Raw genomic sequence first — 234236 nt, forward strand, 5'->3', positions numbered from 1 at the left:
GGACTTAATCTCTGCACCGTTTCAGAGCCGGAGACACGGCGGCCTGCCTTGCTCCCAGTACCTCCGAGCTTCTCAGGCCGCTGCACCGCCTGCTGCTGAGAGGATCCTGTCATCGGCCCTCCAGGAGCTCTGCTGTCCCGGCCTGTGGGGGTAATCGGTGAAATGGATTTCTTGCCCTCCCAGCGCTTGGTCCAGGGCTGGGCAAAATAATTCAGGTACAATTAAAAATTGCTCCAATCCCTTGCCCAGCTTTTTAACTGAACCACAACCCCCCCCCCCCCACTTTGTGTTATGGGGTTTTTAATGCGAGCAAACGGTTATGTGACATCTCACAAAGGGACTCTGTTTTGTTTTAATACCTCTGACCTTCCCCGTTAGGTCCTAACTGGAAACCTAATCTCAGAGCCGTAGCTGTGTTGGTGTCTGTGAAAACAACCAGGAGTCTGAGGCTTATGTCTACACTGCAGCCTTTGTCGGCAGAGACAATGCAAATGAAGGGCTCATTAGCATTTCTTGCGCTTTCATTTGCATAGTCTCTTCCGATCCATTTTGCGGAAGAGGTTTTTGCGCACAAAACCTGCAGTGTAGACGGGGCATAAAAACCCTTTTGCACAAGATCCTGTATTCCTGCTTTTTTGAGGCATAAGGGTTCTTGCGCAAAAGGGAGGTTTTTTGAGGAAAATGGCTCCTTCTACACTGTGGTTTTTTGTTTAAAAACCTCTTCGGCAAAACAGATCGGAAGAGACTATGCAAATGAGAGCATGAGAAATGCTAATGAGCGCTTCATTTGCATTGTCTCTACCAACAAAGGCTGCAGTGTAGACGTAGCCTTAAAGACCAACAGATTTATTTGGGCATCAACTTTCCTGGGTGAAAACCACTTTGTCAGATCCCATGTGGTCTTTAAGTTGCCATAGGACTCCTCGTTGGAAATCGAATGAGCTTCCTACACCTGTTTCACGGGCCCAATAAGGCTGGATTATTTAATGAGCATACATCTAATTAGACCAAAAATACAGCAAATGTAGGCCCCAATTCTGGCAGGCGCTTCAGCGCTTCCTTTAAGAGTATGTAGCTTCGCTTTTCTTCAGTGCCTAAGTGCATTGGTAAATAGAGTTCAATGCCAGCTTAATGTTAAGCATGTGCTTTGCTGAATCAGGGCTTTAGTCCAGTTTCTTTAGAGTTATTTTGCTGCGGGTGCAGTTTTTGTTTATGAATCTAAACTAAAGCTGCAATGCTAATCCAGTTGAACGCTCTGGTTTTAAAATTCCACATTTCTTTTCATTCTACATGAAGATGGTGATGGCTTCTTTTGTATCTGCGATTTACATGCAGTTCCATATTTTAGCCGTGACACATAATTTACATGTGATTAGATCAAAGAATTTATTTCTGCAAGTTTTTAAACAACAAAATCTGATACCGAATCTGCCTATTTTCCCCACTTTTAAGTGGATACAGAATATAAATATCAGCTTGGAGCAGCAGAAATTTCAAGAGATCTGAGTTTAAATGAGAGAGAGACATTTCTCTGCCATATCTTTTCAAATAGCGCTGTCGTGGCTGGGGAGTGAAGGTGGTAATGTATTTAGAAGTGTTTCAAGAAATATTTTATAAGTACAGTTCAAAATTCTTTTTTAAGGTAGGTAATCTGTCAAGGCTTTAAATTGTTAACAGGGGGGAAATTGCTTCAGACTTTTGACTGGCGCTAGCAGAAGATTGGGAGGAGATTCTGCCATAAATTCACTGTGCTTCTTACAGAGAGTTTATACCAGAATCTCTTCCCCTTGTCAAGAATCATTCCTAACAGAGAAGATGGGCATGTGTTCAGAGCTGTGTAGGGTATGGACAGGAGCAGCCCTAGATGAGCTGCCAGCAACTGGTGCCCTAGGCGAAACGCGCGATCAGCGCACAGTCGGCACCCCCGCCTCCAAACCCCTCAACAGCCGTTTAATTTGGCGTCCTAGGTGACCGCCTAGTTCGCGCCTATGGACAGTCCGTCACTGGGTATAGAATCAGAGAGCGTGCCAATTCCCAAACTACACGTCTTCCTATAATGGGCTTTGCATTTGTTTGACCTGAAAATGCTGCCCAGATGACAGTCCCTCTCATACCCTAGAAAATCTCCGTTCCATGAGGGTAGGCACCCCTGGAAATTTTGTCCATTAAAAGCATTTTCTGAATAGATATAAACATGTATTTAACTCTTTTCCATGAGGTGGGGTGGGGTGGGGTGGAGGTTTTTGTTTTCTAACCAGCTTATTTTAGGACTGGGATTTTGGAAAAAGAGAACAGAGTCCCTGATGAATCCGTTACAAGTTGTTATGCCGGGCAGGGACAGGACAGTTTGGGAGAGCGTGTGTGTGCACGCATACCATAATTAGTATATTGGGACTTAGCAGCTGTATTAAGTCCCATTTTTTAAAAGTAATTAATTAAAATAATTTTAAAAAGCTCACAATTCCAAGAAGAACAAAATGCCATTGCATCTCTTGCTAATCACGCTAACGGCCGTCCTGTGATCTCTCTTTGTGCGGCTAGTGGTAGTGAGAGGTTATTCCCACAAGGTAGTTCACTAAGGCCTGGTTTACCTTAGCGGGGAAAGTCGTCTTGGGCTACACAACTCCAGCTGCGTTAATTACGTAGCTGGAGTCGACGTATCTTAAATCGTGTTTTCGGGCCGTCCACACAGCGGGACGGTTGGCGGGAGCAAAGGCTCCCATCCAGTTCCCTGCCTCCTCTGCCCTGCCAAGGCAGCTCCTTTGTGTGCACAAGCCACCCTCCCTCATTCTCAGACGCAGCCGGGACCCGTGGCTGAGTTGAGCGTGAGGTGAGTTTAGCTGGGTTTTATTTTCTCCTTTGTCTGAGTGGGGCAGAGCCACTGCTGCCTCCGGGACACGTCCGCGTCTTGCCAGGTGTCGCGAAGCCGGCGTCTTCACTGCTGCTTTCAGGTGCGGCTTCCCGCGTTGGCCCTGGAATGAAGACGCCGGACCAGGTCAAACACCTCTAGCTCTTTATCCTGCGGACCTGGCCAAAACAACGGGCTTTCTCTGAGCCAGCCTGGCCCCTTGCCACAGGCGTCCTTCCCTGGTTTCAGTACAAGGACAGCTGTGACCGACGCGGCAACATCCTGTAATATGGTGGGGAGAGCGCCTTGTGCTAAGTGTCATGGGGGGCCAGGGCCTGTCCGTAATTCCATGGGGGAGGGTAACCACAGACTCTCCAGGACCTCAGAAGAGGGAGGGGGGTGATCGGGCAAATTCATTCAGCTGTGTCCCCTCCAGAGAGGCTCCTGGCACCTGCTGAGGAGGCTTCCCTTAGCTAGCTCCCGCTGGATTTTCCAGAGGCCAAAGGAAAAAAAAAAAGAACTTTGGAATAAGCCGCCTGACATTAAACTGTCTCAGGGTCACTGCTCTGAGCCACCGCCAGGCGGGATGTCTGTTTCGCGAGGGGCGGGGGACATGCCTTACAGAAGGGTCGCCTGCCTGAGCCGTGCGAGAGTGGGGGTCATCTCTGGAAAGCTTCTTAGCATGGGGGTAGGTTGTTTTTTCTCATGTCCTGTCTGTCACGCTTTCACCTTAAGCATAACTGTGCTTGCTTAGGCAGGGTTGGGTGGTGGCATCGCTAGGCAAGGATGCTGTTGATCGCCTCTCCGGAGAAAGGCAAAGCAGGCCTGACTGGCTGGGGCGTTCCCAGTGCTGGCAGGGAGCTGTGCCGCCTGGAGACCTGCCAGGCAGCAGGGAGTAAGCCTGAGTGGACGCCCGGTTGGACCACGGAGGGGAAATACGGGCGTGGTGGACCTGAACAGTGTCCACGCCCTGTGTGTTTGCACAAGTGTGTATGTGTGTGTGTGCGTGCACCGGCGCAACCGTACCGCTCACACGCAGATCCGCACTATCCCGCGCTCGGTTGCATGAGCCCTCGTTCACCCTTCCCAGCATTTCTACCTTAACACAAAGGAGTCAGACCTTCCATTTTCTGCCTGAACACAAAGAGAAGATAATTAATTCTCCGGGGGAGGGATCAGGATTTGAGGAAGTCTCAAAGGCAGGAACCCTACCTGTGGAGGCATAAACAGCTGCACTGGCCCTGCTGGTCGGGGGATTCTCTCCAACTCACCCAGATAATGAGCTCTTTCCTCCTCTTAACCTTTTGTCTAGAGTGCAATTAGAAGTGAGCAGAGCTGGCGGTGCTGCAGAAAAGTTTGTCTTTAACCTGGCGAGAACAACTTCTTAATTATGAAGCCAGTGGTGGGGAGGATGGTCTGAGTCTGAGCCAGGTGAGCAGAAGAGACTGTGACGCTCACCTGGATCAGCCCGGACTCCCCTCCGCGCTCTGCTGACCCACGACAGGGCAGCCTCCATTGTTTTCAGGCTGACGCTGAAGTGTATTTGCTCAGCCTCTACCGTACGGTTGTCCGGAGTCGCTTGTGCTCTGCAAACCGTCGTGGGTTTTCTCCGGGTGCTCGCTGGCCGTAGCTCCACAAACTGGCCAGGAGGGTTCTGTGGAGGCTGGCGGGGTCAAGTTACAGGGACCCTGACTGGGACCTTCACAAATGAACTCACCCTGCTGCCCAGGTACCTGTCGGCGTAACAGGCAGCAGAACTAAACCAGGCTCTGGAGCATGGACTTTTCAGCAGAGGGCGGCTCTGGAGGCCTTTGTGGGAATCCCCCTGCTGAGTTTTCCTTTCTCCACAGGCAACAAGCAGATGTGGGGACCATTGCAAACGAGAGAGAGATTAATGAGCGTGGAACGTGCCTGTCTTCTTGCGACAATACTAACGAGTGCAGGATGGTTTTAATACATCTTCTTCTCCCTGGAAAACCACCACCTTGCTGAGACTAGGGGTGTGTCAACACGGCACGGCTATTTCAAAATAAGCTAGTCCAGAATAGGGATTCCAAAATAGCTTATTCCGAAATAGCATAGCCACACTGCAGGGAAGCCTCAAAATCAGTCCAAGGCAGGGTCCCCTAATGTACGGGTGTTATCTCAATTTAGAGCCCCAAGAGGCACTGGGGAGGAATAACTTAGAATGGCCCTGGGAAGGTGCTATTTAGAAATAGCCGCAGTGGAGCATCTACACACGCCTTATTTCGGAATAGATGCTATTCCTTGTAGAATGAGGTTTACAGATTTTGGAATAAGCTGTCTGTTATTTTGAAATTATTTTGAAAATAACGGACTGGCTGTGCAGATGCTCGCATTGTTATTTCGAAATAACGGTGCAGTGTAGACACACCCTCGGTGTCCTCTTGAGTCCTCGAATTGGAAGCTAAAGGAAATTTCAACAAAGGCAAAATCAGACGCAGCCCCTCTTCGATGTGCCTGGAGTCTCTTTGGCAGCCATGGCGGTGGAAGAAACATGGCAGTCACACATCAGTGTGTGCCAAGATTTTCGGTGGTGTAATTGCTGCTTTTCCAGCACCCTTTAAAATCCGTATTGCTGCTGCCTTTTACGGCTGGAGAGAATTGAATTTTTCCAGGAAATAAATGTCTCCCCTCCCCCCCCCGACTTGTCTTTAAAGCATATGGCTGATAAGGCAGCATTAGACAATTTCTACTCTCATGCTGTTCTCCGCCCACCTTGCAGAGCGCAGTGGAAGTTATGAGGACACGCAGCATATGTGCATGCCAGAAACAACTCTCCTTTGTTCGGGTTCTGCTTGAAGGGGTTCGGTGTGAGCTCCACGTAACAGAACAGGGCCTGAGAGAATGGGACACTTTCCTCGTACTTGTGAGATGGGCTTCGGGGAGTTCCGGTGCAGAAACATTTCCTTGGAATTGAACCCGGCACAAAGTGCTGCAACCCAGGGCCAATAATCGACTCCTCGGTAAAGTGAGCTTTCCTCGGAAAGGCGTTGGTGTTGGAGAAAGAGAGGGGCCGCACGCACTGTTTGACGCGTTACAGAAATAACTGAAATGAGATAAACATACGAAAGACCATGGCATCCATCTAGGTGTTGTAGTAGGGATGTGAGGGACTAGTCGATATGCTTATCGGATAGTCGAAGTAAATGCTTATCGGATAGTCGAAAGGCTAGTCGACTAGTCGCTTCCCCGCCCTTGCTGCCTCTATCAGCATGGGACCAGGCGCTGCCACTTTGACACGCCAGCTGGGGTGTCCCCGGACTGCACATGGCATTTCAAAGCGGCAGCACTGCGTGGAGCCCGGGGTCAGCAGAGGAGTCCCGGGCTCCACGCAGTGTTTCGCCTTTGAAGTGAAGCAACAGCCCATGCAGGTCTCTGGCTCCTGGCTGGTGAAGGGAGGGAGCAGTGGAGTAATTCATGGAGCCCAAATGCCTTTCCCTCGCTCCCTTATTGTCAGGGGAATGGGAAGAAAAGCAAGCCACGTCCCGGCACGCATGGCTGCCACCCTCGCAGCTCTCCCGAACGGCGCCCGGGTGTTGTATTGCCTCAAAAGCTCCCGCCACCACGTGGTCATGACCGGGTCCCTTTGTGTGCTGTGCATTCACTCAGTCCTGCCTCCCCCCGGGATGTGGTACAGTCCTAGACTCCAGCTCTGTGATAAATCTGACTAAACGATCCGTCTCAAAGGACGAGTTTTAGAGCCAGCCTGGCTGGAGAGCAGCTGCTGGGTGAAGCCTGTTGGGCAAATGGGCGCGTAGGGAGGGCGCGAGAGGGAATTGTGTCTTCAAGACAAGGCCTCCCCTTGGAGAGGAGAAAGGGCTTCTCTTACAAAGGCCCTGCAAGATTCTCTGCTTCATTAACCATATTAAGGTACAGGTTGAACTTCTCTAGCCCGGCACCCTCAGGACCTGACCGGTGCCGAACCAGAGAATTTGCCGAACCACAGGTCAATATGTTCTAACTCAGGGGGCGGGAAATAATTTTTGGCCAGGGGCCACTTTCAACATTTTGGAAGTGGCCCTCCGCTGCCCGGGAAGGGGCGGGGCCTACAATGGAAGGGGCGGGGCCAGGATGCTTCCAGGCTTCCCCACCCACAGACCATGATTCGTCTGGAGGTAGGGGAGCCCCTTTGACCCCCGTTCCCACTAAGCACCCATGCCCCTGGCAGGGCAGAGGCGGCTTCGCGCGCTTCCCCACCCCCTGGCCAAACAGAGCTTGGGGGCGGGGGAGCGCATCAAGTTTCCTCTGCCCTGCCCCCGCCCTGTGAGGAGCGCATGGCACTTTTCTAAGCTACTCGCAGGGCGGGGGTAGGGCGGAGAAAACTTCATGTACTCCTCCCGCCCTCTGGCAGGGCTTGGGGGTGGGACAGCATGTGAAGTCTCCTCCCGCCCTGCCAGGAGCACGTGGTAGTTCTGATAAACTATTCCTGATTAATTCTATGTGGGCTTGTCTACACTACAGCGAAGTCGATCTTCCGGGGTTCGAATTAATGGGTCTAGTGAAGACTCAGTAATTCGAACTGAGAGGGCCCTCCTGTCATTGCCAGTCAACTGCTCCTCACGAGGAACAATGGACGTCAACGGGACTGTGTTCTCCTGTCGACCTCCTTCTGCGAGGATGGCACCAAAACGCAATTTAAAATACTTGGACTCCAGCTATGTAATTAACGTGGCTGGAGGTGGGTATCGTAAGTTGATTTTCCCCTTTAGTGTAGACCGGCCATGGATGGATGCTCTTCTTCTAGAATAAGGGGGCCTTATTCTGAACTAGCTTAATCCACTTTGGTGGTGAATTAAGCAAACGTGGAATAAGGCACTGTCATTCTGGAATAAGAGTTTCTGCACAGGGAGCTAAGCAGGAATAGCTATTCTGCTTTAAATCCATGTCCTTTGTCAGAGGGTGGAGATGGATGGCAGGAGAGAGATTTCTTGGTCATTACCTGTTCAGTTCACTCCCTCTGGGGCACCTGGCACTGGCCACAGTCGGCAGACAGGATACTGGGCTGGATGGACCTTTGGTCTGACCTAGTCTGGCCGTTCTTATGTTCTTATCCTACCTGAATCCAAATTAGCTTCACAGTGTAAACAAGCCTGGAATTTGCCCAGTTGTGCACTGGTGTATCTCCCCTGATTTCAAAGGACTGACTCCTCATGCATAGGCTGGCGTCAGTGAATAGCAAGCCAGGGTCACTATAGGCACCATACTAGCCTTCAGACAGATCTAGCAGGGAGTTAATAAAAGGCATGATAACCGTTCCATGAACTCCCCCATGACGTGTCTCGACAGATGCCGTTACAAGAACTGGAGAGGTGTGCATGAGAGGGTGAGTAGTATCTAGGCAGGCAGGGCAATGGGATAAAAATACGAAAAGGCGAATTTGGGTTAAAGACCAGGAAAGAAGGCAGCGTGAGATCTTGACTCACCTCCTCAGGGATGTGGTGGAAGCCGAAGTGTTTGGGACATACAGCTCCGGGCTGGCCACGCAGCAGTGCCGTTACCGAGGGAATAACCGGCCCGGTTCGTGTAGCTTCGGTGTCTGTCCCAGGAGCTGGCTGGCTTTGACTACCATGACTTGTCCCTCCAACCCAGTCTGGGAAGAGCGGTCCAGATGTTTTCATTCTCACTGCTGAACATAAATCTCCAACATCTGGACTCTGCTGCTCTTTTGTGATCGGTCCCGTAAGTCACGTGTCGTTGTGTCCCTCCACTGGAGGAGCCTATAAGGGCAGGAAGACCCACCTGTGGGCGTTAGGAATGGAAGTGACTCCTGAGACTTCAACATTTGCCATCCTTGGCCATTTCCCCCCGAATACTCACTCAAATGTGCACAGAGAGTCCGTGCTACAGGCACCCGCCTGCCCCTTGTGGACCCATTGGGAAAGCCAAAGGGAATTGTTTGCATGGCTCTAACTGGTGACTATCTTGTGGGGGGCAGTTCTGGATTGGCCCCTGGGGGCTAGACTGGATGGGGCCATCTTCAGAGTCCCTGGTCCCAGGGTAAAGTCGTCTATCGTAATGGAAGGCCAGAGCCCACCTACTTCTGTGTGTTCAAGATGCGCCAACACCCCCCTCCTGCAACTGCACCATCCAGGCCAGAGGCCTGACTCGCCCTGTTCTCCAACTTCTGCACGAGGAAGGACACCTGCTCACAGCAGCCCGAGTCCCATAGGACTGGACTCCCCTGTCTCCTGATCTACCACACACTCCTCCTGGCCCTTCATGCGACTGATTCCGGTGAGGGCAACCGTTCCTGCCCCTGAGGGAATGCAGCCTTTTATCATTAGGGGAGCACTGAGCTGGCTTTCTGCCTGGCTGCTTCTCGATTGGCTGGTCCCCTGGGATAAGGTGGAGGACCTGCGGCTACCATAGGATGCTTTGCCTGGTTTCTGCTGTCCATTTGTACTCTGCTGTGGGGCATCCGCAGGTCCCTGCACGTCCATCCTTTGACCCTACCAGTGAAGTGGAGCAAAGGAGCCATTTCCTTTCTAGCCTCTGAGTCCCCACAGAGCAGCAACAGCAACAACAAAAACCAAGCCAGTGTTTTCTTTACAAAGTATTTGCTTTAAACTGGCATAAATTATCTGTCTGGAATCCTGCTGGGACTTGCTTTGCTTTGACGGGCACGGAGGAGAGAAGAGTGAAAAGAAATCCTGAGGATTGCGAGGGGCTAGTTTTAAAGACAAGTGAATCGTTACATGTAAAGTTCAATGCAATGGCAGGTATGGGCCTTGACTTTCGTTCTGAGGCCAGGTGGGAGCATGTGTCTGGTCTTGTCCCTGACGATAGCAAATTCATTTTAAAACCTGGAACCCTGAGCAGTGATCGGATCCAAACGTTTCCCTGCATCCCGGACCCTGAGCAAAGGAGCGAGAGACGGATGATGACGATTACTCCTGGCTCTTCTAGTGGGAGGGCTGCTTTTCCGAGAGTCAGATCCCACTGCTCCCAGTCCACAAAGCTTGGACACGGAGCACGAGAGGGCAGCATTAGAGCAACCCATGGGTGAGGGACAGGCTAGAACGAGAGGAGCTGTAGCACGAGCTGTGTGTGGTATCCAGCCCTTGGACTGATTTATACTGCACCCGCTCTGATTGATCCTGCAGGCCTCCTCCTCCTCCTCCCGGTGGCAGATGGAGGATGCATTGTCACCCTTCTGACATGGGGGATGCACTGCAAGAGGGGCCACTGGATTTCAGGCTGGACTCCGAAATGCCAGCAAGAAAGCCGAGAGAGAAAGATGTGCTCCCAAGCCCCCATACGAGGGTGCAGGCGCCCAAGGAGCAGGGTTTCCATTTGACAAGCTTAGCAAGTGATTAATTAGCCAGGAGAACCAGGGTGACACATGGGCATATTGACGATCTGGAGAGGAAATTCTGAGGATCGACCCCGGCTCTGTAAACAGCAATATCTCGAGTACTGAGGGAGGCGAGAACGGAGCCGCGAAACTCCTTGGCTTCCCAGACAGCCTCTAATGATACTTTCTGCAGTTTGCATCAATCCAGATTAGGCTTTGTGCTGACACAGGCAGATCTTAACTAGGCTCTCCGCCAATGGAGGTGCGCGCTGGCTGATTCCCTGCTTGTTCAGCTCCCCAGCTGGGCAGCCCGCCTGCCACAAAACATCTGAACATCTCTTTGATCGGCCTGTCCCGCTCTGCCAAACGAGGGGTTCTTTCCCCTGCATGGAGGCTGGCTGCGGGGATGAGAGTAGAGCGTGTGCCGGAGGGATGTGTGCTGGGTTTGTTACTTGTGGAGAAAGCAAACTTGCTTTCAGAGAAAATGGCTTCTGTGGGGGAGGAGGAGAAAGATGGGATATTGAAGAAACTCTCCAGGTTTGGGTCATTGGATTAAATGAGGTTTGTGCAGGCCAAAGGTGGCAGAGGACCTTCCAGAGCGAAATCCCTCGTGCATACAGTGAGCAGGGGCTGTGGAAGGGAGGTCAGCCCCACGACTTCCTTTGCTTACCTGCTGAGACCGTTAGCAAGGAACTAATTTAACGCTGTGATGTGGGGTTGTGATGTGGACACCTGTGTGCGCTAGGCCTCTGAGCCTGCAATTAGCCACACCAGCAGTTGCAAGCCTAGGGCTTGTCTCCGCTATGCAGTGGATCGACACGGCAGCAATCAATCCACCGGCTGTCGATTGATTGTGTCTGCTTAGATGCGATAAATCGCTCTCTGAGTGCTCTCCCATCGATGCACCAGGAGTAGCTAGGTACAGGTTGAACCAGGAGTAGCTGGTGTCAATGGGAGAACAGCCCCCTGCTGACCTTGCCGCCCAGAAGGCGCCACGGTAGGTACGTCAAGTTCAGCTAAGCTATTTGCATATCTGAAGCCACATGGGTTAGATCAACGGTAGTGTTAGTGTAAACAAGGCCTCAGGGTCTAGGACTAAGGCTGCAGCCCAGCTCCATTCCAGCCGAGCTGGCAATACAGCTGAGAGATGGGACAACGTTTGGCCATCACTGCCCAAGGCTGGATTTGAACTTGCTCTATAGGGGTATGTCTACACTACCACTCTAATTCAAACTAGGGTGGTTAATGTAGGCAACCGAAGTTGCAAATGAAGCCCGGGATTTGAATTTCCCGGGCTTCATTTGCATCTTGCCGGGCGCCGCCATTTTTAAAGCCCCGCTAGTTCGGACTCCGTGCCCGCGGCTAAATGTGGCACGGAGTAGGTAGTTTGGATTAGGCTTCCTATTCCGAACTACCGTTACTCCTCGTGGAATGAGGTGTACCGGTAGTTCGGAATAGGAAGCCTAATCTGAACTACCTACTCCGTGCCACGTGTAGCCGCGGGCACGGAGTCCGAACTAGCGGGGCTTTAAAAATGGCGGCGCCCGGCAAGATGCAAATGAAGCCCGGGAAATTCAAATCCCGGGCTTCATTTGCAACTTCGGTTGCCTACATTAACCACCCTAGTTCGAACTAGAGTGGTAGTGTAGACATACCCTAGGAGTGGAAGATTCCACATCTCAACAACAACAGCTGGGATGCTTGGAAGTACTCCAGGATTAAAATGTTTCCAGACTAATCGGCACCCCAAAAGAGTCTGAATTTACCCAGAGCGCCCCTTTTTTGCACTGATCATGCCAGGATCTCCTCTTTCCACTCCCTGGTCTGCTTGTTGGAATCCTCTTGATTAGTTACAAAATCGGGTAAGTTGACTCAGAAGTTCATTGGTTACAAAATTCACCGCTTCGATAAATAAAGGTGCTGTGTGCAAAGCAACCCTCCAAACAGGTGCTGAGTCTGCCTGCCTCTCTGCAGCATCCCAGCTGCTATCCCCAGTGTGTTTGGAACAATGGAAGAGAAGATCACTGCTGAAAAATACTTTCTAGCTTGTAAGGCCCACGCAGTGCACACAAACTGGCACAGTGGCTATTCAGAAATTAGATGGAAATGGACAGCCGCGAGGCTGTTTCACAAGGCATGGGTGTGAGGACTGTCCCAGCGTTCCTTTTGGTTTTGAAGGAAGGTTCGGTGTTGCCTGCAAACCAGGTATCTGTAACATTCCCCTCTGTGCTAAAGAGCAAACTCGCGCAGAGCATTGGTGCATCTGCGCCATGCCTGGGTGCAGAAAGCCAGCTTCCGCCCAGAGCAAACTTGTCTGAGGGGCTCGGAGTCATCCCCGGGGGGGCGATATTTAGGGTGAGATTGGCAGAGCTGCTGTGGGTGTCGGCTTCCTTCGAGCGGCTTTGGAAATCTCTGCCTCGGTGTCAGTTGAATGATGAGTAAGATCTCCAGGGGCCACTTCAACCGGAGCCATCAACACGAGGTTCATTTTTATGAACTTTGGATGTGCCCGCTACAGCCCCTCCTCATGCACCTCGTCCCCTGGGCGTTGGGGTGCCCGTGCTAGAAGGACGCATGGTGAATCACGGTGTGGTACTAAGTGAATAATGATCCCAGCGCAAGTACAGAAGGAGCTAAATGAGTGAAGGTGTCATATGTCCATCATGGTTCCTGGGATATTTAATGAATGGCAAAGCAGGGAAATTGATTTGTCCAGGCTCTGATTGGCTGAACCTCTTCTCCCAGCCTACACGGGTCCACGCGGTAGCGTAAGGGAGCTTGGTAATTGCGATCGCTGTGATGTACATGTCGATCAGAAGAAGCCTGGTCCTTGTTGAGAAGGCTCCGGCGTTTGAAGGAGTCCAGGCTTGATTGTCATTCCAGACGAGCGTGCCCTGACAGTCCTCCCTTCTTACAACAAATCAGAAGCAAAATGAATAAATTAGGTTTTGAAGTTCCTTGCGGGCTTCATTGATGCGATTGCAGGTGGAAACGACAGGTAACATAACCAGAGGGAATTGGTGTCAAGCCGGCGCCTTGCAGTGCCCGATTATGTCACCAATCAGCTGGTGAAATAGAGAGATTTCCCGCGTATATTTAGGAAATCAACATGACAATGTCATATACAATCGGAGTTAATTAGGCAAACCCTCTTCCTGTATGTACGGCACCTTGTGCCTTAAAGGTAAAGAGTCTTCAGTCATTCCTGCGGCTTTGTAAATGTCACCAGAAGCTGATTGGTTGCAGCCCGGTGCAGAAAGGCACCCAAGCCAACATCCCGCATCTGGGCTCAGAGGTGGGGAAAGTGCTTGGGATGTTGGCTTGTTTACAGGGAGGAGAAAATGCCCTGCTTGGAATGCCCTGCCGCCCATTCACTCCCTGGTCCCTGGGGCCTAGGTCTCAGACACACCCTCACCCTGCTCCTTGGCCATCCCCCGCACTGAGCAGACTCAGTCCTGTTGGGCCTCCGGGCCAGAGGGATTGAGACCAAGGTGCTAGAGTCTGACACAGGGGGTGGGTCGTTTCAGGGCCGTGAGGTGATCTCAGGGCCAGACTGGCAGCCCGGATGAAGCCGGCCCCTTGAGGAGGGTTAGCCCGGCATCGGGGACTCTCGGCAGGACACAGCCTGACAAAGCAGCTGAGGGCCGGGGCTGCTCTTTTGCCAGCAGCACCAGGGGCGAGGAGGCTGCCAGCGTTCAAATGTCTGACACGCATCACGCGGCGGCGTCTGTATTCCCAGCCCATGTGTCCCTGGTCCCCGGCATGATACCTAATGAATAGGGCTCTGTCTAATGAACGGAGCCCTCCCTGCCGGCTACCCTGCCCTCGAATCTCTCGCCTTGCGCTTGGCAGGTGACACGCCGGTCCCTGTGCCGTACAGCGGGGCTGTGCTGCCTGGACAGGCCGGGGCCCGGAGCTCTCCTGGGCCTCGTTCCCTCCCGCCGCTGTTTTGCCCGTGCAGCTCCGTGGGGGGCATTGGCCGGGCTTGTGACGTCCGGCAGAGTGAGGGCCGAATCTCTGCCACCAGGTCCAGATGGCCCCGCTCCAGGTCTTAGGGAGGAGAAGCTGCCAAGCATCGTGTAAACCGACTCCCCCCCCCGCACTGCATTGCTGCTCCGGCTGCGCACTCGGAGACGTTTAGGTCTGTGTTTGGGCCTACCCCTTCTGCTTTCAGGCAAGTGTAACCCACACACCGATTGTGGCTCGCTGGCCCATGCAGTTAACCGGTTACCCGGGAAGCACAAGCCTTGCCAGCATTCTTACCAGGTAACCGGTTAACCGGAGGGCCCAACTAACAGAAGCAGGCCCCCTTCAGCAGGGCGGGGCTGGGCCGGAGTAGCCCCCGCTGTCTGTGGCTGGTGATTAACTAGTTCAGTAAATTGCTTAACTGGTTAACTATTTGAGTGGGCGTTTGCATCCCTAGCAGGGTGTGTCTACACAACAAAGTAATTTCAGAATATCAGCCACTATTCTGACATTACTCTACAAGCGTCTACACAGCAATTCCGTTATTTCAAAATCATTTTGAAATAACGGGTGGCTTATTCCAGCTTTTGTAAACTTAATTCTACAAAGAATAACGCCTCTTCCGAAATAGCAGTTTGGAAATAGGGGCCGTGTAGACGCTTCACTGCTGCTATTTCAAAATAGCCCCTCACCAGGGCCGCTATGTTCCTCCTGGGGCGCTAAATCGAGAGAGCAGAAGTCTGCCTCGGACTCATTTTGAGGCTTCTTGGCAGTGTAGACGTGCTATTTCGAAATAATTTCGGAACAACTATTCCGGGATAGCTTATTCCAAAATAACTGCAGTGTAGTTAGCAGAGTGTTTTAGAGTAGGAGGGAGGGGAGAGTCAGTGACTTTGGCTGCAGCATGGAGGAACCGGGCGGGGGACGGACAGACGGGACAGGACGACTCTTCTCTTTCTTCTGTCTGGCCAGTGGTGTTAGCACACACAGATTTCTCTTGCCCCATCATCAGGGGATCTTTGCTCGCTGCCTGGGAGGAAGACGGGGATTCACGCCGCCCTCGTTTCCTTCCAAACGAGCGTCTCCAGGGACATTGGCTAAGCTTTCCCTCTGACGTGGCAGTGCAGCTAGCCTGGGTGGTGGGAAATTACCCCACGCCCCAGCTGGGCCTGGCCCAGCTCTCCAACCCCTCGATATTGTGTCCAGCCCCTTGAGAGAGTGCAGCAGAGCCCAGGCTGTCAGGAGCTCCGGCCCATTTCTGGGGGCAGCCCTGAAGAGCACCTGCTGCCGCACAAGCCGGGATGGGTTTGGCCGACGCCCCCATGTGCCATGCGTGCCGGTGCCTCTCTCTCCATTGCCATCCTTGAGTCCTTCACACTCATGCGGTGGTTCTCCAAGTGTGGTCCGTGGGCCACCAATGGGCGACTATCGTCTTGCAGGTGGGCCGTGGGTTTGGGGCTCTTCTCCCCCAACAGGGAGCCAGCGCTGGTGCTCCAGCCCCACGACCTGCCCCTGCAACGGGGGAGTGCCAGTGCCGGCTACCCGCTGCCGGGGGAACCTTGCGGGCCGGATCTGGCTTGCGGGGGAAGGAAGCAGCTCAGCTCTCCTAGCTGGGGGAACAGCAGCACAGGAAACGCTCACCCGGCCGGAATCACGCCACCCCTGCAGCTACCATGTTCCCGGCCTGGCTCCACGCTGCTCCTGTAAGCAGCAGCATGACCCTCAGACTCCTAGGTGGAGGAAAGGCTGTGGGGCTTCGGACGCTGCCCCGGTTTTGCACAGAAGAGCCATTGTTCCAGCAGGGTGGGGCAGCAGCCAAGAGGCTGTCAAAGTGGATGCGGACAGAGAGCTGATACAACAGGCGAGCTGGAACAATGGGTCGGTGCTGAGAGCTAGTAACCCACCCGTAAGCCCTGTGGCTACGTCTATACTGCGCATTGTTGCACAAGAAAATATGCAAATGAGCCGCGGGGATGAATATCGGCATGCCTCATTTGCATACCTAATGAGCCGCCATTTTGCGGAAGGGGCTTTTGCGCAAGAAGGAGCTGTCTACATTGCTCCTCCTTGTGCAAAAAAAGCCCTCTTGTGCAGGAGCCGGTCTTCCTGAAAATAAGCAGCAGAATGGAGACAGCTCCTTCTTGTGCAAAACCCCCTTCTGCAAAAATGGTGGCTCATTAGGTATGCAAAGAAGGCACGGCGATATTCATCCCCGTGCCTCATTTGCATATCTTCTTGCACAACAATGTGCAGTAGAGATGTAGCCTGTGTGTATGGAATCCACTTCAAGCCGGGGCCCCCAGCACCTGTGTGCTTGGATCATCCCTGGCCATCTTAGCTAACAGCCACTGATGGACCTGTCCTCTAGGAACTTGTCTAGTTTCTTTTTATCCAGTTATCCTTTTGGCCTTCACAACATCCTCCGGCAAGGAGTTCCACAGGTGGGCTGCGTGTTACGTGAAGAAGTACTTCTTTAGGTTTGTTTTAAATCTGCTGCTTATTAATTTCACTGGGTGACCCCTGGCAAGTGGGGCTACACAAGGGGATAAATACTAATTCCCTGCTCACTTTCTCCACACCAGTCATGATTTTAGAGAGGTCGAGCAGATGCCCCCATCAATCATTTCTTTTCTAAGCTGAACATTCCCGGTCTTTTTCATCGCCTCTCTTGTCAGATGCTTCACACCCTTAATCATTTTTGTTGCCCTTCTCTGTACCTTTTCCCCAGGCTAATAGCCCGTACACAGGGGTTCAGTGCCTCGCACCAGACTGAGTTCATCATTTGATACGGACGCATCCCATTCGGTCACGGCCTCTGCTCCCCATCTCTGCCTGCCAGCATGGCTGGAGTGGCCTCTGCAGAAACCATGAGCCTTTGTGCGTATTTAGAAGAAACGCCTGGAGCTGGGACTTTTCTTCTCTTGCTTCCCTAAAAAAATCCCAAAGAACTCAGACGGAGTCCATGGCACATCGGGGCTGACCACCAGTAGGAATAGGGATGCCAGTGGGAATGAGACCTGCTCATGATGTCTGGGAAAGCCAATGGGAGAGCTGAACGCGGGTACCTTTCTACCAGGGAGCCTCGGGGTGCCCGGAGCGTTATTCGGGGGCAATAATGCTTCAGCGGCGCATCATTTTGGGGGATCAGGGTTTTCCGCAATGTCTTTTGCCAGCCAGGGCCGCCACGACCAGATCGCTGTTTATGCAAAGATGGAAAGAAAAAAATACACCTCTCCGAGCTGGCTGCTTTGTGGAAGTCGTGAATGATTTTCTGTCACTAGGTATCAAACTGTGGTTGAAAGGATTTCCAGTTGACATTTAGCAGTATTAAATTACAAAATAACCACAAGCCAGTCACTCAGTATGATATAAACAGTGGGATTTGACAGAGCTATTTCTGGCCTTGGGGACCAATTTACTCATTTTTTACAGTCCCAATTCCAGTCATCCGCTGGTAACACACAGCGCCTTTTGGACACCGTCTAGTCGGAATTAGAGACACATATGGCAGAGTGTAATTACCTATTTATTCTGGTGCTGAATCAGCAAACGGAGGCTAGTTAACGGTGAAGCTCACAAGCCCCTTTCGTAAACACGGGGCACTGTCGGATCGGTGCAAAATGAATGCAAATGGAAAAAAAAAGAATTCCAATCAGAGAAGCCAACAAAACTGGAAGATTTAGCGAGGGAGAAAAAGATCCTCCGTGCTCTTTGTGAGTGTGAAATCTAAGCCCTGGTCTTCATTAAAATTTAGATTCACTCAGCTACATTGCTCGGGGGGGACTGGATGAAAAATTCACACCCTTGAGCACCGTGGAGCAGCTGATCTAACCTGCAGTGTGGACACAGCTCAGAAGAGAAGAGCATTCTTTGCTCAGCCTAGCTCCCGCTGCGTCGGGGGGTGGATTCCCCACACTGATGGAAAGGACAGCTACCAATGGCATCACAGCACAGCTACATTATAGAGCAGGGTCCTGCCTTCCGGGTAAATCAGCCAATGGGAGTTTGTCCTGGTGATGTCGTGCTTGTGTAACTTCCTCTCCTGCCAGGAGGGTGGGAAGGGGATGGGTTCCCTGGGGGGCGGGGAGGGGTGGAATCCCCATCCCTACAGGTGTTTAAGTCCTGGCTTGACCAAGCCCTGGCTGGGATGGTTGAGTTGGGCTGGTCCTGCCTTGGGCAGGGGGCTGCACTCGGTGACTCCTGGGGTCTTTTCCAGCCCTAGGATTCTATGAGTTTATAATTCCCAAACTGCCAAGCATGGCCCCTCCCACACTGGGCCCCCACAACGCCCGCTGTAGGTGCACTGGGGGCAGAGTGTTGTTTAGCCTCGCGAAATGCAGGCTGAGAAGGACCTGACAGCTCCTTATAAATATGTGGGGGGTAAACACCGGGAAGCAAGCAGAGCTATGTAAGCTCGAGGACAATCATGACACAGGGACAAATGGGTATGGACTGGCTTGACAGTATCCGGGGCAAACTTTACGGATTTAAGATAAACTGTTATTGTGTTAAGTTAAACCTGATTGCACTAGTTTGAATACCTTGGGGTCCCTTGAAACATGCAGTTGGGTGTGTGTGTGTGTGTGTGTGTGTGTGTGTGTGTGTGTGTGTGTGTGTGGCGTTGCATGGAACTCTGTTAGGAGGGAGGGTGCCAACGTGATTCCTCCAGTGACCAGCCCTCTGACGTTGCCAGGGAAAGGTTTGCAGGTAGCCGTTCCAACGGGTATCTCCAGCGACCAATGGACAGAGAGAAGATTTTTGGAGAAATTGCCTGCTTTGAAACAGGCTCAAGGTCTTCCTCGTGGTCCAGCAAACAAACCAGAGCCCTTGTCCATAGAGTGCCCCAGTCATTAACCGGGAAGGACCCCGCAAGACTGTGCTTGTTCGGAGGGGAAGCGGTGATGAACTTAAAACCACAAGGGTGAGTGCTGAAGGACTGCTCCTGCCAGAGCCGGGGTCTGCGGGGAGACCTGGGGTGAGCTTCTCCGCACGTGCACTGGGTCTGTTGCTGTTTTCAGGACGTGTTCTCTGCAGTGCATTTGCCTTAAGAATGAAACAGGCGTGCGCAGGAAGGGCTGCGTGGTAACGGTGTCTGTGGGCAGGTGCCCTGCTCACCTCTCGGAGGAGACAGCGAGCCAGCCCGCTTGGGCAGCCTGACTGTGCTGGGATAACACACGGGAGGCAGGGAACGCTGTAGTGGAATGTCCCGGTCAGAAAGCTGTGAGAGGCGGGGCTCTGCCTAAGAGATCGGGAAGGCTGAGAGTGGCTGCCGTGGCTGGACCACCAGAGGGCAAGGCGGGTGCCGTTGCCCTGCTACGTGACCCTGGCTGTGAATGAATTCAGGCTAGAGAGCAGAACAGGGCTGGGCAGGATCCGGCTCGCGGGCCGCATCTGGCTGTTTTCTATTTATATCCTGCTGCCCGTGCTGCCGAATTTCCAGGCGGTGGCTCAGGCATCAGGATCCTCTTTAAAGGGGGGTAAACACCAGGAAGCTCGCGGCTCCCACTTGTGGTGCTACCCCAGCAGGGGCTGGAGCCGCGAGCCCTTTGCTGTGTTTTTAGTTCCACGCCTCCAGCCCAGACAACTCTGGGGGAGGCTAGTCCCCAGCCCTGCCCCCTCCACCCCAGGATCCGCCCCTTCTGGGGGTGGAGCCAGCCCATGACCATGTACCCAAATTCATTAAGTGGCCCCCTTACGAAAATTATTGCCCACCCCTGGATTAGTCGGTTCCCAGAGGAGGGAGTTTCTGAAACAGCCTCTCCATGGGATCGGGGGCAGGGCTAGTTCTAAGATGGACCTTGGTAAGTGGATGAGAGGGATGCTGTTACCAGGCTGCTGGTCAAAGCAAGAGCCCAGAGTGATGAGCTGGGAGATCCCGGCTCGTCCCAGGCTCCTAGGATTATGAAGCCACAGAGCCCGGGAAGGAGGCTGGCACAGGGCTCTGACTCAGCACAGGGCTGGAGCGGTAGCTTGTGTTTTCTGTCGTGCTTTCGCACAGGCACTGCCCTGCAGCCGATGTGCTGCAGGTTCCTGCTGGAGGAAAATCACCGCCCAGAGAAGGAAACTCTGGCATCAGCCACATCTCCACCCTGGGGGGAAAGACGCCTGCTGCTGCGCTGGGTACAACATTTCGGCACCCTGGCTGCAGACCGCTTCCCAGGCAACCAGTGCAGCAGGCTTCTCTTTGGCCTCCTGCCCCGGCCCCATCCCATGTCCCACGTGTTCCCGTCCCATGTGCGGAGCAGTGGCTGTCTGGAGTGCTGGGGATACTCAGGGCAGGGTGCACAGCCAGAGCGACTTTGGGGCCCACTAACCATGGAGCAGTCGCTTTCCCATCAACTCCGGCAATACCGTAGCTGCCGCCAGGACCTGCTTTATCCCTGAGCATCGTTACCTGGGAGAATCTATTCCGGGAGACTGCCGGGGGAGGGGCCCGAAGCTACGATAATACAAATAATCAATCCAGCACGGATGATTATTATTGAGCAATGCCGCTGGAGGGTCGGGAATTGGCCGGTCTGGCTCTGTGGGCACCCAGCTCCTCTCTCTCTCTCTCTCACTCTGTGTTGATGGGAGGGCTGTGGGTTTGGGTTGGGAAAGTCCCGACAAGCTGAGCCGTGCAGCGAGTAGGTGGTGCACAGGTTGTAACTTCTGGGCCCTGGCCTAGTTCCGCGCTTTCTGTTGCCCATCTGACCTGACGCCCCAGTTCACACCCTGCCTACGTCGCGGGGAACGTTCGTGTTTTTCCCCCGCCACACACTATTTTAAGTTTCCAGCTGGGGCCTCTCCCTGCAGGGCCACCTCCCACACCTGACCTAAAACTTGTGTGGGAGTCTTAAGCCCACAGTTTATGCTCTTCTGGAGGGGAGCGTGAGCAGCCGGGCCGTGTCTGACGGATGAACACAGCGGCTGACACGGCCCCACCGGGCCAGACGTGGGGAGGGGCCCTGCTGTTTGCCACTGGCTTTCTCTCTGCACAGCACTGGGCGGCTTGGTTCAGAGGGTGTGCAGTGAGCTGGGATCTGACACTCAGTAGCCCTGTGCAGGCTGCATCCGTATCTCACAGCATGACAGTACATCTATGCCAAGGAGCACAAGTGCCAGAGCGTCGCGTCTGCCCGGGGCCAGACAAAAGGAGCAGCAAAGATTTCAGCAGGTGCGAGAGACAGTGTCCAAGGAGTGGGGCAGGAATACAGGTCTGCGGTTCTTAGCCCGGCCCACCAAGAAAGGTGGCTTCTGAGAAGTCAAATCCCAGCTGTAGCATGGCTGCCTGGCTTCCCTTCCCATAGTACAATAAGGGCCGGATTGAGGTGGGGGCTAGCCGGACAGCTGCCCAGGGCACCAACCTATGCGGGGCGCCTGATGGCAGCTGTAAGGTGTGCAGCACACCAGGGGGTGGGGCCGTGCATGCGCTATGCGTCCGGGCGTGGAGCCACGCATGCGTTGCCGCCCACTGCCCAGGGCGCAGGAATGGCTCGTGCCGGCCCTGGGTACAATGGTGGCTGCTTTGTGTGACAGCCTGGCTTTGGGCACGCCCCCTCTCAGACTTGCAGAGTAGAGGGATTGTCGGGCTCTTGGGAAGAAGCCTGGATTAGCCTTTCCACCCACAGCCCTGTTTTCAGGGGGTATGTGTGAGGGCATAACATGGCCATATACAGCCCAATACAAGGCAACCTTCAGCTGTTTTATGGTCACAGTTGTTGGCTCCAATTAAAAGCTCTGAAAAGTTCAATGCGAGAAATCTTATTTCCCCATCTACTTACTTCCTTTGTTCTGTGCTTTTAACCTCAACATATTGTTAAGTGGAATAGCATTTGCCCTGAGTGTGCTAATTAACGATTAGAACCTGCTCTGCTGGCTTCAGAGGTGGGTTATGTTACTGCAGGTCAAAAGAACCAACTGTTTGGCTAAGCAGCCTTATTTTTACTTCTGTTTTTCTCATGCCAACTTTCTTAATGCGCAGGTTTAACAACAGCGCTTGGCAGCTTCTGGGAACTTTATACACTGTACCTAACAAGTGTTAGAGAAACAAAAACAACAAACAGGAAGTTGTTATAAAAAGAACAAAAAAAATGTATCTGAGCCAGATATGTCTTTTCTAGGCTGCAACTCCACATACAGGAAATGTGGACGTTATTACAGTGGTCTCACCAGTGTCTTTAGGGTGACAGAGCTTAGCTTTAAAGCTGGTCCCCAGAATTCAGGGAAATGTCTTTTCTGATTGAGTCAAGTCAGCCAGAGATGGGATCCAGGCAGTAAACACAAGGTGGTGATGAATTTATTAGCAATTGTGAATTTAGGAATAATTAGGTTTGCCAGATGGTTTAACTAAAAATACTGAACCCCTGCCCCTCCAAAAAAAAAAAAAAAAAAAACACTGGGAAACAAATTCTGTTGAGAGGGAAAAAAAAGGGGGAGACCAAAGTTATGAAAAAAAAAGACCCTGAGAGTTATTAAGCAATAAAAAATAAAACAGCATGGCCCCTTTAAGTGGGGGACTCGGGTGCTGGGACTGGTTGCTGAGTGTGTAGGGTTGCCAGGTGTCCGGTATTTTTGCCTCCTGGCAGGGAAAAAAAAATCAGAAAATACCAGACATTTTAGGTATCCGGTATTTTCTGCATTTTTTTACTGGACAGGAGGCGAAAATACCAGACTGTCTGGGTCAATACCGGACACCTGGCTACCCTAGGAACAATCATTGCACTGTGTTTTTAAAGTCATTTTAAAGACAACCCTCATTGACTGTTTCTTTCTAGAACATGGCTTTCCTCTCTCTCGACACCTCGCCAGCGGAGTGCACTTTCCTAGTGCAAACATCACCCTATCTTACACAGCTGCAGCTGAACAGCTGTAGTTTGTTTTGCCATTTTCTCAGCAGGGAAATCCAAGGCCGCGCATATATTTAATAACCAGAGAAGGGGGTGCTGGCACAGCAGATGGGTGTTACCAGAGGTGTCATGATCACATGGGGCAAGGGGGAAGGGTAGCTGTGAGTCAGGAGGCCTTGGTTTTATCCTTGAATCTGCCACTGACTTGCTTGTGACTGGGGCAGGTCTTGGGTTCTAGTTTCCTATCTGTGAAATGGGGACAGGGATATCTCGCCTTCTTCTTAAAGACCTAGGGTGTGTCTAGACTACATCCCTCTTTCGACAGAGGGATGTAAATTAGACACTGGAAATTGCACCTGAGGTTTACAGGATCTTTCAAAAAAGCAGCCCGTTTTTGATAGAATTGCGTCTAGACTGTGGTTTCAATTTCAAAATAGCGCTTTTTCGAAAGACTGCCATTACATGATTATGCAAATGAAGCATGGGATATTTAAATCCCAGCTTCATTTGCAATTTTGAAGTGTCTAATTTAGGGTATGTCTACACTACCACCCTAGTTCGAACTAAGGTGGCTAATGTAGACATTTGAACTTGCAAATGAAGCCCGGGATTTAAATATCCCGGGCTTTATTTGCATGTTCCCAGGCGCCGCCATTTTTAAATGCCCCGTAGTTCGAACTCCCTGCCCGCAGCTACACGCAGCATGGGCTAGGTAGTTCTAATTAAAGCTCCTAATTCGAACTACCGTTACTCCTCATTGCAGGGAGGGGCAGGGAGTTCGAACTACAGGGCATTTAAAAATGGCAGCACCCGGGAACATGCAAATAAAGCCCGGGATATTTAAATCCCAGGCTTCATTTGCAAGTTCAAATGCCTATATTAGCCACCCTAGTTTGAACTAGAGTGGCAGTGTAGACATACCCTTACATCGCTCTGTCGAAAGAGGGATGTAGTCTAGACACACTCCTACTGATGGAAAGCACTGACGAACAGGAGTCTAACCAAGCCGTTCATTTCTCTCAGTGCACTATTTACCACATAAGAGAAGAGTTTCATTTATTACACAGCTTTCTACGTAGTTTCTGTAACTAAGTACCTAGATGAGGCAAGGTACATTTTAAAACCATGCATGAAACTGAAAAAAGTTCTGAGAGTCACAAAACAACCATCTAATGTAATCGCCCCCTTGTCTTGCCTTGCAGGAGCATTTTTGTGGTGTCCAGACATATGTGACCCAAATGGTCCCAAATGGATCCAATGGGATATAAAATAAAAATTCCATATTCAAAAGAAATTCCTTCAAAACCTTTCTGAGGAGCAAGAGAACTCTAACGAGCAATGAACACGCTCCTCCTCATTTAAAGCAAGTTGATTCCATTTTGCAGTTAACTTAGAATGAGCAAATAGCCCGCTCGCTTTCACCTTCTGATTCTTGTCCGTTTGTCCTTCTGTGTCTCCTATGGACACTGTGGAGGGGTTTTCAAACTGCCAGGGAAAGTTTTCATTGGTTTTATTTGATTTCATACACATTTCTATGGCTAGGAAGTTTTGAAAAACACTGTTTTAAAACCATACAACTTTGGGGTTAGTTGGCCTGTTCCTCTTTCTGGTTAAAGAGACAGCTACTTTTCTGATGCTGTGGGCTTTAAGCTCTCAGGTGAGTCTGATATCAATGCTCACCTCCAGCGCTGTATTTTTCGACACCAACTCACATATAGCCATATCTTTTCTTTGAGGTAAATGGTAGCTAACAATATCTCGTTTAGCTATTGACTCATCCTGCTGCCATCTATAAACTGCACTTTTGTGAGTGAACATGGTCGTGCACAAGAGACGTTAGCATAGGCCCAGACAGCGCCTCACATCAAGAACACTCCAGATTTTGAGAAGTGTTTGCATCTGGATTTAAACTTTGCAGAACAGCACTTCTCTAATACGCTCTGTAGAAGTAATTCTAACCAGAGCACAGGCTGGCGATTTGCACAATGTGGGTATTTTTATTGAGTCGGTATGTATTTCTTTCGGACTTAATGGGAAACACGAGGATTGTAGTAAATCAATAAGATGACTAGGACTTGAGAAGGCTCCATTAAATCCTGCTAGATAAAATTATGTTCTGCTGCCGGCATGTAGCTCTAGATACTGAAGAGTAACTCAAGTCTTATCTTCCCCCACCTGAAGACTGCGGTTTTCAGAAAGCAGCGGTCTTGGTGGTATTCTGGGTGAGCTCTGAGAGCATAGGATGCTACTGAAAATAAGAGTGAAAGGGTTATAATCCACATCACATGGGTTCCCGGGCCTTGTACAGTATCAGACTCTGGTTCTGTTTTCCTTCCTGACACTTTTCAGTTGCTTTTGCTCTTAGTTCTGACAATTGTGGCATCATCCAGTTACCACCTATTTCCTTCCTATTTAAAAGAGCCTTAGATCCATGCAGCCTTTGAACCAGAGACACTAAATCACTTCTGTTCTGTGGTTCTTTGTAATCAGACAAGCAGAGACAGAGACACCTTACAGTATCTATCACGGCTACCTCTGTAAATAGCACCTGCAGCTTCCTGTTACAGGATTGAGAGGGCAGATAGTACTCCTGCTCATTGCTGGAGCCCTGCACACATCCCTAGCTGCAAAACTGAGCCGCGGATATCCGCATCCATATCTGCAGATGCAGATAATTTCCGATATAAAGTGGATATCCACAAATGTGCTGGGTTCTTCATACAAATTTTGTATCTCCAGCTGCATGTATGTCTGCGAAAAATGAGCCACAGATAGCCACTTCTATATCTCTGGATATCCGTGGATTTGCAGGGCTCTACTTACTGCCGAGGCAGGATTCAATCAATACGGATTCAGAAGATTTCCAAAGAAATCTAAAACTGAATTAGATTTGTAAGTGTCACTGAAACACACAGAGCGAAATCTTTCTTAAAAAGTAACAGTTGGTCCTGTGGCACCTTAGGGTATGTCTACACTGCCACCCTAGTTTGAACTAGGGTGGCTAATGTAGGCATTCGAAGTTGCAAATGAAGCCCGGGATATGAATTTCCTGGGCTTCATTTGCATCTTGCCGGGCGCCGCCATTTTTAAATCCCCCTTAGTGCGGACTCCGTGCCCGCGGCTACACGCGGCAAGGAGTAGGTAGTTCAAATTAAGCTCTCTAATTTGAGCTACCGTTACTGGAATGAGGAGTAACGGTAGTTCGAATTAGAGAGCCTAATTCGAACTACCTACTCCGTGCCGCGTGTAGCCGCGGGCACGGAGTCCGCACCAAGGGGGATTTAAAAATGGCGGCGCCCGGCAAGATGCAAATGAAGCCCGGGATATTTCAATCCCGGGCTTCATTTGCAACTTCGAATGCCTACATTAGCCACCCTAGTTCGAACTAGGGTGGCAGTGTAGACATACCCTTAGAGACTAACAAATCTCTATATATACACTATCATGAGCTTTCATGGGCAAAACCCACTGAAGTTACCCACAAAAGCTCATGATAGTGTTTATATAGAGATTTGTTAGTCTCTAAGGGTATGTCTACACTACCCCGCTAGTTTGAATTAGCTGGGTAATGTAGGCATACCGCAATTGCAAATGAAGCCCGGGATTTGAATTTCCCGGGCTTCATTTGCATAAGCGGGGCGCCGCCATTTTTAAATCCCCGCTCGTTCGAACCCCGTGCCGCGCGGCTACACGCGGCATGAACTAGGTAGTTCGAACTTCCTAGTTCGAACTACCGTTCCTCCTCATTCCACGAGGAGTAATGGTAGTTCGAACTAGGAAGCCTAGTTCGAACTACCTAGTTCGTGCCGCGTGTAGCCACGCGGCACGGGGTTCGAACGAGCGGGGATTTAAAAATGGCGGCGCCCCGCTTATGCAAATGAAGCCCGGGAAATTCAAATCCCAGGCTTCATTTGCAATTGCGGTATGCCTACATTACCCTCCTATTTCGAAATAGGAGGGTAGTGTAGACATACCCTAAGGGTGTGTCTACACTACACAGTTAATTCGAACTAATAGCCGTTAATTCGAACTCCTCATAGAATGAGGTTTACCTAGTTCGAATTAAGCGCTCCGCTATTTCAAATTAAATTCAAAATAGCGGTTTGCATGTATAGCCGCTATTAAAGTTAATTCGAACTAAGTAGTTCGAATTAAGGGCTGTGTAGCTACTTACTTCGAACTAGTTGGAGGCTAGCCCTTCCCAGGTTGCCCTGGTGGCCACTCTGGGCCAAACCAGGAACACTCTTCTGCCCCCCCTCCCGGCCCCAGAGCCCTTAAAGGGGCACGGTCTGCTCACGGTGCCCGTGCCAGTTGCAAGCCTGCCAGCACCCAGCCAGCAGACCCTGCACCTGGCATGGGATGAGCCAGCCACCCGCTGCCACCCAGCCCTCCCCCTCTTCCCGGGACCAGGCTGGCGGCTCCCAGGAGCCCGCCCGGGGCCGCAAGAGGCGGGCGCCTGCCTGGTCTAGTGCAGAGATCATTGACTTCATCGAGGTTTGGAAGGAGGCCTCCAACATCCACGATCTCCGCACTAGGCACAGGAACGCAGCCATCTACAGCTGCATGGCTGCCAGCCTGACCACCAGAGGCCACATGCAGACCCAGGAGCAGGTCCGCTGCAAGATTAAAGACCTGCGGCAGGCCTACTCCAGGGCCTCCCAGCCAGGGGCCAACCCGGAGGCATGCCCTCATTATGAGGCCCTGGACTGCATTCTGGGGGTTCACGCAGTCCATGCCCCCCAGGTGGTGATCGACCCCGGGGCAGAGGGCCCCGTCCCTGACACGGAGAAGGAGGAGGAGGATGCCGAGAGCCAGGGGCCTGCCCTGGATGCAGGACCCCCGAGGCATCCCACAGAACACATCGGCTGTGTCATCCAAGGCCGGGGAGGGCTCCACATGTGAGTGCCATCATGCTCCCCTTATGTGTATGGGGGGAGGGTGGAGAGAGAGCCCATGGACCGTGTGCCTGGGCCTTGCCCACCATGGAGCAGCAGCTGGGTGTCATGCAGGGGCCCTGGCCCGTTCCCCACATGCCGACCCCGCTTTGCAGAGGGGGGCTGGGCCTCCCAGACACCGGCGGTGCGGGGCTGCACGTACTGGCCAGCCATGCGATCCACCTCAGCCATCCAGGCTGGCAGGAAAGCCTCCCCCTTCCTTTCACATACATTGTGCAGCACACAACGTGCTGCCACCACAGGAGGGATATTGTGCTCGGCGAGGTTGAGGCAGGTGAGGTGGCATCTAAATCGGGCTTTCAGGCGTCCGAAGGCCCCCTTGACCACAATGCGGGCCCTGGTGAGCCTGGCATTGAAGGCCTGCCGGGAGGGGTTGAGGTGTCCCGTGTAGGGCTGCATTAGCCAGGGCTGTAGGGGGTAGGCCGCAGCTCCCAGCAGGCACACCGTCCCCGGCCCTGATCTGGCGGTCGGAGAAGAAGGTCCCGGCGTGCAGCCTGAGGCATACGGAGGAGTTCCGGAACTCCCTGGTATCGTGTGCCTTGCCGGATCAGCCCACATTAATGTCTGTGAACTGGTCCCCGTCCTCCTTCTCCCATATTTATTTTGGTCCTGGACATCCAACACTCCGGTCATCTGAAGAAGTGGGTTGTGCCCACGAAAGCTCGTTATCCCATCGACATGTTTTGTGAGTCTTTGAAGTGCTACCAGACCTTTTGTTGTTTATCCTGTACCCCCTGAAGCTACAGTCGTCCTGGCTTTCTCTGACCTCGAGGCTCCTGCCACTATCACACCTTCCTTTTCCTTTTCCAGAGCCCCAATGGTTTGTGTTCAGGCCCGTAGGCTGGAATTTCTGGGAGAGTGGGTGCTTTTTTTGTAAATGTGAACTGTAAGGGTGTGAATGCACCCCCCATAATCCCCTAAGTAAGTGGGGAAACCAGCACCAGCCTTCCCCCAGCTCCTGGGTGAATGTGCCGCTCCTGTCTTTCCCTGGCTGGGCAGAGCATGCTCAATTGGAGGGTCTTGGGGGGAGCTTTCGCACCCCCCCCCCCCCCGTGTATGGGCCTGGATTTGAACTGAATTCACCCAAGTCCAACCCCTGCTTCCTGGCCTGCCTCCGCCCTGCCTATAAGCACCTTTCTTCTCTCTGTGTCTTGTGCTTTCAACTAAACGGAGCAAAAATACCCTCCCTTGAACCCAGATGGGAAGTGCTGCTCTGACACAAGTCGACAGCGTTTGGCATGGTTCCCAACTGCCTCACGCCCGTCTCTCCCTGGCCATCGCGTGACAGGTGGGCCACTCGGGGATTTGCTACATCACCCCCGAGGAGAGTTCCTGTTTATTTCTAGGTAAGCCGCATTGTGAATTGACACTGGGATACACAGGGCTCCGGCTCTTCCCTGCTGCCTCCTCAGTCACTCGGGGCAGATTAAGGCTTTTGTGCTGTTTTACCATGGTCCGTGATCCGGCCTCTTGCAGTGGCTGCACTTTGCTCCGTTCGTTGAAGGCGTTTCACATGGATTTTTCATATTTGCATCACAAATTGTAAATGAGCCATGAAAAGCAGCTGTTCAAAAACGCCTGCATTCATCACCCCCGGGGTTTGGAGCGAATGAACTTTGCCAGCCATTTGATTGGGGACTAGGCACAGTCAGTTTGATGGGAGCAACTGTTTGTAGTGAAAAATCACGTAGGCACATGGCATCTGCTTTCCATTTTTACTTTCCCTGCTTCCTCCTCCACACTGAACTTTAAATTTACAGATCGCTGCAACACCAGGTCAGCAGCAAAAGCCCTTCACTGTGACATCCACGAGACATCCCTGGTCAAAATGGACATTCGCAGTGATGTTATTAGCTTTCACCATGAGACATTTTGTCCAGATTTGAAGCACTTGGAAGAGGGGAAATTGATCAGGAAGAGTCAACATGGATTCACAAAGGACAAGTCGTGCCTGACCAATCTGATTAGCTTCTATGACTAGGTAACTGGCTCTGTAGATATGGGAAAGTCAGTGGATGTGATATACCTTGACTTTGATATGGTCGGTTTCTAGCGGAGTGCCCCAAGGATCTGTTCTTGGACCGGTTTTGTTCAACATCTTTATTAATGACTGTGACGGACCGGGCTGTGTCTGGGCACAGCTGAGGGCGTCAGCTCAGGGCGAATTGCTCAAATCCGGGGCTCCTTACAGCCCCAGACTGGTGACCTCTCCAAACAGGCCACAAACCAGTCCCACAGAGCGCTTCAGCTGCCTGCCTGAAGCCTCACGAGCAAAACCCCTCCGACACCCCAGCAATATCCGTGCCCCAGATGGCCCCGGGCCTCATACACAGGTGGGGGGTCCTAGCACCCAATCCCACCTACCCCGAACAAGTTCTGTCCGGTTCCAAGAAACCAGCCACAGATCCCTGGTCAATTTACCCTCTGGACCTTACCCACAAATCACGCTGGGCCAATCCTTTAGCATCTAACAACTAAAGGTTTATTAACACAAGAAAGAAAAGCATGAGAGTGAGGTTGTTAAAGATTAGTACGTTACATGCACCGAATCTCCCAATCCTCGATGCAGGCTCTAGCAGAGATGTACAGCTGCTGGTTTAAAAGTTCTTGTTGCACATCCTATCATCAGGATGGGTTCACAGGTCTTCCAGGCGCTTCGATCCCTGCAGTGCTGCCTCTGGGATGAAGTGCTGAGCTGAGAACAAAATGGCATCGACCACATGGCCTCTTTATACCCCCTTCCTGGCCTCTTCTGGTCTCAGCCGGTCACCTGGTCCTCAGCCTCTCTCTGCTGGCAGCTCTTAGGTCTCCGCCCTCATGCTTTAGGTGTGTCTTTGGCCCATCAAGTGCCATTGTTCCACAGGGCTTCGTTAATCAGCCTGTCCATAGCAATGCTCAACCACATTCGGAGAAATATTCAGCTTCCACACAGATTACAGATTCCTATCTACACACACAGACATTATATACTCACATAAATAGCGTACACAGGATCAGCAAACAACAAGCTCCATTCAATACCCCACATGGCCCCCTTCTATATCATTGTTGGAGCCAGCACCCCCACCTATGGGTGCAGCCACGATCCGGCTGCTTCCCTCAAATTCCAGTAACGTGACAATGACCTGAATGAGGGGATAGATTGCACCCTCAGCAAGTTCACAGATGACACTAGGTTTGGGGGAGAGGTAGAAACGCTGAAGGGCAGGGATAGAGTCCAGAGTGACCTGGACAGATTAGAGGATTGGGCCAAAAGAAATCTGATGAGGTTCAACCAGGACAAGTGTAGAGTCCTGCACTTGGGACGGAAGAATCCCAAGCATTGTTACAGGCTGGGGACGGAATGGCTAAGTAGCAGTTCTGCAGAAAAGGACCTGGGGGTTACAGTGGATGAGAAGCTGGATCTGAGTCAACAGTGTGCCCTTGTAGTCAAGAAGGGTAATGGCATATTGGGGGCATTAGGAGGAGCATTGCCAGCAGATCTAGAGAAGCGATTATTCCCCTTTATTTGGCTCTGGTGAGGCCACAGCTAGAATACTGTGTCCAGTTCTGGGCCCCCACTATAGAAAGGATGCGGACGCACTGGAGAGGGTCCAGCGGAGGTGACCAAAATGATTAGGGGGCTGGAGCGCATGACCTCTGAGGAGAGGCTGAGGGATTTGGGCTTGTTCGGTCTGCAAAAGAGCAGAGTGAGGGGGGATTTGGGAGCAGCCTTCAACTCCCTGCAGGAGGGTTCCAAAGAGGCTGGCGAGAGGCTGTTCTCGGTAGTGACAGGTGGCAAAACAAGGAGCAATGGTCTCACGTTGCAGTGGGAGAGGTCCAGGTTGGATATTAGGAAAAACTATTTCCCCAGGAGGGTGGGGAAGCCCTGGAATGGGTTCCCTAGGGAAGTGGTGGAATCTCCATCCCTAGAGGTTTTTAAGTCTCGGCCTGATCAAGCCCTGGCTGGGTTGATTTAGTTGGGACTGGTCCTGCCTTGGGCAGGGGGCTGGACTTGATGACCTCCTGAGATCTTTTTCAGCTCCGTGATTTTGAGCTCAACCTCCCATCTCCCCTTCTCATAAGAACATAAGAGCGGCCGTACTGGGTCAGACCAATGGTGCATCCAGCCCAGTAGCCTGTCTGCCGACAGTGGCCAATACCAGATGCCCCAGAGGGAGGGAACACTACAGGTAATCCTCATGTGAGTCCTCTCCTGTCATCCATTTCCAGAAAAACAGAGGCTGGGGACACCATTCCTACCTATCTGGCTAACAGCCATTGATTAACCTAACCTCCATGAATCTAGCTAGCTCTTTTTTTTTAACCCTGTTCAAGTTCTAACCTTCACCACATCCTCTGGCGAGGAGTTCCACAGACTGTGTGCAGAGTGAAGAAAAACTTCCTTTTGTTTGTTTTAAACCTGCTGCCTATTAATTTCATTTATGACCCCCAGTTCTTATATTGTGGGAATAAGTAACTTTTCCTTATTCATTTTTTCCACCCCAGACATGATCTTATCTATCATATCCTCCCTTAGTCTCCTCTTTTCTAAGCTCAAAAGTCCCAGTCTTTTTAATCTCTCTTCAGCTGGACCCGTTCCAAACCCCTAATCCAGTGCCGGCTCAAGCCATTCGTGTGCCCCGGGCAGCGGGCATGCGGCGCATGTGCGGCCCCCGCCCCCTGAGCGCGTGGCACACACGCAGCACCCCTTACAGCTGTAATCAGGTGCCACGTGGCCCCCACCCCCAGGCTGTAAGGGGCACCATGCACCTGAGCGTGGAGGCCGCACGGAGCCCCTTATAGCTGCAATCAGGCGCCCGCCCATAGGTTGGCGCCCCGAGCAGCTGCCCGGCTAGCCCCCCCCCCCCCCTTAATCCGGCCCTGCCCTAATAATTTTTGTTGCCCTTTCCTGAACCTTTTCCAATGCCAAGAGCTCTTTTCTGAGATGAGGTGCCCACATCCGGACGTCTCCTGGACTTTCAGCCTGAGCTGGTCTTTAGCTCTGGTTAGTGAAGGTTGCTTAGAGGTTAGATTGAGAGAACTTTTTTGTTCTATTCCCGTCTCGCCACAGACTTGCTGTGTGTGTGTGACCTTGGCCAAACGACATCTCTTCTCTCTGCCTCCGTTTTCTTTGTTGCAAAATTGGGGTAAGAGGAGGAGGGATTCCTCTCAACTGCCCACAAGGAATTAACCTAAGGCCTAGCAGACCACAGAAGTCTGAGAGAGAGCCAGGATAATCCTGCTTTTGATCACCTCCCTAGCAGTGCTTTGGGGGGTAAAACATTAGCTCTTGTCTATTGTCTAGGGCTTTGTCTACACTGCTGGCTTTGCCTGCAGTACCTATGCAAATGAAGTGTGGATTAGCATATTGCTGTGCTTCATTTGCATAATTTATTCAAGCTGGTTTTGCACGAGGGGTTTTTGTGCAAAAACAAGCAGTGTGGACATTTTTGGGGTGCAAAACGGGGTTTTTACGCAAAAAAACCCTGTCTACACTGCTGCTTTTTTGCACAAAAACAGGTTGTATAAATTATGCAAATGAAGTGCGGCAATATGCTAATCCACACTTCATTTGCATAGGCACTGCTAGCAAAGCTGGCAGTGTAGACAAAGTCCAGATGTGGCCTAATGGTCTAAGTGCAGGACTGAGAGTGAAGCCTCCTTAATCGTATAGCTTGCCCTGGCACCCTGGCCTTGATTAAGAGAGGGGATAATAAAATAAATTATTAATAAAATAATAAACACTTACCACCATAGGGGTGTTGGAAGGGCTAATTAGTAAATGCTTGCAGAAATGCTCCGTAAGTGCCAAGTGTTACTGTTGGAGGACTTGCATTGTAGAATGAGAGAGAAATGCAAGTGCACCGGGGACAAATGCAGAAATGCACTTGAGTGGCTTAACCGCTCCTTTCCTCCTATCCCGCAGGAGTTGTTCAAGCCTGGTCTTGAATTAATATGGGGACTCCCTCCCTCCTCCAGCTTCCAAGATGGTTCAGTACAAGACAAAGGTTCCCAGTAGTTAGCTCGAGGAGAGAAAGAAACTCTTCGGATGCAGGCCCTGTTCCCATCCCTCTGGATTCGCTTTTCCTCAGCGTTGCGCGGACCCCTGCTGACGCCCTGCAGCGGTATATTCAGGGTTAGGAATCCAACATTACCAGGGCAGTGTCGGTGCTTGGCCAGTGACTCTGCAGATTTCCCTCTCTCTCCTGGCTGGTTTCCCTGGATCTTGGAATCTTCTTTTTCTGTCCTTTGCAAAGACAAAGGGCCTGTGTGGAACGAATTTTGCGCTAGAGGACGGTGTTGGAGGTCGCTGCGTTTGAGACTGTTTGATACGTTGTATCCTGACACTTGGCTGTTTGAAGAGCCGGGGTTTTCTACACGTTTTAGAGCTCCCCAGCCCCCCAGTCTCACCTCCTTCCCACCCATGCCCCTTTACACCTGGGTGAGTCCTGGCGCACACATTCTCTGCTCAGCCTCACCAAGGAGTACATTTACTCCTCCCCGCAATGTACACACATGCGCACCTCCTTCCCTTCACCCACATTGACCCTTGCTCTCCTGGTTTCTTGCCACAACACATGCTCCCCTGCATGCACTTGACTCCACGGCACAGTCACCCCTCCTAGCACACCCCTCAGTGCACCCAAACGCAGCACTCAGCCTCCTGCCCGCACCGTTCCGGGCTCGCGGTGCAGAGAGCTTCCTTGGGGACTGTTGGAGCCTCTTTCCACTGTGAGGCTGAAGGGCAATCACTCCTTCGGCTGTCTCTTTTCCTTCCTACCCTCGGCTGTGTGCGAGTGACCATCCCACGCCCGCGGCTTATTGCTTTTGTTGCCGCATAATAAGATCCGTCTTCCTTAATGGTATGCGGCTTGGCACAAGCGCTCCAGGTGGGATGAGTCAAGTTCAGTGCCCTGTTCCCACCCGCGGCTGCTCCTTGTTTGCTAATGAACTGCAAACAGTTGTGTTCCTCATGTTCCACCTTCACCCTGCCCCATGCAGCCATGATCTAAATATAGGCCGTAATTATTCCACTAGACCCATCACGAGCGCTGGCAGAGGCAGAGGTCAGGAACCCCTCTGCAATTGTAACATATTCCCTTCTGCACTTTTCTGCCATTGGTGATTCCAACGGCTGCAGCTACTGAGGAATACCTGGGGTTTGATTTTTTTTCTGTTCAATATCTGTGAGCGCCACAGACTTTCTGGTCCCCGTACAACCAAACCACAGACTGATCATTTTTCTTTACTCCAGCTGGAACGTTCCTTTGGTATATTTGGCTGCACAGTCAGCGTAGGAGCGCAGATGTGTTTCTTGTCTAGAGAGCAAGCTGCCTCTCCATCTTCACTGGATGATGGTGGTTTTGCCGGATCCAGTGAGTCCATAAATCAAATTGCCGGGCATGTGGTTTTTCCAGGAGTCTGTTTTCACATGGCTCCATGTGAAACCAACAGTTGAATACGGGTGCTCTAAGTAACCTGAGGCCAAATCGTTTAGAAAATGTAAATGGAAGTGGAAAGATGTCACTGATGGCAGGAAGTCACCCGTGTCACCTGTCAGATGTCCCCCAGAGGCATTCGCCAACATTCCTTGGTAGGATCGCGAATCAATAAAGCTCATTCTCTGGGCTTCTATCGGAAGCTACGTCTACACTGCAGCTCTTTTCCGGGATACCGGTGGTCCAAGGAACGTGTCTGCTTTTCAGAAAAAAAAATTCGGAAAAGCGGACGCATTCTTTCACCATCCCTGTAAACCTCGTTGAACGAGGAAGAAGGGATGTCCCGAAAGAGGAGGTTTTTCCGAAATTGTGGACGTGCCAAATTTTGGAAAAGCCTTTTCCGAAAGAAAAGCGGGAAAAGATCCGCAAGTTTGCAATTTGCATATCTTTTCCCAACTTTTCTTTGTAGTGTAGACACAGCACTTTGAGGTAAAGCTGACCATTGATTTGCAAGGGTAACCAAGTGGCCTTCAGTTAAGCCTCTCCTCGCCCCAGCCATGTGAGTATTCTCACCATTTTACACTGACACGCCGAGGCAGAGAGAGTTTCAGTGACAAGCAATAGTCGAACTGTCGTCAGAATTTGGATTGCACTAGCTCCCGATGGTCCTCGACCAGGATCAGGGATCCCGTGTGCTGGCTGAGCACAGAAGAGGAGTTTACAATTTACTTCGGAGAAGAGATTAACAAACAAAAGAGACACTAGAGAAATGCGGACGAGCATAATTAGTTGTAGTTGTTTAAGCCACCTCTGTGCATAACTTGGGGGTCCCATCTAATGTGTGGTAGCTAAATTGTTGCATTATCAGTCAGTGAGTGTAATGACTTATTTGTGCATTTCCTAGAGCTCAGGAAGGTCCTGAACTCAGGTCTAGAAGCTGCGGAGCACAGTGAATAATGTATTGCAATATGTTTATCATGAATATATAGAGGGGAAGGAACAAAATACAAGACTAGCTCCTGTCCCGCTGACAACAGTGGCAACATTCCCATCCCTTTCCCTACCTGAGAAGTTACTCAACATCGAATTTAAAAAGGGGATGGGAGCATCTCTGTGGTTCCCGGGATGAATAAATGACCAAACTGTTAAAAAGCATTTAAAAAACCCCAAAGGTGGTATGTGAAAACCTGAAATAATAAATGTTACGAAGAGGGAGCAAGTACCTGAAGAAAATCATTATGTGGACCAGCTCCTTGAGAACATTCCCCTTTCCACAGGGAGCTGGAAAAGAGAAGGTGCACGAATTGCAGCTTTTGGCAGAGTTATATTTGTAACATCTGGCTGTGAAAAAGAGAAAATTCAGCCAATTCGTTTTGAATAACAGGCAGTGCTCACGAAGACGGAGAGGAACTGTGAATTCCAGTGAAACTCGCCCAGAACACTTGGAAGTGATTACGGGAAGAAGAATGTCAGGGAAAAAATGGGAAAGGCTTAAGATTGTTAAAAGTCAGAACTGGTCAATCTGGGTTCAATTTAAATAAATAAATAAAAAAGAAATGTCCCCGTAGAGCTGCCAGAAATCAAACGAATGCTCAGAAAACGAAAACTCCTGTCCAGCATAGCTAGGCAAGGGGAGGCATTCAAGCATCACTGACAAATCAGAGAAGCAAGTAAACAAACAGAGCCCAAATGGAGACAGTTTGTTAGCAAAATATGATCAGCTTTTGGCAGGCTTTTACAAATGCTATAATCAGGCAGTGGGAGTCGACGGGATGGGGCTGACAGGGTTTGAATGGTAGATCTGTTCTCCACAGGTTTGCAGCAGCTTTGGAAAGGGCCTGGACAGACGTGACCAATTTTCCTTCTTGGGCAAAATGACAGAGGAAAGAAATCCGGAAGCATTGTGATGCTGACCCAACTGCGGGATGTCACTTCCGCCAGAGCTCTAGCACAGCAGCCTGCCCTGTTTTCGAGAGCTGGGTCTGTGATGCTCAGAATTCAAGTTCATCCAAAATGTTGGGAAAGAGTTGGGCCTCATTTCCAGGGTGGGTGTGATTATTTGCAGACCCTAGTTCGAATGGTGCGCTGCGGCCCAGGACGCCGGAGCTCCGCTTCCGCCTGGGTGGGGCTGCAGCAGCTGCTCCCTCAGCTTTGGGATGTACTTCAGCTAGGATGCGCTGCCTGGGTGGGCGGGGCTAATAATCGAGCACAGGGCCATGTGTGTGGGAACCGACTGCACATGCCTCACACTGACCCTTGACTACATCTACACTATAATGTTTTATCAGAAAAAGGTACGCAAATTGTGCTCCACAATTTGCGTACCTTTTCCCGATAGTTTTGCCAGGAGAGGCTTTTCCGAAATTTGGCCTGTCTACACTGGGCCAAATTTTGGAAAATCCCCCTCTTGAGAAAGAGCCCTTCTTCCTCGTGGAAGGAGGAAGACAGGGCTTCCGAAAGCGCGCGTCTGCTCTTCCGCAAAAAAGAGAGGAAGAGCAGATGTGTTCCTTGGACGTGGCAGAGTTTTTCCGGGATACCTCTGGTATCCCGGAAAAACCCCGTAGTCTAGACGTAGCCTTACTGAGGACAACCCAGTGGAATCACAAGGTGTATATGTGTTAGACTTTGTTCTAATAGTTTCCTTCCAAGCATATTGCTTAGGTGCAATTTGGTGCCTATACATTCAGCGTATGTTTTGTCTCCACCCCAAAAATGCTAATGTGTAAGAGTGCCTGGATGGCTAAGATGATTAGTGATCGTTCAGATCACTAGGGATAATGGGCCAACCAGATCATCCAGCTTAGGGACAGTCCACAAAGGGTAGTATGGAAGATCGGTGGGACTAGTCTATATAGCTGGGGAGAGTGTGAGTTATTGCATCAGCCTTTTTGTGTGGTGTTGTCCACCAAACACTAGAAGAAAAAATGGATAAGAATGATTCATTAGGTCATAGAATCCTTTAAAATTTACAGTTAACAAAGAGAAGAAAAAAAATCCTTCTGTTTCTTTCTCCAGGCACCTTCCCTAACCTGCTTTCTAGCATCTTTTCTTCTTTAAAAGAGAACACGTCTTTCTCCTAAGCAATTAAACATTTTGAAATGGGCCATTTTCTCCATCATATTTTCCTATCTCCCCTTTCCTGGACAGCAATCACGTACTCCAGGTTCCATGCTGTGAAGGATATTCTGCCGCTGGGCGCATCTGGTTCCCTGATGAGATCCACAGGCAGCTGGCCTGGAGTTGTTTTCTGTGTCATATGACAATGTCTAGGTTGCCCTACCTTCCTGATCACCCACTCTTTTTGAATCCCTTTTGAGTCTGAGTTTCTTTTCTTTTCTGCTGGCACTTTTGTCTATTTAAGAATAAACTTCTGCACAAATGTTCAGGAGATCAAGCCACAGATCTTTATAGGGTAGAAACGAGGTCGTTCTCTAGGCATTTTGGTGGAGATTTTTTTGGACTGAGTGTTAGGCTAGTCGCATACTGGTATGCATTCCTTAAGCATTAATGTTTCCTTTGGGACTCAAACCTTACAGAAATATGAGAATAGAGCATGCATGCAGCAGACATACTACGAAAGGAGTCTGCATGGGCTGTGTGCAGAGAGAACATGTTGCAGCTATACAGCTAAAAGAAAGGAGAAAGTGCAGCCTCCTTCTCTGTCTACTTTGAGCAATGCTTTTCTCCAAACATTGTCTATTGTTCTCATTTAGGGTTGAAATACCTTGTGTTGGAAATAACTCCTAGCAGGAAGTTTTCATAGCGTGCTCTGCTAAGAAGAAAACTAACAAATCAGACAGTGTGCATATATGACACATATGGTGAAATCTAGGACCTATTTAAGTCAATGGAGCAGTCACGGACTGAGGATGAAGAAAACGGTGGCAATAGCATTTTGCATTCAGAGAAACTTTAAAAATCAATCCATCCAACCGTGTATTGATTCCAAATCCTTAAGGATTACTGCCAGTTTAATACCCCAATTTACAAAAAAAAAAATCCCTTTGCCTTGCGTCATTTGAAACTGAAAGAAAAAAAAACAGATTTAATTTGTGTTTCACCATTTGTGCTGTGTGTTTACTATTTGCACTTTGCTCAGTTTGGACCAAGAAAATACAATAAGTAGTTTCACTTCCTGAGTCACATGAGTTAGGACAATATTGCAACGTTGGGTTGCAAACACTGTTTTTTATTTTAAAGAACATAAATAGTGCTGTTTATTTTTATTACAAAATATTTCCATTAGAACATATACACAAAGAGCTTTATAAATAGGAAGACTTGTTTGCATCCAACCATAAGCTTCTTTTCATTTAAGTTTAAAAAAAAAAGTTATTCAATTGTTTCTGTTAATTTGTGAAACTTTATTTTCCCCCTAAACGTTGGGCTTAAACATCACTGCACTGTGTACCACAGTTAAGCTGATTAAATGAAAATGGTTAATGAAACCTATGAAAGTCAGAATGGATATTCACAAAATATTTATTGATTTTGGAGCCTTCACTTACACTGAATTAAAAGGAGGCTTTGGATGTTCAGACCCCGGGTTTTTAACATTGCCAGAATGAGGCAGCAGGATCCATTAATAACTTTGTTTTACAATTGATTGTAATTGACACAGAAAACTTCCAGGAAAAAAATTGTTGACAATTTTCATATTTGGGTTGCTCATAAAGGAATTCCACATGAAACAATAACGCACTATATTAAACTAGGCACGTCTCTGTCGAGACTTAATTGAGGAAATTAAGAAATTAGAAGTTCTTGTCTAATTGAATTCTGTTGGTAATCTAAAGCAATTCTGTCTGGTCTGTCTAATTCAGCAATAAAAGAGTCTGGATGTTGGAGCTGCGCACAAGAATGGAGCCCATGTTTGAAGACTTCTTTACTGCCTAGAAGGATAGTAACTGAAAAGAATAACTAAACGCTCCCTTGTGTTTCATGTGATGTTACATGCTTCTCAAGCCCTTACACCTCTGTCCATATTGAAAAGATGCTCCACTGATCATGGGAAAATTGAGTTTGGGTTAAAAAAAACACCAAGAATTCATTTTGTTTCACTCTAAGCATTTCCCTTATGTTTCAGATTTTGCACTGATGGGCTGATGATATAATTTGCTTTAAAACCAGGTGGCCTCTTAGTTTCCATCTGGTGTATCTATTACTCTGTCTCTAGTGAGAAGCATAGCATAGCTGTGCAAGCATCTGTACCCAGGAGAGAAAACGCTTTACATTATCAAAAATATTCAAGGAGATACTATATACCAGTGCAATATCTTAACTATCAGGCATAATAGGGACTTGAGCCTCTGGAACTGTCTTGTCTACATGTACCCAAACTGACTACGCAGCTGAGTTTAGAGTTATAAAAGAAACGTTTACAATGAGAACTCCAACCCATTTGAATCCCTGTGGTCAAATAGTTTCAGATCCTACTGATGTAATTGCCTTCAATTTACACAAACTTTTTGCTATAGCTTCTTGTCTCTGAATTCCAGAAGTGGCATAGCTTCTGAAACTAGGAATTTAATTTGATAAACTCAGTAGTTTAATCCAAGATGTGTCATGAAGTTTCAAGTTAATGCAAAATAGAAACTTCGTTGGGAGCTGATAAAACCACTACAAGATTTACCAGTGTTGCTGGGGTCCTTAGCTCTATTTTTTTGTTTTTCTTCGTTTAAATCATTGCTTTGGGGAGTGGCTGGGAATCAGAGGTTCAGTCTGCAGGCTGCCCTGGGGAGAGAGGACAACCCCAACCCCCTTTCACCGCAGCGGCTTGGGGCCAGGTGGGAAGTGCCTCTCCATGGCCACCATAGCTCCAGCAGGCACAGCTGGGTGAGGGTGCATGTGTAAAAGCCGGTTCCCTCCAGCTCCGTGGGAGGGGGCAGGGGCGCAGCGGCGTTCCAACTTTGAAATGTACAAGAGTTCCTGCTGGGGCTCTTACATATTTCAAAGCTGAAGCACCGGGGGACTCAGAGTCCTCCCCTGGCCCCAGACTCCCTGCTGCGCTTCCTCTTTGAAATGTACAAGAGCCCCAGTAGGCTGGCCCCAGGCTCCACGTGACGTTTCAATCTTTGAAATGCACCAGAGCCCCAGCTCGGGCCCTGATACATTTCGAAGTGGAAGTTCCGGCATGGAGCCCAGGATCAGCGGGACTCCCCGCTGGCCCCAGGCTCCACGCAGCATTTCGATCTTTGAAATGCACAAGAGCTGCTGCAGGGGCTCTTGTACATTTCAAAGACGGAATGTGCTAGTTCTTATCGACCAATGGAATAGTTGATGGAAATCCCATTGACTATTCGATTAGTTAATGAATTGAAATGTAACATCCCAAATGCCAGGCACTGGGTCTCTTTGCTCTCAGGTGAACAGGTGACTAATGGGGATCGTTAAGGCAGGATTCCTGCCTGTTCTGGCACCACAAACCACACTGTACCCCAGAAGTGGCCCCGGCTCCTAGGCCAGAGGCCATGAGGCTCCATGCACTGCTCTGCCCCTGAGCACCGGCTCCATACTCCCACTGGCCAGGAACCAGCCACTGGGAGCTGGGGAGGACAGTGCCTATGAGTGAGAGCGGCACGCTGAGCCACTTGCGCACCTCAGCTTAGGACTCAGATCTGCTAGTGGCTGCTACCGGGGCACAGGATGGTCTAAGGCACCAGGGAAGGCGGGAAGCCTGGCTTAGACTCCCCGCTGCTCTGCTGACTGACAGTTGCTGGGGGTGAGTCCATGCCCAACCTGGCACCCCAATCCCTTGCCCCAGCCCTAACCCCCCCCCCCCACACACACTCCAGAGCCCACACACTAGTCAAAAGATAGAATTATGTCAGGCCATGCAAATCCACATGCAGGGTACCACCACCTTAGGATGAGAAATCCCTCTTTTAGGAGCCATTAGGGAGCGGAAGTCAAAGATGAGAACTCAAGAACTTTAAAACAACCCCTTAGAGCTGGATAGTTACAGCCAAGCCTCAAACAATGCTCTTCAGAATCAAAGGATTGCTTCAAAGTTACCCCGAGCCTGAATTTCACCATTAGAGATACACTGGAGGAAGATGTGTTGAAATCAAACAGGTGTGGGTATTGTGGGGAAGCTGAAAAATCCTAGCTGAGAGAGACACGTATAGAAAGCATAATGCCATCTGTGACGTCTCTTGGCGTAACCTGTTCAGTAAGTCATTCTCTTATGCCCTGCCTCAGGTGTGAGTGTCTTGCTTTGTTGCAACTTGGTGTTAGCTCCCTGACACTGCCAACTTGTTTGTCACGTAAGCATTTGCCTGTGGGCTACACCAGTCTTGTCTTTGAACTGGTGAACCTCAGTTTCTGTCTCTTTCAATCATTCCTCTGTGATATCCAGCCCCTGCCACTGGTTACTCACAGAAATACCCAAACTTTTGCCCCCTCCTCCAAGAAACAGTGTGACCCAGTTTAGTAGTTTTGTGTTAAATCACTGCTCGTGTTAACTGTGAGTGCTTATACATCAACTTACCTTTTTTTAGTGGAAAAAAAATGGAGAATTAACTAGAAGCGGGGGGAGGGGTGTAGAAAAGCATTTATAGCATGGATCATAAAACACAAACCTGGGTCTATCCTTATGAAGTTACCTTCTTACCTCATGAAGTAGGCTTCCCCCAAAGTTCAGCCTGTTGCAGACCTGGCTGGCTGATGGCAGGATCCAATTTTTCAGGAGAACCAGGATGCATCCTCAGTGAAAGGTTGCATATGTTCCCCCCCTCCTCTGTTATAAGGAAAGTCTTTTATCTTTATTTATAGACAGGACAAACTGGTCTGCTGTAATGTTCCTTTTTTACCTCCAAGTGGTTTGGATTGTTTGCAGTCACTGATGATATTCCATTGATAGTCTTGGGAAGAAATAAGGCCAGACAACTGAGCCTTGCATTACCTCACTGGCTAAACGTGGCAGGATGATAGCTTCCCTCCTTGTGGAATCAGCCAGCACCAAGACTTATCTTCTGGTCACAGACTTCTACTCCAAGTCCATAAAGCATACTTCCCATATAGTTACACTGTTTCTAGGCATTATTCCTGGTACATACATCTCACAATGATTGTATCTTGATAGTCATGCGCTTTATGCAGATGCCTTACACATATTACTTTTTATTGATAGATATACTGCAAGACATGTTTGGAGTAACAAATCTATTAGGTCTGAGATTTATTTGCAAAGAATAATGGACCATCTAACATCTCAGGCCAAGTTTACAACTAGAAACTTATGGTGGTATTGCAATTTGGTTTAGGGGTAGGATTGCACTGCATCATTTCTACACCTGCAAAAGCCCTAGCATAGATGTAGCTTTACTGGACTAAAAGTGCTTTTGCTAGTATAGCTTACTTTGCATATCAAACTTGCATAATCTATACTAACAAAAGGACTTTGTTTTGCCTGCGTAAGCTGAATGCGTGTAACCTAGGAAGGTTCTCATATGAATATACAGGTCTGGACCTGAGGGGTCCTGAACAATGGAGTTTGCTGGACAATGGGAGGTCAAGGCTCTGTTCCCAGTTGGGGCTGCGCTCCCTGTCACTGCCTCCAGCTCCACTCTGTGCCAGTCCTGCCCGAGGCTGCGTCCCCAGGACAGGGGCTAGCCCCTTTACCCCCAACCCCAGCAAGTGCTGTTCACCCTGTTCTCCCAGTGCCAGCCTGGGCTGCACTCCTAGTGGACTCCAGCCCCGGCCGGGACTGTGATCCTGCATTGGACCAGTCCTGGCAAAGGCTGTGGTCCTGACCCCCGGCCCTACTACCTCCAGTCCTGACTGGGGCTGCAGTCCTTGCTGCCAGCCCTGGCCAGGGTTGTGCTCTTCACCGCGCTGTACCCGCTGGGGCTGAGCTCCCCATCGCCAGCCCTGCCCTGGCTGTGCTTTAACCTGGACAGCTAGGGCTCTCTGGTCCAACAACATTCGTCGTCCTGCTGGACCAGAGAGTCCCGGATTTTAGAGGTCCAGACTGTACCCGTGTAGCTACCTGCAAACCTTTTTGAGTGTAGACTACACGTTAAATTACAAGAACATAATTTTATAAACAAAATGTATTTTTCACCATATAAACTGTTTGTTCATGCTTCTCACCCAGCTTTGATAGAGAAATCAAAGTAGTTAATTTCCCTTCTATTTATAAGTTAATTTCACCTTTGGATTCTCTTTCACTAATAAAAAGAACCCTCTATCATATTTAGTTGTAAAATACAGCAGAGAAATATTTAAATCTACCCTTTACCACAAAATAGCATTTTATTTTAAAATTGAAAATTTTATGGAAATATTTCTATTCCTTTTGTGTTTTGAAAAGTCCTATTGAATTCTAGCAAAGCCTAAATTTTAGTCTTGCACTAAGAACCCAATCCTACTTATTCACTGGCTATCTACTCAGAGGGTAGCCCTGCTTATATGTAGCTTTAAAAGCAATGAGTAGTCTTGTGGTACCTTAGAATATGTGTATATTGCAGGGTTTTTCTGGGATATCAGAGGTATCCCGGAAAAACTCTGCTGTATCCAGGGAACATGTTTGCTCTCCCACTTTTTTTCCGGAAGTGCAAATGCGCTCTTTTGGAAGCCCTGTCTTCATTTCATGAGGAAGAAAGGATCTTCTGAAAGAGGGGGATTTTCTGAAATTTGGCCCAGTGTAGATGAGCCAAATTTCAGAAAAGCCTCTTCCAAAAAAAAAAAAATTTTTTTTTGGAAAAAGCTTTGCAAAATGCGAAGTGCATTTTGCATAGCTTTTTCTGAAAAAAAAAAAGCTGTAGTGCAGAGCTAGCCTTACAGACTAACAAATATATATATATTGCACCATGAGCTTTTGTGGGCAAAACCCACTTCATCGGATGAGCTGGAGGAGGGAGAACAGAAACCCAGAATTTACGACAGAAAAACTAGGGTTGTAAAAGTAATTCAACTGATTTCAGTGGGATTAGTTACCTTTTCCATACTATTCAGTGCAGGTGTGTGGAAGGAGCGGGCAGCTCATGTTCTCTTCTGTGAGCATGCTGTGCATGCACCACACCCCCCAACACTGCACGGGGCGAGGAAAGCAATTCTAAATATAGCCCTTTGCCCCGGTGACAACTCATCTCCGCCCGCTCGCTTCCTGCCCCCCACGCAGGTTGAGGGGGAGGGTAGCAAGGGGGGGGGCAGCCACGTGTGAGTGAACCCAGGGCGAGGGGCCCGCGTGCACCAGTGACTCCGGGAGGGGGCATTGCCCCCCAGCCCGGGCCGGTGAGTTTCGGGGGCGAACCCCACGAGCTGCACCCCCCAGCCGGGGCCGGGCGGGTAAATGCCCCTCCCTGGGGCAGACCAGGGACCCGCTCGCGCCCACGGGGGGGGGCTCCACTGCCCCGGGGGTGCCCGGCGCTGCACAAACAGAGCAGCCCGGAGCTGCCCCCCCCATTGCACCCCCGCGCTCGGGCCCCGCCCCCCGCAAGCGCCCCTCCCGGAGCGCGCGGGCTGGGGGGTGGGGAGGGGGAGCAGCGCGCGCGCCCCTCGGCCCCGCCCCGCCCCCTCGCCTGCGGGGCCCCGGCGGCGGCGCGCGCGCTCCCGGGCGGCAGGGCCTGCGTGGCAGCTGGGGCGGCGCGCGCCCGCGCGGCGGGGGAGCCGAGCAACAGGCGCGGGCCCGGGCGGGGGCGTCGGGAGCGCGCGGCGAAGTTGTGGCTGGGACTCGCCGCGGCGGAGCGTGGAGCGGGGGCCCCGGGACTCGCGCCCGGCGGCAGGTAAGAGCCCCCCCCCCCCCCCCCGCGAGCAGCGCGGGAACGGGCCGGGCTGCCGGGGCACGGACACCGGGGGGGGCACGGACCTGCGGGGGCTGGGCAAGGCCTGTGGTATGGGGGGGCTGTGGGGGGGGGCACAGGGACTGGCGGGGGGGGCTGTGGTGTGGGGGGCACAGGGGCTGGCGGGGGGGCTGTGGTACGGGGGGGCACAGGGGCTGGCGGGGGGGGGCTGTGGTGTGGGGGGGGCACAGGGGCAGGGGGGGGGGCTGTGGTATGGGGGGCACAGGGGCTGGCGGGGGGGGGCTGTGGTATGGGGGGCACAGGAGCTGGCTGGGGGGCACAGGGGCAGGGCAAGGCCTGTGGTATGGGGGGCACAGGAGCTGGCTGGGGGGCACAGGGGCTGGGCAAGGCCTGTGGTATGGGGGGGGGGCAGGGGGGCAGGAGCTGGCTGGGGGGGCTGTGGTATGGGGGGCACAGGAGCTGGCTGGGGGGCACAGGGGCTGGGCAAGGCCTGTGGTACGGGGGGGGGGGTGGCCATTGACCTGCAGGGGCTGGGCAAGGCTTGTAGTGGGAGGGGGCCCGGGGTGGCCACTGATGTGCAGGGCTTTGAGGAAGATTCCTGTCTCAGTGGCTCTTGGGCTTGCTGCTGTTCAGCCGGGGCCAGGGGGAAGGTCCATCTCGCAGGCAGATGCGACTTGCTCTCTTCTCTTGGGACACCTGTCTTCGTTCTGTCACTTTTTGAATGTATGTAATGGCCAGGTTAGGGGCTGGCTCAGGAATGGTGTGCTGGAGCCTTTGCTGCTGCCTAAACTTGCTTGCCTAAGTCCTTTGGTGGCCACTTCGTGTGCTATCCGCACAGGGGTTTTGTGTGTCTTTAGGATAAAAGGACTTTCCATGTCACTTTTATACTCATAGAGTGAGACAGGGAAAAGTCCTATTCGGACATATTATTTCTTCCCACCCTCTCCAGAGCTAATGCAGGATTGTTTCCTAATGGACATTCTTGTCCTTTGTTCATTTTAAATGTTCCAGACAAATAGGGTGTCCATCACTTCCTCTGGGGGACTAGTCCAAACGGGTACGTCTACACTGCACGGCTATTTTGGGATACCAGAGGTATCCCGAAGTAGCAACCCCACATCAACACAAGCTGCCCATTATTTTGAAATATTTTTCAAAATAACAGGCATACTATTTTGTCATCCCGGTAAACCATGTTGCACAAGGGATAAGGGATGGCTTGAAATGGAATGTTATTTCGAAATTTGGTGCTGTGTAGACACACCAAATTTCAAAAGAAACTATTTCAAAAAAGATTTGAAATAAGATATGCAATTTGCGTGTCTTATTTTGAATTTAGGGTGCTGTGTAGACTAACCCTAACAGACTAGAACTCGCTGTCAGGAATAAGTGTCACAAAGTAATGTGCTAGTGCGGTGTTTCTCAATCAATGGCACGAGTACCCTTAGGGGTACTCAAGAGAAGTCGGGGAGGGGAGGAAGTACGTCAACACAACTGAAATTTGGAGAAAATGGAATTTTTGTTTTAAGTTTTACAGCGCTTTATTATTTTTATACTTTTTACACCCAAAAATTTAATTGCCCGCCCAGCTACTATTAAGATGTTTAAACGAATGTGTTGCAATGGTAGAAAATTTTTGTGTGTGTCTGAAAACTGTAGGTACTGGGGGTACTTATAATTTTTTTTAAAAGGGGGTACTTTTTTTGGAAAAGAGGTACTTCACAAAAAAAAAGTTGAAAAACGCTTTGCTAGTGTACTGGGATCACATGGACATCAGTCTTAATGGAGGGGAAAGAAACAATGTAAATAGGAAGGCAGACAGGAGGAGATAAGTAATTAAAGGAGTTGGAGAAGTGTTGAGTGGTAGTGCCATGGCTTCCTTTGGTAATGTGACTTCCCAAATGTATTGCAACTCTTGAGTTTTGAGACTAACACTTATCTGGATGAATTTGAGGATAGATTGAAATAACACTAAAATGCAGTATGTTCTTCTTTAATGGAGGTTTGTTGATATATAAGTGCTGTTATGAAGGGTGTTAGCAGGCAACATTGTTTCAGGAGGTAAGCAAAGTTAAAATTTCTCTAAAAATAGGGCTATTTGTGTGGTTTTATGTGGGTTGGTGTCAGGTTGCTTTTTTAAAAAAACATTAGAGATGGTGGTGCTGTCTGACACACATACTTTAGCCAGCGGTTTCCGTATATTTCTGTTCTGTTCTGGAAGAGCCAAATCACCTCATGGAATATGTTCTCAACCATCTTCTAAAACATTGATTTAAAGGGAGTACTCTGGGGTTTTCTGGGGGAACATCAACTCATCTAGATATTTGAATAGTTTAGTGGGCTACATAAAAAGCAGTAGTGAAGTCTGTACAAACTAAAATTTCATAGACAATGATTTGTTTATACTGCTCTGTATACTATACACTGAAATGTAAGTACAATATTTATATTTCAGTTGATTTATTTTATAACAGTATAGTGGTAATGAGAAAGTAAGCCATTTTTCAGTAATAGTGTTCTGTGTCACTTATCAGTTATATTTGATTTTGTAAGTTTTAAAGTAAGGTGCAATGGGATACACAAGACATATCAGACTTTAGAAAGAAGTACAGTAATCTGGAAATATTGAAAGCCACTGCTCTAAAATCTCTTACCTTCTCTACTTTATTCTCTTCTGCGGTTTCATGGGCCATGCATGGAGCTCTGCAATTACTAGTTAGTGTATGGACTCTACTCTGAGAACCTCTCTACCATCAGACATTTTCCATTTGGGGACTCTTCTGTTATTGGGTTTTAACATTCTGCTGAACATTTTAAGGGAGAGGTGCCTAGCTAGTCTTAGAGTGCTTTTTTTTCTGTTATTCTTAAATGGTATAGTATGTCTGGAATAAAATCAGTACATTTTAAGACCCAAAAGCCATTTTCTTTAACATGTTCTCCAATCCAAAATGTGATTTGCACTACTTTAGAATGGTAAAAGCTTTCTAAAAAACTCCATTTGTGTGTGTATTTTTATCAATGAGATTTCTGTGATATTTTGCTGAACAAATAATCTGATAGGAAATACAATGGCAATTGAAAGTTCGGTGATGCAAATTCCTTATATGAACTTCTTCCTGTCCTCCCACTCTATCCTTTAATCTCTTAGGAAGCAATACAAGGAAACATTTAACGTATGTGACATTTACACAGTATTGAAATTTTGACACACTTCTTGCTGCTGAGTCAAACTTTTATTGTCAGAATAATTTTTTTCCTGTAGACTTTGTCCAAGAAGCAAGTTCTTTTTTGTTTGTTGAAAGGGAACTTGTTTTAGTCTAAGGCTGCTGTACTATTTCCTGTGGCTTAGATTTAAAAAAATAATGGGGGATGGAAAGAGAAGTATTTTCAGTGAGAATGAGATTTCTAAGCAAAATGGAAGAGATGTTTACAATTCAAGGAGGAACTCACCAATACAAAATAAACATTTTTCCCTTTGTTTTAATAATCCCAGATTATAGTGTTCTAAACTGCACAATTTTTCATTAAAGTTCATAAAGTTTCAGTTTTGTTTAGTTCTATGAAAAGGGGGTAAAATAGAAAATTCAAAGCCGCCTGTGTCCATGTCTGCACTGGAAATTGAGTTTATTTATAACATCTGCTTTCCCCTTCCTGTCTGACAGAGTTCTGTCTTTGTTCTGAATAGGGATGTGGATGAGTAGATGATTAATCGATAAGCCTAGGTTTATTGGCAAATTTTCATGATTCTCTGGCACTTCCCCCCCTTCCCTTGCTGTCTCTGTATTAGAGGCAGCAAGGTAGGGGAAGCAGGAGCTAGGGCTGGGAAAAGACGGCTCCCGTCAGCACCTGCTCTGTGGTGGCAGAGGCAGCAGCAGGGAGAGGCCAGGGGAGGTTGCCACAAAGCACCTCTGCCTGCAGTAGGCCCTGGCTCCTCCTGGCAAAAGCTGCTTCATGGCAGCAGGCCCTGTCTACGGGGGGGTCTGAGCTCCCTGTAATCAGGGTCTGCTGCCAGAGCAGCCTCTGTCCACGGTGAGCCTGGGCCTGTATCAGAGGCAGCAGCACAGGGCGACAGGCAGCCAGTCCGTGAGGGGAGCTTGTTTTTAAATTGATTTGCCTCATAGACTGGCTCCTGCCTGGCACCCCATGCTGCTGCCTCTGATACAGAAGCAGCAGTGTACGGTGCCGGGGACTCCCCAGGAGTGGGGCTGGATTGCACTGGCTGCTGGCCCCACCCCTGCAGTGTACAGAATAGTTGGCTAACCGCTAAGAATTCAGTCGACTGTTTTATCCGCTGTCTCTCATCCCTACTTGGCCTGCATGGACTGTTGGTCTGATGTAATTTTTCTTTTCTAATTGCTCCTCATAAAGGAGGAAAAGCAGTAGCAAATGGTCTGAAAATTGTATTTGTGATTTACCTAATGGAGAGCTTTTTGGTTTTGTTTAGACATTACTGGTGTCTTGAAAGACTTAAAATGGAAGATATTTCTTGCACTATATACATTATTTACATAGTACTGCGAACACAGGACTAAGAGCCAGAACCTCCTGATTCCAACTTTTCTTTCAATCTCTCTACCTCAGTTTCCTCATTTGTAAAATGGGAATAGTTCAGCTCCAAGATGTGTTGTGAAGATTAATTTGTTGATATGTGTACAGAAAAATATCGTTAAGATTAAGGCTCTGAAAAATTGACTTCAACATGCAAATATAAAAAGTCAGACAGTGTAACCTAGAACAATCTGCAGAATAAACAGGATACAAACCAAAAAATAAAAACATGTTCAGTTTACTCTTAAAACCAAATAAATAAATAAAAAAGTTAGTGTACATGTTGGAAGGAATAAGTTGCAATAAACAAGGAAAACAACCAAAAACTGAATTACAGAACTGTGGACATCAATGTAAGATCTAATACTGAGCAATGAAGCAGGCTTTAGTATGGTCATCATTAGATTAGACTCATAACTATATATGTGATACAAAGGCAGCGGTGTGTGAGGGAGGGCAGGTGGTTTTGCGGGTGGCTGGTGCTCATGGAGAGCAGGCTTAAAAGCAGTTACATGTTTACCCAAAAAACCCTTGCGTTTTAACATCCTTGATGAAGAATGGAATCTGAGTTTCTGTTCAAAGTGTCTGAAGGTAGTGTGTTAAACTTTGTGCAAAGAAGCTCAGTTAATATATAAAATGCATGGATTCTTTGGCTGTGTTCACGCTACAGCTTACTTTGGCATGGCTTATGTTGCTCAGGAGTGTGAATAAACCATCCCAGAGTGACATAAGTTACACTGAGGTAAGCATTAGTCTGGACAACGCTATGTCAGCAAGAGAGCCTTTCCTGTTTGCATATAGCGTTTTCTCCAGACATGCTGCAGCATGTGTACACAAACTCTTTAATATTCATGTGGAACAGAAAAGTTTTTAAGGTCTCATCTGAAAGCCGCATTGGAGGGTAGGTTAAGAAGTTGGTCTTAAAAGATGTAGCTGTCTCTGATAGTCTTTGTTTGTGTAATTAGTCCCGTTAAACTTTAATGCAGGAGTCTCAAAAAAACCTAAAATTATATTAGGACCAATGCCAATCCTCAAATCCTCCTAGTGGGCCAGCAGGCACCCCCATCTGGCAGGTCTCTGGGGGGTGAAGGTCTCTGCGCATCCCTCCACTGCATATCTCCTGGACTGTCCTGGTAGCCCATGCACTCCCTCCCCCCACCCATACATCCCTGGCCCCGCCTGCTGCCCATGGGTGATTTAAAACCCACTGGGGGCCCCACTGCCATTGCAGTGTGCAGAGCTTTGCTGTCCATAGGTGTAAGCTGTGAAACTGTTAGCTCATTTTATGAAACTGACTAGATATCAGTGATGAGGACTTTCCTGATTTGATCACAAGCCTCTTTATAATTGGGGCTTTTTTTCCCCTGAAAAGCCCCATCCACATTATTAGAATTAATACAGATCTGGGAACATCACTATCTGTTACCTCATGTGAGCTTATGATCACTCTGACTTGGTAGGTTATGCTTGTTTGTGGTGCTGGGTATTGGAAGAGAATCCCAGTTGTGTTTTTGTTTTGTTTTTTTAAGGAAAAGTTTAGGTCTCATGGTTTGTGGAGAAAAGCAAGAAAATGTGCCCTGAGTTCAGCCAAAGACCTCAAACACCAGATGCCAAATAAGAAGATCCCCAAGTGTATTTTTATCTGTGATTTCAAGAAGCCATTCTGTTTTTGGAGGGGAAGACTGATTTGGGAACTTTGAATGCTTGGGGTTGGCAATACAGCCCATGCAAATTGATAGTGTCTCCTGTGGCTAGGAGCGCAGACAGAGAGTAAGAACCTACAAAAGGCATGAAACTGAATCTTCACACTGACACCCCATCCTTATGCTGCGAAGTCCCCCCACTAACATTCATGACCTTTGCTGGGGTCCCCCCAGACCCACACTAACAGAAGTGTACTGGTGCTGAGATTCCCTGCTCCGCCTGGTGTATCTGAAAGTGCAACTCTGGCCCACCCTACTGGCTGCAGCTCACATGCAAAGTGGTTTGCATCATGGCGGAGGCAGCCAGTGCAGCTTGCCCAACCGAACCCTTTGTGGCCGGGGATATGTGGGCACTGGGGGGATGGGAGCTGTGTGTGAGGATGTGTCCCCGTGTGTCGTCCATTATCCCCACGCCGGGCCAGCAGCTGTGCAGGTCTGATTAAAAAACTTTTTCAAAATATTTTGTGGGCCGGATTGGGGAAGTGCTTGGGCCTCAGATGGCCCCCAGGCTGCGAGTTTGAGATCCCGGTTTTTACTGTCTGTCTCCAGCCATTCTGTTTGCAAAGCTTCTAGTAGAGATGCAGAATAATATTTAATACATACCTACTGCTTTTCATCAGATCTCAGAACAATTTGAGAAGGCTGGGTAAGCCCCCCCAACATAAAGTTAGAGAAGCAGCAGCAAAGAGAGGTAGGGATCTGGCCAAGATCACACATGCCTGTGGCAGAGCTGGAAAAAGAACTCTGTTGTCTGCCAGTCCATTTATGAAAACAAATTAAGAAATAGTGAGATGAAGATACAATTGGTTTTGTAGATGCTCATATAACACTTGTCTTTAAAAGCCACCAGTTGTCTTCAGGAAACATCCAGGCTTTGCTGGGACTCTTATCTTACACTCTACATCAGTGGTCCCCAACGCAGTGCCCATGGGTGCCATGGTGCCCGCCTAGTGACCAGGGCCAGTCCAAGCCATTCTTGTGCTCTGGGCCCCGGGTGTTAGGCGCATGCACGGTCCCACCCCCGGGTGCCCGGCAGCACCAAAAGGTTGGGGACCACTGCTTTACATGTATTCAGCTGCAACTGTGTTGGGAAACTCGCAGGTTTTTCTCCCCTTAGTAGTTAATAACGAGCCATTGGGAGGAATAATGAACATGAGAATATTTAGATTGGACATCTTCAGGGAATTATTAATGATACATTGTAGTAGTTTATGGAATGGCCTCTTTCAGGAAGATGTGAGATCACTAGACAAGACATTAGAAGATCTTTAGGCTGGAAATTATCTAATAGGTTTTTCTCATTTCAAGATTCTGTGATTCAGGTTATATTTTCATCTCTCTAAGGTTGGAGACTGAGAAAAAGAAAGTGTTTTATTGGGGGTAGGAGAGGGATATAGAGTGGTGGCCGTGGACCAAATAATAAAGTTCCAGACAATGTATTAATACATAAGCTTTGGTAATCTTGCATACAAACATCGATTAGAAACTGCTTTTAAAATAAAACTCTATAGTGGCAAATTCTAATCCCTACATTTAAATCATAGAGTAAATCTGTTTGTTTAAAAGTGCCTTAAAATGTTTTAAATAAACAATATAACTAAACTAGCATCTGTCTTGATGCTTGTTACATATGACATGGAGAATGAATATTCTACTTGAATGCGTGGCAAAATAACTAAAAGTTGTAAGGCAAGATTTCTTTAAAAGAAAAAACACCTTCTTGATGTTAACTGTGGTTCAGACATGACAGTTTTTATAACTATCAAATAATTGTGACTGAACTGTTCTTTTCGTATCTTGGCTTATTTTCGCACGTGAAATGTTTTGGATCAAATTAAGATTACATTCTAACCTGTGCTGAGTAGTTAAACATCTGTACTTTTAGTACCACAGTATTGCATGCCTGAGAAATCTCTTGGGTTCAGTTGTGGTTTTTGAATATATTTGTTAATGTCAGAAATAAACTATTTGACATTAAAAATATGAAAATCAATATTTGAATCTCTAATAAAGGACAATATTTAACATAGCCCACTCCTCACAGTTATAACTATCATATGGCATAGCACAACTACATTCAAAATTGTATTTTATTAAGTGGGACTGACGTTTTTAAAGTTTATTTATGCAGTGTTTACTTTCGTTTGGTGCTACTTTAAGTGTCTGGTATCATCAGACATTCCAGCTAGTGAGCAGCTGCCTGTCACAGATGGGAGAGAGAAAAAAATTTCCCCTTTGCTGCTTGTTTCCAAATAAGTTTTCATGCAAAACCAACAGTAATATAATGAGAGTGTCTTAGTCAAATTCGTATATTAAATTACTTCGCTAAAGCAGGCAAGTGACTATTTCTAGTTGGTGAACTAAAATAAAAGATCCTACTTCTTTACTTTGAATAATTACAATCATTCTTCAAGAGATAGCCGAGTTAGTCTGTTACAGAAAAAAACAACAAATGGTCTGGTAGCACTTTATAGACTAACAAAACATGTAGATGGTATCGTGAGCTTTCGTGGGCATAACCCACTTCTTCAGATGTCCGGTCATCTGAAGAAGTGGGTTTTGCCCACGAAAGCTCATGATCCCATCTACATGTTTCGTTAGTCTATAAAGTGCTACCAGACCATTTGTTGTTTTTTACAATCGTTCTGATAAATCTTAAAGTCTCTGCACATTTTTTCAGTCTGTAGCACTTCAGCAAATTAGCCAAATCACAAGTTAAATATTGAGTAAGAACTTCAAACTTTGTAAAATTGTTGCCACGTGCTCTGAAGTAAAATGTTTCTACCTTGCAATGCAGAATGCATTACTTAATACATCTTTGTTAAGAAAGTAGATTTAGAAATACAGATGACTTTATTTAATATTTATTTTGACACATTGACACATTGCCCAGAGCTGTTTAGAAAATGTAATTCTTACTTGAAATGCAATTGGTGTCTCTACAGTGACGTTATTACTGCATGTGTTTAATTTTTTTCTTTACATGCTTTTGCAGCACTTACTCAATTATGTTTTATGAGTTGACTGTGTTTTGCCCAAATGAAGATGACACTGTGTTCTGTTTTTGTTTTTTATTTTATACAGTAAGGTCAGATAGCCTGGAGATTTCTCAGGGAAATGTGTAACAAATCCTTCTTTATTAACAATGACCTGTGCAAGTAGCTAGTAGACTGCAGACTCGAGGAACAGGTATGAAAACTGAGTGTGTTCGTGATTTTTTTATTGAATTTCTTGCTCTATTCAATCATTTTGAGATTGAATGTGCACGCTCATGATGATATAAAATACTTGTATCCGTTTTTCTAGGTATTTTGAAAATTGAGTTAATGCACAGGTCTGCATCGAGTCTTAAATCATGTTCTGATCTGATATTTTAATATTTGTTAATTAATACTACCTGCAATACAAAATGTGTGAAAATAGTTCAGATGCTTAAACTAAACAAATTCATCAGTGTCATGAAATGCAGACAATTGTTATTTTTCAAGGCTTACTAGGAGGCTGTGCCCCCTGCTCGCTGTGCTTGCCAAGCCCAGCTCTCGCTCTGCCTGGCCCTCCCCCGCAGCCTGAGGCGTGGCAGCCCTGGCCTACCCCAGCTCTCTTTCCCCCCTTGACCCCGGCTGCCGGGCCCCCTCAAGGCCAGGCCATCCCTGGCTCTCCCCCCTCCCCCCCCCCAGCCACTGGGGAGTTGGGCCGGGCCAAGGCCATGGCTGGCCCAGCTCCTTCTCTCCCTTTGGCTGCCAGGGGCTTGGGCCAGGTTGACAACGCGGCTGGCCTAGCTCTCTCTCTCTCTCTGTCCGCTGGGGTACTGGGCTGGGCTGAGGCAGGCCCCGCACTCTCCCCCCAGCCACTGTAGGGGGGAGAATGGGGCCACTTCTGTGCCTCGCCAGGCCCCGCGCTCTCCCACCAACCGCCAGCGGGAGGGCAGCCACTCAGAGGCCTCTCCAGGCCCTGTACTCTCCCCGCAGCCATCACGCTCTCCCCCTGGATGCTGGGCGGGAGTGAGGTTGCTTCTGGGTCTCCTAAGGCCCCGCTTTCTCCCTCAGGCCACCGAGGATGGGGAAAGGGTGGCCGCTTCTGGGATCTGCCAGGCCACGCACTCTGCCCCCAGCCACCGGAGGAGGGCCACTTCCGGGCCTTGCTAGGCCACATCCTTTCCCCCGGCCACCAGGAAAAGAGGAGTCTGCAGCGTGGCAGTGAGCACTGGGGAAAGGGGAAGGGGAGGGAGGCCAGAGTCAGAGGGAGGAAAGGAGGAGTCAGGTGGGACGTGATGTCATGTCACTGTTGTCTTGCAGGAAAAGGGTGTGTGTGTGTGTGTGTGTGTATATATATATATATATAAAATATTTGGCATATCTACTTTCATGCAAATATCTCAGATAGTTTATAGATGTTTATTTATCCTCGCTGTACCCTACCGAGGCAACTTGTCTTAATATGCCCTCCTTTGTGATGGCTTGGTGAAGTGAGCCTTGAAGAGGTTGTGCTTGTGTTATGTTGGGGATCTATGGAGGCAGGAATATTATTTCATTGCATTAGCTCACTGGTCCCCAACACGGTGCCCACGGGGGCATTTGTATGTGCCCGCCAAGTGCTCGGGGCTGGCCTGGCCCCGGGCACATGGCGCACGGTGAGCGCCGGCCCCGGGCGCGCGGCGCTTGGCGGGGGGAACGCCGGCCCCGGGCGCGCGGCGCTTGGCGGGGGGAACGCCGGCCCCGGGCGCGCGGCGCTTGGCGGGGGGAACGCCGGCCCCGGCACTGGGCGGGGGGAACGCCGGCCCCGGGCGCGCGGCGCTTGAGGATGAGGGCGCCGGCCCCGGGCGCGCGGAAGGCCCCGCCCCGGGCGTGTGGCTATGGTGGGGCCCCGCCCCCGGGCGCGTGGCTATGGTGGGGCGCCGCCCTCGGGCATGCGGCTATGGGGGGGGGCCGTCCCCTGGCGCCCAGTGGGCGAACAGCCATGCCCCCTGGCGCCCAGCAACCTCAAATGGTTGGGGACCACTGCATTAGTTCATTTTATTTGGTCCTGTACAAACGTGCATGAAGACTTTCTCTGTCCTGAAGAGTTTATAGCCTTAATCGCTAATCTGGCAAAATTTTATGCACTCTTTATTTCAAACATGTCAGTCAGTGGTTGTGTTGGTTTCACCCTAAATGACTTATCCGAAGTCAAACAGGAAGTCTGTGACTGATCTGAAAGAACTATACTGAACTGGCGGTAAGAACTGGGTTTCTTAAGACCAGGACCGTTCTCCCTTTCCTTGTAATCTAGCTAGGAATACAACTGGATAGATGGGGTTACTTTCTTGGGGAGTGGGTGTGTGTGCAAATGAGTGGTCTGGAACCTAAGCAAATTCACCCATAGCTGCTGCCTGTCAATGCCTGCCTCTGAGTCAGTAACCTGCTCCTGGCTCAAGTGGTGTAGGATGACTCAAGTACCAGTTTTCCCTCTTTCCGTAGGGCCAGCTGTCCTCCTTGTGACCAGAGAGTAGCTCTGTGCATTTGAAGCCGTAGTGGGAACTGAAAACTGGAAGATCAGAGAGTGCTCTGGCTATGCTTTGCAACTGGTGATTCCGTTATTGAGCTTAAATTCCAAACCCAATTGTTGTCACAGCAAATTGGCATGGCTCGTCAAAGAGGAAAGTTGCCCTGCAGAGGGTTTATAGAAAATTGGTTTTGTGCCCTATTTTAGCTTCTGAGAGTTTTCTCTCATGTGTTTATCAGGAATTAGAATAAAATGGTTGCCTAAAAACATATATTAAAAAAAATATAAATAGTTTTACTCTGTCCCATCTCAGTAGCTCTGCTTTCATTCAATCTCTTGAGTTGTGATAATTTCATTAGTTCTTCAGAGGGAAGAGTCACTTAAATTTCTAATAGAGAAAATAAGTTGAAATGTAACCTGTAACAATCTTTCAGGCTTTTTTTAATACAATATCTAGAATCTAAAAAGGCGCACAGCCTTGTATTTTTTCCTTCACGGGTCATCTTTAATGAACTTGGAACATCCTAATGCTGGGTTTGAGCAATTACTGCCCTAAGAAGCAGCGCTATCTTGTGTGGCAGTTTGTATATATTAAAGTCAGTGCTCTGTAATAAATATTTTCTCTGTGTTTTCATAATCATTGTACTTAGAGCAAGTATTTCATGGATGGATGTTACAAATCTGTTAATCTTTATGGTATTTATAGGAAAATGTTTAACTTGCTTGAACTACCTATTTCCTTCACTGGTCAGGTATTCAATTTATAACATCTTGTCAGTTGTAAGAATGTTATTGTCCAAGAATAAACAGTTGGGTACCTCTACCTGTGTTTGCTTAGTCCTTGAAACATTACAGAATAAGCAACAGCTTTTCCTAACTTCTTGAATGAGATATTTTTAGTTCGTGCTTTGTTCTTTAAGCAGGACTTTTATGATTTCTGTTATTTACTGTTTTTACTTAAAAGCAGGAAAAGGGGAAAGGAAAGGGCAGAAAACCAGAAGTAGTTATATCAGCAGTCTCTGAGAGAGACCATTAATCATGTCACAGCTATTGGAGTCAGATTTGGAGTGAATGCTTTCTCAACTTTTGCCATCTATGCATTGATTACAAAGCTTGAAAGCAGAAAATGAATGAATTCAGTATTCGTTAAAGGAAATGCTGCACCTCGCCCTTTTCATTAGGTTAAATCTTATAATGCTTGTACAGGCAGTCCCCGGGTTACATGGATCCGACTTACATCAGATCCCTATTTACAAACGGGGTGAGGCAAGCCCGCACTAGCTGCTTCCCCCCAGCAGACCAGGGAGACGCGGAGCGGCTTTTCTCAGCAGACACCTCAGCTTGAAAATAAAGGACTGAGGGAAGTGAGGTGTGGGAGAATAAAACTAAGCTCTGGAGAAATGTTTGGCTAGAGTTTCCCCTACAATATGTACCAGTTCCAACTTACATACAAATTCAACTTAAGAACAAACCTACAGTCCCTATCTTGTTCGTAACCCGGGGACTTCCTGTATATCCTTTTTAGCTACAAATTATGAGTTTGTTAGGACTCTTACAATTATCTGTGCACACATGTTCATCTGTGGAGAATTTGGATTTTAATAGTTCTGTAAAGGAAAGGCTTGTTTTTCTACAGATATTCTGTTGGACTATTGTTAAATTAAAAGGACCTTCCAATTCTACAGGTTTTCAAGATGCTTACTAAAAGAGGGGGGTTAGAAACTGTGCCTAGATGGAGCTTTTTCTTAACATTTCCAATCATTGCTGCTCACCATTTTTGGTGCCACAGGTGGAAGTCCTAGTGATAAGCAAGCATCTATCTAGTCTTTTTACTGCTGTGTCACCTAATCATGCCCAGAGTGTCTTTAAGAGAAGTAAAGACAAGCCGGAAACATGTTACACACTGGTGGTTACCAGCATCCTGGCTGCATCGGAGTGCCCACTGTTGCTAGTTCTAGTGGAAGTACAATAGTAGGAAATTTTCAGAAAAGTATAGTGTAGATAAGGCCAGCGAGGCTAAATACTTCAGTATCGAACTGTATTTCTTCAGTTCTCTGGGAATGTTGAAGTGTAATCTTCTGGGTTTTCCTCTCTCTTATGCTTTTCTGTTATATATTTGTAATATGAAGCTTGTTCTGGCAAAAGCAGGTTTCAGCAACTGCAAGGACTCTTTGAGGATCTAATAAGTCCCCTAAGGAACAAGTGTTCTAGTTAGACTTTCCTTTCCTCCCTGAGGAAAACTGTGATTCTTTCTCATGGAGAAAAGCAACTTTTACAGCATTTTGGATACAACATACTGTGGATATTAGTTGTTAATGGAGTTGTGCAACTTTTCAAAGACAAAATCAGCCCTTTGGAATTGGCAGTGTTGTAAGCAATTTGCACTGCAGTGTTGCCTTTAGTATAATTCTGTCTCTGCAAAAATCTTTCTATTTTGTTTGCTTAGGCATTAAAAACCGTCACGGTGATGATAAAGGAAACGAGGACTTTGTCTCTTCAGATCCGGAAATTCAGAATGACTATATTCATTGGTTTAGCACCACTTGCTCTGTCAGTTAACAGTGTCCAGTAGAAAACTAGGGGCTTCTCTAACCCTGCTCGCATATCATATCCAGGCAAAATTGTCACAGTATCTGCAGTTCTGTAATGATGATGCCTCTTGTGAGTTTTGAGCTGGTGACAAAAGCCAGATTGGCAGCTCTGCACTCTGGCGTTGCCTATTAACAGGGGAAGTTTATGTGGCATGGGCAGCAGTGCAAATTTCCTGTAATGCATCCTGCCAGGGGGTCTCTGTCTACACTGGACAGTTTGGAGATGAAAGTAATGTCATGCCAGCAGTGGGAGCAGGATGGGGACAGTGCTTCTGGGAAGCTGCTGAAAATTACACGTTTGCAAAATTAAACACATTTTAACATCCCTAGTATGCACCCCACAGTGCCTGGTACCATCGTCAGTCGCTAGGCACTGTGGGAACTGTTCAGTGTGGCACAAAGCATTTTGGGAATGTGCCAAAACATCTGGTCAGCCACCCCTTTGCTTTCCCACCGTCCCGGGGCTTCCAGCTTACTTCTGTGCCATTTGAAATGGCCCGTTCTTGCCGTGTGCTCACTTCAGCATCTCTTGTGAGAAATCATGGATCTTAGACTTCTCTCTGACGCTGTGTTCGATGTGCTTGGGTCAGTGTGCAGCAGAGCTACTTATGCACTTTGTATCCAAGGAAGAAGGCTCAGATACAGATGACAATGTGAGAGACAGGGACGGCAGTGAAGTAGCATGTCACAAATCAGCTGCACAGAGGAGAGCATCGCTTTTGGGCTGCAAACGTGCAGGGGTGGGATGAAGCCCAGAGACTACAGAACTTTGGGATGCATAAAGCAACCTTCCTGGAGCTGTGTGCTGAGCTGGCCCCTGAACTGTAGCACAAGGACACTCGAAAGAGAGCTGCTGTCTTGGTAGAGAAGCATGTTGTGATTGCGTTGTGGGAGTTGGTGACTCCTGATTGCTGCTGTTCAGTTGCAAATCGGTTTGGGGTGGGAAGTCTACCCAGCGGGGCAGCACTTCTGCAAGTGAGCAGGGCAATACATCGTATAGTGCTGCGTAGGACTGTGACTCTGGGCCATGTGGATGACATAGTGGGTGGCTTGGCTGAAATGGGCTTTCCAGACTGTGGCGGGGCAATCGACGGTGCACACTTTCCCAGTATAGCACCACCCCACCTTGCCTCGTGGTACGTCAGTCAAAAGAGGTATGTATCCATAGTATTTCAGGTACCATGGGTGTTTCACAGACATAAATGCAGGGTGGTCTGCACGCATCTTCAGGAACAGCAGCCTTTCCAGAAAGCTATAGGCAGGAACTTTCTTTCCAGACCAGAAAATTACAGTGAGGGATGCGGAAATGCCCCTAATGATCCAGCTTACCACTTACAACCTTGGCTCATGAAGCCTTACACAGAGCACCGGGATGGCAATAAGAAGGGTTCAACCAAAGGCTAAGCCGATGCCACATGGTTGTTAAATGTGCCTTTGATAAGCAGATGGAGGTGTGTCTGTGGCAGGCTGGATGTCAGGAGGATCATATCCCCGTGCTTTTGGTCACATGCTATTGCTTACATAATTTGTGTGAGAGTAAGGGTGACATATTTGTCCATGGGTAAGTGCTGAGGCACAGATCCTAGGCTCACACTCAGAACAGCCAGACATTTGGGCTATCAGAGGAGCCCATGGGGGGCTCTGAGGAAGCACTTTGACAATGAGGGGCATTGACATTTCCGTGTTTTGGGGTTGCTTCCCTGTCTCATCCCATTTCTCACCCTGAGGAAGGCACTCCCATGAAACCAAGGCATGTTGCAGGCTTCCACAGGGACCAGCGTGATTGGTATAGGTTATATAACACAAAATAAACTCACTGAACCCTGCATTAGTTTTGCCTTTATTGTTCACTGCAAATCATGGTCACACACCAAGATTAAATGCTTGCTGGTAAGGGAGGCTAAGGGTTAGGGGAAAACCTCACAATTGTGTTAACGCTCAGTTGTCAAAGTCACATCTGCTGTAATGGGGAGTGGAGTGTGCTGGTAAAAAACATTACCAGACTGAAAATGGGGGTGTGGGCGTAGAATTTTGCTATGTATGGAATTTTGCATGTGTGCCAGGGAGGCCTTTGCCAGATCTGCTCACTCTGCATCTTAATTATATACTTCAGTATCTTGGTTTGGTCTTCATGAGATTTAGCATGCGGTCAGTGGCTTCTTTTCCATCTTTCATCTCCCTGATCTGCCTTTTGTCCCCATTTTTCATCTGGAGAGGGGATTGAAAAATATCCTTCACTAGGTCCTCTCTGGTCCTATTCCTGAGTTAATGGAACCTGTCAATATCTGGTCTGGAAAAGCATCCGTTAACAATAGAGAGACTACTGGTACTATTCCTGATAAAAACTGAAATGTCTCGTTAACATGAACAAAACTGGCCCCTTTCCCTGTTATCTTAGAGGCAAATACAGCTCTTTCCAGAGATTCTGAACATGGTGAGTTTTCAAAGGGAAGGCGGAGGGAGGGTTGTGCAGTTAAAATGTGCCAGTGTAGACATGTCCTCAGTCTTCCTTTGAGAGTCCATGTATTAGGCTACCAGTCGGTTTCCTGATTAACTTTTGACTTGGCTTTTATTTGGGGGCATGGATCATCTCTTTGTTATATGTTTGTACAGTGCCTAACACAGTGGGTCTGGGATCTGTAGGTGCTGCCATAATGCAAATAAATAATTTTAAAGCCCTGAAATGCTGGGCCCGTATGCTGTGCTATTTTTCTCCTCATGCAGTGCTGTCACATTTGAGATCAGCAAAAATGCTCAAAGTGGAACGATGCTAGCAGGGTCCCCTTGACTTTAGAATGTCTCCTTTTCCTGCATTGGTCTTAATTGGTTGACTCATGGCTCTGAGTTTCAGAAAACATAAGCCTATGTAAACATTTTCCCCACCCTTTCCCGGTTAGTCACTTCTTTCCTGAAGTAGTAGATATTGGTATTTTTTAAAGGAGTGTAAATACAACTTTTTGAACTTTGTAGATTAGTGAACTGAATTCTTTTGGCAAATACTGTATTGCGTGGGACTGGGAATTGGTTTGTATATGAGGCTGTATTAAAGAGGATGCCTAATACCTATTTTGTTAGAAACAAAACAAAAAGCCCCAAACCCACTACCTACTAGGTGACGCATCAGTGATGTTGTAAGCTGGCTCATTTTTCTTAGCTGCTCAGTATGAAGTATACCAGGGAGTTAGACTTTCAGTTTCCAGATAAGAAATATTATTTGAGTGAAGTTTTTCATAACTTTTTTGGCAAAGGATTTATTATAATATCTGTTTTTTACATTTACCTCAACAGAATGTACCATACTGTAAAGCTATAGCTGGTAAGATTATTAGCTCAGTTGTTTGATTTGTACCTCACAGCTATCAAGACCTAACCATGAGCAGCAGTGATTAATTGCATGGTGATGTATTGGCCACATGTACAGCCTCTAGCATTGCACTTAAACCATTAGCAGTGGAATTGCTCTTTTTCTGTTTTTTAAAAATAACTTAATTGAACTTGTCACTACTTGAAAGAGGCAATTAAAAAAGCACTCTCAAAATGGAATATTGTGTTATGTTTCTCCACATGCATACCTTCTCTGCTTCACTTTTTTTATGTTTATAAGAGACTAATTTTACTTCTGTACATCCTTCACTGCTGCGTCTTGAGCACTTCATAAAAAATTGATGCTTACAATACCTCTGTGAGGTAAGGCAATAGCATTATCCCCATTTTACAGGTGGGGAACAGAGGCACAAAGAGAATGAAGTCTGGTTACATTTGAAAATTAGATTGACCTGGCTACATTGCTCAGGGCTGTGAAAAATCTTGCACCGTGTGATGTGGTTAGGTAAACCTTTTAACCACAGATGTAGAAACATAGCTAAGTTAATGGTAAAATTCTTCCTGTGACAGTGGTGGTACTATATCCCAGATTTCTTGATTTCCCTATCTAGTACATTGCCCGCAGGACTGTTCTGTCTCACCAGTTGAATTTGGTTTACGTATATGTGTTTGAAATACTTCACGTCTTAGAAAATATTTTTCACGCTTTGTAATGTGGTAAACACTAGAATGAAAAACAACCAAAAAAAATACCCAAAACCTTGAATGGGTGCTTAGTATGAGTAAGTGTGGCTTTTGGAGAAAGTCAGCAGAATGGGTGAAGCTGGTGAAAGATAGCTTTGTTTGAGTTCAGCATTTGAACCTGCAATACAGTAGAGCCTGTGTCGCAATATTTACTGAAAGAGGGAAGTCTCGAGCGCTCCAGTCTATTGAGTGTTACGGACATATCTAGCATGCAGAAGTAGTTGAACTCTGTGGTAAGATTAGGTCCTTAGGAAGGAACATAGAATAATGCTTTACTAAATCAGACCAGTGGTCCACCAAAACAGATCACTATTATGAAGAGCTTCTGGCCCAGAGGGACAGGGTGGCGGGATGTCCCAGAGGGCAGGTAGGCAGACTGAGTGATGTGTTCAGCATACTGGGGGACAGTCCAAAGGAGATTGAACCCATCAAAATGTCTCGGTATAAATTTCACTTAAATACAGTAAGGACCAATGATGAGCTTGTAAGATGAGTGGTATAATTAGGCTGCTACCAAATTCATGGCCCATTTTGATTAGCTCACAATCATAGGTTTTAGCAATTGAAATCTGAAATTTCACAGTGTTGTAGTTGTAGGAGTCCTGACCCAAAAAGGAGTTTTGGGGGTGGGTCACAAGGTTATTGTAGGAGGGTTGGGATACTGCTACCCTAACTTCTGCACAGCTGCATGCGGCGGCACTGCTTTGATGGCTGGACGACTGGAAAGCCATGGCTGCTGGCCAGGAGCCCAGCTCTGAAGGCGGAGTCCAGCTCTGAATGCAGAGCTGTTGTCAGCAGCCCATAAGTAAGGATGACATGGTATGGTTACCACTCTCTGACCATCTGAATCTGAAGGCAGTAGTCCAGAAGTAAGGGTAGTAGGGTATGGTATTGCCACCCTAACTTCTGCACTGCTGCCTTCAAAGCTGGGTGCTTGGCCAACAGCTGCCATTCTTCAACCTCCCAGCTCTTTAGGCGGCACAGAAGTAAGGATGACGATACCGTGAGCCCCCTAAAATAACCTTGCAGCTCCCTTTTTGGGTCAGGAGCCTCAATTTGAGAAATACAGATCTTCCCTGTGAAATTGACAGTAGTGTAGGCAAAAGCACACAAACACGATTTCATGTGGGAAGACCAAATTTCAGTCTGGGATATGTTTTTCATGGTTATGAATTAGGTAGAGCCCAGGGTGTAATGATTGATTTTAGTAGTCCTGAAAGGTTTGAACAAATACATGTTTGACTCGTTTAATTTTTGGTGCTTGACACTATAAACATAGGATTTTAATAGTTCAAAATTGAATAATTTTAACCTGCACAAAAGATGGAATGTGGGTCTGATATGATGTGGAAAGAAAGACTTGCTGGGCTCAAAGTAGCACTAATGGAATTGTGAAGTAAAAGGATAAATAGATGCAACCTCCATTTTCATAAGATCCAGTTCCTGAAATGCCAGCATGTCTGCGTTTTGTATGCCCCATGGAAATCCTTGTGCTCTAGCATGAGGAAAAGGCTAGGCCTGACTAGTTCTCTGTGTGACACCTCTTCCTTATCACTGAGGTGGCTTTCTTTCTGTTTTGACTGACAAATTCTTTTAATCCAAGAAAAAACATCAATGCAGAATAGAATGTTTCCACTTGTAATATGAGCTTCTGCAGATCTAGTATAAATGCGGCACTATTTTATGCAGCAATATAACCAACTAGTAAATATTTCTAGACAGGAAACAAAGGGTAGGAATAAATGGTATATTTTCAGAATGGAGAGGGGAAAGGGTCAGTCCCCAAGAGTTAGTCCTAGGACCAATCCTATTCAACTTATTCATAAATGATCTGGAGAAAGGAGTAAATAGTGAGGTGGCAAAGCTTGCAGATGATATTAAACTGCTCAAGGTAGTTAAGACCGAAGCAGACTATGAAGAACTTCAAAGAGATCTCATCAAACTAAGTGATTGTGCAACAAAATGGCAAATGAAATTTAATGTGTATAAATGTAAAGTAATGCACGCTGGCAGTGCTTGCTGAGCCGCGGCAGATCGCCCAAACCCGGCTCTTCTGGGTTGTAATCTACTCGCCATGAGCGAGTAGATTACATAGTTTGTCGAGCCCTGCACATTGGAAAAAATAACCCCAACTATACATAGAATACGATGGGGGCTAATTTAGCTACAACTAACTTGGAAAGAGATCTTGGAGTCATCGTGAATAGTTCTCCGAAGACGTCCACACAGTGTGCAGCGGCAGTCAAAAATCAAACAGGGTGTTAGGAATCATTAAAAAAGGGGATAGAGAATAAGACAGAGAATATCTTATTGCCCTTACATAAATCCATGGTATGCCCACATCTTGAATACTGCGTATAGATGTGGTCGTCTCATCTCAAAAAAGATATACTGGCATTAGAAAAGGTTCAGAGAAGGGCAACTAAAATGATTAGGGGATTGGACTGGGTCCCATATGAGGAGAGATTAAAGAGACTAAGATGTTTGATCTTGGAAAAGAGGAGACTAAAGGAGGATATGATAGAGGTCTATAAAATCATGAGGGGTGTGGAGAAAGTGACTAAGGAAAAGTTATTTACTTGTTCACATAATATAAGAACGAGGGGGCCACCAAATGAAATTAATGGGCAGCAGATTTAAAACAAATAAATGGAAGTTGTTCTTCACACAGCGCACAGTCAGCTTGTGGAACTCCTTGCCTGAGGAGGTTGTGAAGGCTAGCACTATAACAGGGTTTAAAAGAGAACTAGATAAACTCATGGAAGTTAAGTCCATTAATGGCTATTAGCCAGTATGGATAAAGAATGGTGTCTCTAGCCTCTTGTTTGTCAGAGGTTAGAGATGGATGGAAGGAGAGAGATTGCTTGATTGTTACCTGTTCGGTTCACTGTCTCTGGGGCACCTGGCATAGGCCACTGTCAGTAGACAGGATACTGGGCTGGGTAGACCTTTGGTCTGACCCAGTATAGCCATTCTTATGTATTCTGACTTCACTCCTAAAATATTTCTATTTCTGCTAATATCTCATTCTTTTGTCTGTATGTTCTTCTTGTCTCACACATCACTGTTCTTTTCTTGAATAAAGTTTTAAAGCTGCTGGCTGTAATGTGGCATTTTTTTTCAATTTGTAGGAATTTGAACTAGCAGAACATCATTGCTGTTTTAATAGAAACTTTGCACACTTACCCCCAGTGACTTCCAGACATCTATAAATCATTGCAGTGATCCACATATATAATTTGTGACTCTGCTTGGTAGTTAGAGCAGGGCGTGCAATCAGGATGGATCTGTTCTGTTCCCATCTCTGACTTTTTCTCTCTATGACCTTGGGCAGGGTCACTTACTTGTTCTGTGCCTCATTTACCGCTGTGTGTTTAATAATGCCTTCAACATAGGAATGTTAGTGTGTCAGTAAAACACTTTCAGATCCTTCAGTGCTTAGTATTGTACGTACAGAGGTTTACTGTTGTTTATTAAGGTAGATCCCTTGAGGGATAACCCAAGAAGCTCATTGAATGTCCTGACTTGAACCAAGCAAGATATCTGACAGGCACCCGGACTGAAGCCGCAGCCACGGGGGGGGGTCCCACGCCTCTGAGGCTTTGCCAGAGCAAAGCCTCAGAGGCGCGGCACCCCGCTGCCGCTGCGGCTCTGCTCCCCGTGTCCCTGGTCTGCTGGGGGGAGGGGGGGCGCAGCTAGTGTGCTTCTCCCTCCCCCCCCCCCCAGCAGACCAGGCTTTTGTTTTGGACTCTGGGGCAGAGCAGCTGGGGCGCTGCCGATTGGTCCTGCAGCGCCGCTCTGGGCACTACTGGACCAACCCGGCAGCACCCCAGCTGCTCTGCTCCAGGTCCTGATTCAGCCGCTGCTGGTCAGTTTCAGCAGCGGCTGAATCAGGACGCCTGGGGCAGAGCAGATGGGGTGCTGCTGGGTTGGTCCAGTAGCACCGAGGTGCGGCGCTACTGGAGCAACCCAGCAGCACCCCAGCTGCTCTGCCCCAGGCGTCCCCAAGTCAGCTTCTGCTGAAACTGACCAGCGCTGACTACAGGAAGCCCCAGGCAGAGTTGCTCTGCCCCGGGCTTCCTGGAATCAGCTGCTGATCAGCTTCAGCAGCAGCTGACTTGGGGACGCTTGGGGTTCTTAAGTTGATTCTGCATGTAAGTCAGAACTGGCGGTCAGTTTCAGCAGTGTCTGAATCTGGACGCCAGTTCCGACTTACATACAGATTCAACTTAAGAACAAACCTACAGTCCCTATCTTGTACGTAACCCGGGGACTGCCTGTACTCACAAAAAAAAGCAGTGACCGCCATATTGCAAATGAAGCACGGGATATTTAAATCCCGGCTTCATTTGCACTTTCAATACCTCTAATTTATATCCCTCTGCCGACAGAGAGGTGTAGTTTAGACGTAGCCTCAGCTAGCAGGTGAGAAGATGGCTCAGTTTCTGATATTGTCATAGAGGTGATTTCTGTAAAGAAGGGCTGAAAATGGGTCAGTTTGCTGTTGTAAGACTTGAAAGAAGGGACAGATGGCAGTGGGAATGTAGAGCTATTATCCTGGTGAGCAAAACCTCATTTTTCTGGCGCTTTAAAAGAATAAATATGTACCCTGTGCTACATGAAGTAGCAGTGATCTGAGATCAGTGCTGTGCTAAACACAAAAGTCTTGGCAGTCAAAAGAGTTTGGGAAGGAAATGCAGGGGGTAGACAAGATAGTCAAATCTTTTTGTTTGCCAAAAAAAAAAAAGCTTAAGGGCATTACTGACTGATTCCACTGATACTATTTAGCCGTACTGAGAACATTTGTTTTAGAATAATACAAAATTGTTGCATGTAGGGAAGAACATAAAACAATATGTTGTTTGTCTGTTATGTATGCACATTTATTTATAATTTTCTTAAAAGGCTGATTTTCAGTTCCTTTGCTGAACGTTATGTGCAAGCTTTTTTGTAGAAAAGTTGGACTTGATTACAAAAAGACAGTCTTGTGAATCCTGAAGGAATTTGGGCATTTAGCCCAGGAGAGGGGAAGAGTCCCTTTCTCTGGGAGAACTTAAAGATCACCCTCTTCATCAGCAGAAGTAATAAAAGCTGTAGTGCAGACTGTAAGATTCACCTTATAGTCTTACTCTAAAATGAATCAGTGTGTGACCCTTATTCTGGGAGAATAAGTTGTCCATATGGGGCAAGGAATTGCATTTATTTTAAAGCAACCTATTGTTCAAAGTGAAACACAACTGTCAGTATCAAGTTAGCAAGAACAGCAAGTAAAAACTGGTGCTGTTAGTTCCAAGTGTGATGGCATACTTTTGCAGAATATATAAGAACATTGATTAGTAGTGATTTTACTCAGGAGATGGAACACATTTATAAATTAGTATATTCTTACTGACAAATATTCTCAGGAAAAACATCTCTAACCTACATGTTTTGTTAGTCTGTGAAGTGCTACCAGACCATTTGTTGTATTTTAAGTTTATCTCTAATTTAGTTATTGTTTAAGGAGAAAAAAAAGTTTAATCTTTTTACACTGGCAAAAGTGTCTGCTTCCGTTTGGTTGCTAGTTGTAGGATCCAGATGCTGCAAAAGCTTTTCTTGCAACGTTCTCATCTGGCTGCTTTGCAAGGTTTGCATACACTTTTATGAGGTGATTTTGAAGTTGCCTTTGGATTTTGAATCACATGATTCTTTAGACTGTCTGACTTGCATAATTCTCAGCATCATTTCCTCTTACTTTTGTTTACGAGAAATGTAAATTCTTCAAGCTGTTCTGGCTTATTTGAAGTTAAGTGCACGTATGTTTTCTATTCCTGCCCTTAGCCTTTGGCAGATTCCCTCTGCAGCAGGACAGGTATACAGTACTGGCTCCTTATCCCTTATAATATTCATATTATGGGGCCACAAATTGAGTTCATGACCATGTTGAACTAATCTTAGTCAGCACTTCTGTCTGCTCATCTGTGACGTTGACTTGGTGCTTGTGCTCTGGTATCTCTTAGAAATCTGAGAAATGACAGCAGTACTTCAGAGGTGTGCTGTAAGGATTGCTTACTGTTTGCAAAGCGCTTGGCAATGATTCAGTTAAACAGGGCTACATCTATGTAAAAGGGTAGTGTTTATTATCACTAGATTTTTTTTTTTAGGAAGGCGCCTTAAGGTTTAGTATTAGTACTGTTGTATTTATTTAGCGTTTATTGAGATCAGCTGAGATATTTCAGTTCAACAGTTCCTAGATGAAAGATTTGGGAGAGCAGTGAGTAGCAATTGATGGAAGGTCCTGTACGTCAGAGTTTCTAAACTATGTTCCACGCAACACTGGTGTTCTGTGAACATCTTGCAGGTATGCTGCGACCTCGTCTTTGTTTTTGTTGCTTCTTTGTTTTTGTCTTTTTTTGTCTGAAAATTTTTTTGAAGAAAATGTTCATAGGTGTTCTGCATAAAAAATATTATTGGTTGGTGTTCCATGGTCTCAAAAAGTTTACAAAACGCTGCTGTATGCTAGATCTGAGTTCTCTTGTGATTCTCCAGAGTCGACTATATTTGACCTAGGACCCCTGTGTAAAGCCCATGTGTTGGCTGAGGTTTTACTTGAAAGAACGGGGGGTATTTGGTTTGTAGAAGTGGGCAAATGATTAGGCATCTTAGTTTTGCTCTTTATGATGGTAAACTGTAATTCTGGGGATTGGTTTAGATACTGCAGCTTTCATGGCGCGATGTAGCTGATACTGATTTTAATATTCTTGTAATGATGTTTCTAGCAGCCTATACAATATGGTCATACAAAGGTACTGATTCAAAGGTAGCTGCGTGGAGGGCAGACGGCTCTGCTGGAGCCGGTACGCGTGGAGAGACAGCTTTAAAGCCAGCTTCCTGCATGCTCCCTCCTGCCCCCCTCCACGCACTGCTTCCTCTTTGGGAGGCAGCAGAGGGGGAGAAGGCAGATGCCACCTCTCCCGTCCCATTGCCTCTGATAGAGGCATCAGGGCGGGGGTGCGTGTAACCATGTAGATTGATTGATGAGCGCAGGTGTATCAGCTAACCGTGTACATGAGTGCATGTCAGCATCCCTTACATACATTTATATTTTAGAGAGTTTGTGCTTCTGTCTGAGTCCATTTTTTCTTCCCTAAATGGTAAGAGCTAGGGCCTCCAAATTTGGCATGCAGCTTCCTCTTATCCTAACAAAGTAAGGTCAGGGTTTGGTTATCCCAGGAAAATGGGATGTGCATGGGGGGCTGAGAGCAGGGACAGCTGTGCTCCGCAATGACCACTGGGGGCAGTGAACACAGGGGACAGTTATAATGCAGCATGACCAAAGGGGATTGCCATCTGGGGCCAGAGCTTTCCATGTTGCCGGCCATGGGTCCACAGGGTAAGTTGTGCCTTTGCCCTCAAACTCCTCTCCCCTCACCCTCGGTCCTAGTGCCGGACAGAGTGTCTTACTGCTGTGGTCCTCTCCAGGAGCATCTCCAGGGCTAACCAGCGCAGCCCCAGCCCCTCCACTTCCTGAACGCCTGCCAGGGCTGGGACGTGCATCCCTGTTTCCACTCCAGGAGCTGGCATCTAGGGCTGAGCACTGTAGCCCCATCTTCCCAGAGAAGCTGGGTGGCGGGCAGCATCTGAAGTGCTATCCTCGCTGTTGTGTGCAGCCCAGGTCAGCCCTACCAGACCTCCTACCCCCCTGCCCTGCATCCACACTCCTCCTGCCCTCTGCCCCCCAACATCTTGTAGCCCCCTGTCCTGAGCACACCCCCACTCCCATCCCACTTCCCAGACTCCTGCTCCCCCCCCCCCCCCACCAACAGCCCCCTGTCCTGAAGGGCCTAAGCAATGTTGGGTACGTCTTCTAGTACTATATAAATATACAACTTCTATTTAATTTTTCTGTTCAGAAATGCACAAATTATGAGAGTGGTAGCGGAAATGTGCTTATATAACTTGGCTTCAGGCTTGAAAGCTATATTGCATTATAAATTAAAAGGTAAGCATGTTATTGCATGCTTGGTAACCAAAACAGTAAAATTCCAGATAGTTTTAATATGGGTGTATATTAGTTACAGTCAGTGCTTTTTTTTTTTTTTTGTTAAAAAAAAAAAAACAAAAAAAACCAACAAAGGGTGCCGATACTCCAGGGGAAAAGTTGTTGAGGGGGGGAAAAAAAAAAGCTGGGGTGGGGCCAGCATTGCCCTTTTAAGAGACGTGTCTCTTTTAAGATATGCAGCCCAGCTGATGGTTGGAAATTTGCATTCAGAGGTGCCGGTACTCTCTGTTCTTTCCAGGTAAGCTCTGACTGGAGATGCCGGTACTACATACCAGGCAGTACCGTCACAAAAAAAGCACTGGTTACAGTAGTAGCATGGGCAGTCTGCTACTGCTGTATCAAAGAATGGGAACTTTTGTATAGTGGATGTCTACCTGGAGTTCAGGATTGCACAGAAAAGCACTTAAGTCCATACTGTCTTAACTCATCTGTACCAAATAGGTCCTTTAATTAAATAAAGAAAAGAAAGCAGAGCAAGTTGTTTTGTAAAGATGTCTGTGGATAATGTGTTATGTTTATGGTATTAAACCTCTTTCAGAAGAACTGATGTCATTTTAAATGCACTTGATGCCTACCCATGCTCACTGAATTTTACTAGGGATGTTAAGCTCTAGTCAACTAGTCGCTTCTCCCGGCACCTCCTCCCCCCCCCCCCCCCCCGCTGCTTCTATCAGAGGCAGCAAGGCCGGGGGGAGAAAAGGGGGTACTTCAAAGTGGCAGTGCTGCAAGCTTTGAATGTCACGGGGAGCCTGGCGTCAGACTCCTCGTGGTATTTCAAAGTGGAAGCGCTGCTGGGAGCCTGGGATCAGCTGGGGACTCCTCAGCTAAGCCTGGGCTCTGTGCAGCACTGCCTCTTTGAAACGCTGCTGCGGCATTTCAAAGGGGCAGCGCTGCCCTATCGACAAATAGAATTGTCGATGCAAAAATGCATCGACTATTCGATTAGTCAGTTACACGGTACTTAACATCCTTAAATTTTACATGTGCATATGTATGTGTATCTACATGTCTTAAATATATATGGACCCAGTTTTGTGTGTGTGTATCTGAGAACAGATGTAAGAGGTAAGAATAGCATAGTTAGCCTAACGTGAAGCCATATTTATCTCGTCACGTTGATTATAAATCACCAAGTCGTCTTGGCACTAGGATTGCTTAATGAGAGCCATGTGAAACAATCTTGTCATGAATGGTATGAGCTACATTTCAAACTATATTCAAGAGTCTCTCTTAAAAACAATTATATCTTATTTCAATTTGGCCCAAGTTCTAAGGAGCTCATTTTGCAAGATCAGGGTTTTTTTAAAGAAAAGCATAAACACTTCCAAATTAAAACTTTCTCCCAAATCCATATTGCAAAAGGCAATGGAATAGGTGACCTATAAGAAAATGGTGTTTTATAAGTTTATTTATAGGGGAAAATAAGTGGAGCTAAAGGAGATTGGTAGACGATAAAATACAGACCATTCTCTGCCTGAAGAATAGCCTAAATTAGCTTGTTAAACCTTTCCACAGATGGTGAAGGATAAGAAGAGTGTGAGAGTGAGAGGAAAATAATGACTTTAAAAATATCAGGGAGATACTTTATTAGTCGAAACAATAGCCTGATTAATAAACAGAATTCATACAGACCATAATATGGCAGTGAATACTTTTTGTTTTCTTTTTGTGAAAAGAAGTTAGAGCAGTTTAGATGCCACTCCCATGGAACTCCATAACGGTCTATGCTAGTGCTTGTTTGTGGCTTCAGTTTTAGTTTGCTCAGCCCTCCTTCCTCTCCCCCCCCCAAAAAAACCTTAAGTAATTTACAGCATAATTTACAGTGAGTGAATACTGTAGATGGAAAGTGTGGATATGTACAAATTAGTTGGTCTGGATGACATGCATTTTAAGGGAATTAGCCCACTACTGGCAATGCTTCAAAAGTCATAGTAGTTTGGTTTGGTTCTGGGAGAGTGTAGAAAAATAAATGTATGACCAGTCTTCAAAAGAGAAATGAGCTATGGCCAAAGCAGTTGTAAGAAAAGGGTGATGATAAAGATCTGTGTATCAGATAGTAAGGAAAGGTATTGGAAGAATCCCTTTAACAAATACAAGCTGTTAAAGTAATCTGTAACTTAAGAGGTGTCCACACTTTTGCACTTGTTTGACAAAACTTGTTGTTCATGGTTTACTCTGATTCCTGTGGCAGCGGGAGCCATGGGAATCGGAGTGACCCAGCAGTCTGCTCTGATCTGCTGCCCTCTTTCAGCCAGGTTGCTCCGCTTCTCTGTAGCCGTGGGAAGAGGAGTGGCCTGGTCCCAGCCTGCTCTGCTGCCCCAAGTCTAAGCTGCGATGATGCAGTGGAGCAGCCCGGCTAGGAAAGGGCAGAGCGGAGAAGGCTGCTGGGTTGCTCTGCTTCTTGCAGCTCTCTCTGCTGCAATGAGTGCTGAGGTCCTGATCCCTGCTGCTGATATGCGCCATGCCCCCCAGGCAATCCCCCAGGCCTCCCTAGGGCTGGCAGATAAGCAATATGGGGGACCATCCTGTCCATAGGATAGTTGGGGCAGCCACCGCAGGCACGGGGCCTGGGGCAGTAGCCCCAAACCATCCTATGGATGGCATGGCTCTGCCCATGAATAGCAAAGATTTGCCATGGCAAGTGCACGTGTGAACGATGCTTTGTCAACAGGAGCGCTCTCCTCCTGACAAAGCAGAACCTGCTTGATGTTGGAAGTGTTTGCCGGCACACACCGTTCACACATGCTGACTTTTAGCAACAGGCTGTGCTGACACAGTCCTGTTGCTAAAAGCTTCATAATGTAGACATACCCAGAGATGGAAGGAAAAACCTCCCTGCAAAAAAGTGATAATGAACTGTGAAATAGACCTGAGCCAGTAATGTGATAGGAGAGTGTCAAAGCCGGGTTGGGTTGCATATTCCAAAGTTTTGTGCTACCTTGTGAGGGTGAGTGGCAATAGCGCCTTCCTTTCTGGCTTGAGTATGACTGCATCTAAAACGTGTACATGCTTGTGGACATCTCATTATCAAAAGATACTGAAGAGTCAAAGATAAGCAACAGAAAATAAGGGGGCTTAAGAAACTGACTTATTTCTGATGCCTAGCGAGTGGCCTTTACATTGTCCCTGGATGCTCATACAACACTTAAATAGATAATGAGACTTTATTGACCAGTGTTAATGAATATTAAAATACTATCACCCAATAAAATAAATAAAGGAAAAGCAATCTCAAAATCACTCCCCCAGAGGGATGGCTCAGAGAAGTGATGGACCATGAACTGGACAGCAGGGTCTTGAGCGCTGTTGGGCCAGGAAGAGGAAAAACATTCCTGAGCTGGGGTCCGTTTTGGCTCCAGGCCCCACGTGTAGGGACTTTCAGTAAATGTTTCCAAGCTGACTCATTCTGCGGTGGCAGCATGTATTGTAAGGAATGAGATGGCCTCTGTGGTAGGAAAGATTAAAATGTACGAAGCATTAGGAAAAGTAAATATACCCGGCTTGATGGACACAAGTTTACAAATATTTTAACGATGTAATGGGGATGCTAGCCTTTAATTATATCATTTTCTTAATTACTAAAATGAATGATAGTAATGTAACTACACTGGCAAGTCGTGAGGACTGGCAACTTAATTTGTAAAATGTTTTGGATATAAAGTACTTTTATTATTATTACTTTTAAAACCTTCTATTTTATGGAATTTCCATAGTTCAGATAGGTTGGTTAATAATGGTGAAAACTATTACACACCAGACTTTTTCAGAAACAAGTTGGATGTCGTGGGGAGTTGTTCTGGCTATTACAATGTAAGATGTTTGGTAGTATTTCTGTCAAAAGATTAATCTCACTGACTAATAAACACCGTGAGTAGGGGTGAAGAAGGATTTGAAACAAAGTAGGAATTTAAATATTGGCAAGTAGCATTAGTTCTATTGACATCTGTAGAGTGACTCTGAATAGCTGAATGTCATTTTGCTGCTAAGAATGGAACAGTGTATTACAGTGGCTGTCGTCATTTGCTTAATGAATGTCAGTTGTTGACATAACAATATAAAAAAATGCTGTAGGGCAGGGGTCAGTAACCTATGGCTCTTGAGCCAGATATGACTCAGTATGGAATTAAATATGGCTCTTATGTTGTTCCCAAAATACATGCAACTTTTTAAATTAAAATGAAAAATGCCAACTCTGACACATAGTGGGGCTGTGTGGTGGCTGCATTGCTGCTCCCATCATGGCAGTACTCCAAAGCAAGCTACCCTCCCCCACCAGCTGCTCCTGCAGTGGGTGGACTTGAACCCACAATCCCAGGCTCCAGAGGGTGAGGTCTTATTCATTAGGCCGCTGGGGGGGGGACCCGCTTCACTTGCTCTACCTTCAGCTGCTCTCTTATCCTCCCTACCTTCACTCCCCACTCCCCCCCAGCCCTGTGCTCTTAGTCCATCATACACTTGCACCCCCTACCCTGAGTCCCTCATATACCCCTGCCCATGGCTGGCCTTGCCATGAGGCGAACTGAGGTGGCCACCTCAGGTGCCAGACTGGAGGGGGGGTGGTCACTAGGACCCAGAGAATTGAGACTTCAAAGTTTTGGCCCAAGTGAGGGGACATGGGGGTGTCATTTGAGCGCCTTGCCTCAGGTGCCAAAATGTTGTGGGCTGGCTCTGCCCAGAGTACCTCGCCCCCACATCTCCAGCTCCTTGCAATAACACACCTGCACCCCCCCACTCCAACACTGTGCCGAGTCCATTATACACGTGAACTACCTGCGCCGAGCCTCTCAGACACGTCAGTCCAGACTCCTGCACCCCCACATCCCAGCCCCCTGCCATAAGATTGACAGAAGCCTGAATGTCCGCATGAAGTTGGATTTGACTAGTTATGATGTAAACTTCAAAGAAATGTGCAAAAAGATGCAGCAGCAGAAGTCCCATTAAATAAAGTCTGTGAATCTAATGTTTCATTTCTACTATTTCATGTCAATTATCAATAATATTAAGTTATATATTTTCATTCATGCAAATGGGCATTCTTATACCACTCTTTGTTGGCCGCTTGTTCTGAATTTTGTTGTAGTTTGGCTCTTTAGTTTGAAAAGATTGCCAACCCCTGCTCCGGGGTTTTCAGTTCTTTTACTAAAGAGTTTTCAGTTAATACATTTTGGTATCTTCAAGAAGACCGTTCTTAGCACTGTACCTATTGCAATAGTAAAGACTGCACAAAGTATTAACACAGCCCCATCTGCACCTGCTTTCAGGATAAATTATTCTAACACTTATAAAATGGAATGGGTGTGACAAAAATACTAAAAAGACTTCAGTTCTTTGCTTCCAGTTAAGGGTCTGCCAAGCTTTTCCCTTATAAATGTTCTCCTTTTCTTTTTTGGAGGTTTATAACTTGCACACAGAAATTTTACTGAGGGATAAGAAAAATAAAGAGTTACTTCTTTTCATTTCAATATTATTTCTTGTGATGTACATATATAACACTCATTAGAGGTGGTTACCCATTTAGGCGAGCCTACGCTTCGAACAGTAAAGACTTTAATAGTCTTGACTAAGACTGCACATGTATACATCTAAAGATAGACTGAATTAAAAAGTTTTAGATTAATTGACTTTAATATGGTCAGGACATTTTGAAAAGAAGCTTTAGCTTTCAGTCAGGAACTATTTCATAAGTCATTTTACTACCAAACAATTTATGTGTTTTAAAGACTGAATGAATGCCTGGTTACTCTGGAGTATTGGTTCTCAAGCAAGGGTCCGGGGCCCGCTGGGAGCCGCAAGTCGGTTTCAGGGGACCTGCCAAGCAGAGCCAGTATTAGACTTGCAAGGGCTGAGGGCAGAAAGCTGATGCCCTACTGCATGAGACTGTAGCCCAGAGCCCCAAGTCCTACCACCCGGAGCTGAAGTCCAAGCAACTTAACTTCCCAGACCTCCTGTGGCATGGGGCCCCAGGCAGTTGCCCTGCTTGCAGCCCTGTAACATTGCTCCTGGCTTTTATATGCAGGAAAACAGATATTGTGGCACAAGGGAGCCATGGAATTTTTATAGGCTCTTGGGGGGCCTCAGAAAGATAAAAGGTTGAGGATCCCTGCTTGGGAGCCATTATGATCTATTGGGTGAGTTCCTCTGCCATTCAGCCTTGAAACTGTATATACTTATGTTGACTGTAATGACTGGTGCCTTTTTTGGTTACTATTGGATCCAGAATTCTCACTTTAAAAACTTCTTCAGCTTGAGAGACTGAGGCAGTTGAATTTTGCCGTTCTAGATTTCCAGAGCTTGTCCCTTTTAGGGAACAGTAAAACTAAATAAGACCATATTATTAGCTGTAAATTTTAGTAACCGTATCAATGAATTAAGATGACCATGACATAAGACTAACTGGTGTATATTGTAGGGAGACCTCAATAGCCTTACTGTCTTCATACTGGTTAATAATATATCTCCTTGGGTTTTTCAGGTTGGAGAATACTATACAGCTTCTTCTGACTTTGTTTTAAGTTGGGTATTGCTATGCCAGCAAAGCCTTTTAGTATAAATGCAGCCTACACTAATAGAAGGGGTTTCTCTTTTGGTGTAGGAACACCACTTGCCTGAACAATATTAGCTAAGTCAGTGTTTCCCAATTTTATTTGGCCACGGAACCCTTTTAAACTCGAAAGAATTTTGCAGAACCCCTCATAACAGTCTTACATATGGCGCTGAAAAAGTAGACCACAAATTAGTATTATTGTTCTGTATTGTAGATGAATCTATTATAGTCAATTTATATTTGTCATGGTTACATTTTTAAATACAAGACATCGTGTGACTGTACTGGAGTAAAGTATTCGCGAGAGCACTCCCTACGCACTCCTGTACAAGCAACTGGTTTGACAGCGGAAGCTTCAACTTTGTCCAACGTGGCTGTGACGTAGTGGGGGTACTTGCTGGGCTGGGGTGACCCCTGCTGTCTGGAGCAAGACCCAGCAGGGAAAGCCTCACTAGGCAAAGGTAATGCCAATCTTGTTGAACCAGTGGCCAGACACCCCCCATGGAGAGGAACAAAGAAAGGTGGAATGCTGCCCTGGCTGGGGGGCAGGGCTGGTAGAGGGTTAGTTAGTTCCTGGCTGGAAGGCAGGGAATAAGGAGCTGGGGAGGGGGCTGGGACTCCCCTATCTCAAGGGGGGGCACTGAGGCCTCTTAGCCCCAGTTCCTGTAACCAGATTACATCTGTGCTGCGCTGTGCTGGAGGAGCAATAAACCACCCTCAATTCCACTGGCTGTGCAGTCTGTTTGTGCCATTTCGGGGTGCAGGAGACGGGGAACCCCCAACGCGCCGTCACAGTGGCACTAGTATATTCATATTCGGTCACCCGCATGATCCACGCTTCCTGAGAGCAAGTATGGGGATTTACAGTGGTATTATAATAGGTGATCGCACTGCTGACTGATTGCGCGCTCAGTTTTGTGTAGTGACATCATTGTCCCCACTCTCTGGCTAAGCTGGCATTACACAGGGACACTTACTGTGGCAAACACAAATTAAAATTGTTTTCAATAAAATTCATAAATGTTTAAATATTAATTTTTATTTTTTAATCATAAAATGTTATTGTAATGGAATTTTCTCACAGAACCCTTATTTTCACTTCACGGAACCCCGGGGTTCCACGGAACACTATTTGGGAAACACTGAGCTAAGTTAATTGAACCACTCTTCTGTTAACATAGAACACTAGAACTGGAAGGGACCTTGAGAGGTCATCGAGTCCAGGTAGAACATAGCTGGGTCTACACTGGGAGTGACCTCAGCATATCTCTGTCCCAGGTGTCATTTTTTTTCACAGTCCTGACAAAGATTGAGCTTCGCTAACATAACTTTCAAGTATAGACCAAGCCCTAGATTTTGAGACTCTAAATTGATATGTAAGAGCTTCACTTTTGACAGTTTTCCCCCTTAAATTCAGGTGTCACTTTTTCTAGCTGTTAGTAAGAAAGAATGCATAATATAGTCCCTGCTCTGAAGTGCTTATATTCTTTCTAATCAATTTCTCATCAGTGTAGCATAAAAGCCACCTTTACCTATATGGCCCGATCTTAGTCTCTTTAAGCAAAATGGTTGCCAGTTTTCGCTCTCTATTTATAAAAAAGTTTTTCCTGCTGGATGACAGAATAACATCAACAGGCACTCTCGGCAATGTGAAGGTGGCCAGAGAGGGGGTGTAGGCGAGTGTAGCCCTGTAGTATTGTTTTAATCATTTCTTGTAAACGTCTCTCCTGTCTACTGCATTTTAGTGGCATGCCTTAGGTTTTCTCCTTCAACATCCCTATTAATAGTTCTTTAGTTTTGGCAGGTGTGTGTTAAATGTTAACACTTTTTTTTTTTTTGGATGTTAAACTGCTATTTACTTATGGTAATTTCTAGTCATTTTTAGGCGACTGTCAAGAGCGAGACCGACTAAGGAGCAAAATTTGTCAGGGATTTACAGTAAATACTCTGCTTTTGGAAATGCTGTCAGAAGTTTGTTAGGTTCAAATGAGTTTGTCATGTGCCAGACAGAATCAGTCTGTTATAATGAACTGGTCATGTACTTCCACCAACAAAAAGGGAGGGTGAGAAACCAAAGACTGCTCAGGATTTCCTATCCCCTTGTAATACAGAGTGGGGAGGAGGGGGTGTGCTGCTTAACCTAGCCTGTAATTAGGTTCTACATGGGAAGCATATATTACTGTGCTTGCGTTGCCAAAGCTCTTCAGTATGATAGATGAGATTTAAAGGTTGATCTGACTAAATTGCAATGAGAATACTAACGACAAAGATATTTCTGTTGTGAAATATTCCTACCAGGCATCATGGCTGTGGCATAAATGCTGTAAGATAATGGATAATAAAAGTCACTCGAAAATAATACTCTCCTAGGACTGGACTGCCTTCTACACCACACGTACTCTGAACCAGGGAGATAATGTAATCATAAGCCTAGATCATCATTTTAAAATATAGATAATCTCATATAGCATCTTGACAGATTTATTTTATGAGCAAGCCAGAGAGAGAACATTATGGGCATCAGAGAGGAAGAAAGTATTATTGTATTAGTGGTTACTTTGTGTAATAGTTTGCATAACTTCACTCTTTCAGGGAGCCTACCTTAATTGACATACCACTCACTAGACATTGGGGAAGTTTGTTTCTGTGTGTAAGATGTTTGATTTCTATGTCAGTCATTGATTGAAGAGCCTGCTCATCAGATAACAATATTAGAGCTTTTATGCACAGTTATGTGTTGGATCCCTCTGTATGTGCCACAGTGTGACTGGCAGGAGTTTAATAGGGCACTCACTTGAATGGGGCCAAATCATGCACCGATCTGGGAAGGTGTGAATTTTGATTGCTTACTTTGTTGCATTAGCTATTTTCATCTAATCCAAACGTAGACTTTCCCCCATTCACGGTCCCCAGGGTTTGAGAGTGGGGAATAGACATAGATAGTAATTGGAGGAAAAAAGTATGTATGTGGGTGTGTAGTCTATATCAGTGTTTCTCAACCAGTGGTAGGGGTACTTGAGAGAAGTCTGGGGGTATGCCAACACAACTGAAATTTGGAGAAAACTGAATTTTTGTTTTAAGTTTTACAGCACTTCGTTATTTTTGTACTTTTTACACCCAAAAATTTCATTACATGCCCAACTACGATTAAGTTGTTTAAACAAATGTGTTGCAATGGTAGAAAAAAATTTTGGATGTCTTAAAACTGTAGATACTGGGGGTACTTATAATTTTTTTGTTAAAAAGGGGTACGTTATAAAAAAAAGGTTGAAAAACACTGGTCTATATACCATATTAATAATGTTTTACATTGCTGTATCACTTTGTAGTTGATGATCTTAAAGCACATGTCAGATGTAAAAGGCCATTTGCCTAGGTACTACTCCCCTCATTTTACAGGTGGGAATACTGAAACTCATGATAGCCTTGTGGAAATCACTTAGCTTCGGGTTTCTCTTTTCTTATCACCTCCAAGAAAGGATTTTCAGAGTGCAAAGCCTTACTGTTTCTGGCATTGTTAAGGAGAGCAGTAATCTGTGTGGCTCATTTTGTGCTCATGGGAACATCCATCTCAACAGGCCCTAACGCAGTATGAAAAGATTTGTTATGCAGGTCCGATGAGGACAGTCCTTTCTGTGGAGGAAGTGGGCACTTGTTCTCTCTGTAGTACAGTTCTTTCTTTTGTCAATTACCTATTAGGCTAGCTAACAGTGGCTCATCTGTGGACACTTAGGTTCGCTGACAGTAGCATTGCAGGCAGCAAAAGGGACCAAACATCAACCATATGGAAAGCTGCTGGGTATGCCTGCCCAGGTAATAAGATGGTGGGGTGCTGGCACGGGACACAGACGTGTGTGGGTGCAACTACTGCTGCTTCACTAGCTACTTGAGAGGCTTTTTGCGCTAGTCATACTGATTGTTCATCTGGGAGAGAATAATTTGGCCTCTAGTTGAGTTTTAGGCATCCAGAGGCACATGCTAATACCCGATTAAGTCACAGCCACAGCTGTTGCCAAGGCTGGTTTGGAGAGGAGCTGCACCTTGGGCATTAGGTGCATAAGAATGTGAACGCTGATGAGGTTCTGTTCCTTAATGTACATCTTGTAACTAATGATCTGGAGCTCCAATATCTAACAAGTGCCCTGGGCTCTTCTGCTGTATGAAAGACACCTGTCAGATATCTGCAGGGGTTTGTGGAATTTCTTTTTTGTTTTGTTTTTGGCTGAGTGGAATATTTGAATCAAAGAGTAAGAGCAAGAAGAGATCTGTTTGGTATTTAGGTCCTGTGATGGAGTTCCCAGGAGAATGTGCAATGTGGGACCCTTCAGGTTAGGGGGTTCATTTAACTTAAATGAGGAGAAGTGGTAAATTGGCACCTTGGTTGACAAGTTGCTGTGGCTTGGGCAGATGGAAGTGGAACTGACTGAAGACTAAGATTTAGGAATGGGATGCAAGTCAGGGCAGAATTTGGTTCTAGACCTCTGCATTTCTGGCTATAAAAAACGGTGGCTACCGTTCTTTGGGCTCTTATGCTGATGATTTTTAATTATGTTGTAAAGACTTGACTTTGTTTATTTCACAAGTGTTAGTAACAATGCAGCTGAAGTAACAGATAATTCCATTTCCAATCTAAAAGCCTTTTTTGTTGGTACTTACGTATGTTGTCTCTGGCTTTGTAAAAATTCCATTTTGCTTGTGACTAGTACAGTCTTACATAAATGAATATACTGTAGTAGTAATAACTGTACTTCTGAATGATGATAGTGGAAGCTAGGATGTCATTTTCATAATTGCTTGATAGGGGAATTTCTTTTGCGGGTGAGTGTATTGGAGCGTGCCCTGGCATACACTTTCCTTTCATCTCATGCCACACCTTCAAATACAGGGGCAAACATTAGAAAAGCCTATTCTCTTAGTAGCTGAGAGAGAGTACAAGGTTCCGTGAGGTTTGCTTGGTTAGTCTTTCTTCTGCACTGTCAAAATCTTTATTCTTCTTTTCAGGTGGATAGCTGCATTTAGAACGGGGATGTAAAATCCCGTTGTTTAACCAGTTAACTGATTAAAGGCGGGGGGCAAGCCCCCACACTGGGCTGGAAACACCCCTCCCCCCGCGCCGCACACAGGGGCTGCTGCAGCCTGGCCAGAGCAGCCTCCGTCTGCGGCTCCCCCACCGCATGCAGGGCTGCACCAGCTGGGACATCAAAGCAGTTGCTGCCTGCAGGACACCTGGCCCACCACAGGCAGAGGCTGTGCTGGAGCAGTCCCTCTCTGTGGTGGGGCTCAGCGGGGTTGGGTCAGCCCTCTGCCTGTGACCGGCAGGGAGCTGCTCCAGCCCCATAGATTAATCTTAACTGGTAAGCCTTCACATCCCTCATTTGGAATGTATCCCAAAGTATTGTTGATGTCTGTGCACATACACACATCAGAAGACAGTTAGTTGTAAGTTTGGTATGTCCTACATGTTCAGAATGCTGTTTTCCTAGCTTTAAAGTTTGTAACTTCAGATCTGTTGCTGGAAGGAAAGCAGCATTATGCTGAGTTAATTGTTCTTTTCTGGAAATGTTTTAAAATTGGGTTCAACTCTAATTAATCATGTTTTATTTCCTTCCTTTGTTTCCAGTAAACTGTTTTCCCTACTGGTTTGGATACAGGCAGACAATCCTGCACCAGTAACTCCACTGCAAATATTTAGGTAAGCAGCATATTGAGTCACAATGGAACTGTCAGGTTTTGTGCAGTTGTATGCTTCCTGATGTGTCTTCTTTACAAAACTAAGTGCTTAACTGAGACAGTGTTGCTTAATTTACTTAGAATGTGTAGCTAAGTGTCAGCATTTTAATAATTGAAGTATGTCCCTGGCTTGTTTCTTCATATTAGGTCTCATCTTTGTTTTCTTGTGAGAGAAGTTTGTTTCTTGATTTTTGTAGATTTGGTGGGGATGCAGAGAGTGAGTCCCCCTTAGTAGCCCATGACCATTCTTGGAACACAGTACAGATTGCATATAAGCAGCATAGCCAGTTTTACTATTGTTGCATAATTGTAATTCGCAAGTTTTGTTCTTGTGCACAGAAGAGGCTGCGTTATGCTGCTTTCCTAAATGTAACATGCCATAAATCCTGTGGAACTTGCTGCTATCAGATATTGCTAAATCAAATGATTGTAACTTTCAAAAGTGATTGGACATTTATGCAAATTGTACTAGTATCTGCAGTTACACCAACGTGAGATAAAACTGGGCTGTCTGTTGTGCTTCAGGGCATATGGGACCAGTGGTCATGGTAAAAAAAAGAAACTTCCCTTCGTGTCATAGGATTATACAATTTGTTTAGCATAGGGTTATTTTTCTTCTTCTGAAATTTATTGCATGGGCCGCTGACTGAGGCATTAGCATGGATGGGTCATTTGGTTTGGTCTGGCATGGCAGGAGGAGGAGACCTGACTGAATTTGCTACTCATTCTTTTCCTATACGATAGTTCTTGTGTCCCTGAACACTTCAATAGAAGTATTTCTATCATTTTTCATTTATAGGTAAACGAGAAGATTTACCCACTGTTGCTCGGGTCCTCAGCTCAAATGTTTGTTTTTTGGAAAATAAAATGAAAATGTACATACTTCATTTAAATCCTTGCTCTGGGGTGGGGGCTGAAGCTAAGGGGTTTAGTATGCAGTCTGCCCAGGGAAGGAGTACATGCCCCCCACTTTCCTCTCTCTGGCAAAGGGGAACAGCCAGCAATATCCCTGTGCAAATCGGATGTGTGTGGGGGGGAGATGCTTCAGGCCCCCCTCCATCTCTCTGAAGCGTGTCTGGGGCGGGAGGCTCAGGGCTGGGAAAAACACCCCTAGGCAGCCCCTTTCACCTGCCTGGTGATTCTCTCTGTCTTCAGTATGTTTTTCCGAGAAGCAATCCCATTCCAGGCACATCCCATTTTCCTGGCATAATCAAACCCTTACCTGCTTTAGGTTATAATAAGAGGAAGCTGTATACCAAATTTGGTAGTCCTAGCTCTTACCATTTAGGAGGAATTATTGAACAGACAGATATGCTCTCAAATATACCATAGAGTAAGAACACTAATTAATGACATCTTTATGCTTTATTGTTGTATGAAACTAACCAGATTGCCATGTGGTATTGGTAGGCTTATTAGATTGGTTGGCTATACACATCATTCAGAACTTATGTGGTCACTTAGAATTTATCCGAAATACTGCAAGAACCATAGCATGCCCTTAATAATTTTTAACCAGAATTCTTTTAAGTGCCATGCTTAAAAAAGCTATGAAAGCTTTCCTCTGTACTTCTTCTTTGAGCTGTGTCCCTGTGGGTGCTCCACTGTAGGTGTTCGATTGTCCTGGCACCACAGATTGCAGATTTTTCCAGCAGTAGTTGGCTAGACCACGCACATGCCATAGGTGTCTCATGGTGTTCACATCTTTACATATCACATGCATGAGTCAACCTTCCTTGGTTCCTTCTCTACCGTCCTTGGTTGCAGATGGAGTTTCAGTGTTCTTTTCTTCACAGTTAGAAGACAAAAAAAAAATTAGTTGATTTAAAATCTTATATTTATCATTATCTTCCCTCATTTAAATGGGGGCGGGGGGGGGGGAATTATTTCCCAATATATCTACTGTGAAGGATGCTAGCTATATACTTTCTGCATTGTGGGAAGAGCATCCGAGTATGTCTATGTTGCAGTTGAAGGTGTGATTTGCAGGAGGGTAGTCACACTTGCACTAGTTTTAATTGGGCTAGCGTGCTAAAAATAGCAATGAAGATGTCAGGACTGTTTCCCACTCTGGCACGTCGACTGTTTCCCACTCTGGCACTCTGAGTGCAGAAGATAGGGGCCTGCAAGAGACCTTAAATATCTTGTCTCTATAGGCTCTGCTTACAAAAACTCCCCAGTGTCACAGATTCACTAACTTTGGGAGGTAGCTGCCACCATCAAGTGATTTAAACCCTGAAAAACAGGAAGAAACACTTGAATTCCTTCCCCAAGGGTATCTCAAGCTCTTTTGCCATAAGAGAGCTTGAAAAAAGGAACAAAAAACGCACAGAAAACAAACTGTTTCTCTGATAGCTGACCATTCAGGCTAGCAGGCATACACACACAGACCTCCTGTTATCTTCCAGGACACAGGGATCAAAACATCACCTTAAAAAGGGTGATTTTATTAACAAAACAAAAAGATATCCTAATAAAACATACATAGTTGCTAGGTGTTATGGAACAACTGAGGAAAAACAAATTAAAAACACAGAGTACATAGTCTTTCTAGGTACAGCTTAGATAGTGAATAGTGAGGCTCTCACGTGGAGGAAGAGAGCACGTGGATTTTGCACAGCGAAGCTTAACCAAACAACCAAAACAAAGAATACCCTGATCGCGACTAAATATACTTTTCCCCCTTACTTACTCATGGTCCCTTCATGGTCCATTTCCATGCCCAATATTCCTTGTAGGCATGGTAATTCTGACTACTACATGTTGCTCCCTCTAGCCCTTAACTTAGAAGTCCCACAAGGAAGAGCAGACCAGGTATCTATTCAGATTTCAGCACTGTATCTCATTGGTTCTTCTGGCCCCCTGCCAACACCCATGCTAGCTACCTGAGTTTAACCCTTTAGTCATCAAGTGCTGGCCAGCACTCCTCCTATCCATCACAGAAGACGATGTGGCACCAGTTTGTGTGGGCTAGCAATGTGATTCTGAACTTGTAGGGGTAGGCTTGCATGTCTTTTACTGAAGCCCAATGCAACCATGTCTTCACTGTGATTTTTATTGTGCCAGCCAAACTGAAGCTAGTGGGTGTATATCTACCTAAGCTGAGATCTTTCAATGTCCGAGTAGATTTACCTTCTATTTGACAAGGGTTTCTTTCTGGTTAACAAACTTGGAAGTAATATTGGACCCAAGATCTGGCAGAATTCTATTGCTCAGTGAAGATCTTTGATTTCTTTTAACTTAATTACTTTTGACTAATTTCTTTGGGTACAGATGGTGCTAAAATCTCTTGATATATTTTTTTATTTATTTCCAACGTCAGTCACATTTTACCTTTTAAAACCCAACATCTTAAAAAGAGAAGAGCCACTGAAGTATTTCACTGTGTTGATTAGCAGCATTGTACTAACACCCTTCTGACCCAGGAGGTGTAAAATGGTTAAAATTGGCTGAAAGAGTATTAGATTTGATTTACACTAAACAGCTTTAAGTGACATGGCTGTGGCAACACAGCTGTGTGGCTAAAAGTCTGGCAGTTGGCACTTTTGTCAATAAAATCTTCTACCCCATAGGAGCGGGTTTCTACATTGTGGGCAGGAGAGCCATGCTGTCGCTTTGTGGCCAAACTTTTGTCAAGAGAGAGGGGGGAGGGCTTTTAAAAACACCCATGAACAATAAAAGTTTGAGGGGAGTGGCTGTGTTAGTCTGTAACTTTTAAAAACAATGAGCAGTCTTGTGACACCTTAGAGACTAACAATTACATCATGAGCTTTCATGGGTAAAACCCACTTCATCAGATGAGTTGGAATGGAAATGACAGAATCCAGAGGCAATTTCCCTCACCTTTGATATTCCTAGTTTCACATCAAAAGCTATGAATGGGACACATCCAGCCTGACTCAATTAGGGTCATTAACACGGTTCCTACAATTGAGAGGTAACTACTTCTGCTGTTATATACTCTGGTTTCTGTAATTTCCACTCCAACTCATCTGATAAAGTGGGTTTTACCTATGAAAGCTCATGATGTAATTGTTAGTCTCTAAGGTGCCACAGGAGTGCTGGTTGTTAATAAAGTTTAGTCATTGAAGTGGCAATGTAGACAAAGCCTTCGCGTGCTCTACAGTCTTCTCCTGTTGAGTATAGGAAGAGTTCTGCCTGCAGGCTCCAGAATGTCACACCCCCATCCTGATTTGTATAGCCAAAATATAAGGTGTAAGTCTGTATTGATTGATTGGACTCTAGTAATTCTAAAAAGAACAGTTAAGAGCGAGAGGCACAATTTTTAAGTGCTCCCTTTCATTCAGTCCTGGAAAATAGTTATCCTAGTGAGGTTTAAGGGTTTGTGGTAGTTATCTCTTGGGAATTGGTGGGTTAGTCTGCCCCATGTTGTGCAGGTTTAATTAACAATGTTTTTAAAATGTATTAATTCTGTAAACACAGAAGTGAGTGACTAAGGTATCAATTAGTAATTTGATCTTCAGTATAATCCTTAGGTACAAATTTGCCTTTGAACATGTTTAATCCATATATTTCATAAAGGCAGTGAAACTTCAGCCCACAGTGTGGGTGTTTCAAATAATCTTTTCTATTTGTTTGTTGGAAAAACTACAGGCATCTGAAAATGGGGTTTGGAAGATGGAAGGTTGTAAACATTTGTGTAGCTTTTAGCTATAGCAGGAATTCCCAGTGTTCTCTGCTACATTGTACAGGCAGTCCCCGGGTTACGTACAAGATAGGGACTGTAGGTTTGTTCTTAAGTTGAATTTGTATATAAGTCGGAACTAGCTTCCAGATTCAGCCGCTGCTGAAACTGACCAGCGGCTGACTACAGGAAGCCCGAGGCAGAGTTGCTCTGCCCTGGGCTGCCTGGAATCAGCCACTGATCAGTTGCAACAGCAGCTGAATCTGGACGCCTAGGACAGAGCAGCTGGGGCGCTGCCTGGTAGGTCCCCGCAGGGGCAGCGCTGCGGGGACCAACCGGGCAGCACCCCAGCTGCTGTACCCCAGGCGAGAAAAGCCTGGTCTGCTGGGGGGTGCACTAGCTGCGCCCCCCAGCAGACCAGGGAAACCCGGACTGCGGGACTGTGGAGATGCGCCACGGTCCCGCCCGCATCCTCCCCAGCTTTGCTCCGTGTCTCCCTGGTCTGCTTGGGGGTCTCCAGGAAGACGAGGAGCAAAGCCGCGGAGGGGCTTGGGCAGTGGGGCAGCCCAGGCGCTTCTGGGCTGTCCCGCTGCCGGCTTCCGCCGAGGCTTTGCAAAGCCGCAGAGGGGCTCGGGGGCTTTGCAAAGCCTCGGGGGAAGCCGGCAGTAGGACAGCCCAGGCACGCCTGGGCTGCCCCGCTGCCTGAGCCCCTCCGCGGCTTTGCTCTGCGTCTTCCTGGTCTGCAGACCAGGGAGACGTGGAGCAGCTTTTCTCGCCCCGGAGTACACGGGCGGCAGGACCGCGAGGTCCCGCAGTCTGTGTCCTCCGGGGCGAGAAAAGCCCCGTTCGTAACTGCGGATCTGACATAAGTCGGATCTGCGTAAGTCGGGGACTGCCAGTATTCATGTTTAAAAGTGCAAGTGGACTGCTGCCTTTAGTTACCTTTTTGCCTGTTTTTATTTAAAGTGTCATAAAACTTGAAAAGTATACAACCGTTTGGCAGAGTTATAATTCAGGAGCCTGTGCTGATGTTACAAAGTACTACTTCATTGTTAGCAGCAATCTGAAGACTATCTGTCCGACCTCTTGCCAGTCTACCTATAGACGGAGTGAATGCCAGTAAGAGCAGGGAATAGCAGAACTTCCAGTTTCAAGCAGGACACTCTGTCCCTTAGGTGTCAGCGGGGATCAGAGCTGGTGTTATGTGAGCTGAGCCATATCCCCTTTCAAAGCTGACTTGATTCTTACTCCTTTCTTTGCTTGCAGCCTAACCAAACACTGGCCAAACCCTCATGCTCTGCCTAATAAACTCTCTGCTTGCTTGTGGCAGCTGTGCTATTCTGAGCTGTTAATTACTTTCCCATGTCTAATGGCTCCTGGTCCCTGAACATACCTTGTGTATCCTGCCACACCCAGCGAGCTATGATTCTCTTAAAACACCTGAGTTTCCTGTGATCTGCTGACTGGCTTGGCTTCTCAGATTCACAAGCAACTTGATTTCTTTTTGGGCTTTACTCCGTCCCTAAGGCAGGCTATGGTTGATGTGATGTAAGATCAATGCTAGGCTATGGATATGGATCAATGTTATAGTATGGCAACTGGGACGTGATATTTTAATGCATTCCAGTATCTCCAGTTTTTAAGTGTGACATTTAATTGTCTTGGGCGGTAAGAGGCAAAAAGGGAATCTGTCAGTAAACTGTAGATCATATCAGTATGTTCTCCATGCACGTAAGGTTTTTTTTATTATGTTTTCTTTTTAAATAAGAAACATGTATAAATCCTAGTTATAGTAGGTCACATTTTTAGAGAAATATAAATGTGATGGCTCTGACTGCAACATATAACATACAAATTGCTTGAAGGTGCATGTAAGAAATTCCACATGTCTAGTGGATAGAGCACTGGACCAGGATTCAGGAGATGAGGATTCTGTTCCCAGTTTGACCAGTGGTCCATTGGGTGACCTTGGGCAAGTCATCTTTGCCTCCTCTGTACCTTGATTTACCCGTCTTTAAAATGGGAATGACACTGACCTTTATAAAGGGCTATGAGATCCACTGATGAAAAGTGCTATATGAGAGAGAGAGATTATTATTAAAGGGAGTTAAAAAACAACAACAACTAATACATGTACAGATTATTAAAAATGCAAGACTGTTAACATCTAATGTTACTTTTTCTTACTCATGCTGATTCTTTGAACTCCTCTTCTCTTGGACAATGAAAACAAACTCAAATTCATATTATAACTTTTTAAATGCCTATATTTAGACCAACCCAGCACTGTTCAGCACCCTGCTTTTGGCAGATACTGCGTTATAGGGCTCTTGCAGTTCTTTGGTAATGGGAATGCTTCTTTCATGATCTAGGAGCAGTTTGAACCAAAATGGTTGTCCAGGTGTGTGCCTGGATGAGTTGTTTTTACAACTTTCCTGATCGGTAGATCAATACCGCTGAAGCATCAATGTTTTCCTCATGGAAGCCCCAACCCCTTTTCATAATCTAAAGGCCAGCACTGAAAAATAGAGAGAATGCTATTAGGTCTAGAATGACTCTGCAGCTTGTCCTGCTGCAATATTGGGAACCCAGTTTGTTCATGTGTTTTGTATGGCTACTGAGTGGAAGTAGCATGATGTAATCTTTGAGAGGTGAGACAATAACCTAAAACTTGGCAGTTCACATGATAAATGCAGTGCTAGCTCAGAGCATTGGAACTGGATGTTTTAATTTGTTTTAGGCAAAACTTAATTTTGTGTTTAATTCTAAATTTCCTGTCCCTAAAAAGATCGTGGATGTTTTTAAAATGTCAGTATTACATCCATGCATTATGGTAGATTGTGTTCTACACAACGAACACAATTCTGTCTGTTCTTAAGGCTCTTTGTTTTTTGTTCTACAAACATTTAATTAATCTCCAATGCAAAAATTCTTTTGATGACTTAAACTATAGATGGTTCTCCTCTTTTCCCAACTGTTGTAGTTTAAAGTAAAAGGAAGTCGGTGCCCTATTAATACATAGCAAAATTCCCTGTTGAGTTCAGTGTTTGCCAAGACTGTTGGAACCAAGATTTGCTTGTGACACTAAATCTTCTCTTGTCACAGTTGTACTCTTGGAATAGTTATCAGACCAGCAACAAAGAGGTGACCTAAAACTAGCGCATGGTATCTGAAACACAGATGGATAAATAACAAGGCATGTTATTTTGCTAGCCAAAAAAAGCTCTATTCAAAATCGTGTGTATCCTGAATCATTTAGCATTTAATGTGTACATTCTGAATACATAGTTTTGAAGAAAAACCTTGATTGGAGGACAAGAATCTGATACATCTACTCATATTGAGTAGTGCCTCAGTCCACATAAACTTTATGCATGGGACTTTTAAAATTTTTTGCATAAAACTGATCCATATTCATTCCTTGCCTCTAGTCATTTTAATTATCTTAACCCTCTAAATATGACTTATTGTAACAAAATACATGTCACTGCTCCTCTTAGGCTATGGTGTATACTCATTTTTGTGCATAAATGAATATAACCTGGATCAGATATTCCTTTGCTTAAAAACATTTAATTTCCCTCAGCCCTGATTTTATTTATTAAGGTGCTATGCAAGTTATGCATGTGACATTGTACGGAAATACCATACCATATCAAAAAGTCTCAGAGGGACCATCTGTAATTTTAAAAACAACAAGTAGTCCAGTGGCATCTTAGAAAGTGGGTTTTACACACGAAAGTGCATGATCCTGTATGATCATGCAGATGTTACCCAGATGGGAGGCGTTGTAAGTGCTTTGGAGGATCAGGTCATAATTCAAAATCACCTGGACAAATTGGAGAAACGGTCTGAGGTAAATAGGGTAAAGTTTAATAAACACAAATGCAAAGTATTCCACTTAGGAAGGAAGTCAGTTTCACATGTACAAAATAGTAGTGATTGTCTAGGAAAGAGTATTGTAGAAAGGGCTGAAGGTCTCATAGTGGATCATAAGTATGAGTCGTCAGTGTGACAGTGTTGCACAAAAAAAAGCAAACATGATTCTGGGATGCATTAGCAGAAGTTTTGTGAGAAAGACATGAGAAGTAATTCTTCCGCTCTGCTCTGCGCTGACTAGGCCTTAAGTGGAGTATTGTGTCCCATTCTGGGCACCACATTTTGAGAAAGATGTGGAGAAATTGGACAGGGTCCAGAGAAAAGCAACAAAAGTGATTAAGTATCACAGGGGTAGCCGTGTTAGTCTGGATCTGCAAAAGCAACAAGGAGTCCTGTAGCACCTTATAGACTAACAGATGTATTGGAGCATAAGTGATTAAAGATCTAGAAAACATGACCTACGAGGGAAGACTGAAAGAATTGGGTTTGTTTAGTTTGGAAAGGAGAAGACTGAGAGGGGACACAGGATAGCTGCTTTCAAGTACCTAAAAGGCATTACAAAGAGGAGGGAGAAAAATTGTTCTCCTTGATCACTTATGATAGGACAAGAAGCAATGGGCTTAAATTGCAGCAAGGGAAGTTCAGATTGGACATTAGGAAAAACTTCATAACTGTCAGGGTGCTTAAGCACTGGAATAAATTGCCTGAGGGGGAGTTGTGGAATCTCAATCAATGGAGTTATTTAAAAGCAGGTTAGATAAAAATCTGTCCGGAATGATCTAGGGGTGCTTGGTCTTTCGATAAGGGGTGGAGACTGGACTTGATGATCTCTTGAGGTCCCTTCCAGTTCTAGTGTTCTGTTATTCCTTAATCTCTAAGGTGCCACGGGACTACGTAGCATATCAGTTATCTTTGATGGACACTAGTGGCAATAAAGATTAGGGAGTAAAAGAGGCATCATGCCTGTGATTTCTATTTACATTGGATCTAGGTAGTGCTTTCATATATATGGGAGATCCATTTGGGTAGTAAAAAGTCTCGCTATGCCCAACTAGCAAACTTCTTCATGCTGTTCAGCCAATAGGGGATTTTCACTTTTCCAGGCTAGGTTGACTTGATCTGACTTTGGTTCTCAAAAAGTTATTGTACAAAGATTGGATTCCCAGTAGTTTACTTGCAAATGTGGCTTGTCTGTAACATTCTCAGGGCCCTTTCATGCATGTCTTTTCAGTCTTCCTCCCCAACCTTCTCAGGCTTTTACATAGTCTTATTTTAAATTGTAGAGGTATTTCAGTCATACTTGAAACCACTTGATAATCCCCCACTCTTCTTTACAGATTTTAGATAAACCCAGATGTGGTGTCTCGAGGTGCTGGAATCTGAGTTGTGGTATGAGTACTGGATTTCACTACTGCTTTCAGCAACCACATTACTGGCAACTTAAATGTGAATTAGATTTCCTTTTGCGTTTTGACTCAGCACTTCACGTTTATGACGACAACACATTTTCAGTGCTAAAGAATGCTACACAATTTGTGTGGGATGAAGGGAAATTTTAGATTGAAAATGAGGGATAAGTGTGAAAGTATGAATGAAATAAGAGATTGCAGTTTACTGGGTGCTGACAGGTTCTGTGTTCTAACTTCTATCGGAGCCACTACTGAGATGCTATCTCTAGTAATTGCTGTAAGGGAAAAATGGAACAAATTTATCTGTATTACTGTTCTTTTTTCTCTCTTTCTCAATCAGTGTTTCGGTGTCAACTGTATTCTAACAGGCCTTCTAGCTATTGCTTTCTTCATCACACAAACTTGTACGAAAAGAACATTTTGGGGGGGAACTGAATCTTAACTTTTCAGATGTTTTTAGGTTACAGTGTAATGTCAGCTTTGACATTTTGAGCCGCAACTGTACAGATGATGATCCTCAAGTCCTTCCGCAATCTATGTAATGTTTTAAATTGTGCTCACCCTGCAAATGGTGCTATTGGGGATGGAGAGTACAAAGCTATAGGTCTGTATGCCTAATAGCCATTGACTTTTTCCACTAATTCAAATGCTTATAAACTACAGATTTAGTTCATAGAGTGTGCTTGTAAATTAGCCGTCTGGTTTATGAGAACTTGTATTTTATCTGTTTCTCTGCAAGTGAGTTGGGGAATTCACATACTTACTACAGTTTACCAATTTATTGAATGGGGATTATACTTAACTACCTGTCTTACAAACAATGCAAAGTATTAATAAATGTTAGTAGCAGTATGTAAAACAAATTATTTCATCAAGTTTTTAGTTGCATAGTTCAGATAAGATTGTAACAAAAAATGAAGAAAAAAGGTTTATTCTGAGTTTAACCAGCACAGTGGAATCATTTTTGGAAGTTTCAGTTGTTCTTCTGCACTTGGAATATTATTAATCTTTGTGGGACAATCCAAGAAAGGCTAGATTCACCTTTCTTGGTAGAAATATTGTGGAAATTGGAATATGACTGGAATTTAAGAAAAGCAAATGATTTTAAATATTAAACTATTAACTCACCATTACTTGTACTACATCACATAGGCCTCTGCTTTTATTTTCACAGTGCTATGCTAGTCAAAATAAGGTTGGACAATTTTAAAAATTCTTTCCGAGCTCCCTGTGGACAGAGGCTGCTCTGTGGCCATCCTCCCCTGCCACCCTTCCCCACCCCCCCCCCACCCTAACCCACCCCTGGGAACTATTGATTAATTGTATAATTGCTCATATGTAACTTACATTCCTTGTTCTTTCTCTGTTTCTCTGAATTCCTTCCACTTTGTTGCTAATAATAACAGTGCTGAGTGTCTAGTTATCACTCCCTTTTTAGTGAAAACTGAAGCAATTCCTTGCTCTTCTTGATCCCATCAGTTATTAGCTCTCCCCACTGAGAAGAGAACCTACACTTTCCTTTGTCATGCCCCTAGTTTCTTTTAAGAACTTTTTATTGCATTTATATCCCTTTTTGGTGTAACTCCTTGTGTGCATTAGCCATTCTGATTTTTCCCTCTACATGCTTATGCTATGCTTTTGTGTGCCCCCTTAGAAATTCATCCATGTTTCCACTCTTTGTAGGGTTTCTTTTTGATTTTCAGGTAATTAAATAGCTCCTGGTGGAGCCATATGGGCCTCTTACTATTCTTCCTATCTCTCTTTAGGTATGGCTACACTAACCACCCTAGTTCGAAGTAGGGTGGCTAATGTAGTCATTCAAACTTGCAAATGAAGCCCGGGACTTAAATATCCCGGGCTTCATTTGCACGTTCCTGGGCGCCGCCATTTTTAAATTTCCAGTAGCTCGAGCTACCTGCCCGTGGCAACACGCAGCACGGGCTAGGTAGTTGGAATTAACACTCTTAATTCGAACTACCATTACTCCTCCTGCAATGAGGAGTAACAGTAGTTCGAATTAAAAGTGTTAATTCGAACTACCTAGCCCATGCTGCGTGTAGCCGCGGGCAGGTAGCTCGAGCTACTGGGCATTTAAAAATGGCGGCGCCCGAGAATGTGCAAATGAAGCCCGGGATATTTAAATCCCGGGCTTCATTTGCAAGTTTGAATGACTACATTAGCCACCCTAGTTCGAACTAGGGTGGTGAGTGTAGCCATACCCTTTCTCATCAGGTTAGTTTGTAGTTAGTGCCTTTAATTTTGGATCTGGTAAGAAGTTGGGGTGCTGGAGAGGTAGGGTTGCCAACTCTAACTGAAGCTATTCCAGGAATTTCCCCAACCTCCCCAAAACAACAAAGTCATATTCTTAACATAGCTATTAAAATTGCCAAGGTTTATTCCAGCAGTTGCCAGAAGCTCCTGCACTGGCTGGCTGTGCTTACCTGAGGCGCCTCCTCGTCAGTGGCACAGCAGTGCCAAGGTGGTATCCCTACCTGGCTTGGCCCCGTGCCACTCCTAGAAGTAGCTCATATGCTAGCCCCTAACCTGAGGGACTAGTCAGCTCTGTATGTTGCACACTGCCCGCGCCCCACCGGCTCTGCTTCCGTGCCCGCGCCCCACCGGCTCTGCTCCCGTGCCTGCGCTCCACCGGCTCTGCGGTGGTTCCCAGCCAATGGGAACTGTGGAGCTGGGACTGGGGACGGGCAGCAATGGAGAGCTTCCCTCATCTCCCCTATGCCTAGGGACATCAGGGATATACTGGGGCTTCTGGCCAACAGCATGGAGATTTGCCGCAGGCCAGATGAAATTAAGCAGTGGGCCAGGTCTGGTCAGCAGGCTAGAGATTCCCTACCCGCTCCCCCATCTTAAAATCATTAAATCTGTAATTTCATGATCATTTTCACTCCGCCTCAGATTTTCAAGCAGTTCTCTATGTTGGTCGGAATCAAATCTAAAATGGTTTCTCCCTTCCCCCCGGGATGTTTTCTTTTTGAAACAAAATGTCCTCGGTACATTCCAGGAATTTGTTAGAAATTGTGTCTTGCTTTTACAACAGATGATATATTTTGGATATTTCAGTTGTGTGTTCTAGAAATACTTCCTTTACCTCCTCTTCCTGATTTGATGGTCTATAATCAACCCCCTATCATGACATTATCCCTAGTTTTTACTCCTTTTATCTTTATCCAAAGACTTTCCACCTGACTGGCTCTCATGTTGTTCAGAATTTGTCTATATAGTCTCACTGTACATTGCAAAACCTTCACCCTTTTTATCCTGCCTGTTCATCCTGAACAAGCTATACCTCCTAATATGAACATTCCAGTCATGAGCCTTATTGCAGTTCTGTTGCCCATTACAGTTGTGCCTGGGAAACATATGCAGTCCTGAAGAAGAGCTCTATGTAAGCTCACAAGCTTGTCTCAACAACAGAAGTTGGTCCAATAAAAGATATCACCTCACCCACCATATTTCTCTAATATCCAGGACCTGCACTGCTTACAACAGCATTGCTAATATATGATAATCTTTGTGATGCTTCAGGGTGACACTGGAAAAATGTTCTTGGAATTGATTGACACTTACAGAGTATTCAGTAAAGGTTATAGGCAGGGCTCGCTGAACCGCAGCGAGCCCCACTCGCCAGCCGCACTGTCCAGTGATCTGCGCATGCGCAGATCATTCAGCGCATGTGCAGATTTTCCAAACCCAGCTCTTCCGGGTTACAATCTACTCACCCCGGGTGAGTAGATTGTATAATTTGTCGAGCCCTGGTTATAGGTTATCGCCTTGATCTGCTTGGGAAATAATTTTACTCCAAATGCAGCTGAAGCTTCAAAATCTAAAAGGCCTTCATTTTCAGGACCATCAAATTATTTTTCTGTCAGATCAAAAGGGCAGCTTTTCTCTCTAAAAACGTTAACGAAGCTACCTGGAGCTCACACATGTGGATTTTTCTTTTAATCTTTCCTCCTCTCCATTCAGAAAATCCCTGACCTTGCAGCCCCTCTTCTGTGCCTCTTTTTTTAGATTAACCCAAAGACTTGCACTTGTCATACTGCCAAAGATAAAATAAAAACAGGTATTTGGCTCATTTTTACTTCCCATCATCAGAAAAGGTGCTGAGGGGATAGTTTTAAAGAAGAGTAAAAAGGGATGCTTTCAGACATGAACTGCCTGCTCAGGAAATGGGAAGTGTGGATCCGAAAAACACATGGGGTCCATTATTGCATCACTTTACATCTGCTAACTCTTGTTAAGGGCATCTGGAGGTTTGTACTAGGGATGTTAAATATTGGTTAATTGAATAGTTGATTCATGTCATGAATTCATATTGGTTAGATGACTGCTCTATAGTCTCTGTGCAGTCCCTGTCCGAGGGAGAGGGGTCTGAGCTCACAGACCCAGCTCAAGCCAAAACTGAGCCGGGCTGCCTGTCCGCCTAGCTCCTAATACACTCTAAATGCAGAGCCGCGGCTGGGGTAGATCCAGGACACAGTGCAAGCCAGGACTGAGCTGGGCTGCTGACCAGCCTGCTAAAAAAATGTACTGGCAAGGGGCGAGGGGGAAATGTGTGTAGCTATAGTATTAAACTATAAGCTTTTGCTTATCCGTTAATTGGTTAATCAACTATACTATTACATTCTAGTTTGTACAGGCATCAGGGCAATGCATGCCTCTAGGAAGGAAGGAAGAAGGAAAGAACACTTCAGATGGGATCACACATTTTTGTTCTATAAAGGTTCCACTGACTAGATATGGATGGGATGGAGGACACCAACAAAACTATGTGGGCTTGCAATGTTGAAATATGTCAAAATAGACTCATGGGAGAACATTATTGGCTCACAGTTTAATTCTGTATTTTTAAATTGTGCACAAGTGCATGATGTGTCTACACCTGAGATGTCTTCTGATTTAAAGAGATACTGGAGATGAGAGAGACTGATCGGATCTGTAAGTCCCACCAGTGTAAGATAGTGTGCCAGGAAGAGCAGTTAGATATACAAAATCTTTCTTGAAGGAACAGTTTTCTTTTACTTCCTCTTTTTAATCTTTTTGGTGCCTTTCTTTTTACCAGTGGAAAAAGTGCTAACCTTTTTTATATTATTTTTACCTGCATTTGAAATTGCATTCAGACCATGTAGCTGAATTGGCGGCAGTAGCAGCTTTTGCAGAAAAATGAATTTGTATTTGAATTGGTGAAAGCAAAGTCTTTTATGGGTAACATAAAGAGATAACATAAAACTTTTAGCTGTTTTTGATATTCTGTAAAAGCTTTCATAGAAATCAAGGATATTATGAGGATATTATGAGTAGGGCCCTACCAAATTCAGTCATGAAAAACACATCATGGACCTTGAAATCTGGTCTTCAACCCCCAGACCCGTATGAAATCTGGTCTTTTGCATGCTTTTACCCTACACTATACAGATTTCACAGAAGACACCAGCATTTCTTAAATTGGTGGTTCTGACTTAAAAGGAAGTTGTTGGGGGGTTAGTAAAATGGCCCTTGTGATCTATCAGCACCTGAAACGCCATTGAGGAGTATCCCTTTCAGCTTATGCACTCTTTGGCAAAGTGTTTGGGTGTCAAGATAGGGCTGTTCCTTCCATCTATCACTAGAGCCCTGCACGGATACAAAATTTGTATCTCAGTTTGTACCAAAAAAACGAGCTGCGTGTTACCGCGTCCATATTCATGGATATCTGTGGCTATCCAGATCCGTGGATGTAAAATGGATATTTGCAGGGTTCTAGATGCAAAATTTGTATCCACATCTGTATCTGCAAAATTGAGCCATAGATACCCACATCCACATCCATGGATCTGGATACCTCTGGATATTCGTGGATTTGCAGGGCTCTGTGTCTCACCCCGCCACAGTTAGGAAACGTCATCATAGCAAAGCCCTCCACATTGTCCTTCACATTTCCCAGAGTCAGACCCTCTGTAGCAGAAAGGTCATGACAGCCCTCACTGAAGGTTTTGCCACTTTGGATTGATTCCCAACTGACCGGTAGCTGTCTGGCTTTGCAGTCTTCCATAGGACAGTAGCCACTCACTTCTCCACTCTCAGAGCAGGTCTCAGTATGTAGCCTTGTGCTTCAGGGCAGGGGAAAGCAATTTTCAAACTTCTGTGGAAGTGGCCTTACGCATGTGGAAATTTTGCAGCCACTGCTGATCATCCCATGCCTGCATAACTATATGGTCCCATCAGTCTGTGCTTCCACTGTGTTCCACTGTGTCCAGAGGATAGAATGCTGGTGGCATTTGCCAGTGACTCAACTCAAGTGCTTCACAAAAGGGTATGTTCATCGCCTCCCAAGATTCTTCCTCATTCTGGCGGACCCTGGATATACTCCAGGATAAGGTTCACCACACTTAATACGATTGCTGTAATGCTTTGATGCTCAACAGGATCCACAATGGGTTCCATGCTTACGTTGCTATGGCATCTGCGTGGATAACCAGGGGGAAAAAGGGCGTGAAGTGACTGTTTGCCATTGCTTTCAAGCGAGGGCAAGGGAGGAGATGAGTGCATTATGGGACGCTGATAACGTATCGAGAACCACCCACTGCACAGTGTTGGTCCTTGCATGTACTGGGAGCATAATCCAGAATACAAAGGGGTGCAGGAATTGTGGGATAGCTACTCACAGTGCATCATTGTCAAAACTGATGCGCCACCCGCCTGAGGATGCGCTGCTTTGAACTGCGTCGAATTCTTGCGCACAGTGGGGACATGCACCTTTGACTTTAAAAAATCGGGTGCTGAAAAAAATCAAGCTTAATAAATTCAACCTTAACTCATAGTGTGACCCACTGCTTTCTGCATTCGGGAAGGACTCTGCACAGTGTATTTGTGACCTATTTAGAGGCATTGGTAGAAGAAGAAGGGTTCTTGATTCAAGAATTCTGTACATTGAAACATCCACAGGGGTGAAGGAGAGGAAGACTAGCTGCTCTTCCTCTGTTTATGTACAAACATGTGGTACGCACATACCCAGACTACTGCAGATACTTTCTACCTTCAGACTGTTGGATCGGTAACAGTGACATGGCTTTCTGTTTTATTTCAACAGAATTCTAGAGCAAAGATTGGCATGTTACCATGGAAGGACAGCATAACCATCCACATCATCTAGGGGACCAGAACAACCCTCTTTGCAAAGTACCGGGGCCGGAATATCAGCATGATCCTCAAGTAAGCACATTTATTCCTTTAATCTCTCCCTTTTTCTTTTTAAAGACCTCTAGAGTCCCTTTTATAACTGTCTTTTTAATGTTAACAGTGTTGTAGTCTTTAAGGTGTAAAACATTTTGGACCTAAGCATCCTGACAGTGTTGCTTCAGACCCATTTTTGATGATTACAGGAGAAATATTTTCAATGGTCAAATAGCAAGCGTTTTTTGAAATTAGCTATTAAAAAGCGTGTACTGGTTGAATACTGACTTTCTATGCTTCTGTGATTCCTTAAAAGGAGGCCAAAGAAAAGACGTTGTTTGAATTGTAATGATAAATATATTCTTTATTTATCTCATTGCATATTTTAATAATGCATATTTTAGTGATATTTACCAAATACAAGAAACAGGTCACTTCAGAAGAAATTGTATGTTCTCTTTCTGTCTTCTGAGCCTCTAGGAGCAGTATTCCTTGATATTTTTTTTTTGTCTGCACAAATATATTTCTTTGTACAATGCTCTCTTGTAACTGACAATCCACCAAAGGGGTAGGAGATAAAGATATCATTAGGTCTTATTTCCAGACTAACTGCAGATTTACAGTTTAACCAGGAGATTATTTTTAAAGCTCTGTGCGGATCTGCATCAGTATCTGCAAAAATGAACAATGGATATCTGCAGATTTGCAATGTTCTAAAGTTTGTATCTGCATCCATATCCATAGCTGCAAAAATGAGCTGTGGATATCAGCATCTGTGTCTGTGGATACCCATGGATATAAAGTGGACATCTGCAGATTTGCAGGGTTCTAATTATTTTTGTTGGAATGGCTTGGGGCTACCTCCCTCCTTGGACGGTGTTTTAAGGCTGCAGATATTATTACCCACTGAGTACCTGCTGCGGTTAACAAAAATCCCTTAAAGTTAGAGAAGAGGGTAAAAGTCTTGCCGGGAATTGTAGATGTTAATTTGCCACTTTAAGTATTGGGTCCAGTGGTGTTTTGAGGTTCCTTGGATAGGAATGATTAATTAGGAAAGCAATAGCAAAACATAGATACAAGATTCCAAAAGCAATGGGTTGCCTGCATACACATATGACAACAGTGAATGTGCTTTGTGCAGTGCTGATTTGAAAATATATTCTATGGCTCACAGCCCCCTTCTCCTAATGCAGCAATTTGTCATATTAAGTCATTTAATAACAATTGAATCCCCTTGATTAATCTCCTAGAATTAGCCAGTTGCATTTTGAGCAATTAGGGTTAATTACTGCCTCATTTGGCAGGGTAGAACCCCTGTAATTATTTCGTGAACAAGATTAGGAAGTGTTCTTAAGCAGCAGATACATTCATGGCATTGTGGAGCACATGTTCGAATTTGTAATGACATAGTTAAGTGTAATTAGTAGGTAATACTCTTATGTTCCGCAGTTACCCTGACGCTGAGCAACCTTATTTCATGGAATGGTCATTGTTCAGTGAGGATTCTTCTCTCTCCTGTTAGTATCTAAATTATATCAGTGGAGGTGTCTGAGTGTGTCAACTGTTCGGATTGGAAATTGGGGGTGGGATTAAGAACTCTTCCATCTTTGCTTCCTTTTTTTAAGCCCTGATGCTGAATAAACCAGAGAAACAGAGTTACAGAGAAGGCGAAATGTTAGTTTTTAAAGTAAATTATATTGTAATAAGAAACAGAATATAACTTCCATGTGTGTCATGGTGATGATGGTTTTAAGCACTATATCTGGTTTTTCACTTGGCATAAATGTAATTAGAGAACTTCTTAATTTTGTGGTGCTTCTATGTGAAAGGATCTCAAACTACATAATTTCTGTACCATTAAATGCAGCAATCCTGGTCTTTGAGTATGTTAGTAATGCTAGCATACTGCCCTGTAGTTAGGGGTAGAAGAGGGGGAAATGTTGGTTCATGAAAAGCATCATGCCCCGTGGGGTCTTCATTGTTTCTGCAGAGCATGCAGTGTGTTGTCTTTTAAAGTCTCAGTGAAAAAAAATGGGGGTAGAGAGGAAATTGAGAGAATAAATTAATTGGAATGGTTTTTTTCAGTCAAGGTTATGCACTCAGCTGCAGAAGGGCCAGGGTTGGAATATAGTCCTGCCCCAAAGGTTTTTCCGAACAATAGTTTTCACTCTTAAATTGAAAAATGCTTTTAGCAGTTTGCATTTTACAATTTCAAACGCATCACAAAGGGTATTATCTCCATTATGTGGGTGGCAAAGTGGAGGCAGTGGGTGACTTAATGTAGCATAACAGGTCATATCCACGGTAGAGCTGGAAATAGACCCCAACCCCTTCTCTAGCTACTAGACAACACTTCCATAATAAGACTATATGTTTTTATGCCGTGCCCTTCTATAGCTAGTGCCACCGTTAAAGCAGTTCTGCACAGGTGGGAAGATGGTATTTGCTTCTCTTAATGCTGTGTGAGTTGCTAGTACCAGCATAGCTTCTCCGTTGTAGTCTGATCTTTGCTGCTGCTTGTCCTTTGTATAGTTCATATTCTGGAGCTATCCCCATATTGACGGGTACACGTCACCTCAGCATGAGATGTAGAGAAAAAATTTCTTGATACCTTAAACAACTGTATCTTGGAGCAGCTGGTACAGGAACCCACAAGGGGAGTGGCAATTCTCGAGTTAGTCCTGAGTGGCGCACAGGATCTGGTCCAAGAGGTAACTATAACAATACCACTTGGAAAGGGTGAACATAATATAATAACATTTAACATTCCTGTGGTGAGAAGAACACTTCAGCAGCCCAACACTGTGGCATTTAATTTCAAAAAGGGGAACTATTCAAAAATGAGGTTAGTTAAACAGAAATTAAAAGGTACAATGACTAAAGTAAAACTCCTGCAAGCTGCATGGACACTTTTCAAAGACACCATAATAGAGGCCCAACTTAAATGTATACCCCAAATTAAAAAACATAATACAAGAACTAAAAAAGAGCCACCGTGGCTTAACAACCATGTAAAAGAAGCAGTGAAAGATAAAAAGATACCTTTTCAAAACTGGAAGTCACATCCTAGTGAGGTAAATAGAAAGGAGCATAAACATTGCCAAATTAAGTGTAAAAATGTAATAAGAAAAGCCAAAAAGGAGTTTGAAGAACAGCTAGCCAAAAACTCAAAAGGTAATAACAAAATGTTTTTTAAGTACATCAGAAGCAGGAAGCATGCTACACAACCAGTGGGGCCCCTGGACAATCAAGATACAAATGGAGTACTTAAAGATGATAAAGTCATTGCAGAGAAACTAAATGAATTATTTGCTTCAGTCTTCACGGCTGAGGATGTTAGGGAGATTCCCAAACCTGACCCGTCCTTTGTAGGTGACAAATCTGAGGACTTGTCACAGATTGAAGTGTCATTAGAGGAGGTTTTGGAATTAATTGATAAACTTAACAGTAACGAGTCACCGGGACCAGATGGCATTCACCCAAGAGTTGCGAAAGAACTCAAATGTGAAATTGCGGAACTATTAACTCTGGTTTGTAACCTATCCTTTAAATCAACTTCTGTACCCAGTGATTGGAATATAGCTAATGTAATGCCAGTATTTAAAAAGGGCTCTAGAGTCGATCCCGGCAGTTACAGACCAGTAAGTCTAACATCAGTACCGGGCAAATTAGTTGAAACAATAGTAAAGAATAAAATTGTCAGACACATAGAAGAACATAATTTGTTGGGCTAAAGCTGGGCAAAAGGAAAATCAAGTCTTACTAATCTATTAGAGTTCTTTGAAGGGGTCAATAAAAATGTGGACGGGGGGATCCAGTAGATATAGTGTACTTCGACTTCCAGAAAGCCTTTGACTAGGTCCCTCACCAAAGGCTCTTACGTAAATTAAGTTGTAATGAGATAAGAGGGAAGATCCTTTCATGGACTGAGAACTGGTTAAAAGACAGGAAACAAAGGGTAGGAATAAATGGTAAATTTTCAGAATGGAGAAGGGTAACTAGTGTTGTTCCTCAAGGGTCAGTCCTAGGACCAATCCTATTCAACTTATTCATAAATGATCTGGAGAAAGGGGTAAATAGTGAGGTGGCAAAGTTGCAGACAATACTAAACTGCTCAAGGTAGTTAAGACCAAAGGAGACTGAAGAATTTCAAAAAGATCTCACCAAACTAAGTGACTGGGCAACAAAATGGCAAATGAAACTTAATGTGGATAAATGTAAAGTAATGCACTTTGGGAAAAAATAACCCCAACTATACATATAACGTGATGGCGGCTAATTTAGCTACAACTAATCAGGAAAGAGATCTTGCAGTCGCCGTGGATGGTTCTCTGAAGACGTCCACGCAGTGTGCAGCGGCAGTCAAAAAAGCAAACAGGATGTTAGGAATCATTAAAAAAGGGATAAAGAATAAGACAGAGAATATTTTATTGCCCTTATATAAATCCATGGTATGCCCACATCTTGAATACTGCATACAGAGGTGGTCTCTGGCATTAGAAAAGGTTCAGAGAAGGGCAACTAAAATGAATAGGGGTTTGGAACGGGTCGACTATGAGGAGAGATTAAAGAGACTGGTACTTTTCAGCGTGGAAAAGAGGAGACTAAGGTGGGATATGAGAGAGGTATATAAAATCATCAGTGGTGTTGAGAAAGTGAATAAGGAAATGTTTTTTACTTGTTCTCATAATATAAGAACTAGGGACCACCAAATGAAACTAATGGGCAGCAGGTTTAAAACAAATAAAAGGAAGTTCTTCTTCACACAGCGCATTGTCAATCTGTGTAACTCCTTGCCTGAGGAGGTTGTGAAGACTAGGACTATAACAGGGTTTAAAAGAGAACTAGATACATTCATGGAGGTTAAGTCCATTCAAAGCTATTAGCCAGTATGGGTAAGGAATGGTGTCCCTAGCCTCTGTTTGTCAGAGGGTGGAGATGGATGGCAGGAGAGAGATCGCTTGATCATGATCTGTTCGATTCACTACCTCGGGGACACCTGGCACTGGCCACTGTTGGCAAATAGGGTACTGGCCTGGATGGACTTTTGGTCTGACCCAGTATGACCATTCTTACGTACTTCTAAAAAAAAATGTGGAGCTATAGTTCTGGTACTCTGGTGACTAGATTTTTTTTTTAAGTTGGAGATGTATATGTGGTACCTTTTTATTATATGTTCATTAGCCCATTTGTTTATAAACCACCCAACCAAGATGAATAGATAAAAATGGTAAAATGTTATGACTCTTTCATAAGCTGACCCGGTATTTCAGCAGCTGCCAAACTTCCTGGCTCACCAGGGTATGCTGCTGGCGTGTCGGAACTTTTTGTTTGCCTGGAGCGTCTGCAGGCATGGAGCCCTGGAGCTCCCAGTGTCTGTGATTCACTGTTCCTGGCCACCAGGAGCAGCAGGAAGTGGCATCCAGCATGTCCCTTGGTCCACACCACTTTCTGAAGCTCCCATGGCTGGGAATGGCTAATCGCAGCCACTCAGAGGTGAGCAGCTCTGTGCCTGCAGACACTCCAGGTAAACAAACTTCCTGGTGCGCCAGCAACTTACCCTGATAGGCTGGGAGAGAAAGTGAGTTGACCCCTGTTGTAAATACTGTGGCACTGGTGTCAGTCTGCTACTGCGTACTGTGAGCTCTTTGTGCATGTTGACCACTGGACCTCCTAAGTCTATAGCCAATCTGAAAATGTGCGCAGAATCTATACATTTTATTACAAATTTCAAATTGCCACAGACATGCCAATCTACAGGGAAGCTTTGAAATAAACAAAAGATCGATTATAATTTGACAGTGATAAAGCAGGTGACGTTCCTCTGTAATGTCCTACAAAATCTGTAACTAAATTATTTTCACACTAGTATTTAGAATGAATAATAGTTAAATAAAGAAACAGTCTTATGCAGCGTTCAAACGTAAAGTGGTTGAATATACAGAAGTAAGCAATAATAGCGCTGCTGCTTGTGAATTCTGTATTGATGAGAAGCAGGTAAGAGAATGGTGAGAAAATAAACAACACTAAAAGACATGCCAAGAAGCAAGAAAAAATGTCCAGCAACATGCGCTTAATTTCCTGGGCTGGAGAAAGATCTCAGTGATTGGTTTGCTGAATGTTGACAAAATGGGTACCTCCTCACTGGGACTGGAATTCATCTGCATGCTCTGCAGATGTCGAAAGACGACAAATACAAGTCAGTAAAGTCATCAATATTTATTGCATCAGCGGGTTGGTGTACTCGCTTCATGAACTGTCATGGTCTCTGTCGTCATCAGTGAATAAAGATAGCATGCAAGCTGCCAAGAGACCTGGAAGAAAAAAATGGAATCTTTTTAGCCATTTATTATAAAACACTGAAAGGAACATGGGCATCTGGTGGCTTAGGCAGGGGATGGCTCTGCCTTCCCAAACTGCCAGCCTGGCTCCTCCCACAGTCCACCACCAGAATGCCTGCTATAGGCGTTCTGGGGGCAGAATGTTGCTGCCCCTAGCGCCTGCCCTCCCCCGTGTTCCTCGCTGGGGAGGCTGGTACCACACAACACCTGTCTTCCCCTGGTGCTCTGGGAGCTGTGTTGCATGCTTGCTCCCCTCAGCTCTCTGTCTCTCCCCAGTGCTCCTTGGAGCGTTCAGCATGCTGCCCCGCTTCTCTGCCCTTCCCCCGTTGCTCCAGGGAGGCTGGGGAGCACTTGGCATGCTGCCCCTCTTCTCTGTCCCTCCTTGGTACTCCAGGGAGGCTGGGACATGCTTGGTGCACTGCTCCTGGGGGTGCCATTTATAATTCCCCGAGCCATCCAGCTTTTTATTCAGTTTTTTCTACTGAATATCAACTTGCCTACAAATTCTAAGTTAGTACAGGGAAAGCTTTGTTATCCGGCATTGCCCACAGCAACAATACTGCTGCATTTTCAGATGTGTGCACCTCTCCTATCCAGCAGGCCGTTGTGGGACTTCTGACAGCTATGCTCAGCAGGTGCCTCCTTGTCCCTCACCCTGACGCGAGCTGCTGGGAGCCGGATCTGCTAGTTGTGGGCTGGGGCAGAGCAATAAACTTTATCTAGCACAGTCAGTTAACCAACAACCCCCATTCACCATGAATGCTGGATAACAAAACTTTCTCCGTATTTCTCTTTGCTGTTGACTTTTCATTAGCCAGTACTAAGTTTTTGTGGGTAGTTAGGGATATTAAATATTGGTTAATTGAATAGTCTATTAACTTCATGAATTCTTATTGGTTAGTCGATTATTCTATAGTCCCTAGGCATCCCCTCTGTAAAGAGGGCGGGGGGCAGCAGCTGAGCTCCAGGATTTGGCATGAGCTGGAACTGAGGTGGGCTGCTTGCCTGCCTGGCTCCTAATACACTTTAAATGCAGTGGGACTGAGCCGGGTTACTGGCCAGCTTGCTAAAAAATTTACTGGCAAGGGGTGAGAGGAAATGCATGTAGTCTACAGCATTAACCTATAAGCTTTTGCCTATCAGTTAATCGACTAAACTATTAAATCCCTAGCAAGTAGAGAAGATAACATTTCAAACTGGAGTCAAGTTGTTCATCCAACTTCAAATTGTAGCTAACGATTCAGATTCCGAATATCAGACACTATCATACTGGTTTTGGAAGCTGTGAAGCCCAAAAGCTGAGAGCATACAGTCATCAGCTGCAGTCATTATCAAAATAGCAATTTGATAGTTGAGCAATAATTCACATTTTACAAGCCCAGCATTTTCCTGTTCTAGTTGGTGGAGCTTGGAAAGCCTATATTAAATCAATTATTTTTTTGTGTATTTTAGTAAATCCACACCAGAAAAAAAATTTTATCTCAAAATTTGATAACAGATTTTTTTTCATCAAGATTTTATGTTATGGATATGCATGTACATAAAAAGATTTGAATGGCTGATCATAAATCAGTCCTTGTGATACATATACAGTATACTGCATATGCTAAGGCCTTCCCATGTACCATCACATATGTTTTTCAAAGGTGGAATTAGTTTATAGTAACTGTCATTCAAATGAAATGTGCAATTTAAAATCATGGAAACAGTTGCCTTAAAATTAATGATGCATTGCAAATATCAGGGAAAAAAAAACTTACATCCAGCGTAAAGATAATTAAAATTCAGGTCAGAAGTCTATGACTTAGTCAGGCTAAATTTTTTAATGAGATTTCAGAAAATTAATTGGGTGAATGCTTTTTTTGTTCTTTCATAAAAAAATATTGAATTTAATGCTCATAGGGGAAAATGTTGTTATTGGTAACTGAGGAGTGTAATGGCTAACTTAACTATTTGTTACCCTAAAGATTCTTTAAAAATTGATTAAGCCAGAAATATTTTGAGCAAATGTATGGCCAGTGCTGACTTCCTTTTATGCCAAACAAGCTTGAATCAATCAACAGAACTTATTAGTTATTAACATTAGCTTTTATTGTTTACACAGTAGGCAGTTATCACAGGACTTTCCCATCCTTTAGCCACACCCAGTCTCAAAATCCCCCATACCTCAGGGAAGTAGTCACATAGATGCAGCTTCATGTAATGTTGTTGTTGTGCTGAGATTTTACTGTCTAGTTTCACATCCTCCGGTGACCACGGTGTCCTAGTCTGTGCTGATCTCTCTAGTCTAAGCATTATGCAGTAGGTCTCGACAGTTAGGGTTTTTAATAATAATAGTGAGAATTTAATATTAGCAAAATGAATTATGTCAGTCTCACCAGAGACTGAAAAAGTCTATCTGCAGAACAGTTCTCTTTCTCCCATGCCTGAAGAAAAACCTTACTAAGGTGCTCGTTTCAAAATTCTTCAAAAATTCTTTGCAGATTTTGGCTCTTTATTTCTGCTTGTTGATACCTGCTGTCCTTCAGGAGAAGTTGAGCAGTTTTGATGCTGGATGGAAGCACTCAAAGATGTCTGCTGCACCTACGCATTCTAAGATATGTCTTAGAATACCACCAGTACTTTCCACTTGGGTATTTGTTGCTAAGACTCCAATCTCTGCAGCAGTCTGTGGAGAAAGGCACTGATCAGATCTGTGTGTTGTATCTGATGGTTGAGAAATAGTCCATCCAAAAAAAAAGATCAAATTTGTAAGAATCCAGATGCATCTGTGTTCTGTTTTGCATTCTGGCTCGTAGGATAACTTAAGCTAGTTTCTAAACATGAATGTATTAGAAAATTGTCTTTTTCTTAAAAAACAGAGGCACCTTCTAAGTCTAGTTCCTTGTGTTAGTGTAACAGAGCCTCCATTGCTTAAAGTGATAATAAATTAGAACATACCAAATCAGTGAGGGGAAATCTAGGTGAGTGAGTGGGCAGCACGAGTGGCTCTCCTTCATCTCAGTGGGCCGCAAGATTGGAGTAATGAAGACTGTCTCTTGGGATCCAGAAGTTTTGCTATCTGCATTTGCAGTGTGTGCGGCTTGAACCATGGCAGCACTTCGATTCGATGCAGAGGGAGTGCCCGGCTCTCTGTGTTGTGTGCGGTCAGCAGGCACCTCACTTAGCGTGCCCTTGCTTTAAGTGCAGAGTGTCCACTTTAGTAATACTGGTAGACAAAAAACTATGTGCACAAAAAACTACGTGGATTAAAGGTCTGAAAACGACCTCTGAAGGAAATGGGTTTTTTAGTTTGGAAAAGAGAAGACTGAGGGGGGACATAACGGATTTCAAGTACATAAAAGGTTGTTTCAAGGAGGAGGGAGAAAGACAAGAAGCAGTGGGCTTAAATTTCAGCAAGGGGGGGAGGGGATTAGGTTGGACATTAGGAAAAACTTCCTATAAGGGTAGTTAAGCACTGGAATAAATTACCTAGAGAGATTGTGGAATCTCCATCACTGGAGATATTTAAGAGCAGGCTACACAAACACTCATCAGGAACTTAATACTTAGTCCTGCCATGAGTGCAGGGGACTGAACTAGATGACCTCTGGAAGTCCCTTTCAGTCCTGTGATTCTGTAATTCTGTGACGTGTACTTCTGCAGTTCTGTCTGTTCTTTGACAGCTTGCTAAACAGTAATATTGAGGGTTGAACTGAGAAGGACCTAAGGAAAACACTGTTACTTTTCAATAATGAAATTCATGAAATAGATGTATAAGGGTCAGAATAGTAAATTTTCCTGGGTAGATATTTATTTACAAGTCAAGTCAATTGTGTTCCTTTCCTTTGTATCGACAGTCCAGCTTATACACCGACAGAAGTCACCTTTAGCATTAGCTATAAGAACACATAGTAAGTGGTTAAATTTTAAATAGGCATGCAGAAAAATACAGTCAGTGGGGAGTTTCTTGGTATGGTTTGATTTGACCTGAGCATGCTCTTTGGTTCATGTTGTAATCTAACATCCTCTCCTATTTTATATGAAAACGCCGTTATTTTAATTAGGTCTGATAGGTTGTGATAGCAAATGCAAATCTAGGTCATTGCATATGTAAATGTGCAGCTGTAGTCTTGGAGTATGCCAGAACATATCAGATGAGGTGTCCAGCCATCACCCAGTGTTAACTCCAGCATGGCAAGCAGACTTTCTCTGCTAATCATGTTGAAAGTGGTAAGGGGAAGGAAGGAGGGAGCGAGAAATAATACCACCTCTACCCATCATTCCATGAGCATTATTTATTTTTCGAGTTAAGTTATTGGATATATTTCTTGGCATACACTTAAACCAAGAGTATTTTATGTATGAATGTATGTTTTTAATGCATATGTAGGGCACGACAGTTTTTGTAAAGCATATGGCTACCATTCATGTTAAACATGGATCTCTTTCTTTCATTGAGGTATCCATCATGTAGTAGGCTAAGTATTGGCATGTGTGGTGATTTAAAAGTTAGTGGGACACAAATTTGAATTTGATAAGTTTCATCATCTGCTGTGTACATTTCAAACAGTTAGTTTGTGCAAACATTTCCCAGTGCCTTGTAAGGACTGTATGCCCTGTGGTAAGTTTAAAATTGGCTGGAAATGCTGCCATTTCTTGCATTACTAGAGTGAAACCAAAATAGCAAATCAGCTGTACTTGATACTAAGGATGTTAAATATCGAGTAATTCCACCAACTACTCGGCTAGTTGATAGGCACTTTTTCATTCCTCCTTTGAAATGTACAAGAGGACCCCCTGGGAATGCAGAACTCTGTGTGCAGCCCGGGGACAGCGGGAAGTCCAGCTGACTCCGGGCTGCACTTGGGTGCCAGCTTTGAAATGTACAAGTGGGATCAGCTGTGAGGCACTGCTGCTTTGAAGTACCTCCTCTTATCTTCTCTCCCCCTCTCCCCACCCGTTTGCTGCCTCTATCTGAGAGAGGCAGCAAGGGAGGAGGGGATCGACTAGTCAACTTGACTATCCTATAAGCTTTTGCTTATCGGATAGTCGACTAGTCCTTAACTTCCTTACTTGATACCATTATTGAGATAAGCAAAGACCACGTGTTTTGGTTGGGCTTGTATCTTTCATTTTAATGTTTCTTGAAATAGTTCCTTTGAGATCATAACATCTGAACAAGTGAGTCGTGTAGAAGGCACATTGCGGCACCACTGCAGCAATTCCTTCTGGTCAATTCGGTGCTCCAAAATACAGATCCCCCCCACCCCCTTAATTATAAACATTCTTGTACTGACATCCAGTTACTTACTTCATAAGTGCTCTGTGAAGCTTATGATTGTTTCTTTAAATAAGCACATCTTGAGTGTTTAAACAGAGAGAGACCTTGTTTAGATTAAACTCTTCATATTCAGTTAGTACAATGACTTGACTGTATAAGAAAGAATAGTAGAATGAATCCGTCCTTATAGAAGTGACTGTATAAAGACAGAAGAGCAGGGAAGCTTCCATTTTTACCTATTTACCAAGCAGTGCGAATATTTGTGAACAAATCTGTGTATTCTCTTATTATTATTTTACCTGTGGGGGGGAAAAAAAATCTGCCCAGAATCTGATTGTAACCCTGTGAGTTACAAACTCCAAACACAGCAAAACTCTTGATAATCCAGTTCACTTTACTAAAAAAACCCAAACATTTTGATTCCAGCCCACGTGAGAGGTATGGTCGGACAGTATGCTGGATTCCATACAAGTACAAATTTTTGAGATGGGAAAGAAACAAAGCCTGAGAATATAATGGTTAAAAGAAAATACTCCCTGTAATTAACTTCCAATTTCCACTTGACTGACCTTTTTTAAACTAAATGCTAGTCGTTAATTAACTTAATTGTTTGTATAAGTTGTTATACTTGAGTTAAAATTCTAATTGTGGTTCTTCAGCCCAGAGTAATAACATTAATTTCAGATGGTAGTATAAAGAGTGTTTAGGAGTTCTGGGGGGTGGAAAAAATTCACCCTTGGCTTTGATGTTTCAAAAACAATTACTGTGTCACTTATCTTTATAGGAAGATGAGTGTAGTTTTTTTTTTTCTTTTAGGGCACTTAAACTGGGAAAATTGATGAAGATGACCTGGAGTTAAATGCACAATCATGTGCCTACTTTCATTAGGAGCTTTGACTAAATCTTATAGTATTGTGATATTTTCATCTTGACTGGAATTGATAACCATCCATATGTATATTTCACCAGTGGTGTAGTCTTTTGAGAACTATCCTGTATTGTAATGCTCATTTAGCAATCCTTGGAACAACCATGGTGGGGAAGTAGTTTAAACACGTATTAAAAGGCATAGCAACAAAACAAACTGCCAGTTACAAAATGACGCAGAAAAAAAGGGGCACAGGATGAAAGACTTCGATATTCTTTTAATTTCCAGTTGATTACACAGAATTATATTTGTATATCATAGTTGTTAATACAACCAGTCCATGTCATACTTGTTAATACAACCAGCCCTATATCTCCAGTGGAATAGCAGTCCATTGTTGTTCTGTATTTGTCATGTTGAAGGTGATGGTGGTAGTTGAAAATGGTTTGAATTTGCTGAGCATGACAATTTGTATAACAGTCTCTTAGCTCAGGGGTGGGCAATAATTTTTGATGGAGGGCCACTCCTAGATTTTGGAAAGTGGTGAAGGGCTAGGGTTACCAGGTGTCCAGTATTGACCAGGACAGTCTGGTATTTTAGCCTCCTGTCTTGTAAAAAAAAAAAATCAAAAAGTACTGGACACCTAAAATGTCTGGTATTTTCTGATTTTTTTTTTCCTGGCCAGGAGGTGAAAATACTAGGTGCTTACCTGGTTCTGCAAGGGGAGCTCTCTCGCCTGGAGCAGGAAGACAAGATGGTGGATGGCTGCCGACAGACCAGTAGGGCCAAAAGGCCTCAAAAGCATTTCTTAAATGGGCCATGCTGGTGGGTTTTTTGGGGGTTTTTTGTTTGTTTTTGGCTCAGCAACTTTGGTCTCCCCCTTTTTTTCTCAGCAGAATTTTTTCCCCATTTTTTTGGGGGGGGGTGTGTTCGGTATTTTTGGTTAAACCATCTGGCAACCCTATCGAGGGCTGCATTCGTCCATGATATTAATGGAAGAGGGGTAGGGTCTGAGATGGAGGTTGGGTGCAGAAGGGAGCTTGGGGTAGGGGATTGGGTGCAGGAGGTGGTGTGTGGTCTGAGAGGAAGTTTGGGTGAAGGATGCAGTTGTGACCTGGGGCACTGAACTGGGGTGCAGGGATTTTGTTTGTGACCTAGGGCAGGAGCCTGGGGTACAGGAGAGATACTGGGGTTTGGGATGTGATGTGATCTAGGGCAGAAGGGGGTTGTGACCTTGGACAGAAGATTGGGGTGCAGAGTCTGGGAGGGGGTATGGGTGTAAGGGAGGCAGAGGATTTGGCTTGTGGGAGGTAGGGGGACATGAAATTGAGGGCAGAGGGTTGGGGGAAGGGAGGGGCTGGAGTACCAGAGGCAGGCTCTGGCTGGGAGGCTTACCTGGGTGACTCCTGGCCATCAGCCCCAGCAGGGTTCTCAGGCTGCCTGCCCCGCCCCTGCACAGGCTGCAGGGACCATGTGTGTTGGTGAATAAGAGCCTAAGGGGAGCAGGGAGTGGTGCTTCACATGTTACCAGTTCTTCATACAGGCAGTTCCCATTGGCCGGAAATCGGCCAATGGGATTGTGCTGGGGATGGGAGTACCCCGTGAAGCAGCAACTTAGAAAAAGAAATGGATGTGGCAGCTGCTTTTCTGAGTGCTGTGTGTGGTGGTGCGGAGGGTGGAGAATGGAGCAAGCAGGGAGTCTGCCTGATGCTCCCCACAACGTTCCTGGGCTGGATCTGGTGGCTTGGCAGGCCAATTTTGGCCCCTGGGCCTTATTTTGACCAGCCCTGCCTTAGCTACATGTATTTCAAAAATTCTAGCCACAGAAGAGATTAGGCAGTGGTAATAGTAGGGCTGGCTTCTTGCCTCCGAATATACATCCTGGGCACCTTTGCCGGGATGGTCAAATAGGGGCTCAAATGGCAAATAATTTATGTTCAAAGGATGAAAGTGAACAAAAGATTGATTTACAAACTGGTCTATATTTTATTTTGTTACAATAATTCAGAAATGACTTAAGATATTGATACTTGAAAATACTGTACTAGGCATGCACAGCAACTTTTAGTCATTAATTTTTTCCTTAAACATTGGTTAGCACTGATGTTAATTATAGAAGAGACCAGAATGACTCTAGGGAGTAGTTCCTGGTCTGTGGAGTACATAATGCTTGTTATATTGTGTATACCTGCCTAACCACATATTTACCTGAGATTGCTTGAAAGTAGAATTCAATCTGTCCCTGGTGAAAATAATATGCAAAGTTGATCTGAGGGCAAGTAACTGGGGAGACAGCAGTTTGGACTAATTAGTTATTTACACATGAGACCAGCCTACTCTCTTTATTGCCTTTTTTCCTTATTTTAACTAACTAAAGTAGACAAGTAACATCAGTGGAATTAGACTAAAAATGAATATATTTACAGATAAATGTGTCCATAGATTAATCAGTCCAGATTCAGCTCTTGCACATCAGAAATAAGACCAAAAGTATTAGCAGGATTACGGTTTTATTTTTATTTCAGGACAATTGTTCTGTAACCATTAGAGTTAACTAATGCGCTCAGATTTATGTTTGGATTTTCTATGGGTAATATTTTAAAGTAGTGACAAGTCTCGGAGCGGTAGCCGTGTTACATCTTTATCTGCAAAAACATCTGATGAAATGGGAGTTTCCCCACAAAGCTTATGCCCAAATAAATCTGTTAGTCTTTAAGGTGTCACAAGACTCCTTGTTGTTTTAAAGTAGGTAATACACAAAAGTGCAGAAGTACATAAGAAGTGAAAGAGTTTGCCAGCGGTGTTATGGAATGAAAATTTTGCTGCTACAAATATTACGCAAGATTTAAAATTCTTGCAGCCCCCAAAGAAGCATTAGATAAATTGACTGTTTTTATTTAACTTGATCTGAAAGGCTATGTTGCTTACTGGATCTGTAAAACAATCTTGTGAAGTGTATGGGGATTTGCTGGCTTTAATATGCAGTCAATCCATTTGATGCCACGTAACAGTTTATTTTTCTACACTGATACATTTTGTAGGACATCCTGGATCTGTGCTGAGTTTTCCGCAGTGGCACTGAATATTCATTGTGGTCAGTACTTTAATGGAAGTGGTCTGAAGCAGAAAGGGAAAGTTGTGATCAGAGAGAGAAATCAGCCACTTTATGGAAAGTGGAGTTTTCTTTGGCCTCCTGACTTTTGTACTCCCGGTACAGTGGCACAATACGTACTATGATTATCTCAAGCCATATAAGGTGTTGGCTGTGAGTGAGAAAAGGAGAGGGTGTGGAGAAAAACTGGTGCATGTTTTTGTCAGATTTTTCTAGTTCACTGGCTGTTTTTATTTCTTTTGAATAAACAGAGGCATTTGACATCATATCCATATCACTGCACCTTGGCAGATTTTCAGATAGAGAAAAAGATTGGCCGTGGGCAATTCAGTGAAGTCTACAAAGCAACTTGCCTTCTGGACAGAAAAACTGTGGCATTAAAGAAAGTTCAGGTGAGCGTTTAAAATTGTAGTTTATTGTATTGCAAGTAAAAGAAAGATTTGAGATGTCTACTTACTTTGCACAGATGTGACAGTGAAGTGCTTGCTTCTCCTTGAGAATTTTGTCACCAGTGGAAGTAAACCAGAGGAACAGAAAGCTGTTTTAGAAGTCCTTTTCTCCTTAATTGCTATTGTGAACATTAGTTTATTTTTGACTTTCATATAGAACAACACCTTTGAAAGGCTCAAACAAGTTTCATAAACACTAATTAAGAGGGATAAAGCCTATTTGATGCAAGTACTATCATACCCGTTTCACAGATGGATACATGAAGACAAAGATTAGCTGGTTTACCTAGTGTCACAAAGTGAATCAGTGGTATTAACTGGGAGCAGAACCCAAGCCCTGACTCTCTGCTTTCTCCGCCTAATCCTCTTCCTTGGTTATTCCACGTAGGGCAGACACATCCAGAGTGTAGTTAATGTGCTTGTGCCACAAAATCTTGATCCCTTGTGACCTTTAGGTCTAGAAATGGCTAGACAATTTTGGTATCACCAGTGTAAGGATTGACATTTCATACTACTTTTCATTTTCCTTTAATTTTTATGAGACTATGGCCATTTCAGTTTTGATTGAAATTATGTATAAAAAGAAAGGCTTTAATATGCACAGCCATAAGATTAGGAACCTGGCATCTTGATATGTGCTATCAGACGAGAATACTGAATGTGAAGAAAGGCCGGATGACTGAAAAGGGGCAGATGGTTGAGGATGTAGAGTAAGGGATGGAAATGGTAGCTCACTGCTCTTCTCATCTGAGTCATTAGTGTTTGGAAGTAGAGGAGCAGCTGACATGATGAACAAAGATATTCCAAGGCCAGACTTTCGTTGATGGAAGACAAAAAGAAATTAGTCGTTTTTCTACTATCATTAGTTATATTGTTTAAAACAAAATTCTAAAGACATGTCATGCAAATATAGTACGAACTTGTAACTTGGATTAAAGTATAATGTAATGTTTTGAAAAGTGTTTTGCTTGAAGAAATTTTTCTTTAATCCTTCAGCAGATCTTTTACATTCCCATTATCAGTGAATTGCTTTCCGATTATTAGAGAATGAATATTAATGCTAATTAATCTTAATTAATGGAGGGGAATCTGTGAAAGGAAGTACAGCTCTGAAGTGTTTAAAGAGAGAATAGAAATATATTTTGTGCACAATGTGAAAAGTGTTAAATTAAGAAGCTCTGTTTTTTAAGGTCACCAAATAGGCAAAACATCCACAAACTAAAATCTCATTTTCCCTACTATTTAGCATGTTGCCAATAGGTGCTAATGTTAATTTTTCTGCTTGCTAATTTGTAGTGCTTTTAAAACAAAGAATATGTCAACCAGATGCAAGTCTGGTGAATACAATAGGATACTTATGCCCATTAAGAAAGGCAAAGCAAGAAAACCAATGCTGCTTTTAAAATCTGACTACAACTATCTGGTTGCTTGATTTTTTTTTTTTAATATTTCACTTTTGCCTTACATTGAAGATATTCGAAATGATGGATGCCAAGGCCAGACAGGACTGCATTAAAGAGATTGACCTTCTGAAGGTAAGAATTTATACAGAGACTTAATATTTAGCTTTTCCTCTTTGAGATAATTTTGTTTTCTGTCCATCCAGGCAGATTACTGTTTGTCTTGTGTGACAAATCAAGTTAGATGACACATATTTACAACTCCTCTCTAGAGTTTGCAGTGCATTCCTCTTTGGTAGTAGGGCAATTTACCTAATTCGTTTTTGTAGACATTTTGTGCAGTACATGCCCTTTGGCTCACCTCTTAGATGTTTTTAGTTCTCTGCCCTTTAGAGCTCTAGGGCAGTGGTCCTCAAACTTTTGTACAGCTGATCCCTTTCACACAGCAAGCCTCTGAGTGTAACTTCGCTTATGAATTAAAAACACTTATTTATGTTTAACATTATTACAAATGCCGGAGGGAAGTGGAGTTTGAGGGTAGAGGCTGATTGATAGCTTGTGACCACCCATCCCCCACAGAATAACCATGTGACCCTGTGAAGGATCCCCCAGTTTGAGAACCCCTCTAGGGTAGTATCCATTCTGATCCTTTTTGCCTTGTGCACATGTTTATTTTTTCACTTCCATAGATCTTGCATACAGCATGGTAGGTACACTGGCTGGGAGGTAATTTTTCTTACCAGTGATTATGCATTGATGCTGGCCAAGTTTTGGCCAGAGAGTATTGTGTATTTGTGTGCAGTCTATGTGTCTGAGTCCTTGTGTGAACTGAGATTATTGAAGTGCTGATGATTTATGTTTTTTTCCCCACAGTACACACATCCCTCTTTTTTTCTATAGTAATAGAGGACAGAACAAATTTAAATACGCCACTTTGTGCCATTTTTACTCAAGGAGATAGGCTCTGCCAGTAGGTGATGAACAAAATAAAATTTGGAAATTGGTGTCAGGAAATTAGTGCAACTTGCCTCTTCTGGCTCTCTTGACTCTGGCTAGTGGTTCGGTAATCAGGTAGTTTATACCCTGATAGACTTTACATGTGACCTCTGGTAATAAAAACCCAGCTTCAGCTTCTGCAGTTGGATCATATGGTTGTTGCTGCTCTGTCATGACAAGAATGAGTTTTAATCAGTTAATGTGCAAGGGTCTACCTTTCCAAAGCTACTGCCACAAGGGCATCTATCGGTGTGAGTTTGTGTATACACAAATTGATGGCCTGAGGAGAACATCCTGCAGTAGCTTCATGGTGGTAACAGCTGGAATTCACACCAGCGCTTATCCAACTGGAAGCCATGTTATTTCATCTCTCTTTACATCTGCAGAATGGGGTGTCAGTACACCAGTAGGAATTAGCTCTTCCTCCAAGTATCAGATATCCTACTCCTGTAGAGGAAAGCCTGGTCAGTCTGCGGCAGTTATATGATATGGACATACAGTTAGAATTGTATCAGAGCTGTTTGTGTGCATTTAGTCTAGCTGCTAAAGGGTGTCTAATGAAAGAGAAAATAATGCCACATTTACAATTCACCAAGAGAATTTAGTTCCTGGCAATTCAGCTATTACACAAGGATTGTTTAGTTGGGGGCATCATCATATGTTTGCCCTGGACTTATTCAGGATAGTATGTGCAAATTTATCAGAATCAAAGGTGAGTGAAAATAAAATATCCAAGATGACAAGGGAGCCTAGACGGTCAATTATCATCCTAACTGTATGAGATGACTAGAGGCAACTCCAAATCTTTCTGTGTAAAGCTCACCAAGGAGCCAGATGTCACGCTGTGAATACTGTACAGTCTGGATTGTGAAAAGCGCAGTAAGAAATGGTATGGCATGTCGAGATAATTAACACTTCTCCATCCACTGTATTGCTGTTTAAAATTTGTTTATTTCCTCCATTTTTAGCTCTTTGACGACTCTTGTTCTCACACTATCTCTTGGTATATGTGTTTTCAGCTGGCAGAATTGAGGGCCAGATCCAAATCCCTTTGAGGTCAATGGCAGTTGGATCAGGCTGTAACTTAGCCAGAATGTGCAAGTTGGGCAGACTTACCTGTTCAAGATCAAGTAAATTATGGTGTGTCCTGAAAAATGTGATAGCTATCTTCTAAAGAACAACAAATATGCCACATTTGTGCATCACAGGCCACAGAGACTTAGTTTATGGTTCTTATTCCATAGTTGGGGAAGTACATTTATTAATTCATTTTTAAAATTGATTTATTTAAAAATATTACCAACGTATACACAGACGCATACATTATCCAAGATAGATTTTTAGGGACAAAAAGCCATTTTAGTTTGAAATCTACAGTAACTTATGCTAACATGGCACTTACCTTTATAGAAAAATGTAACCACTTAAAACCACTGAAAACAGAAAAATTGTTAAAATGTTAAATTTAAATTGTTTAATGTAAATTTTACCTTAAGTGTTTGAAGTTTGAGTAATCTTGCCAGGATAACTTAATATGTGTCTTTGCTCACTCTAAGCTAGATAGGAATGAGATTTTTCTGATGAAAATCAGTAGGATGAAGCTTCTGTTGTAGAGAGGTTGCCAGCTCACTTAAACCTAAAATGTAGCTGTTGATTTTTTTTAGATTTTTTTTTTTTTTACTCAAAAACAAACAAAATCTGTGCCACTTTGAGGTTGGAAATGAATCTAGTCCAATTCATATTTTATGTCTGAATTGATTTTTCTATCCATTTTACATTGCAACTTGTATGTGCAATGGGTAGGTATTCCCTGCTTAAATGCAAGTGTACTATAGGGCTCAGTGAATATATTTTTGAAACATATTGTAAGACCTGATAATACTTTCAAATTAAACTTCATTTTTTTGTTCTTTAACACCAATCACTCTCCAGCATTTGCAACTCAAGCACTTCAGCATTGTACTTGTGTGTGAGAGAGAAACAGGAAGCGGAACTGATTAGAAAAAAGTGAAGGTGCATATTTGATAATCACTTTCTATCTATTTAAGTTCTGCAATTCATTCATAGTGCAAAAGCAGTGACAAATAAGAGAATTTTAAAATTCATTCATTTAAAAAAAATCACAGACTTCATAATACAGGGATCTTCTTTTTACTTTTTTTTTTCCATTTCAGGAGACACTGCAGTCTCCCAAGTTTTCTGCATTTTGATCCTTATTTATTGCCGTGTGATAACATACTTTGAATTGTGTTTTTAATTACTTGCTATATAAAATGATTGTGAATTGGGGAATTTTAAGCATAACTGTCACAAGTCTGTCTCCCCTCTTGACAATATAAAGTCCTGGTTGAAAAATGCAGTAAAGAATAATCGTGTTGTGCTGTGAATAATTGTCACTGGTTGTGTTACATAGCCCCATCAAATAAGCTGGAGCTCAAAGTATGGTTTAAAAATGCAGTTTGATAAATCATATTGCATTGCAAATGCACAAGGGATATATTAGTTGATACTGCTGATAGGGCACATCTTTCAAATGTCTATTAGCTTTCAAATGAAAGATCCAACAAAATGACGGATTTTACCCAAGATTTATATAAGTCAGCTTCTGAGCAACTGAACAAATCACAACTAAGAGCAATGAAAGTTATAAATGTCAAAAGTTGAGAAGCATTTTTAATGACATTGTACAGGTCAGCATTTTTTGATAATTTGATACAGAGGCAAGTTATATTCCCAAAAGACTGAGAGGCAGAGTTGTTCAAGGTTTTGTTTAGAGACTAGGGATGGTTTTAAGAGACCAGCTTCAGTATGTCTGTCAGTGTCAGCAACTGGAATGCACTTCACTCAGTGCTGTAAAGCTAATAACTTGTCAAATCAATATTTGCAACTCATCTCTTGTTAATTGATAGCTCCCAGGCTGGTTGTTCTTACAGCTATATATAAATAACTGAAGGTCATTTTACAGAGGTGGTTCTAAGAAAAAGTTGTATTTCACATTTCAAAACTTGATACAGCCTCTCTCTGACTTACGAAACGGTTACGGACCAAGCAATTGGTCGTAACTCAGTTTGTTCGTAAGTCGGACCCCATAGAGTTACACACGACCGTGCTGTTCGTAAGTGCGGATTGTGTTCGTAACTCAGGGTCCGCCATTTACAAAAGTTTTGGTCGTAACTGCAAACAGTCGTAAGTCGACTGTTCGCAACTTGGGGACCGGCTGTATAGGTATAATGTGCCTTGCAGTACAAATTGAGGATGGTGCAGTGGATGTTTCTACTCATAAGGCATGAGGCAGAACAAGTCCATGTTTTGAGAAAGGAGCAAGGTTTTAACAGTGTGAGCCCAGTTTGTGTTGAAGAAGACATTTGATCTCCCATGGCATGGCACAGAGAATTCCCCTGGAATTTTTTCTTTTAAACTTTTTCCCCATTTTTAACGAAAACTGGCCTTAATTGTTTTCATTATATTATTGTGCAATACATTTCAAAGTCACTACTATTTTTTTTTCAAATGGATAACTTAATGTGCAATAAATATCCATATGAACACCCCAACTCTTGCTGTATCAATTATGTAAAAATGAATAACTTCTGTCCTTTTAAATATTATTGATAATTGGATTATTTGATAAAGGCAGTTGTTCATTTTTGTCTTAAATAAAAAGCCATGCCTAATAAAGAGTACTGGATTCAGCAAACTACTTAAAATGTACTAAGTCCCATTCAAGTCAATGTACTACTAATAGGTCTACAGACATACAATCAAAGTCTATCAGTAATATTTTATTTGGAACCTCGCCAAGTAATGAGTTTGGGTACTTATACTTGTAAATTTTGAGTAAATACCAAATGAAAACAATTTACCCAACTTTTTAATATATCAAGTTAGACTCCATAGTTTTTGTTGTTGTTGAAGGATTCAGACAGGCTTGCTGCAGTGAATCTGTGTCAAAATGATGCTTTGACTCTGCTTTCTTTTGATTAAAAATTCCTATATGGTTACAAACATACTGTTTTTATGCTTGTTAGGTTAATTGAAAAAAACGTTCACATTTAGAAGTAATAGAAACTGTACTGGAACAGTAAAAAAATCAAATAGCCCATCAGAAACCAGCCTAGGAAAAAGAGGGAGTAAAATAACTCAGTAATATGACTATAATCGGCAGCAGGGAGCCAACACACTCGCTCATTTGGAGAAGGCTTGCTCTTCTGCATGCCTCTTGCTGACAGCATTGCTGTGCATACACATCAGGCATTAACTGCCATCAAACTTTTAGGTTGCATTAAAGAAATGAGAAAATGTCAATAACCCAAGCTAGGGCATTTTGTGCTGTTTTGTGCGTGTAACGATTTGAGAGAATTAAGGTTATGCAGTTTCCTTCTGTCAAAAAATTAGAAATTTCAAGTAACCGCCTCCATCGCTTCCCTGCCACGTGTATGCACAAGCATTTGGGGGAAGAGGGGCGAGGCTGGAGAAGGGGAAAGGATCTCAGCTTCAGTCATGTATCTTATTCACCAGTGTGACTTTATTGGATGTTCTTTGGTGACGGGGTTCAGAGTTGTGGGAAATAAGATCATAGAATCATAGAATACTAGGACTGGAAGGGACCTCGAGAGGTCATCGAGTCCAGTCCCCTGCCCTCATGGCAGGACCAAGTACTGTCTAGACCATCCCTGATAGACATTTATCTAACCTATTCTTAAATATCTCCAGAGTTGGAGATTCCACAACCTCCCTGGGAAATTTATGCCAGTGTTTGACTACCCTGACTGTTAGGAACTTTTTCCTAATGTCCAACCTAAATCTCCCTTGCTGCCGTTTAAACCCATTGCTTCTTGTTCTGTCCTCAGAGGCCAAGATGAACAAGTTTTCTCCCTCCTCCGTATGACACCCTTTAGATACCTGAAAACTGCTATCATGTCCCCCCTCAATCTTCTCTTTTCTAAACTAAAAAAAACCAATTCTTTCAGCCTTCCTTCATAGGCCATGTTCTCTAGACCTTTAATCATTCTTGTTGCTCTTCTCTGGACCCTCTCCAATTTCTCCATATCTTTCTTGAAATGCGGTGCCCAGATGTAAAGGTTAAAAATAAATCCCTCTATACAATCCAAAATGTTGGTGGGTGTGCTGGCCTGATGTGCTAGGTGGCAGAGTTGGAATCTTTTCTGGTTAGCTCGCTAGGAACAGCCCTAATGGACTCTAGAGGAATTGGTATTCATCTCCTGCTCATAACAACATAGGTTCAAAGGGGAAATGATGGGAGACCAGCTCACAAAGATAGCTAATCTCAACACACACGTATGTATTGGGTACCAGCCAGAAGACTTGGGGTAGATCTATACTAGTGGGGGAAAAGTTGATCCAGGTTATACAATTTGAGTTATGCTAGTAGCGTAATTCAAGTTGACATATCTTAGATCTACTTACTGCAGGTGCGGGGTGCAAACCTCCTGGATCAACGGAAAAAACTCTCCAGTGACTCCCCTTACTCATCTCATTCTGGTGAAGTACCGGAGCTGATGGCTGAGCAATTGGTGGTTGATTTAGTGGCTGTTAGTATACCCTCTAGCTAGGGCCCTCCTCCGGTGGATCAATCGCAGCAGTGGCAATCCTGACTGTAGTGGAGAAGAAGCCTAGGACTTGGGTTGCGTAGAGAGAGTTCCTGTATCAAGTTTGCTAAGCCATTAGTGACTACTGGGAGGCAAGTTCACAGGCAAGCCTGAAGAGCATGCACATAGCTCCAGTACTGGGGGCAGAGCAATGTCATGTTGATTAGTTCTGTGGGGAACATCTGACTCTGTGACTAGAAGGGCAGTGGATCCACACACCTGAAGGGAGACCTTTTTAAAAAATATTCAGCTGAAATGCCTTGACTATTTTTATTTTTAAGTTCAGGCTTGTGTGAATAGTCTTCTCTTGATGCCTACACATGAATCCCATTAGCACTAATGTGAGTTAGTGTCCAGGCATTGCGAAGGAGAATCTATCCCCTAATGCTCATGCAGAGCAGAGTGATTAACATGATGGGTTATAACAGTGTTTCTGTCAGCTCACTAACCCGTGAAATAGACAAACAGGAGTCACTACATTTTGCTCGATGAAATGCCATTTTTTATTTTTTTAAATGTATTTTTATTGGACTTCAAACTTATAAAATAGAAAAGTGTAGCTCAGAGAGGCAGAGAGGGAACACAGAAATCAAAATACATGTGGTATGTTCCTAGTCATCATTGTTGTCAGTTTTGTTAAGAGAACCAGACATTAAAATATTAAAACAGAAATTGTAATATGCTGTTTTTATTTCTTAATTTAGACCTGGTAATAATGCCTAATACGATCAGAAAACAGGAGGAAAATATTATAGTGTATGTTAGTGTGCAAATCCTCTCATCCTGCACTTTCTAAAAAACAAAAGCTATTTAAAGGCATGAAATCTGAATTAACCATTATAAAAACAATAAAAAATAGTCAAAGCGCATAACTATACAGAATGGATGTTGAGCTTGTCACCATATTGTAGACAAGTGATGGGAACACCCCTGAGATTGATCATTGTCCTGTAATAGAATTGGAATACAGGCAAGTGATATCTCTTCCGAGACATGTAGGGAACAGTTGGTAGAATCATTTAAATGTAGGGCTAGAAGAGACCTCTGGTACTCATCAAGTCTTGCCTCCCACGCTAAGTCAGGAATAAGTTTATTTTGAGAATAATTTCCAGATAAAACTCAGCAGAATCCGTGTCTCAGATAATATAAGCTTCCTCATGAATAATACTGCGCATGGAACAATAGGCTGGCTTCCTTGTGCTGGGCTTGATTAATAGGACTGGGGTAATGAGGAAATAATATTTTGTTCTCTTTGAAAGCACACACACCTGCTTCCTTTACAATTTTTTTGCTATCATGGACTTCAGACAGAAACTATAATAATACATCCTGTATTTCCAGACCCATGCATTAGGATTCTTTGGATCCTTTCATCATAGATGGATGCATCTCAGGTATCAGTTCCCAGGAAGCTATTGGAGACGTTTTTTCATAAGTTAGGGCACAGTATCAAAATAGTTGAAAAGCCTGGAATCCACACATTTCGAGTCCACACTTGACTTTTCAGGGTTTTGTAATCTTTCCTTACTTTTGACTAGTTATTTTGTTTAAGAGTTTCTGCTGCAGAATTTGTCTATCTAATGATCTTCAGTGCCAGGTATGCAAGAATTTCAGATAACCACCTTTTCTGATACTGATTCATAGCAGATTTTTTGTAAAACATGATTTCTGAAGGAGCTTACTTTCTTGTGTGCTGTACTTTCCAAGGAATAAATGTGTTGGTTGTGAACACATTAATGCTTCAGGATAAGTGGTCCCCATAATAGCTCCACCTAGCCACGTATTTAACCTGAAGTGTTAGTGGTAGTAATTGCCATAATTCATGTCAGTGTGTATATTCATTCCCACAAAGGTAGACAATCAAGTGTTCATAGGTTTGGCACCTTCATTTGTATTGAAGCAAACCTTTAATTGTGGCAACATTAATATTTCCCTAAGCTTATTCAAGACCCAGTACAGGCAAAAAAGGCTGAAATATGATCCAAATTGCTCATTTTGCCTTTCATTATCTAAATATTAAGTGCTTACATCTTCAGTTGTTTTATGATTTCTTCTGAAAAAGCTCTGTATGGGTTAACATTTTTAAAATAAGGCTATGGGTTAAATATACTGAAATTATAGACACGGATTAAAAATATTTTTTTAACAAATAGAAAAAATGAGGGATAAAGTCAAATATAACATTAGAAATAGGCAAGTTTTTAATATTCTAAGCTTAATTGTAAATCCACACAAAAAAGATAGGATTAAATGCAAAAATATCAACCTGATAAAGGCATAGTTCAAATTCTCTTTTAACTGAGGTTTAACCATAAATACAGTTTTAAAAGAAAAAGTCAGAATTAATGAACAGTGTGTAATCAAGTATGTTGTAGTCCTTCCCCTGCCCTTTGTATTTTGGTGGGGCAGAGACCATATCTGCAGAGTAGTATCTAGTAAGTTTGCACACTGATCCTTAATGGGGATTTGAAGCTCTGCTATAACAAACATACTAGTAGCATGGTGGGACTTGCTATTAATTAAAAAAAATTAAATCCCAATAATTGTAGCTCAGACCAAGTTTCTTCCAAGACTGTGATGTTAAATACAGGTACTGAAGATCTGAACCTACAACAAAAAAGACCTTTTGACCTCAACCATGGAACTAATTGCTCATTACAAAAGACTGCTTGGCTTTCTCATTTGCCTGGTACACATGAGAGAGAATCTGTATTGTTTCACCACACATCCTTGTTTGTCTAGGGATACACAGCAAATACCATAGCCTAATACCATAGCCTTGCCTTTTCATTAAGGGTATTTCTGTAGAACAGTTATGGGAACAAACACTGATGGGCGGTATATTTGTGAGTCGCCATTACAGAAGCACCTTTTATGTACCATATTCACTTTGTACTTTCTCTGTTGCTCTTTCTCTCTGCAGCAACTGAACCACCCCAATATAATTAAATATTTGGATTCTTTTATTGAAGACAATGAACTGAACATTGTCCTGGAACTGGCAGATGCAGGTGATCTCTCTCAGATGATTAAGGTAAGAACATACCAATTCTTGAGGCAAACTAAGGGCATCCCGTTATTCTAAAATTCAGGGGGCAGTTGCAAGAAGGTCCATAGTAGGGATGTAATAGTATAGTTGATTAACTGGTAAGAATTCATGAAGTTAATCGACTATTCAGTTAACCGATATGTAACATCCCTAGTCCATACTAGAAACTTGAGATCCGATTCCCCTCTTGCTTGTAGGAGGCCATTTCAATGAAAATTTCAACAAGCTTAAAACCAGAACTGTTTCCTAAGTGAAAATCAAATAAACCTGACAAAGTTACACAATATAAGGAAATATAGAAAAACTATAAAATGTATTGTGAATGAGTGGTGGTGTTGGAATTTTACTAGAATGTTAGAGACTAAGCTTAAATGATTATTTCCAATGCTGATTAAAGCATGTGAGGAATCATTTTAAGCCTGAAAATCTTATGGATACTTGTATTGTGGTTTGTTCGTTTGATAATCCCTTACATGAAAATACAACTAAAAGGAAAGGGAGAAGGTGATCTGAACAGTTTAGCATGTATTTTTGTTTTTCAAATCAGAAGCATGAGGAATGGTGATATTTTAAATTTTTATTCTGATTGGTGTAACTTCAGATATGTATTATTTAGAGCACAAACCTCCCCCTCCCCCACACCAAATAAACAAAAATTAGGATGTCCTTTCAGTCCTCAGTGTCACTAGAGCCTTCCTTCCCTTTATTTTGTGAAACTTGTGGGCATGGGAGGATGGGCTCGACTCAGAGCACTAGTCTTCAGAATTTACACTTGGAGTACACCGGAATTATCATCAGCTAGCTGTGGAGCAACATGCAAAGCTATCGTATTTGATGTAGCCTTCCTTCTCTCTCTACCTGTACATAAAAACAAGCACAAAAAGAAGGGGAAGGAGGAAGAGAAGTGAGCCTGATGTTTTTGGCAAGGGGAAAAAATGATTAAGGGCTTGTCTAGACTGCTTTCCTCTTCCGAAAGAGGAAATGCAAATGAAGCACTGATTAGCATTTTCTCATGCTTCATTTGCATATCCTTTTTTTGGAAGCGTTTTTTGCGCAAAGCCTCCTTTTTTTCGAAAGAACCCTTATTCCTCAAAATCAGGTTTACAGGTTCTTTCGAAAAAAGGGGGCTTGCGCAAAAAAGCCGCATTTAGACTGCTTTCTTTTGCACAAAACCTTCTTCTGAAAAAAAGGATTGGAAGAGGATATGCAAATTAAGCATGAGAAAATGCTAATCAGCACTTCATTTGCATTTCCTCTTTCGAAAAAGGAAAGCAGTTTAGACAAGCCCTAGGAGGGGAAATCCCTTTTGGGATTACGCATATTTCCCTAAAGGCTTCCTACTTGGAAGTTTTATATAGATTTGCATGACTCCTCCCAATTTTTTACAGGACCTAACATGTTAGTTCATCAGCTGTTCATTCTTATTGTCTTGGCCTTTTAATTAGAGATGGAGTATGAAAATTCAATACTAGTGTATCTGAATTTTGTCCTGCCCTTACTGTCACCCTTAATGGCCTTTCTGAATACACTTCTTCCTTCTGATAGTGTTTATAATTTTTGCCTTCTTCTGATTGGTAGAATCTCCCAGCTTGACTACCCTGCATTTCTCCTCTTCCCCTTGTCTGTTTCATTGCGTGGGAGCTTCACTGGGAACTGCTCATACTCTAGGACAGGGATCAGCAACCTATGGCTCTTCTGTCATTCCCAAAATACATGCAACTTTTTAAATTTAAATGGAAAATCCCAACTCTGATACAGTGGGTTGTCTGCCCCACCCTGGTGGTGGTGAATTTGAACTCACAACCTCAGGCTCTGGAGGCTGGGTCAATGTCCATTGTGCCAGTGTTGAACCTGGCCTACCTTCAGTGGTTGCCTTATCCTCCCTACCTTTCATATATGGAGATATACCTATCTCATAGAGCTGGAATGGACCTTGAGAGGCCATCAAGTTGAGTCCCCTGCCCTCATGGCAGGACCAAGTACCATCGCTAACAGATGCCCTAATGTCCCCCTCAAGGATTGAATTCACAACCTTGGGTTTAGCAGGCCAATGCTCAAACCACTGAGCTATCTCCCTCCCCCCCCTTCAGCTGATGCAGGCTCTAGCCCTGGGTAGGCAGGTGGTGGCTGCTCCCAGGGCTGCGGTGGGGACTCAAGCCCACAGCCCCAGGCTCTGGAGGCTGATGCCTTATCCATTGGGCTACTGGAGGACCCACCACCTCCCTACGTCTAGCTGCTCTCTTATCCTCTCTACCTTCACACCGCCCTCCCCCCAACCCTGTGCCTTGAGTCCATCATATACCTGAACCGCCTGTCCTGAACCCCTCACATACCCCAACCCCGACTCCTGCACCCCCACATCCCCAGCCCCCTGCCATTTGATTGTCAGAACCCTGAATGCCCGCATGAAGCTGGATTTGACCAGTTATGATGTGAACGTCAAAGAAATGTGCAAAAAGATGCAGCAGAAGTCCCATTAATAAAGTCAATGAGTCCAATGTTTCATTGATGCTATTATTATCATGTCAATTATCTATAATATTAGGTTGTATATTTTCAGTCATGCAAATGGGCATTCTTATACTGCTCTCTGTTGACCTCTTGTTCTGAATTTTGATGTAGTTTGGCTCTTTGTTTTGAAAAGGCTGCCAGCACCTACTCTAGATCCATGAACTTGAATATTCTTAATGTTTCTTTTTTCACCTTTCTCAGATCAGCTTTCTCTTTAACTATCTGCTTTTTTCTTTAGTTGAGCATAAGCTTTCATGAACTGTAAATTATTTCATCAGTGGGTTCCAGACCACAAAGCTTATGTCCCAATAAATGTGTTCGTGTTTAAGGTGCCACAGGGACTCCTCATCTGTTTGGCTGAAACAGACTCACACACCCACTCCTCTGAAACTTGTTTATTTTTTCTTGTTCTTTTCCTCAGTGTGTTCTGCTCTTGCTCCTTTCCCCCTTCCGCAGCTGCCTCTCTAATCTTTGTTTCCAAAATTGTTTATGAAGAAAGGTAGACTTGTCTTCTCCCCTGGAATTTAGAAGTCTTGAATGCCCTATGCGAACTGGGGTTTTCACACTGTAACCTTGCAGATCCGTTTCCTAATCCATTCTATTGTGAGCAACATTAGCATGAATCTATTCTGCGTAGACATGCCAGTCTTGCAAAACTGGCTTAAAAAAATGCCCATCATGATAGGTAAGGAACAAAGAACAAATGTTCTGTCCAAAAGTAGCAAGAGGATATGTATTTTGCAAGGCTGGTTTACCCAGTCTATGATTGCTAGGCACGTTTAATTATTGTAGGGTAACTAGCCACAATGTCTGCTACACTGAAGACATTTCAAAAAGTATATTGACTTTCCTTCACTACAGGGATTTAGGATTGAGAAAATTTCCAAGTATTTTCTCTTCTCTGATGTTGCTCTTAGGAATACTTGTATTGTTGGAACCAGCTTTAGTTAAGCTGTTATCACCTGCTTTTGTATTTTCTTTGACACGTTAATCTTTAGACATCCATCCCCTGTGAGAACAGATGTGGTATATCATGTTTGTTAGCACTCTTAACCTTCTCTCCATATTTTACCTGTTTTTGCCATCATCATTCTGTAATTATCATAAATGAACATTTTGGAAAGTTCACTTCTTCCTTGTTGTCACAGCTAAAGTACCTGATTAACAGATTTGTTTTCTCTGTCAGCTCAGCTATGAGGCATCAGGCCAAAGCCTGTCAATCAAGTTAGCCATTTAGCCCATAGTTAGTGGCTAAATTTACAGTGTCAGGGAAAATCTGCATTTCAGAAAAGGAATTTGCTTCATCAAGGAGAGCAGGAGTTAGCTGGGAATGGACATATGGTAGAGAGCTTATGGGGCAGCCTAAAGTTTTCAGCCACTGCACTTATCCATACACAGTTAATGCTGTTAACATCCAAAAATCAGTATTTGTGGCACTGGTGACTCAGAAAAGTGTATGATTATGCTATTGCTAGTGTATTGCCAATGTGCTGTACATTCATGCTGAAGATGGCTTCATGCAGTGACCTGTGTAAAGGTAATACTATTTCCTGAATATACTAGCCTACATAGAGCAGGGAGAAAGCCAGGCCCTTGAGGGAAGCTCATAATTATTGTTTAATCTTCCATGTGCTTTCAAGATTACCATTGTTGCTGTTGACTGCATGTTACTCCTTCTCCCAAGAGATCCCAGAAAACACCAAGGTTTATCATAGGCTTTTCAGTATTTGCATTTAAAAATGTGGGGAAAGAAAAGAACCATTCTGAAAGCAAGTATTAGAGCAACGACCATCCTGCTGTGTAAATTTTTGAGTAGAGTCTGCTTAGTTTTAAAAAGTGATGCCTACATCATTTGGTAATATTACTGTATCTGATGAAGAATTTTCACATTTTTGTCTGGCTTTAATGAACTTTTCATAAAAGTGATAAACACAAACGTACCATTCAGGGTTGATTATTTCAGCTTTTAGTATTTTTCATTTCCTGTTTGGGAGTCTTTCTCTAAAAATTAATTGTGATGATTCCAAGGGGATGTCTACCGTAGAACTGCTACGCTGGCACAGTTGCCCTGATGCAGTGTGTCAGTGCTGACAGGAGAACCTCTCTTGTGTCCGCAGAATTTCTCCACCTCTATGAGAGGTGGAAGCTGTGTCTGCAGGAGTCTCTCCCACCAACATCATGCTCCTGTGGCCTGCGCTTATGTACCTGTGACTTTGTGTTGCTCAAGGAGGTGTCTTTTTCACAACTCTAAGTGACATGAGTTAGATCAACATAAGCGGTAGGGCAGATCTGTCTGCCCTTCGTTTGGACTAGACGGTGGTGCTATTACTAGTACATATTTTATGGACTTGTCTGTTTATAAAAGGAAAGGGGCATTGATTTTCCCCCTCTCCCAAGATACAGATTATGTGTTTTCATTTGAGACAAACCTGTAGAGAGAATTTCTGTGTGTGCAGAACTTAAAATGTTTAAAAAATTAAATACAAGCCAGAACTGGAAAGGGAAGACTCTATTGGCATTCCACTGCAGTTGGCACTATACCTGCTCTGTGGTCGAATAGGTGAAGAGCTGTGGTTGTCTCTTTCTTGGGGTAGCAAACAGCAGTGAAGAGCAAAAAGCTAGAACCGGCTCTCTTTAGTGATCCTGTTGACAGATTCTTCAGGATCTCAACCAGGCCCTGGACTGAAACAAGGAATTGTGTTTTGTAGTGCTTCAATAGAATCAAAATATTAATGGATTAGGTTGTTTGATTCCCCCTTCCTCCTCCTTCTCCTCCTCCCTCCTTGTTTAGACGTATGTTAGTCTTATGCTTCAGGGAGGTGGTAGGAACAGCAATAACAACACTCTGAAGGTGTGAGAGTGATAAAAACAGGGACGTCTTTGTCATGTCCCTGTCGCCTGCATTATTTATGAGCTATTATAAAGCTGATGTAACAGAGTGTTGCTGTATAACCCACTGGAGAATTTTGGCTTTCTAGTAAATGTCAGGCAAATCTTATTGGACATGACATTTAGAAAATTACCACTTGTGGTCTAACATATCTTCACTTAAATACTTTAATGAGAATTAAGCTAATATTATGGTGTAAATAACACTTTATCCATCACCTCTGCAGTTCTGCTGCACTCTGCTCTTAGGCTTTGGTTTCAAACTGCTGCAAGCTGTCAGGTTTGCCTTTTGGCGAATTGCACAGTTACACCCTTTCACGGCTGATCTGCAAGATAAATTTTTGCTATTATTTGATTCACATGGTTTTCATATAAAATGCTCAATGTCACAACAGGCATCAGCTGTCTGTATTAAGAGGGACACATACAAAATGGGCAACTTTCACCCAATCTAGCACCTTTATTCCTCCTCTTAAGGTTTTTTGTGAAAATTCTTATACTTGTTGGTGTAAAGCAAATGGTAGCCCATCAGAAGGGTGCACGACACCTTAGCAAAAAAAATCACAGCTCCCTGTCCAGAAGTGATCACAGTATTCTAAATTATACCTTACAGGGCAAATCTGTGGACTCTCCATCCCTGAAGATATTTAAGAACAGGTTAGATAGACATCTATCAGGGATGGTCTAGACGGTGCTTGGTCTGCCCTGCCATGAGGGCGCTGGACTCAGTGGTCTCTTGAGGTCCCTTCCAGTTCTAGGGTTCTAGGATTCTATGAAAGGAGGACCATAAGAAACATTTAACAGAGGTTCATATACATGTTGTTGGTTCTCTAACTGTAAATGTATAAATAAAAAGAATTGGGTTAGCACCCAGTGACAGTTGCTAAGGAGAGAACAAGTCCTGGCCAGCCAAGGGAAAGGTAACCCAATGAAGTGAGTTTTGAGAGGAGAATCACAGGATGAGAGGGAGGTGCCCGGTTAGTGAGGATATTGCAGCAACGTCTGCCCTGGGTTATACTGGTGACAACTCGATGCCTTTCTTTATTTACGTCTTGGGGAATAGCACATAAAACTACTCCAGATAAGTGTAGACAATTTATGGCTGTTATATGTGGTGGTGATTATGATTATTAATTTATGTTCTAGCAATGCACAGGGGCCCAAAGGACCAGGGCTCCATTGTACTCAGAGGCGACTGGTGAGGGGGAACCCATGGGGCTACCAGCCATATGATTGGTAAAGGGCTAAGACCAACCCCCCCGCCCCCCTAGTCCCTGCCTCTTCCTGCCCCTGCTGCTCCCTTGCTTCACATCCTCCCCGCCTCTTCCCCCAACTGATGCTGCCTGGCGCCAGCAGTGGCAGAAGAAGCAAAACAGGCAGCCCCAGCTTGCTTCGCTCACCCGGCCACCTCGCTCCACTTCCTGCTGGAACTTGTGGAGGGTGGCCCCATTCCTCCCAAAGGTGACACAGCCGGAGGAGCAGAGCGAACTGGGTCTGCTTGCTTTGCTTTCCCCATTGCTTCCAGTGAGGGTGGGGGGTGGACCCCTGCTGTGGTGTTGGTGGGAGCAGGCACGTCCAATGCGTTGTACTACATGCAAAGCCACGGTGGGACAGTCTGTCCCAAAGAGCTTACAATCTCAATGTTTGCTTCCCGGTAGTCGGCTTTTATTTTTGTTGTGAGACAGTTTCTCTTTCCCAAGAGTTATGTCTCTGTGTGAATTCTTAGGGATATATTATTACATCAGAACTGGGGATATTCTGTTGATTCCATGGTAGGGTGGAGGTTGGTTGTTTTTTTTTTTTTTTTGGAAGGGGGGGAAGGAGGATGAAAATGGAGAAAATGATTATCTTTGTTAGTAGACTGTACATTAATGATGAACAACTACAAGATGTTGGGTTTAAAAAAAAAGTCCTTTGTTACTTAAGGCAAAATACTCCAGACATTTGTTGTTTTGAGGCATAAAATATGTTTTGCAAGGTAATTAAGGAGATTAATGCTAATTATAATTGGTGTCCATTCAAAAATGTCAAACCTATTTAAGCATATTTTTCATAATGGTTGTTAATTAGTGAATTGCATTAAAGTTTACATACACGGAGAAGGAGTTAAATACTAATAAGAAGACGAGCCATGCCTCTGCTGATCTGGTGGACATGAACAGTTGACAGCTCACTAACATGAATCCAGGAGTGAGACAGATATGTTGCTTCTTCACTGGTATTTATTTATTTATTTATTTTCACAGTATTTTAAAAAGCAGAAACGGTTAATCCCGGAAAGGACGGTGTGGAAATATTTTGTGCAGTTATGCAGTGCAGTCGAACACATGCACTCCCGCAGGGTGATGCACAGAGGTAACATTAATTCAGTCTCTTTTCACTGAATACTAATATAATGTTCCAATTAGTAAGCGCCCACATTCAAAAACAATTATGCTGATGTTCAGCCAGTGCATGTTTAGAGATAGACTGGTGCTCGCAAGATAGATATCTCCTTGTGTCTTTTGCCTCCTTGTTAGAAGATTCAGTCCGAAGTGAATATGGTGTTATGAAGATGAGCTGCTTTCTATTCCAGACACTGATATTAACTAGAAGTGTCAAACCTGCCATTATAAACGTGTCAGAAGTAAAATACTCAGACTAGTAGCTGCAGTGAAGTCTTAAGAAATAATCTTAATTGTATTTCCTGTGACCTTAGGGTTTAGGGGATTTTTTCTGTCTCGGACTGATTTGGGAATATTAATATGGATATGTTTCAAACTTTTTTTTTACCCCATTCTCAGTGTTCATTGATTATTTTTCTAGCTCTTGTCTTAGAACTTTTCATCACTTTGGGCTCTATCCAAAAATTCCATTTCCCCTTGTAGCACAAATGAAATGTTTTGTGAAGGACTTGACCCAGGAAGTGCAAAGGCACCCCCAAAAGGAGCAAATACCAGTCTCTCCTGCTTCTTAATTCCATTCCATTACAAATGGCAAATGCGTTGCTCAATTTGCCAGCAAAGAGAGAACTAGAATTCCATTCCTACAGAGTTGCCTCCTGCAGCCTTCCAGGTATGCCTGATTTAGACTGCAAATGATAGTAGTCTGTCATGTACACAGACTAGTATAATTCAGAGGAAAGAGGATTCACTGGTATACATAGTGACATGGGGTTCAGCTTGGGGATACTGAGCTCCAGTTACTTTGTCCTTTAAGTGTACAAAATATTTCGTATAGAACCCCCGACCGTGTCATGTCAGGCGGGATGTGTTGGGCAAAGTAAAAGCTCTGCTTTTTGAGTGAGATGCATATTCAGCTGGGTGGGCTAGCTACCTTCTATTCCATGTTTTTAGTTGCTTTCCTGGAGAGGACCCCTCCCTCTTGCCACATTCACATTTTGCTGCTTTCTCTCAGTTACTCATTTTCCTTGCAATACTGAGGGGAGGGAAGGGTTTGAGAGAAGCGAAGGCAATTGAGAGCTTTCCTGCATTGCTTTTTAGGTTATTAGACTTGTGGAAAATGAAATTGTTCTCTTTTTTGGTAAAGGGTGGAAGGGGATATGAGACAAAGCTGTCGGCAACGTCCTTACAAAAGTAAAACAAACCCCAAAGCCCTCCACCTTCTCCCTGATTAAAATCTGCTGTTCTGGTTTAGAATTATCTTTGTTTCCAAATGTTGGACTCGAACAGTCACATGTTAGACATTTCCAATTAGAAATGCATTCTGCTACAGCAGTGTTTGCTTATGCTTTCTTGAGATTCTTCAGAATAGTAGCCTCATACAAAACTCTGCATGGAGAGTGTCATTTTCTTGTCCTGTCCGTGGGAGCCATCTTTGATTCAATGCAAGGTATGAGGCACTGCAGGGATTGTGCGTTACTGTTCCTTTATGAGATGTCCAGATGTTGAAGACTATGCAATCCACGTGGCAGAAGCATTCTGCATTCAGATTATGACATTGTCCCCCACTAAGCCTCTCGTACGGTGAAGCAAATATGCTAATGCCTGAGCTGAGCCCTGTTGAAATCAAAAGAAAGAGTCCCATAGATTTTAATAAACAGCGAGAAGTCCTGTGGCACCTTATAGACTCACAGTTTTATTGGAGCTTAAGCTTTCATGGGCAAAGACCCACTTCGTCAGATGCATGTGGAAGTGGGTCTATGCCCACAAAAGCTTATGCTCCAATAAATCTGTGAGTCTACAAGGTGCCACAGGACTTCTTGTTGTTTATACAGATTCGGACTAACACTGCTACCCCTCTGATACTTGTCACCATGGATTTTTGTTGGCTCTGGATCAGTCCCCTGTCCAGATCCATACATACTGATATAATGAACATTCAGTATTTTAGAATGGGAAGATCAGTCCATGACTAGCAATTTTTAAATCAAGATTTGATGTTTTTCTAAATATATTCTTTTTTACCACAGCCATTAAACTTGTAGCAGAAATTATATGTGTAGAAATCCCTATTGTCTGTGTAATACAGGAGGACAGACTAAAGGATCACAGTGGTTTCTTCGGGCCTTAGAAATCTATTAAACAGCATTTAAACAATATTTTTTTTAAAGATAGATGAAATTATTAAGTTAGATTCCTGAGGTGAATCCTTGCTTGGTGAGTTCCCTGCATGCTTGTAACTGCATGTTCTATTCACAAGCTAGTTCCCGCCCATTGCAGTGCATTTCAGTGTGAAAGGTACAAAATAATGCTAATCTGTCTTACAAATACATTTGTTACTTACCAGCAGGGGTGGCCCTAGACTAGCTGCCAGCAACTGGCGCCCTAGGCGACCCATGCAATCGGCGCCCCCGCCTCCAAACCCCTCAATGATATTGCGCCACCATTTGGCGCCCCATTTAATTTGGCGCCCTAAGCAACTGCCTCGTTCGCCTATATGGACGGGCTGCCCCTGCTTACCAGGGGACTGATAGTCAGTGAACAAGTTGATAAGAAAAGGGAATGAGTGGTAGAATGAACCATGTACAAGCTCGTCCTAATTAGGTGACTTCCCTCTCATATCCTCAAAATGTTCTGTGTGGAGATATGGCTCCCCCTGCATTAGGAGGGACTCCCCTGTATTAAACAGGCAGTTTTGGTGGTCCCTTGAGTGGCCATTTATGACATAACTCAGAACTGAAAATAGAATCTGAGTCTCCTTGTATTCCCAACGCCAACTGAAGCACAAGATCATGCTACCAACAGCACAGTACAGTTTGCAAATATTAATCTTAAGCCCGATACAAAAAATTTAGACCGTCTATATAAGTCACTGTCCTTTTCACAAAATGTGAATCAGTTTTGGGCATGTAGATTAGCCTTTGATATAAGGGGAAAGTCAACCATAATAAATAGTTCTCTGTGTACATGTGATATTTCCAAAGGGAAGCTGGACTTAAATATTTCTTCAATTTCCCTGAGTGAGAGAGGTTACCGCTTTTGTTATGCTATTTTCCGACTACTTTCCCCTTGCTAATATTTCGGCTGTAGTGAGAAGTATGCTTGGGTTTTTTATGTGTCTTGAAGTCTTAGAAGATTCAGCCTATCAAAGCTGTGCAGAAACATGGCTCTGATTGAGTCTCTCTTTTGTGCAGAGGAGGCTCCGGGCTAAGCTTCTATTGCAGTATTACAACCAGATAACCTTTTGTGACTTTGACCTCCTTGTCCCTTCTTGCAGATATAAAACCAGCCAATGTGTTTATAACAGCCACAGGAGTGGTGAAGCTGGGAGATCTTGGATTAGGCCGCTTTTTTAGTTCTAAGACCACTGCAGCACATTCCTTAGGTAAGATACCATTTCCAACCATTAAACTCCTTTACACAATGGATAACTGGGGGGTTCAAAGTGATACCTGTCGTCTTAATGTGACAAAGGTTGGTTCAGTGGGTGCCTCCGACACGTCTTCTGTGACACAAATATTAATTGCTGTCAATAGATATTGAATTTCTTTATGCACATTTTAAATATTGTTAATTAAAACTCTTTATGACATTTTAAATAGCACATTTGAATGTGTGGTGCACTGTATTTAGAGGATTAATAAGCAATAAGACCCAAGATATTTTCTCCCTTCCCTAAATTCCTTTTTGTACACTGATATCAACTGTTGCACTACCAGTTTCCTCTGGTACTGTTGGTTTTTTGGTCCCTGCATGATGACATTGCAGTTGCTCTCTGAGAATGGAAAGTTTATAAAAGCACATTTCCGCAAAAGCCTTTCCAGCTCAGCAGTTCTAAAACAACTACTGTAAGATCTCAGAGCAACATGCAGCGCTGAGACCTGAGCTGAGTTTCAGGAGTAGGTGTATGTTTTATAAATGTGTCTCAGGAACTTGCTCAACGGCAGCTTGATGTAAAGGTGACATGCTTTCATCACAGGTTGGTTAAAATACTTCAGTAAGGCTTTGAAGTTTTCTGCTGTGCAATTGCATGTCTTTCAAAATCATCCACTATCCTTGTGTGGTGCGTTGTTTCGTTATACTCCTAGTGGGACCTGCAAGAAGTACTTTTGACCTTTTTGTTTTAGGAGTGATAACGCTGTAAGCCTTCAGGCCCAGCAATGAGGAGTCAGGGTGCAGCATCTAATTTGATAGATCTACGGGACAGATTTTAACAGCACCGTGACAGTCTAGTGGTCAGGCAGTGGTAGAGGAGAGCAAAGTGGAAGACCTCAGTGCATGTCAATGACAGTTCCTTGCTGTCTGTCTTAGAAAATAAGTATCTATTCTGTCTCCAGGGTAGTCATTCTGGCACCCTTCATCAGCCTAAAATTTACTATTTGAACAAAATTTGCTTCTTAGGGAAGTTTTTTTGCAGGTTCTTGATCCCCCACACAGTTGGATATTGCAGTTTGGCTATAACTCTACTTACACAGTATATCACTGTAGGATTTCTAGTGTTAGGTTATAATTGCAGTAGTGTCTTTATACCTACTGTTTGTTGTCTCCATCAGTGCTTACAGTGTGCTAGATAGTTACAGTGGGTAAGACAATCTTCTTCCTGCCCCAAAGAGCTTACAATGCTGAATATTCAAGCTTCTGTAAAGGACACAAAATCAATACTGTGCTAATTGCCCAGCAAACTCCTTTGTTTGGGTGTTTCAGAGACTTGTATCTGCTGTGTCTCTGGCTCTGCAGCCATTACTCTTATTCCAGCTAGATGATAATAGAGAGGTAGCTGTGTTAGTCTGATCTTGGTAAAACAAAAGGAAAAAATATGCAGCACTTTAAAGACTAACAAGCTAGTTGATTAGCTTTCGTGGGCCAGACCCACTTCTTCAGATAATATTTAACAACCACACCATATCATTGATCTGATCTGAGGAAGTGGGTCTGGCCCACGAAAGCTCATCACCTAATAAACCATCCTGTTAGTCTTTAAAGTGCTGCATAGTCCTGTCTTTTGTTTCATATTTCCTCCAGTTAGATAAGTCTTGGAGCAGCATTGGCTTCACTGAGAGAAGATTAACAGTCCTTTGTCACCTGTTTTGGTGATTCATTGCATTTGTAATCAAAAGGGGAGAGGAGATCGGATCTTGTGCTGTTGAGGGGGGGCTATGGACAGGGCTGGCACTTGGGGGCCTTTGGGGACTGGCACTAGGGAGGGCTCTGGGTGGCTGGGGGCAGTGGGACTCTGGGATCAGGAAGCTGGCAGTGGAGGGGTATGGCAGTAGGGAGTTCTAAGGGGCAGGGGCTCTGAGGTGGTTGGGATGGGGGCTGGGGGTAGTGGATTCGGGTCAGTGGCTGGCGCTGGGAAGTATTGGAGGGGTGGGGGGCTCTAGGAGTTAGGGCTGGGGCTTTTGGCGGACTAGTAACATTTTATTTGCGTATTCATTATTTGTATAATGAATACACAAACATGCAAATAAAATGTTACCGGTCCACCCAAAGTTTGTGGTTCGGTTTGTCAGTCCCCGGTATAAAAAGGTTGGGAACCACTGTACTAATACACTTGATGTGTGGAAAGTAAAGTTCCGGAGTAGTGCAGGTGCCATTTATGTAGCAGTGTTACTCACATAGCCTTCCAGTGGTTCTGCATTGAAACAGTAAGTGGGGAAAATTGTACTTAATACCATTGTAGGATTTCACTGCACTTTTCTCACATCTCTGATTTCTTCAGTAGATTTTTTTTTTTTTTTTTTTTTTTTTTTACACTGGGTTAGAAAGTGCTCAGGTAGATTCTACAGTGATCTGGGCTAAAGTATCTATGTAGGTAGAGAGTAAAACTTCTATACAGGACATTTTTCTTAACTTCACAGTGAGAGGGAATCAGAAATTTAGAGGGTAAGTAATTGTTTTACGTTTTTAATGAAATACCTGCTATCTTAAAATATAAATTGTTGTCTGGATACCATGTGACAGCTAATATACAAGTATCAGATAAGTGCTTTATCACTTCCCGTACTTATTTCTAATGCCAAGACTTCATATCAATTGTTTAAAATTAATTTACCAGATTATTACAGAGATATTAGAACGATAAAACAAATAGAAATACATATACAATTTGCAAAGCAAACTATGATTACTTATTATAAAAGACAGCTCTACTAAAAAAATCAAATATAGGAGATGTCAAAAAACTGACAAATGTACATTTGTTCTTATTGTCCAACTAACATCCTTAAATATCACTAATCATATACTTCTGTGTATATCTGTTTTCCAGGTTTCAGTAGTGTGACTCAAATGCTTTTAAACAATTCCTTTGTTTGAATAATACACTTTTCGAGGGTTTGCAAGATTTATAAAACACTGGATAAACTGTATGGTTTCCGTTATACTGATATAAGTCTTTTGGGTTTTGAGAGCATGAAGCATTTACCATTCCAGAATAGTGATAGAAGTGTAGCCGTGTTAGTCTGGGGTAGCTGAAGCAAAATGCAGGACAATGTAGCACTTTAAAGACTAAGAAACCATCTTGTTAGTCTTTAAAGTGCTACATTGTCCTGCATTTTACCATTTCAGAGTCTTTATTATCTTTTTCTTAACCCTGTCACCTCTTTTTAAGTAAAAGGTGTGATTACCTAAGAGAGGTTGCTTCTTTTCCTCGTCAATGATATGTTTATACCGTATTAACCTATTCAAAAATACTTGAGTCTTATCTTACTACAGAGCAAATTACTTTATTTCAGTTCTTTACCTTTAGTTTCCAAAGTCAGTTTTGGATCACACAAGGTTTCTATTTCACTCTATATTTGTGCCATTTCTCACATTCAGCGGGAGAGTCTAGCTAAAATTTCCACTACTTCCTGCACTGAATCAACATTTATTTGGTAATCGTGTCATATACACTAGCGAGGTTTGTAAGTAGGCAGAAAAACAGAGAAGACACATAATATTTTGTTATATAAAAAAAATGCAATAGCAAGCAAGGCACTTCTAAAATGTACGTATTCAAAATACTAGAACAGTTTTCTGTTACGGTCAGATTTTAGTCTAGAATGCATTTATAAAAAGAGGGGGGGAAAATCCCCATCAGAGCAAGTTAAAATCACATCAGGAATGGACAAAAATATGATCATGTCCAATAATTTGATTTTATCTAGTTTGACTGCTGTGCTTATTATATTAATAAGAATAAATTGGGGCTTGGAAACTGGCTGAACATATCAACCAGGCTTGTGACCTTTATCAGAGTTCCTCTCGCTTAATTGAGAAAGTGCATGTAGTAAGAGTTAAAGCTCCTTTCTGTGAATCCTACCTTTCCTCCAGAGAAATAGCATCCTGAAGCAAAATCCGAATCGGTTTGAAAATCCAGGTTTCCAAGGGGTAAAAGAGCTGTTTATGGGGATGCTCGTATCCAAAGGAAAAGGACATTCTTACATTCAAAAGATACTTTGGAGACAAATAATATTTGGAGTAATAGCTATTTTGACATAATTGGCTAGATTTGTAATTTTGTAGCAAGAAGACACAGTCTGGTTTAGAAAAAAAAATAGTTTGAAAATTTACATTTTAGTAAGTATGAATGATGATTATATATATATTCTATTTAAGAAAGGTAGCTAGATATCTTATACAGGCCTAGTCTATGGTATATGATACTTCCTGTAGCCATGTTGCCCTAGCAACCACCCTGAACCATAATTTCTAAGGCTGCTGACCCATGAATTGAACACAGGGCTTATGCAAATATATTCATCTAATTTTTTTCTTTCTTTGTATTTCCTAACATCAGACTGGCATAAAAGGGCATTAGGCAGTACCACAACCCGTCTGACAGGTGTACTCTCTGGCTCTGGCAGCGCAGCCGCCTCAGTGTCAGAAATGGAAGCCATAATTAGAGCAAGGAACAGAATGAACGTCAGACGAATTACCAGGCAGCAGATCATATTTGTCAGGAAGGATTGCATACATAAAAATTAAGTGACAGTACACGCCGGGGTAATGAAAGAAAAATGAAAGATTTGCCCATACATAGCTCACAAGATACAAGCGAGTATCTTGCTTGGAGCAACAGCAGGCTGCACGACAAATTGTATGGCTGGATTTTGAGGATCCTATTTCACCACCATCGTCTGCATTCATAAAATGAGAGAGTGAGAGGCCCGCTTAAACAAATACCCGATAGACCTGCAAAAAAACGAAACAAAACTTGGATGCCTGCTGATCCCATTTGGCTCTGCCTGCATTAAAACCAGCACCCTGGTCTACACTAGGGAGTTATTTCAAAATAACAAGCAGAGCATCCGCACTATCAAGCCTGTTATTTCAAAATGACGGGCTGGTTATTTTGAAATCTGTACTCCTGCTTTCCTCGGGGGATAACGCTTATTTTGAAATAGTTATTTCGAAGTAGTGGCAGTGTGGATGCTTAGGTGCCACTATTTCGAAATAACTATCCCCCCGAGAAATTCAAAATAACTACTCTCCATGCTTCTAAGTCGAGGTAGTTCGTCCACATCAATGAAGCCTGCCTCGGACTAATTTCAAGGCTCTCTCATAGTGGGGATACGCTATTTTGATTTTGTTATTTCAGGAGTAGATATTTTTTACATAATTTCCTAGTGTAGACATGCCCTGTATGAATAAGGAATGGAATGAATTGTAAACCCCACAAATAAAATGGTGAAATCAGTTCTTCCCGGATGGCTAGAGGAATAACCTGGGGAAACTTTTAGAGTTTCCCTTGCTCTGGAGGTCTCTCTTTCACAGGGAGCACTCTTCATTGCTCAGTGTTTTACTTGACATCTTGCACATTTTAAAGCAAACATATTCAGGTGAATTACTTGCTAAGGTGTATTTTATTAGCTGCCATTGCAAGGAGCAGTGCTGCCCTTCTATCCTGTCCCCAGTTAAAGAAATTGCTTCCTCCCTGGATAAAGCCCAGGTTTTGGTTGTAAAGGAGAATGGATATGCATAGCATTAAAACTTGCATTTATTAAGTTTTTCTACCAAAGAAAACAGGAGGAAGTCTCTGGCAAGAGGCATTTTTTTAAATGAATTTCTTTGGAGAAAGTATTCCTTAACCTTTATTATTGAAAACAAAAAGTGCACATTCCTTTTCTTTTGTTTATCACAGTGCATACGTGATTACTTTTAACAATCTTTTCTTTTTCTTACGTACGTCATCTTTTCGTACCATATGGCACCTCTTTGACACCCCATTTCACTTCTAAGTATAAGAAGTTATTAAATTTCACCTAAAGCTTCTTATCTAGCAACAAAAATGAAATGAGATGTAAAAAGTAGATGTGTTGTTTCCCACCCACGGCGCATAGCAGTTTCAGAGTTACAGTGGCTTTCTTCCAGCAAGTAACAGGAATGAGCAGAGTTGCAGTTTTTCCCGCACTATCTTTTCCATATGCTGCTCTTTAAACTTGTTTTAAAGCCTACAATATACATTTCATCATTCCCCTTGTGAACTTCTCCCTATGAGATGAGCAAAAAGAGGAATAAATAATCAGGGTATGATATTTTAGTGTATTTTATTCTAGCTGTTAAATGGGTCCCACTGCGTAAGTTAGAACAGTTTTAAGAGAAGATTGTAAACAGCAGAACATGGTCAAGTATTGACTAAAAATTGAACACTGAATTGATTTAGTTTTGGTTTCTTTTTAAATGTACCAAAATATTTACCTGGTACAATAGTTAAATAACATATAATTTCCATCAATGTTAAAATTGACTTTATTAAATGGATTACAGTATTTTTTTACTAATGAAAATCCTGTGTCTCATTGTATAATACAAAATTGCAGGTTGACATAAAAAATTGGGGGGAGGTGGACCCTTGACATTCTTTTGCCAAATAGACTACAATTTCCTTGTTTTAGAGCAGTTTTTCTTTTTTGGGAGATACCACCATCTATGTCAGACCCTCCCAAAACAGAACACACAAATGGCCATTGATAAGACGGTGTGTGGGTTGCTGAACACACATTCCTTCTGTGTTTTCTGCTGTACTAGAGGGCAGTCAGGGAGCACCTCTTTTGTCTTGGGAAGATCTGGTGAACAAACACTGTTCCCCATTGTTCTGTTTGCCAAGCCAGTGTGTCATTCCAAGCAGAGTCATGGGACATTTAGAGCAGCAGTGACTAGAAAACAGGCCTCTTTGGGAAATAAAGGATGGAGGAAACCTGCACTTAAAATTGTAGTTGCCCATCTTTCTGTGTTCTGTGACTGTTTTATCTTTTGGCACATGCAGTAGGTATAGCATTTGTGGGATAAAATGCAAACTTCTAATCAAAGAATTGTTGGTTAATTTATTGTTATGGTTAATAGGTATAATTAGAGTACATAACAGATAAAAGGTTTTTTGATGATTTGCACTAGTGTTCCTAATGGAATACTTTCTGTCGTATCACAACTCTTTCTAATCTACTTGTTGCATTAATTTTTCATAACTCCTTTTTTTATTTGCATGTAATCTTCTTGCTGTAGGTATAAGAAGTTTTCAATCTAATCTTTCTTTGTTATTGGAGTGAAATTTGTACGTCAGGGTGATATCCGAAGGAATTTAGAGTAAATTTATTTCATGCTTTTGACCATTCTTTCACCTTTATCTTGTTTGTAAGAATCTGCATAGACTCTGCTATGGAGACAGCATGCACGCCTGCTGTCAGGAACTCAGCAAATCCTGCAGTAGTTCTTTCGTTAATGAATGGATAAACTAAGAGCAACATAAAGTGCAATGTCGTCTCAATTTGACTTGAGTGGGTCTCTCAAATTGTTGCTGGATTTTTTTTATTTTTTTGGTAACAGTAGAAGCTGCAGTGCAGCCAATGTCAATTGAATACTTCCATTATTGCAAACCAGATTTAACCTGGATGATTGAGAATAGGAGAAAATTGCAAAGTGTTCATAGTTTCTTAAGGTTCCAATAGATTACAAAGGACTAGAATAGGTGACCTGTCTTAAAAAATCTTAATAGTAGCTTACAGAAGTAAGAGTTAAATGCCTTTCAATAGGGAGATTGAGATTCATTCTAGTAAGTGTGCACCAAAGTATGAAAACTTTTTGTTTTGGCATTTAAACCCTCAGATAGCAATATGATGACTAGACAACGATTTAGGATTACTGTAAATTCTCTTAAGAAACAATTTACAATCGTATGTTAAGAGATGAGTCACTTGGCAGTTGTGCGCACTGATTTCCTCTTTGAGTTAGGGCCTTTGATTTTATTTGTACTAAATAGATGTTATGTTCAAACCATAGTGGTTTTCTAGCTCTGTGGTTGTAACTCTGTGGGTTCATCTAGATCAGTGGTCTCCAACCTTTTTAAGCACAAGATCACTTTTTGAATTTAAGTCAGTCCAGGATCTACCTCAAACTCAAATACCCTGGCCCCACCCCTTTGCCCAAGGCCCTGCCCACCTCACTCTGGCAAGATGGGGTACAGGGGAGGGAGACAGAGTGACATCAGTGCCCCTGTCTCCCCCACACTGCACAACAAGTAGGAGGCTCACAGGGGGCAGTTCTGAGGCTCTGGGTAGAAACAGCAAGGCAGTACAGAGAGGGGCAGCTGAACTGTCAGCTCTTGATAGCCTCCCAGCCAAACTAGTCAGGATCACCTGTCAGAGGCTCAAAGATCTACCAGTAGATTCTGATCTACTCGTTGTGGTGACCACTGATCTAGATAGTTGCGCTATTCCAGGATACTTCCGGTATCCCGAAATAGTGTTTTCCACATCTTGACAGTGCACCCATTACTTCAAAATAGCTTTTGAAATAACGGGCACACTATCCTGTAAACCTTGTTCCACAAAGATTAATGGACATTTCAGAATAGCGCTCTATTTTGAAATAGATTTTGAAATAACCTATTTCAAAATTAACTTGAAATAAGCTACAGCTTATTGCATAACTTATTTTGAGCTAAGGGTGCAGTGTAGGCGCACCGTATGTGTCCTGCATATATCTATGGCAAGAGAACAATCCTCAATTTTTTAAATTATTTGTGAAAAAATGCTTAAACTAAGTTAGACTTGTGTGCCGCCTGAGTTTTCTGAGGCATGGCCTTCGCCTTTTCAAATGTAATGAGCATGTTTCAAAAACCACAAGTATTTCAAAACATTGCAAAGTTTGTTTTGACAGAAGTGGGAACATTTCTGAAATGAAGGAATGCTTTCATCAGTTTTACCCCTTGGAGGCCCATGTTGTGCTCTGATATTTCTTGGTTTGAAACTGGGAATACTCTGTAAAGACACAATAAAGGTCAGAATTTGTTAGGTTCTTCTTTTATATAGAGAACTCAGTTCCCTGCTGGGAGAAGGCAAAGTGATAGATTCAGAAACACTATTCAGTTCAGTATTAAAGATTAGCTAGAAGATGCTGCCTAATGTGAGACAATACCTCTTACCTTGTCAAATTACCTGTTAGTTTATATTACAGCCAGTTGTGACTCTGGAATTTGACCAGTTTCAAATAGACACTTTCATGTTCCATATTTTTTTAAAAATACACAAGCCTTCTAAAATATTTTGAAACCCACCACACCGTTTTCAGTCTGACATTGTGCCTGAAGGCAATGGGGGAGCTGTGAGAGAGAATATGGCAACAGGAGAGTGTTGAATACTTAGTTTTTAACTAATTTTGAACCAGAGAAGGAAATAGAGGAGAATCCTAAAAGTGTGAATTAGATTTTCTTCTTGTTTCAGGTTGTGAAGAGCCAGGGAGCTCTGATACCTAAATGCATTGTATTTCCACTAGGGATGTTAGATGTCAGGTATGTGAATAGTCGTGTAACCGCATGCAATCTTGTCAGTTACACAATTATCCTATAGTGCCCGGGGGCAAGGCCAGCAGCCAGAGTGCTCCTGGCCCCACTCCCGGGGAGTCCCCTGCCCAGGGAGCCAGTCCGCGAGGGGAACCAGTTTAAAAACACCTCCACTTGCAAACCGGCTCACAGATCCAGAGGCAGCAGCGCGGGGTGGCAGTAGTCCCTGTTCACGGGGACTCTGAGCTCTCCATGGACAAGAGCTGCTATTGTGAAGCTGCCTCTGCTCACAGCGAGGGCAGGCTCGTCACAGACAAAGGCTGCTTCAGGAGATGTGGAGCAGCCACTGTCCATGGGGTGATCTGACCCTTTGCAGACGGGCTGCTACCACGAAGCAGCCTCTGCTGCCGCCTCTTCCCCCCGCTGCTGCCTTCGATCGAGGCAGCAGCGCGGGGGTGGAGAGCAGGCGGCACCTCGGAGCTGGTGCTGGGGGGAATCAGCTTTTAAGCCAGTTCCCCCCCAGTACCAGCTCCTGCTGCCCCCCTTGTTGCCTCTGTTAGAGACAGCAGCAAGGGCGGGGGAAGAGAATGCGAGTAGTTGACAGGGTTAACCAATAAGCCTAGGCTTATCGGTTAATCGTCTAGTTGACTACTCATTGACATCCCTAATTTCCACAGGAAAAAATTCTGCTCTAACCCAGTGTTTGAAAAGTTAAAACAAATACCCTTCGTTAAAACCGAGAAGTCAGCAGTGATTGTTTGACTAATGACAGAAAACGCCCCTCATGCTATCCTAAAGTGCTTTACGAGGATGGGTGAGCATTGTTATCTCCTTGTTACAGAAGGGGAAATCAAGGCATAGAAGTGACATACCCATTTGTCCTGAAGCAATTCAGTTGCAGATTTGGGGAGAGAACCTAAATCTTTCTACCCCGCCCCCCAGTTGAGTTCCATAATCTCTCACTCCCTGCTTGCCTCAAAGAGAGGGAATGAATTTGAATCGTACATTTAGTGAACATGGCTGTCTTTGCATATATTTTTGAGATGTGGGAAACAAATGGGCTACTTGTAGAAGAATCAGTTTCTTCTTCAATTGGATGCTACAAATGACCCAGAGGTGTTCTGGTGTCCTTGGCTGGTTTAGCTATAGCAAATACAATACCTCTGATAGAACGAATCTGTGTTGGTTTCTATCACTCAAGGATGGCGATGTTCAAGAGAAGTGCTTAGACTTTTAGAGGTAGAATGAGAAGATGCTGACGCTAGTCATAATCCTCTCTTCTATTCTGTGACCTTTATAACTTACGAGGCATTACTCAACCAGCTGGTGATTAATATTGAATCTGAACAATATTTGGTATTTTCAGCAGGGCAAATGCCAAAAGAAAGTTTCTGATTAATAGTCTCCGATTAGACTGTTCTTGTCAAATTGACTAATGTAATGCATTGGTGAGCCCTGGCTGATTAAATTGGAAGTCTTGTGCAGTTTTCTAGAAGATGCTCATTACAGGAGATTCCCACATAATGTTGGACAGGCCATAAAGAGAATTGGGCTTGTCAGTCTTTTATCATGACACTTATTTAAAAATTAATGTATCATTTTTGAAATGCAGGGACCTGCTTGTTCGTATATTTGCTGACAACACTACAGTAATAATAGGTAAATGTGCAAGGTAGTCTTTATAGGATCAGCTCAGGCGTGGGCTGCCCCACAAACCTGTTTAATATAATGGAACAGCCTAATGCACAAAAACCAAATAAGAAATATGACGCATTCATCCGTATGATAAACACTGTCATTCTGCCTTGATCGAAGGTCACTTTCAGGCATTATTCAAAACGACAATTTTAAATTGAACAAAGCCTACCAAACAGACCCATGATAACATGGAAGGCAAGGCCTTAACTTTCAATCCCACACAGTTATTTACTGTGTGCTTGTCACGCAGTGACCCAGAACAACCGATTTCAAGAACACTTAAGACTGGAGGCCACCAGTGGCACCAAAGTGTTCTGACACAATGAGACTTATGGGCATAAGAGTATAAATGTTGACCACATTTATTCCTACCAGCTGCATGTTCTGGACTTTATTCAGATTATCGCCATTAATTACAGACAGCCACGGGATAGCATTCTCAATGTTTTCTTCCAATACTTCTTCAACTTTCTTGGCAGCTCTGAAAAGAGGAAAGGCCTAGAAAAGGTAGAGGCAGGAAAGTATCTTATACATCAGTGTTCAGATGAGAATTATGGAAACGCTTCACAGTGATCTTCAGAGAGTAAATAACTTTGAGTTTCTGCTGCAGTTGCATGTTTTAAACAGCAAAAAATGTGTAAATGATGTTCATGCAATGCAAAAATTTTTTTACAGAAAACAGCCAAGTGTACAGAAATTATGTACAGAGCTCATCTTGCCCACAGTCTGCATTTTACATGCAAATAGGAGGAGATCCATAGGAGGTCTGTCATAGTACTGTGTTGTCTCCCCTTCTGTCACTCCATGCAGTTCATTAAAAGGGTTAGTAACTAATGAGAGGACTCCAGTCTATCCCATGTGCAGCAGCCTTTTACAGGAAGCTAAATCAGGCCAACGTTGGGTCAAGGTCTATGTTGGAATATTCCTAGACTGGATATTAGATATTGGGTTAATAAGTGATGCTGTATTATAGAGAGAGACTCGCAGACAGGCATGTCGATGTAATAATTTCTGAAAGTCACTTTCTCGCTCACAAAATATGTACTTACGATGAATTTGCGCAAATAACATTTCCAACCTGAGATGCGTCCCTCAGGTTCATGTAATGTCTTATATGACTGAACTGTAAATGCAAGCTACAATTATGAGATATGGGTAGCTGGTTACTGGTCAGTGCCAGAGGCAGGTTACTAGGCTGGAGGACCAAGTGAGTCATCCAGCCAGGCACAGGAGTCCTCTGTTTTCTGACGCTCAGAATGAATGAATCCAGTAACCCCATATGCTCCACATTCATGTTGTAGGTTTTGTTTCATTTTACCATTTTCATGTGAATCACACAGGTCTGATGGCTCCTGCTTTAACAATATGCTACCCTTGTGAATAGCTCAGTAATAAAATGGCTAGGGTTTGGCACTGATACATGTGAAGACTCACCACACATTATGGGGAAGATTTGGGTTCGAGACTCATGAAAGCAGGTTGGAGTGCTCTGTGAGGTTGTTTGCATGCTGCATCCTTCACAGATGCTTTTCCAATGGACGGACATCTCGACATTCCCAAAGTTTTGATCCTCCCTAAAGTCCATGCTGCAGCCATAGCTCCCCAAGAGAGGTGGGAAGTTAAAATGGAGGCATGGATAGTAACACACTGCAACAACCTTAGTCACACACACATAGATACCTGTTATCAGCAGGGATTCATCCTGGAGTCTTCAGCATCAAGGTCTGAGACCTCTCCCATTTGTGCTCTAGGAGTTCACCATGGATGACTATAACCTCTTTATGCCTGTGCTGCCATGCTTCTGCTATATAAGGCTTAGAGAAAGACTGTGGTACCTCACGTTCCTTCGCACAGGACAAGGGGTGAATAATGGGATCCCTTTTTGATCATGTGACAGGAAATCACCCATTCATGCGGTAGGACTTTCAAGTCCTACAAAAATCAGATTGCTTGGAAACTTATTACTTGGACGATGCATTAAGCCTGTATTTATAGGTCCAAATTAAAGGCCATGAAATTAATTTGGTATGGATTTAGCCTAAATTGCCCCAAAGAAGGTTTTTATAAACTGAAAACATTAGGTATGAACACCTAATTATAAAGATGTTCTTTCTTGGGAACCAGGCGAGTTATGAAAGTAACAGAAGGTATGAGCTAGAGGTTATGGCTATCTCCATCACTCAAAATGCATGAGAGATTTTAATTGGTCCATAGTGGGAATAACTAGTCGCCACATGTCCCAGCTCGTTTCAGTAATGTCTGGGAGGAAGGCACTTTGTACAGGAATCTGTGTGATGAGAATCTAGATTGCCACTGCAGCCTAGAATGTCTGATGAGTCAGTGTGAACTGATGAAATCAGCTACCGTGGTGAGAGCTCCTTTTGTTTCGACTGTCACCGGCATCAGTCATGGCTGAGATTTGCGGAGTGTTACTGTCCAGTGTTTGAACGCCTAGTTTATTCATTCTCATTTGTGTTGACTTTATGAATTACGCCCATGTGGCAGAACAAGCTTTCCGCTACAGAAATGTATGTATCTGTCGAGTACTAGACTATTGAGACATCGGGGTAGCTCAGCCAGCCACCGCCCTTACTCTACAGCTAATTTGCATGCAACAGGTTTGTTGGTTGTATGAGGGGGACTACTGAGATGGTGGATTACTTAGCCCATGTGAGACAGCGTGGGCTTTGAACTACTAGTACTTATTATAATTTGCTTCCACCCCTTTCATTTCCAACCTTCACACCCACTTGTAGACACTGGTTCTGTTTAATTTTGCATGGAGTAGAATGTTTCCTAGCACCCAGAAGACCCATTGACTTACACCTGCTGAAAAACCTACACTTTATTTGCAGCCAGGGTTTTGAATGAAGAAATTGTGGATTTAACAGAAGAGGCCATTTAACATTTGCCACTTAAAGGTCATTAGTGGAAGGTTTTAGAGGAATGTCAAGAACAGAAAAAGAACAATTAACAGAGGGTTTGACAAGCAGAGAAAGAAGATAGTAACTGAACCCTTGATTTTTTTTTTAAGTATAAATGAAGTAGCCAAGAATTATTGGGTATAATTGAGAATATCAGGGTATCTTGTATTTTCAGTTCCACTCATTGATTTGCGATAAAAATGAGTTTTGCTGGTAAGAGATTTATTAATTATTTCAGACTCCTGTCCAAAGATGCCATGGCATATTTATCTTTAGAAAATGCAGACTTTGGAAGCAGGGTTGAAAGCTCATAGTTCCTAACATGATTGAGAACTACAAGAGTTTTAAATTGTAGAATTTCATAGATTATCCTGCTCTTTCAGAAAAGTTTTTGAATGCCTAGTTTATTACTACTATTTCTCCACTGCAGCAAATGGTCTCTTGAGATCTCAAATTGCTCGTTAGAGGAAAGGTATCTTATCGTATTTGGAGCTGGTCTGTCATGCAGCTAGTTCAGCGTGTGTCAGGTGAACATATTCAGTTGATATACTGTCACAGAACTCCTGTTTTAGCAGTGAATGTTCATGACATCTGACTTGTGGCTTCATGTGCCATTGAATGAACCAAGTAGAGAGTGATCATTTACCGTTGTTCTGTATAAGCAACACATTCCAAAAGTGCCCAGAAAGGTGGAAAAGAAGATTGTTTTCCTCAAAGTTCAAAAAACATAAAATTATCGCAGTAATGCCTGGCTGCCCTTTGTCTAACTTTTTTACCTTATGATTCTAAAAAGAATGTTTCTTCCATTGTCTTTTGAAACCATGGCTTATTTCCAAATTGTACAAACCATCTCCAGTGTGCGGTTTGCCAGCTTTGCTAGAGCCATTGCTCTTCACAGAGATTAACATCTGTACGTCGTGTTGATCAAACTGCTGTTGCTTGTAGAAAGATAATTCCTGTTTTTTGTTTTTTTGCTTGCTTTGTTGCAGTGGGAACGCCATACTATATGTCCCCAGAAAGAATACATGAAAATGGCTATAACTTTAAATCTGATATCTGGTCTTTGGGCTGTTTATTGTATGAGGTAAGCATCTCTTAACTCTTTTATCTTTGCATAAATAAGGACATAATTAAAGGAAACAGGAATGAATTTGGAGTAAACAGTTTAACTCAGACCTGTTTACGTCTGATTCCTGTGAAACCCTATAAAATGTTAGCAATCTTTGAATTCTCTTTGAGTATTTTTTTTAAAAATCAGATAGTAAACAGATTTTATTCAAAGCTGGGGTTTTGTGAACCACAGACTATGTTGGAGATACAGGGCATGTCTACACTTGCACCCTCTTTCAAGAGAGGGATGCAAATGAAGACATTCAAAATTGCAAATGAAGCTGGGATTTAAATATTCCACGTTTCATTTGCATATTCGCATTATGGCGCTATTTTGAAATAACAGATGCTGTTAAGAAGCGGTTATTTTGACAGAAGGGCTTTCTCTCGAAATAATTGCGTCTTAACAGTGTCTGTTATTTCGAAATAGCGCCATAATGCAAATATGCAAATGAAGCATGGGATATTTAAATCCTGGCCTCATTTGCAATTTTGAATGTCTTCATTTGCATCCCTCTCTCGAAAGAGGGTGCAAGTGTAGACATACCCACAGACAGCAGCAAGCCAATTTATTTCACTCTTTACTGCTATAAGCTAGGCAGTTATTGGAAGAATGTATTTAGAACTCTTTCCTTATGCTAGGTTTGTTTTAAAGACAGAACAGAACATTTTAATGTAATTTAGTGTAAAGAGCAGTCAGTTCTGAAAAGTTGAAATACTTTGACCTGTTAGAACTCTTGATGAAGAAAACTGCTGTGACTTTTGAATGAATTTTTGGTTCCCACTGAGAGGATTTAGTTTGGTTTTTAAAAGTGTGTTTAAAGCCATACAAAACAATGCAAGACTAGCTTTTGAAAGCAGAAATCCTCAGTGTGAACAACATGCAGTTTTACATACTTAGTGTTTACTACATACTAGATATATTAAAGTGTGAGAAGAAAGTTACTGTTGCAATTACAATACTATGATTGTAGAAGAACACCGTGCCATTCGATTTTTAAAGTGTAGAGAAAAATGAAAATATGTCAAGATTTGAGATCCATACAAATTATGTTTTCATTTAAACCAATTGGAATATTACAGTATAAATGTATGAAACAGCTTTGGGCTCTGTAGAGGGTAGCCAAAATGAAAGAAGTGTGTGGTAAGACTCCCTTTTCTCCCCCTGCCCAAATATAGTAAAGAGCCCATTATAATGGTAAAATGTAATTGAGTGTAAGCTAGGCCCATTTCAAAGCTTTGGCTGTCTACGTGTTTTGGCTATGTTTTCCTGGTTAGCTGGAGTTGTGAGAATGAAGTAGTACAGGCAGTCCCCGGGTTACGTACAAGATAGGGACTGTAGGTTTGTTCTTAAGTTGAATTTGTATGTAAGTCGGAACTGGTACATATTGTAGGGCAAACTCTAGCCAAACATTTCTCCAGAGCTCAGTTTTATTCTCCCACACCTCACTTCCCTCAGTCCTTTATGCTCAAGCTGAGGTGTCTGCTGAGAAAAGCCGCTCCGCGTCTCCCTGGTCTGCTGGGGCGGGCGCTAGCTTCGCGTCTCCCTGGTCTGCTGGGGGGAAGCAGCTAGTGCGGGGTTGCCTCACCCCGTTTGTAAGTAGGGATCCGATGTAAGTCGGATCCATGTAACCCGGGGACTGCCTGTATTTGTAATTGCAATTGTTCACCATCATGAAACAACTCAAAGGGCAAATACTTGGCATAAACTGGTCAGTTACTGCATCAGCTTTAGCTAGGTTTCTGCATAAAGTAAACAATAAAACAAATCCCAAACAGCTGTTTTTTCTTAATGCTAATTTTATCTTAAAAGCAAACGAGGCAGTTGTCTTCCCAATAAGAGTTAAGTATTTGTTACTGTTTACTGCTGGGCAGAATATACTCTTCTAGCATAGCTAAATGCTTGTTTAACAAGGTAATGTACTGTCATTAGTATATTACCAAGCCTGAGTCATGCAGTTCAATAGGTGCTGATTTATTTGTTGGCAGAGTGTGAAAATGTGGTGTGGTGTGTGTATCTAGAGAGAAATATCGGTGCTGGGAAGCCAATGAAATAAATCAATAAAAGCCTGCTAGAGGGATTAAGCCTCCTATGGGAGTAGCGTAGCGCAGCTTGAGTCTAACAGCACTGTGCTTCTCGCATGTGAGAACTCCAGCACTGTACGCTTAGATGCAATTATGGCTTTGGAATTTATTCCTAAAAATGTTCTTGGCCAAATGTACCTACACATTGTTTTTAGGTGCCTATCATGTTGGTATCTAAACATTGACCCCTGCCCGTCAGAGATGCTGGTTTCCCACAGAAAGAATGCAGGCGTTCCTTAGACAGCTAATGTGTGTTTGCCTGCTGTCCTGGGCAGGGGTTAGTTAATGGAAAAGCAGCCAGGCTGCATTTAGTACAAATGCAGTGAAGAGTTGCAGTGAAGGTAAAGGCCAAGGGTAGGTCGTGGTGGTCTCAAAGAAAAGAGCTGCTGGCCCTGCTGAGAAGTAGATTTGCTTGGACGGAGATGCTAGAGCGGTATGTCATACCACTGACTGGTGCGTGAAATTTCACTGGGGATTAGAGCAGCGGGCTAAGAACACGCACAGGTCTGATGCTGGATACCACGGCCAGTAGGGAAATTATTTGCCAGGCCTTTGCCAGATAATGCAAAGCACGGACAAAAACATTCTGGCTGGGCTGTTGTTAACAACAGAGAGCCAGGAAGCAGACAAAGTAGAAGGGAGTTTCCTTGGCTGTTTTTCTCTCACAAACTGTCCTGTTTTTGGTCCCTCTCTCATCCATGGCATGGTGCTGCGGAACCCTGTAAGGGCAGCATGCGGGGCTAGGGGAGGGGAGAGTTGGTAGATTGAGAGGTAGACGCTGCTGCCAGAAAGGTGGACACAAATCAGAGCCATTTTGCCTTTCAAATCCTAGTGGTGGTGCCTTTCAATGGGAGTTTTTGTAAGGTCCTAAAGGGGTTCCTGCCTCTGAATCTGTGAGACAGCCATACAAGAAAAGCAGGTGGGAAGCTAATATTTGCATAGAAAGAAGCGTTCTGCGATCAATCAATAAAATGGAGCTTTAAAACAGGACAAGCTCATTAAAAGAAAACACTTCTTTCAGAGCTGGAGAATCCTGCAGATTGGCTAATTACACGATTTCAGTATCTATTTAACAACGAGAGCAGAGGTTCATGTTAGCAGTTGTGTAAAAAATGTGCCAGAAGCTGTCCTGAGAATCCTGCCTGCTCCGAGCAGTGTGGCCAGGTGGGAAAAGAGGGCTTTTGGCCTAATTAAAAAAGGGCATGATAGCCTCATACAGGAAAAGGAGAAAGCGGCAACTTGGTTCAGGGTTCTTGTTCTCATATGCAGTTGTGGAAGTGTACTACTTCAGCTGAGCAAAGTGCAACCTCTAGGAAAGGAATACAAAGGACTTGGAATTCAAAGTCCTAAAGCAACAGCAGCAACAACAAATTATGTCTAGAAACAAGGTGCACATTTTTAACACAGACAATTAACTGGAAATTATGAAATCAAGATTAGATATTTTTCTACAAGGTGTGCGTTAGTTCAAACAAAATAATTTAGGGACATTCTGTAGCCTGTGTTGTGGGAGAGATCAGACTAGGTGAACATATTGGTCCCTTCTGGACTTTTAGCCAATGAATCTATAATCCAGTTTAAAAAACTTGCTGCTTTACATGCATGGAACCTCCGTATCTAATGAGTCCAGCACTGTACACACTAGAACTATAAATGCAGCAGTATCTAAAACATGTGGATGGTGTTTCTGTCACCGGAAATGCATGCCAGAGACTTTATAGAGTTATTGTGACGAAAACGTGGGCTCTTAAGAATTGAATTATTTGCTTACGTTACACAGAGCTGGAATGTTCAGATTTGACCTGAAACTGAGATTTCCAGTCAAGGCTTTGCTCAGTTGAAGCTTTAATGCCTTTTTTTGCACCATTAACCCTACTGGTGACAAGCAATATTCACAATAACCAAGTTAAATGCTGCTGCCCCATCACTGATCAGTGTTCAGAACGAGTTCTTGATCAGGCTGCTTTGTGTGGCCCCCTAGGAATGAATTCTGCCATAGGGAAGCGCTCAGGTTTTGTTCAGAGAGCAGTATTCAGCCTTATGCTAAGATGGGGTTTTGCTACACAGTAATCAGAGCATCCCAGCATGTGGCTTCCTTGGTGTGGCTTGGAAAGCATTTTTGTACTTGATGTCTGTGTGGGAAACTATTTTAGCAGTGAACAAGGCCTGATATTTTGACATTGCCAGAAATATCGTCCAGTTGCCATTTGGTTTTAGAGAATGAGAAGTTACCTGACTTTTTTTTAGTTTATTTGAACTACCCAATCTAAATATCTCTTTGAAGGATCTTCATTTTATTCATACCAATTTCTTGTAATAAAATAGCCATTGGACTTAAAAGTGGGAAAATAACAATATTTGGCTGGTTATTAGTTACTTCCGATAACACTTTCCAGACTTGATTGTGGAGATAAACTCAAGAAAGATTTAATGTACAAATTACCTTCAGAGACGTGCGTGTCAGTTGGAATTCGCTTGAGTAATATTGGGGGAAAGTGGCGTTGTTTCAGCCCCATCTTCCTGTGCCATTTACAATCACACATTGATTTTTATTAAAGCTTATCAAAATAGTGGGAGGTATCTTCTTTCCACACTTCCCTGGGAAATGTGTCATGAGGATAACTTAGAGGGGATAAAAATAAGTTCTTCGTTTCCAGAATGTAGCCACAAGCGATGGCTTCAGCCATTTTAACAAGATGATCAATTTAAACACTAACAGGATTTCCTATTTTTTAAACCAGTCATGCAGTGTGGTGGTCAATTTTAAATGGACCGGCCTTCTGCTCCAATTGTTCTAACCAAAATGTCAAAAGCAAACCCGAATGTGGCATCACACAGTGTTGTTAGCAATACATTTGGAATGCCTGAAGTCACTGCCCTCCAGCTCTCATTGCTAGGCATTTGAGTCCAGATTTATGGGGCATCTTCTTTTTTCAGTTTTAATTTTCTGTTTGCCAGACTGAAAAAGAACAGGAGCATTGTGCTCAATTTTGTTTTACTTTGCATATGGCCATGGAACTAGCTCTGGACAGGAATTTTAATTGGAATCGAGAGATCTTCCAGGAATTGACTCTCTCATTGAAGTCTATTTTGTGCGCTTTTGGTTAACGTTTCCCTGACACTGCTTTCTAACTCACAGATCATCACCGTATTTCAGAAAATCGTGGAATTTGTGCTCCCTATTTTATTTTAAATTTACTAATGCTAGTTTTCCCTTTGAAGATCCCATTTACCACTGATGGCATTTCACAAGCTCTCTGTACACACTGTAAAATGTTAAACTCTGAGCCACCAAAAGATGACTAAAGATTCTTAATTGTGTGTATCCTGTATGGTTCTTATTTTCTCCCAGACTGCAGTTGCTATCTGTTCTCTGAGTCTAGGCATATCCAGCTCACTACTACAGGGGCACATGATATTAGATTTCATTGGTACTGTAAAATTCAGCTCTGCAAACATTCCTAACTACATGACACATACAAAGTAGCTATCGCTTGATATCTACAAGAAAAACTGGATTTTTTAAAAGAGCTTGAGGGTATTGGGAACCCAACATCTGTCACATTTCAGAGTAATTTTGAATCCCAACTGAGTTACCATGTGTAAGTTTGTTTGGATATCTGACATATGACACCGACAAGAACTTCCTGAAATGTATTTAAACTCAGAAATAAACCACTGTTCCTCCAAATTAACAATTGAATTATTTTAATTAACTAAATAATTACCTAATTAATTTTAATAAACTTCCCCTCTCTGCTCATACCTGTAGCATATTTTGTGATTAGTGATCTCTTAGTAAAATGCACTGCAGAATCTTGCTGGGTTTTTGTTTTTTTTAATTAACTTTGCTGGAAAGTGGAGTGAGTCCACCAATTCTGTTATGAGAATAATCTGGTTTGTGTATTGATGCAGTTTTACTGAGTTAAAAGCCTTCTAAAAACTGCACGCAACAAGTCCGAATGCAGTGTCTTCAAAATCCAGTGTAATTCATATGCTGCATCTCTCTCCTCAAATCACTAATAATCTGCCATTGTACGTAAACTATAGAATTTCAGAGCAGAGTGTCTTGAGTTGACTTTTTTTTAAGTACTGCTAGGAGCTTGCTGTGTGTCAGCCACAAGATGATATTCTTTGGATAGCTTTCACAGTGCATGATAACGAGCAAAAGCCTAACAATTATCAAATCCCTCTTATTAAATCCATGGCGAGAAGCCCCAACTTCAGCCAGCGCTAATATGAAAAGCTTGCCCGCTGAGGCGGCTCGTGGCAAAATGTGTTTACAAGATCTTCTAAACAGAGTAGATAATATCAACAATTACCCAATAGTGCTTCACTGGGGGAGGGATTACTCCACTGGGTGGTGCGGCAGGTGACAGCTAGCGAGAGTGACGGGAAGCACTTGAACAGTGTTAGGGAGTAATAGGCAGATGGGGCACGGTGTGGGCTGCATGTGTCTTGCTTACTGGGTCTCTCCGCAGCGCACAGCTTTCCCTTTGAAGGCCATTCTTGTTAGTGCTATTGGTTCCCAAACATGCAAATGGTGGGTTTCATTTGTTACTATTCCTGTAGACAGGTGGAGCAGTGAACGGTCTTGGGCTTGCGTCTGTGTACGCTCTGGATCGTAGGCTTGTTCTTTTTGAATCATGGTTGGGGGAGAAGGGGGCAGAGCAAAAAAGGTATCAACTCCATGTTCACTTGAAATATTCCTGCTGTATTTTGTAAGTGCACAGACACACATCCCTTTGTGGCTGCTGTTCTGGGACTCAGCATTTAAAGTTCATTTAGAGCTCTTACTTAAGTGGCAAGTCCTTACCTAAGTGATTTCCTCCACAAAGATGCTGTTTCTTTTATGAGGCCTAATTGCGTTTATTTATAAAGAGTTTTATAAAAAAACTCTTTAAATACCATGTGTGCATCGTAGCCCCTCAGAAACCCTCCATCATGTTATCCTGTCTGCTTGAATCTTCCATTTAGCCCCATGAAAAAAAGTATGTTTGAATAACTTGAGATATGAGTCTCATGAACCAAAGAAACAAAAATTGTGTGTGTGTGTGGGGGGAGGGGTGTGTGGAATGGATTAGAAAAGACACAGTAGGCTTGGTTGCAAAAGCTTTTTAGAATCCTCTTCTCTAAATAACACAAGGGTTTGCTTTATTTAAAAAAATCAAAAATCAAATTCGTATTTGCAAGACTTTGAATTTTAGGTAGCAGCTTGTTGTCTAGAAACCATCAATTCACTCTTTAAAACAGTCCACTAAAAATTTAGCAGGCACAGAAGAAAAATCAGTTTGTCTGCTCTAACATGATTGTAACTGAAGTAGATTGAAATTGTAACATGCATCAAAGATGAAAGTGAGTTTACTTTTAAAAGATTATCCTGTTTGATAGATAGGTTATCGTATTCCACTTCGTGCCATTTGTTTAGAACGGTAATATTCCTGCAGCACTGAAATCCCATCTCCTTGCTTTTAAGACAGATTGATTTTTATAATTTTTTCTGTGTACATCTAAAATTACTGTCCTTCAGCATCTATGGAGTCCCACAAGTAAGTCATTTTAGGGAAAAATAATTACAGTGCTGGGGGAAAATATAGAAATCCCCCTTCCCCCCAGTATAATGAGGGCCAGAAAAAGTGTAATGAGTGTTCATTGATCATTTGCAGAAAGTGGTGGGAGGTGTTTGGTCTGTGAGGCTCCGTTCTGCTAGGCAGGGATGTTACAACAATTATCACTTACCTGTTGGGGGCACCAGGAAACCAGTTTAGCTGCCTAGAACCTCTGTGTCTCTGCCGCATGGTGAGCTAGAGTTCAGCCATCTGTATGGGGGACAGGCAGAGGTCTGACTTCAGTGCAAATAGCAAATCTTGTTCCTTTCCTGTGGACAGGGTGCTCTGTGATTCGAGGTGCTTTGTGCGACTGCTGCTGCCTGACATGGCTTTTGTTTGCTTGTGTCCACTGCGTAGGGCAGGTGTGCAGGGTGTCTGGCACAAAGCGCTTGGCAGTGTACAAACCAATGTCCCAAAGTGCAACCCTGCTCGTCTGTGTACACTGTCGGAAAGCACCAATATCAGTCATGTGTGCACGGTCACAGAGCCAGGCTTACTATTGCCAATCAGCGGCATCGGGCGCTGCAAACCCTTCACAGTGTAAAACCGTCTTCCGCTTTTCTCTACAGATGGCAGCTCTTCAGAGTCCTTTCTATGGAGATAAAATGAATCTGTTTTCTCTTTGCCAAAAGATAGAACAATGCGATTATCCTCCTCTTCCAGCTGAGCACTATTCGGAAAAGGTAAGTAGGGCAGATTGGACCAGTGGGGGTAAAATAACTGACCTTGTGGCAGGGCAGAGTGTGCGTAGAGAGGGGGAAAGTGTTTTTTGGCCGTATCTGAAGTAGATTCCCCCAATATCTGGAAAAAATGGGGCCTCTAGGCAGGATTTCCTAGGTCAGCTTATACCTGACTCAGACCCTTCCCAATATGGTGTCTGAGACCGGGGGGGGCAAAAGGAAGTTTGCAAGAAGGAGGAGCAGTCTGATCTGGAGCACTCCTGTACTAGCGAAACGTGATGGTGAAACCCGACTTCCCTCCCTACAATAACATACCATAAAACAGTGTTTAAATGTAGTCTATAAAGTCCTCAGTTTGTTTAAATGTATAACAAGGGGAAAATGATACTAAAAGGAGGAAGTGAAGTGATTAGCCGAGTACAATAAGCATCTAAGCAGGAGCCATATGGGGGCTTTTTAACGTCTGGTTAATTTTATTGCTGTGAAAGCTAGAGATGGAAAAGCTGAGGCTGGACCCAGCTATACCACAAGGTGCTGCTCTGTCTTCTTCTCCTCATCCCTTAGCCATTGTGCTTAAATCCAGCTCCCATCAGCCCCTTCTTTGCAGTGGACCGTTGTGTGGCAACTTTTGCAGAGTGGCCAAATGTCAACTCGACTGAAGCCCACCACGTCTGTTTCATGTGGATCTAAATCACACAGGAAACCAGATCTGCTGCTAAGTGCATTAATCGCCTGAATCAGCAATCCCCCCTGAACCGACTCTTTTCCTCCACTTTTCAGGAATAGCTGCCTAGTGTTTGAATGGGAATTAAGGTAATGGAGAGAGCCCAACTTGTAGTTTTTTGGTAGGAACAGAGGTATGTGCACTGAGACTGGAGACGGGGAATTCAAATCCTGGGCAGCTAAGCAGACAGCTGCATGTATCCCAAGGTTCTTCCCCAGAAGAGGGCTGGGCAGAGGCTCAAAGCATCTTTGCTGCCGGGTTGCAGAGCTAAAGTGCCTGATAGAGATGAGAAGCAACAAGCTAAATAGATGCAGCTGGTCTAGAGAAGTCCGCCTCTGTCTGTGTCTTTCCTGGGATTAGAGAAATACCCCTGCTCAGTGTTCCGTCTTCTCTCGCTGGTCAGAGGTAACAGGACACTGGAGGATGGAGTTGGAAGGGGGTTGGAAATCTAAACAACAGGGCATCCGTATAGTGGTGAGCACTAGCTTGCGACCTGCCAAGCTCCTTGTCCATGTTGTAAATGTCTCCTTGCTGTGAAAAGCAGACACACAACAAAATCCGTGGTACTGAGCTGAAAGCGCTTTAGCTGGCGACCGGTTCACCTGCGGCTGCTGTTTGGCTCCCAGGGAAAGGTCCCAGGCCAGCTCTGTGCACAGAGCCTTGGGAAACAGCACCAGACCAAACTCAGCAGCTGGGCTGCGCTCTGGCCCCGTGCACACGGCAGCGTTAGTGAAGTGAAGAGTGCGCTTTGGAACGGTCCGTGTGCTGGCTCAGGGGTCTCTCCCTCCCGTGATGCAGATCGTTCCCCTTCGTGTTGCAGGCCTGGTGTGGACAGACCCCGAACCCTGTCATAAAGCTGCAGGTTGGCTGCAGCGAGGCGCTGCTAGGGGGAGGGGCACAAATGGCAGGTGTCAGCCACTGAGGGGAGGCTAAACTCCTAGGGACCTGGGATAACTTCACCTTACTCACCAGAATTTGAGCTTGGTGTTTACCGCATGCCACTTCTCCCAGGACAGCTGGACTAGCCTCGTGCTGTCTCCTGGAGCCTGTAGGCAGTGGCTGTCTGGGCTAGAGAACTGAGCCGTTCCGAATTCATCCTGGGGATAGAGCCAGGTTGGACTCGAACGGCGTCCCCACCAGCCACGTCCGTGCCCCCTGGAGAGACGGATCCCAAAATGCTTACACAGCTCCCCGAGCCAGGGGATTCTAAAAGCTTCAGTAGGCCACCCCGGTCATCAAAGCACATGTCCAGTCACGTTAGGAACGTGCACATGCAGTCGGTTCTTCTCTCGCCCCTTCGTACGCGGCTCTGTCAGAGCATCTGTTCTAAGCATTAACTTCCTACCCTGAGCTGAGAGTCAGCACGTCTGGCCCAAACAACTGGTTTGTTTCTCAGGTGTCCTGCGGTGTGGGCGAGACACGGCCATAATTCCTGACTGTAAATACTGGCCGTCTGTGTGCACAGAGAGGGGAGAGCCTTGGTTGTAAGAGGCACTGTGTTCCTGAAGAGACACCAGAGCGTCTGGTTTTCACACCGTTAGCATTCTTGCTAAGCAACCAACTTGAAAAACCTGAGAACTGGTCTAGAAAGTGCTGTGTTTCGAGACAGCCGAATCATTTCCATGTGCTATGCCATTGTAGCATGCGCTTCGTGATATGCCTGCTGGCACTAGGAATTAGTGTAAGTTGACAGATGTGTTTCCTGTCTTTACAATTACTGTCTGGCTGCTTCCCTCTGGCACTGCTAAGAGTGTGTAGCACAGTGATACAAGCCAGGGTGAGAAGGGTGGTTTTAAAGCTCAGAAGCACCAGGTCCCAGAGAACTAGGCTACAGATGGTGTTCAGACACTTAACTGAACGCTTGACAAAGTCTGCGAAGGGGCCAGGCCTTTGGTGCTGGCTTATTTTACCATATTAGTTGCTGCTGTTACGTGAAGCTGCAAAGTTTCATTTTTTGATGCTGGAACATGGCTACTGTATGGACCCATGTTTGGTTTGGTTCTGAGACCCCCAGCCGGTAACGTTTGCAGTGATTAGTGTGTGTGGGGTGGGGGAACATGGGCTTTCTCCACCCACTAACCACCGAGGGAAGCTGCTTTGGCAGGCCGGCCACCATGAGGGGCCTCCTGAAAACGCTGCAGCTATGGGCGAATCTGCCTCATACAGAGCTTGTTCTGGCAGGAATCAGTGAGTCACAGAAGAGTGGGTGACTTTGCTATTTTTGTATTCGAATACAGGCACTCTCCTTCCAGTAAATGGCTGGTTCGTCTTGCTCAGATCCAGCCTCTAGCCTGCTCCAACACCTCACTGCCTGGTGGCCTGTGAGCAGTGTGGAAAGGAGCCTGCGTAGCCTCATGCACAGAGGGCAGGGGTTGAGATGAGGTTAACTGGCCCCTCCTTTGCCCAGGCCATGAGGCTCAACGTTTCTCAGTCACTGGGGAGCTAATGGCAGATCTCCCCTTTGCCTCTGAAAGCTAAGACTGAGCTCTGCTAATGTGTTACACTGCAGGCTAATTCCACGAATCTCTCACTTCCGGCATGCTCAGCTCTAGATAAACTGAACAAGCTGGAGAAGCGCCCTGCTTTAGTAAAGCTCCTTAAAATGAACCGTTCCTCTTTTATGGCTTTTCAAAGCGGAGGTGTCCGTGCAGTTCCTCTGGTAGCGGTCGGCTCTCGCCCTGGGACGGGAAACAGGGAACAGCCAACGTTCCAGCTGCCCCGTCCGTCTGCTGGAGGGAGCTCGATCAAGTCATTTCAGGCACTAATTTGCAGTGATTATCAAGGCTTGATCTGACCGGTGTGTAGATGAGGATGGAAGTTGTATGCAGGCCTGGGTGTTGGAAAACAATCTTTGCCTCTCCATCATTCTGCAGCCAAGCAGCATAATTTACTCTGCCAAAAGGCAGAAGATTGATTTCACATCACACACACTGAGTGCTTAGAATTTATTAAAATAATAGTAAGGAGCTTGGCATCCTGGGAGATTAATACGGCACCATCCATCTGATCGTTCAGGAGCTCGGCACATGCTAAGCCTTTCTGCGGCACTGTGGTCAGAGAGAAAGCGCATTGACCCAGCAGTGTGTTCATCCCGCAGCGAGGAGAGTCAAAGCGCTCGGTGTGGACTGGAGTGTAGTGAACACGCTCTGATACTCTTGGGTTTAGGCTATGGCCGTCGGGGACAGCAAAGGATGCCACCCTGTGCTGTTGTTTCCCCCCACCCCCACCCCCCGGTCATAGGTAGCCACCTTACAGTGGGGTCTGCAGCTTAATCAGCCTGTTTTGGCACATTTCCTGTGGGGTGGGCCTTGCTCACGTAAACACGATTGTCCTTCAGCCTGTGCCCCTGCGCACCCTTCCTACCTTTGCAATCGGCTCCAGGCTTGAACACAGTTGTCATTTTACGGGACCCTGCGCCATTCACAAGTGAAAAGCTCGGTTGGGTAAATGCAGCAATGCAGTTGAAGCTGTGTGCTTGGTAGCTGTACGGTCATGCTTTTAATTACCATTAAAATAATTGGCACGGTGGCTACTGGGAGGCTGAGAGAAGATCAGAGGCTCAAGGCTGTTTCTCCCCATGCCTCGGGGGTGCGAGCAGCTTTCCGTGTCTGTATAATTAAAAGCTACAATCTTTCATGTGCACAATAAAGAGGATGGGGAGGTAGGGAGACTCTGGTCCGTCTGCATTTTATTACTTATAATCAGTGCCCCATCTCTCTTCTCCACAAGGTCCCGGAGTCAAGAATGTCAGTCACGCTGCTGTCTCTCCCAGCCTGTGCGCTCTCAAAGTGCTTCTCAGAACTTTATTCACTCTAGGACACTGTGCAGGATTGTATCCCGCCTAGGGATGTAAGATCTCGTTTACCCAGTTAACCAATTGCGTGGGATCCCCCAGGCGGGGCCGCTGGTTACCAATAAGCATCACCCACCAAGAGTGATACTTACCGTGTAACTGGTTAACTGCTCACATCCCTAGTCCTCAAGAGAACTTAAATTGAACCCCACAGTTCACTTGCATTTCTCCATCTTCCTTTCTAAACCACCTTCACTGACAAGTCTTATCAGGTGTCACCTCAAACAGTACTCTGAGCTTTTTCTGTTTTTTCCTGCTTTGCCATCGTGTCCCCGGTTTGTAAAACCTCCTCCCCGCTTATCCTTTCGCATCCAGTTCGAGATCCTTGGCCTCACTGGGAAAGCTCAGCTCTACACTTTGGCCTTACTCAACCCTTCGCCTCCTCCCTCCCATTCAGAATTGTCTCGCCTATTGTACAAGAAATACACACGCTTCTCCTTCAGGCACCTGCTACTTGCTCACTTCTCTCAGCCGTCTGCCTCTGACTGTGTGTGTAAAAATCTGTAACAATGCCAGATTAACCACTGTTGGTTACCTCCTTGCCCATATTTAGATTGCAAACTCTTCAGGATCAGAATGTGTCTAAGTAGTCAGTACTCACTTGGTACAGAACATTAGATGTCAGTGCTGACCCAGTTACTTGGCTAGACAGTGACTAGTCATTTTACAGCTAAGGGAACTGGACACACATTTCACAATTTGCCATGAACATATTGCAGATGGCAGAGAATGCTGGAGTTGACACTTGGATCCAGGGCTCTTTGCGTTCAAACCGTCCCATTCTATTTCCATGTGGTTATTTTTTCCCTTTCCTTTCCAGCTACGGGAGCTGGTCAGCATGTGCATATACCCTGATCCAGACCAGAGACCCGACATTGGCTATGTGCACCAAATAGCAAAACAGATGCATGTTTGGACCTCCAGCACTTGAACCATCTGCAGACACTCTCTAAGAAAAGCCAGCGCAGCTTAGTCTTACTTGAATTTTTATTTCTCAGATGAAACCGACCGGTGCCTAGTCAAACTCAAGTGAGAGAGTTGAGCACTCGTAGCAAGAGGCTCCATTATTTCTGCAGGTTATTTGACAAGGACTCTTACCAGGTGGTCATGCTTTAAAGTGAAGATTCTGTGAGGTATTGCAAGCCTTTTTTTTTAAAAAAGCCAATAACATGTTACAGATGTAGATCATTTAAGGGTCCTTTCTTAAAACTGTTGTGTGTAATCTAGACTAGATTATATTAACAAGGGTGTCTCATCGAGCCTTTGACACACCCCCTTATCTTAACTGTAATGTGAAAATATTGAAATAATTCCTTCAGTGAAATCACTTTCTACTAATGTAAGAATTGCAGTAGATTTGTGTAATTTGTATAACTGCTACTTTGCCTCTTCTGCACATGGTTAATAGCAATTTCAGTTTAGTTCATATATTTTAAAAGCATTCAGCTATTTGTTTAATCCCTGCCTTTTTAAAAACAGGAAGGGGGAAATACTTGTTTGAAGATTTTTTTTTAACTGAAAATTTAGAGTGAATATTTTGCTGATGCATTTATCTGTTAACTTGACTATAAACAATGAGGTGAGTTCTAGTATATACCTGAAAAGCATTGCTTCTGTAAGCAATTTATCTTTATAAATGTGTTTTCCCCTTTGGCATTAATCTTGTTAGGCTAAAAGTCTTCATTATAAAACCAGTGTTACTCTAAACCAGTTCTATTTTGGGGAAGATGCTTTTATCAAATCCAACGGTACTTTAGCCAGGCATAAATAAAATGTAAGCAAAGCAGTGTTTTAAAACCTCTTCAAATGATATTTAGCATGAAATAAGACCAATGCTTTGTGAAATTTTAAATAAGGATCAGCCCATAGCTATTTAACTGTGAAAGCTAATTTATGAAATGTGAATTTTTGTAACAAACTCAAGCTGATTTGAAGGAGACATCTTGTTTAAGACGATTGTTTTAAAGACCTAACATTTTTCAGTGAACTAAATTCATTCATTGAATCAATGATGTTTCTTCATTAGTGACAATGAAAATATTCACTGCTTTAGAAACCAAATTTGCGGAGTCACGTTCAAGTGCTTCCATTTCACCTACGTGTTCAGGGGAACTGCTGCAGTTAACATTCTCAAAGGACAACATCCAGGGGAAATAAACATGTACTGTTAGTGTTTCTTCTGCGTGAGCTTGTGTCCATTGCTATAATGTATGTTTGTGGGTGACAGTTGTTCAAGTGTTTAAACACAGCCTGTGACACTTTTTTTAAAAAAGTCCTTGGTCTCTAGGAAATAAAATGAGGGTAAGAGGATTAAATACATGTTTATGCTTTGAATGGATTTTTGAAACCTAGTTCTTTCTATTTTAAGGAAAACTACAGTGCCAAGTTAAACTCTTTCCACTGAATTTCAAAGTATTTGGCCAAGGTGTTAAACCTAAAGCTATGAATTTGCTGTGAATGATGCTGGTATCACTTCATAGACGATGCCATTTTACTGAGATTTCCTGCTAGGAAGTCCAGGCTGTTGATCTCGTAGGGGAGCTGTGATATTCAGCTCAGCCATTCCCAATGCTAACCTGTTCAGAAAGTATCATGAAACCAGATTTTTATTATATAATAAAGATCGTCACCTTTGTACTGCAGGTTTCCCTTAAACCACAGCAGCAACTGCACATCATAGCCATGGTTGTGCAATGCCTCTGTTGGTGTAATGGAGAAGAGGAGTTCTTTGGCTGTCAGGAAGACTCAAATTACTTGAGAATTTTGATAAGTCTAGTCACTTCCTTGCAACATAAGATCTATTAGTGCTTAAGTAAATGTATTTTGGAAGGTAAATTTTTGCAAATGTGCATTTTTAGATAAAACAATGATTTACAAAATAAATAACTTCCTTTGTAAAAATGAGTCCAGTGTTAAGGAGCATCATTTTGTTATGACTGAGTCAAGTCAAAGTGTTTATCCCCCCCATCTATGTTAATCTTGCATCAAGCTCAGCTTATTAGGAAATGCACTAAAATTACAGTTTCATCAATTTTTCTAACAGCTAACCTCTGGCCTGTTGTATAAGTTCAAGGCTATACTGACTTTGTATTTCCAAGGAAAATTACCCCATCCACTGATACCAATTCACATCAGTTTTGTGTTGAGATACAAAAGCCCCTGAACTTAGTAGTAGCGGGTTTTCCACTAGGCCTCTGACTACCCAAAGTACATCTGGCTGAATGTGTGCTTCTGACCTCTGCCACATGAAATGTCACTCAATAGCTAACACACAACAACCTTTCAGAGAACATGGAGGAGGTTGTTGGAGTTTAGCTGATTTACCATTCCTTACTTACAGAACGAATCAACACGCTACAAACTGGTCAGACATTTATTTGATATACTGAGTTTTTTCATGCAGGAAGGCTTCTAACAAACCAGCCATGGCTAATGTAATTCTGGGTCACTAGAGTTCAGTATACTACTTCAGGAAGTGTCCATTGTTTGTACTGTTTCGTCCACCACTTCAACCTCCAGGAGAGCCACGTTTTCTGTGAGAACAGCTGTAGTTCCTTTTTCACACCTGTATCTACCATACCTGTTGACAAAATAATAAAGGAAAGTTACAGAGCAGTTCTCCCCACATAGGTTGAACCCAAACAAACTGAATATCAAGTTAAGATTCAGACAATGTTTAAAAGGTGTATTCTTTGAAGTGAAGTGCTACAGGAAACTCCTTACTATTTAAATGGAGAATCAGCCTTAGACAAGCCAGAAGCAAGTAATCTTAAAAGCATAATTTTAAAAGTAACTGCAACAGTGACATTTTCCTGAATGTTGCATTTTGTAAGATGAGCACACAGTTGCAGGTGGTTTTAGCACTGTCCCTGAACAGAGCAGTTCATAGTAACCAGTAAAACAGTCTGCTAACATCTCACTGCACAAACATGTTAATTTTATTGTAGAATGCCAAAGTTGTAATCTACAACCATTCAGCAGTCCTGAAAGACTAAGTCAGTGACTGCATGTTACTTGCCACATTTGATTTTAACCTGGAAGCTGCACATACATATTATGATTCCATTATGGAATTCAAATGATTTGAGTGACTCTATGGAATTCTCGCCTGAACAAGGCCCAGCTCAGAGGGAATTCATAAAATGTCATCTCCCAGGCAGGTTTATAATGGAAATTCTACCACGCGAGCTGTGCGACTCGCAGAGTATCTCAATGCTGGGCTGCCTGGGTCTGTGCTTTCTGCCTAATGTCTCCTTTAAAGACAGGTGATTTTTTTTTTTAATTTCCATTCCACTATTTCTGCACTAGGATGTAAAATTGCACAACTGCTTACACCTTGTGTAAATATGTGTATTGCAAAACCCTTTCACTGCCTGTGGGTGACTCACTGACTAGTTAGCCGTTAACTTTCAGCTGGTCTCTTTCCCAACTAACTGCGCTTACTTTGGAATTTATATCCCTACCAGTTTGTCACTTATAGTCGTGAAAACGGTGCCCTGCAGAATCACACTTAGATCAGGTCGGTGCTTAATTTCTTGGATGCTTGAGCCCAGAGAATTCAGAAAGCATCAGCTTCTGGGGGGGGCGGGGGGGGAAAAGGAAGGAAATCGGTCTTTTGCTATGGCCTGTCAAACTAGAGGCTGGAGAACATAAATAGCATGTAAAGTTCTAGGTGGTGCAAAGGTCAAGAGATGTTCCAGGGAAAGGATGCAGTGGTGACAACCTGCAACCTTTGTTCCCCTAAATGCCTTTAGATGGAAGTTTTTGGTTGGGCCAAAGTTAGCCACAGAACAGACAGTCCCATTATTTATAGAAAAACTGCTAGGTAGTGTCTATGTTTTAAAGGAAATGCTAGTGATCTACAGAGGACATTTAAAACCAGCTACTCCATGCACAGTAGGATATAAAGTCCTGATCAATCAGTTAATCGGCTAAAATTTAACCAGCCCAAGCAGTCCCCAGCCAGCACCCGTGTGGGGACCCAGTGGGGCTAGGGCAGCACTTTGCTGTGGCAGGCCACAGGTTTGGGGCTGCTCCCCAGGAACTGGTTAACCAGTTCCCTACGTACAAGCTGTTTCCCAACCCAGGGTAAGTGGTTACTCTGTTTGGGGGCAGGAGCGAATGCCGCTAGAAACAGAGAACGCAATTTACTAACCTTTCGCCTTTTTTGTTGGCCATGTCATATGGACGAAGAAAATCCAACTTGCTTTTGCTTATAACACAGAGATCTATGTTACTGCCAGAGCCCAGATCGTTGAAGATGCCAGCGGCGATGGCATCTCTCACAAGCTGTTTGGCTTCCTCTTCCTGGAAAAGGGAACAAAGCTCACCCGTTTACTAGCTCCTGGAAAGGCAGAAATTATGCAGCACAGCACAGTTAGACACGTTCTTAAACTGTCACTGTCTCAGGAAAAACGTCACGTACGGAAGGAGAGACATTCCAGATGACCAAATTGAAGGGGCCGCTTTTGAGAAGTGAGTGATTCAGCAGGGTCACTTGCCCTATTAGCGGAGGCGACAATGTCCGAGGGGGACGTATATTTCTACACATGCCCTAAGTGGTCTCTGAAGGGTACAGGTACAAACAAGCATCTTCCTTATAATGCAGTACTGTGGGTCTGAACAATGGTCGCTACCCAGCTTTCTAGTCATGAGCACCATCACTTCTACAAGGAAGCGGCCAGGGTGAGCACACTTAAGAAATAAATCCTTCAGCTATGAAGGGGAGAAATGGACGTTAAAGCGATCTTGCAGACCGTAAATACCATACGATACGTACAGCAATCTACAATGCACATTTCCCTGTAGTGCGCCGCGTGGAAACACTTCCATACAACAAAGATCTCTATTAGTTCAGTTACAAGACTTCCCTGAGTGGAGGCGAATGAATCATCTTCTATATTAACTAAAATGATTTGGATGTTTGGCAGGATAGCAAACTTGGATTGCAAAATCGATTCTGCATTACAGGGGAGCTTTGATCTGCCCTGCGTCCCAGCTGGCTAATGTTTTCATGTTCCAGTGTCATGCAGTGGTAAAGAGGATTAAAAGAAACTTACTGAGCGCTTAGTCAAAATAGTGTAACTTTCAGAAATCTACACACTTCCGCTTTTGACTTCCACTTGGTATTTTAACTAAGTTATTGATAAATACATGATGAGACTAAAGTTTATAGCACAAATGAGAGCATGGCCACTTTTATATACATCCAAATGTGTGTTCTAAATGTTACTATTTAAAAATAACAATTAGTATTTACCAATGCAAACAGATTAAAACTAAATATACATGTAGTATAAACACTCTACTATGCAGTTTCATTATCTGGTTCAGTTAATGAAGCAGCAAAATTTTACTCATCTCTAGATTCGGATATTCTAGGAAAGAAGAGAGAGGTGTTTTGTATCAACTAGGGAAAATTTGCTCAAATCAAAAGAAAATTCCGATGGGGGCTAAGAATATGCACTGCTGGTTAAGTCCGGCACAGGTTTACAAATGTGTATTTGAAATATGAACATGCTCAAAGAATTTATAATTTCTGAAATACACACACCTCTCCAACCACCTTGCTTATAGAGTTTCTCAGAGGAAATTTGAACTGTTCAGTATTTAATGGAAATTATCTGAATTACTGTTCAGAGACACTGATCAGCTCCATGCGTCAGACTAGTATTTGCCCAGTGTCCTAAGCAACAACCCTCTCCCCTGGAGAGCACGCTACAGTCAGATCTATTTAATTGTACACACAACTCCACCACCGCCCTTTACTCAACTGATTAACTGGCCTCAAACTATGCAAGTTATGTCCCCAAATGAGTCCCATCATTGTAGCTTCTCTGTAGCCTGCAGCAGAAAGGGGACGCTTATTACAACTGCATTAGCTCCCTCTACAGACTCAGCCAGGGAAAGAACGAGGTTTCATTTCAAATGTAACTCGTTTAACTGACAATCCCTGAGCAGATCCAGGGATGTTGCAAACAGTTTTGGAAGCTGTTAAGTATTGCGAGACCAAGGAGAATCTGAGATTTCACAATGTAACTGAACATGCTGCTGCATTCACGTTTTACTGACGTGAGGAAGGTTGTTCCTGGTAAAGCGTCACAAACATTCAACAGGAGCAGGGAAAGGCTCACAACTGGAAGAGAAACAGTCCCTTGCTGAAACTTACCAGATGTGCCATGGCTCACCACCTCTGCCATTCCTGATCACTAAACATCCCCCTAGCAACTACAGCAGCAAAACAATTGTCGGAACATTTATCTAACTCTTACCCCAACTCATTAGATCACATTTAACAAGAGGTAGGTAGCGCTCTTCAAATCACAACTTAAGACCACTCTTCCCTCACACTTCAGGAAAAAAGAGTGAAGTGAATATTTCTTCCCCCCTCCCCACTTTTAACACCAAAAGCAGATGTCCCACTAATGCTCACTTCTTTAAGAGAAGCCACATACTGTATAAAGGTCACAGATTCATGAATCACAGCTCTGGGAAACAACAGAGCAACTGAAAGCAGAGACAGTAGGGATACCACGGCTAAAGGATGTTCCCTCATTGCTGATGACTAGGATTAGACTGGGACAACAAATGTGGTGTTTAAATTGATTTACTGGCCTGATTTTGTTTGTTTCCTTCTATTCCGGGACTGGTCCCAAATTTCTACTGGGATGAGATATTTGGAGCCTCGCTTTTTGTTTTAAAATACCCAGAGGCTTTAATTAACTTTAATTACTGCTTGGTGACTGACGCTTGGAAACTGTTAATTCCCCACTTCCTTAGAAGTTACTCCTGTGTACGGTTTAAAACGGAGGCACAATGGAGAGACTGACCTTTGAGTCTCCAAAGTTACCGGTTCTATTCAAGCTCTTAATATTTCAGGTAGCAGTTTGAATAACTGACTTGCCGTCGCTAGAAATGGGAAACGCTCTGGCTTTCAAAAGCTGCTTATGGAAAATGCTGCTCTGCTCACTTCATGTGAAGCCTTCAAACTTTGTTTTAAAAACGACCTGCCACGGGAATAATGATCCGTAACGGGGGGAGGGGGGTGCTAGTCCTAGATTTTTGCACATTCAAGCAGCAGCTGTACAAGTTCAAGTGGAGCTGAGGAGGGTCCCAAAAGTAGGTGATGTCTGTCCCCCAGGCACACTTCCCATTCTCCAGGGCCGGGTTTCAGCAGGATGCACTCTCTCAGTTTAACGAGGACATTGACTGAGAGCCACAGAAATAGTGCTGCTGTTTCTTACTTCGCTCCCATTTCAGCATATGAAATCTTTTCAAACTGATTCAAGTGCAGTTTGTGCAGATTCACGCAGGGGAACAAAACTGCAAAGCCCCATAAAAGTGTTTTTGGCTCCTCACTTCAGTGTTTGGGGGTAACGAGGTTTTTTTTTTTTTTTTTAAATACTGGAAAGGAATCCTCACATGATTTAGATTCCTACTCTGACAGGAACATTTTAGTACCATCTATAGAAATGAACAGGGCAAACCAAAACGAGTGTTGTGCCCACAGAAGCACATGATACTATCTATATATTTTTGTTAGTCTCTAAGGTGCTACAGGACCATTCGTTTTCAAATAAAATTACACTGGTTTGGTTACCTGGAAGTTTACCACTATTTTAAATTAATCCTTTTGTACAAGTTTTAATCAAGCTCAAATGAAATTTAAATTAAGGAACATACTCTCCTTAGCCTGTGGCTTCTAATGTATCTGATTTAGTTCTAGAAAGGTGCTGTTGCCAATCTGACCATTAAAAAAAATGCTAGATCTAAAATCTTTCCGTCTCACCTCAGTTTGCTGAGTAAAAAAAAAAAAGCAATTTTTTGCTTTTAAAATGCACCATGTGTGTTACGGTCAGCAAACCAAACGCATCTGATACACCAACACAGTATCTTACAATTAAGACCCTCTCGGAGTATTAAATACTACAGGACCATAATCTGAAATCGTTCAACCCATTTAATTAAACGGCGCCCAACTGTGACAAATATTTTTTGCCAACTTTCATCATGTAAAAAGATGACCAAAATGGCCTTGTAAAAACTGGTTTAAGAAAAATTGCTCCTGGGTAGGGACCCTGCTTCCAAAGGAGTGAGATTTTATGGTCAGAAAATAGGCAGTTATAATGAAAGCGCTGACACAGCCATAACTACAGTGGCATGAATGAGTCACTGTAATAATTAATCTAAAAAAAAATCCTAAAAGTTCAGAGTATATAAAAGGAGCACTTCCTGCTTTATGGTTAGAAAGACCAAGCTAACTGGGAATATCATTCTCCCGGGTCCACACTGCTTCTTAAATGAGATTACAGTAAGAGTGATGTACTGTAATACAAGTCAGCTGTGACAAGCAGCACTTTATAGAGCTATCTGTTTGCCTCCATCACTACATCACACAATGTGTCCCAGGACTCCAATGTGCAACTCCATTTACCACTGCATGACAAATGGGCAGCACTTGTAAAAGGCACAAAGAGGTCCAGCTCAGCCATGTAATGGTCACCACAGCTGTACCCGCGTGCTTGAAGGCAACAAAACAGACCCCCAAGTTCATTAAACTGACCAGTAATGGATCTTTCAAAACGTGCCTTAGGAATACTACAGTAAAGGCTAAAATAAATAACTCAGCATGGAAGCCTAATCTAAAATGGTGTTTGATAAATTATTTATAACGTAGACGATTGTCTGCATTTAATATTGGAGCTACCAGTAGCATCTTTAAAAGATGATTTATGTGTTGTAATGCCATTAAACTTTATATTGGCCCACTGCTAGCTATAAAGTCTGCTGAGATTTAGAGAATGAGTTTTAAACTGTCACTGCAACATCATAGTAGATGGAGCCTGTATTAAATCTTTACTTTAAACCTGCTATCTGGAGAGTTGCATTTTGTAGACACTCAAGAACTGATAGATTACCTCACTACATGTGCTATGGTGCAAGTCCCAAACAGCAAGGAGAAGGAACTTTTCCATATTACTCTTTTATATTGCTTGAATCGAATTTCTCTTCACACTTGAATGATGTTCAGGTTTTGAATCCTACCTGAGTACACATTTAGAAGACTGTTCGATGCAGCATGTTGGTTATGTCTACATCCAATTAAAAGCTTTTAGGAAAAAAAATCATTTATGCCTAGTGATGTCTCAAACAAATGTAGCAGTTGCAGCTGTTTAGAGAATATTATTTCCCTGATGTTTTGGGAACTTGACAAGCAATTCATGTACGAGACCTCTTTTTTTCCCACGGATTCGTAAATTGCAAAGATAATCCAAATAACTAATTAAATAAAAAGATCACCAAAATGGAATGAGTCTCTAACAGACAACCAGCAGTAGCCTATTTTGATATTTAGTGTATACGTAAGTAAAATGTTCTGAAAATTTAGCCTTTCATCACAAGCCTGAAGCATCAGCCTATGGAATATTTATACTGGGTAGAACTATTTTTGCATATATCATGAGGGCACTTTTGCATCAGGGTGAAATTTGTTCCATGTCGTAACTGTACTGAAAAAGTGCAATATACACACTACTTTACAGGAGAATCTGAGGAGTAAGGAAAGTCCTGGGCACCCAAGAAGGGCAGACACACAGTAAAAATCCTTACAGAGGGCCTGGGAGCTCGGACATAGATACTTCTTGAAGGGCCTAAGCACCTGCAGAAGGATAATTAGACTTAGGAAGTGAAATCAGCAGGCTGCCGAACGTGACAGTGCGGCCACGCTTGTCGGCTGGGAGACATTGTGCTGGAGATCGACGTGTCGGGGAGCAACAAGAAAATCTTTTGGGAAAGTCCAAGGAGAGTGAAGCCGGGAGGACAGCTCTTATGCAACGCGCTTGTTGCTTAAAGAGGGGCCGAACGCCAACCATTTAGCCTGAAATCAATCCCTGGGCAGCATTTGTACCGGGAAGCGAGGCAGGAGGTGCTGGGGAATCCACTCTCACTTGCCCAGTCGCTGAGCATGGCAGCCGATGGCGCTGAACGCGGTGGGCAGGTGCCTGCTTTACAGCACCCACCCAGAGCGCGATGCAGTTTCTGCACCGAGTGACTCGAGACTGCGCTTTGTTTTCATCTCACTTTGTTTGGGTGAAGCGAGTGAGCACTTGGGAATTGTTACGTTTAATTGAACTGCACCTGGTGCTGACTGCGGGGAGGCAGTGACATTGCCTTCACATTGTTTTGTTACCTCCCCCCCATCTTTTGTACATGGTTTAAAGTAGGGGTGGGGAATCTAGGCCTGGGGGCTGGATCTGGGCCCTGGGGCTCAGGGATCCCCCTTAGCATGGGAGAGGCTGTGCTGATTCTCCATCCCCCCCATCTTTCCATGGGGCTGGAGCACACAAAATCTACTAGCCCGGACCCCCCTGGACTCTGGTGTGGGAGGGGAAGTGGGGAGTGTCTGTCTGCTTCTCAGTCAGGGGCCACATCAGTGAGGTTTTCCTGTTTCTCTTGTGCACAGCCCCCAGCTGATTTTTCTGTGGATCAGTGGCCCCCGACCCCCTGCTCTAAAGGGTCTTGAAGGAGCTGCCAGGGGCACAGAGTGGAGAGAAATCCTATAGTTTGAGCAGTGCAAGATGGGGCCACTGCTTAATAAGCACATCTGGAGCACGTGGGGAAGGGAAGCTGTGCTTGTTGAACACCTTAAAAACAAGCTCATCTTAGCATGCAACTGATCACAGCATGAAATAATTGAGAGAATGAGAGGTTCCAAAGGGAGATCTTCAAAGCCGCCACATCAAATGTAGCAGGATTCTGGAAACCCTACTCCAGCAGGGTAAGTGGCAGCTAAGATACTAACAAAAGTAAAAAGCAGAAGGTAAAGCGGGTGTTATTTCTGTCTCAGCACTAGGATGACAAAGAGTGTGGGGCTGGACCATAAAGCGATGCAGCATTCAGACATTCTGGAACATATTGCTGCAAACGAAAGAAGAGGTGCACAGTAAACAGCTCCACCTGACATGAGTAGTCCAGCACCACAAAAACGGGCATCAGAGGAATAACAGGGCACAGAGAGAAACTGGAATTTCTTTAAGGAGAATCACTGTGCGTGTGTGTTTAAAACACATAATGCGAAAAGATACTGCACTTGAATCCGCTGACTTGGTTTGAAGCTAAAGCACGTGGCTGCTAAAGTTAGTTAGAAGAGCAGCTGAAAGAATTACAAAATGCACGTAGTAAAAAAGGGAAGGCAGCCACGAGGAAAGGCTGGACAGGAAAGATTACCACGAGAGCACTCACTGCAAGATTAGCTTGTTGACAGGGTGAAAAACAAAGATTTAGTGCGTCTTCTGCTTCTGTATTCAAAATAGTGCTTAGATGAAGCCGATGCACATGCCAGAAACACTGTTCTGGACTGTAGGAAATTAGGGTGATGCCAGAATTGATGATCAAGAAACTAGGACGTGACTACATCAGAGTTCAACCACCACTGTAACTAACTCTCATTGGGAGGTGTGCTCTGTGCCACTGGATTAAGATTATCCCCACGATTCTTCTAGCAGCCCACAAAGTCCTGCGAGGCCCATGTGTACAAGGATAAACACAGAGCCTCCAATCCAAGCTGAATTTCTCCCCAACAGAATTCTGGAAATGTGTAGTACCAGGCGGAATGTGGTTTACTGGGGGATGAGAGTCCTCTGAAAGGTTTTACTTAGTTGTAACATTGATTTTACAATGTTAGGACATAAAGAAACCCACAAACACCCCAGCTGGTGAAAGAACAATGGTGAACGAAGAGATCAAAATAAGAACTTCTAACATTTTCCGTATTTTGGATCAAGCTAAGGCTACTATTGCTTTACTCTCCAGTCCTGCAGCCTCTAGTTAGGAACAAAACTGAAGAACTCCAATTCTGAAGCATTGCCACGTACACTGAGATCCCGTCCCACAAATCCACGTACCCTAGAGATGGACACGTCTCTCCACTGTTGTTCAAAGCTCGGACGGTATAAAAAGCTCAAAAAGTGGTAATTATTAGACTTGGATCACTCGGCAAACTTCTCCTTACTGGAACTGTTTTTGGAGTGATGCATTTCTTATAGAAGGTAACTTTCATAGACCCTAGCTTTTCTGCAAGCTTTTAAAATAGGATTAGTTGTGTCATTTTTAGGGGTTTGGTTTTTTTAACGTGTTGCTGTGTTCCAGCATAGTCCTAGCCAACACCAACACTTACCTCTTTGCTGAAGATTAACACAACCATTGCTGCTGGGTGATGTGGCTACAATCACCCATATCATGTCAGTTTTAGGACGCTCAATTTAATTAACGTTCTGTATCCAATCACCTCTAAAAAGGCACACTGCCCTCCCGTGTGGCGTGGCTCAATTAATCTCTTGGATCCAAATTCTACAAGCATCTATTGCAGAATTTATGCCGCTGTCATCGTGGTGGTAAGTAACCCACAAGTCTCTCTACCATTACCGTGTAACCATGTCTGGAGTGAATACAGCATCTATTCAAAAGGAATGGTGCACTACAGACAAGAGCAACAACACCCCCCATTGAAACAACAGGGCAAAATAGTCAGTAACTAATTGCCCAAACTAGTTCTGACTAGGGATGTTAATAACCATGTTTGTATAAACGTGTAACCACTGAAATGATTAGCACTTACATGTAGCAAGGCAGGCAGGAGCCCCCTCTCTGCCGCCTCTGACAGGCAGGCAGCAGCGTGGGGAAGAGGTGGCTCCCTGGGAGCTGGCATTTGCAGGGAGATGGCTTGAAAGCTAGCCCCCCATGCATACAGCTCCTACCTGCCCACCCACACTGCTGCCTCTGCATCAGAGGCAGCAGCACAGGGAGCAGTGAGGGAAGGCAGTTCTGAAGGAGCCAGTACATGCAGGGAGCCAACTTCCTGCAGGTACTGGCTCCTGCCAGCCTCCCCCACCCCTCGTGCTGGCTACCTCTCTATCAAAGCAGCAGTGCTGGGTGGTGGGTGTGGTTTCACAGGAGCCTGCACGTGTGGGGAGCCAGCTCCCCACTGGCACTGGCCCCTGCCTCCGCACCCCCCTTGCTGCCTCTGATAGAGGGAGGCAGGCTGGCTTATCACACAATCGGATGAACAATTACACGCTAACATCCCTAGCTCTCACCAGGACACTGAGGCTAGCAGTCTTGTGAACACAGCAATTTAAGCTGTAGTAAGAATGTCTCTGATTTTGTACGTCGAGGTATGTTTCTATATTTTCTCATACATTCTATATACTGTGTAAACAAAATTTAAATATTTGTACTATTTTAAACTTAACACTTTCTACTGAAATCTTTTCTTCAACACAATACACCAAAGTCCTTAGTCTTCTTTATAATCACACCATTTTCATGTTTCATTGGTACATATGCTTGCAAGCCCCCTTTTCCCCCCGTCTGATATTGTACACCACACAAGTGTAATAAACCATGTTAATATTTCATAGCAGTGTGAAATATGCTGGAGTATCAATTCAACATCTGCTGTCTTTAGGGTACTGGAGTCCCGCAGAGACACTTTCAATTTGTAATTGAGTTCTATACTGAATTAATCAGCAGTTTATCTTTTTTAGTAAAATAATGTCTTCCCCACTAACCTGGATTTACATTAACAATTTATGCCAAATTACCTGCCAAGACAAAAACTTATACGATTCCAAGATACTATTCGGTAACACTGGTTCCTATATTTCACTCCTTACACAAAGAGTAGCAGAATACATTGTTCCAGTGGCACGAAATCTTAAATTACAAGCCTCATCTTGAGTCTGTGGGATATCTGGCTGCTTCTCTCCTCACAATAACTGTGAATTAACATGAGAACATGTTTAATCCATCACTTGTGATGGTCTGATATTTAGAGTTTGAGGGAACATTCTCAGAATGACATGAACTTGTTCAGCAATAAGAGATCTTGCTAATTCTACCACACTAAAGGCTTTAGTTGGAGAACGTGAAATCCTCCAACTTCCTAGTATTACACCACCGCAAGGAGTGACATTTTGGATCTAACTACAGGAAAGTAGGGAGAAAAGCAAACCATGCCAAGGAGTCATTTTAAGTAACTGTTTGCCATTCATTATACGCAAGAAGAGTCCAGCCACGATATTGCTGCCTCAAGTGAAGCAGTCTATGCTCATCTCACCATCATAAAAAATGTTGAGTGAGGATGGTGCAGAAAGATCAACGTTTTAGAAAGAAAAAATCCTAAGCCCTTTTGTAGTCCTTTTCCACCAATGTTTACAAAATGCTTTATAAACCTTAAGTATTCATTCAGTTAAAGGGCTCTCTCCCTCAACCCAGTGTAAAATCTGTTCTGACCTTATTTCAATTCAATGTTCTTTGCCAGCACAGAAATTCCACTCTTCCTTCATGAATCTCACTGCTGGGGCAGAATTTAGGCACTGAACTATGTGAAATATTTCTCAGTATATTCTCCTTGTCCCACAGTTACAGGAAACAAACAATTTAGACTGGAACAAATAATTACTTCTCTTACATCTATCCTATGTCTTATCAAAGGTCCTCTAACATTCAGCACAGTTTGTGAATAGCTTGTATGTGTATTGTGTACAAACTGTTACCTCTGCAAAGGTAAGGAAATTGTTTCATCCAATTTAAACTAAAGAATGGATGAACTCAGGCAAGATTTCTGTATCTGGAGATAGTCAGTATAGAGAAAAAAGAAATGTTTTGGGTATCAATGGTAACTCAGAAGGAAATCACCCTTAGGCAGTTTTATTATCTGACTTCCATTTGGAAATTGTGCTTTGATACATGCAAAGAGCATATATTAAGAACTCCTCTCCAGTAATCCCAGGCATTTAAGAGCATATCTAGCCACAAAGTAGTACAATACATTTAAAATTAACTTCATATTTCCAGTCTTTCGTAAGTTCCATACTGGAAATCAATTCTTCATGGCAGTCCATGCAAGGAGTTAAGGACAGTACATGTCCAATATGTCAAAGAGGAATGGAATTAACAAGTTTCAATCATTTTAGTTTAAAACAGGAGAGAAACAGCAGGACATAACTCCTTTGAAAAAAGGTTTGTCTGAGCTAATACCTGGCAGTAGTTTGTGCCAAGATATACAGCTCCAGCTGATGGAGTAGTATTCAGTCACAGGAGGAGATATGAAATCTGTACTAACATGCGCTCTATCAATAAGAGGCAGTAAAGACAGCTTTACGAACAGCCTTGTCTACCATCACACTGCATAATAAAATAAACAGGTACAAAAGGGCAGAAATTTCAGGTACAAGAGGGCATTTCTTTTTGTGCAGGGGGTCAGGTTTTTAATTTTGTTCGGTTTTGTTTACACAAGCTGTGTTTGAGGCCAACGGGTGTTCAAGCATCCCAGGCAGGCTCTTCAGCTTAACTCTGATAGTTTTGCTTGATCTCTATTGTGGGATCTCTGAGTTCAGCCAAGAAACTTCCCAGCAAGTGGTCACCTTCCCATGGAGTCATTAAACCGCTGAGTGTCAGCTGGTGGGATTAGCCCACAGACTTGCACACCTGAGCCCTATGACAGGGGCACAGACGTTTTGATCAACCATCACTAATGAATACAAAATTCATATCCAGCTTGTCACTGCTCATGAGCACTGAGTCACGCGGATGCAGTCTAAAGATGACTGATGAGACAACTATTGATAAAGATGACAGAGCTTTGATGGTCAAAAAAATTCCAGCATTATTGTCAGTAGTTAGCAAAACCAACTACCTAGAGACTTGCAAATCCATGGATAGCCACAGATGGGAATACCCGCGGCTCATTTTTGCAGATACAGATGCAGATACAACACAGGCTCTACAAATACTACATATTGCTACACCCACGTTTCCCAAAGTATTTTTGAATTATTTTAGCAATCTAGATCTTTTAGAAATGTGTGTTTGTCCACCTGTGAGTCTGTTCAAGAACTCCTCCTAAACCGTAAGAGCTAGGACCAACAAATTCAGCAGGTAGCTTCCTCTTATGCTAACTACAAGCAAGGTCGGAGTTTGGCTGTGCCAAGAAAATGGGAAGTTCCAGGGACAGGATTATTCCCCCCATATCCTGCCCTGACCCTGCACCTCCCACACTGCCAGCCCCCTCCCCTGAGGGACCCGGCAATGCTGGGTAAAATAGCAAACTTTCCCAACGTTGCAAAACTACACCTTTTAAGTATTTCTACTTGATTGAAAAAAATGGCAGTAACTTGATAGTTAAATAGAGTCCATTTAGAATACCAATGGCTTTACATAAGCCAAGTAAGAGTCATCTCCCTCTGCGGAAGATAATTTCCACTTTTTATAGAAGGGGAAACTGATGCACAGAGAAATTAGCTTCCAGGCATATCGGTGATGAACAGCAGAGCTAGTGATAGGACCAAGATATCTTGTGGATTAACTAGCAGACCATGGCCTGCCCTGTTCTGTACAGTAACACTTTTAGGCTGTCAAGACTGCAGAATTCTTTCATAAGAAGCTTTTCTGGAAGAGATTTTCTGAAAAAACTTCCAAAAGAGAGCATCTACGCAGCAAAAGCGCATTGAAAAAGCAGTCTGCTTTTTCAAAAGATAGCATCCACATTGAATGGATGCTCTCTCACATTTAAGCTGTGATTTCTATGGACGGTCACCAGGGAACTTGTGCTTTTTCCCCTTTCCTCTTCTTTCGAAAGAACTCCCTCTTCCCCATCCATACACGCCTTTTTCCGGAAGAGCTCTTTCGGGAAAAGGCTTCTTCCTTGTAGAAAGAAGTTTACCAATGTTGGAAAAAACCCTCTGTTCTTTCTTTTTTTTTTTTTTTTTTTCGAAAGAACACGAATGCTGTGTGGACGTAAGTGAAGTTTTATCGGAAAAATTGCTGTTTCCCGAAAAAAACTCTGCTGTGTAGACATACCCTTAAAGAAGGGGAAATGGTCAGGGAAGGGGGTTGAAGAAAAAGACAGAAATCTTGTCCACTGGCTTCAGAAATGTTTCCTCTCCTCCTTTAGGTAAAATGTTTTGTCTGTATTCAGGGGTTAGACTGCAAGATCCAAAATATTCTCACATTTTCAGAACAATCCACTTCGGATTAAATTATTTAAAATCCATATTTCCATCCTAAACCCTTATTTTTTCTATTTGTCCTCTGACCCTGAACCCTTTACACATCGTTAATAAATCTCCCTGCTATCATGCTTTTCTAGAATTCTGCTAGTCGTCTTTCTAGAGTCTCCTTATTTTGGCTTCTTATTGGTTTAATGAAATATGAAGGGAAGCAGAAGCAAGTGCAGCCTGTATCTTTGCTCTGTCACTCATGAAGCTTTCATTACTTAAGAAATACAGGTGCACACAGCTGTATTTTATCAAGTAATTTTCTTCCATGAATCTAAAGAAACTTCTTCGTGAGAGAGAGGGCCAAACACCAACATGTATATTATCAAAGCCAGCTCTTTCCCCTCACAAGTATCCCTAGGAATACAATCACCACTAGGAGTCAGACCATCCAAACCTCTAGCATTTAATAATGTAGGCAGAATTTATCACAGCTCAGGATAGTTGCTATATCTCTTGATACTTTTTTTTTTTTTTTTTTTGGAACAGCATAAACCATTAATGTACTTGAAAACCTGAATGTGGTGTTTAACACCATGTGGTACTCTAGAAAAAGGAAAAACTGACTGTACTGTAAGATCTAAGCTCGCATTCACTGTGCTGTTCCTCCACTTATATTATTTAAGGTAGCTCTGTAGCTACCCACATGACAAATTAATGTTGTTCTACAGCAGTCAGGTGCTTGGCATCACATTTTGAAGCCTCTACAGGCCTTCAGGGCTGAAAGTGTTCACTTCTTCAGCAATCTATAACAGTTCCTCTAGAGGCCAGCACTTGGTTCACAATGAAACATGACTCCATAAATCAGACTGCAGAAGTAGCACTTGTGTACGTCACTATCCATCTTAGCAGTTTCTCTGAAGGATGTTGGGTAGAAATCATCTCTCAGCATTGCAACTAGGGAAGGACCATCACAGCTGGCATTGACAAAGCATGTGCTACTGAAAACTGAAGACACACTAAGTCTGAAAAAAAACAACCCACATCCTGCTGGTGTTAGCATGCCTCAGGCAGTCGGAGAAGCTTCAGCAACTCATCTTCAAAAGGCAGAGAGCCAGGGCTCCAGAAACCTGCAAAAATTGGCTATGCCTGCAGTCTTCATTTCTTTAAGTTGAGCATCTTCAAAGTCTACAATTCTAACTGTAGGGCACAGCAGCTGCCATTGCAGATTTGATCCTCTCAGCTTTTGGCAGCTCTCAACTTGAAATTCTAGCAAAAGAATTTTTCAAGTTCCTATTATTGCCTGTCATGGATTTATAAATATTGTGCACTATCTGCTGTGGCATGGCTCTCATGGGACGCCAGTGCATGCCAAAAGCATAACAGAATGAAAAACAGTTCCTATTCTTCAAATAAATGCTAATTTTTTTAACTGTGCTCACACGATGTGTTTGGTGATCAGCTTCAATAGTACAGAATATATATCAGAGGGAAAAAGGCTGATTGTCTTTTCCAGCAGTATTCAGCTGCTACTTTCATTAAGCTTGTTTAATTAGATTCCAGATGCTAATTTGCAAGTCGATACCAGAGGGTGCAGGACAGTTTGCCTTTGAATCATGTTCTGTGATGTGATGGTCTTGCAGCACACCACTACCTTTCAGAAGCCCCAGCAAGATATTTTGACAATTAATGCAAAAGGGAGCAATACTGATCTTGACAGAAAAATATTAGTTTTCTACCCAGTTTTAATGAATTAATCTCCAAGAATTCTAAATCTCTCATCCCCGCAATGTGTTTTAGCAATGGACAATTGTTATGTCCAGATCGTGTATTACAAATACTGGCTGCATTTATGTGATTTTGTTTACTCCTTTCACTAGAACTATCATTAATGTTTATGTTTATATTAATATTAACTATCATTACTATTTATTTTGTTTTTTTATTCTTATTCAACATCCCAAGTATTAAAAGAAAGTCCAAAAGTCTTCCCAGTTAGCTCTTAGCTACATGAGATTGTTCGGATGGGGTATTATATCCTTATTTTAATTAACAGAATACCTTACAAACTCAAAACCAAGCTTAAATTATATGCTAGTTTCTAGACCTACATAATTCCAACAAATTGGCAAGACAGCATTTCTACATGATTGATACAGTAGTGAATTTCTCCTGCCATTTAGGGTTGTATATGAAGACAATTTCATTAGGCTGACCATTTTAAGTAGAAAAATTGGAAGTTTACTAATTTCTGATGCTTTTTTATTTTTTTAAGATGTTACACTCAAAAATGGCTTTAAAAACCAAAAAGCTTGGCACCTCATTGAAAATAAGATTTACACTTTTCCTTCCAAGATGGTGAAAACAATGCTACTGAATTTTAAAAGGCGTTGTAGTGCAGTAGTAATCGTGAGAGATTATAGCGCAGTGGGGATTGTTCTCACGGATATTAGCCCTTGCTGTCAAATCAGACAGCACATGTTAAAATCCAGAGTTACACAGGACATTGGACAAGAGTCACCACTGATGTGCCACTCACAAGGGTTTGTTTGCATTCTGCAGGCAGAGACTCAACCTTTGCTTCATATTGAACGGATTTTTCTGTTAGTCGCACAACCTTAATGCTATTTAAATGAAGGCGTTTGAGTGCCTAATTAAAAATATTCCAAATTCTGACAACATTGCTTATGCATTCTAGGCACTAAACAAAGTCCTGTCTCATTAGGTGCTCTCTGCAGCACAGCAGCTCTGCAATCTTGATCCTGTTTGTTATCAAAACTTAAAAAAATATTGTAACAGAACTATAACTATTTCCTGTGTAACTTCTAGGAAGAGCCTCTATAGCATCAATATGAACAGTGACCCATTTATTGCCCAAAGTGCAATCTTTTAACCAATTTAACAACTGGAAAAACAAGTACTACTAATGTTTATTCAATTGTCAATCCATGTGACATTTCCCCATAAGAAAATTTAACGGAATACAGCAATGCACTTAACATTGTACATTTAAATAATTTCAGACAGGAATTTACAGGAATTATGGGATCACACTGCTAAAGACACGTATCAGTTGAATGAAGACTTAAGAAATTGGTCTATAGCAGAAATGCAACAAAATTAGTGAAATCTGAAGACATTTACTGCAGTTAATCAACGTTGTGTTTTGCTGCTATGTGATTCGGTTAAATACAAAATACCATAAAGTGAGGTTATAGTGATCTTTGACATGCTAATGACAATTGTGGAAAAAAACCTAAGTATTAGTGTCATTTTTCATCTATTTTGCATTGAATTATCATTTTTTCTTTAAAATGTGGAAATATTAATTGATTGTGAGTAGAAGCAGTATGCATTCAAGGAAAGTTTGAAGAGATTCATGTGGTTTAAAAGAGGGCTTGACATTACTGGGGCATTTTACCGGACACAGTGATAGGAAGCTTCGTAATTTTTTTGGTTTTATTTTCATCAACAGACAATAGTGGATTTTTCATCTCTTTAGGTGAATATTTATTGAGTAACACCTTATCCTAGGTACACCTTATCTCTACACAGGTGTAAAGAAATGCTATACATAAATAAAAATAATGCAACAGCTATGTTCATAAACAGATCTAATGAGAATGGACCGTCCTACTCTGCCACATTACGCATTCAAAACTCCAGCATGGCACCACTACTTTCCGCTTTTACTCCTACATTACCACCACTACATAGTAAGATGCATTTTTAGATTATTCAAGTTTGAGACAGACCATCTGCAAAGCAACTTATAAATGTTCCGATAACACCTTTTATGTGGATTCTGAAGACTGGAGTACAATTGTTATTCAAATGGGCACAGCCAACTTGAAACCCAGCCAGCTTCAAAAAGCAAGTTAACGATAGTTTCAAGTATTGGCTTCTGCCAGTTTTTGTGGTTTGATAATCACATTTCTGTACCACAATGAGAAAGACACACAAACAAGGGGGAGAATGAGAAAAGGACTCCACAGGGGAAGCAGTGATACAGATTCTACTGACATTCTCAAATACCTAAAGTAAACTGCAAACAGAGAATTATTTCTCCTCCAATCTTTCTCCTCCATTAATCATCCAAGCTTTTGTAACAACCAATGAAAATAATTACAGACAGAAAGAGTGGGATTCGTAAGCTGGCTGTGCCCATTTGAATTTTGACAGCTTTCCAACGAGCCAGCATACTACTGAGCGTGGGTTAGAGCGGGAGGGTTATGCTTGGTTAAAAAAGTCAAACAACACTCAATATTAGCATCAAATCCATGTGATGTAAGTTCCAAAACTGTGAATTACTGAAAGAAAGAATACTAAATTAAAACACCCCAATATTCCTTACCTCCATGTCTGGTTTGTATTTATCTTCAAATACTGCCATGGCTGCTAACGATCCAGAACCTACAATAATAAAATTCAGACATTTATTTCAATGTTGATGAATTTACAACAACTGCTGAATTTCTAGAGTGTGTTTTTAAAAGAAAACAAGAGTGGTAACTGCAATACACCTTAAAAAAAACTGACCCTTATTCTACATTTAAATGTCCGTTCTCATGACTGATGACACTTACCTGAGACCCAAAATTACTTCTAGTCTATACAGACTTGGTGTGGTCCTAATTATTTACAGTAAAACACTGAAGTATGAAAACAAGGTTACAGAAAGAGTTAAAAGACTGCCAGAGTTTACATTTCTTCTACTGCTCCTGTGCCTGGCCAGGTTGCAGGGTATAAATACTAAATATCAAGACACTTAGAAAGAAGAGACTGTATTAACGGGCTGCCAGGGATAGTAACCGTGACACATGGAGACAAGTGTATCAGCAAAGGCAATAGCTGCTACCACCAGGTTATTTTCCACATCTACTTTTAAAGAGTTTATTATGCAGCAATTATTTTGAGCGATTGTTTTTTATTTTGAACAGTAACAGCAAATAGATAAAATGACAAATGTGGAGTCAAGAATTTAGTATCACATCTCTGACCCAGACAAAGATTGCACAAGGGCACTGAAGAAACGAGAACCCCTTTTTCCTGAAGCAATGTGATTGCAGGCCTTATAAATAAATATACACTCCCTGAACATGGACAAAAAGCAGCTCAGTGCTATTTGAAATTTTAGACTTGCTTTGTTCAGGAAAAAAGTGGCTCTTTAGGAAGACATCATCTTGTCTGCACATGGCCCTGACAATATTTCAGGATGCTCTACTTTTGGAGAACGAATAAAGTTACCAACAATTTTTTACTCCAATTAAAGATTTTTTTGGCATTTATTACTTTTTAACTTGTTTTGCATACCACTATCTGTTTAGCTAGGTCACACAGAAAGCCATATTTTCTATTTAAAATGATTTGTGTACATCGCTTGACCACCTCAATGGTTTAGCAAAAGAAAAAGGCAGCGATTAAACAGTTTCAAATGAGGTGTCCTGCTGATTTTATCAAGTCTGCTGAATGTATAATGAAAAAGGAGAAGCTGACAGTGACACTGTTGAGGAAATACAGACTACCTTGTCTGAACCATTTAAGGAGGTCCAATTATAGATCAAATTTAAAGGGTAGAAACAGCAGATTTACAGACACAAATCAATGAACATGGTAATCCCAATGAATATGACAGATATTCCTGTTACAGAATATTGCTGTGGTTGAGGATCATTACCTTTACAGTACCAAATACATCACATCGAAAAGCAGTAGGATGCTCCGATTGTGTACTTGTATTACAAGCAATGACTATTCATTTAGACCTTGGAGCAATGTGTGTTTTAACAGCTAAAACTAGAAACAAAAAGAATTTTTGAAGGACTGGCAGCAGAAAAGAACTATGTGAACAGATGCTATCATCAGACACAACACCAAACAAAAGAAATTTCACTGATTCTCTAACTAAGGGCAAAATAAACAACGTTCTGGAACAGATATGGGACCCTGTGTATAAATGAAGCTGCCAAAACAAAGCTAGTCTAGGTGGAATTATATGGAATAGCAATTCTAATTGGAAAGATAAAGAGCCTCATGGGGGGATTGATCCCAAAACTATAGGTGCCTCTTATTCACTCAGATAAGGCCCTCTACAAGCAGGATGGGAACCCTAATGAAAAATACTAAAACCCAGCATTTTAGAACTGCTAAGATCCAGGTATCTTTCATATAATTAACAGTATGACTGCACAAAAGATAAAGTTTCCAGAATATAAGACAAGATTGTTGCTTTTAAGTAACAACTGATCTATACATGAGAGAAAATGTTATATTCATTATCTAAAACTTCTGTTACTACTCTCCCAGTTCATATACCTTCAATTTGTACACGCACTTCCTGTATACACCAGTGGATACTCTTAGAGGAGAAAGAGCTCTCTCCACCATCCACTTACTCTACCTAGCACTTGTGTTGGTCTCTTCAATTAGAATGTTGCTTTATAAGGAAAAAAAACCAATCTCAAAGCACAAGGAAAGATGCAATCTTCTACTCTGCCAGTTGCTTGGTGAAGAGAGATCCCAAGAACAATATGAAGTGGGTTTTAAGCCCAAAAGGTTTAGAACCCCAAACTTTTAAAGAAAGGAAAGTCTTCTGTATATAAAAATGTTATGTAAGCTAATATAAATAACGTACAATTCAAATGCTCCTTGGAGTTGCCCCTTCTTATTTATATTGATCAAGATAGTTAGTAAGTATTAGATTTTAAATTCAAATTTAAAAATGAATTTAGTTTATCCCACACATAAGGAAGCTCTCAAGGAGACGTTGAAAGCTGTTAAATTCTGAGATCCGTGTTTTTCCATCTGTTACATTAGTTAATCTACATACATCCAGAAACAATGGAAGTCCAAGACGATCCAAACAAAACTAATAAAAATAGAAAGCAGAGTGTAGAGCAGGAGTACAATGTATCGCTACCAATTCTGAACTGCACAGCTGGAGTCTGTAAATCCCCAGTGTTTTATAGTTACAGTACAGCTTTTATTCCCTTACGCTGAAAGCAAAGTGCACTGATAGGAGACATGCTGCACAGCCCAACATGCTGTACAGCAACAGAGTTCAATACATCAGAGGAGGTACAGATTTTTGAACGATGGAGCTCAAGAGGCATCTACATCTGACAAAGTGGGTCTTTGCCAACGAAAGCTTATGCTCCTACACTTCAGTTAGTCTATAAGGTGCCACAGGACTCCTCGCCGCTTTTGGAGCTCAAGAGAGACTTTGGAAAATCTCTGAAGATTATAAATTGTATTTTTATGCCTTTTATATTTGCAACCTAGAAAAAGGGATGCATTTTTAGAAGACTACATAAATACTTTTTTTTTAATTCTGCATTCCTCTAAAAATCCAAATAATCCACTGCTTCCCAACAATGATGTGAGATACTTTGGACAATGAACTGTACCTAGATCCATTCAGACTAGAAAATGCATCGTCTGAAACCATAAACTGTTCACATTCTTCTGTTCAAGATGATGAACTCAGTCCTAACATCAGATTTTGGGCTGTTTATACAGCTGCAGGCCTGGCAGAAAGCCAGCTAAAGACAGTTGTTTCCACATACAGCTGTGGAACTTCACTATCAAATAACACCAGCTTCCCAGTGGTGTCACGATGTATGATCCAAAGAAATGCACAACGTTCCAGGTACTGGGGCTGTCTTGGGAAAGTTATACACTATATGCCTGGCAAACCAGGGCCACCCAGAGGATTCAGGAGGCCTGGGGCAAATCAATTTGGGGGGCCCCTTCCTGGCACTCCCTGTCTCAGACCTCAGATATTCTTGGGGGGCTTCCCCCCCGCCCCCTGGGCGGCCCTGTGGCAAACAGGCAATAAACATCCAGGGTACCAAGTGAAAGCTAGACATCTGATTTTTCTAATTGCAATGCCCATTGAAAACAAAGTAAAACCCAGGTATTTAGGCCATGGTGTCCAACCAGTGAAGCAGTAGCCACTCTAGTGGCTATTGCTAAAAGTGAACTAGCCACATTATTCTGATAACGTAAATAACTGTGAGAGCCAACTAGCCACACTCAACCGGCCAAATAGCCACATGTGGCTAGCGTGCTGGGCACCACGGTATTAAGGGACTGTGGATAGCCTGGCTGTATGTGCGAACCAAAGTTGTTCTCTTATTTACGTATTCTACAGCCACCAAACATTAATTTCTAAAAAGCATGGAGAGAGATGTTATGCATTTCCCAGTGCTAATGACTGAAGAGAGGTAAAGATCTTAACACTGCATTCCTTGCTGTCCATTAGTTAGGGAAAGAAACAAGTACAGTAAAACTCCATTGGTCCAGCATCTGATGGTCCGGCACCACCAGGAACCTGGAAGTGCTCCGGACAGCCGGACCATTGGAGCTGCTCTGCCCCCGGCTTCCCCAATTTAGCCGCTGCTGAAACTGACCAGCAGCGGTTGAATCGGGGACGCCTGGGGCAGAGCCGGACTATCAGAAGGGGGGGCTATGAGGGGCCTGGGGTGGCATCCCCCCCCCACAGCACCCCCTTCCAATAGTCTGGCATATCTGATAATCTGGCACCCCCCGGGTCCTAAAGGTGCCAGATTATCGGAAGTTTATTGTACTAGAAAACAGACCAGGTAGGAAAAGTAATATCGGTATTTAATCAACTTCTGGCAAAATAAAAGATACTTTCTCACCCACCTGTCTCGCTCAGATCCTGGAAGTAATGGGGCCGTAACAATGCTGCAAATTACTAAAAATTCTGATAAGCACTTCAAACCACTGGGCCAGTTCACAGTAACCAGTGTGCTTCCCTGGTAAGCTGCCTTTTGTGCTTGAGACTCTAAGCCAGTGGTCCCCAACCTTTCGGGGCTGCCGGGCACCCGGGGGCAAGGTCATTCATGTGCCACACATGCGCCTGGGGGCGGGGCTGCGCACATGCTGCGTGCCCAGTGCTGGTGCCACCCATGCGCCGCATGCCCAGAAGCCGGCATCACCCATGTGCTGCGCACCTAGGGCCAGCGCTGCTTCTGCACTGCATGCCCAGGAGTGGGGACGCCCATGCGCCGTGCGCCCAGGGCCAGGCCGCCCATGTGCTGCGCGCCCGGGGCTGGCGCTGCCCCTGCCTGTGTCACGTACCTGGGGCCAGTGCCACGCCTGTGCCGTGCGCCCAGGGGCCGGCACCGCCCATACGCCACGTGCCTGGTGCCGGCACAGCCCTTGCGCTGGGCACCCGGGGGCGGGGCCACCCATACGCTGCACGCCCAGAGACCGGCACCGCCCATGCACCACGTGTCCGGGGGTGGAACTGGCCCCGATCACTCGGCGGGCGCCATGGCACCCGCAGGCACCACATTGGGGACCACTGCTCTAAGCATTAAGAGTTTCTAGCTCTTATTTTTGAAAAATAACCTTCAAGTGTAATTGGTATAGTGATGCCTGCAATCAGCCTTAAACAAAAGCTCTGTCAGAGATGGGACTGGCATCTATTCAGCTCAATGCTACATTAACGCTACAGACTATTGATCTTATCCTTAAACTGGGCTAACCACTGATTAAAGCATGAAATTACAAAACATCTAAACAATCCGGGGTAAATGGCATTTCACTTTGGCATCAGAAAAGGGCAGGGCAGGCCAGGCTAAGCATGGAAACGAAAACCCCACTCTTGCTCTCCATCAAGGCTACTGTCTTGAAAGAATTTGAAACAGAAATTTTCAACACCCAAAAGCAGCGTTCCCTGTAAGCTGTGTGTCTGCGCGGCCACTCAGTAAAGATTCAAATGCTGCCCATTAGCTCTGATGAGCAGAACACCCACTGCTAGGTTTTTTGTTTCTACTGGTGGTGCATTCGCACATGCCTCTGTGCACATAAAATTTAATCCACACATGGATGGAAAAGTTTAAAGGGAACTGTAGTGGGGTGGAGATTTCCCCCACTACCGGAAAGGAGAAAATACCCCTCCAGAAGCCATTTTGGGTGCAGCCTAGCTCCGCCCAGTCACCTGACCAGAAGGCAAGGGGCGGGGCTAGGACTATAAAAAGCCTGGATGAGAGCTCAGTCAGGGTCTAACCTCTGAGGGAGACAGAGGCCTGCCCCAAGCTCCCTGACCTGGAGGCTGAGGCCTGGCTGCCTTCCATGCAGCCAGGGAAGATGGCCCTGCCAGGGCTGCTGAGGCCTGGCAAAGCCAGCCAGCAGAGCTACCCTCTGGCTCAGAGGAACCCGGGGCTCTGCTGGTGCCTGATGAACTTGAGGACCTGCCTGAGACGGAGGTCCTGCTTAAGCCCCGAGGCCTGTGGACACCCAGAGACCCTAAGGTCCTGCCTGAGCCAGAGGACCTACAGACTGACAGGGACCCTGAGAGCTTGCCAGAGCTGGTGGACTGGCTTGAACCCCGACGGCTGCCTGAACCCCGGGGCCTGACGAGCCCGCTGGACGCTGCAGAGCTCCAACCCATTGAAGCCTGGTTTGGGCCGCCTGGACCCTGCTGGGATGACACCGCCCTCGACTCCTTGACGGACCTGCTGGAGGTACAGGTACCAGCGAAGGGGGAGACAAGAAGTGGCCCAGGGGGTAGCACGGGCTGAGAGCAGTCCTAGGCCAGCAAGTTGCGGGCGGGAGCCCCTGCTGAGCCAGTAGCAGCTGCACTGCTGCATTCATGGCCCCTGGGCCAGGGGGCAGTGGAGTGGGTGGGCCTGCACCCCCCCTGCCATCCACTCACCGGGTGGCAGGTCTCCCCCTCGCCACTGCTGCAGGTGCGCTGCCTGCCCAGCTCCTGCACTAGGAGCTTTTACAAACCTGGGTGTTTGTTTGCGGCCACGCCTTGTGTCAGGGCCCGGCCGCCATTTGCTGCTCTGCCTGAGTTAGGGCCGGGCTTTGCTTATTGTGTTGGTTGTCCCGCCCCGCTCCAGGGCTAGGGCTTACTCACTCTGTCTGGTGTGCAGCCACGGCTTGCACTAGGGCCTGGCCGCCATTTCGCTGCCCCGCCCTGAGCTAGGGCCGGGCCGCCAGTTGGTTTGTGGCCACGCCTTGCAGACCCAGATTACTCTCCCTACCACTGGGGGGAAGGGGGACCAGCAAAGTGGATAACAGCCCGTATCAATGTGAAAGTGACAAACTTTGAAGGACTAGCCCTGGAAAAGGAAAACATGCCAAGAAGGCTGAGTCACAATGCAGCAGCAGCTCGTGAAGCATGAGGGGGCTGCAGACCACAAGAGAGATGGAGTAACAGTGTGCAACCGCAGGAAGGGGCACCAGCATTGCAGAGCTAGTGCCCAGAATGGCTAGGAAGAGATGCCACCCATGTACAGAGTCCTGTGACCCATCACAGTAGCCGCTGCACAACTTCTTATGAAAATCTGGCTAGAAAAACTAAAAAGGACTAGGGGCAAATTCTAGCTGCACACTTAGCACAATAGGATAGGGCAAAACTAGCAAGTTAGCCAGGTTGCTTTTACAGTTGGCAAACACAAATGTGGACTTTTTCTGGAGATTGGCTCCCACTCTGTATAGACAGCATCCAATATAAAACAGCAGCAGCTAAGTTTCAACCTCACTGATTGAACAGCTACACTTTTGATTCATTACAATAATTTATACCTCAAAACCACTGAAAGAATTAATGGAGTATTGTCATACTTGGTAATTCAATGAATTGTTTATTTAATCGCTAACTATTCTCACATTCAACATAATATTACATACTTGTTTTCGCATTACTGTTAATTACAATCATGTCTGATTAAACTACAGGCAGTCCCCAGGTTACGTACAAGATAGGGACTGTAGGTTTGTTCTTAAGTTGAATCTGTATGTAAGTCAGAACTGGCGTCCAGATTCAGCCGCTGCTGAAACTGACCAGCAGCTGACTACAGGAAGCCCAAGGCAGAGTTGCTCTGCCCTGGGCTTCCTGGAATCAGCTGCTGATCAGTTTCAACAGGCTGAATCTGGATGCCAGTTCCTACATACAGATTCAACTTAAGAACCTCAGGCGTCCAAGTCAGCTGCTGCTGAAACTGATCAACGGCTGATTCCAGGAAGCCCGGAGCAGAGCAACTCTGCCTTGGGCTTCCTGTAGTCAGCGCTGGTCAGTTTCAGCAGCGGCTGACTTGGGGACGCCTGGGGCAGAGCAGCTGGGGTGCTGCCGGGTTGGTCCAGTAGCGCCCAGAGCGGCGCTACGGGACCAACCGGCAGCGCCCCAGCTGCTCTACCACAGGCGTCCGGAGAAAAGCCTGGTCTGCTGGGGGTGGGGGAGCACTAGCTGCGCTCTCGCCCCCCCCCCCCCGCCCCAGCAGACCAGGGAGACGCGGAGCAGCTTTTCTCGCCCCGGAGGACGCGGGCGGTGGGACCGCGGCGCATCTGGGCGTCCCGCCACTCCCATCCTCCGGGGCGAGAAAAACCCCGTTCGTAACTGCGGATCCGACCTAAGTCGGATCCGTGTAACTAGGGGACTGCCTGTAGTAACTCAGCATCTCTTTCCTCAGCTCAACACAGCCACAACCGCCTCTCTTAAGAGATTTGAAACCTGCATAATTACCATGCTCAATTAATAAATCTTATAATGAAGAGCAAGTTTTTCAAAAATGCATTGTCAGATCCATTTAAAGACCTAAACAATTCTAGATATGTAAATATTAGAAGTACAGTGTCAGACTTTTTAACACATTCAACCAGTTTTTATTTCTATGAATGATTAGTTTAAGACCTGTAAAAACTCAACATACATTTAAAGTACAATGTATTGCACTTCTCATGATCTGTCGGCCATAAAACACAGTTAGCCTTGCAAATGTTTTCTGTAAGCATCATTTTAGGAAGATGATTATTAAAGAATTAGTAATTAACCGAACAGCTAAACAAATAATACTGTCAATTTGAGATAATGTCTGCACTAAAAGTTTCGTTAATCTGGTAATTTTGGGTGGGCAACCTTTTTTGGGTCAGGGGCCGCTGACCCCCAGAAAAATCAGTTGGGGGCCAACCAAACTGAGAAGGGAAAAAAGAAGCCACAACCCGTCAGTGGCGTGGCCATGGCCCCCAACTGAAAAGACACTTCCAACATTCCCCTTGCACACCAGAGCCTGGGGGGCCCAGGCTAGTAGAGTTTGTGTGCTCTAGTCCCGCGGTGGAGGTCCAGGGGAGCCCTGAGCCTGGGGGCCGGATCCAGGCAAGCCAGGAGCCACCTACAGCCCCCAGGCCTGAGGTTCCCCACCTCTGTGGTAATTAGTAGGGACGTGACCTAACAATGCATTTCTGAAATAAAAAAATGGAAATGGCTCACCTGGAGGCTTTCCCTGCTGCTCCCATTGGCGAAAATCCAGCCAGACCCCCACAACCCCATCCTGAGCCTGCTTCCCCACCCTACCTCCTGCCAGACCCCGCAACCTCACCTTCAGCTTGCTCCTCCACTCTACCTCCTGCCTGGACTCTGCAACCCTAGTCCACCCTACACACTTTTCGTCATCATGGGTGGTTGGCTGGAGGTCTGCGGAAAGGTTTGAGTTGAGCAAGGTGGGCCCTGGGCCAAAAGTTTGAGAACCGCAGCTGTAGGCTCCCAAGTAACAATAAGGGTATAGACTCTGCTGTAATGGAATTCTACATTAAAAAAAAATCATGCTTTGTCCTTTACATAGCTTCAGAGTTATCAAATTGTCTTGGCAGTCACCTTTCATTTTAAAATGAAAGGTATTTGCCCTGAAAATCCAAATGTGCTTCTCCCACTCCTCCCATTTCATAATGCATTGCAATGGCTTTTTAAAAACCAGTTTAACTGGATCTTTTTGAGCAGAACTTTCACCGCAGAGAGCTTCAAAGTGCTCATCAGCAGTCCATGTCCAGCACCCAAAGACCTGTTTGCTCCCTCAGCCTGCCACTCTGGAGGAAGTATTCAGCATGGAGAGAGCAACATTTAGAACTTTCTAATCCATCAGTGTCAGGACTCCCTGACAGGGCACTTATTCACACACACTCATTGTTATTCAATTTGCTGCTCGTTCTAGGGAAAAATTCAGTGCTCTCCACAGCCCCATCGATTGGGATCATTTTTCAATCTGGTTCCTGGCGCAGTGGCCTAGTCTCTTGGTGGTACTGTTTGCTCTGCAGGCCGACATTGCCAATGCATGAAGAGCTGATTTATGAATATAAAACAATGTTGGTACCGAGGGACTAGGTTCAGCCACTAGAGACCACGGGAATATATCTTACTGCTTTCGAAAGCTGAACTACAGACTTCAAGCGGTTTAATTTTATGCATGCATTTCATTATAAGGCTTGGCTAGAAGCTTTCCTAGACAAGACAAGCAATCAGACAATCTTGCATCGTTTGCTGAAATCCATATTTGTCCTTTGTCAGCATAAACAGTTTAATTTGACGCTTTCACTCCTGAGTAAGCACTGAGTAGTATCTTTTAAACCCAGTGCAAAGGAAAACACTGTATTCATCGACAAAAGCATTTTTACAACTCACTACAGAAAAATCCATTTTGCCCTGAAGCAAAGCTATCCATGGATGACCAAAGAAAGTACCGGTTTATTGTACTAATTTGTATTTTGAAAATATTCTTTGGCATTAAGTGTGACAAACCTTTTTTAAAAATTAGGAGTTAAATAACAAAAAACCCTTAAACGCCAGATATAGCTTTAAGGAGAAGGGTAAAGCTATCTTCATTACAATCATTATACAGCTCTGACTCAGTGAACCAACCCCTATATAATGGAACCTATCTGCAAACCATCTACCTCTTCCTGGTACGGAACCATCAGTTGATGCAGCCTAAGCTTGGTTTCAAATACACAGCCTTGATTTACACAGTGGCATTTTTCAAATACTAATACATGTCTTGGGTTTGTAACGAGATACCTAAGTTCCAGCCCATTATCTCCAAGTTTCACACCCAAGAGCTGTACAAGTACCACTACCCTTGCCATTCTCTCTCTCCTGCTTAAAAGCAGCCCATCCCACACCAGCCACATCTCCCATTTCCTGCCAAGGCTCTTGTATCCCACCACCGCTTCTTTCGGAAGGCCACGGCAGCACTGCAATCCCTAATATGCAGATTAAAACACTGCTGCTAATCAAGCTTTAACCAATTCTTTTAATTAAGGTGGGAACCTGTGTGCACAATGTGGACCAGACTGGGGTAGAAACAGCACATCTGCTGCTGCATATGGCAGGATACAAGATGTTCTTTGGTCAACTGGACATGACTTTTTGCTTAGGCTTTTAAACAAAACAGACTTGGTACAGCAGAAAATGAAATGGAAGTTTAAGCAAAAGACTAACATGGCTAGAACTCCAGGTACAACTTATATGAACTGCTGCTGCTAGCTGATCTTCTTTAGTCAAAATCTGTGAATTGTGCCTAGAGAAATACCAGACTTTAAAAGTTTTTAAAGCAAAAGTTCCAAAAGAAACCATGTTGATAAAAGCAGATTGTATTCTTACACCATTGGTTCACTAAGCAAGCACTACCTACTTGCATTAGGAAGTCATTTTTGGTTTTATATTTGGTAATATACTAGTTTTACCGTACATTCTAAAATACACAATCCAATTTTTATACTAATTTAGATCTATCAAGAGCTAGACTGGATCATGACATCACTTACAACACAACGGCTTCATTAATTTTATATTCTAAACAAACAATTTACCAGTTTCTAAGGTAATGGCACCATCTATTGGTCTAATGCCATATTTGCAGAATATCTGTAAATTAATCAGCATTCACATTACAAACTGAACAATCCTGTTAATTTACTGTGTTTTCCGTTAGCAACCTAAAAGGCATTTAAAACCCTAACTGCTAAAGGATGTGTGTTATAAATGGGGATGTGTTAGATGTTAGTTTTTTTTAAATGCATTAGCTCTTTGTTTAATATATTAAATCAGTTCTTAAAGGCCACAGACTTTCAAGCACTTGCAAATGGATGAATATATCTCAGGCCCTAATGAGAAGCCCACTCGCACTAACATTTGAGAGAGGCATCAGCGCGGTCTGAAATCACGTACACAAAGGAGTTTAGAATGTCTAGCTTTTAGTCACATGAAAAACAAAATTAAAATTACACAAAAGTAATGATGAATTGTACAGCTCATTATCTCATTGTGTCTCCAGACTCTCCTCAAAGACACACTCTCGGCAGACTCCAGAAATGTTTTTATAATCTAGTCAATAAAAGACATTCTTCTGTCCTGTTCTTCAGATTAACAAATTAAGCAGAACGCTACAATGCCAATAAAAATAGCCCTATTATGCCTGTGAATTCAGCAGGGGAGTAGCATGGGAGAGGGAAGGGAGGAAAGAGGATGGCATGAGGGTCAAATAGATTGGTAAAAAAGCGCTCCATTAACCACAACCTCTAGTAAACATCTATTTTATCAGTCCATCTATTCAATAATGTGGCATTCTGGGCAAGTTATAACTGAGGAACTGATAGGTGGGGAAGGGAGAGCCGTGGGTTAGAGTAAATATCCTAAAGTGTTATAACACTTGTCCTCGACTGAGGTGCTATCCCTGGCCTCCAGGAAAACGTCAGGGATCCAGTGTTTTGGTTCTGTGTTTTAGAGAAGCAGGATCCTTGGCCATTGGGGTCTGAGTCAGCAGCAACAAGAGTCATCCAATTTCCAGCTGTCATGGAAGCCATTTTAAGGTATTCTAACTAAATGGAAAATATTACTCAAGATAGCCCTTCAAAACTTTGAACAATTTACAATAAAAAGAGCATTTTATATGACTAATCTGAAGAATCTGTCAAGAAGCGCCTATGTAGAGAGCAATAAGTAACCTACCCTTAATTTCAGTTCAGCTTTCTCCATTTGAGACTCTCTTAGAATGACAGTAATCATACTAGAGATAAGAACAAATGTAAATACTTTGTTAATCGGCGTGTCACACTCCTGGCCAACAGGACAGATCCAGCCCATTTGATCTACTTATGTGCACATTACATTCAGATTCTGCAGAACGTACACTTTCATTTAAAAGTCCTCAACCTCCAAAATAAAAAGTCAAGAGTCAAATGATGAAAAGTTGATTTCCTGAGTCTACAGACAGCCTGCAATAATGGCTCTGGCAACGTCAACATGCCCAGCTACATTAATGTTCAGATGAGAATTAACTATAAAGTCCAATCATGTCACTGTACAAATAATTTGCATTTCATTACTTATTTATAAGACGACAATTTAAATAAGGACGACAAAACTTTTAATTACCGGCTAGAGGCCATAGTTTCTGTATTAGAACTTTGTGCAACTCTCCTGTTAATGTCACTCCTTGTCTGCTGTGGGTACAGGTGACCCAGCAGTCCTAAATTTATTCCACAGACCATCATTTGAAATAGAATTCAGCTCTTTCTAAAGAAAGAGTTTGACACACCTGCTATAAATGCTCACTTAGGAGAGAATGGGTGAAATTCTGAGCTACTGCAATTTCTGTGGCTTTACCTTCAGTGATATTTCTATGCTACTTTCCTTCCTGTAACAAAACTACAAAGGTTATCGTCAGTCATTATGGCTCACCTGCAAGTCAGAGAGCTTGTTAAATTATACAGGATTCTGAACATAGGAGTCCTCTGGACATGTCTGAATAATTAAAAAATTGATCAATGTACCGAGAGATAAAATCTTATCTAGATGACTTGGATAGATATCCCCAGGCTTCCCTGAGGGGGCATAATGTTTATTCTGTAAGTTAGTATTCCCAGATTGTCTAATGCCCTAGTTTCCAGATAACTGTTCCTTTAAAAATAATTCTAGTCATATTGAAATTCTGTAGAGGATAAACTAGCAAGTTCAGACTCTGATCCACTTTTACCACTGCTCCTACAAGAAGTGTCAACAACCCAAGAGCTGGAGATAGCCCCCAAGAAGCTGTAAATGAATGCTTACATCTGCCTAGCAAAAAAAAAGTTAATTAATAGATAATTAAGAAAACAATGTCTACAAGGGATTTCTTTAAAATTTTAAAATTATTCATCTGATTAACGTGGAGGCAATAGCTGGAGTGGAGATATCATGCAACCCCAGTAATTTACAATGACCAAAAACGTGGCCCTAGGTGAGCACTAACTACAGAAATGGTAAGTGAAAGAATACCTCTTACTTCATTTTATAATTCCAGTGGCAAGAGTGCATCTGAAGGCAAATTAGTAACTTATCAAGTTGCCCACATCCAAATTCACCTTTGTTCTTTTAAAGTTCAAATATATCTTCAATGGTCACACATTACATGAGGAAACAAAGACTGACTAGACACATGAAATAGAGCATTATCAAGTGCACCAAAGACCCAACTGAAAAGTTAAGAGTACCTCTCTCATGTTTCAAATGCAGCAATCTGACCTATTGTAACAATAGTAGGGACAGAATGTCCAAGTTCACGTGTGAATTTTAAATTGAGAGTGTCCCTTTAACATGTCTAGCAAAGATAATAGCTAGCAAAGATTCACTGTAATCTGGTCAGCTGAAAAGGCATCTTTCATGTTAACCATGAGTATCTGAAGTCACTGTAACTTTGTGGAAGCCATGTTTGGCCCTCACCAGCTGGCAGGTGCAATCCCTTTCGGACAAAAGTTTGATTGCCCAATTCTACTGAGGAGCCCAACTCTTGCCATCAGATCACTTTCCTAAACAATGGAATTATGAAGAATTTTGCATTAGCTTCTCTACTACTCCTCACTGGTTGCAATTCCTACTATTTTAATAACAGTGGAGTGTAGCATACCATCTGCGAATGTTCTAAGTTCCCGAGCTGAATTGGAACATTTCATAGAGGGCAGCATTTTTCACATGTCTTTAGATGTTTGAAGAATCAAAGAATTCAAATGTGGATACCCCAGAAAGTTTTCATTTCACATGACTGTTCAAGCATTTGTCTTCAGAGAAAGAGGTCAATCAAAATAAAGGATACAGGTTGAATCTCTAAAATCCAGAACTCTCTGGTCCAGCAATATTGCTGGAACAGGAAGCCATAGCTGGCAAGGTTCAAGGTCCAGCACGGCTAGTGGCAGGGAGTAGCACCAACAGTTGGGAGTGGAGCCGTGACTTTCCCTGGTCTGGCAAACTCCATGGTTCGGGACTGCTCGGGTGCTGGACCAGGGAGATCCTATCAGTATTAAATGTGGACACAAACTGAGTATTCCTCCAGGTTCTTTCTGAAACATTCAGTTTTAGTTCAAAGGCAAACCTGCACAATTACTGCAGAAAAGCTATGCTTAGACGTGAAGTATGAACACTGGTGGAGAGAGAATGACAAGCCTCTAGGACACAGATTCTATGCTCTGTGATAAGTGACCTCCAAGCATACTCCATGGAGACATTTATATTTTGTTCAGAAACTTCATTTAAAAGGGTCTGAAAGTTAGAAGGAACTCAAATTCCTTTTTATGATTGCACTCATGCTTCTTGGTAGTAGGCAAAATCGAGTTACAAGGGCAATAAGCTCTATACTTGCCTCCTACACCTCTAGGAGGCAGAATCACAGGATAGGAGCAGTGTTTTTTTTTTTTTCTAAAAGACAGACAGCCAGCCAGCGTGCACAATGATTTGTGTTGTGCTGCTCCAAAGAGGAAACACAAAAGTTGAACAATTGACATGTATTTTGCTCACATACACCACATATATTAAACTGCAGGGCTCTATGTATTAGATACTTCCAGTGTATGTTTTATAAAAACCTATTGAATTTTTTCTTTCATGTGGTCCTCAATGCTCTATAAGATTTGATATTAAAATAGATATTGGTACAAGGTAAGAGGAGAAGAGCAGACACCCCAGGAACAGAAGTCTGTGGGAAAAGTGAATTTTGAAAAGCAAGAGGAAAAAACATGAGATGTTATGAAGGCCAGAGTGTGAGATGATGTATGGCATTTGAATGAAACTGCCTACATCAGCCTAAGCCAATAACTAAACAGCTTAGAAAGAAATTACGAGGGCCCATCTAAAATGCAATTAAATGTACCTCTCATTCTGCAGTTGCAGAAAAATACTATGAAAGGGTAGATTACGCAGCAGGATTGAAGAGTCTCAAGGTAGTAGCAGTTGAATGATTTGAAGTAGCAGTCTACAACGTCAGTTACTGATACTAGAGGCTACAGTGAACATGAGGAAGAGACTAAGAATTTCTGTTCCCTACCATACTGAGAAACTCACATTAATTAAACCTTTACCATATCAAGACAGGCAAAAAGCTCCACAGAAAATACTTCACTCACCACTGAAATGCCGCCACTTCTATGGAGTGGGATACAACTGCTATTTTGCAGCATAAAGAAAATACTTCACAACCATTTCAGACACAGAGCGAAGCATGAAACCACCAGGGAAACAAACATGAGAAAGAATGTAGTTACCCAAGCTGGAATTTGGACAAGACACAGGGTTAGTAACCCAACTCTTACAAAAAGAGCTAGGGGAGCTTTACTTCAAATGGCCAGTAAATAAGAAGAGTAAAGAGTCAAAGTGTGGAGTCTGCTAAGGAATCCATGTATCTAACACCAGTTCTCCCACAACTGTCCATATTATTGGGGCATGAGAAGTTACAGAAGTGGTTTTGAAATGTAATTGGAAGGAACAAAACCATCCATAGCTTACAGAGGCAGGTAAAATTCTGCCTTTAATGCTGAACTCTCAACACCACTTATGAGTCAGAGAATTTAAATTTGTATGAAATACAACTACAGGCATTTCAGTTAGCAGACACTGTTACTACTGTCTTCCCAAGTAAAGCTACATTACTCACCCATAGTAACAAAGGGCAATTTGTCAGTTGATCCATGAGGATAGATGCTGTAGAGGTGGGGTCCAGAGACATCTACTCCCCCTAAAACCAGAGCAGCACCAATGTAACCCTGGTACCTGATGGACAATGTGCAAACATGAATACAGACATTCAGAATAAAAGGATAAACTGTGTTTCACTCTAACATAATACATGCATTCTGAAAACTAAAGTATTTTTTCATTATTATAACAGGTTGTTTCTCCATGCGTAATAATCTAAATGTGCATCTTTCAAAAACATGCCAGTCTTAACCATTAGCCAATATTAAATACAGCCACCTTATTTGATCTGTCCTTTGTTTTGAAGCCACACAGTTATTTTTACTTTATATACTAACAATTTAGATATTCATTTCTATCCCATTCCCTTAAGTTCAGGTGAACCAGGGAATAGTTTATAAAATCCTGATAATGAACACAGTCTCCTTCAGGGTAAACTAACATTTAACTTAAAAGAGCGTATTTCCCAGTTATACCCAGTGTCTGTGTTTAACATAAAAGTGAACGCATAGAGTTACCTGAAAAGCATCTGTTTGAGCATTCTATTAGCTGTGACAACTCTCGGAAGCCGTCCAGTAGACAAGGAATGGAGCTCAAGATTGGAAGAGATCAGCTGAGTTGTCATATCAGTATCTGCAGCTGTCCCAGCACCACAACAACTGGAAAACATTTTTGGCAAGTTACCAAGTTAAAAACTCTTAAACCTTTGTTTTTAATTAACGTCCCTGTTCTTTTGGTCACTAGAAGTAGAACTGGCTTTAAACTTCCATGAAGTGTAAAAAGGCCATGCCACTACAAAGGTAGAAACTGGCTATTCAGACAGGGAAAATTAAAATTATTTAATGTGCCAGATTATTATCATCTCCTCAATTTGCTTTGATTTAATCAAATCCAATAAGAGTTATAGTTTCCTGTCCCTTGTAGTATACAAAGACGGCTCACATGCATTCAGAGTTAACAGGCATCTGCACAAAAAGGTCCTTCACTAGCAACTGTAGAGTGACGTGTCACTGCTTCCTACTTAGATACACTCTTGGAGTTATTTCAACCCAATCATTACAGCCTTATGCTGGCATAGGAGGAAAAATGAAACTGACAGGATACTAACTGTGATGCAAATTTGCCTATTTTTATTGTCTGGCATGAATGACCACCAGAAAAACCAAACTACAATACTGGTGAAATTAACTACCATTTCAAAGTTCTCATTGTGTGGCATTAGCAATAAGGTGCATAGTTTACAAGAATCAACACTAAAATTAAACTTTACTTTCTGTAACACTGGCAGTTTTAATACGTACTAGATATTGGGAGAAATGAAGTGTATTTTTGAACAGTTCTTGTCAGCAACAACCATCCCCTCAGTTGCTCTTGTATCTGCTCCAAGGACTATGCCATCCTACAGAAAAGAAGAGATACTTAATTAAAAATTTGCCAAGATCTAGAAAAAATGCATTATTTTATTGCTCATTTAGAGTAGTCTGTCACATTCAATAACAGTAATCACTGTCACTGCCTACAATTCTTACAACAATAATGTACCCTCAGAGAGAGAAAATGGTAAAGACTAGGCTGTATAAGAATTTGTAATTGATGATGATGGAGTCTTTTCTTTTTTTAAAACACAAGTTCCCATAACACCAAATATACAGCAATGTAACAGGAAAGAGCAAGTGTACTAAACAGAGTTTTTGAGTAGGAATGTGAATGGTTAACTAGTAAACATCACCTGGCAGCTCCACCAGGCTGGAGCAGCCACCTACCCAATGCAGGCGGGGACTTGCCCTTCCAGCTAGGACTGATGCACCATACTGCAGGGGATGGAGGGAGGAGTGAACTCCAGCCTAAGGCCGCTCCAGCCCCAACGTCCACCCCCGTTTTAGCAGTTAACTGGTTAAACATAGTGTTTAACCAGTTAACTGATTAAAAGGGATTTTACATCCCTACTTTTGAGCGAAGAGAGATGACAAAGTCAGCAGTGGACAAGATGCCGCGCCCAGCAAGCAATGTTAGCTGAGGAGGCCATTTTTGGAACTTTCAAGTGATGACTGTCTGGATAGTAGACCTTAACTGAATACAGGAGGCCCCCGAGATGCGACCGCCTGAGTTCCGACTCCCCGCACTTACAACCAATTTGGTAAGTACGGAAGGGGCCTGAACCCCCGGACTTACATTCTTGGCCCGCATTTACGACAGGCGCACGACACCTATTGTAATTGAGAGTTTGAGTTATGACACCCCCGACTTGCGATGCTTCCCTGGAACCGATCACAGCGCAAGTCAGGGACCTCCTGTAGATAAGACTTCATGTTATTCTCCACCTAGGTTTCATATGGTATGCATTGCTACAATGTCTCTTGCCACCTGAAGGAACAGTCAACAGGTCACGAAAGCGGACGATACTATATATCATCCTTTTTTTGCCTCACCTTGAACACAACGCCAGCAATTGTGGTGCCAGTCTTCCGGGCTGCAGGGAGCCGAAAACCTTTCTTGGCAAACTCTACATCCAGGAGTGCATTCCTGGAACCACCAGAGGACCAAAAGGGAGAATGAGGCAGACAGAGCATCCCCACAAGCCAGGCTGTCATCCCCTCCCTGCGCCCCCCTCCCGCCTACGGCTGAACTGCCCGTCCCCCCTCCCACGCATGCCTGCCCCCAGCCACTCTCCTTCCCCCCACACAGCTGGCCCCTCCCCCTACAGACCCCCAGCAACCCCCCTCCCCCTCACACACACACCTGGGCCCCGCCCTAGTAACCCCTCAACCCCCCCACGCCTGGCCCCGCCCCCCAGCACCCCCCCTCCCTCACACACACACGCACCTGGCCCCCCCCCCCCGCCCTAGGCTGACCCCCCGGGCTGTGCCAGGCTCCGCAGGCCGAGCTCCCCCAGCCGCCTCCCCCGAGTCACGGGGCCCGGCCCGGCCCGGCCCTCACCGCGCGCAGTTGCCGAAGCCGAAGCCGCCGCTCGGAGCCTGCAGCACCGACACCGCCGCCATCTTGCCGCCGGGTGGTGCTGCCGGGGCGCCGCGTGACTCAGCGAGCGCGGGCCGCCGCTTCCGGGTCACCCGCGGCGCTTCCGGGTCACCGCCCTCCCCGGGCCTGAGGCGGCCCCGCCCCCTCGCGCAGCTGGGGGCGGGTCCCCGGGCGCGTGTCCGGCGCGCGGGAGAGATGGGCCGCCCCTCCCCCTCCCGGGTGTTACTTGGGCCTAAGCCGGGGTGGGCAGCCTAAGACCCCCCCAACTCCCCCCACCCCTCCAAACACCCCCCAACTCCCTCCCCCCCCCCGCAGACCCCCCCCCCCAGACTCCTCCCCCCCCCCCCCTCCACACCCAACTCCCCCCCCCAATTCCCCTCCACCCTCTCCAGCACATCCCACCCCAGCTCCCCTCCATCCCACACCCCCCCCCCCCCTCCATCCCACACCCCCCACTGGGCTTTTCACGGGATTTTAAAGCAGCAGTGCTGCAGGGAGCCCATGGTCTGCCCCCAGGCTCCACATGGCACTGCTGCTTCGAAGTACCCCCTCCCCCGCTGCAGGGAAACGACTAATCACCTTGCCTGTTGAGTATTCAATAAGTATTTGCCTAGCAGATAGTCAACTAGTCCTTCACGTCCCTAACAAAATCTGCTAGCCTCCCCCCCCCCCACTCCACGCCAGGTTCTGGAGTGCGAGGGGAATGTAGGGAACCTCAGTCCACATCAATGAGGTGGGTTTTGCTTCTCACTTGTGTGCCACCCCCAACTGATTTTTTTAGTGGGTCAGCAGTCCCTGACCCAAAAATGTTTCCCCAGCTCTGCATTAAGGAGCCAGCGGCAGCTCATGTGGCTTCCTCCAGTCAACACAGCCCACATTTTGCTTGCCAAAGGGTCTCAGTGTAACACTTTTCCATGCATGGTAGACCAAGAGTGATACGTATATTTGAGAAAATTTCAGTCCGTTTATGGCCATGGTGTCCAACTAGTTCTGGAGCAGTAGCCAGTATAGCAGCTACTGCTATAGCAAACTAGCCACATTATTCTGAAACTGTAAATCTAAAAAATGTAAAGCCACCTAGCCACACTTGACTGGCCAAATAGCCACACGTGGCTAATGGCTAGCGTGTTGCACACCACGGGTTTATAGACTTGTGGGAGAGGAGAAGAGAACTAGAAGGGAGAAAAGATGAAAGTCATTGAATACATCAATCATGCGCAGGGCTCAACAAACCGCTGTTTGTAGATTTCAGCCGGTCGCTCCGTCCGCTCCACTCACCGGCGCTGCGCGCATGCACAGTGCCAATCTGGTGCATACATGGTACGGGGCTGGTGAGTAGTTCTCACCACAGTTTGTCGAGCCCTGATCATGCATTATTCCAACTCCAAAAACAAAAAAACAAAAACCCACAACCAATAACAGATAAGACATTTTCCCAAGAAATGTCATCTGAGATGTATGCCTGTGATAGGTGTGATATGTTACAGACTAACACTCTGATCCCTGCTAGTGCTTAGCTTCGTTACCCTGAGTGGCCTCATTAAAATCAATGGGATTGGTTTATGGTAGTAAAATTAAGTGCCTGCATCCATCACTGGAATAAATTGCTTAGGGAGGTTGTAGAAGCTCCATCACTGGATATATTTAAGAGCAGGTTAGATAGACATCTATCATGGATGATCTAGACCAGCATTTCCTAAAGTGCGTTCTGCGGCACACTGGTGTGCTGTGAGGCAGTCGGAGGTGTGCTGCAGAGAGAACAGAATTCAAAGGGACAAGCCTCTTTTTTTTTTCTCAACAACTTTTCCCTGGGGGCTTTTTTTTTTTTTCCTTAACAAAGAAATCCTTGGTGTTCCCCATTTAAAAAAAAAATTGTTTGGTGTTCCTCGGTCTTAAAAAGTTTAAGAAACACCGATCTAGATGATGCTTGGTCCTACCATGAGGGCGGGGGACTGGACTCGATGACCCCTCAAGGTCCCTTCTAGTTCTAGTATTCTATGATTCTATGTTGGCAGGATTGGGACCTAACTTGCAAATCTTCCCACAGAAACTGGTCCTGTTGAGTTGTGAGCAGGATCATGTGTGAAAGACCATAGGTTATCTCACTGGAACGCTATGTGACCAGTGCATTCTGCTTTAAATAGGTGAAGGTTTCAATGTGAGAGAGAGACCCCAGAGCAAAGGTTTGGCCACCATCACATAAGGCCTTTGATAGTGAGGGATCCAAACAACGTTCCCTCTAATTTTTTACATCCATGTACAGGATAAATTTTGTTTCCATCCATCCCTGGAATAAATTTTGTTATGTGCACCAAGGTGCAGATGTGCACCACCAATAAAAATGCATGCCTGCTAATCAGCTGGGTGGCACCTGAATCTCTCCTGGGTAGCACTCAGCTTACAGGGAGCACTGGAACAGAAGTAAAGGGAAGAAAGCAGGGTGATTTTGGAGATGTACCAACAAGAAACATCATTTTAAACCAGTACAATGCTCGCCAATCATGGATGTGCACCATTAGCCTGGTTTATTTGAATAGACTTCAACGTTTTGTTCCCCCTGCTTCTTGCCTCTTTCCGCTATCTCCTGCTCATCATCATCTGATCCTATTTTTCACACAATCTCACCTTCCTCTCACTTTGGACCTTTCTCCACTGGAGCTTGGGCTGAGCATCTGGCCTGCTCGGCAGCAGAACTTTGAGCTCTGAGCCCAGCCTTTTATACTTCTGGCCTCAGCAGCCACCAGTTGCCATTTCTAGGGTGGGAAGGAAAACAACTGTGTCTTCATCACTAAATTAAATACATTTTTGAATGAGATAATATGATGGGGTTTGCCTGCAATAGCAGAGGACTGGATGACCCAAGAGGTCCCTTCCAGCCCTATGGTGCTAGCTTCCTATATATATGGAGAAGGGGAAGTGGTCTATCTATTTAAAAAAGTCCTCACGCATGTTAAAAAATATAGGAAAAACCAAGAGAAAGCTGAAATTGTAAAGGGAAACACGTGATCAGCGGGGGCTATGGACCTTCTTCTAGGGACAGTCTAACTCTAAAATGAGAGCACACAGCATAGACACATGAAAACCACTGGCTGCATCTAGATTGGCATGATTTTCCAGAAATGCTTTTAACTGAAAAGTTTTCCGTTAAAAGCATTTTCGGAACAGAGCGTCTAGATTGGCACGGACGCTTTTCCGCAAAAGCACTGTTTGCAGAAAAGCGTCCGTGCCAATCTAGACGTGCTTTTCCGCAAAAAAGCCCCGATCGCCATTTTTCCAATCGGGCCTTTTTTGCAGAAAACAAATCTGAGCTGTCTACACTGGCCCTTTTGCGCAAAAGCTTTGTGCAAAAGGGACTTTTGCCTGAACGGGAGCAGAATAGTATTTCCGCAAGAAGCACTGATTTCTTACAGTAGGAAGTCAGTGCTTTTGCGGAAATTCAAGCGGCCAGTGTAGACAGCTGGCAAGTTTTTCCAGAAAAGCAGCTGTTTTTCCGGAATAACTGGCCAGTCTAGACACAGCCATAGAATAGAGTAAACTTCATTAAGCATTAAACCCTGATCCTGTGAAAAAACTTGCCCACTCACTGCAAATAGTCCAATTGAAATCATTGTAACTATTCTGTGCATAAAGCTAAGCAAGTCTTTGCAGAATCCAGGCTTATGACTTCCAAGACATTAACTATCATTGTGATTACTCACCTCATGCTGCTTTAACCCATCACCAGCTGTTGAATTTTTGATACTGCTGTTGGTTTGAGGAAGACCAGCTGGGGTTATTAATCCAGCTGGAATACATCAAGCAAAATAGTCCCCAGAGGCCTTTTGAAGAGAAGAGACAGTAGAGTAGTTTGTGAGAGTGTAGTTGTGTGGGTAAAATGCTATTCCTACTTGTTTAATTTACAAAGTTGCTTGCCTGCTATGTTTTTCTTTGCTAGAATTGCTCTGTGTTTGTTAGTAATAAAAGATAGAAAATAGTGGACTGTTGAGGCTGTTTGGTGGGTATCGCTTTGCCTTGTTTTTCCCTGTTATGATTTCTATCAGCTTATCCTATAGACTGTTCTTGTGGGGTTTTTCTAAATTCAGTTAACTTCTATGTAAATGTTTGGAAGCAAAGCTTTCCGGTGATGAGAACTGACTGCAGGGCTTAGAGAAAACATACACATGCTCCTGTCCTACATGAGAACTAGTAAGCTCATTTTAGCTCTGTCTGTGAAACTAAATATCCTGTTGAAAATCTTGAGGGACCGTCTCTCTTGACAATGTATCATTGGCTAATAGATTAGCGTGACTTTGGAAGGCATCTCTTTTCAATAATATTCCAAAGCTTGTTTTTCCAGCTGGCTACTGGTGTGCTGCCTAGGGGTTGCTAAACAGAGCTGCTCTCACTAGTCTGCAATTGCTGTATGTTGAACTGCATTCAGCCAGGAGAGTGATGGACTTGGCGCTGGTCACTGTATTTGTACTTAATGCTCTCAGACTGTGTGCAGTAAACCTCAGTGGTTATTCTACAGCCTCTGAACTTTCTATTCTATACCCCTACTAAAAATAAATTAAGCATTTGTGACTAAGCTGTACAAACCAATGGGTTGAGTGTTTGCCAATCTGATGCTGAATTAAATGTCTGATCTGGACATCTGCAACAAGTGTCCTCTCATCTCTCCTAAGGCTTGTGATTCTTGCTTCAATGGTTGCCAGTTGTTGTTTTTTTCCCCTTCCCTTCTTTAATGCCTATTTCTTGCCCAATCAAGGGGAGTTAAGAGCTTTTTGTTTAGCTTTTAACACCATTATTCTTTTTGACACTACTCTGTGTACTTAACCAAAGAGATGGCCTTTAAGCTAGGAAGTGTTTAGAGCACTGTACTGTTAAATGTTTAACTATTAATCTTCTAAATGTACCTGTGCACGTGAGGCTATTAACATTTAGCGAGGTACTTTATATTGTCTTACCTGTTCAAAATAGCAGCAGCATAGCTTCTGCAGAGCACACAAGAGAAAATGGTGTTTCCTTCAGAGTTTGTCGCAAATGTGGTAGTAGCCTTCTTGACATGAGAATTGTCACAATCCAGACTAACTCTCCTTACTTTCCTGGAGGTTGGAGCCAGGGCTGGCCCACAACATTTTGGCACCAGAGGCAGGGAGCTCAAATGACGCCCCCATGCCACTTTTTTCCTGCCTGTTATGTCTCTTGTGCCCTCCTTCCTCCAGCACAGCACTCCACCATCTCTGTGCATCTAGAGCAGAGAGAATACATATGCAGCAGACACAATTTTCTACACTCTCGGTACAAGTGGTGCCTCCCCCCACAGTCTGGCACCGGAGGCAGCTACTTCAGTTCGCCTCATAGTAAGGCCAGCGCTGTTTGGAGCAAGTCTCAAAGGAGACCCACATGTCCTTTCCAAACAGATCATAGAATACTAGGACTGGAAGGGACCTTGAAAGGTCATTGAGTCCAGTCCCCTGCCCCCATGAGTGGGGGGTAAAAAACATAGGAAATATAACCTGGATCTGACTTTTCTAGAAAACTAGATCCATTCTGCAAGGTTTGGATCAGGTATTTGTAACTCGCTATAATTGACTTGCTTAAAAGGAAAACATTTTTTTCACGTTGTTGAGAAAGTGAGAGAGAGACTTCTCGGAGGCGTGAAATGACACAGCGAGGCCTGTAATGAGCACCAGTGAGAGGTCTAGACCAAGACTGATTTACTAGAATCCTGGTTACTAGAATGTTACATGAAACAAGTTTATTTGCAAACCCGAAGGAGGGAGTGACGCTTCCTCCCTTTTAGCCGGAAATAAAGTATAAATCTCGTCTGCCAGTCCAGGCCATTGCTGAAGTTTGCTTACTTGGAGTGTGTCCAGAGGAAGTTCTTCAAACACATGGCCTTGGGCTTGGCTGTGGCATGCAGAGTGCAGCCTATAATTGGATGAGCAGACTTTTACTGAGCGGGTACAAATAACCCAACTATTTCCTCCAGCATTGCGCTTTGAGCGCCTATTAACTGACCTTCTAGTCCTATAGGAATTTAACTTCTAACGTGAAGCTGGAGTGGAGAACGAATCATTGGTTCCCTAAGAAATCTATTAAAGGTGACAGAAGGACTAGAGGAAGGAAGTGAAGAGGAATGCATTAGTTCATGTTATGAAGCTAGAGGCACACTCAAACCCTGGGGGATACAAATGCTAGTATTGTTCTAATCTGAAACTATAGGAAATATCTGCATGACTTAACTAGTTGGGGAGGTGGAGAGAGGGATTTTGCCTCTCCTGTTAGATCAGGAAATGCAGAATCTGGATTCTAGTCAAAATTTTGCCAGTGCCTGTTCCTGCCTATTTAAAAGGAGAGAGTCTAGGCAAGCAACATGGCTGCCCTCTGACTCAGAAGAGGAAGGGCCCTTTAAGACCCCTCGGTGGGTGGTGCCTGAATGACCTGGCTCCACCCACAGGAAGCAGAAAGCCAAAGCAGGAAGTATAAAAGGCTGGGCTCGGCGCTCAGTTAAAGTTCTGCTGCCGGGCAGGCCAGATGCTCAGCCCAAGCTCCAGCGGCGAAAGGTCCAGCCATGCTGCCTGCAACGGGAGGACTGGGTTGGGCCACCAGGGCTGCTGCCGGCCCCCAGTGACTGGCCAAGGCTGCCACTGCTGGGCCTTGACGACTGGTCAGAGCTGCCGAGATCTCTGGGACCCTCGCCAGGCCCCGATGACTGGACTGGTCCACCTGGGCCCCCACCTGAGCCGGAACCTCTGGCCATGCTGCCAGCACCTGCACCCCAGTTGACCCTGAGGAGCAGTGCCCAAGCCAGGTAGCCCCCCCCCCCCCCCCGTGAGAACTGGGAAGCAGCCCAGGGACCACGGACCCCGGGGCAGCTGAGGAGATGGAGACTGGGTGGACAGCGTGTTGGAGCTCGGATCCCCACCGACCTGGTCGGTGTGCTGCGTCTCGATACCCAGTGGCCGCCGTGCAGCCACTGTCAGGGCTTGGGCGCAGGGTAGTGGGTGGACCTGCGTCCCCCTGCGACCCCTCCCCTGTGGGGGCAAAACCCTTTGCTTGTCGACTCTCTGCCAGCGAGGAGACCCAACCCCTGTGACAGGTGAGGGCCTTAAAACTGGTGACTGTTTGTACTGCTGCTCAGCCTGCAGCCAGGTCGGAGCCTTGTTTGTACGGTTTGTTGCACCGCCCTGACCAAGGGCCGGGCCTAAGAAACTACGTACTCAGCCTGCAGCCAGGACGGCACCTGTGAACTGTTTGTGTATCTGCCCTGCCCTGGAGCTAGGGCTTGGGCTGGGCCTACAGACGGTTGAACGGCTTTTGGGGCCTGAGCCACTCTGTGCCCTGGAAAAGGGACGGACCTGGAACTGCTTCCTTCTAGGCCTGAACACAGGTCAGGGGCCCAGGACTGAGTCGCAACTTCTACCGAGAATAATGCAGTTCTCTCACTTACGCGTTGTGGGACACAACTGCCCTTGTAAAGCGCGCTGAGGGCTGTGGTGGGGGAACCAAGAACACCAGTGTCTGATGCTACTAAGTCGGGGTGGGCAATCTTTTTTTGCTGGGGGCCACTTCAAAAATTTCTGAAGTGGCCCCGGGCTGTACCGGAAGGGGTGGGGCCTCAAGTGGGAGGGGCAGGGCCAGGATACTTCCCTTCTTCCCCACCTATGGACCGTGATTGGTCTGCGGGTGGGGGAGCATGTGAAGTCTTTGCCCCTCCGACAGAGGTTCTCCCTAGGTGCGCATGCCCCTGGGGTGGGAGGAGACTTCATGTGCTCCCCTTCTGCCCCCAGGCCAATCAGAGCTTGGGGGCAGGGGAGCACGCAAAGTCTCCTCCCGCCCAGCTAGGAGTGCATAGTGCTTCTAAAGGGGCAAAGGTGCTCCCCACCTCCAGACCCTAATTGGCCTGGAGGTGGCGGGGGGAGAAGTGGCAGGGCCTCCGGGGGCTGGATCAACCCGCTTGGAGGGCCAGATCCAGTCTGTGGTGGCCTTTTTGCCCATCCCTGTCCTAAATCAGACTTTTTTGTATGGATCTAACTAAAGTCCTATCAATGGCTCAGTATGGCTTTTGAAAATGCAGCCCTACTAATACAATAATAAATCCTCTTCCTCCTGCAAAGCCAGGAAAAAGGAGGGGGAAATCCATTTCAGCCATAGATTTTTTTTTTATCCCTTAATGCACCAATCTCAGCTCTCATGTCACCGTCTCGTGCCCCCAAACTATGAAATGAAGAGAGTTTGAGCAGAATGTCCAGAAAACAGACTTCAGTATTTCAGCTGATGCTTTCCTGGCCATATTCGTGAAGGAGCAAAGATCGTTACAAATGATGTGCTTTAAAGCCTTACAGATAGAGCCAAAATGCTGCTTTTAGACACTCTGGTCTGGCACTACCGTGCTCTTTTCTTTGAGAGAGCGCCTGTATTGAGTGATGCTTCATGTGAATTTCTGAAAGGTTTGTTTTAGCTGAGACTCGTTCACTGCCTTGCGAAGAGCACTGCACATTGTCTAGGAGAATATTTATAATCCAGGTGTCTTTTGTATTCTCTGGACAATGGTCTCCACGCCATGTTCTTGGAGTACAGATACAGTTCTAAGTGATGTCTGCGTGACGTGGGGTAGTGAAGGCTGGTCCATATGAACGATAATGAACCCTGTAGTCTTCTCTACTCTTCTCCCCACGGATTGATAAAAGGAGTGACGTTAAGTCGGCGTGGAGAGAGGACTATGTGGAGAGCTGGCATGTAGAGATGTTCAGAACTGCCTAGGCACCTAACTCCCATTGCCACCAACAAGAATGAGACTTCAAAACTCTGACATATTTGCTAATACTTTTCAGAGGGATAGCTGGGTTCATCTGTTTCAACCAAAAACAAAAAAAGACTCTGGATCAGGAATGTGAATGAGTAGTCGATTATCCAATCAGAAAAGAGGCAGTAAGGGTAGGGAGAGGCAGGGGAGCTTCAAAGCAGCAGGGCTGAGTGCAGCCTGAGGCCAGACCCTGGGCTCCACGTGGCACTGCTGCTTTGAAGTGTGGCGTGCAGCCCAGGGCCAGCTGGTGGGCTGCATGAAGTGTTTCAGTGGCAGTGCCGCATGGAGCCCGGGGCCTGCTGCTTTGAAATGCCGCGAGCAGCCTGGGGTCTCCAACCAGAGTCCCCAGCTGGCCCTGTGCTTCCCGCGATGTTTCAAAGTGGCAGTGCTGCATGGAGTCCAGGATCAGCTGAGGACTCTGCTGACCCTGGGCTCCATGCGCTGCCGCCGCTTTGAAACACTGTGGGGAGAACAGGGCCGGCAGGGGTCTGCCCCTACTGGCCCCATGCTCCCCACAGCATTTTCGCCTTTGAAGTGTAGCAAATTGCATCAACTGCTCGATGAGCCAATTAATCAAAATGTAACATTCCTAGTCTGGATGTCACTTTAAAGACTAACAAATGTATTGGGGTGTAAGCTTTTGTGAGCTACAACTCACTTCAGATGTAGAAAAGAAAAAAAAGGGGGGGGGGAATACAGAGATGGGAGTGTGACATCAGTGCACACAAGAAATCTGTTCGATACATTTGTTAGTCTTTAAAGTGCCACCGGACTCCTTGTTGGTTTTGCTAATGCTTGATGATGCCCTGGGACTTGTCAACACCTCTGTTAGCAGGGAACAGGGGTGGAGGGAGAATTTTCTGAATGATTCCGTCCCTCCTGAAGCAGGATTGTGTGGGCAATGAACAGAAGATGCCTGTTGGCCAGCATATAGCTGCCATCTCAGGTTTCTGAACTGTGAAGGGAAAGCTACTGAAAAGCAGTGAAGGAGTAGTAGTATTTTTTTTTTTTAATTATCCATATGATACCCAGATACTCTGTTAAACCTACGGCGTTGCCTGGGTTACAGATCTCTTTCTAAGACGCTGTAACTCTTTGCGTATAACAGAATTGGAAAAACCGAGCAGTGCGGCGTTTCTGGACTGAAGTGAAAAGGAAGCCGGCCCCAGGTTCTTGGAACTACATTTTACTCCAGGGGCACAGTCTCCGGAATGCAATTGTGACAAGGGCTGAAACGAGCCGATGTGGCGTGAATCCGGAAGATGCGACGCCTTTTATGCCAGAAGCCAGCCAAGCATGTTACAGACTGACTATCACGGGGGTCGAGACTCACCGCCGTGGCACCGCCTGCTGGTCACGCCAGGAATTAGCTCTCTCCTCAGCAGGGCACCCCCTTCTGGCCGGTGTCTCGCCAGTCATTGCTCTGCGCTCTCGCCACCTTCTCCTCTGGACCCACGTTGCTCCAAGGGTCACGGTGTCCTCGTCAGGCCACTGCCCGCCAACAGTGCCCACCACGCTCGCTTGTCCCCCTTCCAGGGGTGTCAGCCGTCCTCCGTCTTTGCATCTTCTGCTGTGGTCAGCTACAGCCAGGATCTGGCCCCTTCTCTTAGGGCAAGTTGCAGTCTGCATTAGCCACCCTCCTTGGTGGCAAGTTGTAGTATAATGGGGGGGGACCCAGAACCATCCACAACTCTGGGTCCTGGACCAGCGACCTTCTTGTCCTGCCTTCCGTCACTTTCCCTCAACTGCCGGCTTTCCCCTCGGCCACTTCCCCATGGCCCCTTGCACCACCTTGGCCCATGTATCCAGGCCTGCAGCCTGGCTGGTATCAGGCTGGAGTCTCTTACTCGGCTCCCCGGAGCCTGCCCAGCACTGTGATAGCCAAAGTGTTTCTCTGGGAATGGGAACTGGTCCTGCCCCTTCTGTGATCAGGCTCCAACTGCCCTCTGCTCTGCGGAACAGCTCCTTAAAACCAGGGCTGCCCCAACATGCTGCTGTCTGATTGGCTCCTTCGAAGAGCCCTTTTCTCATTGGCTGAGATGCTGCCCAGACTCCCTCCAGCCTGCTTTAACCCCTTCCCTGGAGGAGTGGGGCAGCTGCCCCACTACAAGTCTCTTCTGGAGAAAACGGTGCCCTCGCTGCGGCCGTCAGGTCAGGCCACTACCCACAGATAACTTTCCAACAGGGCTGTGAGCTAACCCATGAGAACATAGTCATCTACTGAGTTCCAGCACACAGCTATAAATACCCTTTCCTTTCCCCCATCGTCTATCCCAGTCTGCCTCCAGTATGAACAGCCGGCATCCTGCCTGTTGGTTCAGCTCCACAGATAAAAACTGAGCAGCAGAACTTGAACCCACCTCAGACTGAGTAAACAGGGGCCTAGTTATTGGCTCAGCTGGGCTCGTAAATAGCTTCTGTTGAAGCCCGCATGATCAGACTACAGATGTGCTGCTAAGCTGCCTCTTCCTTACATCACCATCTCCTGGTGTCTTTAACATCAGACGTGGAAATTATTATCTACAGCTACTGAGCCATAAATATTAAACTCAACGCCTTAATTTACTCTCCAAACACAAACAGGCTTGGGTAGCATATTCCAGATCTGCATTTTGAATGCCTGGGGGTTTGGTTCAGCCTGTTGTAAAGATAAGTAACTCTGCCAATTTCAGAATCGGCCTTACATTTCCAATGTATTTGAATTTCCAGGGGCAGTTTGAGTATTATTTTAAAAGGTGTATCCGACACCTGACAGGTGAGGCTGGGTAGCAGTGCCCTCTGCTTGAAATCAGACTTAATGCTTTTTCTGATGACCTGTCTGCTAGCCAGCAACAAGGGGAACAGCCTGGTTTCTTATCCTTATGCTAGATACTTGAACTAAACCAGTTTGGTGTGCATGTGTTAAGGGAAGGCACACAGAGTTTTGGGAAGGCACACAGATCCTGACTTTGGCTGTCTGACTCAACTTGATGCCCAACTACATGGGTCATTCTAGGTTCAGTTCAAGAGAATGAAATTGATTGTTTCTCAGAGCATGAAGCAGACTGCTAGGGGGACAGGAACAGAGTGTAGTCAAGAAACAGCCAAGCCCAGATAAAGTTTGGGCTGAGAATATTAAGGATCCCATTTCAGTAGAGGCAAAGTATGAGAAGATGGTTCTCTGGAACCATATCCAATGTAGATATTCCATGCTAGGAGCTGGGTGGCCACTTCACCCCTCTAAGGGTATGTCTAGAATGCAGAGTTTCCTGGAAAAGCTCTGCCCCGTCCAAGGAACAAGTCTGCTTTTCCGAAAAAGAAAATTCAGAAAAGCAGATGTTTTTTCAGCATCCCAGTAAACCTTGTTCTACGAGGAAGAAGGGATGTTCCAAAAGAGGCTTTTTTCCAAACCTTGAGCCCAGTGTATACGGGCCAATTGTCAGAAAACCCTCTTTCAGAAGAAAAGTGGAAAAAGATACACAACTTGCAATTCCTACTGTGGCAACTCAAACTAGTTGTCTCCAAACTAAAATTTCTCTTTTCTGACTTCACAGGCAACAGTGAGCTGGAGCAAAATGTGGTGGTTCCCTTTCTGGAAAGGAAATACCGATACACCAGCCTCACACAAACAAGCAGCCAGCTTTCTTCTACGACTATGGTTATGGGCCTCATAATCCAGAGAAGAGACTTGCCAGTCTAGAAACAGTGAACTATCTTTTGGCCCAAGCGTTCCTAGACAGTCTGTGAGGATTCACATGCTTACCTATTTGCTTATGGACAAACTGGATGTGAGAAATCATACACGTAAGAGCTCCACTGTAAATGTAACTGCTGTCTCAAGCCATCTCAGGCTTATTTGAGGAAAGAAACTAAATTGAGTCCCTTGATCAGAGTCGGCCACTTAATAATTCTCCTCTAAAAGTTTAATTTTCAAAACCTTAGGTGGTTAAACTCTTAACTCAATGGAAGAGTGAAAAACGTGTGTGGCTTTTTTAAATGAAGCAAAATCGTAAGTTAATTTCTTCTAAAGACAGTCTTTCTAAACTAGATTGAGTAACAACTCTAATCTATAGAACAGTAGGTCGTTCAACAAAGGGAAGCATGATGGCTTTTTCTCATTTGCGGGGAGGACTTTGTGGATGACACTAAGCTGGGGGAAGAGGTGGCTATGCTGGAGGTAGTGACCTAGACAAATCGGAAGATTGGGCCAAAAGAAATCTGCTGCTGCTCAGCAAGTCTAAGTGCAGGGTCCTTCACTTAGGACAGAAGAATCCCAAACAGTGCTACAGGCCCTGGGGACTGACTGGCTAAGCGACAGTCCTGCAGAAAACATCCTGGGTATCTCAGTAGACAAGAAGTTGGATATGAGTCCGCAGCATGCCCTGGTTGCCAAGAAGGCTAATTGCATATTGGGCTGTACTAGTAGTAGATCGAGGGAAGTGATTATTTCTCTTTATTCGGCACTGGTGAGGCCACATCTGGAGTGTTGCGTCCAGTTTTGGGCCTCCCACTCTGGAAAAGATGTGGACAAATTGGAGAGAGTCCAGAGAGCAAAGAAAATAATGAGGGGGCTGGGGAACTGGTCTTATTTAGTTTGCAGAAGCAAAGAATGAGGGGGGATTTGGTAGTTGAAGGCTTCTATCTGAAGGAGGGCGGGTTCCCAAACAGAGGATGGAGCTAAGCTATTCTCAGTGATGGCAGATGACACAATAAGAAGCAATGGTTTCAAGTTGTAGTGGGAACAGAGGTCTAGGTTGGTGTGACCGCTGCGGGGTGCGATCACCCCCTCCCGCCCCAGGAGAGGGGTTCGGTGGACCCCGTCGACGGCCTCCGGCTCGTTGGTCCCGGAGTCTAGTCCGATTTAACGTCTTTGGGCGCGATCACCCTGCTCCGCCGAGTCCGGGGGATCTGCGAGCCCAGAGGTCACCTGTTCCTTTAAGCGGGGTTCTTCCCTGGGGTCACTGCCGGAGGCTCCGGCTCGTTGGTGCTGGCGTGCCCTGCTGCTCCCGACGACGGCGGGAGGGGAGGGGGACCCGGGCCCACCCTCTCCACCGGGTCCCAGCCCGGGGCCTTAAGCATAGGGGTCAGCTAACTCCCTGTGTGGCGGACGTTGGATTCCTTCCCGAAACGCGTCCACCCACAGTTGCCAAAAGGGCCCCGCCCCGGGCTGCTTCCTCTCCGCCGCTGACCCCGTCGGCCTCCCCGTGGGGCCCCCGTAGCCTACCGTGGCTCGGTCGTTTGGCGCTGGTGAAGTCCGTCCTCCACCAGGAGGTCCGCGTCCGTTGAGGGCCCGCGGTTGCGAGTGTCCTCGACCCCTCGCCTCCGGGGGTCCTCGTCGGGGCTCCGGGCTTCCTGGGGTGGCGTCTCCCCGCACCTGGCCCCAAACCCTTTGGGAGCCGGCTTCCCCGATCACGTTCCCCTTGCCTTGCTGGCGGGCCCTTTTTAAATGGCCTGCCAGAGGTGATGCGCTGCCGGCGCGCCGCCCCTTTGGCATCGGTGCGCGCTCTCCCGCCGCATCCTGCCCCGCCCCTGGCTGCTGTACGTTGGGCGGCGTATTAGCCGCAGCTTGTCTTTGCAGCCACAGAGGGAGCCTCCGCGGCCGGCGTCTGCCGTGTGCAGGCCCTCTCCCGCTGGGCGCCATGGCGGAGGGTCCTGTCTCTCCCTGCCCCCCCTCGGGCTCCTCAGTGCGGGCCGAGAACAACCCGTCACAGTTGGTTTTTAGTGAAATGGTTTTTCCTAGGAAGATGGTGAAGCACTGGAATGGGTTACCTAGGGAGGTGGTGGAACCTCCATTCTTAAAATCCTCTAAGTCCTGGCTTGACACAACACGGACAGGACTGATTTAGTTGAGGTTGGTTCTGCTTTGAGCAGGGTGTTAGACTAGATGACCTCCTGAAGTCTCTTCCATCATTAATCTTCTGTGATTCTGTGACTTGTACAGATTAGATAATTTTGCCATATTAAGGACTAGAACAAAATTGACTGTCTTTTTCCTACTTGGGTTTTCAGCACAACAAAGCATAGGTGTCTTCAACAGAATGGCAGGCTATGCTGTTGAGGTGGGCATAATTCTATGATTTTTTTTCCCCAAGGAAATGTTTTAGAAAGTAAATCTGACTCAACAAGGGGAGGTAACATTTTGCTAAATATTTTGTAGTGATAAAAGTTCCCAGTCTGCATTTGAGCTGGCCAAAAATTGGCCAGGGCCTTTCATGGGATTGCCTTGCTCTCCCTTAATCTGGATGAAAAGCTATCGCTCCTGTAAAATATACACTCTTTGGTATCTTCTCCCTGCAAAGGACGAAGACCAAACTTATCAAAAGCAGTTTGTGTCTTACACTAGCTTTGATCCTGCTATAAAAGACTGTTTCTAATAGACCGTGTTTCAGAAATGTTGTAGGTAGGGCTAATACTGTCGTGAAGGCTTATATTATCTGTAATAGTTCTTGCTATTAGCTGAATTGGAGATAGTGTTTGTGTCTGCACCAGTGACAATGGTTGGTTTTTCAGCCTTATGTAACATTGTAAATGTGCACAGGACTATATGGTATTAGCACCTTGTATCACACATAATGCAACTTTGAAAGGGCCAGCGACATGAAATGAGCGGCTCCATTTAGAAGCCCTGTGTTTGAAGGCTAAAATGGATTTTGAAACCCTTCCCCCTGCTCACCCCAGTACTTGTAAGGTTTTTCTCCCTTAGTCCGACAGCTGAAACCTCACACTGAGTAGAGTTACGCGGTGGGGTACAGCGAGCGGACGTGATCTCTTAGCATCATCCAAAGATGTTAATGACAAGAAGAAAGCCGCAAGTTTGGAAAACTTTACGTGATTGTACCGCAGAACTGGATGCAGCTCTGCCCCATTTTACATCTCCGGTATTTTCAGGGTTTTTTTTTTACTGGACAGAAGACGCAATTACCAGACTGTCCGGGCAAAAACCGGACACCTGGCAACCCTAAGGCTGTGTCCAGACTCCATGCCTCCGTCGACGGAGGCATGTAGATTAGCCAGCTCGGAAGAGGGAAATGAAGCCGCGATTAAAATAATCGCGGCTTCATTTAAATTTAAATGGCTGCCCCGATCTGCCGATCAGCTGTTTGTCGGCAGATCGGGAGAGTCTGGACGCGATGCCCCGACAAAGAAGCCTTTCTTCATCGACACAGGTAAACCGAGGCTTACCTGTGTCGATGAAGAAAGGCTTCTTTGTCGGGGCATCGCGTCCAGACTCTCCCGATCTGCCGACAAACAGCTGATCGGCAGATCGGGGAAGCCATTTAAATTTAAATGAAGCCGCGATTATTTTAATCGCGGCTTCATTTCCCTCTTCCGAGCTGGCTAATCTACATGCCTCCGTCGACGGAGGCATGGAGTCTGGACACAGCCTAACTGTCAGGCTTTCCTCTGGGAGATGAGCTGGATGCAGATCTGCCCCAGCAGCCTTGATTTCAGCCTGGAACCAGCGTTGGAGCGGAGCTTCCACAGCTGCTGCTGCCCAGAGCTGAAGTCTGAGCAGAAGTGCAGAGGACCCCTTAGGAGGCCTGGTTTGAGCAGTAGCCTCTGGGCAAAACAGAACTCCTTTCCAGATCTAAAAAGGTTGCTCTTCCCCTTTGTTGCTGGACCAGTGAGCGGACCAGCTGTGTAGATTACGGAGGATGCCTCTCTCTCTACCACCTGGGACTCAATAAAGCACAGTGCAGGAAGAGACTCTCCAATACCCAGGGCTCCCCCTGGGTCGCACAGCAGAGGGGAGTACTTTGGAGCGTCTTTAGGTAGTAGACCCCCCCAACTTAACTCACCAGGTGTCCTGCATCGTGTTACTGCTAGTGACGTGTCCTGGGAGGGAGAACCGTCGTGGTTCCAAGTGGAAAAACACGTGCAGTGGTTTAACAAGTGCCTTTCAGCTTCGCCAGCCTGGAAAACTGACCCTCGGTATGAACAGAGCTCCCAGCACAAAGCCAGGCCTAATTATGGGGACTCTGGGCTAGTATCTGAACATGTAACTCTGATACACAAAAACAGGAGCATCACACTTAAACTCGCCAGGGTTTCCCTTGAAGGGACTAACACAAACAGGGTTCTAATCTCTCCACCAGCCCCAAGCTCAGCACTGGGTATGCTATGCAGCCGCATTGCCCTCAGATCAACGCAAAGCTTCCTGATTCTGCAGTTAAGTTTCTCCTCTTAGGCTATGTCTTGACTGCACTCTAAAATTGAAATAAGGTATGCAATTTGCACTAGTGCGGATCTTATTTCCAGTTTGTTTTGAAATTTGGCACGTCTACACAGCGCCAGATTTCAAAATACAGCACTATTTCGAGTCCTCCCTTATTCCTTGAGGAATGAGATTCGCAGAGATGCTGAAATAGCTACCCCATGTCCAAGGAACGCATATGCTATTTTGAAATAACTTTCGAAATAACGGATGCGCTATTTCTTAAAATAAACCTTCAGTATCCTGAAATAGCCTTGCAGTCAAGACGTACCCTTAGAAAGAAACTTTCCAGTTAATTCTAAGTAAAACCACTAATGACAGAGCACTCCCATTGTGCTTTCTATCTTACCACCCAGTGTGACTATAGTTAGGAATTATCCCTACAGGATAAGAATAATCTTTTTGATTACAGAGAGCAACTGTGAGGCGCCTGGGTGCTGGAATGTGACCAAGACCCTGAATGAAGTTGGTGTTACCCTTGGGACTAGAACCTATGTTCTCTGCCTGAATCAGGAAACGACTGTTTCTCATGCTGCATGCAGGCTTTTCAGAACCGTTGTGGATCCTGCTATGGCAGGAGTACACACCTCTCTCAAAGCCGAGAATGCAGCCTCCTCGGGGCATGCGAATGGTGCTGTTCAGATTGACAGTCTCCAGATAGCTGAGAACGGGCTTGTTGAAATCAAGATGAAACTCCTGTACTCGCTTCTCCTAGGAAGCGAAGGGAGGGGATTGCTTTAGGACCGTGGTGTCCAACCAGTTCTGAAGCAGTAGCCACTGTAGTGGCTATTGCGATAGCAAACTCGCTACGCTCAGCCGGCCAAATAGCCACAGGTGCAGAAGTGGTCCAAGGCCGGCTGTGGCAGCTAGCGCCCCAGGTGGAAGGCGCGATTGGCACCCCCACCTGCACAGCCGTCAATGGCCATGACGTAATCATCAGGCGCCCTGTGACATCATCATCGGGCGCCCCGGGCCGGCGGCACCTTAGGCAACCGCCGAGTCTGCCTATGCTCACGGGCCGCCCCTGCACATGTGGCTAGCGTGTTGGACACCACGGCGCTGGGAGTGGAATACTTTGAGGAATATGTTGCCATTGTTGCAAAACAGCATGGCTCTTAATGGGGGGTGGGGAAGAAGCCTGAGATTTAAAGACACCGAAACAACCTAAACACTGTGTCTGCATCTCCTAACTGCTCCCGTCGTTAACATGGACAGCAGGATGAGACCTCGCAGCCCTGGGTACCTTGCAGTTGTGTGCGCAGCTAAGGCCTCTGTTAGTCAGCTGGTAAAATCCAGCAGGCTGCAGGTCAATGTGGGCTCTCTTTTTCTACTACAGAAGATATTGCAGCAGGTCCCGTATGTCGGGCTGTCTGGCTCCTGAGGGAGGGCTGCCTCCTGGAGCAGTGCCCTCTGTCTCCACATCGGGGTGACCGCATTGGGGACCTCCTTAAGCCTGCACATTCCCGCTCTTTGTGTGTGTTGCTCTGTTGGCTCATTCCACCCATTTCTTGGCCCGGGCTGGTACCTGGGAGTGAAAGGAGAACGTTGCGCTGCCAGATGCTCTCTTTCCGTCTAACACAGTTGTTTTTCTCTTCTCTTGATAAAGTTAAAATAAACAGTCTCCGAGGTGAATTAGAGGCATCAGAATTGGATTGGCATCCAAACTGTGGAGCAGTTGGTGGCTGGGAGTCTGGGGAAAACGAAACAGCAGGTTTTAGCTAGAGGGGACAACCGTTTTATTTCCCTCATGGTCCTCGACAACGAAGCAGATGTCCTACAATTATTATTTTACCTTCTAGTAATATAGTGCCTCTTTCCTATCCTCCCAGGTATGTGGTTGTCTCTTTTGCAGATGTGCAGGTAAGCCTGCTCCAGTTCAAAGCTCTGTTACTGTGTCACTAGCTCCATCTACTGCTGCCTTCTTGCCTGCATCTTTACTCATGATAGTGACTCGTTGGTATCTTAGGGTATGTCTACACTACAGCACTAATTCGAACTAACTTAATTCAAATTAGTTAATTCGAACTAAGCTAATTCGAACTAGTGCATCTAGACCTCTCTCTATTGAAACTCTCTTTATTGAACAAAACTCGGGGAGACTGGAAAAAGGAGGTGGGAGAGGGGAAGAGAGTGGTTGGGTGAGGGGAGGGCAACTAAAATGATCAGAGGTTTGGAACAGGTCCCATATGAAGAGAGGCTAAAGAGACTGGGACTTATCAGCTTAGAAAAGAGGAGACTGAGGTGGGATATGATAGAGGTCTGTAAAAGCATGAGTGGTATGGAGAGGGTGCATAAAGAAAAGTTCTTCATTAGTTCCCATAATAGAAGGACTAGAGGACACCAAATGAAATGAATGGGTAGTAGGCTTCAAACTAATAACAGAAAGTTCTTCTTCACAAAGCAAAGAGTCAACCTGTGGAACTCCTTGCTGCAGGAGCCTGTGAAGGCTAGAACTAGAACAGAGTTTAAAGAGAAGTTAGATAAAGTCATGGAGGTTGGGTCCATGGAGTGGTATTAGCCAGGGAGTAGAAACGGTGTCCCTGGCCTCTGTTTGTGGAAGGCTGGAGATGGATGGCACTAGACAAATGGCTTGGTCATTGTTTCGGTCCATCCCCTCTAGGGTCCCTAGTGTTGGCCACTGTCGGCAGACAGGATACTGGGCTAGATGGACCTTTGGTCTGACCCAGGACGGCCATTCTAAGCTCAGGGCTCAGGGTCGGGGGTCTCACTGGACCACCCTGATTTTCATGCAAACCTGCTCCTGGGTGGCCAGGCTGGCAGCTATCCTGCCCTAGATGGCCACTTTCCTGTGCCTAGTGCGGACGTCGTGGATGAGGTCCACGATGTCCGCACTAGACCAGGCGGGCGCCCACCTCTTGCGGACCCGGGCAGGCTCCCGGGAGCCGCCAGCCTGGTCCCGGGAAGAGGCGGAGGGCTGGGTGGCAGCGGGTGGCTGGTTCGTGCTGTGCCAGGTGCAGGGTCTGCTGGCTGGGTGCTGGCCGGCTTGCACCTGGCACGGTCACTGCAGCCAGCCCGTGCCCCTTTAAGGGCTCCGGGGCCAGGAGGGGGGCAGACGAGTTTCCCTGGTGGTACCCAGAGTGGCCACCAGGAAAAGCTGGGGAGGGCTAGCCTCCCACTAGTTCGAATTAAGTGGCCACACAGCCCTTAATTCAAACTGCTTAATTCGAACTAGGCGTTAGTCCTTGTGGAATGAGGTTTACCTAGTTCGAATTAAGCGCTCCGCTAGTTCCAATTAAGTTCGAACTAGCGGTTTGTATGTGTAGCGCCTATCAAAGTTAATTCGAACTAACGTCTGTTAGTTCGAATTAACTTTGTAGTGTAGACATACCCGAACAGAGACTCTGTGTTAACCTGGTACAGCAAGGGAACTACTGCCAGCCTCACACAGCTTCCCCATTCCTGCCAGGTTCTGGGCATGCTTGTTAAACATCAAAGCGCTGTGATGGAAACGGAGTTGTCCTTCTGTGATATTCTGGTAAGCGTTCTAGCTGGAGAAACGTGAGGCAACTTGTTGCCATCACAGTAACTTTCAGTAGAGGCTGGTATTGCATCGGGAGCCTGTATGCACAGGAGCACAACACAAGCTTCCATTTTCCGGCATTTCTTTTGTATTGAGAACACGGGTGCCCTCTCGTGGCCAATCCAGTTTTGACATGTCTGCTGAAGTTGCCTGGTCGTGGGGCCTGTCTGAAGCTTAAGGGCCAGGAGTTCCATTTCTGAGGTCTCTTCTAAAATACAAACTCCCCTAACTGTGAAGGGAGAGCTAGATTCTCATCACCCCACTAGTTGCTCGTGACTAAAACGCTGCTGTCTCTGCGGCCTCCTTATAGAAACCAGGAGTGTGCTTCAAAGCTGACAGCCCTCTGTGCCCCTGGTAAATCTAAACCAAGACCCACAGCTCTGAGACCCTTCCTTATAGCATCGAAGAGGGGGACACGAGAGTGGGGAGTCTGCATCCAGACTCTGAGCACGACAGCCAGCTGACGGGCACCCTCCTTGCAGAGAATCACTGGTGAGTCCTCGTAGAGTCGACACCCTTTTTAAATCTCCCGGAGGGGAGAGCTCCTTGAACTCCAAGCAGGCCTTCTAGCCGGAGCCTGAACTGCTGAATTCCCCCTCTGAACTCCTGAGCTTGGGCTTCTTCCCAAAGGATGCTCGCTGCTCACTCACCTACCGCCCTGCGTGAGAAGGGGAGCTGTCCATGCATGTGGCAGATGCAAGACCAGACTATCGCTGGCTTCTAGCCAGAAAAGTGGGACTTTTCAACTGCTTCTAACTCGGCTCCCTGTGGGTGGGCAGACCTAGCTGTTGGTGCCAGTGACTACAGCTTTATTTGTCTGCTGGCCTGGCAGAGCCATCGCAGCTATTAAAGAGATGGAGCCTCTGAACTGGACATCAGAGTGGCCCGTGGAGCCGGCCTCAGAGCACACGTTGGCATTGGTCGGGCGGGAGCTGTATAACTGTAATGGCTGAGGTCGTCCTCAGAGCCCTTATAATTGAGAGTGAAAGAGGCCTGCTTGATACCTTGGTCCCTGGCCGATTTTCCAGGGATGACCCATAGAAAAATGGCCCTTACTTGTAAACGCTTGATAGAGGGATTGAGACCATGGCATTGCAGGAGTTTTTCAGAAAAGAGCTGCACTTCATCTTACGGGATCCAAAATTCATCCACTTCCCTCTTCAAGTTGGCTTTGAAAGCAGAACTTAACAGTATCCTCTCCAAGACTAGTGCAATTTCTCCCAAGTTTACCTGCTGCGTAACTCGTGATCTTAGAATCCTAGGGCTGGAAGAGACCACAGAAGGTCATTGAGTCCAGCCTCCTGCCCAAAGCAGGACCAACCCCAATTCAATCATCCCAACCAGTCCTTGGTCAAGCTGAGACTTAAAAACCTCTAGGGATGGAGATTCCACCCCCTCCCTAGGGACCCCAGCCCAGGGCTTCCCCACCCGCCTAGTGAAATAGTTTCACAACTTCAATCGATCCATTGGCTATCGGTTTATCACATCTACGCAGACATAATGAATCGATCTCCGAGGAATCTCCCGTCAACACCAGTACTCCATCAGGATGAGAAGAGTCGTCAAGGGGGGAGCAGCCCCTACCAACCTTACCGCACGCAAGACTCTGCAATGAGTACATGTACTTCAGCTGCTCTATTGGTGTAGTTGAAGTGACCTAGATTAGGGCAACAGTGGGGAGTCATGTAGACGAGGCCCAAGTCTAACAGAAGTTAGGCCTCACTCTGCTGGTTTTTTCTTTTCTCTTCCCTCCCAGTGTTCAAGGAGTGGTCACCTTAAGTCCTATCCTGGATGGCAAGACTTTTGTGAATGGAAACCTCCAGGTTGAGGCTGTCACCTTGCACCATATATGGGTCCTACTCTACCGTTCAGTGTGGATCAATGCAACTGAAGAAGTACAATAGGCCTTTGAGTATTAGTCACTTGTGGATAGTTCTCTGAAAACATTTGCTCAATATGCAGTGGCAGTCTAACAATAGTAGGGACCATTAGAAAAGGGATAAATAAGACTGACTATGTAATTCCACAGTATAAATCTGTGGTACGCCCACACCTTGAGTATGGTTTGCAGTCTGCTTGTGCCATCCTGAAAAAAGATCCTAGAATTTGCAAAGGTGCAGGGGAGGGCAATGAAAACGATGAGGGGTATGGAACAGCAGCTGTATGCAGAGAGATTTTAAAAGACTGGTCCGCTTAGAAAAGAGACAGCTAAGGAGGGTCGATGTTAGCGGGCTATAAAATCATGACTCAGGTGGCAAAAGTGAATGGGGAAATGTTTTACCACTTCACATAACCCAGCCCACTTTGCCAGTGACTGCTTTGCTGTGTGCGAATCTCTGTTGTGAAACCATCTCCGTGAGCCTCAGGTTTGCTCCCTCCCTTTTCAAGAGCAATTTTATTAAACGGCCAAGGGGGAGGGAGGTGGTTTCTGTGGTAAGGTTACCTTACAACAGGAATCAGCACTGTCGGCGGAGCAGTCCCCTTAAAGAGGTTTGTTCTGGGCCTCAGGAGCTGGGAATGTTGTCACTTGAACTCCGAAACGTGAGGCTAAAGCCTGTTGCGATATCTAAGGCAGAACGTCGGCGTGTGAAGTTAATAACGCCACTTATCGGATGAGCTGAAATGAGATCTTCTTTTGTAGCAGGCTGAGGGGACGACACGCCTCGTTCAGATCACTGCTTTGATACCTTGTAACTCTATTTATCCTCATTAGGAGGAGAGAGTGATTCTTGGTGGGAACCCCTACTTCAGATTCAGTCCTCCAATGGAGGTCAAGAATGAACGCCGTCCCTCTTTGATGCCAGCAGGGGGAGCTGATGGGCTGAGGGACTTTGAATTTGCTAAAAACGAGCTGGTTGAAGCTCACAAGCAGTGGGTAACGGGATGTGTTCTGTGACCTTCCCTAATATCTGCTTTGAGCAGAGGTATTTGATCTGCACTCATAGGAACTCTGGAAACTGCAGACAGAGGTAGTTTGTTCTGTGTATTAACTTGTCTGTCAGGCTTGGAAAATGCCCCATGCGTGCCAGGGTTAAAACATTTTGCGAGCAATTTGAACACTTCCAGTTCGGTGTCTTAACAGCAGTCTGAGCAGAGCTCCGCTTGCTGTACAATTAAGGGCCAACACTGGGCTTCCTAGAACGCTGCCCATGCATGCGAATGATCGTGTTATCCAGTGGACTCTGCTAAATATGCTTGCATGTCTATGCATGTCATCAGGGTTGGGGGAATAGAGGAGGGGAGGGGTATAAAATAGCGAAATGACTGCTCTAGTCACAAGCACTAGATTTGCTTCAAAAATACAACCGGAAATAACAACTGTTCATTAGGGCTGTTTCTGCTTTGGCGGTAGCTCCTAGACAGTCAGGAGTGAGCAGCGGTGTCTGACGCAATGTGTGGAGGGCCAAAAAAAAAAAAAAAAATCAATCCTTCAACATGGCATCAGGCTCAACTAGAAACTCGGCTTCCACTTCCTCTTCCTCGATGGCAGGGTGACTGTAACTTGCATGTCCCACTCGGACTCAATGGAAACTCAAATGTTTGTGCAAATCAGGAGAGATTCCGATGTCAAAGGGAGCAGAGCAGACTGGGCCCTCCTGCTGTCACGTGCCTCTCTAGAGTTTAGTCCCTGTAGGTTTGAAACCCCTGGTCTAGATCTTACCTATTTGCTGCATCCAATTCTACCTGTATTGACCTGAGGATATTTCATGAGCCGCAGCTCCGTGCAGAGTGGGCCACAAGTTGAGAACCACTGGTCTACGCTGAACCGGTAACTACAGTTCCTGGGA

The 234236-nt window shown here is 44.5% G+C and overlaps 2 protein-coding genes across 3 annotated transcripts; one reads left to right on the top strand and one right to left on the bottom strand.

Moving 5' to 3' along the window:
• The first annotated feature begins 45904 nt into the window (after positions 1-45904).
• On the top strand, positions 45905-171105 carry NEK6 (NIMA related kinase 6). 2 transcript variants are annotated; one of them, XM_075905661.2, is made up of 11 exons: positions 45905-46063; positions 84678-84749; positions 101808-101929; positions 117726-117866; positions 119396-119458; positions 128852-128962; positions 136624-136732; positions 140036-140143; positions 155130-155224; positions 163514-163627; positions 169022-171105. In XM_075905661.2, exons 3-11 carry the CDS (start codon positions 101837-101839, stop codon positions 169130-169132), a joined length of 945 nt encoding a protein of 314 aa, XP_075761776.1. In that variant the 5' UTR covers positions 45905-46063; positions 84678-84749; positions 101808-101836; the 3' UTR covers positions 169133-171105. The 2 variants fall into 2 exon arrangements, with proteins under 2 accessions (XP_075761776.1, XP_075761777.1); XM_075905662.2 differs by lacking the exon at positions 84678-84749 and having other exon boundaries at positions 45908-46063.
• Positions 171106-171560: 455 nt separating this feature from the next.
• On the bottom strand, positions 171561-210040 carry PSMB7 (proteasome 20S subunit beta 7). Its single transcript, XM_075905663.1, has 8 exons — positions 209884-210040; positions 209376-209469; positions 208248-208345; positions 207465-207605; positions 206906-207021; positions 190552-190610; positions 173357-173508; positions 171561-171781 (listed from the first exon to the last, which is right to left on the bottom strand). Exons 1-8 carry the CDS (start codon positions 209943-209945, stop codon positions 171670-171672), a joined length of 834 nt encoding a protein of 277 aa, XP_075761778.1. The 5' UTR covers positions 209946-210040; the 3' UTR covers positions 171561-171669.
• Positions 210041-234236: the final 24196 nt, after the last annotated feature.

Source organism: Pelodiscus sinensis, chromosome 23 (assembly GCF_052426305.1).
Source record: "Pelodiscus sinensis isolate ZL-2025 chromosome 23, ASM5242630v1, whole genome shotgun sequence".
Lineage (NCBI taxonomy): Eukaryota > Metazoa > Chordata > Testudines > Trionychidae > Pelodiscus > Pelodiscus sinensis.

Coding starts and splice junctions, on each gene's coding strand:
- PSMB7 (XM_075905663.1), bottom strand. CDS start 209,945: ATGGCGGCGGTGTCGGTGCTGCAGGCTCCGAGCGGCGGCTTCGGCTTC. Junction 208,346..209,375: donor TTGCTGGCGTTGTGTTCAAG/GTGAGGCAAAAA, acceptor TCTTTTCTGTAG/GATGGCATAGTCCTTGGAGC. Junction 190,611..206,905: donor ATTGCCCTTTGTTACTATGG/GTGAGTAATGTA, acceptor TTATTATTGTAG/GTTCTGGATCGTTAGCAGCC.
- NEK6 (XM_075905661.2), top strand. CDS start 101,837: ATGGAAGGACAGCATAACCATCCACATCATCTAGGGGACCAGAACAAC. Junction 140,144..155,129: donor CACTGCAGCACATTCCTTAG/GTAAGATACCAT, acceptor GCTTTGTTGCAG/TGGGAACGCCATACTATATG. Junction 163,628..169,021: donor CTGAGCACTATTCGGAAAAG/GTAAGTAGGGCA, acceptor TTTCCTTTCCAG/CTACGGGAGCTGGTCAGCAT.